General features: G+C 38.6%; 10 protein-coding genes and 1 long non-coding RNA gene across 20 annotated transcripts; 5 read left to right on the top strand and 6 right to left on the bottom strand.

Moving 5' to 3' along the window:
• Window positions 1-39,219: 39,219 nt before the first annotated feature.
• Window positions 39,220-125,343, bottom strand: LOC148186816 (uncharacterized). 2 transcript variants are annotated; one of them, XR_015779084.1, is made up of 6 exons: window positions 124,969-125,343; window positions 115,917-116,050; window positions 107,513-107,652; window positions 106,390-106,481; window positions 90,699-90,749; window positions 39,220-40,712 (listed from the first exon to the last, which is right to left on the bottom strand). It is a non-coding gene; the product is annotated as an uncharacterized LOC148186816 (long non-coding RNA). The 2 variants fall into 2 exon arrangements; XR_015779085.1 differs by lacking the exon at window positions 39,220-40,712 and adding an exon at window positions 73,394-74,730.
• LOC121955382 (terminal nucleotidyltransferase 5A-like) lies at window positions 49,280-57,903 on the top strand. Its single transcript, XM_042503315.2, has 2 exons — window positions 49,280-50,406; window positions 53,191-57,903. Exons 1-2 carry the CDS (start codon window positions 49,972-49,974, stop codon window positions 54,004-54,006), a joined length of 1,251 nt encoding a protein of 416 aa, XP_042359249.1. The 5' UTR covers window positions 49,280-49,971; the 3' UTR covers window positions 54,007-57,903.
• On the top strand, window positions 107,927-119,900 carry elovl4b (ELOVL fatty acid elongase 4b). Its single transcript, XM_088089206.1, has 7 exons — window positions 107,927-108,198; window positions 111,443-111,534; window positions 112,953-113,140; window positions 114,585-114,665; window positions 117,140-117,311; window positions 117,461-117,588; window positions 118,549-119,900. Exons 2-7 carry the CDS (start codon window positions 111,468-111,470, stop codon window positions 118,825-118,827), a joined length of 915 nt encoding a protein of 304 aa, XP_087945332.1. The 5' UTR covers window positions 107,927-108,198; window positions 111,443-111,467; the 3' UTR covers window positions 118,828-119,900.
• Window positions 125,344-126,275: 932 nt separating the features above from the next.
• mtcl3b (MTCL family member 3b) lies at window positions 126,276-133,007 on the top strand. Its single transcript, XM_042504037.2, has 8 exons — window positions 126,276-127,486; window positions 128,761-128,985; window positions 129,270-129,428; window positions 129,585-129,650; window positions 130,370-130,639; window positions 130,724-131,113; window positions 132,071-132,733; window positions 132,867-133,007. Exons 1-8 carry the CDS (start codon window positions 126,749-126,751, stop codon window positions 132,975-132,977), a joined length of 2,622 nt encoding a protein of 873 aa, XP_042359971.2. The 5' UTR covers window positions 126,276-126,748; the 3' UTR covers window positions 132,978-133,007.
• A 5,153-nt stretch (window positions 133,008-138,160) lies between these two features.
• On the top strand, window positions 138,161-142,861 carry LOC148186815 (uncharacterized). Its single transcript, XM_088089461.1, has 5 exons — window positions 138,161-138,319; window positions 139,532-139,852; window positions 140,382-140,446; window positions 141,083-141,980; window positions 142,066-142,861. Exons 1-5 carry the CDS (start codon window positions 138,176-138,178, stop codon window positions 142,321-142,323), a joined length of 1,686 nt encoding a protein of 561 aa, XP_087945587.1. The 5' UTR covers window positions 138,161-138,175; the 3' UTR covers window positions 142,324-142,861.
• A 10,849-nt stretch (window positions 142,862-153,710) lies between these two features.
• On the bottom strand, window positions 153,711-157,700 carry LOC121955383 (E3 ubiquitin-protein ligase rnf146-like). 3 transcript variants are annotated; one of them, XR_006106629.2, is made up of 3 exons: window positions 157,510-157,700; window positions 155,660-156,784; window positions 153,711-154,017 (listed from the first exon to the last, which is right to left on the bottom strand). XR_006106629.2 is itself a non-coding variant. In XM_042503317.2 (3 exons), exons 2-3 carry the CDS (start codon window positions 156,781-156,783, stop codon window positions 153,968-153,970), a joined length of 1,092 nt encoding a protein of 363 aa, XP_042359251.1. In that variant the 5' UTR covers window position 156,784; window positions 157,510-157,700; the 3' UTR covers window positions 153,711-153,967. The 3 variants fall into 3 exon arrangements, 2 of the variants coding, with proteins under 2 accessions (XP_042359251.1, XP_042359252.1); XM_042503317.2 differs by having other exon boundaries at window positions 155,742-156,784; XM_042503318.2 differs by having other exon boundaries at window positions 153,711-156,784; window positions 157,510-157,699.
• A 581-nt stretch (window positions 157,701-158,281) lies between these two features.
• LOC121955979 (R-spondin-3-like) lies at window positions 158,282-163,886 on the bottom strand. The gene is made up of 5 exons (XM_042504077.2): window positions 161,055-163,886; window positions 160,498-160,689; window positions 159,765-159,905; window positions 159,536-159,682; window positions 158,282-159,419 (listed from the first exon to the last, which is right to left on the bottom strand). The coding sequence occupies exons 1-5, from the start codon at window positions 161,122-161,124 to the stop codon at window positions 159,220-159,222; spliced, it is 750 nt and encodes a 249-aa protein (XP_042360011.2). The 5' UTR covers window positions 161,125-163,886; the 3' UTR covers window positions 158,282-159,219.
• A 1,783-nt stretch (window positions 163,887-165,669) lies between these two features.
• Window positions 165,670-168,471, bottom strand: cenpw (centromere protein W). The gene is made up of 3 exons (XM_042504022.2): window positions 168,264-168,471; window positions 168,020-168,133; window positions 165,670-165,876 (listed from the first exon to the last, which is right to left on the bottom strand). Exons 1-3 carry the CDS (start codon window positions 168,348-168,350, stop codon window positions 165,850-165,852), a joined length of 228 nt encoding a protein of 75 aa, XP_042359956.1. The 5' UTR covers window positions 168,351-168,471; the 3' UTR covers window positions 165,670-165,849.
• Window positions 168,472-168,646: 175 nt separating this feature from the next.
• Window positions 168,647-172,583, top strand: hddc2 (HD domain containing 2). Its single transcript, XM_042503682.2, has 6 exons — window positions 168,647-168,804; window positions 170,436-170,557; window positions 171,296-171,398; window positions 171,532-171,600; window positions 171,697-171,835; window positions 172,058-172,583. Exons 1-6 carry the CDS (start codon window positions 168,730-168,732, stop codon window positions 172,213-172,215), a joined length of 666 nt encoding a protein of 221 aa, XP_042359616.2. The 5' UTR covers window positions 168,647-168,729; the 3' UTR covers window positions 172,216-172,583.
• tpd52l1 (tpd52 like 1) lies at window positions 170,259-195,635 on the bottom strand. Of its 7 annotated transcripts, XR_015779240.1 has the most exons (13): window positions 195,471-195,635; window positions 191,182-191,280; window positions 190,416-190,631; window positions 188,131-188,151; window positions 186,576-186,694; window positions 185,782-185,930; window positions 183,063-183,164; window positions 180,493-180,507; window positions 178,957-178,995; window positions 178,246-178,306; window positions 176,246-176,388; window positions 172,039-172,096; window positions 170,259-171,911 (listed from the first exon to the last, which is right to left on the bottom strand). XR_015779240.1 is itself a non-coding variant. In XM_088089858.1 (11 exons), the coding sequence occupies exons 1-11, from the start codon at window positions 195,487-195,489 to the stop codon at window positions 176,266-176,268; spliced, it is 963 nt and encodes a 320-aa protein (XP_087945984.1). In that variant the 5' UTR covers window positions 195,490-195,630; the 3' UTR covers window positions 173,965-176,265. The 7 variants fall into 7 exon arrangements, 6 of the variants coding, with proteins under 6 accessions (XP_087945984.1, XP_087945985.1, XP_087945987.1 ...); XM_088089858.1 differs by lacking the exons at window positions 170,259-171,911; window positions 172,039-172,096 and having other exon boundaries at window positions 173,965-176,388; window positions 195,471-195,630; XM_088089859.1 differs by lacking the exons at window positions 170,259-171,911; window positions 172,039-172,096; window positions 178,957-178,995 and having other exon boundaries at window positions 173,965-176,388; window positions 195,471-195,632.
• Window positions 195,636-196,855: 1,220 nt separating this feature from the next.
• On the bottom strand, window positions 196,856-219,063 carry rnf217 (ring finger protein 217). The gene is made up of 7 exons (XM_042503711.2): window positions 217,793-219,063; window positions 210,688-210,909; window positions 209,635-209,799; window positions 208,645-208,742; window positions 208,455-208,558; window positions 206,440-206,511; window positions 196,856-204,389 (listed from the first exon to the last, which is right to left on the bottom strand). The coding sequence occupies exons 1-7, from the start codon at window positions 218,744-218,746 to the stop codon at window positions 204,310-204,312; spliced, it is 1,695 nt and encodes a 564-aa protein (XP_042359645.2). The 5' UTR covers window positions 218,747-219,063; the 3' UTR covers window positions 196,856-204,309.
• Between the last annotated feature and the right edge of the window lie 547 nt (window positions 219,064-219,610).

Here is a 219,610-nt window from a genome sequence, read left to right as displayed (position 1 = left end):
CCAAGGTGACGTGTTTTTTGTCCTGTTTGCAAATTCTACTTGGTTTACACTGTTTACTAGCAGATTACAGCCATGCGTAAATTGTAACCTATACCGCCAACTTCTGACATATTCCAATGAAACTACACATTGCATTTCATTTTTCGATGGATCATTTCAAAAGTTCACCTAAAATTTGCTCGACATGAATGAAAAAACAGCAATTAAAACTCCCTGTCTTTTGTCTTCACACACGTGAAATTAGCTTTAATTCACCTTCACTCCCAAAATGTAATGACATTTAATTCAGAAAACATATGTTAAGCCTTTATGTCACTTGCTCTAATAGCCAAAGTTCTGATAAACAAGCTGATGTGTGTGCTGACTGTCATCACGTTATCTCCAACAGGAGGAGGTTTTGTTGTTCTGTTATTCCAAATCAAAACAGATGTGTGCATCTGTGTTTGTGCGACTTGGACATTCATACTACTGTTAGTATTTGTGTGTGTGTGTGTGTGTGTGTGTGTGTGTGTGTGTGTGTGTGTGTGTGTGTGTGTGTGTGTGTGTGTGTGCCTACAAATGTGTGTGGTCCATAGTCTCTGTTTATAGGCTCTCTGCCATCATAAGGCTCACGTCTTAGTGCTGTTGTTGTATTTACTGTCTTTTATCACTCAGCTTTAGTCATCACAGATCTGACCACCATATGTTTTGGACAGATCTCAAGACATGTAAACCTCAGATGAACCTGGACATTGATTTGTGGTGAGACAGGCCAGTCCTGAGTGAAGAAAAAAAACATGTTTAGGTCTGGTGTCAGCAATATTTAGGTCCATAGAGAGGTAGAACAGTGACAGCATTTCTTGGCATCAAAAATAAAATTTGGCATTAAAAAAAGGAAACATTGGAAGTGAAAAATTCCTCTGAAACATTAAAATAAAAATAGTTTATTAATTTTTATTTATTTATTTTTTTACATAGGGGAGTTAGGGGCACATTCAAGAAAAACAGATTTTGAGAATTACGTCATACTATTTTGAGAATAAAGTCATAATTTTGAGAATTGTTTTTAATAATATTACATGAATTAAGTCACTATTTCAGGAGAATAAAATTGTAAACTTGAATGAGAAAACATATCATAATATTACATGATTATAATTTCACATTTAGGATTTAATTTAAGGCTAGGAAGTCATATGAATTTTGTTCTTACAAATTTACATCTAATCTTACAACTTTTTCATGTAAAATTCCAACTTCAGTCTTGTGACCTCATATTACAACTTATCTTGAAATAACATGTCTATATTCTCATTAAATACCAGCATTATTCTCATATTATGACTTTTTTTCCTCAAAATTATGACTTTCTTTTCATACTGTTATAACTTTATTCTCAAAATCTATTATTTTCTCCAATGTGGCACTAATACTCCATTGTATTTTTCAATAACAATCTTCAGAATTTTTTCTTCATGTCATTCTTTTTCCAGTGTTGGTTTTTTAAACACGCCAAAACAGTGACAGAATGTTGAAACTGAGAAAAAAAGATGAAGAAACTGATGAAAAATAAATAAATAAATTAAAAAAACTGAGAAGAAAAAAACAGAGTTCTGTCATTGGGAAACACACCAGAATACAAAGACCATGCAAATTAATTATTGTCATTAGCTGTTTTTCTTTTATTGTTTATTTTTCAGTGCCAAATTTTCCTGATTCAGTGACAAAACTTTCTGTCACTTTTGTAGCTCAGTAGATGTCCACATACTTCTGGCCATGTCTCCTCCTCTTCCTTCCTCCTGATTAAGGGCTCTCTGGGTGTTTGCTAAAAGGTGAAAAAGTTGACTAAAGCCCCACATTGCTGTAATAAATAAGCACTGGAGTCCCAGGCAATTTACTGACCTGTGCCCTGTTAAAATGGGAAGTTGATTGGATCCATATATGTCTGTAACAAAAGCTCATAAGCTTGGGAGCTGTATTCTCGGTGTAATTACAACATCTGACATCTTGGAAAATAATATCAGTGCAGTATATTGATAACATATGCACTGAATTTTTGCCATGAGGCGAATTTAGAGGTAAGAAAATGTTCTGTCCGGAGCTTTCCTGAGAAACTAATCTGGGATGAGAACCGGTTCCTTTTGGTTACGGTTTAATTCGAAGACACAGGCCAATATTTTTCTTGGATGTATACTTTGTAGGAGACTGACTTTTTGCTAAACTGCATTTTGTCTTAGGGTGCGGTGCTAAATAACATATGTCTTTAGCACGATTATGAGGATTTAGTACCTTGAAAAGTGACTCCACAAGCTTGCATGAATGTAATTTAAGGGCATTTTTACTGCATGGTAATCTGGCCTCAGACACAACGCCCTCTAGCTGGTGAAGCTCTCAGATTTGGAAGTGATTTAGCCAAAGATGCACACACCCATTCATATTTCCAAAGAATTCAACTTCTGCTTCAACTCCAGCAAAAGAAATATGAAAGCTGATGTCAGACAACTTCTGTGGAAACCTTGCAGCTCAGATTTAATTTTAAATGTTTAAACCACAGCCACATGTCTCTTTTGTGTGTCTGTTAACAATGCATACTTTTAAACTGGGCTGGATGAAGACCTGGCACGTGTAATGGTTACTATGAGTTATGTTTACCAGCACACAGCCTGTGCATGTTAAATCCATGGCACTGACCGAACAAACAAAGTGTCTGACTGCTGGTGCTTAGTCTGAAAATATTTGAGTTCAACCTACCTGGCTTTAAAACATGACCACCAACATGCTGGTGAATTTATGTGACCAGAGTTTGACCCTTTTCTACTTCTTTGTGCAGCAGCTGTGTGCTATATGCTTTGACAGCCGTCCAGCTTGTTTAAGAAGTGGTGTTCACTGTTTTGGGAGTAAAGCAGAAAACTCCACTCATTCATGTCAGATAGCAGGAGACAGTTTGGCAAAGTTTCTGAATACATAATGACACATGGATAAATCATCCACCTCCCTACTGTATGTTTTTGTCTTCTTTGTCTATGTCTGTATGGAAAAGATGATTAGCTTTGTTGCCAAGTTTCACAACACAAAAACAACTGGAGTTAAAGCCAAAGATAATGTCACTTCACCACTTGATTTCTCTCTGTCCTGTTATGACCTCTGTATGTTCTCCCTTTGTTCTCTCAGTTAGCCCTTCCTAAGTCCCAACACTTTCTTTACTCTGTGCTCCAATAATAGTTGAGCAAGCTTGGAGAAAGGCAGAACTTTGGTCAGTTTTCTATATGTTATATGCTATATGTTATTTGAAACCCAAATTATTGCTGTAGATGTGGCTGAGGAACTGTTGTAATGTCCACAGACGCATTACATATAGCCCTTTTTCCATCAAAAAAGATTGTCTGGTGGCCCAACCCCTGGTTGGGCTCAGACCAAGAAAAAAATATGGTACTGCCGCCCTGTGGGCCCACCATCCCCAGGGACAGGCATAAGGGTCGGGTGCAGTGTGTGCCGAGTGGGAGGCAGGGGTGGGAGCCCAGGTGTGCTGACCCAGGGCATTGTTGACTGGCTCTAGGGATGTGAAATCTTACCTCCCTGGCTGGGAAGGAACCAGAGTTGGTGCCAACTAAACATAGTTAAGCTCACCTCTACGCACAGCACTGGTTCTGGGCTGGACTCACCTTTTCCATAGTTGCTCAGGGTGTGAAGGGCTAAGCATGTTTGGGGATATTCAAAAGCCTCAACTGAGTGCTGCTGTATTGGAGTTCCCCTTGGGATACAGAAGGTCGCCTCAATGCGACTGCGAGTCTGACTGTTGTTGCTGCCCATCCACCGAACAGCAGATCCAACAACCCGACCTTCTTGGAGTCTGTTGTGTTGTGTCCTGGAAAAGGTGCAAACCGAGGACTCCATAGTTCTTCTGGAGTATTTCAACGGTCACATGGGCAACAATGGAGACACCTGGAGGGGTGTGATTGGGAGGAACAGCCTGGCTGATCTGAACCTGATTGGTATTCTGTTATTGGGCATCTGTGTTAGTCATTATTTGTCCATAAGAAACACCATGTTAGAGCATAGGGAGTTTCATAAGTGTTCTTGGTAGAAGACCGACCTACGCCAAGAACTATAATTGACTTTGGCCCTGTCCGCGAAGCCTTCAACTCACACCTCTGTAAGAACTTTTTTGTGCATCCTGGGTGATCCAAAAAGTCCATGTAAAAAACCTCAAAGGACACAAAGGAGCAGCGTCTCTACTTCAAGCTCCTTCTGGATGTCTGAGCTCCTCACCCTATCTCTAAGGCTGAGCCCAGCTACCCTCCGGAGGAAACTCATTTCGGCCGCTTGTTTCTGCGATCTCATCTTCTCGGTCACTACCCAGAGCTCATGGCCACAGATGAGGGTTGGGACATAGATTGACTGGTAAATCGAGAGCTTTGCCTTCCGGCTCAGCTGCTTCTTCACCACAATGGTCCGGTGGAGAACCTGAATGAGATGAACTAAAGACGGGTGTTTTGATTACCCAATACAATGAACTTAACTCATAATTATGGTAAATGCTGTGTTTTCCTGCGCAGGTAGCACAGTCACTTCAAGAGCAGTGCAGAGCCAGACCCGCAACCCATAAGTGGTCCAGTCCCAGAGCCAGAGTGGGTGACAGCTGAGGTGTGGCGTACCTGGTGCAGCAGTGTGTGACCTGTGTCTGGAAGAGAGGGACGTCTGCATCATTGGCATGAGCTGCTGGAGGAGAGGAAGGCCCAACTTTGACATCATTGAGACTGTTGGACAAAGAAACACAGCAACTGGGGGTGACTGTGTTATCCAGCTGTGATAAAGACACAAAAACAGAGACTTAGGAATGTCAGAAGAGGACGAAGGGGCAGCTGCTCCCATGGCAGGATCCTGCCATGAAGAGGACACAGTTTCTCAATCTGATGATGGAGACAACCCACTGGCACAGCTGCTGTCACAGATTTTTGAAGTGAGTAGAAAACATGATGTAGTAATGTCAAATATTGCTAATCTGGGTGCTGTTGTTTGCATTCCAAAAGAAAAACACATTTTACCTTTTTGTGGTGATACCGGTACAGATGAACACTGTAGATGAGTTCATAGAAGAAGTGGATAAGGCAATAAGAGTGAGGGGGCAACATAGAGAGGAACAAGTCGACTTTGTTCTTCACTGTTGAAGGGTTCAACTTTAGAGGAGGTCAAACTACATATGGGAGGGCGGCCTTAGCAACCTAGTCACCTGTTCTCATACTTGAGGGGACTTGTCCGAGTTGGTCATTTGGCTAAAAAGTGTGCTGATAGTGTCGAAGATATAGTCCAAAAAGTCACCATTTAAATGCCTAAGTCATAGTGTACTATGTCAAAAAACGCCATACTATAGCAACCAACTGTGTAGGTTCTCAGTCATCCAGGTCATGTTAATCTGAGGTTTCTTTTAAAGTGGCAACTGTTGACTGGCCGACCATGAACTTTTACAGCTTTTAGAACTGAAGAAGCCTTTTGGAAAAGAGGTGAAAAGTCTTCAAGAAACCTCAACAAGTCCAGATGCCACTTTAAAAGAAACCTCGGCATACTATATAGCATGTAAAAAAACGGTTAAAAAAGTCACCGTGCTTACTGAGGAAAAGTCATAGTATAACATTTTGATGAAGATTACAGTATAGTGTTGAAGAAAGGGTCCAAAAAAGTAACGTTAAAATGATGAAAATGTCATACTATGGTATGTCAAAAAACGCCATAGTACAGCATGTCAAAAAAACTGTTGAAAAAGTCATCATGCCAAATGTCAAATAAAAATTAACGTATAACATTTCAATGAAGATTACAGTATAAAATGTCAAAGAAAGGGTCCAAAAAATCTAAATTAAAATGTGGCAAAAGTCATGTATAATTTGTCAAAAAACGGCATACTATAGCATGTAAAAAAAAAATATTGAAAAAGTCATTATTCCAAATGTCGTGAAAAGTCACCGTATAGGAAGTGGAAGAAGGTTTTTGTAAAGAATATCGAAGAAAGGGTCCAAAAAATCAACAATAAAATGGTGAAAAAGTCATAGAATAGTATGTAAAAAGTCATGGGGAGTTCTGGTAGGAGTCTCTTACCTGTGATTCTCCTGCTGCTCCACTCATTAGTAACTCAGCACACTTGGGCCCCGTGTGCTGAAGTTACTTAAGCTCCTGCAGCCAGCTCTCTCTGTCCCCCCTGGCTAAATCCACAGGCTCATTTTGGGTTTGGTAATGATGGTCTAAGTTTTCCCTTTTGCTATGTTCACACTTTACAACACAGCCACACACACATATTCCACTTCTGCACATCACACACCACTTATTTTGCCATTTAATTTGGTCTAATTTGGTTTAATCTGGTCTATTTTGGTTCAATTGGTTTAATAAAGTATTATATGAACATTTAACATGGTGTTGTTTCCCTTTTTGTTGTGACTGCTTGAGTCAGGTCATGACATGCACAGAGAGTTTGGACCCTGGGGTGAGACATTTCAACTTTATGTCCCTAATTAGTTTGGCAATATCACAATCAGTGTCTAAACTGTAAGAATCTACCGCCAAATGATATTTTACGGCATACATAGAATAAAATAAAATACTTACACTGGGGCTCGAACCGGCGTCCTACTGCACACTGACTAAATAAGTAGACCACTGAGCTAAACTCCTTGATACAGCTTTATTTTATTTTAGCTCATTTATAGGGAGTGATGTCCGAGGAAAACTTGGTCGATGGATTTGTCACACCAATAGTCAACCAAGATTTTTCAGGGCAAAATTCAGTATCGGCAGTGACGTCTGTCGAAAGTCAACTGATATATAAGTCCGGCCAGTATTCCCTGATTTCAACAGCTGCATCAGCCGATACTGCTTTTACTTTTTTCGGGACCACTTCGCCTCATTTATGGGCCAAAACGACATATTACGCAACTTTAAGCACCTTAATTTATCTGCAATGTCACAATCAGTGTGTAAACTGTATGAATCTACCACCAAATGATATTTTACAGTATATAAAAAAATATAATACTTCTTGTTAGGTTCAAATCAGCATCTTCCCATACACTAACCAAGTTAGTAAACCACTAAACTAAACTTCTCATAGTGATTACATTTTACTTCAGCTTATTTATAGCAAGTGACGTCCGAGGAAAACCTGGTCAATAGATTTGTCACACCGATAGTCAACCAAGTTTTTTTGGGGCAAAAATCAGTATTGGTAGCGACTTCTGTTGAGAGTCCACTGATAGGTGATTCCCATCCTTTATTTTGACAGACACATCTGCTGATACTGCTTTTACCTGTTTCGGGACCGCTTCACCTAATTTATGGGCCAAAAGGACTTATTATGCAACTTTAAATGCCTAATTTGTCTGCAATGTGACAACCAGTGTCTAAACTGCATGAATCTATTGCCAAATTATATTTTACAGCATAAGAAGAAAAAAAATACCTATGGGGAGATTTGAACCAGTGTCCCCTCACACATTACCCAAATATATAGACCACTGACCCAAATCCCTCCTCATGCTTTTGTTATACTTCAGCTTATTTTTAGGGACTGAAGTCCAAGGAAAACTCGGTCAATAGATCTGTCGCTGATAGTCAACCAAGATTTTTCAGGGCAAAATTCAGTATCGGCAGCGACATCTATTGAAAGTCAACTGATACATGAGTCCGGCTGATATTCCCTAATTTTGACAGCCGCAATAGTCAACAACAACAAAGTGCCTTAATATGTCTGCAATGTGACAATCAGTGTCTGATCTGTGTGAATCTACCGCTAAATTATATTTTACGGCATAAGTAGAATAAAATAAAATACTTCTTACAGGGCTTGAACCAGCATCCTCTTGCTTATTAGCCCCACAGGTATTCCACCAAGCCAGATTCTCTGTTGCCTATAATACCTTCTTTCAGCTGATTTGTAGGGAGGAAAGTCCAAGGAAAATTAGATCAATAGATTTGTCACACAAATAGTTTAACATGTACTATAACGTGACTCGACATGCTATATTATGTGGTTTATAGCAGGTTTATCCACATGTCATCTTTTGACATTTTTCACCATACTGTACTATGCCGTTTACGTTGACATAATTTTGTTTTTTGACATGCTATACTATAACGTATACCAACATGATATTCTATGCGGTTTGTCATAGTCTCAGAATACTCAAAGATGCTTAAAAGAGACAACTTACGTCAGTTAAAAAAGGGGAGTAAATGAAGAAAAGATCTGTAAAAGCAATACAGACTATGTGGATTAAAAAGTGTTGAGGTCAGTGCAGTCTCTGAAGGGTTGAGAAAGTGACATCTATAGCATGGGGGAAGCAAAAGAGAAAGCTCTGTCCCACAAGGTCTAGCACTTGGTCCTGAGATGGGTGGGGAGGAGGTTGGCAACAGGGGAGGGGAGTGTACAACAATGTAAAGTAATATTAAAAAATGACAAAAACAGTAAATAAAACCATAATATGGCATGTGGAAAAAGTGAGCCACAAAGAAAGGCTATAGCGTGGCAAAAAATATTAAAAAATGCAATGTACAAAAAACAACTTAAAACAGCTGAAACCTGCATAAAATAGTGTGCTGAGGCACGCCACAGCATAGAATGTTGCAAAAATGGCTAAAAACAACACAATATGTCATGTCAAAAAAGTGACCAAAAAGCAAGTCTATATAGTATGGCAAAAATGTCAAAAAATGACATGTCCCAAAAACAGCTAATGAGAGCTTAAAACCCCATTACATACTGTGCCGAGACACGCCATAGCATTGGAAGTCTAAGAAATGTCAAAAAACATCACAATATGGCATTAAAACCTCTTTAATAAGTTTTAAGCAGTTTCAGATGTTTTTGGGACGTGCCATTTTTTGACATTTTTGCCATACTATAGCCTTGCTTTTTAGGTCATTTTTTGGACATGCCATATTGTGTTGGTTTTAACCATTTCTACAACTTTCTATGCTATGGCGTGTCCCGGCACGCTATTTAAAGAGGTTTTAAGCATTTTTCAGTTGTTTTTGAGACATGTCCTTTTTGACATTTTTGCCATACTATAGCCTTTTTTGGCCATATTATGTTTTTCACCCATTTTTGCAACTCTCTATGCTATGGCGTATTTCGGTAAGCTATTTAATGAGGTTTTAAGCAGTGTTCAGCTGTTTTTGGGACATGTCATTTTCTGACAATTTTGCCATACTATAGCCTTGCTCATTGGGTGAGTTTTTCGACATGCCATATTATGTTCTTTTTAGCTGTTTTTGCAACTTTCTATGCTATGGCGTGTTTAGGAATGCTATTTAAAGATGTTATAAGCACTTTTTAGCTGTTTTTGGGACATGTCATTTTTTGACATTTTTGCCATACTATAGCCTTGCTTTTTGGCTGATTTTTTGACATGCCATATTATGTTGTTTTTAGCCGTTTTTGCAACTTTCTATGTGGTGGCATGTTTCGGCATGGTCTTTAAAGAGGTTTTAAGCATTTTTCAGCTGTTTTTGAGACATATCCTTTTTTGACATTTTTGCCATACTATAGCCTTGCTTTTTGGGTCATTTTTTCAACATGCCATATTATGTTGTTTTTAGCTGTTTTTGCAACTTTCTATGCTATGGCGTGTTTAGGAATGCTATTTAAAGATGTTATAAGCACTTTTTAGCTGTTTTTGGGACATGTCATTTTTTGACATTTTTGCCATACTATAGCCTTGCTTTTTGGGACATTTTTTCGACATGACATATTGTGTTGTTTTTAACCATTTTTGCAACTTTCTATGCTATGGCATGTTTCGGCATGGTATTTAAAGAGGTTTTAAGCATTATTCAGCTGTTTTTGAGACATATCCTTTTTTGACATTTTTGCCATACTATAGCCTTGCTTTTTGGGTCATTTTTTCAACATGCCATATTATGTTGTTTTTAGCTGTTTTTGCAACTTTCTATGCTATGGCGTGTTTCGGCAAGCTATTTCATGAGGTTTTAAGCAGTTTTCAGAATTTTTTGAGAGATGTCATTTTTTGCTCGATGGTTGAGTTTTTCGACATGCCATATTATGTTGTTTTTAGCTGTTTTTGCAACTTTCTATGCTATGGCATGTTCAGGCATACCATTTAAAGACACTATAAGCAGTTTTTAGCTGTTTTTGGGACATGTCATTTTTTGACACTTTTGCCATACTATAGCCTTGCTTTTTGGGTCATTTTTTCGACATGACATATTGTGTTGTTTTTAACCATTTTTGCAACTTTCTATGCTATGGCATGTTTCGGCATGGTCTTTAAAGAGGTTTTAAGCATTTTTCAGCTGTTTTTGAGACATGTCCTTTTTTGACATTTTTGCCATACTATAGCCTTGCTTTTTGGGACATTTTTTCGACACGACATATTGTGTTGTTTCTAACCATTTTTGCAACTTTCTATGCTATGGCATGTTTCGGCATGGTATTTAAAGAGGTTTTAAGCATTATTCAGCTGTTTTTGAGACATATCCTTTTTTGACATTTTTGCCATACTATAGCCTTGCTTTTTGGGTCATTTTTTCGACATGCCATATTGTGGTGTTTTTAACCATTTCTGCAACTGTCTATGCTATGGCATGTTTTGGCATGCCATTTAAAGACATTATAAGCAGTTTTTAGCTGTTTTTGGGACATGTCATTTTTTGACATTTTTGTCATACTATAGCCTTGCTTTTTGGGACATTTTTTCGACATGACATATTGTGTTGTTTTTAACCATTTTTTGCAACTTTCTATGCTATGGCATGTTTCGGCATGGTCTTTAAAGAGGTTTTAAGCATTTTTCAGCTGTTTTTGAGACATGTCCTTTTTTGACATTTTTGCCATACTATAGCCTTGCTTTTTGGGTCATTTTTTCAACATGCCATATTATATTGTTTTTAGCTGTTTTTGCAACTTTCTATGCTATGGCGTGTTCAGGCATGCCATTTAAAGACATTATAAGCAGTTTTTAGCTGTTTTTGGGACATGTCATTTTTTGACATTTTTGCCATACTATAGCCTTGCTTTTTGGGTCATTTTTTCGACATGCCATATTGTGGTGTTTTTAACCATTTCTGCAACTGTCTATGCTATGGCATGTTATGGCATGCCATTTAAAGACATTATAAGCAGTTTTTAGCTGTTTTTGGGACATGTCATTTTTTGACATTTTTGCCATACTATAGCCTTGCTTTTTGGGACATTTTTTCGACATGACATATTGTGTTGTTTTTAACCATTTTTTGCAACTTTCTATGCTATGGCATGTTTCGGCATGGTATTTAAAGAGGTTTTAAGCATTTTTCAGCTTTTTTTGAGACATGTCCTTTTTTGACATTTTTGCCATACTATAGCCTTGCTTTTTGGGTCATTTTTTCGACATGCCATATTGTGGTGTTTTTAACCATTTCTGCAACTGTCTATGTTATGGCATGTTTCGGCATGCCATTTAAAGACATTATAAGCAGTTTTTAGCTGTTTTTGGGACATGTCATTTTTTGACATTTTTGCCATACTATAGCCTTGCTTTTTGGGTCATTTTTTCGACATGACATATTGTGTTGTTTTTAACCATTTTTACAACTTTCTATGCTATGGCATGTTTCGGCATGGTCTTTAAAGAGGTTTTAAGCATTTTTCAGCTGTTTTTGAGACATGTCCTTTTTTGACATTTTTGCCATACTATAGCCTTGCTTTTTGGGTCATTTTTTCAACATGCCATATTATATTGTTTTTAGCTGTTTTTGCAACTTTCTATGCTATGGCGTGTTCAGGCATGCCATTTAAAGACATTATAAGCAGTTTTTAGCTGTTTTTGGGACATGTCATTTTTTGACATTTTTGCCATACTATAGCCTTGCTTTTTGGGACATTTTTTCGACATGACATATTGTGTTGTTTTTAACCATTTTTGCAACTTTCTATGCTATGGCATGTTTCGGCATGGTATTTAAAGAGGTTTTAAGCATTATTCAGCTGTTTTTGAGACATATGCTTTTTTGACATTTTTGCCATACTATAGCCTTGCTTTTTGGGCCTTTTTTTTTTCGACATGCCATATTGTGGTGTTTTTAACCATTTCTGCAACTGTCTATGCTATGGCATGTTTCGGCATGCCATTTAAAGACATTATAAGCAGTTTTTAGCTGTTTTTGGGACATGTCCTTTTTTGACATTTTTGCCATACTATAGCCTTGCTTTTTGGGACATTTTTTCGACATGACATATTGTGTTGTTTTTAACCATTTTTTGCACCTTTCTATGCTATGGCATGTTTCGGCATGGTATTTAAAGAGGTTTTAAGCATTTTTCAGCTGTTTTTGAGACATGTCCTTTTTTGACATTTTTGCCATACTATAGCCTTGCTTTTTGGGTCATTTTTTCGACATGCCATATTATGTTGTTTTTACCTGTTTTTGCAACTTTCTATGCTATGGCATGTTCAGGCATGCCATTTAAAGACATTATAAGCAGTTTTTAGCTGTTTTTGGGACATGTCATTTTTTGACATTTTTGCCATACTATAGCCTTGCTTTTTGGGTCATTTTTTCGACATGACATATTGTGTTGTTTTTAACCATTTTTGCAACTTTCTATGCTATGGCATGTTTCGGCATGGTATTTAAAAAGGTTTTAAGCATTTTTCAGCTGTTTTTGAGACATGTCCTTTTTTGACATTTTTGCCATACTATAGCCTTGCTTTTTGGGTCATTTTTTCGACATGCCATATTGTGGTGTTTTTAACCATTTCTGCAACTGTCTATGCTATGGCATGTTATGGCATGCCATTTAAAGACATTATAAGCAGTTTTTAGCTGTTTTTGGGACATGTCATTTTTTGACACTTTTGCCATACTATAGCCTTGCTTTTTGGGTCATTTTTTCGACATGACATATTGTGTTGTTTTTAACCATTTTTGCAACTTTCTATGCTATGGCATGTTTCGGCATGGTCTTTAAAGAGGTTTTAAGCATTTTTCAGCTGTTTTTGAGACATGTCCTTTTTTGACATTTTTGCCATACTATAGCCTTGCTTTTTGGGTCATTTTTTCGACATGCCATATTGTGGTGTTTTTAACCATTTCTGCAACTGTCTATGCTATGGCATGTTATGGCATGCCATTTAAAGACATTATAAGCAGTTTTTAGCTGTTTTTGGGACATGTCATTTTTTGACATTTTTGCCATACTATAGCCTTGCTTTTTGGGTCATTTTTTCGACATGCCATATTGTGGTGTTTTTAACCATTTCTGCAACTGTCTATGCTATGGCATGTTTCGGCATGCCATTTAAAGACATTATAAGCAGTTTTTAGCTGTTTTTGAGACATATCCTTTTTTGACATTTTTGCCATACTATAGCCTTGCTTTTTGGGTCATTTTTTCGACATTCCATATTATGTTGTTTTTAGCTGTTTTTGCAACTTTCTATGCTATGGCTTGTTCAGGCATGCCATTTAAAGACATTATAAGCAGTTTTTAGCTGTTTTTGGGACATGTCATTTTTTGACATTTTTGCCATACTATAGCCTTGCTTTTTGGGTCATTTTTTCGACATGACATATTGTGTTGTTTTTAACCATTTTTGCAACTTTCTATGCTATGGCATGTTTCGGCATGGTATTTAAAGACATTATAAGCAGTTTTTAGCTGTTTTGGGATATGTCATTTTTTGACACTTTTGTCATACTATAGCCTTGCTTTTTGGGTCATTTTTTCGACATGACATATTGTGTTGTTTTTAACCATTTTTGCAACTTTCTATGCTATGGCATGTTTCGGCATGGTCTTTAAAGAGGTTTTAAGCATTTTTCAGCTGTTTTTGAGACATGTCCTTTTTTGACATTTTTGCCATACTATAGCCTTGCTTTTTGGGTCATTTTTTCGACATGCCATATTGTGGTGTTTTTAACCATTTCTGCAACTGTCTATGCTATGGCATGTTATGGCATGCCATTTAAAGACATTATAAGCAGTTTTTAGCTGTTTTTGGGACATGTCATTTTTTGACATTTTTGCCATACTATAGCCTTGCTTTTTGGGTCATTTTTTCGACATGACATATTGTGTTGTTTTTAACCATTTTTGCAACTTTCTATGCTATGGCATGTTTCGGCATGGTCTTTAAAGAGGTTTTAAGCATTTTTCAGCTGTTTTTGAGACATGTCCTTTTTTGACATTTTTGCCATACTATAGCCTTGCTTTTTGGGTCATTTTTTCGACATGCCATATTGTGGTGTTTTTAACCATTTCTGCAACTGTCTATGCTATGGCATGTTATGGCATGCCATTTAAAGACATTATAAGCAGTTTTTAGCTGTTTTTGGGACATGTCATTTTTTGACATTTTTGCCATACTATAGCCTTGCTTTTTGGGACATTTTTTTTTCGACATGCCATATTGTGGTGTTTTTAACCATTTCTGCAACTGTCTATGCTATGGCATGTTTCGGCATGCCATTTAAAGACATTATAAGCAGTTTTTAGCTGTTTTTGAGACATATCCTTTTTTGACATTTTTGCCATACTATAGCCTTGCTTTTTGGGTCATTTTTTCGACATTCCATATTATGTTGTTTTTAGCTGTTTTTGCAACTTTCTATGCTGTGGCATGTTCAGGCATGCCATTTAAAGACATTATAAGCAGTTTTTAGCTGTTTTTGGGACATGTCATTTTTTGACATTTTTGCCATACTATAGCCTTGCTTTTTGGGTCATTTTTTCGACATGACATATTGTGTTGTTTTTAACCATTTTTGCAACTTTCTATGCTATGGCATGTTTCGGCATGGTATTTAAAGACATTATAAGCAGTTTTTAGCTGTTTTTGAGACATGTCTTTTTTTGACATTTTTGCCATACTATAGCCTTGCTTTTTAGGTCATTTTTTCGACATGACATATTGTGTTGTTTTTAACCATTTTTGCAACTTTCTATGCTATGGCATGTTTCGGCATGGTCTTTAAAGAGGTTTTAAGCATTTTTCAGCTGTTTTTGAGACATGTCCTTTTTTGACATTTTTGCCATACTATAGCCTTGCTTTTTGGGTCATTTTTTCGACATGCCATATTGTGGTGTTTTTAACCATTTCTGCAACTGTCTATGCTATGGCATGTTTCGGCATGCCATTTAAAGACATTATAAGCAGTTTTTAGCTGTTTTTGGGACATGTCATTTTTTGACATTTTTGCCATACTATAGCCTTGCTTTTTGGGTCATTTTTTCGACATGACATATTGTGTTGTTTTTAACCATTTTTACAACTTTCTATGCTATGGCATGTTTCGGCATGGTCTTTAAAGAGGTTTTAAGCATTTTTCAGCTGTTTTTGAGACATGTCCTTTTTTGACATTTTTGCCATACTATAGCCTTGCTTTTTGGGTCATTTTTTCAACATGCCATATTATATTGTTTTTAGCTGTTTTTGCAACTTTCTATGCTATTGCGTGTTCAGGCATGCCATTTAAAGACATTATAAGCAGTTTTTAGCTGTTTTTGGGACATGTCATTTTTTGACATTTTTGCCATACTATAGCCTTGCTTTTTGGGTAATTTTTTCGACATGCCATATTGTGGTGTTTTTAACCATTTCTGCAACTGTCTATGCTATGGCATGTTTCGGCATGCCATTTAAAGACATTATAAGCAGTTTTTAGCTGTTTTTGGGACATGTCATTTTTTGACACTTTTGCCATACTATAGCCTTGCTTTTTGGGTCATTTTTTCGACATGACATATTGTGTTGTTTTTAACCATTTTTTGCACCTTTCTATGCTATGGCATGTTTCGGCATGGTATTTAAAGAGGTTTTAAGCATTTTTCAGCTGTTTTTGAGACATGTCCTTTTTTGACATTTTTGCCATACTATAGCCTTGCTTTTTGGGTCATTTTTTCGACATGCCATATTATGTTGTTTTTACCTGTTTTTGCAACTTTCTATGCTGTGGCATGTTCAGGCATGCCATTTAAAGACATTATAAGCAGTTTTTAGCTGTTTTTGGGACATGTCATTTTTTGACATTTTTGCCATACTATAGCCTTGCCTTTTGGGTCATTTTTTCAACATGACATATTGTGTTGTTTTTAACCATTTTTGCAACTTTCTATGCTATGGCATGTTTCGGCATGGTATTTAAAAAGGTTTTAAGCATTTTTCAGCTGTTTTTGAGACATGTCCTTTTTTGACATTTTTGCCATACTATAGCCTTGCTTTTTGGGTAATTTTTTCGACATGCCATATTGTGGTGTTTTTAACCATTTCTGCAACTGTCTATGCTATGGCATGTTTCGGCATGCCATTTAAAGACATTATAAGCAGTTTTTAGCTGTTTTTGGGACATGTCATTTTTTGACACTTTTGCCATACTATAGCCTTGCTTTTTGGGTCATTTTTTCGACATGACATATTGTGTTGTTTTTAACCATTTTTTGCACCTTTCTATGCTATGGCATGTTTCGGCATGGTATTTAAAGAGGTTTTAAGCATTTTTCAGCTGTTTTTGAGACATGTCCTTTTTTGACATTTTTGCCATACTATAGCCTTGCTTTTTGGGTCATTTTTTCGACATGCCATATTATGTTGTTTTTACCTGTTTTTGCAACTTTCTATGCTGTGGCATGTTCAGGCATGCCATTTAAAGACATTATAAGCAGTTTTTAGCTGTTTTTGGGACATGTCATTTTTTGACATTTTTGCCATACTATAGCCTTGCTTTTTGGGTCATTTTTTCAACATGACATATTGTGTTGTTTTTAACCATTTTTGCAACTTTCTATGCTATGGCATGTTTCGGCATGGTATTTAAAAAGGTTTTAAGCATTTTTCAGCTGTTTTTGAGACATGTCCTTTTTTGACATTTTTGCCATACTATAGCCTTGCTTTTTGGGTCATTTTTTCGACATGCCATATTGTGGTGTTTTTAACCATTTCTGCAACTGTCTATGCTATGGCATGTTTCGGCATGCCATTTAAAGACATTATAAGCAGTTTTTAGCTGTTTTTGGGACATGTCATTTTTTGACATTTTTGCCATACTATAGCCTTGCTTTTTGGGTCTTTATTTCGACATGACATATTGTGTTGTTTTTAACCATTTTTGCAACTTTCTATGCTATGGCATGTTTCGGCATGGTATTTAAAAAGGTTTTAAGCATTTTTCAGCTGTTTTTGAGACATGTCCTTTTTTGACATTTTTGCCATACTATAGCCTTGCTTTTTGGGTCATTTTTTCGACATGCCATATTGTGGTGTTTTTAACCATTTCTGCAACTGTCTATGCTATGGCATGTTTCCGCATGCCATTTAAAGACATTATAAGCAGTTTTTAGCTGTTTTTGGGACATGTCATTTTTTGACACTTTTGCCATACTATAGCCTTGCTTTTTGGGTCATTTTTTCGACATGACATATTGTGTTGTTTTTAACCATTTTTTGCACCTTTCTATGCTATGGCATGTTTCGGCATGGTATTTAAAGAGGTTTTAAGCATTTTTCAGCTGTTTTTGAGACATGTCCTTTTTTGACATTTTTGCCATACTATAGCCTTGCTTTTTGGGTCATTTTTTCGACATGCCATATTATGTTGTTTTTACCTGTTTTTGCAACTTTCTATGCTGTGGCATGTTCAGGCATGCCATTTAAAGACATTATAAGCAGTTTTTAGCTGTTTTTGGGACATGTCATTTTTTGACATTTTTGCCATACTATAGCCTTGCTTTTTGGGTCATTTTTTCAACATGACATATTGTGTTGTTTTTAACCATTTTTGCAACTTTCTATGCTATGGCATGTTTCGGCATGGTATTTAAAAAGGTTTTAAGCATTTTTCAGCTGTTTTTGAGACATGTCCTTTTTTGACATTTTTGCCATACTATAGCCTTGCTTTTTGGGTCATTTTTTCGACATGACATATTGTGTTGTTTTTAACCATTTCTGCAACTGTCTATGCTATGGCATGTTATGGCATGCCATTTAAAGACATTATAAGCAGTTTTTAGCTGTTTGTGGGACATGTCATTTTTTGACATTTTTGCCATACTATAGCCTTGCTTTTTGGGCCTTTTTTTTTTCGACATGCCATATTGTGGTGTTTTTAACCATTTCTGCAACTGTCTATGCTATGGCATGTTTCGGCATGCCATTTAAAGACATTATAAGCAGTTTTTAGCTGTTTTTGAGACATATCCTTTTTTGACATTTTTGCCATACTATAGCCTTGCTTTTTGGGTCATTTTTTCGACATGCCATATTATGTTGTTTTTAGCTGTTTTTGCAACTTTCTATGCTATGGCTTGTTCAGGCATGCCATTTAGAGACATTATAAGCAGTTTTTAGCTGTTTTTGGGACATGTCATTTTTTGACATTTTTGCCATACTATAGCCTTGCTTTTTGGGTCATTTTTTCGACATGCCATATTGTGGTGTTTTTAACCATTTCTGCAACTGTCTATGCTATGGCATGTTATGGCATGGTATTTAAAGACATTATAAGCAGTTTTTAGCTGTTTTTGGGACATGTCATTTTTTGACATTTTTGCCATACTATAGCCTTGCTTTTTGGGACATTTTTTTTTCGACATGCCATATTGTGGTGTTTTTAACCATTTCTGCAACTGTCTATGCTATGGCATGTTTCGGCATGCCATTTAAAGACATTATAAGCAGTTTTTAGCTGTTTTTGAGACATATCCTTTTTTGACATTTTTGCCATACTATAGCCTTGCTTTTTGGGTCATTTTTTCGACATGCCATATTATGTTGTTTTTAGCTGTTTTTGCAACTTTCTATGCTATGGCTTGTTCAGGCATGCCATTTAGAGACATTATAAGCAGTTTTTAGCTGTTTTTGGGACATGTCATTTTTTGACATTTTTGCCATACTATAGCCTTGCTTTTTGGGTTATTTTTTCGACATGCCATATTGTGGTGTTTTTAACCATTTCTGCAACTGTCTATGCTATGGCATGTTATGGCATGGTATTTAAAGACATTATAAGCAGTTTTTAGCTGTTTTTGGGACATGTCATTTTTTGACATTTTTGCCATACTATAGCCTTGCTTTTTGGGACATTTTTTTTTCGACATGCCATATTGTGGTGTTTTTAACCATTTCTGCAACTGTCTATGCTATGGCATGTTTCGGCATGCCATTTAAAGACATTATAAGCAGTTTTTAGCTGTTTTTGAGACATATCCTTTTTTGACATTTTTGCCATACTATAGCCTTGCTTTTTGGGTCATTTTTTCGACATGCCATATTATGTTGTTTTTAGCTGTTTTTGCAACTTTCTATGCTATGGCTTGTTCAGGCATGCCATTTAGAGACATTATAAGCAGTTTTTAGCTGTTTTTGGGACATGTCATTTTTTGACATTTTTGCCATACTATAGCCTTGCTTTTTGGGTCATTTTTTCGACATGACATATTGTGTTGTTTTTAACCATTTTTGCAACTTTCTATGCTATGGCATGTTTCGGCATGCCATTTAAAGACATTATAAGCAGTTTTTAGCTGTTTTTGGGACATGTCATTTTTTGACATTTTTGCCATACTATAGCCTTGCTTTTTGGGTCATTTTTTCGACATGACATATTGTGTTGTTTTTAACCATTTTTGCAACTTTCTATGCTATGGCATGTTTCGGCATGGCATTTAAAAAGGTTTTAAGCATTTTTCAGCTGTTTTTGAGACATGTCCTTTTTTGACATTTTTGCCATACTATAGCCTTGCTTTTTGGGTCATTTTTTCGACATGCCATATTGTGGTGTTTTTAACCATTTCTGCAACTGTCTATGCTATGGCATGTTTCGGCATGCCATTTAAAGACATTATAAGCAGTTTTTAGTTGTTTTTGGGACATGTCATTTTTTGACATTTTTGCCATACTATAGCCTTGCTTTTTGGGACATTTTTTCGACATGACATATTGTGTTGTTTTTAACCATTTTTTGCAACTTTCTATGCTATGGCATGTTTCGGCATGGTATTTAAAGAGGTTTTAAGCATTATTCAGCTGTTTTTGAGACATATCCTTTTTTGACATTTTTGCCATACTATAGCCTTGCTTTTTGGGACATTTTTCGACATGACATATTGTGTTGTTTTTAACCATTTTTGCAACTTTCTATGCTATGGCATGTTTCGGCATGAAAAAATAGCTGAAAACTGCTGAAAACTGCCTAAAATAGCATGCTGAAACATGCCATAGCATAGAATGTTTTAAAAATTCCCAAAACTCCATAATATGGCATGTGGAAAAAATGTCCCCAAAAGCAAGGCTAAAATGGCATTTTCGCCAAATTTTTCGACATGCATGATGTTTTTGTTTGTTATGTCAACGTTTTATACTATAACTTGTCTGGACATTCTATTTTATTTGGTTATAGGCTCTTTTTTGGATATGTCATGTTTCAGTGTTTTCTTTTACATACTATACAATGACGTTTTCTTTCATTTTTTCAACAGTGTATACTGTGATATGTCTCGAAATGTTTCATTGTCTGGACACCAGCCAAGAATGGAAACTCGCACTCAGATCCTAACCAAAGCTGGTCCTTCCTCCCGAAGGAGATGAACCCCTTCATTAGCATGCAACAGGCCGCACCCTGACTAATGAGCATGTTTAACATGTTCATGAATCAGCAGCAGCAGCCATTTGAACAACTGTGGATAGGAAAACACATGCTGAGGGATGGAAATTCTCCAGCTGCAGGAGGAGGAAGCTTCTACCTGAACATGACACACCAAGTAGGAGTAGGAAGTTTCTACCCACCCCAAGGCCAGCCAATTAGGAGAGATGGAAACTGGAGAGAGGGATGAAAAGACGGACTTCCAGATAAAAGAAGAACAGATCACTGTGTGCTTTTGGTGACTTTGCCTTATCTTGCTTACACTCTGTGTTGTAGGGTATATGTAACTCCTGTACTTTCCAATTACTTCAGTAGTTGGAAGAGAGTTTTTTTCACGTGTTTCAGTCTTCTTCAGCTTGACATCACAATTCTCCACCTGCTCATTGATCTTCTTTTTGCAGGCATCCTCTTTGACATTGTTATCTTTGAATAAAGCCTGCCTTGAGCAGTTTTAACCTTTTTCTATCATACCTGCTTATTTGCCTTTTCATCCTTCTGACAATGTAGTGATTGGCTGAAAAACACAACAACAAGACAAAAAAACAAACATGTGGCTGGACATAGGCAAATTTCCAGGTTGGTCATAGGGTTTGGGCAATAAAATCAAAAGAAAATGCCATACTATCGTATGGCAAAAAATGTAAAAATATTTCATGTCCCAAAAACTACTGAAAAAACCTAAAAACCTCATTAAGTAGCGTGCCGAAACACGCCATAGCATAGAAAGCTGAAAAAACTGCTAAAAACGACATAATATGGCATGTCGAAAAAATGATCCGAAAAGCAAGGCTATAGTATGGCAAAAATGTCAAAAAATGGAACGTCCCAGAAACAGCTAAAAACTGCTTAAAACCTCATTAAATAGTGTGCCGAAACACGCCATAGCATAGAAAGTTGCAAAAACGCCTTAAAACAACATAATATGGCATGTTGAAAAAATGATCCAAGAAGCAAGGCTATAGTATGGCAAAAATGTCAAAAAATGACATATCCCAAAATCAGCTAAAAACTGCATAAACCCTCATGAAATAGCGTGCCGAAACACGCCATAGCATAGACAGTTGCAAAAATGCCTTAAAACAAGATGATATGGCATGTCGAAAAAATGATCCGAGAAGCAAGGCTATAGTATGGCAAAAATGTCAAAAAATGACATATCCCAAAATCAGCTGAAAATGGCTTATAACCTCATTAAATAGCGTGCCGAAACACGCCATAGCATAGAAAGTTGCAAAAACGCCTTAAAACAACATAATATGGCATGTTGAAAAAATGATCCAAGAAGCAAGGCTATAGTATGGCAAAAATGTCAAAAAATGACATGTCCCAAAATCAGCTAAAAACTGCATAAACCCTCATGAAATAGCGTGCCGAAACACGCCATAGCATAGACAGTTGCAAAAATGCCTTAAAACAATATAATATGACATGTCGAAAAAATGATCCAAGAAGCAAGGCTATAGTATGGCAAAAATGTTAAAAAATGACATATCCCAAAATCAGCTAAAAACTGCATAAACCCTCATGAAATAGTGTGCCGAAACACGCCATAGCATAGACAGTTGCAAAAACGCGTTAAAACAATATAATATGACATGTCGAAAAAATGATCCAAGAAGCAAGGCTATAGTATGGCAAAAATGTCAAAAAATGACATGTCCCAAAAACAGCTCAAAACTGCTTATAACCTCATGAAATAGCGTGCCGAAACACGCCATAGCATAGAAAGTTGCAAAAACAGCTAAAAACAACATAATATGGCATGTCGAAAAAATGATCCAAGAAGCAAGGCTATAGTATGGCAAAAATGTCAAAAAATGACATATCCCAAAATCAGCTAAAAACTGCATAAACCCTTATGAAATAGCGTGCCGAAACACGCCATAGCATAGACATTTGCAAAAATGCCTTAAAACAAGATGATATGGCATGTCGAAAAAATGATCCGAGAAGCAAGGCTATAGTATGGCAAAAATGTCAAAAAATGACATGTCCCAGAAACAGCTAAAAACTGATTAAAACCTCATTAAATAGCGTGCCGAAACACGCCATAGCATAGAAAGTTGCAAAAACGCCTTAAAACAACATAATATGGCATGTCGAAAAAATGATCCAAGAAACAAGGATATAGTATGGCAAAAATGTCAAAAAATGACATATCCCAAAATCAGCTAAAAACTGCATAAACCCTCATGAAATAGCGTGCAGAAACACGCCATAGCATAGAAAGTTGCAAAACGCAGCGTTAAAAACAACATAATATGGCATGTCGAAAAAATGATCCAAGAAGCAAGGCTATAGTATGGCAAAAATGTCAAAAAATGACATGTCCCAGAAACAGCTAAAAACTGATTAAAACCTCATTAAATAGCGTGCCGAAACACGCCATAGCATAGAAAGTTGCAAAAACGCCTTAAAACAACATAATATGGCATGTTGAAAAAATGATCCAAGAAGCAAGGCTATAGTATGGCAAAAATGTCAAAAAATGACATATCCCAAAATCAGCTAAAAACTGCATAAACCCTCATGAAATAGCGTGCCGAAACACGCCATAGCATAGACATTTGCAAAAATGCCTTAAAACAAGATGATATGGCATGTCGAAAAATGATCTGAGAAGCAAGGCTATAGTATGGCAAAAATGTCAAAAAATGACATATCCCAAAATCAGCTGAAAACGGCTTATAACCTCATTAAATAGCGTGCCGAAACACGCCATAGCATAGAAAGTTGCAAAAACGCCTTAAAACAACATAATATGGCATGTCGAAAAAATGATCCAAGAAACAAGGCTATAGTATGGCAAAAATGTCAAAAATGACATATCCCAAAATCAGCTAAAAACTGCATAAACCTCATGAAATAAGCGTGCGAAACACGCCATAGCATAGACAGTTGCAAAGCAGCGTTAAAACAATATAATATGACATGTCGAAAAATGATCCAAGAAGCAAGGCTATAGTATGGCAAAAATGTCAAAAAATGACATATCCCAAAATCAGCTAAAAACTGCATAAACCCTCATGAAATAGCGTGCCGAAACACGCCATAGCATAGACAGTTGCAAAAATGCCTTAAAACAAGATGATATGGCATGTCGAAAAAATGATCCGAGAAGCAAGGCTATAGTATGGCAAAAATGTCAAAAAATGACATGTCCCAAAAACAGCTGAAAACTGCTTATAACCTCATTAAATAGCGTGCCGAAACACGCCATTGCATAGAAAGTTGCAAAAACGCCTTAAAACAACATATTATGGCATGTCGAAAAAATGATCCAAGAAGCAAGGCTATAGTATGGCAAAAATGTCAAAAAATGACATATCCCAAAATCAGCTAAAAACTGCATAAACCCTCATGAAATAGCGTGCCGAAACACGCCATAGCATAGACAGTTGCAAAAATGCCTTAAAACAAGATGATATGGCATGTCGAAAAAATGATCCGAGAAGCAAGGCTATAGTATGGCAAAAATGTCAAAAAATGACATATCCCAAAATCAGCTGAAAACTGCTTATAACCTCATTAAATAGCGTGCCGAAACACGCCATAGCATAGAAAGTTGCAAAAACGCCTTAAAACAAGATGATATGGCATGTCGAAAAAATGATCCAAGAAGCAAGGCTATAGTATGGCAAAAATGTCAAAAAATGACATATCCCAAAATCAGCTAAAAACTGCATAAACCCTCATGAAATACCGTGCAGAAACACGCCATAGCATAGAAAGTTGCAAAAACGCCTTAAAACAATATAATATGACATGTCGAAAAAATGATCCAAGAAGCAAGGCTATAGTATGGCAAAAATGTCAAAAATGGCATGTCCCAGAAACAGCTAAAACGGCTTATAACCTCATTAAATAGCGTGCCGAAACACGCCATAGCATAGAAAGTTGCAAAAACGCCTTAAAACAACATAATATGGCATGTTGAAAAAATGATCCAAGAAGCAAGGCTATAGTATGGCAAAAATGTCAAAAAATGACATATCCCAAAATCAGCTAAAAACTGCATAAACCCTCATGAAATAGCGTGCCGAAACACGCCATAGCATAGACATTTGCAAAAATGCCTTAAAACAAGATGATATGGCATGTCGAAAAAATGATCCAAGAAGCAAGGCTATAGTATGGCAAAAATGTCAAAAAATGGCATGTCCCAGAAACAGCTAAAAACTGATTAAAACCTCATTAAATAGCGTGCCGAAACACGCCATAGCATAGAAAGTTGCAAAAATGCCTTAAAACAACATAATATGGCATGTTGAAAAAATGATCCAAGAAGCAAGGCTATAGTATGGCAAAAATGTCAAAAAATGACATATCCCAAAATCAGCTAAAAACTGCATAAACCCTCATGAAATACCGTGCAGAAACACGCCATAGCATAGAAAGTTGCAAAAACGCCTTAAAACAATATAATATGACATGTCGGAAAAATGATCCAAGAAGCAAGGCTATAGTATGGCAAAAATGTCAAAAAATGGCATGTCCCAGAAACAGCTAAAAACTGATTAAAACCTCATTAAATAGCGTGCCGAAACACGCCATAGCATAGAAAGTTGCAAAAACGCCTTAAAACAACATAATATGGCATGTTGAAAAAATGATCCAAGAAGCAAGGCTATAGTATGGCAAAAATGTCAAAAAATGACATATCCCAAAATCAGCTAAAAACTGCATAAACCCTCATGAAATAGCGTGCCGAAACACGCCATAGCATAGACATTTGCAAAAATGCCTTAAAACAAGATGATATGGCATGTCGAAAAAATGATCCGAGAAGCAAGGCTATAGTATGGCAAAAATGTCAAAAAATGGCATGTCCCAGAAACAGCTAAAAACTGATTAAAACCTCATTAAATAGCGTGCCGAAACACGCCATAGCATAGAAAGTTGCAAAACGCCTTAAAACAACATAATATGGCATGTCGAAAAATGATCCAAGAAGCAAGGCTATAGTATGGCAAAATGTCAAAAATGACATATCCCAAAATCAGCTAAAAACTGCATAAACCCTCATGAAATAGCGTGCGAAACACGCCATAGCATAGACAGTTGCAAAATGCCTTAAAACAAGATGATATGGCATGTCGAAAAAATGATCCGAGAAGCAAGGCTATAGTATGGCAAAAATGTCAAAAAATGACATATCCCAAAATCAGCTGAAAACTGCTTATAACCTCATTAAATAGCGTGCCGAAACACGCCATAGCATAGACAGTTGCAAAAATGCCTTAAAACAAGATGATATGGTACGTCGAAAAAATGATCCAAGAAGCAAGGCTATAGTATGGCAAAAATGTCAAAAAATGACATGTCCCAAAAACAGCTCAAAACTGCTTATAACCTCATTAAATAGCGTGCCGAAACACGCCATAGCATAGAAAGTTGCAAAAACAGCTAAAAACAACATAATATGGCATGTCGAAAAAATGATCCAAGAAGCAAGGCTATAGTATGGCAAAAATGTCAAAAAATGACATATCCCAAAATCAGCTAAAAACTGCATAAACCCTCATGAAATAGCGTGCCGAAACACGCCATAGCATAGACATTTGCAAAAATGCCTTAAAACAAGATGATATGGCATGTCGAAAAAATGATCCGAGAAGCAAGGCTATAGTATGGCAAAAATGTCAAAAAATGACATATCCCAAAATCAGCTGAAAACTGCTTATAACCTCATTAAATAGCGTGCCGAAACACGCCATAGCATAGAAAGTTGCAAAAACGCCTTAAAACAACATAATATGGCATGTTGAAAAAATGATCCAAGAAGCAAGGCTATAGTATGGCAAAAATGTCAAAAAATGACATGTCCCAAAATCAGCTAAAAACTGCATAAACCCTCATGAAATAGCGTGCCGAAACACGCCATAGCATAGACAGTTGCAAAAATGCCTTAAAACAATATAATATGACATGTCGAAAAAATGATCCAAGAAGCAAGGCTATAGTATGGCAAAAATGTCAAAAAATGACATATCCCAAAATCAGCTAAAAACTGCATAAACCCTCATGAAATAGTGTGCCGAAACACGCCATAGCATAGACAGTTGCAAAAACGCGTTAAAACAATATAATATGACATGTCGAAAAAATGATCCAAGAAGCAAGGCTATAGTATGGCAAAAATGTCAAAAAATGACATGTCCCAAAAACAGCTCAAAACTGCTTATAACCTCATGAAATAGCGTGCCGAAACACGCCATAGCATAGAAAGTTGCAAAAACAGCTAAAAACAACATAATATGGCATGTCGAAAAAATGATCCAAGAAGCAAGGCTATAGTATGGCAAAAATGTCAAAAAATGACATATCCCAAAATCAGCTAAAAACTGCATAAACCCTCATTAAATAGCGTGCCGAAACACGCCATAGCATATACAGTTGCAAAAATGCCTTAAAACAAGATGATATGGCATGTCGAAAAAATGATCCGAGAAGCAAGGCTATAGTATGGCAAAAATGTCAAAAAATGACATATCCCAAAATCAGCTGAAAATGGCTTATAACCTCATTAAATAGCGTGCCGAAACACGCCATAGCATAGAAAGTTGCAAAAACGCCTTAAAACAACATAATATGGCATGTTGAAAAAATGATCCAAGAAGCAAGGCTATAGTATGGCAAAAATGTCAAAAAATGACATGTCCCAAAATCAGCTAAAAACTGCATAAACCCTCATGAAATAGTGTGCCGAAACACGCCATAGCATAGACAGTTGCAAAAACGCGTTAAAACAATATAATATGACATGTCGAAAAAATGATCCAAGAAGCAAGGCTATAGTATGGCAAAAATGTCAAAAAATGACATGTCCCAAAAACAGCTCAAAACTGCTTATAACCTCATGAAATAGCGTGCCGAAACACGCCATAGCATAGAAAGTTGCAAAAACAGCTAAAAACAACATAATATGGCATGTCGAAAAAATGATCCAAGAAGCAAGGCTATAGTATGGCAAAAATGTCAAAAAATGACATATCCCAAAATCAGCTAAAAACTGCATAAACCCTTATGAAATAGCGTGCCGAAACACGCCATAGCATAGACATTTGCAAAAATGCCTTAAAACAAGATGATATGGCATGTCGAAAAAATGATCCGAGAAGCAAGGCTATAGTATGGCAAAAATGTCAAAAAATGACATGTCCCAGAAACAGCTAAAAACTGATTAAAACCTCATTAAATAGCGTGCCGAAACACGCCATAGCATAGAAAGTTGCAAAAACGCCTTAAAACAACATAATATGGCATGTCGAAAAAATGATCCAAGAAGCAAGGCTATAGTATGGCAAAAATGTCAAAAAATGACATATCCCAAAATCAGTTAAAAACTGCATAAACCCTCATGAAATACCGTGCAGAAACACGCCATAGCATAGAAAGTTGCAAAAACGCGTTAAAACAATATAATATGACATGTCGAAAAAATGATCCAAGAAGCAAGGCTATAGTATGGCAAAAATGTCAAAAAATGGCATGTCCCAGAAACAGCTAAAAACTGATTAAAACCTCATTAAATAGCGTGCCGAAACACGCCATAGCATAGAAAGTTGCAAAAACGCCTTAAAACAACATAATATGGCATGTTGAAAAAATGATCCAAGAAGCAAGGCTATAGTATGGCAAAAATGTCAAAAAATGACATATCCCAAAATCAGCTAAAAACTGCATAAACCCTCATGAAATAGCGTGCCGAAACACGCCATAGCATAGACATTTGCAAAAATGCCTTAAAACAAGATGATATGGCATGTCGAAAAAATGATCCGAGAAGCAAGGCTATAGTATGGCAAAAATGTCAAAAAATGGCATGTCCCAGAAACAGCTAAAAACTGATTAAAACCTCATTAAATAGCGTGCCGAAACACGCCATAGCATAGAAAGTTGCAAAAACGCCTTAAAACAACATAATATGGCATGTCGAAAAAATGATCCAAGAAGCAAGGCTATAGTATGGCAAAAATGTCAAAAAATGACATATCCCAAAATCAGCTAAAAACTGCATAAACCCTCATGAAATAGCGTGCCGAAACACGCCATAGCATAGACAGTTGCAAAAATGCCTTAAAACAAGATGATATGGCATGTCGAAAAAATGATCCGAGAAGCAAGGCTATAGTATGGCAAAAATGTCAAAAAATGACATATCCCAAAATCAGCTGAAAACTGCTTATAACCTCATTAAATAGCGTGCCGAAACACGCCATAGCATAGAAAGTTGCAAAAACGCCTTAAAACAACATAATATGGCATGTTGAAAAAATGATCCAAGAAGCAAGGCTATAGTATGGCAAAAATGTCAAAAAATGACATGTCCCAAAATCAGCTAAAAACTGCATAAACCCTCATGAAATAGCGTGCCGAAACACGCCATAGCATAGACAGTTGCAAAAACGCCTTAAAACAAGATGATATGGCATGTCGAAAAAATGATCTGAGAAGCAAGGCTATAGTATGGCAAAAATGTCAAAAAATGGCATGTCCCAGAAACAGCTAAAAACTGCTTATAACCTCATTAAATAGCGTGCCGAAACACGGCATAGCATAGAAAGTTGCAAAAACGCGTTAAAACAATATAATATGACATGTCGAAAAAATGATCCAAGAAGCAAGGCTATAGTATGGCAAAAATGTTAAAAAATGACATATCCCAAAATCAGCTAAAAACTGCATAAACCCTCATGAAATAGTGTGCCGAAACACGCCATAGCATAGACAGTTGCAAAAACGCGTTAAAACAATATAATATGACATGTCGAAAAAATGATCCAAGAAGCAAGGCTATAGTATGGCAAAAATGTCAAAAAATGACATGTCCCAAAAACAGCTGAAAACTGCTTATAACCTCATTAAATAGCGTGCCGAAACACGCCATAGCATAGAAAGTTGCAAAAACAGCTAAAAACAACTTAATATGGCATGTCGAAAAATGATCCAAGAAGCAAGGCTATAGTATGGCAAAAATGTCAAAAAATGACATATCCCAAAATCAGCTAAAAACTGCATAAACCCTCATGAAATAGCGTGCCGAAACACGCCATAGCATAGACATTTGCAAAAATGCCTTAAAACAAGATGATATGGCATGTCGAAAAAATGATCCGAGAAGCAAGGCTATAGTATGGCAAAAATGTCAAAAAATGACATGTCCCAGAAACAGCTAAAAACTGATTAAAACCTCATTAAATAGCGTGCCGAAACACGCCATAGCATAGAAAGTTGCAAAAACGCCTTAAAACAACATAATATGGCATGTCGAAAAAATGATCCAAGAAGCAAGGCTATAGTATGGCAAAAATGTCAAAAAATGACATATCCCAAAATCAGCTGAAAACTGCTTATAACCTCATGAAATAGCGTGCCGAAACACGCCATAGCATAGACAGTTGCAAAAATGCCTTAAAACAACATAATATGACATGTCGAAAAAATGATCCAAGAAGCAAGGCTATAGTATGGCAAAAATGTCAAAAAATGACATGTCCCAAAATCAGCTAAAAACTGCATAAACCCTCATGAAATAGTGTGCAGAAACACGCCATAGCATAGACAGTTGCAAAATGCGTTAAAACAATATAATATGACATGTCGAAAAATGATCCAAGAAGCAAGGCTATAGTATGGCAAAAATGTCAAAAAATGACATGTCCCAAAAACAGCTCAAAACTGCTTATAACCTCATTAAATAGCGTGCCGAAACACGCCATAGCATAGAAAGTTGCAAAAACGCCTTAAAACAACATAATATGGCATGTCGAAAAAATGATCCGAGAAGCAAGGCTATAGTATGGCAAAATGTCAAAAAATGACATGTCCCAAAAACAGCTCAAAACTGATTAAAACCTCATTAAATAGCGTGCCGAAACACGCCATAGCATAGAAAGTTGCAAAAACGCCTTAAAACAACATAATATGACATGTCGAAAAAATGATCCAAGAAGCAAGGCTATAGTATGGCAAAAATGTCAAAAAATGGCATGTCCCAGAAACAGCTAAAAACTGATTAAAACCTCATTAAATAGCGTGCCGAAACACGCCATAGCATAGAAAGTTGCAAAAACGCCTTAAAACAACATAATATGGCATGTTGAAAAAATGATCCAAGAAGCAAGGCTATAGTATGGCAAAAATGTCAAAAAATGACATATCCCAAAATCAGCTAAAAACTGCATAAACCCTCATGAAATAGCGTGCCGAAACACGCCATAGCATAGACAGTTGCAAAAATGCCTTAAAACAAGATGATATGGCATGTCGAAAAAATGATCCGAGAAGCAAGGCTATAGTATGGCAAAAATGTCAAAAAATGGCATGTCCCAGAAACAGCTAAAAACTGATTAAAACCTCATTAAATAGCGTGCCGAAACACGCCATAGCATAGAAAGTTGCAAAAACGCCTTAAAACAACATAATATGGCATGTCGAAAAAATGATCCAAGAAGCAAGGCTATAGTATGGCAAAAATGTCAAAAAATGACATATCCCAAAATCAGCTAAAAACTGCATAAACCCTCATGAAATACCGTGCAGAAACACGCCATAGCATAGAAAGTTGCAAAAACGCCTTAAAACAACATAATATGGCATGTTGAAAAAATGATCCAAGAAGCAAGGCTATAGTATGGCAAAAATGTCAAAAAATGACATATCCCAAAATCAGCTAAAAACTGCATAAACCCTCATGAAATAGCGTGCCGAAACACGCCATAGCATAGACATTTGCAAAAATGCCTTAAAACAAGATGATATGGCATGTCGAAAAAATGATCCGAGAAGCAAGGCTATAGTATGGCAAAAATGTCAAAAAATGGCATGTCCCAGAAACAGCTAAAAACTGATTAAAACCTCATTAAATAGCGTGCCGAAACACGCCATAGCATAGAAAGTTGCAAAAACGCCTTAAAACAACATAATATGGCATGTCGAAAAAATGATCCAAGAAGCAAGGCTATAGTATGGCAAAAATGTCAAAAAATGACATATCCCAAAATCAGCTAAAAACTGCATAAACCCTCATGAAATAGTGTGCCGAAACACGCCATAGCATAGACAGTTGCAAAAATGCCTTAAAACAAGATGATATGGCATGTCGAAAAAATGATCCGAGAAGCAAGGCTATAGTATGGCAAAAATGTCAAAAAATGACATATCCCAAAATCAGCTGAAAACTGCTTATAACCTCATTAAATAGCGTGCCGAAACACGCCATAGCATAGAAAGTTGCAAAAACGCCTTAAAACAACATAATATGGCATGTTGAAAAAATGATCCAAGAAGCAAGGCTATAGTATGGCAAAAATGTCAAAAAATGACATGTCCCAAAATCAGCTAAAAACTGCATAAACCCTCATGAAATAGCGTGCCGAAACACGCCATAGCATAGACAGTTGCAAAAACGCCTTAAAACAAGATGATATGGCATGTCGAAAAAATGATCTGAGAAGCAAGGCTATAGTATGGCAAAAATGTCAAAAAATGGCATGTCCCAGAAACAGCTAAAAACTGCTTATAACCTCATTAAATAGCGTGCCGAAACACGGCATAGCATAGAAAGTTGCAAAAACGCGTTAAAACAATATAATATGACATGTCGAAAAAATGATCCAAGAAGCAAGGCTATAGTATGGCAAAAATGTTAAAAAATGACATATCCCAAAATCAGCTAAAAACTGCATAAACCCTCATGAAATAGTGTGCCGAAACACGCCATAGCATAGACAGTTGCAAAAACGCGTTAAAACAATATAATATGACATGTCGAAAAAATGATCCAAGAAGCAAGGCTATAGTATGGCAAAAATGTCAAAAAATGACATGTCCCAAAAACAGCTGAAAACTGCTTATAACCTCATTAAATAGCGTGCCGAAACACGCCATAGCATAGAAAGTTGCAAAAACAGCTAAAAACAACATAATATGGCATGTCGAAAAAATGATCCAAGAAGCAAGGCTATAGTATGGCAAAAATGTCAAAAAATGACATATCCCAAAATCAGCTAAAAACTGCATAAACCCTCATGAAATAGCGTGCCGAAACACGCCATAGCATAGACATTTGCAAAAATGCCTTAAAACAAGATGATATGGCATGTCGAAAAAATGATCCGAGAAGCAAGGCTATAGTATGGCAAAAATGTCAAAAAATGGCATGTCCCAGAAACAGCTAAAAACTGATTAAAACCTCATTAAATAGCGTGCCGAAACACGCCATAGCATAGAAAGTTGCAAAAACGCCTTAAAACAACATAATATGGCATGTCGAAAAAATGATCCAAGAAGCAAGGCTATAGTATGGCAAAAATGTCAAAAAATGACATATCCCAAAATCAGCTGAAAACTGCTTATAACCTCATGAAATAGCGTGCCGAAACACGCCATAGCATAGACAGTTGCAAAAATGCCTTAAAACAACATAATATGACATGTCGAAAAAATGATCCAAGAAGCAAGGCTATAGTATGGCAAAAATGTCAAAAAATGACATGTCCCAAAATCAGCTAAAAACTGCATAAACCCTCATGAAATAGTGTGCCGAAACACGCCATAGCATAGACAGTTGCAAAAACAGCAAAAAACAATATAATATGACATGTCGAAAAAATGATCCAAGAAGCAAGGCTATAGTATGGCAAAAATGTCAAAAAATGACATGTCCCAAAAACAGCTGAAAACTGCTTATAACCTCATTAAATAGCGTGCCGAAACACGCCATAGCATAGACAGTTGCAAAAATGCCTTAAAACAAGATGATATGGCATGTCGAAAAAATGATCCGAGAAGCAAGGCTATAGTATGGCAAAAATGTCAAAAAATGGCATGTCCCAGAAACAGCTAAAAACTGATTAAAACCTCATTAAATAGCGTGCCGAAACACGCCATTGCATAGAAAGTTGCAAAAACGCCTTAAAACAACATAATATGACATGTCGAAAAAATGATCCAAGAAGCAAGGCTATAGTATGGCAAAAATGTCAAAAAATGGCATGTCCCAGAAACAGCTAAAAACTGATTAAAACCTCATTAAATAGCGTGCCGAAACACGCCATAGTATAGAAAGTTGCAAAAACGCCTTAAAACAACATAATATGGCATTTTGAAAAAATGATCCAAGAAGCAAGGCTATAGTATGGCAAAAATGTCAAAAAATGACATATCCCAAAATCAGCTAAAAACTGCATAAACCCTCATGAAATAGCGTGCAGAAACACGCCATAGCATAGACATTTGCAAAAATGCCTTAAAACAAGATGATATGGCATGTCGAAAAAATGATCCAAGAAGCAAGGCTATAGTATGGCAAAAATGTCAAAAAATGGCATGTCCCAGAAACAGCTAAAAACTGATTAAAACCTCATTAAATAGCGTGCCGAAACACGCCATAGCATAGAAAGTTGCAAAAACGCCTTAAAACAACATAATATGGCATGTTGAAAAAATGATCCAAGAAGCAAGGCTATAGTATGGCAAAAATGTCAAAAAATGACATATCCCAAAATCAGCTAAAAACTGCATAAACCCTCATGAAATAGCGTGCCGAAACACGCCATAGCATAGACAGTTGCAAAAATGCCTTAAAACAAGATGATATGGCATGTCGAAAAAATGATCCGAGAAGCAAGGCTATAGTATGGCAAAAATGTCAAAAAATGGCATGTCCCAGAAACAGCTAAAAACTGATTAAAACCTCATTAAATAGCGTGCCGAAACACGCCATAGCATAGAAAGTTGCAAAAACGCCTTAAAACAACATAATATGGCATGTTGAAAAAATGATCCAAGAAGCAAGGCTATAGTATGGCAAAAATGTCAAAAAATGACATATCCCAAAATCAGCTAAAAACTGCATAAACCCTCATGAAATACCGTGCAGAAACACGCCATAGCATAGAAAGTTGCAAAAACGCCTTAAAACAATATAATATGACATGTCGAAAAAATGATCCAAGAAGCAAGGCTATAGTATGGCAAAAATGTCAAAAAATGGCATGTCCCAGAAACAGCTAAAAACTGATTAAAACCTCATTAAATAGCGTGCCGAAACACGCCATAGCATAGAAAGTTGCAAAAACGCCTTAAAACAACATAATATGGCATGTCGAAAAAATGATCCAAGAAGCAAGGCTATAGTATGGCAAAAATGTCAAAAAATGACATATCCCAAAATCAGCTAAAAACTGCATAAACCCTCATGAAATAGCGTGCCGAAACACGCCATAGCATAGACAGTTGCAAAAATGCCTTAAAACAAGATGATATGGCATGTCGAAAAAATGATCCGAGAAGCAAGGCTATAGTATGGCAAAAATGTCAAAAAATGACATATCCCAAAATCAGCTGAAAACTGCTTATAACCTCATTAAATAGCGTGCCGAAACACGCCATAGCATAGACAGTTGCAAAAATGCCTTAAAACAAGATGATATGGTACGTCGAAAAAATGATCCAAGAAGCAAGGCTATAGTATGGCAAAAATGTCAAAAAATGACATGTCCCAAAAACAGCTCAAAACTGCTTATAACCTCATTAAATAGCGTGCCGAAACACGCCATAGCATAGAAAGTTGCAAAAACGCCTTAAAACAACATAATATGGCATGTCGAAAAAATGATCCGAGAAGCAAGGCTATAGTATGGCAAAAATGTCAAAAAATGGCATGTCCCAGAAACAGCTAAAAACTGATTAAAACCTCATTAAATAGCGTGCCGAAACACGCCATAGCATAGAAAGTTGCAAAAACGGCTAAAAACAACATAATATGGCAAAAAATGACCCAAAAAGCAAGGCTATAGTATGGCAAAAATGTCAAAAAATGGAACGTCCCAAAAACAGCTAAAAACTGCTTATAACGTCTTTAAATAACATGGCTAAACCCGCCATAGCATAGAAAGTTGCAAAAACGCCTTAAAACAAGATGATATGACATGTCGAAAAAATGACCCAAAAAGCAAGGCTATAGTATGGCAAAAATGTCAAAAAATGACATGTCTCAAGAACAGCTGAAAACTGCATGAAACCTGATTAAATAGTGTGTCGAAACATGCCACCACATAGAAAGTTGCAAAAACAGCTAAAAACAACAAATATAGCATGTCGAAAAAATGACCCAAAACGCAAGGCTATAGTATGGCAAAAATGTCAAAAAATGACATATCCCAAAATCAGCTAAAAACTGCATAAACCCTCATGAAATAACGTGCCGAAACATGCCATAGCATAGACAGTTGCAGAAATGGTTAAAAACAACACAATATGGCATGTCGAAAAAATGACCCAAAACGCAAGGCTGTAGTATGGCAAAAATGTCAAAAAATGACATGTCCCAAAAAGAGCTGAAAACTGCTTATAACCTCATTAAATAGCGTGCCGAGACATACCATAGTATAGAGTATTGCAAAAAACAGCCAAAAACACCTTGACATGGCACATTGAAAAAATACCCAAAAAGCAAGGATAGTATGGCGAAAATGACATTGACATGCGATGACATTATTACTTAACAGGAAAATAACAGGATGAAAAATAACAGGATGAATAAACGAGTTGCATATAAACCCACTGTTGAACACTAAGCAAGGGTAATGTCCAATTTGTCATTAACAGGCAACATGCAAAATCGTCTACTAATTATTTTTGTTGAAAGATTTTCCCTCTGGTGTAATTCTTGCTAATTGTAATCCACCACACACCCACAGATACACACTTTTCTATGACCACAAATGAACTTTCAGTGTTTTTCCTCTCTGTTCCAAACAGAAAAGGCTCTGACTATAAACACAGCAATTATTTATGAGGCAACAGCAAAAAATCCAGTCCAATAGCCTAAATACTTTTCATGGAACACAGTCCAGAAAAGATTCAAATGGTTCAAGATTTGTTTAAGTGCAAGTGATCACTGAAAGTTGTTGATGGTCCCCTGGCCATGTTAAATTTTGGTACAGATTTATTGTAATTGTGATTTGTATTCACAATTGCATGTATGGATGGGAGAGTGTAGTAGAATTAATGCTAAATTACTCGAATCTATTGCAAAGGCCATGTGGAGGGCATCCTGGCAGCTCAGCAGAGAGCGGGAAACAGGAAGTCTGCTAATGCATAGGCTGTCCTTGGGCCCTCCAGCTCCAGGTGCAGCCAACAAATACTGATGGACCTCTTTGCACTTCTGGAAGACAACTAGAGAGACTTGGGCTGTGTTCAGCCCCAACAAAATGTAGTGAAACGTCTATTTAAACAGTGACGGTGGTGCTTTTAACACCATGATGGTTAACGCAGGCGCACTGCCCTTTGATGCAGTCGAGTTTCCCACATCAAGATATTTAGATTTTGTGGTTTTGTTTTGCAGTTAGTTTTGCAAACTAAAGCATGGCTTTCAGGAGGGCTCAAATAAAACAAACTATGTGGTAATTTCTCTCATGTACACACCTTGAACTAATGACTGAGGTGAAACCTGGATCCAGTGGCTGGGCCAGTTGGGAGCCACTGCTTTAAAGAAAATCCAGTGCTTAGCTCTATGACTCAAATGTAATGGTAGACATATCATAATGGTAGTCAGGAACAAACTGTATAATATGCCACGTGTGTGTTCTGTAGTTTGTTAAACCTGCAAAAAATCCAGGTGTTGGATCTTCCTTTAATCATGATTAATCAGTGGCTCACTAAATACCTTTCTGATTAAATAACAGACAAGCAAAGACAGAAGTGCATGCAAGAGATAAAAGTTGGCTCGGGAGTTAAAGATAAAGGCAGAAAAAGCTCAAACAAAGTCAAGAGGAAACTGTGAGAAGTAGGCCATGGAAGGAAGGCGCTCTCATGTGAGAAAGCTGTGGTATGTGACATCAGGCTTGGATGGACCAGCTGGCTGGATCCTCCATGTGAGGCGGTGACGTGGTCCTCTGGGGCTTGAGTTAGCAATTTTATTTCAGGCTCTTCATGGTCTATCCACCTCCGCTCCTAATGTTTTGTTTATGCTTTTCAGCCCCCTCCTTTTTTCCCAGCGGTCCCTGATGTCCAACTCATCATCACTCCATGCAGTCCTCACTCTGCTCTTTATTCCACTCCTCTGTCTCTTCATCCAAGACCTCAATTATACACCAGAGAGTGTTTTTCTTGTTTCATCTTTCAATCACTGTCCTCTTCCCTCCCATCGCCCACCACTTGTCTGTCTGGTGGGAGTGAGAGAAGAGCACCTCACCCTAAATCACCGCTCACCAAAGTCGTACTCCAAAAGACGTCGAGACAGACGAGCAGCAGAGTGGAGCTCCACCCGAAACCTTTCATGATAGAGCAAAGAGCCAAGTCACTGACCACGGCGCAAAATTGCTGCCACATCACCTGCAGCTGCAGCTCGTGCAGGGCTGCACCAAATCAAGCCGGGGTGGATTTCCTTCAAGATCCTCTTAGTTCCCCTGGAGCTGAACACATCTCCATAAAAACCAGCCCTAACCTGAGGTGTAAAACTGTCATATGAGGATCCTATGAGGAGTCTGTCACCAGCATGGATAGATTACTGAATGGGCTTACCGGGCACAGTCCCAGAGCCACAAAGTGTCAAGGGTCCCCAGGCCTTCACGTGCAAACTTAAATGTCCAATTAACATCTACCGACCAGCAAAAGACTCAAAAGGACAACAGAGAGATGCAGAGGAATTGCAAAGAGACACAGCGAAACTACAAAAACAGGAAAAATTGGCACAAAGAAACATAAAACGACTCCAAAGAGACACAAAAAACCCACAAGGACACACAAAATGACTGTACAGAGACAAAATGACTAAAAAAGCAACAAAACAACAACAACGAGAGAAGACAAAGCACTGCAAAGAGACAAAAAAACATCCACAAAGAGACACAAATGATGACAAAGAGACACAAACAACCACAAAGTGCCAACAAACTGACTACAAAGACACACAAAACAACCAATAAAAGACACATAATGACTGCACAAAGACACAAAACAACCACAATGAGATGCAACTACAAGGTGAAACCAAACCACAGAAAGATGCATAACAATTACAAAGCAACACAAAACCACCACAGAGTCTGTGTGTCTTGCTTCTATGTAGGAACGCTGGCGGGGCCTTCTGCATATTTGTGCCCATGGGCCCACTGTCTCATAGTCCGCCCATGCTCACCAGGTGGTGTGACTGCACATGTGTGTTTGCTTTGCTTGTCTTTTCTTTCCCAGTTCAACATATCGTATGACCGAAGCCGCTCATGATGGTAACTAACAGGTTGCAGATGCAGAAGCACAGAGGAAATGTCATCTTTCACCCTGTTCACATGTGCACATGCAGCAGATATGAACTGTTAGATGATGTCAATAATCGGTAACTATTACAGCGGCCTCAGAAATGTGCACTCACACAACGTTGGCAGATACCTCAAAAGCATTAGTTTCTGCTTTTGCATCGCCATTAATCATTCTGCAGAGTTAAAACAAAGTTGAGCCTCCGATGCACCAGTCATTCAAATCATCATTCCCACAGACAAGGAAAAGATAAAGTTGAGCGCTGTTGCCATGGCTGCATAATAATAGTGACACAGGTCAACAAAAACAAAAAGGTGCAAACTTTATTTGCATTTTTGAACTACACATCAGTCATGCAACCCCAGGAATTCCCACAGGAGATACTGCACCTCCAACTTCTGTACTGTCAGCATTAGTCTAAACAAAACAAGCTGTGTCTCACTCTGAATCACTCCACACACATACAACACACATGTGATGAGGAAAGGAGATGCTGCGAATGATTGACTAATTTGGGGGATTTTGTCATGGTTGCATGTATTTCATTAGCTCATTTCTCTCTTTCAGCTCTTAATACCAGAATCATAATGCACCGCATTAAAGGATGAAATGACCTAACTTGGCTCTTGGATGACATGTTTACCCAACACAGCTGTACAAATACATGTGCTAACATTTCAGTGCAGTCTGGAGTGTGGGAAACAGAAGAGGTGTGCATACTTAACGACTGCGTGAGCAGTGTGAAAAGAGCGCCACCCAGTGAGACGTCAGAGGAGGTTTTAACAGAGTCTGTGTGTCTGCGGTGAATTCAGAACAGCGAGGGTTGTTGGTTTAAATCCAGCAGATGGCACTGCAGTACCTTCATGCTGTGTGACCTTTGCGGAGACCATTCAGGGGTTTTCCAGTTTCTCCTTGAAACTGGAAGAATGGTGTGTGAAAAGCAGTGGTGGAAGAAGTATTCAGATCCTTTACTTATGTAAAGCTACTAATCACCACCCTGTGAAAATACTCTAAAAGTGAAAGTACTGCATTGTAAAGGGTGCTTAAGTAAAAGTAAGTAAGTATAATTACGAAAATATACTAAATGTACTACAGTATAAAAAGTAGCCCATGCAGACATATCATAAAAATGATAAAAAAATGAATAATAAACCCTAACCCCAAAACTCTTTTTTAAAGAAAATAAGCCCCCCCAAAAAACAGCCCCAAAAAACGTAAAATTATGAAAAAAGAAAAAAAAATTGGCTTGGGGGAGGGACAAACAACTTTAAATTGTTGAGTTTTGTATTCTTTATGAGTACCCTCAAAAGCCCACCACCGTGGTACATTGTCCCCTCGGGGTTGAGAGAGTTTCTGCCCCAACAGAAAAGGTGCTCCTGAGTGAGGGTAAAATGGAGCGTAGGATGGACGGGCGGTTTGGTGCCTCGTCAGCAGTTATATGGATGCTGCGCCGGACTATTGTGGTGAAAAGGGAACTGAGCGAGAGGGCAAAGCTTTCGATTTGCGGGTTTGTTTTCACCCGACCCTTAACTATGGTCATGATCTTTGGGAATGACTGAAAGAATAAGACTGCGGGTACCAGAGACCAAAATGAGTTTCTTTCAAAGGGTGTCTGGGCTCAGCCTCAGAGATAAGGTGAGGAGCTCAGACATCTGAAAGAGCTCAGAATAGAGCCGCTGTTCCTTCAGGCGCGTGATTAGGATCCTTCTGGGCGCCTCCTGTTAGAGGTGTTCTGGGCACTTCCAGCTGGTAGACCCTGGCAGGCCCTGGACACGCTGGAGGGATATATTTCGTCTGGCCTGGGAACGCCTCAGGATCCCCCCGGAGGAAAGTGGAAAGTGTTGCTTGGGAGACAAAATAATAAAACCATAAGCATATGAAAATGGATGGATACATGGACCCCCTGACCAAGTTTAACAGTCGCTGAATCGTTTATATTAACACAGGAGGAGGGTCCTTGTCTTTTGAGATTGCCATGTTTCTACAGGAGCCCAGAACCCAAATACTGGATCCAGACAGGGCCGTTTGCATTATTGCGCTGGCCACCGTAGTTCGAAGATAATCTGCAATGAGCAGCATCAGAGTTACACTGATTTGTAATGGGCAACAGCTTTTATAGTGTTTTTAATTAACTGGTCTGTTTGTTTTGGAGAGGATGAGAGTTCTGTGGATAATTTCACTCTTTGGTAAAAAAAAAAAAAGTCTCCAGATTAAGGATCACTGAAGGAAATATAGCCAGGAGAAGTTTTTGGTGGTGGCAATTTGCAAGTCACCGCTAGACCCGATCAAATCCGCCTAAATCTTACACACTTCACCTATAAAAATTTGTCTAAATTAAAACATCTGTACTCAAACGATCCTGTAACAAGACAAGACAAACACAAAAATTACATTCTGCAGGACAAAAGTAAGAAGCCAAAGCTTTATCAACTTCAGGGTTTCACTTTCAACTTATAACTTTGACATATAACTTAAGACCAATGGGTAAGTTTTAAAAATCTAACAGCATCTGCCATGTAAAGTCATAATATTCTGGCCAGCTGCTTTTGTCACTGTTGTTCAGGCTGCATGAAACGGTCATTATGCACCTGTATCTAATGCCGGCTTTGAGAGCTCTATGGTGCGTGCATGCATGCATGTGGGAATATGAGATGAGAAAGCTTATTAAAATGTGCTGGTTCTGTGAGATGAGTGGCTGTCATGATCCCATATTCTGCTGAAGTGCACATGCAGTTTGTGTGATGATGCAACTTGTAAGGAGAATTTGAATTTTGCGTAGCTAATGAATATCAAAAATCCATTAATTTTCAGAATTTTGACCCTTTAAATTTCAGGTTTTTGTCATGATGCCACTATGTTGATTTATAATAATTATATACTGCATGCTAATTAGATTTTTTTGTTATAACATTATAATCTCAATGATTAGCAGCAACAATGACTGTGACAGTGCACTTAGTGAAAATAGCATGTATTTTTTCCATATGCCAAATATGGTAAAAATGCCATCATCAGGTGGGAAAAAGTAAAAATTACAAATTCCAAGGCAAAAGCCCAGAATGACACACATAAATAACACAATGCATGTTTTATGCTTTGATCGCTGTGGGATCAAAAATTGTAGCTTGAATGGGTTTCAATGGAGCATTTTTTGCACTTAACAGTATGAATGTAACATTTTTTGTTTACACTGTGTATTTCAGACTTTTTGTCGGAGCTGAGCTGGAACTTTCATATGCATGAAGACAGCCAAAATTCTCAAAAAATGAAGACTGAAAATCATGGAAAATGAGCCAAACAATCCCTATGCATTAAAATAAACAAAGCAAACAAACAAAAAAATCAAATCGAAACTAACTGGCTTGATTTCTTTCAGGAACACGGAAGAAGGCAATGAGCAGCTTAATGAGAAATGGTTCATAAATTAGCAAGAAATCAGCAAAATATTTTGTGAAATTTATCTGAAAATTGGCAGAAAAACATGAGTAAGTCACAAGTCATATCTTATCAGAAAATTATCTGAATATTAGAAAAAAATAGCATGAAATTAGTAAAAAGCCAAAGCCAAAATAATTTTTGCATGAGATTAAAAAAATAAATAAACAAAAAATCACACCCTCGCCACCCTCCCTCTCTGATAAGAAAAGAACAGTCCTAAAGTCATTTTTAAGAGTTGGCATGACATTGGTAAGAAGTTACAAAAAAAGCAAAGTCACACCCAAGCCTGTCTAGATAAAGTACAGTCCTTAAGTAGTTTTAAAAAAAAGTCACACAAAAAAAGAAATGTCACACCCTAGCCATCCTCCCCTTTGATAAGTAAAGAACAGTCCCTGAGTAATTTATAAGGGGAAAAGCAAATATCGGAGTACATAGACAAAAGCTTTCTGTTAATAATCTCAGGACCCCTCAGATTTACGACCATTTGTGGGGCCCCCGACCACAAGCTTGGAACCCGCTGGTTTACAAACTGCCAATACAATTAACTTTTAGTCTCAGCCGAGGGCCAGGAGTCAGCTCATGGTGTTTTTTTTTTGCATGTGTGTGTAGGACAGAGTTCATCACTGAGTATCAGTGTGGTCTCGGCATCTTCAGCCACAGTGTGATACAGGAAGCTGAGTCACAGATAGAGCGATTCACTTCCTGTTTATTTTGTCAGAGCAGTTTGCTGCCCTCAGTCATGGCAGGTCAGGAAAGCAGAACTGTCTTTTTACAAAATGGGGAAACGTATTGGCAAGGGGACTGCATGAATCTCTGGGGCGAAGTTAATAAACTAAGTTCGACGCAGTTCACATGGTGTTTTTACAAATAATATCCGCTGTGGGACTATTTTATGATGTTCCATTGTAAGACTATTATAAACATCTTCACATAGACAGTATGTGTGTTTTTGCTTGCTTAGTACGTCTCTAAAGGCGTGTACAGTCAAGTGTGAAGAGACAATGTGTTTGTTGGTGATAAACTGGGAAACAACATGTTGCACAAGTTAAATTCAAAGACGGAAACGTTTGCAAAAGTGTGTGTGGTCCTGTAAGTCACTACTAATGTTTTGATGAAGAAATGTGAAATGAAAACCCGCCTTTAAAATTGTGAAACCTGAGCAAATTGGCTCGATGTCTTTCAAAAACATGGGAGGCAGGTAATGAGCATCAAAATGGCTCAAACATGAGCAATAAATCACTTAAATGTTTTGTGAAACATTTAAGTTGTCTGAAAATTGTCAGAAAAACATAAGCAAAAATATAGCATGAAATTGGTAAAAAGTTACAAGATTTTTTTTTAAAGTAAACCCGAAAGTTATGAGAAAACTGTTTGAAAATAAGCCCAAAAAAGCATTAAGTTGCAAGCAAAATAATATATCGAAAGGTAAAAAGAAAAAAAAATCTGTCACATAATTTTATATATATAATTACATTAATTATAAATAATTCTTTGAATATTTTTCGTTCATTTTTTGCTAATATCTAATAACCCCCCCTAGCTAATTTTCGGGTCATTTCCTTGTCAACTTTTACTAAATATTTTCAATATGCTGGACAATTCTTTCCATGCTTTTCATTATGTTTTCTTATGTTTTGGAAAGAAATAAAGCCAATGTTCTCCGGTTTCACAGGTTAAAATGCTTTTCAAAGGCGTCTGAACGCCACGCAAGAAAACCGATGAAAACTGATCCAGGTGATAAAATATCAATATTGACTTCACTGCTCTGTCTTCTTTTTAACACGATATTCCTTCAGTTTATACGTGTCATCAACACACGGAGCACCTTGTTGCAGCATGGCTTACAGCGCGAGGCACGTCAGCGAATCTCATTAGCGGCTGTGGAAGAGTTTAGTGGGGGCTTACACTACTACTCAGCAGAGGTCTCTTACTGAGGTCAGGGTTAAAACTGATTGGAAATACTGTTGAGGTTTTTCTTTGCCTGGATACAGCATCATTGCTATTTTATATGTTTTGCATATGTGTCAGAGGGCAAAATGGGCTAAGAATTTACCGCATGGCAGGAACAGGAAAGTCTGTAACTTCTTGCCATTGAGTCATTACATTGCGTTTAAGCGTAAGTTAACAACTTCAGCAGTTATTGTCGGCCAAACAGCATGAACCAGTGTGCGTACAATTATTTCTGCAACGCCTATGCATGGACTCTGCCAACAATAATTTCGAAATTGGATTACACAAGATAGATGAGAATTGTTGTTTCGTAACTTAGTATTACAAGTATTACAAAAAGCAATGAGTTCAAAGATCCCTTAAGAATGAAATACAGATACAATCTTCTTCAAGAAGGGGGCTAATCGCTAACCAGGAAGTTTAATATTTTTTCCTTTTTCATTAAAGGTAAATATTCTGAGAGGCAGTTATGTGAGGGGGCTGTGGGACTGAGAAAATCCAGAAAACTAAAACAAATAGCAGCTTGAAAAGACAGATATCCAGTTGTACTAAGAGTAAAACCGTCAAGTCTCCCAGCTGATCAGACTTGATGCTATTGATTATAGCCGGCTGCAAAGAATAATATTTATGCATCTGTGCCTGTGACAGTGGTGACCAGGGGCATTATGCATACAGGCTGTTTGTCTCTCCCATTATCATGAATGTGATACCTCAGGAATGCTTTAAAAGAAGAATTTTCTTAAAATTTGGCTTAAACGTCCACTTGGACTCGAGAATGAACTGATTAGAATTTGGTGTTCAGAGGTCAAAGTCACTGTGACCTTGACTTTAAAGCGACGTACAGTAAGCTGGCAAACGTTTGGTATAGCAACTTTACTTCTGCTTTAACAAGTCAAAATTGCAATGTATTTCCACCATTGCATATACTGTATACCCGGAAAGCCTGAACCTTTATTTTCATTACAAGCTGTTTGGGTTTTGTGTTGTTTGTTCTTTACGTGGCAGAAAAAGCTGGCGGTTACCACTGCTGCATTGGCTCTGTTTGACCGATCAGTGTACATCTATGACATCTGGACTAGGGATGTCAATTTTATAGGTTTATTTATTTATTTTTGGACATTTTAAGCATGAAAAGATGAGAGAGAGGGGATGACATGCAGCAAAGAGCTGCAGGTTAGAATCCATCCCATGGGTTATTTTTCGGCATTTTTGCCTTCATTCAAAAGGACGGTTAAAGTGTGAAAAGGGAGACAGGGGATGACATGCAGCATAGGGCCATAGGCTGGAGTCAAGGACACAGCGACAGGGTGTACACAGGGTGCCCAGTCTACCAGGTGAGCTACTGGGTGCCCCGTACTGGTTGATGATTTTTAAGAAAAAAAAAGATGTGAAATACAAGAGGCACTTTGCTTTTAATCCATTCCTCTATTGACTCAGTGAGCTTTAGTGCCACAGTTTAAAGCGCCATCTATCTAGTGGTGATGACACTTTTGTGCGCTTTGCTTTTCATTGCACTGATTTCTCATTCGTGATTTCATGTGACAAATAAATTGAAAATTGACAGCCGGCTGGCTTTGTTCCGATTTAACATGCAGAAACTTGGTGCCCACTGCCCATCCTCTGGTCTCTACTGATTAGCTAACATTAGCCTTGGCCGCTCTGCACGGCGCACGAGTTTGGTTGGGTGGAAGCTAGCTGGTGGCATCACTCATTTGCAGCTACCACTGGTATTAGTAATTGCTAACAAGTGGTGACTGACCCATTCAAGTTCTTGAAGCACTAAATCATAAGTGGCCATCTTGGCTGGCAGAAGTCTCTAATACGCTTGCTTTATAGGACCAATGATGCAGAAGCAGCAGTGGATAATTTCATACATGGCAGCTGAAGGTTCAGGGGTTCTTTTTCGGGAGTTTTTCCTTGGGTGATGTGAGGGTCTAAGGGCAGAGGGATGTCGTACACTGTAAAGCCCTCTGAGGCAAACCATGTTTTGTGATAATGGGCTCTATAAATAAAATTGACTTGACTTGACTTGAACTTCTCTGGCTTCGTGCACCACTAAGCAACTTAAATAGGAATGGGACCCTGCCTCCAGCACTGTATCTGATTCTTTTTATACATCAATGGCATTAGAGGTGTCATATTTGTAAAAAGAAATCATAATGAAATATTGAGAAAACATTTGTGTCTGATATTTTCTTTTACCCTAAAAACAAGCAAGTACAAATAAAAGACAATCATGAGGACTTCTCTTACTTTTCCGTCTATAGCAGGAAAAGTAGAGGGAAGTACTTGTTAGATTTTCCAGGTAAAGAGTGTATGTTGGGTCATGGACCTTAATAATTGAAATCCAGACAAAGAGTAAAAATAGCAGCAGGTGTTAGTTGGTAAAAGGGAAGGAGGAAGTAGAGTGGAGGCACGTTCAGCTAACGGGCTCACTGTAATCTCTTAATGAACTTCTACGTGTGGGAATGGTGGAAAAGGGGACAAGCTACAAAAGACGTAGAGTGGAACAGGATGGAGGGAGGGGATAAGGGATTGGTAGCAGAAGACGGGTGCACAATAGGGTGAAGAGATACTTTAGATGCAATCAGGAAGCAGGTAGCTATCGAAAGGATGCATTTGTCCGACTTTTTGAATAAAGCTCCTTCACCATCATGTTTCTGAGCATAAACAGGGACGTATGCACATTCAGCTCACACAAAATAAAACACACAAACACACACTAGTTCCCATACGTGGCGATCATTTTGGCAGCCCTACAAGGGGTCTGTCTGAAATCCCCTCGCCAATCCTCTGATGTCGTCAGACATTGGAAACCAAGCCGGTGTCATCCACTTGAGGAGTCAAAGGTCAGGTAAGTAGCAGCTTCATGGTAAGCATCCTCAGCTGTAAGCCTGACATTGAGCCTCTTGGTGAATGGGGAAAGTACACTGAGTGTCACTGACCTGCTGTCTTCTTTCAAGCTGCAGAGCTACATTGTCTTTAACTCACCATGAATAAAGTTTCAGGTTTAAAGTGAAACTGATTGTCATTTTAATTATTTCCTGAAAAAGGTTCCGTTTGTAACTCTCAGAAAATGCTTGTTATCGATGACATCTCTCTTTGAGGCTGTTAAGTCAACTGCAATCAGCTTCCTGTTGCTCATGTTCACACTCTGTAACCACGAGCAAGCATCGAGGCATCAGCTACGCTCTTAGATAAAGGTGCTGCTAAAGAATGGAAATCGGTGGATGGTCCTGCATCCAGTTTATGGTTTACCCACTTAAGTGCAGTGGCAGCCAATGAAGACTTGACTTGACTCATTGTAAGTTGATGATGTAGGTATGAGGCCCCTGTGATTCACTGTTGGCACTTGAAAATAGCAAAAAACTAGACTCTCCAGTACAGTTTAATTGTGCACTGTATCATTCTGCTATATTTAACATATATTTTGCATATTATCTATCAATTTTTTGTTTGTTTTTGCTGATTTATTTGGTCTGTTCATTATTGTTTGTTTTGGGGGGTTTTGCCCCTTTTTTTGAGAATATACAAATAACTGTAAATAAACATGTAAAAAAAAGTATAATCCACTATGCATTCACACTACTGTTCACCCACTGGCATTAAAAAGAACTTATACATGTAAAAAGTTCATGCAGAACCTTTAATGTGACCTTTATTTATCTCACACTGCTGCTCTGCTGTCAGTTTACTCAGTCACACTCAGAGAAGAAACAACACCAAGAAGTGAAAACAGCTCCCACTCACTTTACTGACTAAACACACACCTTTTTAGTTCCTGTAAATTTGACCTAAACGCCATATTGTTGAATGACATGTAACTTCGCATGTCATATCTTTGCCTTTATGGCTCCAAAGCTTTACAAATGAGGTGTTATCAGATTCATATTCAAATAAATATTGAGATAAAAAGTTTAAAAACTACTGTATGTGGAAGTAGGTATAGTATGCTTTTTTTAATGAATGACGCATGAACAAAGCAGCAGTAAAAATACCTTAAAGTGGAACAAGCATTGCATTCTCTGCAGAACAGTGAGTGTGCACGTATGCATCTCTGCGCGCATGCCTGCATGTGTCTGTGTCAGTGTGTGTGTCACTGCACATACAGGGTAATCTGCGGTAAGCTGGTTTATGGGCTCGTCTGTAGTGACGCAGATCTCTGCGCCAAGCTCTGCGCTGATAGATTCTTCATGACAACTAACCAGTGGAGACTATATGGCCTATACCCTACATACTGATATACAGCTCACATCCTACTGACTGGAGGTACTCATCATAAACTGGAGTCATATACAGATATTATGAATTATTAATTGATTATATATTACATAACATACACATACAGGTAGTGCAGTTGTACATTTTCTGCAATTTTGCTATAAATTTGTAAAGTAATGCTATATTGCTGCACACAAATGCCTGCAGGGCTAAATGTTAAAAAACACACATTGGCCCTGGAGAAAAAGGTGAAAAAAACACCTCTAGAGGGCGTTGGGAGTGTGTGCATTCCCAGCCTCACCTGTGAATGGTCAGGCTCATGAGGAGATGTAATATAAGAGTGAAAAGATTTACATTCATGACATTTGTGGTGCTGTTATCCAGAGTGAATTATGACACACTAACTGTCCATTGTTTGTTCTTTTACAAGCCATAAAATCAGAGGGCATACAGTCTGTGCAGCAGCCAAAGCCTCCCCTGTGATTGTCTGACCATAATTACAGCAGGTGAAAGTCAAATTGAACAATAAAAACCGGAAATGTGATCACTGCTGCGACTGATGATTCTAACTGTAGGACAGTTTTGGTGTGGCTGTCTCCCTAGTGGCGTCTCCAAATGAAAAGGAGCGCCGGAAAACCGATTCAAAGCGAGAAAAGGTTTTGATGAGGGGTCAGCGTTCAATCTGTCTCCCTCTCCTCTCCCGTTACGCCCATTCTGCAGACAGTCTCTGCTCTTGCAGCCACTCAAAGTAACTATGGGAAGCGGCGGCAGCTATTAGTAGGTGTGGGCTGTCAATCAAATGACCCGCCCCACCGCCTCGCAGACGGGAAGCACTCTGTTCACAACTTCTCCAGCAGCTGTGGAGTGGATCCCTGCGGCATCACGCAGTACCAAGGAGCAACAAACGGCCAAAATGTAAAGGAAAAGCAGCCAAACACCACTTTTTGAAAGTAGGTGTGAAGTGGAGAAGAGTAGCGGTCTTAAAAGAAATGCGTAAAGTTGCAACAGAGACGCGCATAATCTGTGCGTAAAAAGTGAGTCAAAGAAGACAGAAGTAAAACTTTTGCGGTGGATGAGACGTTTTCTCGGCTGCGATGGATGCGCCAGTGGGCCTCTGGGACGTGATGAGAAGCTGACACTGTGAGTGGTTTTCTCTACGGTGGACGTCTGCTTTCCAGAGTTTGGCGACGGAGCGCAGCGGAGCGCACAGCGGGGCAGCAGATGCTGTACAGTGACTAAGCCTAACGGCTGGAAAGCTCATGAATTGAATTTGTCTGGACTGCAGACTTTATGTAAGAAGTAGGACAAGCACAACACCGCCCAGCTAGTTCTCTCCGTCATGCGTAGAGACGCTCCGTCGTCCAGCATCTTGTTGTTATGATCGCCATCAACGCGTTAATTCTTCAAAAAGTTGCAGCTGACTGATGCCACTACTCCAGCTGGGGTTAGTGGAAATTTTTGTCGTTTACATCCTTCTGTCTACCTCTTCTCAACATGAACGAGAGTGTTGAGTGCGCGGCGGCGGCGGCAGACAGTTGCTGCTCGGACGGGGAGAGCATCAACCTCAGCGTGCTCAACTGGGAGCAAGTGCAGCGGCTGGACGCCATCCTCACCGGCTCCATCCCCATACATGGCCGCTGGAGCTTCCCAACTCTGGAGGTGAAGCCGCGGGACATCGTGAAGGTGGTCCGGAGCCGCATGGAGGAGAAGCGGATACATGTCCGGGAGGTGCGCCTGAACGGCTCCGCGGCCAGCTACGTCCTGCACGAGGACAGCGGGCTCGGGTGGAAAGATCTAGACTTAATATTCTGCGCCGATCTGAAAGGAGAGATGGAGTTTCAGATAGTGAAAGACATAGTGCTGGACTCTCTACTGGACTTCTTGCCCGAGGGAGTGAATAAAGAAAAGATCACACCAGTGACCTTAAAGGTAATGTATGGAGCTGTAACATACGACTCACGTAAATCATATAATTTTATCTCAAACTTTTCCATTCTTGTTTTGAAAAATAGAGAACATCTTAATCACACATCACACAATGCAAATTGTGTTTTCAAGTTCTGCACACACTTCCTGATTGCAAATGCACTTTAAATTAAACACATTTTAGAAGACAAAATGAGATCTGCGCTGCAAAGATCCAACCAGCACAGAGATATGAGCCTTCAAATAGTAAAAAGGTTGGTTTCCAATTCAAAGAGGATTCTGTCTAATCCAATTGGAGTCGGATCCACATTAATAAGTCAGCCCTCAGTTACCTGGATACAGAGGACTAGCCGACCTACTAATGGCCCACCAACAGATGTGATCAGCAAAACATCACGACTAACAGACCAAATCCAAGATTTTTATCTGCTGTAAATAGCATTAATTTCCGGTTGCTGAAGCCAAACTGGGGCTGTTTTAAAAGAAAAAAAACATTTTTATCCATATAACGTCGTAAACATCATGAGGCTTTCAGAAGAATATGAAAAATGTTGATGCACTGGTGCAAAAACAGACACGGTATTACAGCAGTAAAAAGGAGGAAAAGAGAGGAGGAGTTAGTTTGTTAGACAGAGAGGAGGCAGAAGGCCTCTGTGTGATGGAAAAAAGAAAATCTGACACTATACTGCATTATTTGCTCTGATTATGCACCAGTGGCCGTTATAACTTAAACACATGGCCAGATGTTTTTTATATATTATCTGCGCATGTCTTTTCTGTTTCTTTAGTATGGATATGGAAGTTAAATCTACCTATAGGCACCTACTGCTTCTATGTGCCCATATTAAATACAGCAAATGGTGTTTTCAGACCACACTATAAAAAGAAACTTTTTCTCTCAACTTAAGAAAGTTAGTATCCGGGCTGCCTTAATTTTTTTAATTGGCTGAATTTGAGAATACAAGTTGAATCATTACAAAATCACCTCAACTTGTCCTCTCAAATTAAGTCAGCTTAAAATTTAAGGCAGCCTGGACACTAGCTTTTTTAAGTTAAAACAATTCATTTCTGTTTACAGTTGTGTCCACACCACAAGAACTAGGAACAATCTTATGCAATCTTATGAATGCTGTTTTGAGGGACATTTTTAGCTCCTTTTTCAGAGTAGGTGCTCTCCTTGCACAAGACGGGCCAAGAGTGACGTAAACGTACATTATTTGTCTGGGTGCCGCCATTGCATCACCAGCAATCGCCATTCTTTTTTAAAAAAACTGTTAGCCATGCAATAACAGACAACACAAAACACAAAGAAAAGCTCATGATGGGAAAAAAAAGGTGACAAAAGGACCCACAGCTGGATCTAACAAATTCAGCACCATAGGCACGTTTTCCGCCACTGGGGCAGTAATGCTGCCGAAACATTGTTTCCCCTCTCCGACCTCCCTCCATATAGTCTTGGTGAGTAAGTGGCTTAATTTTAAGCCGCAAAACCCCTTTAGCATTGTTAACTGTGGCCCTTTTTAAACAGATACCCTGTTAGAGACACTAAAAGGTAACTTCTGTCTGCCTCCTTTGCATTTTTAGACCAAACCAAATGATGTCGGCCTCATTCAACTCTGTGTGTGAATAGTTATTGCATTGCAGCTTTGTGGAATAAAAAGAGGCATGAAGGGCGTGATGTTTAACACAACAGTGTTGCCCTCTAGAGTGCCATAAAACATAAGCGACGGGCAGTGCTCTCTAAACAATAACAAAGGTATAACACAAGAATCATTTACCATCTCTGTTATATGACTTGTTCTCTGCTCGGAGGGTAAGGAGTTCTCAAATCTTAATGTTTTCCCAGTTTGTGCTCATTCGCAGACATTGTTCTTCTTCTTTGAATTAGCTGCTAACAGCTTCTTTCTGAATTTCCCGCAGTGTGGTCACACACATATGGTATCGTCAAAACGTCACAGTCACCCCATGGTCATGTCTCTTCAGCTTGATAATTCACGCAGACTTCATTTCCCGCCTGTCACTTTCACCGTTTCCGGCTCAGAGGCGAGACCCTTTCCGCGACCATACCTTATACACAGCCACTAGCCATGCTGACACTGCTAACGGTGCTAACAGAGCTAACAGTACTTAATAATACTTAAAGGGGCTTGCAGCTCAAAATCGAGCCACTTATAGTGCATCAGTTTAGCGTTCTTATTTGTAGTTGGAAATGCAACAGTTTAGAAGACCTTTAGGGAAGTGGGCAGTTCCTCTCAGGGAACCCCCAGAATTGTTTATGCTAAAAATGCCTACTGTCTTTAATTTCTTGATGGGATGCACAATAATACCGGCACGACATCACATTGGCTTTACAATGAAATATCGGGTTCAGCCAACAACCAGATTTGCTGCTGATTTTTTTTAATTGACAAAATGAACATGTGCAAAACATCAAGCCTAAGTTGGAAGCATTTTTCTTATTTTGCACAATGAATGAATACTACATACACTGAAAAGGATCGGATTTTATGTCTCCATCTGCTTGTGGACCATCAGGAAAGTGTTAATTCCATTACAGAAGTGACTAGACAGTCACTAAAATTAAGTGGGGAAAAAGTGAATATATCAATATTGGTGCTGGTTATTGGCCAAATGAGTTGCTATATATTGGTATTATCAGATATCGATAAAAAAAATCCCAATATTCACTAATTTCTTGATTTTGTTTTTCAGTTACTGACCTAAAACTTGCCAAAACGAGATGCATTCCCATTCACAAGCCTTATGTTTAATTTATATATGTTTCAGGAGGCCTATGTGCAAAAGATGGTGAAAGTGTGCAATGACTCGGATCGCTGGAGTCTCATCTCTCTCTCCAACAACCGCGGCAAGAACGTGGAACTCAAGTTCGTGGACTCTCTTCGACGGCAGTTTGAGTTCAGCGTGGACTCCTTCCAGATCCGCCTGGACTCACTGCTCCTATTCTACGAGTGCTCGGAGCACCCCATGGCCGCCACATTCCACCCCACGATCCTCGGGGAAAGCGTCTATGGCGACTTCCCCACCGCCCTTGATCACCTGCGCAAGCGCCTCATCTGCACCAGGAGCCCCGAGGAGATCCGAGGTGGGGGTTTGCTGAAGTACTGCCACCTGCTGGTGCGGGGTTTCCGCGCGGCCTCTGACACTGAGATGAAGCTGCTGCAGCGCTACATGTGCTCGCGCTTCTTTATAGACTTTCCTGATGTGAGCGAACAGAGGCGGAAGCTCGAGTCCTACCTGCAGAACCACTTTGTGGACCTGGAGGACAGGAAGTACGACTATCTGGCCATGTTGTACGAGGTGGTGCAGGAGAGCACTGTGTGCCTGATGGGCCACGAGAGGCGGCAGACCCTCAGCCTCATCTCGTCGCTGGCGCTGCGGGTCCTGGCCGAGCAGAACGCCATCCCCAACGCTGCCAACGTCACCTGCTTCTACCAGCCGGCTCCTTATGTCTCAGACGGCAACTTCAGCAACTATTACGTAGCGCAGGTTCAGCCTATCTACCCCTGTCCGCCCTCGCCTCCTCAGCAGTACATCCCCCCTCAGCACCATCCAATGTACGCCACCTGGTTGCCCTGTAACTAAACTTTCTGTACAGTCATGCACCTTTGTGTAACTGGTGGAACCTCCTTGAAAGGAATGAATGCTTTTTTATCTCTTCCTTGAGATGGGAAATTGAGGGAAATGAGAGAAAGAAGAACACGAGACAAAATTAGACAGATAAAAGAAGAGAATAAAGGAAGGAAGGGAAATGAGGACAAGGAAGTTGGATCAAGGCCGCGAGCCAGAGAAAGGCTTTTCTCCGGGGTAGGGTGTCACAGCGGGAGGAGCTGAGCACACGGGGGGACATGCCAATAAGAGCGGCTGACCCATCAGTTTTAAAAGTTCGAAGATCGATTTGGTCGACTGTCAAAGTCACACACAGCCTGGATATTTTCTTGTCTGTTGTCTTACAGCTCACAGAAACTGAAATGAACATGTATAATATCCACATCCTCTTCATATTGACAACCAAAAAAAACATACACAGCTACAGAGAGTAACGGAGGACACATGCTGATATTGATTTATGGTCAACAACTTTCTGACCTTTTGGATGTGTTTCTATGTGACTCCTTTTCACAGACAATGCAAAATGAGGAACTGGATACTGTTTACAAATCCAAAGATCTACTTTGATACTCATCTTTATCTGAATTCTGAGACAAAACAACAAAACAATGCATGCTTTATTTCTGTACAGGAATAATTTCTTTAAGTGCCTAGAAAGAGCCTAAAGGGAAGATATATTTTTGTGATTCTGTAGTTGTCTAATTGATCTTCAAGGTGATGATGAATGTACCATGGAACAGAGAGTTTACCTACGCTGAGTAAGATCTCTTACACTGAGGGAGATTTTTGACCAACTGTTTTTAATTTTGACCATGTTTAGTTGAAGACTCTGCTCTTATCTGCGGTTCTGCTCGACGAACACACATCCTGATTACCAAAGAGGAAGTAGCAACATAATCTGATCATCTGCTCTTATCTGCAGTTTTATTCGATTGCGAAATAAGGTGCACAAGTTGAAAACCAAAAAAGCTATTTATCAAAGGAAGGAGATAATGAAATCAACTGCTGGGAGATGAAATGCTACATAAAGATAAAGATATTTTACCTAGAATGCATTTCTAAATATAGCCTCATCACATATAGTCTCACATGTCCTTGTACACTGTCAAATGCAAAAAAATGCATATTAACAAACTGATTTCAAATGTACAAGCTTACTTAAAGGTCCAGTGTGTAGGATTTAGTTGTATCTATTAGAGAGGTTGCGAGGAGCTGCATGACTTGAATCACAAATTTGATTCATGCTGACTCAACAAAATCAAAAAGAATTTGCAACTCAGCTTGGACTTTTGACACCAGTAACTCGTGACTTCACTGGGACTTGAGCCATTTGACTTGAATATAATTGATACCTTTCACCAAACCAGTTTGGGGAGAAAAAGTTATAGATGCTTCCCATAATGTGATGAGCTAAATGTAGCATGACAGGACAAAGAGAGATTAACAAAAAAATAAAAAATATATTTTTGTGGTACTGTATAAAGTTGCTATTATATTATAAAAAAATACTCATCAAAATGACTTTTGTTTCTGATTCTTTTCAGTGGTTTTTGGTTGTTTTGTCAATTTTTAAAAAGCATTTGTGACTTTAAATTTAAGGCACTTTAATGAGAATGAGGTCACGTGTATGTAAACGGCTAATTCTGAGGTCACAAAAAAACAATAATTCTTATTTTCTGGTGATTATAAACTCAGCAAAAAATAGTTGTGAATATAAAACCACTTGAATGCTGCATACTGGACCTTTAAAGATGCCCTGTGGATTTTTCATGTGAACAAACAAAAGTTATGTTTAGTTTTGGTCTTAGTCAGCGAAACACATTGTGTGTATCCTTTCATCCTCTAGTTCTGAGTACACTTTCTTTCTCTTAAAACATTTGCAAAGCCAACTGGAATATTTTACAGCATGTGCTGTTTACATCCCTGTCTGATAGCCAGAGGGCCTCTTCATAAGTACTTTACTGTTTTTCAAACAAAACAGGACCGCAGTGTAAACACATTGCTTCATAGCGCTTAGGGCTAGGTATCGGTACTCGATGCCTTCAGCATATTTACCAAAATAACCCAGTACAAAGTAGTATCGAAATGTCTCCAGTCAAACGCAACATGCATTGCATCTTTTTTTGCTCCAGGAGTTTAAGCCCAGACTGTCCCAACTTCCCGCTGGATTAGCAGACATTCCCTCTTTCCCAGGAAATCATTAGTTCAGCCTCTGCCCAGCATGAACCAACACAGTAGAACCGCCTATCATCCAACATCGAGCCATTACAGGGCATCAACAAATGCATACCAACACTGAAAAGCCTCAAATCTCTACTTAATCAGAATTCAGGTTTTATTGCCTTGTGCATTTACATATACAAGGAATTCGACTTAGTGTTTTGGTGCAAAACAATTAACATAAAGGAAAATGGTAAATTTAAATACAGTAAGACATAAGATAAATTTATAGAAGCAATACAAAAATATAAAATCTAAAAAAAAATTAAAGAACACAATATGTATGTACAGAAGGTACAATAGAGGATTTGTACAGTTGTGCAACTAAATGTTTGGTAACATTATGTGTGTGATGATAACAGATAGCCTTTCAATGTGTGTATGCATCCTGGTGAGCTCACACTCCTGCAGCAGCAGCTAAAGCCCAAAAAGCATGTGATGTGGGGAAGTCGAGCAGGGTGTATTTGACGAAGTTGGTAGTTAAGCGTGGCAAGATGCCACCAAAACGTCAAAGCGTTTGACTATACTACACGTCACTCCATATCAGTATCGAATTAAGTGGTATTTTGATTTTTAAACCATACCCAGCCTTAATAGCACTATTAGTGCTCAAAAAGTCCACAGAGCACGTTTTAAGTATTAAAGATAAAGTAAAGCAGCAATGTGTTTGCAATTCTAAAACAGGGACAACCACTTTTCTCAAATTACACTGGAAATGCACAATCATGTAATCATTTAATATTTTCTTCTGTTCAACATAACAGATAAAATAATCATCTTTTAAAATAATTGGCACACAATCATTTTGATATGCTGTATGCACTGTAAAAATGTGTTTCCTTTCCATATGTAATAGAGAAAAAGATGTCTGCAAACAGCTGCAGGCTTCAAACAAACTGGTCTGTCATATGGGCGGAGGCTGGATTGTGTACGCAGGGATGTAGCAGCACAGCAACACTTGAAAGCAAAAGCATACTACTTTCAGGAAAATGTGTTGCACAAAGCTCAGTGAATATTGGCTGAAGTATATTTCATCTCCTCTTTTATATGGAAAAGAGTCAAAGTTTGTGTGGAAATTTGGGCAGCGTGAGCAGAAACCAACTGTCAAAATGTTATTCCTCCTTAGCATGGAAAAGGACCAAACAACAAGAAAATGCAAAAAATGTAGAGAGCAGATAAAGATGGATATTTGAAGGGCAATAAGACAAATTGTGATAATCATGAAAATATGAATTGTTAGCTTTACAAGTGCAAGAGACTCAGCGTATTCTCTCAAACATGTCAGATCTCCTATTTTTCTATCAATCTCTATTTTTGTACAGTTTGTGTTTGGCTGATGTAGCAGGCAGATTCAAAGCTGTGTCGTTGAGTATTTTTTGTGGCGTGTGCAAATTTTTGTGTTTCATTTTTTGCTGATGAAGAGCAGCACAGGTGGACACGGCGGTGGCTATGCTGAGATGCAGATTTAGCTTTGTGTTCATTGTACAGTATGTGTGCTCGGAGCTGTTTCATATGGGTTTCTGTTGCTCTAAAGAGATTGTTTCACTGTTCTACGTGTGTTTTTAACTGCCGTCCTGTTTGGACATGAAAAAAATGATCTGTGTTCAAGTTGACCAACTTGAGAATTAAAAGCAAAAAAAAAAAAGCCAACAGAGAGGACTTGTTCAATTCAGTTTTTGTTATTATTGTCATCACACACATATTACAAGCTACAATAACAATTTCATTCATTTTTTATTTTTTTACATAGCTAGAGCAGTGACAGTAAGTTTTGGAATCTAAACTAACAAAACAACATAAATAAAATAAAATAACAAAAAATTAGCACGAAAAATGCAACTGAAAAATGAAACACTGGCATCAAAATGAATTTCATTTTGATATTGTTTTGCATTCTGATGTTTTTGTGAAACTTTTGTCACAACCAATGTTTCCTTTTTCACTGACAATTTTTTTTAAAACATCAAACACTCTTTATGCTGCATATTTTTTTAGACATTTTGACTTCAGCCCTCGCTCCATATATTTCCAGATATCTTGGGATATTTTCTGCTAAGTTTTGGCCACTCGTTCACATTGAAGGTAGGTTTATGTCACTAAAATGATGGTTGCTTTGTATCAGTGTTGACGAGTAAAATGGATAGTTTGGGAACTGATGACGTCATCTCCTCAATTGTCACATGCCCAATGTTGCTTTGTGAAATGAGAAATCACAAAAAACTGCAGACTAACTTACAGTTTTCTTAGCACTGCTTGGACTAATGACTACTTAACACTTAAATGTAGTATTGCATCTATTCACAGATGAATGAAGGCATCTACTGTACTCAGAGTTATCTGCTCCACCTCATCGTCTGTGGTTTAAAGTCTTCCAGAAACAGCAGTTTTGGATCACGGTGGGACAATTTTAGGAGAAAGAAAACTTTCACATAACCAGAACATCAGTTGTACCTTTGAGTGAGCTTCTATCCTCAGTACTGAAGTGGAATTAACAGGGATGAGATCAGTAGGTAGAGCGGGTCGTCCACTAATTAAAGGTTCAATCCCCAGCTCCTCCAGTAAACATGTCGAAGTATCCTTGGGCAAGATACTGAACCCCAAATTGCTCCTGACGGCTGTTCCATCAGTGAATAAATGTGTATGAATGTTTAACACTGAGTAGCAGATGGTGCCTTGTAAGATAGTCTCGGCTACCAGTGTATGAATGTTCATAAATGTGACAAATGTGAAAGCTCTTTGACCTGTCGAACGACTAGAAAAGCGCTACATAAGTGAAAGTCAATTTGCCATATTACCATCTCCAGTGGTAGGGCACTAAAAAAAAAAAGGGCAAAAAAATCTGTTTTAAAAAATATCTGTATATGTGCACACAGGACCTTAATGAACCTCTGCTTAGTCGAGGCAAACAGCTGTGGCATTTTGTTTTTGTGCCCAGTCTTTGACAGACAGAGGAAGTCTTCATTAGGTCAATGTCCTAAGATGCTCACGCAGTCCCGCAGGGCACGACTGCCGCTGCCAGCAAGTGACAGCTGAACTTGACGGGTTCCCCCTCCAAGAGACGTCACAACGAGCATCATTAGCCGTCATCGCACCGTTTGCCAGACCTCATTAGGCTGAGAGTGTATTTGCAACAGCAGGTACTTAGTTGCTGCCCTTTATGCCTGCTGGCATGTGGGGCAGCAACAAAGAATTTCCACTCCTCTCTGTTTAAGGCGGACTTTTGGATGCATCAGAGCTTTCAGTTCTCTGTTCACTTGTTTGCCAGGTTTCCTTAGGTCCTCCCTTCTTTCAAACAGCAGGTAGATGCCATGTGATTACATGGACCTTACTACCAGCAGAGCCTTGGTCTCCAGGGACACATGGTAGCAGACTGAGTAGATTGGCTCCAGGTCTGCATTACTTTAATGCCCGAAGGCCGCCAGATGTCACTTTCCATGCTGACATTGAGAAAAACTATTTTCCTCACTCTCTCTTTCATGTTTTTTTTCTTCTGTCCATCTCTTTATCCTGCCGTTTCTCTCTTCTTTTTCAACTTACATTTTATTTCTTTCACGACACACAAGTCACTTTAGTGTCACTGAGTACGCTTTATGCCATGCCTCTTTCATTTCCTTAATGTCTGCTTGCACGGGCCTTCTGATGAATTTAAGCAGAGACAGAGATGAGCAATGGAGAGGAGAACATGGCCAATGTTATCCCCGGTTAAGAGGGAGAGAGTGGACACTAAATATAGGCCCCCCTCTCAGCCACTGTAAGGACATTAGCCCATCTGCAGAAAGCTGATTAGCCTCCCTCCATAAGCATGTGCTCAGTGCTCTGGTGTGGTTACTGTGGAGAGATTTACTGGCTATTGTACTGTAACACATACCCCCCGCCGTCTTTTAGGTCACTCTCACTGGAATGGACAAAAAAAAAAAATCAGTCCACTTCCTTATTGAGGGCTTAAAGGGAACCGAGAACAAGGGATTGAGGCATTTAGTGTGTTGCACAACGAGGAAAACAGCTAACCCAGTAACACAGGCAGCTTATGAAGTCTGTTACTGTGTTGCTTTTACTGTAAGCGGTGAAGCGTCTGGGCCGAGCTGAGCCGAGGACGTGTGCCATGTAGTTTTTGGAAAGAGTTAAAGGTGAACATTTTCAACAATGCCCTGGTTTCTGTTTGGAAAGTGCATTGTTGTGTTCAGGGTTCCCATACATTTTTACTTCTGAATTTTCAAAACGTTTCCAAAACTTTTCTATATTTTACTCCATTTCCATGACTTTAAGTACTTAATAATAGGTAGATCTACAGCAATACGGCCATACATAACAAAATATACACGTCCAGACATTTGCAGATAAGCAAACTGCTAGCCCTTGAAAAATTTACTCACTTGTTAGACATTCCTGCCAACTAGCTGCAAATGTCAATTGACCAGACTAGCAGATATGGGTACCTCACAAAACGTCAGGATCAAGCCCCTTTTGGGGGGACAGAAAAGCAAAGATCTTGCAATTTGACACTTTTGGATTATAGTTTTGACAAGGTTTGTTTACTTTACTTTATTTGGATCCCCATAAACTTAAACCCAAGTTTTTTTACCGAGACATCACTGCGTTTCCTGATGGAATAGTGCCATGGAAAGCATCTGCATTTTACTGAAACATTTCTGCATATTCTTCCAGCATAGTACCACAAAAAGTGCTTTTCCCGCTGGGATAGTGCCACGAATCGTGTCTGTTTTACTACAATCGCTGCATTTCTTGCCGGGATAGTTCTGTTTTTCACTGGGACATTACTGCTTTTGCTGTAAGTATTATGCCTCCAGTATTGGGCATTTTAGTCAAAATGTGATCAATTTCAATGTATCCCCTATCTAATGACAGGTAAATGTAATATATTCTCACAGAAACATACAATGCCAACATTTTCTGGCAGGTGGGTTGATAATGCGCAGCATTGCCCCCCGACCCCAAAAAAATAAAATAAAAATCATACAAAAAAAAAAAACAAAAAACAATGACCCACAAATTTGCAAGCAATTACACTAAAAAATAATTGAAAAGAACAAGAAAATATATTAGTTAAGGAAAAAAAGGCTTGGAAAAAGGTGCCTAAAATTATAATAATTCTAGAAAATAATTTTAAAAGTGTAATTGTGATAATTATAAATACAGTCTGTCCCTAGCTTTTCTCATTTTTTCCCTAGACATTTTTCCTTAATTTTAAGTAATTTTTCTCAATCTACTAATTTAGGGTTATACTGTAGATGTCATACATGTCATTATTTGTGACCTTTAGAGGTAAAGGTATTTTATTCGCCAGGCTAGTTGTTTCCTCTTGCTACCAGTCTTTATGTTAAACTAAAATAACCACCTGCTGTTTCACATTTACCGTATCAATTCTGTTTACATTTTCTCATCTTACTCTTGGTATGACAGATAAATCATGTTCCCAAAACCTCAAACAAATGCTGAAAGAACCCACAGCGAGTGTCTTTATTAACTCAGTATTTGGGGACTGCACATGTGAGGCAGAAAAAAGTGGGAATCCCACATCTGTTTAAAAACTCAAAGCTATCGACCGCCTTCAAAGATGTTCAGAAAAATACCACAGCTACGACTTTAAGAGGAGCCATCAAAGGAAGATGACGACATTAGATTCCTTTGTGATTTATCTGTTCAAAGAGGCGCTGACAGATTTATTTACTGCAGATTTAGTTATTTCTTAAAGTCCAGAGGATATTAGATCTATCACCACACTGTTTGGGTTTAGCTTTTTAGATACAGATTCAGATTGTAGAGACATAGATAAACAACATGATAAATGTCCACATTGTCCCAATGGATCTTTTGAGGCCGACCGAAAGGAACAAATATGAGTATTATAATTTAAGTTAAACCGTCAGTAAAGGACCATGATTATCTACATGAAATTATAACCACATTTGTAAAGACCACCATGAAGAAGCCTTTCCATAATCTAACATGAGACAGATGGTGTCTGGGATCTGAAGATGTGGTCTGAAAAACAAGTGGGTTTAAGTGCCCCCACACAGGAAGCTCAGTCAAATTTTGAGTTACTTTTTATTCAGTTTTTAATTTTAACTGCATGAATTTTGCCATAAAAACACTCCACCAGTGCACACGTTGGTATATTTGTTTATCATGACATCATTTTAAATTTTTTTTCAAATACTTTATATCCCTATAATCTGTACAACCTAGCATGAGTTTATATATAAATCTTAATAATTGATAAAAGTATTGAAATTATATAATAATTAAAAAAAATACAAATACAAAAATCAGAAATATTTTTTCATCAAATTTGAAAAAATGAAATAAACACAGAAAAGATATTGGTCCAAAACTCTAATTGTAAAGACATGATCAAAACATTCTTAACACTCCATAAGTTATTGGAACTTGTAGATTTTTAAGTTTATGAATTATGCTAATTTTTATGAGCAGAGTGTAAGGTCGTTTTGATAGTTTCATCTGTTGTGGAAATATTTCCCCAGTGCCTTGGTATTTTTTGGTATTTTATATCCCTTAAATCTGTACAACCTAAAAGCTAAAAGGATGAGTCTACATAAATATTGATAAGCGTATTGAAAATGTGGCATATATTAAAAAAAAATACAACAGACATCCCTATCGACCACCTCCTCTACTCCTTTACTCCACAAAGCGATGGTGCAAAAGACAAGAGTTAGCTTTCATGTGAAAAAAAACCCAACGTTCTGACTATTACAGTTTTTATTTTAGATCAATTTTAAACAGGGTAATGGGAAAAAAAACAAACTAAATGCAGCCACCTGTGGGAGGTCCATTTCAGAGGCTTAGAGGAAAAGTTATTGCAATTTTTTTCCCACGTAACATATTTTTTAAATTATTTAAATGGTCAACAAGAGTCTTAATGAACAAAACTCCTGGCTTTCTTACTGTTATTATTTCAAGCTCGTGTTGGTATTTTCACAGGCAAAAGGTTGGATGGAGCCACATCACTGTTGCCATCTTTAAATGATTTGAGCTTCACAACAACAGGAAATTAATAGCACCAAAAGGTCAGTTAGCAGCTTGTAAAACACCGAAATTATGGGTGTAGAGCTGACAAGAGGTTTTCGTGTAGTACATGAAGACAACTTAATTTAGTTTAACTCTTATTTAGAAGCAGTGGGTGACACAGGTGCAGCTTGTAACGCACACACACACACACACTTAAGAATAAAAGCATGTTTTTAAGGCATGCAAAATCTAAAAAACACATTAGGAAAAATGTGCTTTTTGGACTACAGTGACTCAGGCATTGATAGCATGTGAAGATGTGTATCCAGACATGCAAACACACACTCAGGTCCAGCGGGGTTATGTTGGATATGAACCAGTTGGAGCAGCAGCAGGGCCAAGAGTCCATCCAGCTCGCCCAGCCGGGATCAGAGGTCACCGAGTAAATCAAACAAAAGCAAGACCAGACTGTGAGAAACAGTGTGTGTGTGTGTCTGCCTGTGTGTGAAAGAGAGCAAAAGACATAGAGTGAGATGAGAAAAAAAGAGTGTGTGTGTGTGTGGGCATGCATTTGTGTATTTGTGCTGTTTGTGTATTTGTGTTACAGGAAAACTCTCAGTGTGAGACATGTGTGGGTGAAGTTGCTTTTAGAGATTATGAATAGTAGCCATAAGCAAAACTCGATCCTCTTGATTATTAGGCAACACAATGATAATAATTCATACTTGTAGAACAGAACAAGAGAGTTTTCAGGGACATCAGTTGCCAAACAACTGGCTGGCTGGAGAAATAAATCAGATTCATCCCAAATCTTTAGTGTTTATGCCTGGTAGTGTAAATAGTTTGGCCAGCTGGGCCAAGACCGGCGCTGGAATACAGATTGGCTGGTTGTGTTGCAGAAACCAGCCGGTGCCGGAGAGGGAGAGATGGATTGAAAATTTGACACAGCAGATAAAATGATTGTTTTCTCAATAGGAACTCAGTGATAAATCCATAAATAGATCTCTGATGTCTCATGTGTCTGCAAGTTTGTATGCATGCATGTGACTGCAAAAACAATTTGTTTAATTCTGTTCAATGTAATTAAGTCAAAAAAGCTATTTGCTTAATAAGGGAGCCTTTAACAGCAAGAGTCTGCAGCAGGGATACCCAGTTTGCTTTGCCCGTGGGCCACTTTTGTAAAATGACAGGAGGCCAGAGGCCACTTGCAGCAGCCCCACAAAGGTCAGGTGACCACAGGGGCTTTTTCAAGGAAATTAAGGACATTCGTGAGGTAGACCAAACCTCTGTCAGGGGGATCCTTGCCTGGTACTTTTTTTTTTTTTTTTTTTAAATAAACAAGCTCTATTTTGATGCTTTTTTTAAATACTCTGGCACCAAATTTATATTAGAACCACATAAAAAAATTCTAGTGTTAATCAATTTATTTTCATTGTGATTTACCTAACCCTCACCAATACTTTTTAAATGAGTTAGAGGTCATTTATAAGAAGAAGTTTGGGGTTGCGAGGTTGCGAAAAACTGTTACAGTAACATTATGCAACTTTTAGTTGACTGTTGAGTCTCAACACTGACGTTTGGTTGATAGTCTGACTGTTGCACCATCCTAGAACATCAGTATTTGATGACTTGGGAATGAGACTCAACAATCATACAGATTAGATAAACATAGCTGTTTCGCATTCAATTGAAAACATTTTCAACCCCTGAAAGCAGTAGCCCTCGCTGTGGACGCTGTTACTCTTTTTTTGTTTGTTTGCTTGTTTATTGTTTCTTCATGAAAACATATTGTTTTATGTCTAAAACTTTATGATAGTCCTGCCATGAGCAGAATAAAAAACAGAAAAAAAGCTGCGTGATCTTGCTTGATTAACCACCAGTATGTGGCCGGCCACTTATAGTTTATTTTGAAAGACAAGTGGGGTGTTTAAAATCGCACTTTGGACATGCCTGAACTAGAAGTTGTGTAATCTTGCTTTAATTGTCTCTTTAATTGTTTGATAATAATTCAGCTATAAATGTTCATTCTTCATTTATGAATGCTTAAGGTCTCACTTTCAAAGCAGGAGTAAACTATTTATTAATCATTAAAAATGTCAGAAAGGTTGCCTTTTTGGAAGGTACTGAGAGTTTTAACACCTATTATAAAACTGTAAAAAAGGTTAATAAATGGGTCTTCATTTAATAACTCATCATGTGCAGTTGTAAAGAGCCGGCTAAAACAAAAAAAAGCAATTGTCAGGCTTGAGGAGAACAAATGTCAGCCACAGAGGTCTTCTTCTAGCTTCTTACTAATATAAGAACATTGATAAATAAGAATTTATAAATTTAAGAGTGACTTATTAGAAATTGGCATCAGTTACAAAATCAGGCATTACTTGACCGCTGTTGCCTCAGAGACATTTATATTTTACCACGTCAGTGTTGTAACAGTTCTCTTTTTTACAACCAGCCATGAGAGGCTGGTCTCCTCACGCCTGCAAAATAACATCTGGTACACTGCTCTCTAACACACACACACACACACACACACACACACACACAATCCCAACAAAGTAGCACTCTGCTCACAGTTGGAGTAAGAAAATCAAGAAAAGACAGAGCGTAATGAAAGTACAAAGATGGGGCAAACCCTTGTTGCTATTAAAGTGCATGATAACTTTGAAAACATTACAGAAACAAAACAAGCTGCTAAGAGTGCAAAGAGTCAGCAATAATACCCACTTAAATATTCATACTGGGCCGATCAGGATTAAAATCTTTGCAATTATCACCATCATTACCATAAATGTGATGAAAACAAACACTTGTTATCACCGCTGCAGTCTGTGCTTATCAAGCCGAATCATTTGTCTTGGCCCCAGAGTCCAGTCACTAAAACATCGCTTTAGAAAATCATGCTTTCTTTGGAGCTTTTCCCCAAAGTGTGACTGCAATACACCCCGCTCTCAAAGTTTATTTCTAAAGTTATGAAAAATTAACGTGCTTGCATTACAATGTTTTCCTGATCCTTAAATACATATACTTATTAACTGCTTCTTTGTACTGACAAGTCCACTCTCAGGTTTTGTTGCCGGTGTTGCATCAAAGTCTGTCCCCGTTTTCTGTATTGGACAGGAGTTTAGTAACTAGCAGCGACCAACTTTATCTTGCTTTTCAAAGGTCTTTGTGAATCACACATCTGCTTGTTTCTGTTTACAGCACCCAAGGAGGTGCTGAAAAGCTGTGATGTATTTGCCCCAGATGGTGAGACAGCAGAAACGAGGAGCACGCCTGAAAAAATTTCAGTTTGTTTTCTTACTGCGGTTACCTGGATCCCTGCGTGTGTGCTGTGTGTGTTATGCATGGACTTGTACTTGAGGACATTTTTGAAAGTGAGAACATTTTAGGCGGTCCCCACTCATTCAAATACTTTATTGATCCCAAAGGGGAAATTGTGATACATCACGGTCACTCTAATGTACAGCATAGAGAATTACACCAAATTAGAGGTAGTAGCCGTATAAAAATATATGTATATATATATGAGTATAAATAAATAAAGTATGAGCATAATGTCACAATGTCTGACACTTTATGTAAAATGTTGAAAAATATATAAAAATGTCCATAATATATAGTATATAAAGTGTGTAATTTTTTTTTAAAATGTGCATTATGCTATACTATAACATATAAAACTAGTATGTACAGTTTTAAGAAAAGGTAAATTATGTGCACTATTCTACAGTACATTACAATGTACAAAAATTGTATGCAAAGTTTAATATAAAAATGTGCATTTTGTTACCTTACAAAATAAAAAAACTGTGTGTTAAGTTTTAGAAATACAAAAATATGTGCATTATGCTACAATGTTCAACACTTGCGTGTAAAATATTAAAAGATATATAATATTCTAAGTATATACAGGACAAAAACATTTTAAAGAATGTATATTATGCTACATTATAATGTAAAAACTAGTACATTCATTTTTAGAAATGTAGAAATATGTGTATTATGCTATATTACATTATGTGTAAAATTAGTATGTAAATTTTAGGGCAAAAAAGTGCATTATCCTACAATGTTTGACCCTGTTATGTAACGTATGGAAAAAATTGTATAATATTATAATAATGTAAAACATAAAAACATTTTATAAAAGAAAATATTTGCATTATGCTACCGTGTACAACACAATGTACCATAACATACTACTTAACTATTTTACTAAATATTTAAAATTACTGCATCATATGTTAAATCAAAAGTGGTGTAAGTAAGAATAAATTAGGATACTAATAGAACTGGCTTTTATAAAATGCTACGACTGATTTCAAAGGTTCAGCATTTTATCATTCTGCTGCACGTTATCTGAAAGCGATTCAAGTCCAAAACTCTAACTTGCATTTTCCTTCTTCAATGAAATAACGGTCATCTGTAATGGGCACTTATTCCCAGCACTGATATGCTCTAAAGGTTTCATTTGGAGCTAAATTTAAATCACCAAGGTGCTAATTTGTGTGAGTTTCTGTTTGTGTATCTCTCCCATACTGTTCTGATGGGTGTGTGCGTGTTTATGGCTCTGTGTGCGTCTAAGGTGCAGAAATGCCGGTTGTGCACTCACATCCTGGTAAACGCATTATTGCTTTCCTCTCCGTCCCAGCCTCCTGCTAACACGCCTGTTCTTACTGAACTGTAATGATAGTCATTATCACATTGTAATAACAAACACACCTGCCAGGTAGCTGCTCGTGCCAAAAACACACCTGTATGTGGTTAATTATAGCTTTGTTACCGTATAGGAGAGCGGAAAGTTATACCTGGCCTCAAGAAATGACCATGCATATGTGGGCATGTTTAGTTTTTCAGCTTTATAGCGTCATATATCATCACATCTATATATCTGTATGACATTGATCATTTGTGTCATCGCTTCCTGAGGGCCCTCTGAAAATGTGCAAGAAAAAAAAAAAGCTACAAGAGGAAAAATGTTTTAGCGGCTGCACTCTGTGTGATGAAGGCCTCTTGTGTAATTAATCACAGAAACCGTCTAAGTCACAACAGCTTGTCTCCGAACAGCAACCCGGGCAAATGTTTTCGAGGAGTTATGCATTATTAGTGCTGTTGGTCAGAAAAACATGAGCAGACTGTGCTCAGTCTGCAGACTCTGGCTTTGTTGGTTACACTTTCACAGCAATGTTCCCGACCAGAGGAAACCAAAACAAACTTGTAGCTCAACTTAAGCTCGTTTATCATCAGCTGCTGACATTTGCAAATTACATTAATAATACAGAAAAAAAACAAAAGGCCTTCAATAGGGTACTTTTACCATAATGCACAAGTTAATCCACAAAGTATAAATGTATATTTACAAGTCAAACAAATCTTTAGTGCCCTAGAATAAAACCGTAGACGTTTTCATGCTACCTTGACCTGTGTTCATGTAATGTAAAAGGCCCTGTATTCTGGATGGATGCTGTGTGGAAACAGACCCATGACCTTTATCAGGTAAGTCCTCCTGGCCAACACTTACTCAGACCTTTCTCACAGTTTAGATCCATCTGGGTAAATTACTTATCTTAAACTTAGAGTCTGACAGTTACTTCAATCAGGCATTGCAAAGCTTAAAAAAATGACCCACTGAGCAGGGTCTATAAGCTTATGATTAAACCGCATCATAAAAATGATTCACATTATCTGCCACACCTATGGTTTGGGTTTGGTTTGGCAGCTAAAACTATTTGGTAAAAATTACGGAAAAACATGGTCATAGTTTGAAGAAACCAGTTTTGTCTGTTGGAAAGAGATCGAGTTTACAAACCGCAGTCACTGGTAATAAAATCAGACACTTTGTGTACCTTCCAACCAAACATGGGAGGGTTTGCAGTCCTATGTCAATATGTACCTCTGACTCTGAGACATAACAGTCCTTACTCTTTATTGATGTTGATAACCAAGAAAGATGCAACTTGTAAAGCTTTATCCACTGTATATTGCTGTGGTTTTCTTAACTGCAGAGTATGTGACAGTTCTGCTAAAGATACGGAGACAGACAGAGCATTCTGTCATTATAAGGGCCGATCACACCGAGACACATCGCTAGAAAAGTGTCGCCTGCGAAACCATTGTTCCCCTTGGTACAGCGTGCCTGTCGGGCGCTGCCCTTTTGCTCTTGTGCGACACATTTTTCTGATGGTTTTTGCCCGTGCATAAAAGTTAAAATATTTTCAACTTTTCAGCTCAAGGCACATGGTCGCATTATTTGTCTATCACTTTGGGCCGGGCGCAAGCATTATTTGCATGCAGTATGTGCATGCAGCCCCGCTCCAGAGGCGCTCCCAGCAGATGCGCTTCCATTTATCCGTGTTTGTGCATTCTTTCTGAAATCTTATGGATACGGACAAAGCAGAGCAGTAGATATTGTGGTGGCAGTGCAACGCAAATCAAGCAAGATATGACCAATAGAGACGGTGACGACAATTAAAAAATGGCAGAATGGAACAAATCTGTTTTTTGTAAACGTATACAGTAATATAACATGTTGGGACGTATCCTTTTGGCTACACAGACCACCGCTGTCTACAATGCTGTCTTCTTTTAGAGGTACACTATTACAACCTCCTCCATTGTCGCCTTGTTTGTTGTTTGAGTGAAACTTTTAACTGTGCACGCTAGTGCCATCTATTGGCTGTATCTCTGCAATCATAACATAAAGGACGCCCAGAAGTATGGGAGCAGTGACGTTTATGACGTTTGAAACAGACATATGGTAAAGCGAGTGTAAATAAGCCTTAAGGCTGATTTATAGGCTCTACAGAGAGCCTACGCCATTGTGACCATTTACACTTATGAGTCGACAGTCTTTGTCACTCTGCAGTTAACACCTCCCAAAACGCTAGTTGTCAGCAGGGTCACGCCACTTGGTTGTGTTTCTGTGAAGTGCAGTAAAATTTGAATGATTCAGCTCACACACATAAAACACACACAAAACTTAACAGCAACATTAAACAAAAGAACAAAATTCAGCTCTGTTATTACTCAGACAAAACAGTTGTCTCAAATACAACATGCTTTTGTCATTAGCATTGTAAAAAATTATCCTAGCAGCTAGCAGACTTCTTCTCTACACAAAAGAAGCTGAGAACAACAATAGCAACTTTTAACAAAGTACAAAAGTACAAATTTGGATTCATTACAACTCACAAGCAGCGACGCAGTGGAGGGTATATAATACAGGTAAACAGGGTATAGTCGCCTCTTTTTCTCCCTGTTTACAGCCCATTTATAAGCCAAAAAGCCACTGGAATATACAGTATAGGAGAGTATACCTACTGTCTCTATGGTAACCTTTCCATCTACCAAGTAAATCCAACTAATCGATTATCACTACAACACTGCTCACAGGGTTCAAGTAAAAAACAGCTGTCTTATACCAAACACATTTTCTCCACATATACAGCATGCTTTATTAGCATAAGCCTATGACGACACATTGCATAAATTAGCCAGCTAATGGACTTTCCTCTACTCATGTAGCCAGGATAACTCACATGCAAGACATAAAATTAGGGGTCAACAGATTCTCGGCCTGGCTGATTATTGGGGCCAATATTTGGCATTTTGCCGATTATGAGTATCGGTGTTTTATTTTAATGATCTCCACTAAAGTCAATGAATGTAAAGAACTTTTACTTTGTAAAACCTCAGGGAGCTATTTGTATTTATTAATGTCTTATTTAAATTTTCACTTGAATTTATTAAAAAAAGATTCTAGGAACTTGCTGCATATAATGTTGAATGTTTCAGTTTTGATTTAACATTCAGTAAAGGCATTTAAACAAAGTTTTGTGCTGGAGTTTGTTAAATTCCAAATTCTCAGTTTTGACAGAAATATTTCAGTTTTTATTGTAAATGCATATCGGTTCCACATATCGGTTATCAGTCTCACAAACTACTAATAATCAGTATTGGCCCTAAAAAATCAACATCGGTGAACCCCAACATAAAATGCTATTTTGTGGGGGCTTTGTTGTCTTTGTAATTTCCATTGAAAGAAATTGTTTAAGGTTTACAAGAAAAACCAAAAAAAACACCAGAAGGCCTAGGTTATAGTTCCATTTCTAAGGAGACACATGTCAGGCTATGGCGTAGATTCAACACAGAGGTATAAAGAGGTATATGGCTTAAGACACTATGAAACAGAGAAAGATTAATTAAAATCTCTATGAATACCAGCTTTAAATCAATTTTGCTCAAATATATCTTACACTACTCTTAAGTTATTTTAAGTCAATCTTGTAACAGTTTGCACCAAAGTGCTGCCTTTGACAGAGAGCTAACACATGTGTGCATGTCAGCATGATCCTCGTGAGCTTTGAACTCAATCAATCACAAAGAGGAAGGGCGCTTGGATCATCTTGACGGTCTCCTTGGCTCTGTGTCTGTTTTGCCGTCTCACTCGCTCTGTGCATATATGTGGAAGTGTTTGAGCGAGAGTATATCTTTCACCAGTTAGCTAATACTGGGGGATGAGCTACTCTACAGAAACAGTGTTAATCACTCCCTGAGCTGCCAAAACAAGCTAAAAGATCATTTTTTTAATCCAACCCTTGCTTGTCTGCCAACAATTAAGAGTGTCTGCTAATCTCACGGCCATCAATAATAACAAGCTATTTTTCTTTTTATATCATTGACGAATGATAAAAGAGAGCAAGTTATAGTTATCCTTCACGGATCAGAGGTGACTGTACCTCCCATTTCCGGGTGTTTGTCAAGCACCAGCACTCATGGAAAGCGTGCAGCGTGCATGACCATGCCTGTGAGTGATTGTGAACTGTGTGTGAACATTTTTGCCGCTGCATGTGCATGTTCTTTGGCATGTTTGCACAGCAAACAAAGTGATTATCTTAAGTCTGTAGTGATGTTTTCATTGATTATTTGGAAGCAAGACAAGTTTGAGTCAAGAGCTGCTTGACTTCTAGCAGCGTAAATATAGACACTCAACGTGAGAGATAAACGGCGTGGGTACATACAGCAGGAATTTGACATCTCTTTATGTTGTAGTCAGACTAATAGGCAATAGTTGAAGGCTGTTTTCATGCTACAAAACAACAATCATGTGCCTGATTCAGCACACACAGCTTCTTTCTCTCTTTTTTTCCTTCATTCTTTGGCTGATACCACTCCAAAACAAATTACTGAGTCTATATTTATGAAGTTTCTCAGACCGTTAATTTGTTACAGAAGGTTAGAGTGCCAATATCAACATCTCAGTTGGACCCATCAGACAAATCAGTGATTCCAATCCAACCATTACCAATCTGCACAAAAGTTACTTCCTTTTCCGTTTGTCTGGTTAGATGTTTGTCTGTATTCTGAACCGTTCTCTGCCAGATTTGGAAAACAGATGTAGCTGGTTGTTTGCAGATCATTTACAAAAAGCAAAATCTTTAAAAACGGTACGACTAATTGCACGGCAATGTGTATTTTAATTGCAGTCAAGTAAACCATGGCCGTGGTGTGACCACAACGATCAGACGATACTCATTCAACCGTGGCCTTCAAACCCAGTTCACCAACATGTTTGCATTTCTATGTAGAAATAGGAAGCGTTATCCAGACTGTGGAATCTCATCCTCCTCTTTTTCTTCACTCACATTTTCTCCACGTTTTACCCTTTCCCTGGTTCTGTTTTCCACTTTTCTCTTGTATTTCACTCTTCCAGTGTTTCCATTTTTCTCCCACTTTCTCCCAAGCATTCCTTCTATCATTTAATGGGTAGTTATGGTTAATCAAGGGTAGTTTGGGGATTTATGGAGAAGTTATTGTTTTGCCTTGTTGTGTTTTGTGTGTATTTTTTTTTTTTTTTTACGTAACACAAATTACATGAATACCTCTGAGAAATAGAAATGTGTTTTTGTTGTGCTCATCAAGTGTTCCCTTCTGAAAACTGGCATGCTTGATGTGCGGAGAGAAAACTATGTTCGGTTTTTTGTACTTGTTGGAAGGTAAAATGTCAGTTGGCCTGCGGCTGAAACTGCTGTGCAGATTTTAAATGAATTGTAGTTTGGGGTTTTTAAAGAGAATTTGTGCCCCAATACAAAGGATATGAAAATCCCTGGTTCGAAGAGTGCATTCTAACAAGGGCTCGTATATTTTGCATGGTTTGCCTTTTTATTTGTTAGTTAATGGTGTAGACAGACAGGAAACATGGAGAGAGAAGAAATGCTATGATATGCAAGAAATGTCCTTGGTTGGAATTAATCCAAGGACATTGCAGTTATATAATATGCACTGTAAACCATGGATGGATTACTGAACTGGCCTACTGGACCCAGGCCCAGGGGCCAAAAGTGTCAGTGGGTCCCCATGTCGCTCAAGTTACCAGATACTGACCAGGTAGAGTCTCAAAAAGGCTCAAAAGGGGTCAAATGAACTGCAAAGAGAAAAAAAGTTGCCAAAAAGACACAAAATAACTACAAATACACACACTATAAGTAACTATAAGGAGACAAAAATATAACACCACAGAGCAGAAAATGACCTCAAAGAGACACAAAATATCTACAAAGAGGCAAAAACAACCAAAAATGACACAAAATGGCATCAAAGAAACACAAAATGACCTCAGAGACACATGATTAATACAAAAAGACACAAAATGGCATCAGGGAGACACAAAATAACTTAAAGGAAACACAAAATTACCTCAAACAGACACAAAATGACCCCCAAAAGATACAAAATAACCTCAGAGAAACAAAATTACTACAAAAAGACACAAAATAACCTTGAACAGATACAAAATAACTACAAGGAAACACAAAATTATCTCAAAGAGACATATAACCACTACAAAGAGAAAAACTACCAAAAGAGATATAAAAAAGACCTCAGAGACACATAATTACTAGTACAAAAAGACACACAATGATCTCAAAGAGACACAAACTACCAAAAACAAACACAAAATGAAGTCAGAAACACAAAATGACATCAGAGAGACACAAAGTAACTAAAAAGAGACACAAAATGATGTCAGACACACAAATTTACCTCAGAGAGAAAAAAATAACTACATAGACAAAATTAATGGAAAAAAGACAAACGACCTTTAAAGAGACACAAAATGACACCAATACTCCACAATATCTTTACATAGCAAATATTTGTTTGCTGTTATATTAATTCTCTGATTGTCATATACAGTTCATGAAAACAACAGAAACAGTTTCTCTGATTTCTCTCTGTGTGAGCACTGCCAAGTCAAAGATAATTTAGCGCACATCCTATAACTCATTCCTAATTCATTAACGCTCTTCTGGTGGACAACATTGATAAAAACTGAGAAGCTAGATGTTAGTGAAGTCCAGAGGCTAAATTCACTGATCTGCTTGTTGACAGATTTATGGCCTTCAAGCGTCGGCTCTCAGATGACCCCGGCAAGGTCTCTGAGGTCAAAGTTCAGGGGTGACGAGAGAAGAAAGCTGAGACAGAGAGCTGTGAGGTGGACGTGAAAGAGAGCAAAGTGTCAGCTAGAAGCTGTGGATCTGACCGAACTCTTTACTCTTTCATGTCAGGAACCCTCTCATGTCCTGACTGATGATCTGAATTTATCATCTTGGGAAATCCAAGGTGATGGCCGGGAGGAATTGGACTGGAGCACCATGGGAAACGGCTCCTGATGTGCATGAACCCACTTTCTTCGAGGTATTCTCTCATCTCACACTGGAGCTATGTTTACCCATGAGGCCCGCTGTCTCTCACATCCTCTGAAACCTGTTCAATCCATCCGCCCAGTGACCTGACTTTTGCCTTTCTTTCCTCCCCTTCAATGCCCCCTCCACACACACACACACACACACACACACACACACACACACACAAACAAAAACACACACACACACAAACACACACACACAAACACACACACTTCCGTCTTTCTTCTGGGAGGTCAAGAAAACGAACCCAGCTGTTGTGTTACCATCAAAAGTCAATGGGAGGGAAACCCCGCAGAGGTTCTCGTCACGGTTTGGTCAAGGTCAGACCGTCAGACCAGACATCATACCGTCCTTCCTATCACCATGGCAACAACACAGACTGGAAACTTAACACTGCCCTTTTAGCAGTAAAATGTGAGAACGGAAGCCAATTGACAGTTTGCTTAAGCCCTCTCCTGAACTGTCCAAACCACTCTGGGCAAGTCACACTCGTCAGGCTTTGAATCCTCTACGAGTCTTCTCCTTGTGTTAGTGTGGTGTGCATGGGGCACTAATAAAGAGTTTTAAGAGTTGTCTTTTTTTTCAGCCTTTCCAAAACAAAAAACAAAAGCCAAAGTGTAAATGACTGAATATCAACCAGTCTGTTAAATGCTCTGCAGTATGCTCCAAAAGTTGGGATGTCTGACTAATTAGCTGATAGCTGAAGTAAAAAATGCAATATTTATCTCTGAGATATAGCAGAAGTGAGAACAAGTCATTGTCTCGTAAGTCAAAGGTAAGTCTGAAATCTCTGCATTCAAGTCCCAAATCAAGGCCCTGGTCAAAGTGGGCCAGTCCAAAGTCAAGTCCCAAGTCCTAAACTAGTCATTATGTGCTCCTCACCAAATGTAATGCCATTTTAACAGAGCAGCAATAACATATGAAATTTACAAAACTCATTAACCCTTTGAAACCTGGGTCAACATCAGGTTTCTTGTTCTGTGTTCAGACGCATTTTTGCATTTCAAGTTTTTTATTTTTTTTATTTCATAAATTTGAGTCTTAAGTCTTCAAATTTGTGAATCAAGTCATACGACTCAGACTCAAGTCCACGTCTATGTAATGGAGCAGAAATGCAAAGTTAGATGAAATATATATACTCATGTAAAGTACAAGTACACTGAATTTTAATAATGTACTTAGTTGCCTTCCAGCACTGTTGTAAATGGCATTATGTGCTATGTCAGAATTGAGAGCTCAACAGGCATAGCAACAGTAACTGGGGGAGGCGGAGCTTATTCGACAGTCAAGTGCCCATTGGTGTGATAACATGAACTGTGCAGCCCTGTGATGCAATGACCTCAGTGTGTCCATGTGTCACAGAGAGAGAGAGAGCGGTGACTGTGGGGCCCTCCACTACATAATCAGATGATGATAAAGCTGAAACAGAGCTATCAAAAGGCTACAGATACATCAAAAGTACATATTTGAGCACAATTCTTATTAGCATTGGGATAAATCATTTTAAGTACACAGGGAGAGAAATGCTGACTATACTTTAACAAAGCTTATTCAATCAACCCTGTTTTTACCACAAACTTTCCTCATTCTCTGGGCCAAAAGCTGCAGTCTAATCACTTTCATATTAGTCACACACACAAAAAAAGGAACACTAATCCGATTAGAGCCGAGAAACAGCCAAATTCCTGACCTTCTCGGACCATATCCCATGTTTGTCTGCAGTCACTTGTGAGTTAGGGGCATCTGTTTCATATTGATGTGCTCATGGACAGTGAAAAAGACATGGAAAAAATGAGAACAGAGAGAGAGAAATCTTTAAACTCTGGGACAAAAGTCCCGGATCCCTGCTGTGGCAGGTCACTCTGTGATACTCTGTGCATGTATGTTTTTGCGGGGGTGTTTGTGTGTGTGTGCACGCTCGATAAAAACCCATCCTGTCTGCTTCTCTCAGCCATCTGAGCGCAGCTGGTGAGCAGACATCTGGGGAGAGGGAGAAAGGAAAGAGAGCGACGAAGAAAGTTAGACGAAGAGAGAGGGGGTGATAGCGGGGACAAAGGTAATTCAGGGTGAGACAGACTGAACTCATATAGAGAGACGATATGGACGTGTTAGTATTAAAGCAGGGCCAGGGCATATGGAAACGGGTACAGCTGTTTTTCGGGGTTCGGTTTCCTTTCAAGAGTAAGATGAGAGCTGCCTTGGTGACATGCGTATTATATAGAGTCTTATTACTTAGAAAATGACACATTTTTCTCACTTCCTCTCAGCTGTTGGTCTGCAGGGAAAAGGAAGGAAAAGGTTTAGTCAGGTTTTGCACTTGAATTCATCACAGGTTTTAGTGGGAAACTGTTTAGTTTTAGTTTAAGTTTCATTATCGAAAGGAAAATTTTGGATCTTTTGCAGTGTGGTTGTAAGAGGAACTTAATCATAGTCAGTGTTCTACCAAAGACGTTCTATCATTAAGAAATATAACACCAGTGGGAGTGCTGTTGTACTGTTTATCATCACGGCTGTGATTCGGTTGTAGGCACAAGGCTACAGGCCGAGTGCCGAAAAAAATCACAGCCATGAGGATATACAGTACAGAAGCACAACCTCAAGTGTGATACTGCTTTCATACAACAGGTCAACAAGTAACATTTATTAGTTAACAGTAATGAGCAGAACAGGTTATGACTTGATTGTTCATTTATTGATTTTTTTGGCTCCGCTCATTCATATATTTAAGTGAGTAACTCTGTCTTTATTTTGAAGGGGAATGAAATCTCCAGTCGTCGTTTTAAAAAAAGGTTAAGTCAACCTGCACTTTATTACTGTAATTAATTATTTTATTAAACTTTGGAAGACAGTTAATGCAGCGACGTTTGGAGTTGGTGTTGCATTGTAGTGTGTACGGAGATACTTTTTAAAATAAAGGTAATGTGGAAGGAATTATTTTTAAATTAAGGCGGGGAATAGCAGTTTTTTTAAAAATATATCTTCATACAATGCTGAATTGTTTTTTCAGGTAGGACTTTTTTTTAGGTGGCAAATACACATTTGCTGTTGTCCCTGTCCATAGCAGTACATTGCTTAGCTTCGGTGTTTCTCCAAACTGGGGTGTGCTATATGAGGTTAGGTAGCACACTGACTATAGATAAGAACCTCATACAACCACACTTCAAAAGTTCAACACTATCCCTTTAACTGATGAGAATGCAGAGTTGTACTTAAAAAGCACAACGCATGAAACACTACTTTTTTTTTGTATTTTTTGCACTACATCTGCACTGCAAATTCTGACAATTGCTTTTATTAATTTTTTTAATCTAGGAAACCAACTGCCCTGAAAATGTAAGTAAATATAATTATTAATCTTAATTTATGTTTAGTTTATATCTGTTATGTTTACTTAAAATGTAGCTGTATTTACTTAACTTTGTTGTTTTAACAACTTCAGTAAACCAAGTAAACTGTGCTTTTTATCTGTATTCTTCCAAATGTTTGTTAATCAATCATATTAGTATATTCTTAAAGATGTTAAGTTTTAAGTTGCAACAACTTCACAAAATGTATTAAATACAGCTGAATTTCAAGTACACTTAACACTTAATATAAATCAAGTTTATACTGAAGTTACATCTGCTTTCCTTTATCAAGGCGATTGGTTTTCAAGAGCATTTTAAGTAAGATCAACTCGTCAGATTTTACAGTGTACCCATTATTCTAAGATTAGTTTCTCTAACATTTTGACCCTATTTCACATGATCACACTCTAATCTTTCCACTCTAATTTTCTCCCTCCCTCACCCTCCTCCTGACAGCTTTGTGTATGTGCATGTTATTTCAATCCCAGGACAGAGTGAGCTGCGGAGGCTGCAGCCTGATTCCTCAACAACAATTCCCAGAAACGCAAAGATGCATGAGAATTCACCATCAGCAAACAGCTTTTCCTCAGGTCAGGACCAAAACTCATTATACCTCCACCCCTCCAAGGACTTAACGCTTTGCTAATGATGTCACAAAACTGCACGCATACGCAGATAAACACACCTCAGCCAGTGAAAAGCTGCAGGCCATAGATTTAGTGTGTGTGCTGTGCGGTTACAGCCATGGAAAACTTAATAGAGATCCAATACAAAGTCGTAAAAAAAGAATAAAAAAAGAGTATTCAAAAAGATGGAAAGTGAAGGAAATGAGCTCCTGTCTCTGGAGTTAACTGATTACTGTCCCACAGCAGGAGGGAAGGTGGAAGAACATCGACAGAGAGCTGTGAGAGAGACGAGGGGGATTTACCTTCCACAGATGACGGCATTGGTTATCAGAAAAAAATAAAAAATAAAAGCACGAGAGCACATAAAAGATGATTCATGGTCAGAAAAGGCAGAGACGGTTTTTTCCATTTTAATGTTTGAGGCAGTAAAAACAAATATACAATCTGAAACACGAAGCCGCTGAAATCACTGCTGAACCATTTTACTCTCACAAGACACACTTTGTCCAAAATGGATGCATTTGGCACGATGAAAATTCTTGTTCACAATACAGTTGTGCCACAAAATAAAGTTATTTACTTCTTGATTACAGTCATTGGCTTTTATGGCACATGAGCATTTAAATTCAAATAAAATGGTCCTCAAAACAGAAGGCCTCATTAAGTTTCAACTGCAAACATTATGACGAATATAAATGCCAATTTGTGCTGATATTTTTATTACATTATAGCTGCTTATTGAAATGTTTAATGTTTTTTGGAAACTGGTGGCTTTTCATGATTTTCTTCGTTACTTCTCTCTAAGTTGTAATAAAAATCAGTTCCATATATACATTATGCTTCTGATGTTTATACTCTCAAATTAAATATCCCTCTATGAAAACTTTGAGAATTAATTCCACCTGAATATAGTCTGTGCAAGTAAAGTATGTGCAACACTTAACCATGCTTCCAGCTTTTTCAAGTATCACCAGCCAGAAAAAATAGGCAGAAAATTATTTTACGTGCATAAAAGGAAACATCCTTTTTTGCATTTCAGCTGTCTCTTACGTTAACAACAACACAAGAAGTGAGCATTGAACTGACATTTGATCTATAAATGGAAAGTATTTGCAGCTCTTCCATTTAGCCTCACACTGACACACGGATGAGTGCACACATAAAAGATAGAAAGATTGGAAGAAAATAACATCATAAATTCTGTATGTTGAATTGTCTCTGGTAAATAAAGGAACCCTTTTTTTTTTAACTCAAGTAAAATATTTGATGTACAGCCACAGATGCAAATCAAAAATGGACATAAATAATAAATTAAGGATAATGCTTGTAATATTGTTTTTCTTATTGTCAAGAAATTACATGAAAGGACTAGGGATCGGCATGCGTCCTTGAGTGCTCAATTTGGCCAAACATTAGCAGGTTTATTTCTATAGCGGCCACCGCACTAGCTGTCATTATTGCCAACTGAAGGCGACATAGGCTTGTTATGTGAGCGATAATCAAAAGGCAAGCCGCTTATAAATGGGAGTGGCCACGTATGAGGGATTTCTGTGAGGTCATATTCCAAGATTTCACAGAAGAATTGTGGATTCAAAACTTCTGGATGATCCACTCAACTTTCGTTAAGTTATGCAATCATGTGGCCTATAAAACCCGTAAAAGTGTTTCATTTAAGTGGCCACAGTTTTTGCAGAATATGGCTTTTTCAAATTGCCTGAAATACCACCTTGTGCAATAAAAACTTTTTGTGATAAATGGGAAGTTTTTTTTAAATCAACATGTTTCCATTAGGCGTGTTTTATTTTCGCAATAATAACAGAGTTGAGCTGCATTGGTGCGAGTTTGCTGGGAACGTTACACGGCTCCGACTGTGTCCGATTTTAGCTGCTGCTGTTTTAGCACGTGTTAATCGGGCAGACTTTAAAGTGAATGATTTTGCGAGTAGTTTATAATAATTTAATGCCACGACTCAAATTTGAAAGCCTCTTAAATCTCTGCCCAGTGACAATATCATCCTTATTACTGTCTGTGTACCCAAACCCATATTCCTACATACTTCAGACCTTCATTATTATCCACAAACTGTTAAATTAGTGACCTCAACCTTTGCACTTGATATGTTTCATTTTTTACAATGAACGTGGGCACTGTAGTTATTTTGACTCAGTGCTATACACTGTCCTGCGGTCGTAAATACTCAATATCTCACAAGAATTACATTAAGCAAGATCTTAAAACAGTCTCCAAAAAATGCATCGTTTTCCTCCTATCTGAGTAATGTTTGCTAAAAACCAGTGTCCATCTGTTTTAGAAAACTATTAAGAAAGTCTTTTAAAGATTTATGTCTTCAGTAGGAGTGAATGGGCTTGGGGCTGAGAGCCACACACGGTGAGGAATGAAAGTATTGAGAAACGGACTAACACATGATTCTCTTTGGTCTTTTCATAGGATCTGTTGACATTTCCAGATTGTGATATACTGTGGGCCATCCCCTTCCTGCTGGTAGGACGATTTCCAGAATTCATTTTACATTGCTGATGAAAATAGCCCATCCTCTCCCATGTACCCTGCACTGACACAATCATAAATAACGTGGAGATAACGGGTGCGAAGAGCCATAAAAATGTAGCGGTGATTCCTCTCCTCTGTGAAATTACAGCCTTCACTTTCCTTCAGCAACAAAGTCACAATTTGTGCTGTCATCTGTCAGTATAACACACATAATTTATTGACTCAGAGAAGTTTACCTTTGTTCTTTGCTTCAGTGAGTATACAGGAAAAAAGACAGGTGTCTTTTTGTGTGTGGAGATAAGTTGAGGATGAAAGACAAAATGCTAAAACAAGATGGGAGTCAGTAGAACAACTTCTTTTACTTTTTTTTTTTTTTTTTACAGCTGGGGGCTTCATCTTTTTAGTCCTGGATTCTCTCATTCAGTGTAAACAAAACTGGCATGGCCTAAGCCAAAATAGTTGCCTTAGGTAGTCCATATACTCATGACCACCACAAATTTGTGACAATGGGGTATTTTGGCGAGCCATTTTACCACAACACAAAAGATCTACATATAATAACAGATCCTGATGTTCCAGACCATTTTATTTTTTCAATATGCTTCATCTGGTTCTCATTTAGGGACGAATGATTGATGTGGCTCATGGTGATACTGGGGGAGCCTGGACCTGTAGCACTACGTGACTGTTTATCATAAAGTCAGCTTGACATGCTGCAAAAAGGTGCAGAGCGTGATGCCAGAATGGCTCTGCAGAAACTCTGCAAAAGTGCTTATCAAAGTTACTGACGTGGACGGCTGCTGATTATAATTGTCCTGAGCTACCTTCATTTATTTGCATGCCACACTAAATAGAAAATGACTGCAAAGCTTCCCACACATTTTGAACTGTTAAATTGCTGCCCGGGCACACGCTCTGCCAACTGATCAAAGGGGAGACCTATTTCCAGTTAGGATCTTTAATGGGATTTGGAAATGCATATTTGATGATAAAGTGTGAAACAGTGAAACGCTAATAGATTTTTTTTGTTTTGTTAAAGTTACTGGTTCAAAAGTCACAGCCTTGACTCTTTCAGACATGTTTGTATAATGGAAGAGCTGCACATACCACTACTGCTCTGGTGAATTATCAGAAAGAATAAAGGAATTTCAGTGACGGCAGATGCCTGTGACGCATTCAATCATCTCTTATTCTAGCACAATCTCTTCCAGACAGGACTGCGAGTGAGTGAGTGGATGTGTTTGCGTGTGTGTGTGTGTGTGTGTGTGTGTGTGTGTGTGTGTGTGTGTGTGTGTGGCTGTGAGTATGTGCAGGTGAGAGAGAGATACACACACACACATACACACAAAATCACACATGGAAAGATGGTTAGACAGAGGCTTTGTTGGAAACTGCATACTAACGTGTTGACTAAGTCAATGCACTGCATACTGCCAACTAAATTAACAATAAGGTATGCCATTAGCAGCGTTGCACCCACTTATCACAGCAGATTGAAGGTAAACATATTTGCAAAATATCAAAAATTCATTCAGAAAGAATTAAAAAATATATATATATATTGACTGTCCCTCTGTGTCTGTTTCAAACTGAAGAACGCAACCAGAACCCCATTTATACAGGCTGCCTCGCAGGGGAGCATCCAAGCATTTCTCATGTACACAAATCCACATATTATGTTTTATCTAAACTGTCATGCTCAACTGTGCCCTGTCTGCAAATGCTTGTGTTTTGTTGTCTCTGACTGCCTTGTTTGCTAATGCTTACATCTTGTACATAACTGTTTCTTGCCTGTTATTGTTTGTGTCTTGATGTACATACTGTGTAACTGCTAATGTTCTGTCATGTAAAATCAACTTCTTCTGGTGCTTTTAATGTGCCAACCATTCTTTTTACATTCATGTTTTCAGTAATGCTTTTAATTGTTTGCATGCTTTTATGTCTGTCTGTTTTAGTGCTTATCTGAACACCTGGCCCAGAGGCAAAAGTAATCAAATCAAAACAAATAAAATCAAGTTAAAATAAATTAAATTAAATAGATTAGGTTGAATTAAGCTAAGGTAAATTAAGAATTCATTCAAAAATAAATAAACACCATATTTCTGATCAGCTGCAGTGATTTCGAATGATTTAAAAAAAAACAAACCATCAAGAGTCCAACAATGTTGTAGGAGTTCAATGCTAAATCGGGGAACTACTATTCTAAGTTCTTGCATCGATCAAATCTGTAGTGTATATCCAGGTAATGCAAATGCTGAGTCATTAAAAACATATTCAAATGTCACACGTAAGACAGAGGTCTAGCTGCATCGTCTCAGTGGAGAAAGATGGCATCTTTCATTGAGTCAGCGACCACTGGAAGAATCATGGGAATGAAGGAAACTTTGTGATGACTCAGCTAAATGCTGCTTCTCAACCTATGGAGTCCCATGTGGCTGTGAGGGCGGAATCTGAGCAAACACGGAAACACTGGTCGCCGTTAACCACATCAGACCTCCGGATGATTCATCCCCAAGGAAGCTCAAAGGGGTGTCTGGATGGTGTGCATGTGCGTCTGTGTGTGAGGGTATGTAGGCATGTGGTTTTTGTGTAGCGGGAATTTCTGCATCCTTGGTCCTTTGAGAAAAGACCTTAAGGGCATTTTGTGTCATCGATGGAGTCGTCTGAATCTTGATAATTGTGAAATTTTGCTGACGGGATGGAATATTCGACGGCATCGCCAACTATCTCCCTTAAGAAGTGTATATCTCGGTAATATGTTCTGACGTGTAGAAGACAATCAAACCAAAGTCTGGTGAGAAAACACTGCCTTGGGATTCAATTGAGGATCAATCCAAGAATGCAGCCAAGTCTTCAAACTATCTGTCTATCTGTGCAAGTTTTTCTCTCTTTTCCTAACTCCAAGCAACTATGTTTGTTTCACAACAACACCCACCGCCTCAATGACAGCTGTGTCTTCCAGAGGTCTCATACCTCATCAATAATTCAACAGGAATGGTATTGGCTGATGTTGTGAAAGCCGGATTGAGTGTTTGTAACAAAGAACATTAATCGCAGCACACACATGTACGTTTTCAATTCAGACAGACAATAGTTCCTTGTGCTGCAAACTTTAGGAGCATATGTTGTATTAGTGGCTGATACCGTCTCTCTTCATATTTAACAGGGAGTTTTGTGGTTTTGAAAAACGTTTGAAGAATATTGAACACGTTTGAATTGAATTTCTGTTAATATTGTCCAATTAAGAGCTCCTTGGATGTAAGATATAATCTGCTGTGTGTCATTTTGAAAACATTTGAGCAGGAAAATCAAAATCAGCCCTTTCCTAGGGGAAACATACGGCTGTGTGCCAGATAAGGTTACTTTCTTTTCAGAACTTATAAAGGTTTCAAAGAAATTACTACTTCAACTGTAAGTCATCTGAATGAATTTTTTTCACACACAGTTCTGTCAACAGAAACTCACAACCTTACCTAAGGATGTTTTTAAGGATAAGCTGCTATCTTTAGCTCCTCATCAATGACTCTGCAACATATGGAAATGTTTTGAATGCAACACATGCTTTAGTTTCTCAGCACAAAGCACTATATAATTATTTGCATATTTTTTTACATCATCTGCAATCTATCAAGTATCCCACAACTAAAATATACATGGATCGAATGCACAAACGTTTGAAGGAAGAAATAAAGGAAAACTTATTTTGAGAAACACTTATTTGTTTTATATGAAGCGACAGCCAGCGGTCAATTAGCTTAGCTTAGCACAAAGACTGGAAACAGCTAGCCTCGGTTTGACCAGCAGTTTTAAAGTTCACTAACAAAAGCAATATGTTTTTTTTGTTCAGTCCGTAAAAAATAGACTTCTTGCACATACCCTTGTACATGGTATGATTGTTTTGTGTTTTGAATTCTCTAAGCTCAAAGCAAGAGAGAAATTCAGTGTTTTTCCTAAAATGCAACCATTCCCCATATGTTGCTTCGTGGGACTTCCTTTCACATGTAGATCTTCTTCTTTGTTGCTAAATAAAACTCATGAGACTCAACCCCCCAAAGAATGCTTATCATGCTTTTTCCGAGCCACAATTACACAACCAAAACAGAGATTTTGGTTAACTGGTCAGGGAAGGATCAATTAACATACACATATGGAGTAATTGAAGTGAGCGATTAGCATTACTTAGTCTCTCATTAAATGTTAGGAGACAGATTTACTGTGTGTAGGTAGGAGTTATGGTAGAGTGAGGTTAGTCAACCAGCTGTCAACGGCCTGGAAAATATGCAACAAACATCTTTTCACACAAACACACATGAACAAGCTCGCAGACCAACACACACACACTCTCCCATTTTCTGCCTGCCTTTATCTATGCACACCAGAGACCATATATTTTTTGGTTACTGTAAGTGTAACTGCAAGAACAACATAGTGTGACTCATCAAACTAACAATGTGAATGTGTTTGTTGAGCATCCAAAAGGCCTGAGGACAACTGGAAATGACTACACAAACAAAAAAATTAAACCCTGGTGAGAGAATAAACAAATTAAAGCCCTTTTTATCCATTCAAAGACAAAACCCTAATGATGTCTGCTTAAATGCAAAGCTTTTAAATTACATCACAGGCCACAAACATCAAAGACTTCCTCAAAACCGTATGTAAAAGCAACAATACAACCAGTTTTGCACTGATCCATCACAACAGAAAATTGTGGTTGTATAACAGGCCACTTTTCTTCAAAAAATCCCCGTTAGAAGTGCACATTTAACTCTACAAAGAGCCAAAAAATGCTTATTCCCCTCTGCTGAATCACTGCTGGTGTTGGTAAATCATTTCTACATAAAAATTGTAATCCTTCAGTGAGTTACGCACGTTGTACTTTTGGCTTTACTGTATTCCGGATCAGAGACATAAAAACAGCACAGTGATAAAACATAAAACTGTTGTATGTGCTCATAATGTACACATGGCATCTTTCCAGCTGAAAACATATCCTTATGAATGAAAACAAATGTTTCAAATCAGTGCAGGCTGACATCTGGTATGTAGCCTTAGATATGGTTAATAGCTTAAAAATCTCTTAGGCCAGATCCTGCAGTGGAAAACTGGGATTTTTTTGTTCTGTTCTACATTTCCAAATTCATCTTTCTTTGTGAAAAACCACTAGGCTTCAAGAATTCACAAAAAAATGTTTTGGTAAGAAACCCTGAATGTAAACCAAACTTTTGTTTGTTTAACCCTTTGAAACCTCCATGGACATCAGTTTTTCTTGTGCTGCATTCACAGGCCTTTCAAAAGTATTTAAACCTTTGACACCTGAACAAAAAGGTTTAATTGTTGTCAATTCAAAAAAGGGACAGAGTGAGAATTATCAGAAAGCTATCAAAAAAATGGAAAAAAAGAAAGTGTATTTTGTAATTATTAGAACTGTACATAAAAATATGTTACAGAACATATTGCAGTCTTTAATAATTAGCACTTTTTTTCAGGTCATTGCCTTGTTTGTTTTTGTTTTTTATTTTCCGTTATTTGCTTATTTTCAGGTAATTTTCTTGAAATGTTTTACTTTTTAATTTTTAAAAATTTTTTTTTTTTTTTTTACAATTTTTGGGTCATTTGTTGTCAAGTTGCTCAATGCATTCCCCCGATGTTTTTGGTAGGTGCCTCACAGTGTCCTCAAATGTTTTTGAAAGAAATTGAGCTGAATTGCTTAGGTTTTAAAGGGTTAAAGGTATTTTATCCAGGATTTACTGAAAAAAAACTCACACAGAGGTATTTTCTGTCTATTATCACTTCTGACCCACTAAAAGTAATAGTGTTTTTTTCTGCTGAGACTCTGTCCTCTGACTGTTCTTCATATTTTCTGTGTTTGGGACGTTTGTGGGTGTGTACCCCACAGTGCTCATGTGAGGTTGGGGATTTATTTTGCTACCAGCTGCCATAATAAAGAAAACTCCATCTGTCTGTCTGTCTGTCTGTATCCTTTTTTTCTCATCTATTTCCCAATCAATCTGAAATTACACATGGGCATTGAGAATGCCATTGGTGGAGACTGACAAAGCCTGTTGTCTCATTCACCCACTGCCCGTGCCCATTGTGTATAGAAATACTTCATATATAACACTGACTTGCGTCTTCCACTGCCCATGGAGTCAATGAGTGAAAACATGGACAGCACCACTCTGTCATTGCAACCCACACTGTGGTCGAAGGTAGAATTGCAGCTTGATTGACAGAAATTAAGCACAATTTTTTTTATTCTTTCACAGTGGTTTACAATCTATGTTGTTACAAGGCAGATTTTTTTTGCCTGTTTATTTGCATTTTTGGCAAAGTCCGCACCAATATATAGGTCTGTGGTCTGCACATCCCCTTAAGTCTACATGTAGTTGCGGTGCACATATTCCCAGGTATGGACGAGTATGACTGATTCGTTCTGAGTATGATGCTAATTGCTGCTCCAGTGTGAGTGTTTTGCAGATTAATAAATCATCATCATGACTATTTACTGGTGTTTACCAACCTGTTGGGACTCTTCTGAGCTCATACTGCTCATAAAGCCTTAGAAAAGAACAGAAAGTACAGGTGTTTTCAGCTTTCAAGTTTGAAACATCTTTCCAATATGTTTCATAAAATCATTTATCTATCTGCTCTCCTCTGAGCTTTATTCAAGCGCTATTCTGAAGGACCAAGTTAAAAATGTCTGATTTTCAAGTTATTCTGTTGCTTAAATTTCTGAGTGCCAAATTCAAGTACTAAAAGCACCTCAAGCACCTTGTACAAACCCTGTAGAGGCAAGGAGCTAAGATATTCCATGTTTCTGACGTTGCGAACATTTATCTGTGACAAAACGAAGACAATTAAGATAAACTGTGTCCGTGATGTATTCAAGATCCACTTTATATCTTTGAGAACGTGAATATCTTCAGCTCAGTCCAGTGCTGAGATAAGTCTTTAAAGTGGCTCCAAATCAACCAGGCAACCACATACTTTGATCAAACAAAAACAGAGCTCAGACACACTGTTGGATGAAACAGCCCACCTTAACTGCCAATAATAATAATGTGTGCTGTCAAACAACCATGCATAGAAAGAAATATGCACAAACACACAAGTGCAAAAACACTCATAGCTACATGCAGACACATACAAACACATTGACCATAATACCATCACATCATCTTCAAAGACTGCAGATGTAAGGAAACAGACATGCAGTGAGTTACGGTAAACATCCCAGTTTTCTGAGGACACGGTTTGGGATGACTGAGCAGACACAAAAGAAAATGGACAGCAAATGATGTGAAATGCGTTGGGTGAAAAGCAATCTTGGCAACTATTGGCTATCATCTTATGACAATTTTGTTTTTTATTAATTTGACAAAAGCATTCATTTGCATTCATATGCAGATATCTGTTTATAGAGACTAGTGCATGAAGAGGAAGACTTCAGCTCCAACTCCTGTTCCTTCATTAACATTGCCACTTTCTCTATTAGCATTGGTTTAGAATCCAAAAGAGGCTCTTTAACATTTTGCTTTAACATTTAATCCGCCGTCATCATCTTGTTAATCAACTCTACCTACTTTTGTCACCTTATAAGCGTAATCTGACTCCTGATCCCCTGTGCCGCGACACTTTCAGTTTATAATTGTAGCATCCGTCGTCTGACTAAATATTTAATACAATGCCCTTCTCTTGTACTGCTTTTTGAATTGCAACTATTGTTGGTGAAGATGACAAATGTTGAAGCCTTAGCTACAATGACGAGACACAGGCCCTTTGTGGGACTCAGGGCAATTTTAGGACAATTTTGGTAAATAATGGGTGACCTCAGTGATTACAAGTGTAATTGCTGAGTTAGTTGATCCAGATGAGTAGTTGGCTTGTCTTTATACTTGGCAATACAATATAAAAGATGTCTTAAACAGACCCGGTTTGGTCATAAAAGTCCACACAAACAGATTATTTTACTTTCATCGTGCATTATAAAATACAATATTACTTAAGGTTATGCATTGCAGTCTTATGAGTACACAAAAAGCCATGTCTGGTCTTTTCCATCAAATTTGTATTTGTATTTGTATGTGCTGCGACACAATCTGGATATTTTGCCACAACTTGTTACTGTTTTTCCACCAGGGATATTGCAACGAAAAGCAGTCGTATTTAACCAAAACACTGCGTTGTTTCCTGCTAGAACAGTATCAGGAGAAGTGGGTGTGTTTTTGCTTTTCCTAACCATAACCAAGTGGTTTTTGTGCCTAAACATAAGCACCCACACCCACAGCGTTGTTGAAACATAAAGTTTCAACGTATCCGCTATTTGCAGACACAATCCATTTTTTTTTTTTGCCTATTGGGTTGAATGTCTACATACCAGGTCTATTCAGTGCACACATGGGCTACATTGTGCCCACACAACTCTGAGTGACAGTAATTTGTTGAACTAGACCCACTCAAACAACTGAATTCCTTCCTGAAAACAACTGTTTCACATTTGCCTCCTCGACGCTGCCATTTCACAGAGCGGATGCCCATTTGGTATAAAGTGGTAGTGGCTGCTGCATGTGTCCTAAATTAAAGTGCCTCGCTCTGTTCCATACATCTCTTAACTGTCCATCACAAAGCTGGCAAATGTCCTGCAGCAGAACACAGAACAGCAGACATCTGCTTTCCCTCTGGATTAAAAACTCACCTCAATGGGTCTTTCAAAACAAAATTCAATTTAGAAATTATGTTTGGTCTCTTATTGCTTATTAAGCAAGTCAAATTAAGCCAATACAAACATACGCATATAGTTATATACTCTACTTTATATGTATACTATTAAATTATACGGCAAACAACTCAAAACTTTCATTTTCAAAATGTTATCAAAGGTCATTGGCTTTTTAAACCCAGGTAATTGGCGGTAATTCTCACAGCGCAGCACACTGGCACGGGTCACCGCTGCCTCTCCGAGTGACGTCAGGCGCTGACCTCAGCCGTGGCAGGGTCGCAGGCAGTGGGTCAGCCCATTGGCAGTGCATCCAGTTCAGATTAACATTAACAGAACGTGACAGTGCTGAGAGGCTTTGAGCTCTCTGGGGCAGGGGATTAACTACCAACTGCTTTACCTGCAGTGCCTACCTACAACTAATGCTGTCCCATTTCCATACTACATACTAATATAAGAGGGCTCAAAGTATGTAGTGTGGTCAAACTGGGAAAATGACAAAACCAAGTACACTCAGAGGTGTCAGGAGGAGGTAGGTACTCACAGATGCATATTTGAAGCCCAAGACAGAGGTGATCCAGCTCCAGGAACATCTCTGAAAAGGAAGGAAATTTTTAAAAATTGAGTCTTAGGAAAAACAATTTGATTTGTGTTTGTTGGGAAAGGGGCACACCACCAATTTTACACATAAAGGTCAGTTTACTCGTCATGGAGAGCACTACTCATCCTAAGAAAACAGTTATATAATGTCTACTGTAAGCCTGAGACTTAAAAATGTTTGACAGCAAACCAGCTTTATGGGAGTAGAGTTAGAAAGATGAGGGTATTTAACAGGCAGGGAGGGAAGGACTAGTGATGACGCTATTGAGATTATTATCGGAGCTGTAGATGGCCAGTCAACATTCAATATTTTATTGACTTTCAACATTATTGCAAGGAATTTGGTTTGGTGCAATAACACAAAACAAAAAAATAAAGAACCCATTTACATAGAGTGAACATCTTAGGACATCAAAATAAATTAAAGTATTAATATTGAAGATTTTTATTTTAAATAAATGCCTGTTAAGTCACTTTCTATCTCTGTATGAGGTAACACAATGCTGACTGATCCTATTGCAGCATTTTTACAATGATGAAAGCACTGTAATATTAGATACAGCAGTGGTTTCCAGCTGGTCCAGTTATGGGGTCCATATTTATCTTTATTTTTATTAGTCCTTTCAGAATGGACCCACGACCCACTTTTGGATCACAACCCACCAGTTGGGAACCACTTATTTACAGTAGTATTTTGAACTTTGTGTCAAAAGCGACTTTTGTTGAAAAAGTGCTGTCTAAAGTTACTGCTGGGTTTCCCACACATTCATTTATTTGTGTTATTTGTTGGGCCACCACAAACAGATTTTTGAGGCTGGACTGTTCATTAAGAACCCTACTGGAATATATATAAACATATATATGGTTCGGTTATTTATAGCGCACTTGGGGCAGAGACAGCACAACAGAATGTCACGTGCACTGAAAGTGAAACTTAACTTGACTGGGTCTAAATTTTGCGTTAGAAACAGCTACTTAGAAACTTGATTAGCTGTGAACGAATTGACAGATCAATTATCCCCCCGCAAGTGACTGCTGACGACAAAAAAAACTCATGGAGAGCATTCACAGACCCACAAAGACCTGTTATTTTAGAGAGGGCACAGAATGATACAAAGGGACTCACAGACGATTGACATCCGCCAAAAAAACCAAACAAGCTACCAGTAAACATACATTGTTGTTCTGTGGCAAACACCGTACTGCTAACACAAACCAAATATTTCCCACTGCAGCAGCTTTGTATCAAAAGCATTTAACAGGCAAACCATGACTTGACTTTCATTAAAAAGTGGAAATGAAATATGTTTTACAGTAAAATTAGCACTATTGCTAAAAAAAAATGTGTCAACAAAACAGGACAACGGACATTTTTGGCATTTGTTGAGAGTGGATCTGACTGAATTATTACAGGGAGTAAAGGAACAAGAGGGAACAGCAACAGTGAGCTTATAGATGAAAAGCTGCAGGTGACAGGCTGCACACCTTCACTTTAGCGAGGCAATCAGCTCCTTTCACTGCTCCCTGCTGTCAACCGACTCAGGTCTCAGTGCTTAAAGAACAGTGGAAAGAGACCAATTATCGCCTGACTTTTTTCATAAAACGACAATAGTTTGTTTTGTTCCCCCAAGAACTCGGTGACCTGAAGCATTAACCCTTTGGCGTCTGCAATGGAAATGGTCTGCCAGTGCCGACATTGGCATTTTTGCTCATTGTGATGGTATTTCTTAAAATATTTTCAAATACATCATACATATAAAATCTGTAAAACCTAACCTACAAGGTTATGTGAGTCGATAAAGAATAATTACTGATTAAAGTCCTGAAATTATGTCATTAAAAATAATAGAAAATCAGACTTTTTTCATTAGATTTGACAAAATACAAACACAATAACCCAAAAGATTTCTCAATGTAAAAACGTGACGGATTTATCATTTCTCTAGCGACACAGAGCGTTTTTGCACCACAGGTAATGTAGCACCATAAAGTAATTATAATTGTTCAACAGGGTAATGTGGAAGATAGAAATCCAAGCTTTCTACAGCAGAAGAAAAAAAATAACGTTCTAGCTATTATTCTTTTTATGTTAGATCAATATGTACAGGATTATGCAATCATCATCTTGATCTTCCACTGCCGTCTGCAAAGAAATTCCCAGGGAAACGAAAAAGATAGAGTACGATACGGTACGATACGGTACAGTATGGTACAGTATGGTACGGTACGATACCATACCTTACCATACCATACAGAACGAACGGATACAATACGATACGATGGGCTACAATACTTTTTTTTTTTTTACGGCGCAGAAGGTATGCAAGAAAAACAAAGTTTTCTTATCAAATTCAACATAAAAATGAGAAAGTAACAGATATACTAGTGATAATTTGAGGATTGAAGTATTCCTTTAATAAATCCTATTACACAGTTTCATTCGAAAAACAGAGCAATTTTTACAATATTTCTTCTAATTAAACCTTTTAAAACCTGGTTCAACATCACTTCTCTTGTGCTGCATGCAGACAGTCATCACAAGCTATTTGTCCTTATGAAACCTCAGCAAAAGACATGAGGGAAAACAAGACAGACGAATAACAGGTGACAAAGAATATGGCAAAAAAATGTCCAGGAAAATATAATCATTCTAATCATATACTTAAAATTATGCTACATACATGTTACAAAAATCATACATATATTTTTTAATTTTCTGCACTTTTGGGGGTGACATTTTCTTGTTGTTTTTTTTGTTTTGTTTTTTAACTTTTATTTTTTTGCTCATTTTTAGTTTTTGTTTTATTGTTTTGTTTTGTTTTGGGTTTTTTTTTGTTTTGTTTTTTTTAACTTTTTTTATTAATTTCTTGCCTTTTTGGGCCATGTGTTGTTGAGTTAGTCATTGTGTTCTCTCCATACTTTTGAAAGAAATCAAACCATTTTCCTCAGGTTCCAAAAGGTTAACTACCTGAACTGATAAAGCTTTGAGCTTTTCATTAATGATTTCTCGTTTTCATATATCTTTACTGAGTGTGACTGAAAGGTTTGTTGAAGCAAAAAACAGACCAGAGAGAAGAGCTCAAGCAAATTCAGCAGTGTAGCCTATCTACCCATTAACCATGTCCCTATTACGGGCTTATTGGCAGAGCTGGTCCTGAACCAGCTGTAAATATAATTAGTGACCACATCGTGCTGGAAGTGCCTCATGTTGACTCCTGCTTTCCAGGCCACAGTCGCAGACCCTCTCTGTTGGCGGCACCTCAAACTTCTTGTAACACTAAAACTGATCTAATAACTTGTTTTGCGTAGCCATTCCTTGTTTTTATTTTTTATGGATTTGCATCACACCATCCACCATGCACTGTGACAAATTATGCAGTCATAATAAGTGGCTGCACCAGGTGCCAGCGAGGAAAAATCCTGAGAATCAGATTTCCTGTGGTGATGCCAAGTCAGTGAACAAAGTGTAACTGCGTCCAGCAAGCTTTCGTCTAAGGAGAAAAATATTTTCCCTCAAAATATTATCATACAGACATTACAGACACAGACAGCAATACGGCTCACAGTAAGAATGCACGTTCATCACTATGTAAGAGCTCATAAAGCGGGTAATGAGGCGCTTGTAACATTGTCCTTCACAGTATGTACAAAGTGTTAATATAATATAGGTAGCAGAATAATGTGGTTTACAAGTGGAGTTAAGTCATGGAGGTTATTGGGGTCCATTTGTTGCAGTGTCTGTGGTGTGATTAAATTTTCTGTGAACTAAGCATAATGACATCACTACAGGGTTACAGAGAATTTCTGCTAGCGCAGTGATACTCAGCTTATGGCCCCCGGGCGAAATCTGGCCCCCACATAAATTGTCAGGTGGCCCCAAACCATTTTCTAATTGATAATAGAATAAAGTGATTCACATTGGAAACTGTTTTTGTATTTTTAGTATATATAAGGTCCAAGAGTGTAACAGAATCAAAATAGTTCATGTTTATCAAAATAAGTACAAGTGCAGGATCCCTCACAACCCCCAACAGTGGTCCTAGCCAAGCACCAAATGTCCTAAAATCCTAGAAATGCCCTAAAATCCGAGAAATATCCTAAAATCCAAGAACTGTCCTAAAATCAGAGAAATGTCTTAAAATCCAAAAGACATCCTAAAATCCTAGGAATGTCCTAAAATCCTAGAAACATCCTAAAATTCTTAAAAAATTCTAAAATCCTGAAATGTCCTCAAATCCTCGAAAAGTCCTAAAATCTAAAAAACATCCAAAAATCCAAGAAAAGTCCTAAAATCCTTGAAATGTCCTAAAATCCTAGAAATGTGCTAAAAGCCTAGAAAAATCTAAGTCTTCAAAAAGTCCACAAACCTAAAAATGTCCTAAAATACTAGAATTATCTTAAAATCCTAGAAATGTTGTAAAATACTAAAAACATCCAAAAATCTGAGAAATTTCCAAAAATCCTAGAAACATGTATGGAGCTGTTGCAACTGGACCCTGGCCTCCTGTCATTTTGCAAAAGTGGCCCCCAAAGAAAGCAAGCTGAGTATTCCTGTATCAGAGGTTCATAAAAACATGTCAGCTAAAACACATCACACCATTTCATTGGAAAATCCATCTTTGTAATATTATCTGGAGTGTCCAGCAGTTTTACTCTACAAACCTGTCTTTCATTAAGTGCATGAAGCAACACTTTTTTAGGATCACTGCATAGGTTACGGTATGGCCAAAGCCAGGACAAAGAATGTCATTCCTTATTAACCGAGACTGCAGCTTAGAGCCGAGACTCAGATTTCATCCAAGGAAAGAGGAGAGCGAGCCAAGCAGCCCAACACAGCAGCACCTCCGCCACCCTGCAGATTTCCCTGTGTATTATGTCTGTGGTTTGCACTCATCAGTGACGACTGACAGGTCGTTTCACAGGTAATGAAAATACTACAGTAGACCATTTCTTAGTGCAATCACTGGTAATGATCTTACAATCTGTCAATGTTCACTTTGCCTAAATTGGTTTAATATATTGAGAGAAATTAGAATTTATTACTTTTTTTTTCCTGCAGAATGGATTGTACTTTCACAAAATGGTCAACACACACACTCACACACACACACACACACACACACACACACACATGCCTGTTAATGTATGTCAGGGTTCCCACACAATTTCTTTGACAAAATGTCATAAATTTTTCATGACTTTTTTAAGGACCTGTAATAAAATTTCCATGACGGATCACAATTTATAACACATACAGTACTCAGGGGTGTGTCTAGGGAGTGGCCTGAAATCTGATTGGCCACCCCAGGTGCCACGTCATTATGATTGGCTTTCTGACCAGTAAACTTTTGTTTATAGGTACAATTCAGTCTTAAATCCGAGAGGCAGTAATGTGCAAGAGTAGCGTCTAGCCTGCCAAAAAACCACAAAAGAGGAAGATCTGTTTTAATTTGGAACGGAGCCGCCGCAGACTTCAACAGTACCATTTGTGTGATATCATCCTGTTATGATTGGTAGGTTTATTTATCTTTTAAACTGAACTATAAACAGGAAAGTAAGACAGTTCAATGCTATTAATTAAAGGAGGTTTGGGTAGTGGAGACAGAAATGGTAAATTAAAGCTATGCTGACGCAGCAGAAGTTGTATTTCTTGCTACCCCTGCATAAGTCAGTGCCCCAGCTGGGCCACCCAGTAGATAAAAGTCTGGACATGCCATTGACAGCACAGTATTGTGCATTTTACTTCAAATGTTAAAGATATTATTACAGAGCAGTAGAGCTTCAAGAGTGAGGGAGTGACAGGTGGGAGTTCGGTTGGACATACTGTGACGTCACCTACTGGTTTGTGGACTGCTGTTTCGAACATGGATGTATTACGAAAATCTGGATACAGCCATGAAGGCATTCCTATGAGAGCTGCTCAGTGGCACGTGAAGCAAGTACCTGGATTCTCCGCCTTACTGGGCCCATAAGTCTTGCGCAATGGAGACACACAATGGCCGAGCAAGGCCAAGTGTGCCCGAGCAAATAATTTCCAGTTCAGCGCTCCACTATCTTGAATGGCAGTCAAATAATTTCATCTTGTGGCTCTATTGGACTTTCCGTTATCAAACTGAATGGATTAAATCATGATAGTGAAATTAGTCATTTCACTGAGGTTTTGGCACTCACAAAAATGCATCCACTGATTTCAGACATCTCTTCCCCAATTTAAGTCATCAGGAAAAAGTATTTCTGGGTCCCATAGCATCATGTGTATGTCCACTTTTGGCCACGATTTAAAATTTGCCCCGAAGACTGCTGCTCTTCCTGGTTGCTTGGTTTTTGGGATTTTCTGCCGTTGCCATGTTGGTGTTTTGGAGCCAGAAGTGACCATATTTAGAGCAAGGGGTGGATCTGACTCAAAGACAGTGGCAACGCCTCACATACAGCTGGTCACTCAAGCGGGCCCGCCCTTAAATATGCGTAATCTTACTAGAATGTAAACAAGCGAGTAATATAAAAATTTATTCTTCGTACAGTTGTCATGAATGTTGAAATTAACTACAGAGTCCAAAACTGTTTTTGTACCAGGCTGTAAACATGTTTATTTCTGCTGTAGAGTTGGGTATTTTGAGTTTAACGTTGTCGCTTTCAGAGCCAACCTCAAGTGGACACTCAAAGAGCTGCAGTTTTTGGCACTTCTGCCTTGGCTTCATTTTTCAGCCCCGGAGGGTGCCGCTTGGTGCTAATCAAGCCAACAGCTAGCATTAATGTTATCTCCACCCTGTCATTTACATAACTGTACCCTGACTTCTCTCTGAGTCGTAGGAGGAGGATTGTTGAAGCAGTTAGTTCTGCCCCCACACTTAAACCCTTAGCCTGAGTTAACCATTCGACTCTTAGATTCACTACTGGAGATAATTATAATACTCACCATCTGAAATGATATGGTTGGTCAGCCCTCCCTGCATGCGAGATGTAATAATTACTGGTATTTTTTATTTTAAGAAGCACTTATCAGAAAATTGCTATCGTTTCATTTCATCTTTATTTCTCAGGAACTGTGGTTCATATTTATCTTCCTGTAATGATTAATTGATGTTTTAGGAACCATTTACCAAAAGTGATTTGATAAAGATTACTTCTACTGGAGTTATTTGCAAGGCCACCAAAAATTAAAGCATTTATACCCCTCTGTAATTTCAAGACCATTTTAAATAATCACCCCACACCTGCCTATAACTGCTTGGACTGATTCTGTTTGTTTATAACTGAGTACTGTTTGTGTCTGTTCCTGTTGTACTGCAATATTATATTCCATTTTCAGTGTAACTGTAAACAGGGCGTCGCTGCATGCTCAGCCAACCTACACTGTATAAATAATGTGTGTGTGTGTGTGTGTGTGTGTGTGTGCATGCAAGCAAAAGCAAACTAAAAGAGTGTGGATAGATATGTGGCATGTGGAGGAAATAAAAAGAAAAACAGAAGAGAAACTACTTCAGAAAGATGATGATGAATGAAATTTTTTAAGAGTTGAAAGACGGGAAGCACAACACAGTGAATGAGTGAAAAATGGAATAAATAGAAACCGGCTTGAGCTTAGAGGGGAGAGGAAAATTAAATGAGCATTTATGGGCAGAAAGAAACAAAGAAAAATAAGCAGTGAAGAGAAGATGACTGTAAAATGGAAAGAAGAAAAAAACAGGAAAAAGTAAGAAAGAAAATCTAAATAAAAATAAATACATCCAAGAGAAAGGAAGAGAGGAAGGAGGGAGGGATAAATGTAAAAAGGATGCAAAAGAACAGAAAAAGAAAAATTAAACAAATTCAGCAAAATAGGAAGGAAGAAAAGATGAATGTTAATAAGTAATAAAACAGAAAAAGGAAAGAAAAAAATACATTCAGGACAATGGTAAGAAAGAAAAGTTGAATGTAAAAAAAACAAAAAAAAAAACCAAACATTTAAAATAAATAAATAAATAATTTTTCTAAAATATTTTTTTAAATCAGTAGGCCAGACAGGAAGAAAAGAAGGAGGAAGGACCAATGAAAGGATGAAAGTGAAAGGTAAATAATTAAAAAAAAAAAAAGATATAAATACATTCATGACAATTAGAAGGACGGATGGATGGACAGATGAATACAAAAAGAAAATAAGTTCAGAAAACAGAAAAAAGACAGAAAATAAATGAATATATGAATGACAACGGGAAGGAAGGAAGGACTGACAGATGTACACAAAAAGGGAAGATGTTACAAAAACCCAGAAAAAATAGAAAAAGGACAATGGGTGAAAGGAAATAAGACACCGTGTACACAAAAAATGAAAAAAGTACAGAAAGAAAAAAAATCAGGAAAATGGGGAAGAAGGAAGGATGAACGCAAAAGGAAAGAAGTAAAAGAGAAGAAAGAAAGAGAAATAAAAGAAGGAAATAAGAAAGAAAGAAAGAAAGAAAGAAAGAAAGAAAGAAAGAGAAAGAACATTAACAGTACTACAGTAGGCTAAATAGTTGCCATCAGTGCTGAGTTGAGGTACTTTGTGCATGCAGACTCTGGGTTCTTGTGGCTGCACACTGCAGCAGGGGAGGGGTTCCCCTTCCACAGAGGCCAAATGAGGACACAGCACTGTGTGTGTGTGTGTGTGTGTGTGTGTGTGTGTGTGTGTGTGTGTGTGTGTGTGTGTGTGTGTGCGCGCGCACACATGCAGAGAACATGTATGTGTGCTGCTGAAATCCTACTTTTATGGGAGGCAGTAAAAAAAGCCAAGTTATCCTCAAAACGGCACAAGCTGTGACCTAATGCCACATCTAGTGAGCCACTATAGGCAGAGAAGGATCAGCTACCGATTGAGGCCAGTTAAACATCAGCCTGATGCATATGCCTTTCAAATTAAAACCATATGAGACGGCTCTGGTGGAAAGGACTTGATCCAGATTACACAGAAACTGTGAAAGAAAAGGACTCACGGCAATTAGGTGCAATTGGAGAAACCTGAGTGAGGGCAGGAGCTCTAATGAAAGGAGCAAGAAGTCAGATGTTTATGGGAAAATGTTGCACTTTTCTGCATGTGAGAGTAATATAATACCCTATATTTCACCTGAAATGAACTCGTAGTAAAACGCAGTGTTTTACTCCTGCCAAGCGCATATGCATTGTGTAGAGATTTGTCTGTCGTCACACATGAGCTCACATGCATACTCACCTCCAGTCTATACACACAGAGAAACCATTGAGAAAAGTAAGTATATATACACACTCTAAGAGCCAAATCTCCTTAAGCCTGTAATTTCCTGGCCGCACGTGCTGAAAAAGAGGCCTGACTTTGAGAATACAGCTTGACTGAGTTATTCCTATCTGCGCTGCTCCTCTCACACATCATTAAAAATCGCCCAAATGACAACGATCGATCTTCCAGTGTTGGATGACTTTTCTGCATGTGCAAAAAGATACTTTATCATGCAAGATTTTGAAATCCTAGTTACAGGAGGCCCGTGTGAAAGAAATTACCACCTTACTGTTAGAATGTTTTGGAAAAGTGGTATTTCCCAAAAGGCTTTTTTACAGCAGTGCACTGCTCCAGAGGTATGTGGAAAACGGTTCGTCCCAGGTGGTTGGCTGTGAATGTACCCTACAGAAGGAAATTTCCCCTTACAGAGATTTTGGTGGTTTATGCACAGCGTGTTCCAGCATAAATCATAAGCTAATATATCTGATGGATGCTTAAGGGGCTGAAAAGAGAAGGCTACACTCTTGACGTTTGCTTGGTTGGAAAATGTTTACCCTTTTGCAAATAGCACTGCTAGATGTAAAAATGAAATATGCTGACCATAAAGGGTGATAAAAAAAAGTGTGCAAAATTAACAGGTACTTACTTTACAAACCGCAAAAATACAACATAAGGGACCATTACTGGTTTTCCACCAAAATTAGCGTAGCGTATGTGTAGGCAGGTTTTTTAAACACGGGTAAACCCAGTAAAATAAGCTATAGACTGCTTTCCCATTGCAGTAGAGCAGAGCTGTGTGCATGGCGCTGCAGCAGACGAGTGTGCCTTTCTCTGTTTGTTTGTTTTTTTTCTTAGTGTATCATGTTGGACGCCACAGACAGGCCAGAGAACAGGTTAGTAAAAAGTAGAAAGCAGCATAGAGGGACACCCAGTAGCTCACCTGGTAGAGCAGGCGCTCCATGCACAGAGACTGTGTCCTCGCCACAGCAAAGGGCAGCAGGTTCAATATGATTAATTATATATATGATTATAAAAGCCAAAGAAATAATCTTGGAAAAAAAAGAGAAGTCTTTCTTTCAAACTCAGTACAAACTAATTTGAATTCATGTATTGGTGCTGCTTAAGTGGAGACAGATGGTGTTTTTTGAAGGCTCATAATTACATCTTGCAGGTTAAGGGGATAAAATTAATGTGTTTGCCCGAATGTTGTGTTTCTATCAATGCCGATCAGAGCTGGAGCTGATAAATACCCATGACTGCAGAGTCATTTGACCTGGCTGTGACATTAAAACGCTAGATTTAAGCAGGTGTTAACTTTTTTTTTGTGCTCAAGGGGCTCAAACGTGAAAGAAAGAGCAAGCAGGGCAAGAATGAAAAAGAAAAGAAAGATGCCTAAGGAAGAAAAATGGGAAGGCTGAAAACAGGAAGTTCAGTCATCATCACATGACACTTAAAATCTACTGCCTTGTCCCTTTGATGCACACACTCACACAAACACATTCAGATACAGGCAGCCTACAAGCATTTGACAGATTTGTTGCCATTGCCATTTTATCTAAATGTCTCTAACATGCTTCCATAATGACAAATTTGAAAGACTATAAAGCTATCTTAAATAGCTTCACAACACAGAGAAGTAGTTAAACTGATGCCAATATTAGCAGGCGGCAGCTCAGGAAACAGACCTTTGCTCAAAAGCTGTAGCAGCTCCAATTCTTCTAGCACAAATATCCCAGCGCTGGGTGTCACAGTGGGCTAGCTGTCACAGTGGGCTGGTGGCCAGCAGCAGTCCAACCCGGTCTAATTCCCAATTTGTCAAATACTGACGCTTGGTCTGAGGCCCTCAGAATACAATATAGATACATAGAGACACCGTTTAGAAGCAATATGATCCTCACCCTGCAGCGACAATTTTTGATGCTCAGAGCAACTACCATAGTATAAAAATCAAGTCCACATAGGTAAGAGAGGAGGTGGATGGGCCAAACAGACTCAAGACGTTCACCCAGAAGAACGCTGTTTCAGTCTCAAGTCAAACCAAAGTCAATCACGTTATTTAGGTAATATTGCCAAACGAAGACGTTCGTTATGGACCTAACCACATGCTTTAGTTGCCAAAACCTAAAAACCTACACCTAAACATGCTGTTTTTTGTTGGGTTTTTTTGCCTAGATTCTAAGTTTAGTATGAAAAGGACTGATTGCATTTACCATGCAGAAACTGTGCATTTCCTTTGACACAATGCATGCAATACGCCTAGACTGACACATCGTCCCTAAGTGTCCAAAACTGAAACTACAAGAGCACCTAGAGCATTATAGTTTGACATGTAGGGCTACTGACTGGCTACTCACTGTTTGTTGCAGGGTCTAACCTGTGTAATGGCAGCAACAGAAAGTTTGCTGATCCAGTGAGGAGTCGAGGCCGCGTGGTCCCCCGGAGCTGGGGTTTACACTGGCCGGATCCTGGCTCTGGAGCTGATGCCTGCTCCCCACCTGGCGAGGTTGTCTGTAGCAGCACGAAGTAAGGTGAAACACTCACTGTGATACGAGCCTCTCGCTGGCTACATAAACGTTAACTTGAAGCAGCGGCCGTGAGCCTTCAGCTTCGGTTAGCAGAAGGCTAAACTATTAGAAACAAATTTATCTCTAGCACCGAAACACTTTGCTGATATTAACATCTGTTTTGTTTTGTTTGGTTTATTGTCAGGTTCTCTATATTTTACCACAAAAAGGCCACCAAACACAAAAAAATATTCTTCATTATTATATATTTTTCATGAAATTGTTTCACCTGTACAACACTGCATCAATAAGGCAATATTTTTTAAACAACAAAAATCTGAGCAACCAAAACTCAATGGGAATCACTTTCCAGATGTCACATGAGCTGTACCGCTTTAAACAGAAACTGCCTCACTGCAGCCCATTGCTGTTAGTGCACTATTCAGGGCTGTTCTAATATTAAGTGTATTTTTTCACCCCGCAATCTGCAGCCAGCCCAACCCTCCAGGTTGCCCTGATGTGGTCAGTGGAACTACAGACGACTAGTCATGACATTTGTGATTACGGGACCGCCAACGTGCCTCCTTCACATTCTGCATTTGCCACATTCTGAATACGCCAAACCAAAGGACCACACAGATATAAACGTGTGTGTGTGTGTGTGTGTGTGTGTGTGTGTGTGTGTGTGTGCACGAAGGCAGGTGTATTTGACAAAAACCACTGAAGTAAAGCTCTCCTTTTTTAGAAGTAAACACCTCATGAAGACTAAGCTCACTCTCCAACACACACATTAAGTGGACTGCACTTCTCCTCATGGGGGAATCTGTTTAGTCATTATCATACTGGTTCTACACATAACAACCTGAACCCCTCACAGGATAGCAAAGTGATAAAAGCAGCAGTTTGAGCTGCAGATTTTAACATACAGAATTTACACCTGTGGGCATTCAGCCAGGTGAGACTCTTCTGATGACACGTTGTTAATTCATGTAGAAATATAACGCTGTGTTTCTTCCAACAACAGCTCTCTCATTTTAGTGTAGCGTCAGATTAGATTTACGAACACATCCCATATCAGTCTGGATTTGCTGCCAACCCAAACACTTTCCAGAAATTAAAATCTGATCAGAGCCAATTAGGGATCTGCAACATAGTGGATAAAATAAACAGCAGGGACCGTGTTGTGGTTGGTGACATAAAATGCAGGCAGAACAGTAATTGCGGCTCCTGGAGCAACGAGGCGCTAACTCAAACGTTGGTTGAGTAAACACAACAAAGTGAAGTTATTGCAGAAATAGAGTTAATAACAGCAATTAAACAATAAGAGTATACACTTGGAGCTCCTCTGAAGAAAAGGTTCTTCTGATTGGATTTGATAGAGATATTGGCTTTAAAATGAAATATTAGAATTGGCCTACATTTTAATTTCTGCTGATATCAAAACCATTTTTTTCTGTACAATGACAGAATGAAAATGTACAAAACATCAAGCCTGTGTTCATATATTTTCTTATATTGCACAATGAATGACTATAACATACACTGAAAAGCCTTGTATTTTACATTTCCATCCACTTATGGTCATCCCGATAATATGATGTGGATTCCATTACACACGAGACTTAATCACTAAATTTAGGTGTGAAAAAAGTGAACGCATCAATATCGGCCAAACGAGTTGTTCAGCATATCAAAATCATGCATTCCTATATGACATAGTGTATATCAATATGTCTACATCTGTAAGTCTAAGTTACTTTGTCAACTTAATTCAATAAAGTGGACCCAATTTGCTTCTTGTTATTAAGCAAACATTATTAATCTACAAACAAGAACCGCACCCATGCAACAGCCTGAATGATGCTCTTCTCCAGCATCAACTTTCTTCTTTTAAACCAACTGCTTTCTGGCTTAACCAGCATGGGGAGGATGCTCTTACTGTCAGATTATCAATTTTAGAAATGAGAGGTTCTCTGTTGCATGAGCAAATAACTGCAAGTACCATAATTACAGTGCAATTGCAGTCATGAACTGAACCATCAAGGCTAATGTGCAATAAATTGTGCCAGAGGAAGCAATTTCTCGAGTGTGTTCTTTGTAGTGTGCAGAAATAATTTACCTTTGAAATTATTATCCTTGCCATAATAAGCGAATGACATAGATGTCTTTATATGTCTTTGTTTTAATATATCAGCTGCCAATTCACAGCTAAACTGAGAGAGTGTACGTTATCTTTCATCTGTGAGATATCTCACAGCTTTAAACCACACTGCAGCCAAGAGGAGAGGAGCAGACAGATAACTGACAGGATTTTTTACACCAGTAGAAAAATGAGGTTTTGTGCAGAGTGTTATTTAGCAGAGGTGTCCATGTCATTGTGTTCACATCCTGTTTACTTAGAAATAGGCCATAGCTATGGAGGCAACACTATGGGGGGACCAAATCTGAGTGAAGAGTTCAAAAAAGTGAAGTTTTGAAACTTATTTCCCATTATGCTGTTTTATCATGAGCAAGTATAGCTATACAGTATACTATATGAATATCCATAAATAAAGCTACTACTTTATTTATGGATTTATACATAAATTACACATGGTTAACGCTTTACTCAGACTTCACGTAGAATGTCAGAGAAATATAACATAACTAATTAATGTTAGTTGAATATACCTTATTTTGAACATGTTTTACTGATTTTTTTTGTACATCATAATTACTGCGGGAAAAGAGAAAATTCATGCACACTGTCCAATTACATGCAAAAAAACGTATTAATAAAAAATTTTGTCATCAGACCTTTATCAATTGGACGTCTTCCTCCAACACAAGTTTTTTAAAAGTGTGAATGAGCCTTCAGTTCAAGTTACATTATAACTGCCTTGACCTGTAGTATTATCCACATTCAATTTATTTAAGATAACCCTACAGTGTCTAATTTAAAGGTTTGGTGTGTAGGATTTAAGGGGATATATTAGCAGAGAATTAACATCATATTATAAGTATGTTTTCTTTAGTGTATTTGCCTGAAAATAAGAATTGTGATTTCCCTTCCTGAGTATGAGGTGTTTATATCTACATAAGGAGCAGGTCCACGTCTACGGAGACCACCATGTTTCCCCGGAACAAACAAATCAAATATGGCTTTAGATAACTGCATTCACATTTTCATATTTATTTTTTTAATTCTTTTTATTCCGTTTATTTATTTAATTGTGAAACTGCTTTAATCTGTGTTTTATCTGGTTAAAATCACCTGGTCTGTTTGTTTTGCACACATTAGCAGGTGCTAAGATAACAGCCTGTCTCCCACGTACCAAAAAGTGCCAGAGAAAGATGAATTTGTAATGTGAAACTACTTTATTCTGTGTTTTTCCCCAGAGTAAATCACTGGGTCCGTTTGTTTTGGAGCAGAGGAGATCTCTGTGGATTACTCGGATCCTAGTACAATCCTCCTGAATGTCTGGATCAGAATTCATGTGAACACACATTAGTAGGTGCTAGGTAAGTAGCCTGTCTCTGACATGAAAAATAGTGTCTGAGAAACATTAATTTGTGACGAGAAACTGCTTCATTCAGGGTTTTTTTTTACCAGTTTAAATCAACTGGTTGATGTTTTGGAGAGAAAGAGACCTCTGCGGTGAATTCGGCTCACTGTAAAAAACCTCCTGAACAATGAACACTGAAGGAATTCTAATTAGGGGAAGTTTTTAGTTGCAATCTGCAATCCTCACTGAAGGGCACTAAATCTCCCTAAATCTTACACTCTGTTCTTTTAACTTTATATATGTTACATACAATATCACAGCCTTTTTTAGGGACAGTTCCCGTTTTTGGTGGCATGTCCGCGACTGAAGCTGTCCCCTGAAATTTTCCCATGTTAAACTGCAAGTCTGCCAACCCCTTAAAATGACTGTGAGACTCACCTGACACTTTTCATCTGCTCTCACACACACCGACGGGAAGATTATGAGATGAAGCCCTGCACACAGATGCCCAAAAGGCCCCACCACCTCTCCTAAATGGAGCAAGACACACAGAAAAAAAAGGTTTATTGTTTTGCATCTAAATTATTCATGCATCTTCTTGTGCTTTTGTGTCTCGTTGTGGTAATTGTGGGGTTACTCTCAGATCATTTTGTGAAGGTTTTTTTTTTTTTATCATTTGGGGTTGTTTTGCCTGTTGTTGTAGTTATTTTATATCTCTTTGCAATCATTTGTATTTCTTCGTAGTCAAATGAGTCTATTCCTGGCACATACACAGAAAAAAATAATAAAAGATCTAAAACCATTTAAACTAAAAAAATGAATCTAAATGATAAAATGAAACAAAACAATATAAAAGTAGCCCAGAAAGAGAGCATGGAGAACAATAACAAGCATTGTGGTGTGTATGGTGTGTGTGTGTGTGTGTGTGTGTATAATTTTATACATACATACATACATACCAATACATACACACCACACACACACACACACTCATATATATATATATATATATATATATATATGGAGCGACATCACTTTTCTTGTGCTGCTTTCAGATGCCTTTCACAAGTAAAAGTACCTTTAAACACTGAGCAAATTGGTTTCAAATTTATCTCAAAAACATGGCTGAAAAGACAATGATCAACTTGTTAAGAAATGTTCCACAAATTGCAAGAAATTACCGTGTTTAGAAAATTACTTTTTAAAAAGCAAGGCTGTAAAATGTCTAGGGGAGAAAAAAAGCAATGGAAAAACTGTTTCCAATTATCATAATTATATATTTAAAATTGTGTTACAGAAATTTAATCATTCATTCATTCATTTTAACTAATTTCTTGTTAAGTTTTTCTGCCATCTTCTTTTGTTGCTTATTGATTTCCTTCCCTTGAAAGAAATCAAGCTGATTTGCTCAGATTTCAAAGTTTATTTCCTAGATGACAACACCGACAATTAAATTATATTGACCGCCAAGCTGAAAATGTCCCTGCTTGTCATTTCTGAAATCTGGTCAGCTTATGTTTGGGCAGGCTACAGCGAAAAAGGAACTTTATTGTTGACTTACTGAAACTGAGTCAGTTTGGCTTCCTTCAAAGTAACCTCATCTCTCATGAACAGGAGGGCATGTGAGCTGAGAATCCAATGACAGCTTGATGGCCCCATCTAGTGGGATAACCCGGGCATTGACATGTTATCAGCAGACACCTGCAGAACCACAAAGAATATGGATTCAGATAAAGGATTTTAGGACGTTGCAATATTAGTTTTGCATCTATACACAAACAACACATAGCAGGAATTATATAAAAACGCTTGCATCGTTAAAAAAGTTAGTTTGATGGGTCACGTGCCATTTAATTAGTTATTTATCTGATAATAAAGGGAAACACCTAGTAATCGTCTTGTCACACAGAGCGCGCGCGCACGCACACGAGACACCAGAGTGAATTCCCGCATGCGCAATGCCATCTGGCTTCTCGGCGTCCAGCAGATTGAGGGAGAAGATGATGCGGCTGAGCGGCCGGCACGGACTGAATGCATAATTGGCCTATCTTAGTCATAGATTTTCACTTGCCTTGTCTTAGTTTCTTGCCAAATTGCTGTTTAATGTCGAACTATAAGCGGAGCGACGTAGAAAATAATTAGCAGTGACGGCAGCAGAAGAAAAAGAAGAGGAGCGAAGCAGTAACTGAGGGGAGTTGGGCATTAAATTGCACCGGATGTCATTACACGCTCTTAAATATCGAGGACGTAAGTAACGCTTTTTAACATTGTGTGTGTGCGCTAGGTTGTGGTAATTTTAACATGCTAAATGCCATTACTGATTTTACATAAAAAACAGCTCACTTCAAGCTTCTAGTCTTTTTTATATATATTTTTAGCTTAATTAATAAGCCTTGATGGAAAAGAGCCCAGCCCTATGTCCATGTCAGAGCAATTATTTATGGTCGAGAGACACTTTTCATATCGTTTTAAGACTTTATTAACGTTAATAACTGCTATTTTTACTATTAATTCGCTCCGAGCAGCCATCCACCTGTTAATCCTGGCACATTTAAATTACATTTGATTTAGGGAATGTTCTTTGTGTGACTTTTGTGTGGGTGTGACTTTTTTTTTAACCCTCTCCGAAGCTACAGTTTCTTTTTCCGTGATCCTCCCAGAGTGACTTGGAGAAAATGCATGACACTCCCTTCACCATAAATTAGTTGTTTGATTTTAAAGTCTTACACTGTGATTTCTGAAAGTTAATAGTTGAAATCTTGAAGTTGACAAAAAACCTTGCTTTTTCACATCTTGTCATGCATGGTAGTTTGTGCAAACAGTCCAAAATTAGGAAGTAAGTGATGAAATATAACTATTTTAACCTCAAATTTGGTTGTGCTTTTTTTTTTGGAAGCCTATGACCCGCGTACTGTGTTCAAGGACCATCAGAAATTTGAAAATCTAATAATCATTTCTGTTTTTACAGTTTCTATGTATGATAAATATTGTAATTTGGGTGATTTTAAAAAAATCTGTGGTAAAATAAATACAAAATACAGCCATTTACAGTTGTATGCCCCTCCCCTAAGCCAAAAGAAAAAACTTAAGTCCCTCCCCAGTGCTTCAAGAATATTTGACATGCCTCCCCCTTTTTGCACCACCCCCTTTTCTCTCATAAATAACAAACAGTCCCTTAACGCTACAAGCCCAGAGATAAAATTAGTGCAAATGCTTTTATTGGCTGTGGGAGTTTTTAGAAAAACACATTTTTTTAAATGTGTTATTATGGCAGAATTACAAGAGCAGTGTTATTCTAATAGTGTGCAAGTTTTATCCTCTATTTTTTTATTTTAATACATGAACAAGGCGTTTTTCAGTGTGTCATAGCACATGGAGGCAGATAACCATCAAACAGGCTTGTGGGTCGTTGGGCATTTGTACTTAGGGCTACATCTAAGCTCGTTGATCAATTGAATCTAAGCCTCTTGAGCGGTCCGAGCGAAACCTGCTGACACATGCGCCCCTGTCTTTTTGTGTGCGCACAAACCCGGTTAACCCTCTCTTATCAGATTTCCCTCTGCTGCCCACTCCAAACTAAACTAAACTCTAGGGGCGTGTTGTTATATGATATAGTCCTGCACAAAAAATTCTATTCTATTCTGCTGATTATCTAGTGCTCACACCCATGTGCAATATTGCACTAAATACTCAGCACTTTTCTGCCAGGAAATGCTCATTGGTGGACAGTAGTAACCACAGACAGAATGATTAATTATTTAAAGGACAGCTGATCTGATGCATCGGATTAATTATAGATAAATATGGAGACACCTGCTCTCAGCTCTCAGGTGGATAAGAAGTGTTTGTTATGTAATGCTGCTTAATTACAGTCAATGAGGTTCACATATCTCTCCTGAAGTACCATTTTACTATTTTTGTTTGCTTTTTTATGTCATACTTACTCCTGTTAGTGACTAAAAGAGGTTAATAGAGGAATTTTTTAAGTCTGTCTCTCTAGTCTCTCTGTATCTCTATCTATTTATCTAAAGCATCAGAAACGGAGATAACCAAATAACCAATTTCCTACAATCATCTCAAACTGTTGTGACTGGCCAGCAATCATAAGAATCAATGGAAAGTGCATTAACATCTTGTCAAGGCTAATGTTACATATTCCTTCAAATAATGTTAGAGAAGAGGGGCCTAATGTGGTCTTTCAGGATTTTTGCAGCAAAGAGTGTTATGGATAATATCAAACTTTATCCATTAATTCATAATGTGCTGTATAATTCATTTTTTATCATATAATGTGACAAGACTTAATACAAATCCCAGTGTAAAGGGCTCTTACTTGTGGAAGTTAGTTTCTGACTAGGGTTGCAACAATATGAAATTTTCATGGTACAATAATCCTCTCAGAAAATTTCACAGTATGAGAGTATACATTATTATAAAATTATAATTATAATTATCAGTTGCAAGGACCCTTAAATGCTTTAGTACTAAAAATATATATATATATATATTTATATATTTATGCCTTCGTGCCGTTCCTATATTAGAATTATGTTTTCAGGTTGTCCGTACGTACGAACAGAACATGTATGTACATCCATCCATTCAACACAATCTTGTGAACATGGTAACTCAAGTTATCAACACCTGGAGGGAATTTCTTGAATTTTAATAAAAGAATTCACTTGGACTCAACGGTGAGCTGATTAAAATTTGGTGTTCAAAGGTCAAGGTCACTGTGATCTTGCATCTGTCTAATTTTTGTGAACGCAATATCCGAAGATGCCCTTGAGGGAGTTTGCTCATATTTGGCACAAACATCCATTAGGACTCAAGAATGAACTGATGAGAATCTGGTGGTTGAAGGTCAAAGGTCAAGGTGACCACATAAAACTTGTTTTTTTTGCCATAACTCAGGAACCTTGGGCGTCCACCTTAAAACTGTGCTGACTGTATAGATCATCTGTGCTGCGGGGAGGTTGAAGATGTGTGTGAAGCATCCATGTTTAACAGAGATGGATGCAAACTGTAACTGCAACGGCATTATTTATAGTTTAAATGAAAGTATGTGTAAAAAGTCTTCTTTTTTAAAATAACTTAAATAAAGGTGAGATTCTCACATATTTTGCCATTTCAATCTTTTTGCAGTTGCAATTGCAGTTTTTTATTCCAACACAGTAGATAAGCAAATGTACACAGCATGATAACCATCGATTTTTAATACCACAATATACCTTGAAACCTAAATATTGCTGCAACCCTATTTCTGACAAGTGCAATCTTTGGGTTCAGTCTAGATATCTTTGGCCTGATGAACATGTGCACGTCAGTAATTGCAAGCTAATTATGGCACAGCTGTGTTTCAGTGGTTTAGTATCTCCTCATGCTACTAGTTACACTGATAGGATACGTATGGCCTGTAATTTAATTTAGGTGGCTCCTTTCACTGACTCCCTTGCCTCTTTCTCTCCGTCTGTCTCTCTTCCTGCCACAGTATAATCAGGACCAAAGGCAGAGCCATGGAGGTTGTAACACATCTGGTGAATGACACTGTAGAATTTTACAAATGGGGCCTTACTATAGCAGGTAAGATCTTTACAATCACTTGTTTCTAAATCACACACGGCATGTCACTTCTGATGTGTGACTGTTGGTTACGATTGTCAAAGAAATTATCAGGTAAAACAGTATGAGTTATTGTGAGATTTTAGTCACCTGTTTACCTGTGGATACAGAAGAGTACACAGAAAAGTGTCCACTTTGACCATGTTGTCTTTCGTGAAGTGTTCAAAAAAAGTCAGCATATCTAATAAGTGCATAAAATTTTCATTCCACTTATTTATTTTTTGAGTTACAGGTGAACCTTTTAATTTTTAAAGAAGATAACTAGCAAATATTGATAAATAGCTCTTTTTAAATGCATTTTTGGAAGGGATTTTTGCCTTTATTTGACAAATGACAAGAGTAGACTGGAAACAGGGGAAAGAGTGAGGGCTATAATATGCAGCAAGATCCCAAGGCTGGAACTGAACCTGGGACGTTGCAGAAACATGGCATGTGGTGCAACCACTCAGCAACCAAGGCCCCCGTATATTACGCATTTTAAACAGTACTAATTTCTCAGTGACCAAAATGTACATATTACTTAACTTTATGATTATTATTTCCGTAAAGATATTATATACATAAACTGATTTGACTTTATAGATTACCTTCTTTTTATATTTTTAAAGGTGCTTTTTATAAAACATACCTGACTACTACTGAAAATTAAAAACTCAAAAGTTAAAAACTGGCAAAACTTATTTATTTAGACATCTGAAATCTGCTTAATTTGTTTAGCAGACCCTGAAGGATTTAGTTTTCTTTTTTTTTCCTTTGCCTGCATTTTGTTTATTTATTTTATTTGTAGTACAATTTTTTAACATCTTTTTAATATCTAGAAGGTACATAATCAATATAATAAATGTATTAAATAAAGTTAAATTAAAAAAAACCTTGATATGTACATGCATTTTTTTTTATAATAACTTATATGGCAGATCAAGGTTGAACCAGAAAGCAGCAACAGGTAATTTGTGCAGTAATTTTAAGATGCTGTTTGTTTTCACCCCCAAAGTTTAAATAAAATGGTCAAACTGGGAAGTTACATGAAAAAACTTATATTTGGCATCCTGTGCACTGTCCCTGCATCTTTACAATAAGGCTGGTTAGTAAACATGAATAATGTCAACAGAAGCAAAAGGGAAAAACTGTAGAAAGTATGTTATAAAAGCACTGGATTTCACTTGATTTTTTTCCTTCAGCTGATTATAAAATGCAATTATGTAATTGTCATGCAAGGCTCTCCTGATACACTTATGTCACACTAAAATGTCATGCGTTGGATAAAGGTTTAGGGTGTGTATGTTTTATAGCTATGTGGGCGCTAACTGTACAAATTAAGCCTAAAACCATATGCATGACATGTGTTCACCTATGAAATGAACCGTTTTTTCCTCCAGACAAGAGGGTGGAGAACTGGCCAATGATGTCATCTCCCGTCCCCACTTTGGCCATCAGCTGCCTGTACCTGCTCTTCCTGTGGGCGGGGCCTAGATACATGCAGGACCGCCAGCCCTATGTACTCAGGAAGACCCTCATAGTCTACAACTTCAGCATGGTGGTACTCAACTTCTACATCGCCAAAGAGGTAAACACATGGATATAACTTCAAGGATTACAGTAGTAATACATACATACTTTTTTTTGGCAGGCAATGACGTGGAAACTACGTAATAAGATCCTAATAAATTCAGCCAATACCAGTGTTACCGAATGATTTCCTCTCATGCCACATGCAAGAAACAAGATGATTCAATCTTTAAACTTAAATTTGAATATTAAATGCAGAGACATTTTACACATTACCATTATCAGGCATAAAACCACTGAGTACTAAGTTTACTATATTAGACTGCCGTACGGTTGAGCGATTTGTTAAAAATTTCCAACCAGCCACTACCAGCACAACAAAGAATTACTGCTATATTAGCTCATGTATAATATTATATATATATATATATATATATATATATATATGTGTATCGCGTTATAGACTAAAAATATTGCAATATTATTTTAAAGGCATATCGCCCAGCCCTATTCTGGGCAATAAAAAGTAAATCTCTCATACGCAGCATTGTAAATATTTAATTTTAGTAATGTTATGTCCTATATAACACTGTCGACCCTAAATTAATCTTCTATAGTGTCCAGTATGTCCAATTTTTCTAATCATCCTGTTCAACACTTGAGTCAGCCTTGGGCATACAGCTCGGCTGGTTCGAACCTCCACTACATGGAAACTCTTGCAATTTATTTTTAGAAAACTTCACATCGGACATCACTTCTATTTTACACTTGCCCATTCAGAAAATGGAGCGAGGCGTTGAGCCCTGATTCTCCTGTCCCCCTCAGCTTCCTTCTTGAGCAGCAACTCTTACCCACACACAGAGGCAGACCATTAAATTAGCGAAATAGGATTACCAAATTGGCCACAAATTGCCCAAAATAGCAAATGTACTCAGTCAGTAGTTGATATATTTGTACACTTGCAGAAACCTTACTCTGTAGGTCTAACAGGTTACCAAAAAACATTAACTTAATAAACTATTGAAACGCTTGCGTAACGCCAGCTAATAATTCATGTTTAATGTGCTTGTAACTAACACAAAATGCACAAAAAGGCCAACAACTAATCAGTTAATTGAGAAAATAATCAATAGACTAATCAACAATTAATACAGTCCTACTTTATATATTTTCTCAACCAAGTAATTGTGCATTTGATCACCTTGTTTATAGTTTGTAATGTAGAATATGCATTTGCAATACCTGCAGTTTCTGCAGTATGCAGATTCTGCTGAAGCAATGATCTCCAGTCGCTGAGGTGTAAGAGTTCTTAGCTGTTCCTAACAACCTGCTGGTTTTATAGAAAACTCAAAACTTGTTGGGAAAACATCCTTTTTTTGCAAAACAGTTTATCAACAGGGATTACATGTGTTCACTGCAGTTGCTTTTTCCATATCTTGGGAAATATTAGCCATTTTTCTCTCAGCCTCTTTCTGACTTTGTGGTTTCTTTCTTCTCATCAGCTTCTACTAGGCTCTAGAGCAGCCGGGTACAGTTACCTCTGTCAGCCTGTCAACTACTCCAATGATGTCAATGAAGTCAGGGTAAGCTTCCTTCAATACACACATCACCGCCACACACAAACTTTCATGGGGAAACCTCAAGGAGATCTGTGCATTTAGTTTTGTCAGGGGGGTTAAAGGAGGAAAGAGTTTATATCTGTCGTGATTTCAGGACAAACAGGGTGTGGCCAGCACTCAGATAGGCGGGATTATTCGGTCTCACCACCGTAACACTCCACCCTTAGCTCCACCCTTTGGGCCTTGCTCTTTCATGGTGGCATGATGCCACACCAACTCGGCTTAGAGAGCAACCATGTGTACTATGTGCATGTGTTTATCAGGCCGGTAGAAAGGAAGAGTCAGGGTGGACTGTATAGAGACAGAGCGCAACAGTCCATCACTCTTCACTGATTTTGTACTGCATGAAGGTGCCACCTTGTCATTTATGTCTGTTACCAAACAACAACAAAAATGTCCCAATGTGGTGGGATGCACTACCAGCAGTGTAAAAAACTGCGCGTTCAAGAGAACAAAAGTGGATACAGATGTGAGGCATCAGCAGGGAGTGGGATCCTGACACTCAGTATGCTGTGTACAGCAAGCGTTTTGCTAATTTGATCAGAGACACCATAGAGGTTGAGGCTAATCAAGCTAAACAAAGCCTGGTTTTGTTGCTTTGTTGAGGTATGTCACCTCTGGCCATTTATTGGCATCATTTCTCAAAGATAATCAAGGGATGCTGAGCCGGACCAACAATTTTGAGTTTGTCAATATAACTTTCCTTCTCTAGTAGACATAAGGTGCTAAAATGAACATTTGACTTGCTGAAATCTAATGTTTTTAGTAGAGTCAGACCGATGTATTAGTGGGGCGATTTTATCAGTCGATATGGGCCCATCACAGATATATTGATATTGGATAATATGTTGTCCAATATGCACCATATAATAAGAAAGAGACGCTTAGAGTAATTTAGAATAATCAAATTCCCAATATAGTTTATTGCTTCAGTTACAATCAAATTTAGCTATAAAATACCCTGCCACCATTACATTTTCTTTGTCAGAGGTATTTATAACCATATCTGAGGGATAATGGCATTGCCTCATTGCATAAATAAATAATGTTGGCCAATATTTAAATATTGGAATTTTTTTACTCCCCAATATATGTATCAGCCACAAAAATCCAGTATTGTTTGGGCTAGTCAATATCTCACCCCTCAGTTGCATATTGTGACATCACTAGTGTTTTAACAGTAGCATCAACACATATCAAAAATGTTTACATTACCAGAGAAATGTACGCAGGAAGGGATGTCTGTGTTGTTGATGTTGCGGGTTGTTCTCACTGGAGGACGTTTGTAGGTGGAACTTCCCTTGATGAGTGTTTCCTGAACAGGGAGTCAGGAGTACTTCTCACATACACTGTAGAACAAACCACAGCTTTAGAATGGAGAAAACACACGTTTAATAGTGACCACGTTTGCAATATACAGTCAACACACTACAACTGCAGGAAATATACGGTTTATCACACAGTTACTTCAAATGTATGATATCTGAGTGACAAAGTAGTCTGCACACTACCCTCACGTTATGCTATTAATCCTACAGGTATGATGTTACTTAACGCGTATGTTTTCACCTTAATGATTTACTTTAATTTTATTTTTTTAACTGCAAAACATGAAGATTTAGTTTTGTGTTTTAGTATTTTGGTCATTTTTTTTTTTTAAACCTTGTTCTTACATGTATTAATAAAAAACTGGGGCTGTTCCTAATGACTCATTTTAAACTTATAAAGTAATTTTAAAGTAAAAACCCTTTGAAAACAGTCAAAACTGAGCACAAATAATTTTTTAAGGTTAACCGCTGTCCAAAAAATGATTACTTATATTATAAAAGCAATTTGTCGTCATTGGTCACATTTTTCAATAACCAAATCGTATTAAAAATGCTGCTGAAATGTGTGGCACTCTGCATTGTGAATTATGAGCATTTCACATTGTCTTAAAAAACACAACAAATTACTAAATGAAATAAAAATACTGTAAAGCCATGCTAGTTTTAGTTTCCGACTAACAAACTTGCTACTTGCTAAATTATCCGGGTTTGTTCAATTTTTCCTTTTTTTTTTGCATTGTTAACATTCTGTAATTTTAATGTGTGTGTGTTAATAAAATAATAATTTTAATAATTACTATTTCTGGTGCCAACCAGTAATAGTAGCAACTTTAAATCAACTAGTTGACTAATTTCGCACATCCTTGATATAAACTGCTGTCTGCTGTTGTAATTATTCAGTTCTTTAATCAACTATCCTACGTGACTGTAATTAGATAGAGGCTTTAAAGGGCTGATAATTCAGACCTTCAAGTGACTCTAATGAAGACTACACCAGCGTCTGCACATTGTAGGTGCAGTCTTAAGCTGTTATCCATCAAAGATGGTATCGCATACAGATCTGCCACCGCAAGCTGCAATAATTAACTCCTTCCTGTTTCTTGTCTTCAGATAGCATCTGCTCTCTGGTGGTACTACATCTCCAAAGGAGTGGAATTCCTGGACACAGTCTTTTTCATCCTGAGGAAGAAGTTCAATCAGGTCAGCTTCCTCCACGTCTACCATCACTGCACCATGTTCATCCTTTGGTGGATCGGCATCAAATGGGTCCCCGGCGGACAATGTGAGTATATGGATCTTGACAAATCAGCTGCCAAATTCTTTAGATTGCTCTTGGCTTTGTGCCAAATGAGATTTAGTTTCACGCTAGCTATTTAGTAATAACATGATCTCCAACATCTAATACAAATTTAACTCTTTGTGTTTCTGCAGCATTTTTTGGTGCAACCATCAACTCTTCCATCCATGTCCTCATGTACGGTTACTATGGCCTGGCAGCTTTGGGACCTCAGATGCAAAAGTACCTCTGGTGGAAGAAATACCTCACCATTATTCAGATGGTGGGTATAACTTTATGGCTTTCTTTTTACGGGGGTTTTTGGGTGCTGTAAATAACTGTAGACATGAGTATAGTAGAGTGGTGCAGGAATGAGTCCTGTTAGTATGCCACAGAGCTTATTTTCAATCCAAAACCCAATGGAAAAATCCAATTGGCTTTTTTTTGAGGGAACCAGGGCAATGTTTAGCTCCAGGTTGGCCTACAGAAAAACAACATCCCTGCAGTGCTCTATTGGCTGTCATGCTCCAACCCAAAGCATGGCACGTATTTTTGTCAATTGGGGCTGGGTATCATTTAAAAAATGATGATACCAGTAGAAATACCAGTACCCTTAAAGTGATATCAATACCTATGGAGTATTTCATTCCATATCCATAATGTGGATGAAGCGGCGTCTTCATTCACTTTTAATTGTTTTGGTGGCATCTTGGCACACTGAACTGCCTACTCAATCAAATACACCACAATGGGTCTTAGCTAACTGTAAGCATCATATGGCTAACGTTATCTAATGATTAATAACGACAGAGTAAAGCCGTTTCGGGTGTCAGTGTGCCTTTGTTGGGATCATAAACGGTTCAGTGTTGGATGTAAGGCGTCATTTTAACTATTGGTAGCACTGGTAAACAACAAATGACATGTACTTATGTAGTCAGACCAAAACACCAATCCAAAATGTCAGAAATTAGTGGTCAATTAGTGGCTACTTAGATCTTAAAACAATCGCACACACTCACATAACAGTGGTACAGCTAGGGAGCAATTTGAGGTTCAGTATCTTGCCCAGGGATACTTCAACATATTTACTGAAGGAGCGTGGGATCAAACCACCAACCTTCCAAATGGTGGATGACCCGCTCTACCTCCTAAGCCACAGCCGCCTCCAACAATCAACTATCTTTCTCCTGAATTGCGTACTACACTTTTTTCATCATGTGTAAACATTTTGTGTGTTTAACAGATCCAGTTCCATGTGACCATCGGCCATGCAGGTCACTCCCTCTACACAGGCTGTCCGTTCCCCGCTTGGATGCAGTGGGCTCTGATTGGCTACGCCGTCACCTTCATCATCCTCTTTGCCAACTTCTATTACCACGCTTACCGACGCAAACCTTCCTCCACGCAGAAGGGAGGCAAGCCCGTTGCAAACGGCACTTCTACGGTATCTAACGGTCACAGCAAAGCGGAGGAAGTGGATAACGGGAAGAGGCAAAAGAAAGGAAGAGCAAAAAGGGAGTAAAGCATGAGGAGGGGCCTGCGTGGCAATTAAAGGAAAGAGGACAGTTGTTTTAAGGGCCAGAGAAGGAGGGAGGGTAGGGAAGGGAAGGGATAAACAGAAACCAGACCGGCTTCATCATCCCTGCTGATAATATAGAAGGATGTGATTTGTGACCAACTTGGAGAGGTGAAAGGGTAGAAGTGTGTGTTTGTGTCTGTATGGGGGTTTGAGAGGAAGAGAGGGGTGTTGGTTGTCTTTTAAACAGTTTTTTTTTTCAATATCAAGAAAAGCAAGATGCTGATCATGTAGGCTCCATGCTCTGCTGTCCAACCGCATTTTGGACCATAACAGGACCAAACTATTAAAGGACCTACAAGCTGCTCAGCATCCACTAACTTATCAACCAAAATTCACCTCCAACTTTTGTACTCTGGATTCCAGTATTGTTTTAACTGAAAGCTTAAATAGTGTTTAATATGCTAATTTATTTTCTAGTGCTCTGAGTTTTAATGAATTTAACTATTACCAACAAAACATGCAGATGTTTATACCAAAGTTCTTTTTTTCTTGGTCCGGGGGGCAAAGTTTTGTTTACGAACACTTAGAGCAAAGTTAGCGAACGGAAAAATCTCAATATGACATTCTCACAACTGCCATCTACTTTATCTACATAATCTACCAATTCAACACGTCATGGACTTTTTCTGCCGTCTGATTAACTGATATAACTGTGCTGCATTTACAGATTGACTATTTTCTTTGTGTTCATTGTAAATTAAAAAACCTGGTTGGGGGAGGGTGACTGTAGTTTCTTTTAGTATTTATGGAAATTTGTGGGTATCTTTGTTATAATATTTTTTTGTGGGTCCTCAAGATTTATTTCTTTTTGCTGTGCAACGTAGCCGAGGTGCAAGAAAAAGATTTGAAATTCAGCTCAATATTGTCTCACTGCCATGTAGGACTGAAGGGAAACTCCTCCTGAAAAGAGCTTTTTTTTTTTAAAGAAAACAAACGGTTATCTCATTGTCTTAAGAATGAAAGCGACACAGCTTCTGGCTGCACATGTAACTGAAATAAAGACAATGTCCCCCCACCCTCATAGATCAAGTATGTGTGTTTTTGTGAGCACAAGTTATTTGCAAAATCAGCTACTTTAACGCGATAGCAAATCAACATACAGGATCACCCATTGGGAACCTAATCTGGAGACGAAGCCTTCCCATTTCCTCTCTCTCCACGTTCCTCCACTTCCTTCATCCCTCTACCATCCCAGGATCTGCAGGATGGAAAGGTCTCTTCTAGGTGTGTGTGAGAGGCAGAGGTATGCTGCGTCTTTGGCCTGTCCAGACAGATCTGCCCTAATCTTTGGGGGTAAATTGGCTTTAGCTCCAAAAGAGCTTATTTCCACGTCACTCCATGAGTTACCGAGGAAAGCAGGTCACTGGAAGAGAAGCCTTTACTAATCTGCCACCAGGTTGCGACTGCAACTCTCAAACTGTATGGAGTAGTTCACATTTAGCTTTGATGTAGGGTTTATTTATTGTGCAAGTCACTCTAAAATACTTCCAAGTGATAAAAGTCAGGGCAAAAGAGATCTGCACTTTCTGGCCCCAAATAATTGTTGGTTTGTTTTTGGGTTTTTTTTTGGGTTTTTTTGACAAAATACAACCAAGTGGCATCTGTGCTGTGTATTTACCTCACCCTCTCATATTTTTCCACACACTCCACATCCATTTCTTCATTAGAAACACAACATCCCTTTGCTCTTTCACCACATTGTGGATTCACTAATGGCATCTATTAAATTATTCAACCACAATCTTTTTTCCCTTGTTGTCCAAAAGGCTCATATCACACCCTTTCTGTTTTTCATGCTTAGCCACTTTTTTCCCACATCCCCCTCCCTTCAATCTGCTGTATAGTGCACGCACTACTTTGCAGCCCTCTATCTTATCCCACTGCACCACCACCTGTCTCTTTGCACCCGCTGGCATCAGGGTGGAGGTGGAGGTGGAGGTGGAAGGAAGGAGGTCTCAGGGTGTAGATGTGAATGATAGACTGGATGAGATGAGTGAGAGGAGTATTTGTCCTCCATGGGGACATAGAGGGATCTAAGCCAGGGACTAAGAGGATTGCAGAAGAGCCAAGGCTTTTCTATCAAAGGCATTTAGAGCAGGTCACTATAACCTGCATCCCTGCTGCTGCAGGAATGTGCATACACATACCTGTATGCGCACACGTACTACAGAGCTTGGGCATATATTTGTGTGCAAGATTAACTAGTAAAGGCCTACTGCAGGTACACTTTGATGTACGTGTTAACACATCTCTAATATGCAACTGTATTAAGATATTATAGTAGCATAAAACAAACTGGTGCTTAAAAAACATGCTACGCTTAGATAGTTTGACCACGTGGAATGAAAGTCAGAAAATATATAATGAAAGTCTGAATATCTGTAATGGACCTTAAATACATGGAATTAACCTTAAATATATGGAATAAACCTATAGAATGAAAAAAAGTTTGGGTATATGGAGTGACAGTCAGAATATATGGAATAAACCTTAAATATATAGAATAAAACTTGAATATATAGAATGAAAGTTTGAGCATATGGAGAAACAGTTTTAATATATGGAATGAACTTTAAATATATGGAATAAAACTTGAATATATAGAATGAAAGTTTGACTATATAGAGTGACATTGTAAATATATTATATGGAACAAACCTTAAATATATATGGAATAAAGCTTTAGAATTAAAAAGTTTGGGTATATGGAGTGAGTTTGATTTTATGGAATGATGCTTAAATATAAGGAATAAAACTTGCATTGAATGAAAGTCAGAATAAATAGAAGAAACATCGGGATACACAGAAAACATAAAAGTTTGAATATAATTTATGAAAATTTGAATACATAGAATGAAAGTCAGAATTTGTAGGATTAGAGTTTGCTATGTGGAATTAAAGTTTAAATATATGGAATGAAACTTAAACAGCTTGACACACATAAGGTTGACAGTGTGTGTCTGTATTAATGTTTGCCTGATTGGTGGGAACTGTCTGGCCTGCGAGCTTCACTGCATTCAGACTTTCACAATGAAACAGTGAATACATTTCTCCATCAGTAAAACGGTACTGAATACAGTTTTGGCTCGAACATTTGCCAGGGTTTTAATTATCTCTGTTACTTAGGATGGATGATATTTAACTTGATGGCATCAGATTTAATTTAACATTCACAAGTTTCACTTAATACTGTCAAGTTGAATTCCATATATTCTGAATGCCATTAGTCATATATTCAAACTTTTTTTTCATATACTCAAACTTCTATTCTATACATTCAGGTTTCATTTCATATATTCAAACTTTCATGCTTTATATTAATTTTTTTCTATACCTATGTTCAAGCTTTATAACATATATTCAAAGTTCATTCCATATATTCAAACTTAAATTCAGTATCTCAAGTTTAAGTCCATATTTAAGGTTTACATCATATAGTCAAACTTTCACTCTATATTTCAAGCTAAAATTATATAACCATGGTTCATTTTTTATATTACAACTTTAATTCTATACATTTCAACTTTCATTTCATATATTCACCATATACTAGAACTTTCATTGTCTGAAACTAAATTCCATATATTTCAGGTTCAGTCCATATATTCAAACTTTCACACTATATTTCAAGTTTAATTCCATATAGTCATTTTTCCGTCCATATATATTTGAACTTTAATTCTCTACATTCTGACTTTTATTTCATATATTCAAGGTTTATTCAATATACTGTTATTCCATCATTGTCTCACCAAATCTCAGTGAGCCCTGGTACATGGAAGAATATGTACTTGATATATTTCTCCACTCTTTTATTCACGTTTTTCCTTTAATTTGTCCCCGTCTGCACAGGCCTATCATTAGCTGAGTGACCGCTAACTGGCCCACCCAGGGTGAGAGGGCCAGTTTGTTAAAGGGTGAAGGGTTAGTTTGCAGGGGTTAAATCTCTGCAAACCCGACCCGTCACTCATCTCATTAGCAATTATATGACTAAGGAGCTCATTCTAGCCTTACAGAGTGGAAACAGTCAGCGTTTTACTGGCTCTCCGTCTGTGTGGGACAGATTGCCCACAGAGCTTGTGCAGACTCAGTTTTATGTGTGGAGGGCACCCTCTGCTGGGCTACAGTACATTTACAAGACATTAGATGTAGGAGGAAAAGTGGGTGAGCCAGATGGTATGTACAGGCGGACAATATTTTAGGTATTAAATTCAGAGATAGCAAGTTTTTTGGGGGAAAAACATGAATTAAAGTGAGAAACTGTCTTTGTAAATGTACTTGTTTATACTGTATGCATCACTACATGAATTGCACAATATAAATTAAAATGAGGGCATCCAGGTAACATCTGCATCCTTACAGTATTTCATTTTAAGGTCCTGTACTGTAAAGAGGTACTGAACTGGAATCCACATTTATGCTGCATATGTTTTAAAAAATTATGCCCAAAGGGGAATTCCACCAATTAAGCATTGTTTAAATGAGCTGGGGGGATTTACAAGTGACAGATTTAAAAATATAGAGATGGTCAAACTCATAGTATAAGAGGCTAAAATAGTCCAACTTTTAGTCCGGTCAAGCTCCAAAGACATTGAATCTTACAATTACCATTATGCAATATTATGTTTTTTTATTAAGACCCTGGCAAATGCCCACATTTTATTTGTTTTGTATATCAGAGTATTTTTACTGTAACAACATTTAAATTTCAGAATAAATACATTTGTATATGTACTGAAGGTAGGAGGAGGAAAAAAAGTTGTGGCTTTTTCTTGTACAATTAATTCTGTAATTAGTCAATTCTACATAAACTAGAATTGATGGATGGACTCCAAGATAGTTTTTCACCCTTTTTTAAATAAAGAAGTGCAACAATATGGCACCTCATTAAGAGGCCTTCAGAATTACAGGGCAATTAAGACTAAGCGTTTGATGTATTTTATACATTATCTTGAATTTCTATTATTTTCTCATGTGAATTACCTAGTTAAATATGTAATAAATAATATAAATATATCAGTTACTAAGTATTAGATGTCAAGAAATCTAACTCATTATATTTCATAATTTAAATTTAAAATAGAAAAATGCAGAGAAATAGGCTATACGAAAATAGGGCATGCCTTGACCGAAAACATGCAAAACAGCAGAAAGAATATTTTGTTCTACATGTAAAGTTTTAATTGAAAAGAATATATTTGGATGTAACCCCTTTGTAGTCACCAATATTTTTTAAGTCACTGGAATTTAATGACATTTTAATGTGACATATTTTATAATTAGGGTTGCTGATGCTAAATTTGATAACATAAAATTTAATTGACATTCTCGAGTTTCACTTAATATTCACAGAATTTACTTCATATCAGAGTGCACTACTTCATATATTTTGACTGCTATTTATCATATATTCAAAAATGTTTATATTCCAAACTTTTACTCTATACATTCAAATTTAATTTCATATATCCATGGGCCATTACATATATTACATTACATATTTTCATTGTCTATGTTTAAGTTTTAAACTTAAATATAGGCAAACATTCACTCACATTCAAGTTTAATTTCATACATTCAAGGTTAACTTCATATATTCATGGTTCATTCCATGAACATGTGAAAATATGTAATTTAATTACAAACTTTTTTTCAGTAGCCTAACTGTACTAGATTATAAGTATATTCAATTACATTTAAAGAATAAATAAATAATAAATGTCCACGTATATCAAATGTTCCAAGTTCTTAACACAGGCTTTTTGTTATAGGCAAAGGACGCTTTATTTATTTGTTTGTTTATTGATTGATTAGTTTATTTATACTTTATTTGTATTGTTACTGTATTTTATTTATGTAGTTAGTCAGTAAGACATCGGCGGCATTTCTTGCCATGACTGTGCCACCAAAACCTGGTATTTTAACACAAAACATGATCTTTTCCGAACCAAGTGGCGTTTGTGCTCAAACATAATGTGATGTTAACCACTGCGCTGTCAAAGCTAATGTTTCATATCCGCTACCAAAAATTGACACCCAGGATTGGTTTGGGTAGCTAGAGGAAAACGGATGTTGGCTACTTACATCGCTGTTTTAGTTGGCCCAAAAAGCGTGCCGTCTCCTTCTCTCTCCTCAGACTAAAATAGTCTCCGGACTACTTTCTGATATCTCCTTTTGAACGGCGCTCCTCGCTTTAACGGGACAACTCTTAACGCTGCGTGATCCGCTTCGTCATTAGCTGCTATAAAACTCCCTCCACATGTCCGTGTCCCCGCGAAGTCCCTCGCGCCCAACATATAAGGATTTAAAAAGCTGCTAAAAAACTGTCCGAGCAAATTTCTGGTCTTTCTCAGTCTGTCGGCGCTGTTTTATATTAGCTCTCGATGCCCAAGTTTACGTTAGCTACTCTACTACACCAGCTAACCCCGACCTCTGCACTTTAACCCGACGTGATGACGTAGTGACGTCAGAATGACTCAAATTCGCTCATTTTAAGTCAATTTTATTTATACAGCCCAGTATCACAAAACAGAGTTTTCCTCAGAGGGCTTTACAGCATACGACAACCTAGGCTCCTTATCGTATGTTGTTCAAAATGTAAAACAAATGTTGACATGAGTTATGGTAAGATAGTATTTACAGACTATGTTGTTCCAGACCTTTTCAATAGGGGGTGATGCTAATTTGGGGGGGCAGTCTACTAAAAGCCCAGTTTGGGGCTCCTCCGCCTGAAATTTTTAAGCATTAAACACTTAATTTCTTGTGTTCTGGTGAATGTTTATTCACACATTTTGCGTTTTCTGCACAAAAGTAGAAAAGGTAAAAAAAAATTTTAAAAAGTAGTAGTTCTATTCTCTTCTATTCTCACAAGCAACTAACCTCATAGTGGGCCCCAAAATACAACATAATAACATAATATTATTGTGCTTTTAAATGTGTTGCATGTGAATTTTGTGATAAAATGCATTGCAATATATTGCATTTTATTACCTTTTTTTAACTGCAAATTACAGTATGTCCCCAGAGAAATTCAAATTTCATCACTTTTTTTAGGTCATTTTCTTGTTTTTCTCTTTTTTTGTGCTTATTTATCTTGTAAACTTTTACTAATTTCACGTTAATCTTTGTGCCATGTCTTGTTTTTCATTGCCTTTTCCCAATGTTTCTGAAAAAAAATCAAACCACTTCTTTCATGTTTTTAAGGGTTAATCATAATCATGCCAATAAATACGGGAGACAGAAATAAAGCGGTGGGGGTGCATGGATGGGCTGTTTGTTGGGATATGGTTGTCTTCAGGGCTCCTGACAGATCTTCATCACATCTGTGGCCAGAGTGGGATTTCTCAGGAGGAGTGGCTGTTCCCTTCCTGGTTTGACGTACACCTGACGTCATATGGTCAGTGCCCCTGCAGTGCCTGGTGGTGCCCTGTGTGTCAGCGACTCTGTTTACTGCTCTGCGGTAAGAATTTACCAGTTATGTGGAGCTCTCTGTGAAAATGCATCGGTTTGGACTTTTGCTTTTATTTATTTATCTATTTATTTTATAAATTTGCGGGTATGCGTTTGTCGGTTCTGCAGGATGCAGTAAATATTTAATGGTCCTGGACAAAACAAACAGGCCTTTGTAAAGTTTAGACTGTGGGCAAGGATGAGGAGATCTAAAGCGGCATCTAGTGGCTTGTTGATAGGAAGCATCTTTTTCTAAATTCAAACTATATAGTTGTATGAACGTTATAATATAGTGAAATATAATTGTGGTTATGATGAAATAACAATTTGGTTTTGCAGTTGTGCAGCTTAATTTTTTTATATATATGATGAATAAGAAATTACAGCCTATGTTTGGAGTTTATTTCTGCAGAAAATGAGGGCTGCCGCCGGCGGCGCTGCAGATCCTCCATCATCATCAACATCATCAGGGGACAATAGCGCAGGGAGGAGGAGGAGGAGGCAGCACCGGGCTCCCTCACCGGCTACAGCCCAGGAAGGGAAGCGAGCTCCAAGACACCGAGGCAGGTCCAGATCCCCTCTTGCCGCAGGAAGGAGCATAAACAGCGGGGCGAGTCTGAGAGCTGCAGACGGCAGGGAGAGGGAGCCCGAGAGCCGCGGCGGAGCAGCTGTTCACCCGGATGGTGCTGAAGCTGGTGTAGTCAGACCAAACAGGGCGGATGCTGTCGGGGAAGATCCGACAGATTCATCATCATCGGCCCGTCGCTCCGCTTTGCGCCTGCCCTGCCTTAAAGGCGACTCCTCCCAGCGTTTGTTGACCGGCGGATCCTCATCGGAGAAAGGCAGGAGACCCGGGGAGGAGGCCGGCCGCACGGAGAGAAGGAGCGGCGAGTCTGCGGGCTGCGGCCTCGGTTTGGGTTTGTGGAGAGGAGGATGCTTACAGGCTGAACTCATCCACTTCCACCTGCACAAGAGACTGAGGAGAAGCGGGGCGAAGATGCAAAGCAAGAAGGGGATCATGGAGACGGAGGAGGCCGCGGTGGGAGAGCTGGAGCCGGCTGCAGAAGCCACAGAGGCGGGGTCCGTGACACAGCAGGACCAGGCCTTGGAAGAGGAGATGGAGAGACTGTTGGAGGAAAATGAAGATTTGAAGGTTTGATGCATGTTTATTTTTATGCAGGACGTTGCTTGAGAATCAGCTGGGGATTATTTAGAAAAGTGTAAAAATGCAGAGTGTCATCTAACCAAAATCCACCGCAAAACAGTCTTTTTTTCATTTTTGGATGGCAGAAAATAACACGTTTCCATGTTTTGTTGGGCTGCGGGCCCATTAACATCCTTATTGTTGACTGAATCTTGTTTGCAGTGTCACAGTTAACCCTTTGAAACCTGAGCAAATTGGCTTGATTTTTTGAAAACATGGTAAGCCAGCAATGAGCAACGAATGAAAAAATGACCCCAAAATCAGCAATAAATAATGAAAAGGTGCAAGAAAACTACCTGATAATTTGTTTTTGTTTTGTTTTGTTTTTTCAAAAAAGAAGAAAATAAAAAAGAAAATAGAAAAAAGGCAAACAAGACTTGGAAAATGCTCTTAATTATAATAATTCTGTACCATAATTTTAAATATGTTAACTATGGTAACTGTATTTTTTCCCAGTCTTTTTCTTATTTTCCCTCACACCTACATCTCATGTGATAAAACAATAAAAACTATATGTATACATATTTTTTAAAATTTTTAAAATCACTGTGTCATGTGCAGTGTGGCTTCTCTAACATTGTAAAAGATATACACATATAGAAATATGTAAAGTACATACAATCCCTAAAAGTATCATATAACATTTATATAGCACCCGTATAAATATATGTATGCACACATCTACATTACCTCTTTTCCCATGTTTTTGAAAGAAATCAAACCAATTTGAGTCCAAAGGTTTAAATACTTGTGAAAGGCATCTGAATGCAGCTCAAGAAAAGTAATGTCTCTCCAAGTTTCAAAGGGTTAAGTAAATAATTTATTTGCCTGCTAAACATCCTCCATGTCTCCACAGGACATAGAACTAAGACATGTTGGAAATACACTGGCCACAGATGACTAACTGGTTATTGATCACATTGGTATTGATCTGCAAGGATCAATGTTATCATGTGTTAAAATGAGGGACAACCAAGGGTGGGATTTTGCATGTTTGTATGTTGGCAGTTGCAGGAAATATCTACAGCAGAGAAGACATTGCGATAAAAAAAAAATACATTGAATTCAGATCATGATTTTAAACCACTTTTTTGACGATACTTGGCTTAAGTCCAAAACATCCATTACTGCCTCTGTGGAGTCAAAAGTCAGACTCTAAAACTCACAACAGCAGAGATTAAAAGCATAACTGTGACACATAATCTTCACTGTGCACCCACCAGTGTGAAATTGAGGAGATGAGGACCGAGATGGATGAGATGAGGGACACATTCTACGAAGAAGACACGTGTCAGCTGCAGGAGATGAGGCGTGAGCTGGAGAGGGCCAATAAAAACTGCCGGATCCTGCAGTACCGTCTGAGGAAGGCCGAGAGGAAGAGGCTGCGCTACGCCCAGACGGGAGAGATCGATGAGGAGCTGCTCAGGAGTCTGGAGCAGGACCTGAAGGTGCAGAGGGGAGGGGACGGTGCTCGGCTGTCATTGGGTCTGTCTGGGAGCAGTTCCAAGGATGTTTAGTCTCATTAATGTATGCAAGCTTTCAGTGTAATCACTGCCACAGATAAAAACACTGCTTTTTTTTCTAAGTCATTATGGTTGTTTGAAAGAGTTTGCAATGCCCAAAGATAGTAAAACTTAATAGTCAGTCATTAAATGTGAAGATAAAACAAGAAAATCACCACAGTAGGAGCGAAAATATAAAAAAATGACGTCACACTAACTATAAAATGCAGGTAGCGAAGGATGTGTCTGTGAGGCTGCACCACGAGCTGGAAAAGGTTGAGGAGAAGCGCACAAAGACAGAAGAGGAAAATGAAAAACTGAGACAGAAACTAATCGAGGTGGAAGTGACCAAACAAGCTCTGCAGAATGAACTAGACAAAACCAAAGAGGTAAGTAAACACTTAATAGACTTAAGAGATGTCTATTAAAAATGTAATTATGGTCCAATTTTATTCCCCTAAAAGCTGTTTATACATACAAGAAAAAAAGCAAAAAAATACATTAAGAATTCAAGCCTTATTTTTTCAATTTAATCAATTCAACAGTCTCAAAAGAGAAGAGGAAGCAAGGACATCCAGAAGACTGGAAAATCAGCACAGACTCCAACAGAGGTGAGGGGTTTTGATGAATAAAGAAATCACTTGTCATTTTTTTCCATTGCCCATTATGGTGAATATTTGTGAGAAGTGGTGGTATGAATATCCATGAAAGACATCTATTGTGAAAGTCAAGAGCGCTCACTCTGCAGCAAAATCTGGGGACCAAAACATCCCCAGAAGTACAATGCACAGCACACTGACCAGCAAAAAAAACAAAAAAACAAAAAATGACTGCTTGACTTAAAGCTGTCTCAGTTGACTGAGGGGTCTCCAACTGATGATTTGAATCTCAGTCCTACATTCTTCTTTTGACATTACATTGTACAATCAACATTTACATAATTATATTTTAAAGCAAAAAACTGACTTACAAAATACAGAGATCCTGCAGCTTACATCCTTACATAATGTTCAAGAAAGACATTTGCCTGTCACCTCTGGCTACAACAGGCTGAAACTCCAATCATATGAAAGAAAAGTGTATTTTTAATGAAAGCTGAGAGTTTGCAGAGCTCCAGGAATTACTTTAGACTTAATAGACCTCCAACATCCTGGTCCAATGATAGATAACGTTTTGGCTCAGAAAGACTGTGCCACAAAATCTTCTCTTTAATCTTAAGTCTTCCGTCTTTACGTCTTATTGCAGAGATCAGCTTTGTGAACTTTAGGATTAGGTTTTAACTGTTCAATTCACTTCAGTATTTACAGTCTGTGTTTGCTCTTTGCTTCAGGAGGACAATGAGGACCTTAAGTGCCAGCTAGCTTTCATCAAGGAGGAAGCGGTGCTCATGAGAAAGAAGACGGCCAAGATTGACAAAGAGAAGGACCGTCTGGAGCAAGAGCTGCAGAAGTACCGCTCATTCTATGGGGAACTGGACAGCACCCATCCCAAAGGAGAAGCTGGGGGTCCGCCCACCACCCGTGAATCAGAGCTGAAGCTGCGGCTTCGCCTGGTGGAGGAGGAGGCCAACATCCTTGGGAGGAAAATAGTGGAGTTAGAGGTAAAAGCAGATGATGCTACATGGGTACGTTAGTGAAGAAATAACTCATTGGGAGTCATGAGTTTTTCTCCCTCTACCCCACAGGTTGAGAACCGTGGCCTGAGAGCCGAGCTCGACGACCTCCGTGGTGAAGGAGAGGGCGCTGGGAGCTCTGGGTGTGGAGCAATGGGTGGACCGGGTTCCGGGCGAGGCCTTGGTGATGACCTGACGGAGCTCCGACAGCAGCTGCAGCTGGTGGAGGATGAGGCGGAGCTGCTGAGGAGGAACCTGGCTGATGCTGAAGACCAAAACAAAAGAGTGACCGCCGAGCTGAACAAGTTACGGTTCAAAGCCGGCACCCACGAGGGAGGCGCCAGGCATGGGGGAGGAGCGGGAGGAGCTGCAGGAGGTGGAGCGATTGATGGAGCGAAGGCAGAAGTCCTGCAGGAGGAGTTGAAGGCGGCAAGGCTTCAGATCAATGACCTAAGTGGCAAGGTATGACCAGACGATTGATAATACTGATATTCCAATAACTGCCAAAACAAAACGTAAAATATTCCATAATACTGTCTTCACTTTGCCCATAATACTGTCTTTACTTTGCCGTTTCTGGATCATATTTGTATTTTGGGGGTTTACATGCTTTGATGTTCAAACACATCATGTGTCTCATACTGCCCTCTGCTGCAGCACCTCTGTCTGAGCTTATGTCCAGCCTCACCAGAAGCCCAGTCTGCTCTGATTGGTCAGCTGGCTCTCTCTCTGTGCACATTCGATTTGTTATATTGTGATGTCATCAAGTTACGGAAATAAACACTGAAATTCAAACGAGCTGTTTCAGGCAGCTTGGGAGCTTTTGTGAGAGAGAGCTCCGTTTGGTTTGAACTTTGGGCTTTAATACTTAGGAGACCTTTTATAAGCATAAAAATGCTACACAAAACAATAAAGAAAAGGGGAAAACCCAAAAAGCATAAAAGGTCCCCTTTAAGTCACAATACAGTATTATTGCGATCTTAAGTGTTGCAAAATGCTGAGTATTGTGACAAGAAATATTGCAATTTGTTACTTTTTAATATGCAAATTATGTCCCCAAAGGAAAACTTTGTCAACTTCAGTTTTCATCTAAGATAAAGTTTTCAGTCTGTTCATCTAACTTCTTAATAACAGCAAAATGTATCTACTGGACTGTAACAGCAATTAATTTTATTATCCTAGTAGGCTACCAAAAGTTTAGTTTGTATCTGCAATGTTAATATTTTATATAATGAAAAAAAAGGATACGAGTGATACGATATTGTCACGCAAAAATACTGTGATACTAATTGGTATGGTTGTTCCATGTTGGTGGAAAGGTCAAGGATCACCAAAGTGACTTTGCCGTCCATAGTGCCATGTTGCCATGTGTCCTATTGATAAACCTTATTACTGTAACATCTCTTTGTCTTTGTTCAGGTGATGCAGCTGCAGTACGAAAACCGCGTGCTCCTCTCCAACATGCAGCGCTACGACCTGGCCTCCCACCTCTCCCTGCGTCCCAGCCCGCGGGACAGCGACGCAGAGAGCGATGCCGGCGGTGTGACGAGCGGTCGCCGCGAGAGTGACGAAGACTCCAACTCTTCCCGCCTCCTCCCACCACACCGCAAACGTGAGGGCCCTGTAGGCGGGGAAAGTGACTCCGATGAGGTCAGAAACAACAACGGAAGTAGCCGTTGCCTGACACCCACACGCGGCCTCTACACACCCACGGGGCCAGAGGGCGCCGCCTCCTCCGCCTTGGCCCGCTTCCTGCCCGGTGGCCGGTGCAGCCTGCGTGAAAGGCAGCAAATGACTGACATCCGTTTGGAAGCGGAGAGGCTTGTCCGGACCATCGACCGCCTCATCGCTGACACGGCCACCATCATCTCAGAGGCGAGGGTGTACGTGTCAAACGGTGACCTGATGTTCGGGAGAGGAGGAGAGGAGGGTGGAGAGGAGGATGGGAGCAGGATCAGGGAGCATGAGCTGCTGTATCGCATCAATGCTCAGATGAAGGCCTTCAGGAAAGAGCTGCAGACCTTCATCGACAGACTGGATGTGCCGAGGCCCGAGGACAGGGAGGCAGAGGAGCCGCTGTCGGTGAGACTGTAATTAAAAAACGCTCATAAGTTGTTTTTAAAATGTCTCAAACAGATTAACGCTGATTCTCTTTCTTCCCTTTTCTCACTAAATCCAACCTCTTGGTTCACCGCTCCACTCTTCCTCCGCCCAGATGTTCCAGCCGATCATTTTGCTCATCCTCATACTTGTGTTATTCTCCTCCCTCTCTTACGCCACCATCTTTAAACTAGTCTTTCTTTTTACGCTCTTCTTTGTTCTGTGATGTACGCCTCCCTTAATTCACACATCGTCCCTCGTTTGTTTTTGCTCTGTCGTTTTTCATTCCTCCCCGCATCATTTGTTGCCAAGGTAACCAAAAAAAAGCACAGGAAAAGCTCAGCACTTGCCGAGGCTGCAGTCACATTCAGAAGAGTGTGACTTGATTCAACACTGGAGTTGACATTATCCACAACACATCACTGTCCACATCAGACCCTGGAGAAGGTGAGTTACAATGTGCATCTGTGCTCAGTAACACCAGTGTTTCAGTTTGGACCCCATTTAAAAGGAGCAGTGACAACAATCAACAAAAGGGCATGTAATATGTCCTCTGTGTGAGGAAATTTTGGTAATTTCAGGATGTATGTTTGAACCATTAATACATTTAATACATTGCAGGTGCCAGCTGTTTAAACAGGATGGAAAATCCCAGAAAATTATAACGTTTTTCTCATTGTGCACCTGCAACCTGGAATAACATGCAAAACAATCTACCTCATTTTTATCCGTATACGGCAATTTGTTATTGTTTTTTTATTATTTTCTTTCTCTTTCTTTTTCTATTACTGCTCTCTGGCATTCATATTTAAGTCATAATTGCTAATCAGTGACCCTAGGGTCCTCATTAAGTGCTTATTATTTTCTGGAGCACAAATTTCTTGTGTTTTAGTTGAATTATCCTATTTCACTTCCAGCTGTTTTTGTTTTGGTTGATTTTATAATGTTTTTGAGCTAGTTTTCTGGTCATTTTCCTCATTGCCTTTTAATAATTTCTTTCAATTTTTAGAACATTTCTTGCCAAGTTGGTTGACTTTTCCCATGTTTTTTAAAAGAAATCGCACCAATTACCAGGGTTCAAAGGTTTTAATACTCGTGAAAGGCATACGGCTCACGGAAAGTGATTTCGCTCCAGGTTTCAAGTGGTTAAATTGCATTTAGTATCACCAGTAACCGCAGGTGTGATCAAATCAACCAGAACCGAATTTTTGATATTGCCACATTAACATACATGAGAGTGGTATTGATCTTCTTTACTAAGTCGTGGCAAGAATATGAATAAATATATTTTGCCAACAGGACAGTGGACGTAGCCTCTGTCAGTGGACCTTTGAGTTGAGGTTATGGGGTTACACCCTGATAGGTGGATATGCTTTAGATAGAATATGATCCAGAAACGGAGGTCATGTCAGGTTTAGTACTGCTTATATTGAGCTTTAAGGTCACATCAGTGTAAGAGAGGAAACCTAAATCACTTCTCCACGCTGCTGCTTTAACTTTGTCACCAAATATATTTTCTCTCGTTGTGAGTTATGTCAGCAGTCGCCTCCTCTTTGTTTTCCAGAACGACTCTTCATGTACCGTCCTGCTGTTGTTGCATGAAGGTAAAGTAAGGATAAAGTTTGTTTTTATCCCCTCTCTTTAACTTGTGAAGGATTTATCATTTATTAGGGAACACAACAGGTGGAGGGAATAATGGTGATGATCCCAGCGGGCTTTAAACTGGAAGGAATTCTGATGATCAGTGCCAAATGTCAGATCTTGTCCGAGCGGGGCCCCCAAAATTCCCAGCAGGACTCCTGATTAGAGGACAGGCATTAGTAATTGATGGTGTGTCAGATGAACGGTAGCAACTGTCTTCAGACGTCACAGGATGAGCAAGAACACAGTCACGGGATCAGGTTACCGTAGGTCATTGAGATGAGGGTTTTTTTTGCTCTTTGAAACATAAATGCCCAGTGGCGACGTTATGCCTGGTCGTCTGAGGCTTCAGCCCTGAATATTTTATAAACAGCCCGGGATCCAAATATGTAGGCTAAATGTATGTTTCATACATAAGCACAAGCCTAATGATTTTTTTAAAAGCCCTGGATCTAATAATCTGTCATCCTGTTCATACTTGTAGTTGAATAAATATAATTAGTAACCAGTGGTGGAGGAAGTAAAAGTACTAATACTACATGGTGAAAAAAAGTCCTGCACTGAAAATGGTACTTAAATAAGCAAGTATAATCAGGTAAAATGTACTTAAAGTATTAAATGTAAATGTACCCGATGCAGAATAATCTTTTTGAAAAAAGAAAAAGAAACATACACACCCAAAAAACTCAAAATTATTTTAAAAAACAGCCCATCAATATTACAGAAGAAGACGAACCCTAAAATTTATGTTATAAAAACCTAGAAAAAAACAACCTAAAAATGCAGAATTATTATTTTTTTAAATAAAAAAAATACCCTAAAATTAAAAATGATAAAAGAAAAATAGAAAAAACAACCAAAAAACTCAAAATGACTAAAAAAAAACAAACAAACATAATAACATGCTTTTGTTGCTTAAAGCCAACCATTTGCTTTCGTAAACGTCCTGCCGTTGGTTGCCATGTGTTTTTGTTGCTAAAACGTAACCACATGCTTTTAAAGCCTAATCCTAACCATGTGCTTTTGTTGACATCCTGGTGTTTGTTGCAGCATCTGGGAGCATCAGCAGCAGATGCAGAAGAATAAGTAGAGTGAAATATGAAGACGAGAAAGTCCGCTGACAAAGCGACGATATGTGATGACTTGGGACGAGAACATGTTGAAATAAGGTACCAGAATGCTTTTTTTGAAATTATAGAGCTTGTCTAAAAATCCTGGGGAAGGATCCCCCTGAACCCCCCACTTAAGTCTGGGCTAAGCCCCGATGTCCTCAAATACTATTAACATCCCTGTAAATGCCAGAAAAAAATTAAAACCATTAATACTGACGTTTAAAATAATAAAAAATGACTGCCAAACATGCCAGCCATTCACCTTGCTGCTTCCTTTCCGTGACATCCTTCAATAAAGATATTATTGACTGTGACACATTATTACTCACTGTGTCACACACACCCATTTGGCACCCCTTGGAAAAATGATTTGCAGTGGGGGGCCTGGTCACAAGACAAAATCTGCCCACGCATCCTAAAGCAGAGTAGCAACAGAGAAGCCCATTGGCCGGGGAGATCACAGCAGCTGAAATAGCTATGTAAACACTTTCCCTCTCTCCGTGAGCCCCGGTAATTATAGCTAGGATGTTGGTGACGACAGTTGTCCCATCGAGACTTCAAATGCTGGAATAAATTTGACATTATGATATTTGATCCTGGCTCCAATGGCGCACCCACGTAAACAGAGGGGAGCGGTATAAAGGCTGGGGACCCCGGCTGGAACAGAAGTTGTTTACCCTTCATCTCTGCGCTCAGGACTTAACCCTGACACAGAGGCGTGACTATAGGAGGACGGGGGCCCTTTAAATCCAACTCGCGGGGGGTTTACGTAACACTGAGGAGGAAAAGAGAGGAGGAAGCAGCTGAGAGAGGGGACTTGACAATTGGGAGCAGAGGGGAGTGAATGTGTTGCAGCGCGCGCAGAGTAGGCTGAGGATTTATTCTGGAGCAGAGAAAACTTTTATTCTGAAAGAGGTAAGGACAGCTATTTATTGCTGGGGCAATAATGACAGCTGCAATATTTTTTTAATGGTTTAGTGCTATATGGGAAGATTTTAAAGCACTGATGCTGCAATTTTGTGTGTGATTATTTATATGTCAATGTCAGGGTGTATTCTAGCAGGTCATTTGTTATGGTTCACTTCATGTATTTACAAACCTGCATTTTAGCTGTCCTTTGTAGTTTTAAATAATTAAATACATTTTAATTGTATTTAGGCTTAATATATTAAAAAGTTAAAAGTTCAGACTGTATAAGTAGCAAAACATGAAGTTGCCTGAATCCACAGCTGTCATGTTCAGCCTTGTGGTGATTTTCTTTTAATTATTTTAATTATTTTTTTTTTTATTTAAAATCATAGTTATTCATTTTATTTTGAGCAAGTTGGTAATTTTATTATTATAATATTATTTTCTTAATAAAAATGTAATTTTGAACTGAATATAGGCTTAAAATATTTAAGTTTAAACTTTATAAATGCCAAAACATGAAGCTGCCTGAGTCCAAAGTTGTCATGTTTAGCCTAGCTGTGATTTTCTTTTCTTTTTAAATTTCAAATTGTTAAATTGTTGTTTATTTTTCATTTAATTTAAAATCAAATGAATCTATTTATTTTAATCAAGTTTGGAGTTCTTTTTGGTCCTGACATATATATGCACTCTCTCTTTCACTCTCCCATGTGCATAGGCCACACAGCCAGTTTACTATGCATAGCTACAAGATTATTAATATCTGTACTCTTACATCACAGGTGGGAGGGAAGCGGCTGGTACATTCGGGCACTTTCGACCGGGATACTTGTCATATTTATTGATAGCAACAACAACAAACACAAAGCCAGGGGACTGCGATATTAATTAGGCAATTAGCACCCCCACTGGGACACAACAACACAATGCGGTTAATGAACGTTACAGTGATTTGGGATGGATCAGAGCAAGAGTGTTGGTTTTGATTTAGTATTGGGCGGGTGGGCACATGAAACAGGGACACACTTTGAGCACTTGATTTCCTGCATTCTGGTGAATTTTTATGCACCAATTTGTGCTTTTTCTGCATCAGATGTGGTGTAAAGGTCTTTGCTTTTGTCAAAATAAAAGTCCTGTTACCTTCATGTTGTTGGGGAGACACCAGTGCACATATTTACTGCTCCTCCACCAAAATCTATGTCTTTGCATCTGAGATATGACACTGCAATAATTTGAGATTTTGATCCTGCATTTAAAAAAACACTAAATGTAAGTTTTTCTTCCCCATGTGGCGACATACAGAGACAGCCTGGAGGTCAAAGTGACCAAGAGCTGTCATACAACACTCTTGTCCACACGTGCTGCATAGGTAGACTTACATGCCTGAGAATTTTGAAGAATGTGAAAGGAGAAGGCTGTAAATATCTGACCTTTGCAAGTGTGAAAAGTGTCAAACACTATAAGTCATTTAAGCAGCAGAGACAAGAAAAAAAAAAGACAAATTCAAATGCAGTTTAACCTCAAATAGGTGTCATTGCCAATGGTGCTGCACTGTGTTTTAGTCTACCTTGGTAATGCATTGTGTCAAAAGGCTTGTCTAAAGAAAAAAGTAGATTTCCAAGTGAAAAAAATGACATGTATTTGTCTTTACAGTGTTTGCAGGCCATCGATCCCTCCATCTCGACACTGACCTCTGACAGGAAACAGGAGAAAGGGGAAATTGCCATTTAAAGCGGCCTCTGGGTATCGAGCGGCCTGCGTCATGGCAGCCATTGATCTGGAGCGTGGGCTGGAACACGGCGGCCGTGGCTGGGGGCAGGAGAGGCCGGAGCTGATGGACAACTTTGACTCAGAGATGCAGGAGTGGGAGGACCAGCTGCAGGACATTCAGAGAAAAATCGAAGAGGTAAAATTAGAAAAAATGTTTAAATCAGATAGAAACTGGAGCCTTAAAAAAGCTGCAGTTTTCCCTAAAAACACACATTGTATTGGAATTATGACACATTAAATACAGTCACTTGATGTGGATTAGTGGACAGTTTGGGTCAGTGAGTGGATCATTTGACTTATAATGTGTGAAAATGGGTTTTTAAGGGGTGGCAACCCAGTGTTTTAAACTTTACTCTTACACACTGCTGTTAGTGTGATGTGATGAATCAACTTTTCTTTCTTTCTCCTCCAAGCTAGCCACCAAAATCTTATTAAAATAAAAAAACACACACATGCTTAGTGGAGTAAATTGACGATGCAGGGTAGGGCTCGTGATATGGCTTTAAAATAATATTGCAATATTTTAAGACTATATTGTGAAACACAATATATATCTCGATATTTTAAAATGTCCCTTTAACTAATGTTAACTACTAAAATACAAAATTAATGAATGAACTGCAGTTAAAATTAACCCGAACCAAAATTTGAAGTCTGACCAACGGCAGATTACAAAATCTTTCTGACGTCTGGTGCCTGCTGGGATTGATCTCTAGTGAACAATACTACACACACTGACGCAGAAATATGTCAGTAAAAGTCAGGAGTTTGTAGTTATGTTCAATTCTGTTCTCCAACTTTAACAATAGAGTTGTTTATAAGACAGCTAAAAAAGTTTAAGATTTATTTAGAGTTTTGGTTTGTGTTGCAACACAAATATTACATATTTGTTAGGGTGTACAAACATGCTAATGATTTTGTTTCCAGGTTAAGAAGTGCTCCCGTAGTCCCTAGAGTGTGTGTTAATTGTGTAGTGTGTGCACGCGCGTATGTGCACCACGCTAAACTGTTGGCAGTGCACCGACTGACTCAACCTCATGGCCTTGTTGGAGCAATGATACAGACAAATGTTAACAAGCTAATTAAACTGTGATGTGCAGACAGACATACACTCTCTCTCTCACACCCACACAGTCTGAAAGTGGATACTAAAGGAGTATCAAAGGTTGCGATGGGAAACAGATGGTTGTGCAAAGTGGAATAATGTGTTGATGATAAATATAGTTTAGGATGTGCAACAATTTTGTGATAATTATAAGACTTGTTTGTTGCGTAAATACACGTCCTGCTGCTGACATCTGTGTATGCAGGAAGTTGTTTTCATGTCTCTTTTGTTTTTATTTTTCAGCTGTACAATGAAGTCCAGGCCCGCAGAGGAGCAAACGACATCACTACAGACAACCAGAAAAATGGAGGCGAGCTGGAGTGCCACCACAGCAACGGCCTTTTTGCGTCCGGCCATCACAGCAAGAATCATGCCGCAGTTAGAACTGTGCCAAATCACTATAGTAACGGCTGTAACTACGGCCCCAATGGGTACAGCTACCCAGTGAGTCATCAAAATGGCTACGGTTACTGCCACGCCAACTCAGAGATTGGAGACTTGCTGCAGGATTACTTGGGGCAGGGGAAGCAAATGAGCCGGAAGAACAATGGAGCTCGCCATGTGGTAAGTTTGTTTCTCTTATCTAAGAATTTCTCCGCCTTACGTTTCATTCTGTTGGCATCTGCACATCGGAGGAAACCAGATATGAGGGCGTGATATGAGTCAAAGTGGGGTTCAGTCAGAACATATTGATTACATTTAGCTGGTTCCTTCCAGTCTGCTTACACAGACAAGTTACCAGATAGGAGTTAGTTTCACATTCTTTCACTGCGGTTGCTCCTAACTCCTGACAAAGCAGTCAAGAAGAAAGCCAAGACGTTAAACTGTTTCCTTGTCCACATGGAGAGCCTCGTGCACAGCCATGTGCACAGCCACGTGCACAACCTCGTTAAAGTACAGTAGATCAGAGTAGTTTTAGCTGCGCTATATCAAGTGATGATCAGGGGTTAGCTGAGGTTCAGTTCTGGTACGGTACAGTGAACGGAGCGTTGCCAGTGATCCTGAAGTAGCATGTTCATTTAAAGCTTTTAAAAATAGTAGGCGGAGGCCGATATGGATGTTTGTTTAAATATCTTATTCCCCTCTCTTTCAGCGCTTTAGTGACACAATCAAGGTGAGCCCGGGATCCGAGATCAGAAGAAGTTCTGGAACTGAAAAGTAAGAACACAGGAAGCCACATTCATGAACTTTTTTGTAGTACGATGTTATGTGCAGAGATACAGAGGCCCAAAAGTCCCGAAAGGCGATATTTTGTATCTTTTGCAGCCAAGTTTTTATGTTAGGGAACAAGTTAGAATCTTTTGGGAACAACTGGATTATCTTGCATGCACAAAATAATTATCTTGTTATGAGACGTGATGTTATTATGTTGTGGGAACAAGTTAATATATTTTGTGATAAAGGAATTATCTTGTCCGCACCAGGTATTATCTTGTTGAATAAGTCATCATCTTGTGGGAACAAGTTATATCATATGGGAACAAGATAATTATGTTGTGGGAGCAAGTCATATTGTGGAAACAAGACATTATCTATTGTGAACAAGTCATTATATTGTGGGAACAAGATAATGACTTTTGCCCACAAGATAATTATCTTGTGGGAACAAGTTAATTATACAGGTGGAAGAAGTTGTTGTAGGATCTTGTAGGAACAAGACTTGTTTCCACAAGTTATCATGTTGTGGGAAAAATAATAAATGCACAAAATTAAAAAGTATCATCTTTTGGGACATTATGGGCTCCATAGAGGGAAACTCCTGGTAATCTTATGTTATGTTCTGGTTTGGTTCAGGCTTGGTCAAGAGCAGTTTTTGGGCAGTTTTGAGGAGGCTGAAAACAGAAAGAACCAAGTGTCCCACATGAGGAGCTCCGCTCGTAGAGAGTGTTCCCCCAACAAAGAAAACACAGGTGCCAAGCCCCCTCTCGGACAAAGGGATGCTCCTACTGCACAACCACGCTCACAGTTCCCAATCACAGCCGCTGAATCTCCTGCCATGGACAGGAAGTCCGTTGGCCCTGGCGTCCTGGGAGATAGGAAGTGCGGCAGCCCTTCTGTTCTAAGGAAGTTTGGCGCCATGCTTCAGGAAAATGAGGGTAAAACGCTCACTGAATCAGGGGTGGTGACCCATCAGGGGCTGGCTCCAGAGCCAAAGTGCCCCACCCCTGGCTGTCAGCGCAGAGCTCCGGGAGCCACTGCAGGCGGCGGCAGGGCGCCCATGCGCGTGCCTACCCAGAAATGCCAAGTAGATTCCGACGTGCTGACAGCAGAAGTAGAGCCCGGCCAAGAATGGGGGTCAGCATCAGACTCTGGTAGACAGAACCACAAGGATCACAGAGGAGGCTACAGCGGTTCTAAAGGGTCCCAGCGGAGTCCTCAGCTGTCCCAGAGGAGATCACAGGTGGCAGGGAGCCCAAAAGTTAGACCCAGGGCAAACAGTGGGGCAGACAGAGATGGAGCGAGGAAGCCTGCGCCCCAACATGTGGAGCCCAAAATGGACTACAGGGTCTCAAGTGCTTCCTCTGGAGCTCAGAAGATCCAGAGGGGCACATTAGCGGGGCAAGAGTTGCCAGGTTGTGGCCGAGTGAGAGATGAAGGACTTATAGAGCTGCTGGACATGCTGGAGATCCAACATGAGTACAGCTCCAGTCCCAGAGCAGGAAACACAGCTTACAGACAGGAACCACAGCAGGTAGGTTTTCGTTTGCTTCGTTTTTTTATTCAACTGAAACGTAAATTTTACAGCAAGTAACCAAAAACTGTCCCCCTCTGCTCAGGTACACTCAGCCCAGTTGTCTCCAGCCAATCTTAAGAAGAGCTTCTCTCGTCCTGCGCGGCCAGCCAACCAAAGACCTCCATCCAGGTGGGCCGGCCGCACCCCAACTGCTATCATCACCACGCCATCAGGCCCAATGTACCGTCCCCCGAGCCCCCTGACTCGCCCCCCTAGCCCCATGACCAGAACCCCGAGTCCCGCCCTGAAGCACCGGCCTCTCGTTACCTATTCTCTTCAGACTGAGACCGTCATTATGTGATACCTTTCCATGTCAATAGTAAAACCCTCTCTCTGTGTAAATAGTAAGGACTTTTCTGTGAAACAAAGTGCTTTAAGAGAGTTGCAAAGAGATGCTTAATTTCATCTTCAACAAAAAAAAACATCCACAACATTCTCCAGTGTTGCCGTGGCTTTTTGCTTCTTCTGTGCTGAAATCTTTGCCAACACATTAACATATTGCTTAGTTGCAGTTTCCCTCCCTATCCTTTTTTTGTATTGAATTTCAGGTGTTTTCTGTATAATGAGATTTTGCATGCAGCCCTAGTTTGAGGGTGCATGTGTTTCGTCCTCATGGTCGCCACGTTGAATCAAATTCAACCTGACCACCAGTAGGAGTCGATTAAGTCGCAACTGTGCCCCCAGCAGCAGCCTGCTAACTGTCAACAACAGTGTGTTTTACTGTATCATATTGTTAAAGTAATATATTTAAGATGTTCGAATAACAGCTGTGACAAATGACTATGATATGCCTTTAATGTATTTTTTTTTCTTGGTAATAAATATGACAGTGCTTTGACTTTAAGACTCTTGTCTCTGTCTGCTGCAGCATTGCATTGTTCCATTAACGATGGCTCATATTTCGGGGTGTTGATGATTTACTGCATGTCAAGCCTATGGATATCCGACACCAGCTGCTCACTGCATGCCAGAGCAGTGGCAGCTCAAGAAGTGTCAGTTGCTGTTGCAAATGAGCTAACTATCCGCCAACTTCAACACATCAACTGGTTAAAACTTGTGACAATATACAGATTGTCTATAAAGACAGAGATTTTTGATGTATGACACAGCACTTGGATTTTGTAAATTTTAAAGGGATAGTTTGGATTTTTTTATCCGTAGTTGGCGTATTACCTACACTAGAGAAGTTATGTGCGCCATCGTTACCAGGATATCCAGTGTGCAGCACACACATGGTGATTCTGTACCATTAGGGATCACTTTTCATGCTCTGTGTTTCTCGCCTCATAAGACCGCATCAACAACTTCAGGCACCCCTGACACCTCTTGCTCTGAGGAAGGTGAGGAAACACACTCTCTCAGCTTCACACGAACACACACGAAGAACATAACTTCAATTATACATGCATAAATGCAGTTTTCTCGCCAGAAAAACATTTTCTGTACACAAACGCTCTGCAACACATTCACACACTCTCTGTTCTGGCAGAGGTGGTAGAAAAGTGTGAAATGTCACATAAAGGCTGGGCGGGCGTGCGGAAGTCCCTTGGCCCCGTGATGCCTCAGCCCTGTCACCCTACCTCTCTATGCTATGTGGCACCTCAGACAGAAATAGTAAGCGTGACGTGTGTTTTGGTGCCAGAAATCTTACCCTGCTGTCTTTGGGAGTATAAATAAAGAGTGGGAGGGGGGCGTTGGTTCCTCTCTCTATCTCTATAGTTCTTTCTTTCATCTTGCCCAACGCTATTTCTTCCTCCGAATGAATCATCGAACATGTATGTCGAGCAAATGACCTGAAATTGGGGATTCAGTTGGCGTTGTCCTCTTGTCCACTCTATCCAGTAGTTAATTTGATGAGAATTTTTCATTTATTCATTCATTTTATCCTACCCTTACTAGTTTTTAGACATCTTTCTCCTATCTGTTTCTCTGCAAATGTCTCCGTTTCTCCCTTCTTTCCTCTTCCAGGTTCTACTCTCAGTTTGTGTGTGTGTAAATCAGAGCCCGTCTTACAGGTTGACACCTACTTGGGCTGCATGCGGGTATTTTAACAAGGCGTCCCGCTGGCCATCACTCCTCTGTCCTCATCGGGCCTCCTGCTTGGCAAGCTGCAGCCTGTGCTCTCTGACTGCTTAACATACACACCAAAGACACATTCGTTGGCGTGTACTATGCTCTCTCCTCTCTTTCCCTGACAGAGGACACTCTCTGCAGACAGCATGGCAGAGCCTGGCACAGCATGTCCTCCTCTGTACAGGCTATTCATGACAGACGAATGACAGAGAAAGAAAGAGAACACAAGAGCAGACAGCTGAACTTTAGCCATGGCTCCCCTGACGTCAGCAGTTATCACACCCACTCCGACGCCGTACGAGGCGATGCCCATCAAAAAATAGTTTTGCATCACAGCACAGAAGACTTGGAGAACAATCTTTGCCGAGTTACACAACTTTTTGCAATATGCTTTAGTAATCCTGCACAAACACACGTACCATCATCTGCAAACGCTGCTGCTTTATTTATGACATCTGGGTCCCAGCTGCATCTATTTGCATGACTTTGATCATGGTACGGGTGCTGATTTGACCTTTTGAATGAGTTACTTGAGTATGTGTGTGTGTGCATATTTGTGCACACACCAGCCCAGACATCTGAGGACACCCATTTGATTTTGCATCCCATGATGCAACCAAAAGCAAGGTGGTGATGTTCCACATTTAATCTTATAGGTCGTTATTTTACAGAGACCAAACTGCAACGCACAGCTGATTTAATATTAGCAGGAGACACTGGGACATCAATGTTATAAATAGGCCTTTTCCAAAGGAGATATATTGACCTGCAATAGTGGAAAAACCATACAGTGAGCCACAGTGAGTCTTAGATCATTGAAAATATCTGAACTTGGTGGAATTAAGCTAATAGACACATTCATTTTGCTGCAGTATGAAATTACCTTAAAGGAGCTCCATGCCATAGTTGCTGAAAAAGTGGACCAATGGTAGCCCTTATTGCCCCTAGCAACATTTAAGTTTTTTATCGTCACTTCCAATAGCTCACATTTAATACTCTACTAGATGACTGCATTAAACTGTGCCCCACTAACAAGTGTCTGACAGGTTTGGGATGACAACCATAGATGTAAAATAATACATAGATACTGGATGCCAATACAGCGCCTATCCATTCCAATGCAATAGCTCGTCTGGCGCTGTGTCAAAAAAAGTTTCTACACTGAAAAATGTGATAAGTTGATTATACAAAAAAAGGAGGGCATTGATTGCCTTGAAAATGTAAGTGAACATAACTATTAGTCTTTTGTTTCTGTGAAATGTAATTACATTTACTTAATTTTGTGAAGTTGCTGCAACTTCAATTTAATGACAGGTTTAATCAAATCAATATTTCTATGTTTTAGCAACTTGTGCTGCCGGCTGCAAACTATTCAGTTATATTAGTATTTTCTTAAACATGTTAACAAAACAGAACTCATAGATCTCCTAACTTCCTCATTGACAAAATCCTTTTTGTCATAATACAACTGTCATACAACTTGGTTTATTGAAGTTGCAATCACTTAAAAAGAACAAGGTAATTTCACTGGCTATTTTCAAGTTGCAACAACTTAACAAAGTTAAGTAAATGTAGGTGAATTTTAAGTAAACTTAACAGCTGGATATAAAGTAAATACAAATCAAGATTAATATTTAAATTTACTTTCCTTTTCAAGGCAATCGGTTTCAAAGATAATATTAAGTAAGATCAGCGTGTCAGATATTACACTGTAGCTTACTTCAGCAGTATGCAGACCACTGAATATGCGCAGAAGTGTTTCCCCAGCTCATAAACTTTACATCGTGATGACATCACAGTTTTAAATCGTTTTTCTCAGCTTGAGGAACAAAAATAAAATTGCCTCAGCTCCAAATTTCACAGTCATACAGTCATAATTGACCTTGTTTGCAGTTCGAATTGCCGTGTCAAGAGTTTTATAAAAGTCTCCAATACAATGGTGGTCTATGCAGAAAATGCTTTTTGGGCTGCAGGGTATTTTTTTGCTGCAATATCACTAGAGGCCACCAGAAAAAAAATTGGCTGCAATGCTGAGCTGCTTTCTTGGGGACCCGATGACCAATGATTCTGTCATCAATGCCGGTGTTAAGTGGATGCAAAGAGAAAAAATATGTGTTTTAAATTTGTGGTGAACTGTTCCTTTAGAATCTTAGTTATGATTTAATATCTTATATCTGTGAGATACAATGAAAGGGTGCTCCTTGTGTTTGAGGTACACTAAATTGTTCTTGGATTTCAGAGGTTTGTCCTCTCAAAGAGTACCATGACATCATGGCTGCAAAACAGGTGTCCGTCCTCTCAGTTTGTTTACGGAACCGCGCTCTCACATGTCCGCTGCAGGTGGATGCCAACGAGGGAACATCCTTTAACAGTGGATGAAAAATGCAAACACTGTAGAACTTGAAAGTACACTAACATGCATGCTGTTCGAGACATGCAAACGTCTCCGGACTGTTAATATTTAACAAGAGAAACTGTCCTGTATAATGCAAAGTGAAGGATTGAGGAACCCTGTAAAACAGCTATAAAACAGCTCAGTTTCGGGTCGTCTGGTCCCCTTCATGTTTAACCCCTGGAACAGGGTGGTCCTGTCACTCTGCTGTCCACATTTTTGTGAGACACTCACACATACAAGCGGCAGTTAACAATCTATTTTGAGCCCGTCGCAGTAGCAACTGACACATGCTGAGGATTTCAGTGTGGACCCCCGGAGCCGGGCTCCAATGGATGAGAGGCTCGTCAGGAGAGAGACGCAGCACGGGGGCAGAGGGCACAGGGCAGGGGACAGGTGGATGTGAGCGGGAGGAGGCAGGACGGAGTGTGAGATTCACACATGCCTCAGACAGCCGAGAAGACATTATGTCAGTCAGCCACCAGGGGCTCATTCAGAGAGATGTAACACTCATAATCACGCATGTATAGAAGTTATATCGAGCTTGTCCTTAGATGAATAGAGGCTTTAAAGTCTGCCTAGCAACAAGTGTAGACAGCCCGTCTCTGCCACAGCTAAAATATTAGGTCACATAACACATAAAGCATCAGGCCCTTTCCGTGCCACTTAATCACAATAATTACCCAAGGACCTTTGTGATGTTATAGCAAAGTTAACCCTTTGAAACCTATGCTGCTTTCAGATGCCTTTGATTTGTGATTTTTTTGAAAACATGGGGAAAAGTCAATGAGCAGCTTGGTCGGAAATGTTCCACAAATTGCAAGAAATTAGTAAATTTAGAAATGTATCTTTTTTTAAAATTATGATAATATTTGAAGTATTTTTTCCAAATCTTGTTTGCCTTTGTTTTTTTTTGTTTGTTTTTTTTAAAAAAACAACTTTCTTTTTCTTTTCTTTTCATTTTCTTTGTTTGTTTTATTTTGTTGGAATTTTTTGTTTGTTGTTGTTTTTTAAGGTAATTTTTTAAAATTGATTTATAAATTTTTTTGGGTAATTTCTTTCTTTCATTGCCTCTTGCCTTCTTCCCATTTTTTTGTCAAGCTAATTTATTCAGGTTTCAAAAGGTTAATTTAAATGTTAAATGTTCCTTTTTTTATTGCCAAGAATGGCAGTGGTTGCAACAATTTATTTTACAGTAATTTGTTGTTTTAAAATTAAATGTTTACTATACTAATATCTTGGAATTACACTAATAAATGGTAATGGGTTATTTTTTTTTTTGGGGGGGGGCAACAGGGTGTTGTCACAAGATAAAGGTATCATGCCAGCAGTGATCTTAACGAACTCAGTACCTGATTGAAGTTGACAACATTAAATCCAGAATACACTAACTGATGTTACATGTCATGTTAGATAAATGTTTTAAATTGTATAATAAAGTAATGGTTTGAAATAATACCCCTAAAAGCTAACCAATGAAGACTTTTACAGCAGTTTTACAGACTTATATTAAAGGTCAGAACTACACCTGCCAACCGTATCAGAAGCGCACGTGCATCAACTCATGGACGAAAGGCTTGTGTTTGAGACAGAGGGAGATGAACACATTAATGTCGTCCTCAGCTGAGCAGTGAAGTTAGCTAACTCAGTGGTGCTACCTAGCAGTAGATGCACGCTTCCTTCTGCAGGGTGATACGATCAGCAGATGTACTTCTGTAGAAAGAATACAGTTCCCGTATGAAACTTCTCACAACAAGGTCTGTGGATTATCTTGAGTAACTGCGTTATGATTTCTGTAAAGAGACACTGCTGTTGAGTTTTTCACATTTATCTTTTGGCACTTTAAGTACCACGAGCCAAATGCCATCTAGTTCCAATATATTGAGAGAAGGCAGACATTTCTACAGCTGATATCTCCAACACTCGGCAACTCACAACGAAAAAATCTAGACTGGTAAATAGCACTACAAGTAAGAGGGAAAATATGTATTTTTGTTTTTGAGGTGAATTGTCCCTTTAAAGATATTAAATAAAAGCAAAACTGCAGTAGTTGTTGAGGCTGTTCTTCTTGAACACACGTATCAATAACATGGAATTTTTAAACTCCTGTTCATCTGCTGGGAGTGTTGACGGCTTAAATTATGAATTCAGGAGTCAACCCTGTTAGACCACAGGTGTACTTTAAATCCCACCACTCTGCACTTCCATTTTTCATCCACTTTATCTGCAAAGTACAAAACGGCCCGTCTTCTGGACTGTAGCTCGTGTCACGGTCCTACTCGCTCTATCTTCGTCCACATGTCCGAACTGTCAGTGTGTCTGCGTACATCCATTGAAAACGGCCATCTCAAATGCCGGATGATGAGTGTAGCAGGACGAGAGGTGGGACCATCAAGGACAGCCGGTAGGGCCCAAAAGGGGTTCTTGAGAATTTCAGCCCTCTCCATTAAAATAGAATGGGGCCCGAATATCTCCTCTTTGTAAGACAACCCGTGAGGCTCGGCTTTCAAAACAAGAGCAGGGTGCTCTCGTGGGATTAGCTGGTGTTGCCCGGCAGAGGTGACTATAGTGATCTATTTATCGTGTGACGAATGACCAATTTTAATTTGGTTTCAGTGGAGCGGTCAGCTGGGAGCGGCTACATGGCCCCGCCGTCTGGCCTGTGGCCCATGCAAACATGTTCACCTTACACAACACGCGCACGCACGCGCACACAAACACACACACACACACACACACACACACACACACACACACACACACACACACACACACACACACTTACACTTTTAGCACAGAGGAATAAAGTGTGTTCAACAACAGGGCTATAAGTCTACTGCCATGCTATCAGCTCTCATAGATGGATTACTGAACAGGTTTACTGGGCGCAGGGGCCCAAAGTGTCAGGGGCCCCCTGACCTTCACTTGCAAAGTGTCACTTAAGTGACACTTTATGACCAGGTAGCCACTTAAAATGACCATAAAGACAAAAAAAACAGCCTTGAGGTAACAAAATAACTATAAAAAGATGCAAAATGACTAAAGAAGACATAAAATTACCTAAGAGAAACACAAAACAGGCTCAAAGAGACACCAAACAATCAAAGAAAGATACAAAATTTTCCCCAAAATTCCAAAATGACTCAAATTAATAGAAAGCAACCTTGAGGATGAACAAAATAACTACAAAGAGACACCAAATGACCACTAAAGACACAAAATTACCTACAAAAAACTCAAATCAGGCTAGATGAGACACCAAGCAACCAAAAAAGACAAAGAATTACCTAAAATAAACTCCAAATTGGCTCAAATTGACACACACATACACTGAAAAACATGAGAGAACACAAAATAAACAGAGGCACAAAATAATCCCTAAAAAGACACAAAATTACTTTAAGAGGCACAAATGATCTCAAAAAGCAAGAAAGGGCTGCAAAGACAACAATGATAACATGGACTAATGGACTGCAATAAAGTCTACATAATGCACACACACTTGTGTGTTATATGGTCAAAGGGACAAAAACCTGCCGTATTTCATGCCCTTTCATTGGCTGAACAGGAATGAGGCAGACCAGACACAAACGATACAAGATAAATGTAAATTAAATCTGGGGTCAGCGGGTTGTTTTCACTGTGGCAGGCTGAGGGAACAACAGACACAGATGTTTCTTCAGCGTCTTTGCCCAACAGGACCGACTGACAGGCTGGAATGGAGAAGGTGCAACTGTCAAATCTTCGCCCCCTTAAACGTAGAAACCCCGGTGAAGCACGTGTGGTGACAAATGCTCTGAACTATTTGGTGGCCATGTTTCCGACTGAGGACCTTATTTATTTTTACAGTGGTGATTCAAGGCGACAATGAGCATGCTAATGAGCACGCTAAATACCCCGATAAGCCTACTTATCATTAAAGCAGTCCATCACTTGTCTACACATTAGTTGCCGGTTCATACGGTACACTTAGCTACTGCAAAACTTATTCAACCCACCAATTCAAATCCAAATTCATGAATGTTTAAGTTTTTTTGCAGTATCATTTTGTGCTCATATTTGAACTCAAATTATGGCATGAGTTGCAGTTCAGCTTTTGACTGATAAAGTCATACATGTTGCTGTTTGTCTACAATAGAGGGAGAAAGTGTTGGAGGCACATTTGACTACTCTGTCTGAAAAGGGAAACCACAGATACCTGCAGGGGTCCTGACAACAAAATAACACAAATAACTCAACCTCATTTTTGTTGTTGTTACATTTTTCACTATCCATGGACCATTCACTTGCTGTTAACGTATATTTATAGCTGCTATATTCACTTTGACTTTATAGTGACATATATTTTGATATCATCTGATGATGATTTTATTATAATGAATGTATGCTTACTGTTTATGACAATGATTTGTCTTATATTAATTTATTGTATAGGTTGATGGATGTTTTGCTGCTTGTTTTTAACTGTTTGTTGTAAGGTGCCCTTGAGTGTTTTGAAAGGTGCCTATTGGCCGAATTGTATTTTGTGGCAGCCTGTCACTATATTGCACCAGCAAAGGCACCACAGGGCTCCCTCTAAAATCACAAGTTGTAGTTTTTACGCAACAAAACAAACTAGTTCTAATCTGTTAGATACCAAAATGTAGAGGTACTGATGCACAGATTTCTTTTAAAACTTTGAGCTGAGTAAGACAGACTTTTCAGCCTGCTTCCAATCTTTATGCTAAACTAAGCTGAACAAACCTAACTGTGTTTATGGCATGATTTTGCCACTAAAACATTAGTCGACCAGCATGATTTTGACACTTAAGTCTGACGTTAGTCGACCATCTTGTACCTCCTGCAGAACATTTCTGTCTGTAGATTAAGGAATAGGCCTATTTTTAATCTCTAGGTCAGTGTATGTAATAAAGTGGTGCGTAAAGTGTGAAGCAAATTCCAGGTTCAAATTCCATTTAATATCTCACCATTCAGTCTCCTTTAGATAGCAGATATGATGGATACAGTCCAAACACGGACTGTGCAGTCATGTGTTACTGTATATAGTTAAGGAGAATACTCATAATATAAACTTTATGATTTTAGAAGTCATCATAGTAATGATGTGACGCATCGATGTTATAAATGGTTCAGTAGCAGCGAGCTTAGCGAGGCGTGTCACTTGATAGGCTCTAATGGTGTTAGGTCGATGATGGTTACAGTAGGAGTGAGGTCATTCCTGGCTCCTGCAGGAGTGAGATACCCCGTCTGTGAATCTCAGCATTATGGTTAGAAATACTTGTGACATACTGTACATAAACGCACAGACGCAACATGCACAGCTGCAGCAAAGAATCCAAATATTAAAATTGCACCATAAAAACTGACACAGATACCAAACGTGTTACAAAAAAAGAACAGCTGCAAAAAATGCATGCATGTTTCCATTTTTTACAGAATAAAATAGACAAACACTCAATTTACATAGTCAGTTGACCTTGTTCAATAAAAACAAGGTCATAAATAATCCATGCAACAACAATGCCATGCTGCGGGCCTCGGGGTGCCGAAAGATGTGGGTCTGACAGGACTATTTGTGGAGGGATTGGAGACAGCGTGTGTATTTTCTGTAGTGTGAAGAACGAGACTACACGAGGTATTTGAGCAGGATATGATCGCACGTATGAGGGAGTTAAAGGGCAGCCATGTGTCTGAAAACATATAGTAGTGTTGTCTCCTGTCAGTCTGTCTGTGTGTTCGTCTGGCCACATCATGCAGAGCAGCAGTCAATGACTTATCACGCACACTCAATATCTGTCCTCTTTTAACTCAGACGCAACATAACTGTCCTTCACATGGACAGATGCAGCTCTATACAGGTTCAATCTAAATACAGTATGTTTCCATGACATGTTAATCTGTCTGTGTCTCATAGCATGCCAGCTAAAGTTTCACCCTTTCTATCATGTGACATATTCTTGATCTACCTGGATACAACAGAGAAGTCCAGCTGCTGAGCTCTATATAGGAAAAATATCACATATATCGTCGCGTATGATATTTTGATTGGTAACTGATTACTGATAAGTGGACTTAAGTAAATACAAAACAATCAGCATGCTCACTGGCACCTTGGATCGCTAAACACAATAAAGAAACTTTAGTCCGACTCATCACCACCAAATATTTCAGAACTTGTCATCTACATGTAAAGAAGCATAATGCATTCACGAGAAAAACAGCAACCCTTTTTTGGAATTAATAAGGGTTTTATCTTCCTATTCTGAAAAGTTTTCATAGAAAAATCCTTCTATTTTTTTTAATTAACAAGATAATCTAGTCTAAGAAAGAGCTCTGGCTCCCTCTAAGCTGATAGAGTCTAAAAGTCTAAGATAATTCAGATGAAAAAATCAGAATTCTGAAAAAATTGGACAAATATTTTTCCCATGAAAACTATTATTCAAAATTTTGCAATGCTAATCTCATGTATGCCATATGCATGAACACGGCCAAGATTATCAAAAATGAAGAAAGTAAAACATGTAAAACACACCAAACAATCCCTAAGGGTTAAAGTCTGCAGATGTTAATTATACTTAAAGCATCGAAAATACAAAAACACATCTTTAGCCAGACAACATTTCACTGCTCTTGTCAGCGAAGTTACAAAGTTACATGGAAGCTCTACAAAGCTACTTGCCAGAGTTTGGCTCATTAAGACGTGTTTCTTATTCAAGTCACAAACCATGTGCACACACTGAGCCTGTGCTTTTATTCAGCTGGCAAACACTGCAGCCGCACTGGTGGAAGTAGTTTTGGTTTTGGAAAACCTGAAACAAACCTGTACATTCACAATCCCATGCTTTGTGCAGCACCAGTAACAGCAAGTTATAACACTCCCAGTGTCTTTTATCAGCAGTATTAGAGAAGACCAGAGCGACGAAGCTGTAAAAATAACTGCTGTTGTGTGTCGGAAAAGACTGAGAAAGAATGTTATTGCTCTTATTGGCAAGTTTCCAACCATCTTACTTGTGTGGAGCCTGAGATCAGGTGGCATGAAGCACAGCTTAATGTGTGCAACAGCTCCATCCAGTGGACTTTTTGACTACATTGCATTTAAAATCAGGACAAATGTTGCAGACAGGCCTGTGGATCAATGCCACGTTTGTTTCCAGTCTTCCCATTAATCTAAATTATTACCCATAGTTCTCAACTAAAAAAAAAAAGGACGCATCATCCAACACTTTAAATTATAGATATTTAATGACTTGACAAAACACCACAGAGGCAACACCACACAGACAGACGTTTTGGGTAATTCACACATTAAGACACCAACAGTGATGAGTTGACAGTTAAAATTATAGCAGCTGAGGCGAAAACGGAACAGAGTGCGTGAGGACAGCTCGAGATCGTCCAAGTACGTGTCAGTGCCCTGGTAGTAGCTCTATCGAGAGCACTACGACAAGAAATAGAAATCCAAATGTGTCCCTCTACGTATTTAGCCAAACACTTTCCAGTGGTTCTGCCAGTAGCTTTCAGCACCCGACCCTGCTCACAACAACACAAACACACAGCATTATTAAAACAAGACTTTCACACTAAAATACAGGTAATACAGTCTCTTTTCCTCGTACACACACACACACACACACACACACACACACACACACACACACACACACAAACTCCAGTTTGAATATTATTAATTAGGTCCTGAACTTCAAAAAAACCTACGCAGCAAAGCGGGAAAAGTGAGCAGTTTTAACGCTATGTAATTGGTACATAAGCTGCTACATTTAAGCTTGATTTTTTTTTTTTACACCATCACAGAATCAGCCACATTAACCTAAAGATTAGAGAACAAAGACGGTGTAATTTAACCCTTTGAGACCTGAGCAAATTGACTTGATGTCTTTCAAAAACATAGGTAAAAGGCAATGAGGAACTTTAGAAGAAATGACAAAAAAAATTAGCAAAAAAGTAAAAAGTACAAGCAGATTACATGAAAATTAGAAATCAACAAAGTAAAATAAAACAAACAAGAAAAAAAGGAAATAATAGAAAAAGTGCTTAAAAAATCATTCTGTAAAATAGTTTTAAATGTTATGATAATTCTAAGTATCTTTTGGACAATTTTCCCTTGCTTCTTTAAAAATAATTTAACAAATCCACTTATTTCTTGCAATTTGCGGAACAATTCTTGCCAAGATGGTCAATGCCTTTTTTTTCTTGTAATTTCAACTGAAAGCAAGCCAAGTTGCTGACGTTTCAAAGGTTTAAATACCTTTGTAGTGTCTGAACCCAGTACAAGAAAAATTGTGATAATTTCAAAAGAGGTTGTATTGCCGTGTCACAAACCGATGGAAAGGCAGTGACAAATTATAGTTTTTGGCCAATATTTACCAAGAATCTGCTGTAGGTTCTCAACTTTCTTTGACTTCAACAACAGTCTGTTTACACCTGGTATTATCATGTCACTTGGGTGATCCAGTCACAAGTGGACAGCTCTATTCCGCAGCTGGCATTAGACGCCTCTCCACATGCGTCTCAAATGACCACATGTTCAGATCTCACTTCTCCACTCTGTATGCAAATAAACCAGTGAATCATTTTAGTTTGCAAAGACCAAATGTGTTGTTGCTTTTAACCAGTGGGAGATTTGTCACACTATAGGAACACTTACTGCCTTTATTTAAGTAAAATTTGATTTAACTGAAGGGCTATGTGGAACTTACACCTGTACTCAGAGTGGTCCACTTGTGACCAAATAAGCCAGGACGCATATTAATACAAGGTGTAAAAAGGGCTCAAGACTGTTATACTTCACTACATAACCTGCTGCTGAGAGCGATGCATAACTATCACTGTGTGCATTATATATGCTGGCTGAAACTCGCTTTTGAAGTTTATAACAAAAGGCTTTAATTTGTGTGTTAAAGGTCCCATGAAATGACAAATGTTTTATTATTTCAGCAATACTACATGAAACATACACTCAAATGTATGGAGACATCTGAATAGGCCAAGAATGTTTTGATATAAAAATAAGTAAAATACATTTTAGGGTTGTATGTGGCACATGATTGATAGGGCAAAATACACAGAATGACAAAACAGCACATGAAGAAGGTATATTTCATTTCATGGGACCTTTAAAGATGCATACTGGTTTTCAAACTTTTTTGCCGACCTGATTAAAGTTTAAGCACTGTCATCTGTAGAACAGAAACCACTGTCCTGTCGCTGTCACACTTCCGTCACAGTGCACTGACCATCAGGACTGCGTGAGCGGAGACTGAGTGCAGAACTGGAGGGCCCACCCCTCGGAGGCATCCTGGCTGGCTGGCTCTCTCTTAGCGGTCTTTGCATGTGTCTCCTCTGTGGCATCGATTCTCCTCTCCCTCTGTCGCACTCCCTCTCCTCCTCACTCTCACTGCTGCCGGATGCATATTCATACGTGTGCAGCTCATCGTCTCCTTCCACCTCTTCGCCCTCGGGCTGGCTGATGAGGAGCTGGGAGAAAGACTCTTCCACACTTAAGGGTGAGGGAAGAGGGGAACTAGTGAGATGGCGCCCCAGGAGTGTCGGAGGTCTGACAGGGGGAAGAGATGCCATAATCGCAAATGATGAAGATTGTGATTGGCCGTCAGTGTCCGATCCATCAGCTGAGCTGACACGTTCTGCCACAGCTGGGATGACAGCTGCAGGGATGGGGGCATGTTCGGGATCTAACCTCAGTCCTGCCACTCCCTTCTTGGGGATATCTACAATGTCCCGCTTTATCTTGCGTCTGCGTCCATGCTCATTGCGCCGATACTGCACCATGTTCTCCAGGTCGGCCACATAAAGAAACCCTGCAATCAGCATCTCTGTGCTCTTCCTGCCCTTGGCGAAGGCCTCCTCCAGCTCACGGGTTGTCCTCTCATCATACTGCCACCAGCCGTTGCGCCCCTCATAGTACCATGCATAGTCACCACCTCCGGTCCCTCCACTGCGGCTCACCCCTGCAGCTGCTGCTTTCAGTTCTTCAGGTGAGAGGAGAACCGGCCGCTCCAGGAAGTCCTCTGGGACTTCTTGTCGGCAGAGAGCGCAGCGCTTGCTCTGCCAGGAAGCACCTTTCACACAAAGAAAACAGAAGACGTGGAAACACGGGAGGCGAACAGGGTGGACGCAGCTCTGCAGGCAGATGGCACACTCCGGGGTAGTGGAGGAGGAACTTGAGGGGTCTGTAGCTGAAGTGTCTCCTACCTCCTCTATTAGCTTAGAGGGAGCCAGAGCACTTACTGAGCGGTCAACTTCTCCACAGCCTGCCATGCTGCAAAGAGAAACACAGCATCATCACAACAGGTCTGCCTGGCAACACTTAGACTGTATTATCCAACTGTACCTCGTATACTTAAACTTAATTTAAACAAGCTTTTACTGTATTATCCAATATCTAATTTACATATATATTTTATTATCAACCTGGCTAACTTTGTGTTGCATGGCCTATGTGTTAGTTCATGTGAACATATTGTTTATCCGTGACTGCATATTTGGAGGTGCCCCACTTGACATGCGCTGCTCTGTTGATAGTTTTGGAAACACCCTCAAGCACAAGCACAACAGAAAGATACGCTTTTCGCAAACATTTTGAAATTAAATGCAGTTTATAAACAATGCTAATTTAGGAAACGTAACTACGAAAGCGCGGACTGGCTGGCATCCGTGACTTTGCAGCTTATTACGAGTTATATCAGAGGCCTCTTTCCTGCTGTTTGACAGTTAACGCAATGCTAAGCTAACATTAGCTAACACACTAATTTTCTAGTTGCATTAGATTGTAAATCAAGCCTATATTACTGGCAGTAGCATTACAGACTCGTCTATTTAATGTTAAGTAACACGACGACTAAAATACTGTAAAGCTAACGTCAAGGTAACATTAACCTAGCTAACGTTATGCTAACGCTAACTTGACAGCTGCTGTAAGCATATGTTAGCATGTTAGCTGTCACTGAGCTTCCATTTTATTAACATCTGTATTCAAACACTCACCTGAACAGTGTGATATCTGTAGAAGCGTCCTCAGCAGAAGCGCAGATGGAGAAATGTATAAAGCTGCATTTATTTTTGGTTATAAAGTTATGTACGCTAAGTGAGGACTGAGCTGTGGTCAGACCAGGGTTCCGGTCAAAGTCCGACTGACTTCAGTGTTCCTGGATCGGCGTCACATCCTTTCCAGTGCAGTATACATGATTTGTAGATCTGCGCACAGAACGTAACGCGCATTACTTCTGTTATGAATTATGACCACATGTGTTTGTTAAAAAATAAAAATACAAGTTTCACTCATTTTAAAAAGAGCAAAGTTTTTCTTTTGTAAGGCAGATCTTTTTGGGGGAGGTATTGATCACATTTTTATAAGTCTACGGGCTGTTTCTATGGAAATTGATTTCTTTTTTTATATTATTTCGGTGGTTATGTCAAAGCATGTGGCCATATTAATTAAAAGTACCATACATGTATATTATTGTGTCATGATTATTTGACTCATTATGGTGCAAAATACCCACACCATAGGCTAAAAATATTAAGGATGCACGATAATGGCACATCATCGATATCGGCAGATATTAGCTTTAAATTAAATGTCTGAATCGACCAACGTGCTGATTTCTGCCGTTATCACATACTTATTTTTAAGGTGACAAAGTGAACATGTACAAGACATCAACCCTAAGCTGAAGTATTTTTCTTATTTTGCACAATTAATGAATATTTTATACACTGCAAAGCACTGTATTTAATATCTTCATCTGCAGGTGGGCTGTTACGGTAGGAGTATGCATTATATGATGTTAATTCCATACAGAATAGACTTGATGATCACTAAAATTAGGTGGACATATCAATATTGATTATCGGCTCAATGAGTTGTTGTATGACAGGATATCAGATATTGGCAAAAGAATCCAACATCATGCATCCCCAGAAAATATCTATACAACCAAAATATTATAATAGTCGTACAGGAGAACAACAGCTATTTTCAAAAGTTCATACTTGTTATTCTTCTGGTCAAAGATAGTCTAAAAAGATAATGAACTTTGAATAAGTCTCTCCCAAATCCAAAAGATAGAGTGCTAAACCTTAAATTTTTGATTTTATCAAGTATTTAGTGTGGAGCTGCTCTGTAGACAATGCATTGGGAAAAAAATATTGATGACACTGAGATAGTGCTCCTCCTTCCACCATCTGGGTGTTATAATTTTTTTTAAAAATCACCTTCGCTACAGGAAACAACAACCTCTGTTAAACAATCCTAACAAACTCACACCAATATCAAAGCAGCTCGACTCTGTCATTAAACTCGTTAGTAACCGCTGGGTAATGTATGCCGTGTGATGCTAACAGTTAGCCCTGTCACTGGGTGTGTGTCACTTTGATACTGTTTGCAAGGGCACTGTCACTGCATCCTTGGCTTAGCACCGCCCACAACAATTTTGATTGGTTTAGAGAAATTCAAACAATACATACCATCTTTTTACCCACAGCATGATAATAGAGTGACTTGAACTTATCGCAGAAAAGTTCATTCTGTTGGACTGCATAAAAAAATCTGTTTTACTTGAGATGACTACATCTTTCAAATTTACAATAGTTTAATACATAATAGTTTAACCAACCAATATAAAATGTGCAATAACAATCTGAATATCTCTGAAATTTCAACTAAAAGTCTATAAGGGGCTCCCTTTTAACTTATTAGAACCTGGGTCGACTCTTCAGTCTCTTTTTGACAACACACTTCCTGATCTCTGACACATGAGGGCAGGGGTCACCGTAAACACTTGGATGCTGCAGAACTTGTCGGATACGTGTCTCCTGTCCCCTCCTGAAGGCCTGCTTGCTCTTTTTCCGAACACATGGACCCCAAGATGTCCATCCTCCGACCTCACAGTGCACTGAGGAGAGACATGATGATGAGAAAGACACTCAGAGGTAGCAAGAGATGAAAACGTAAAGCAATGTATTTGTCTCAGGTGTGAGGAAACAGTCAACGAAAGTGAATTTCTCTCACCGGGGAGGACGCATTGCATCAGCTGCACATCAGGTTCGAATACCGTTGGGCAGGTTTGATGGCACTGGCCGTGGAGAAAGTACAGCTCTGCTCTGCATCTCACACACATGTTCCTCCTCACACACACCTCGCAGCCTGGAGAACAGTCTGAAACAGACAAAAAAAATCTCACTGTAGTTACCTGATATCATGCAAACTGTGCTGTGCAACATGCTGCACGGTGCCTCACCTGTGCATTCTCGCAGTACTGCGTTTGCCGTCAGCCCATTTGGACAGCTGTTTTCACATTTTCCGCGGAACAGGAAGTGACCTGGGCGGCAATGTGTGCAGAAACTTTCACTGAAACAGGAGGCGCATTCCTCCTTACACCCTGCAGGCCGATGAAAATAAACTTTGGTCAGCGTAAAATGATATTTACTTTAATAAGTTTTCAGTTTACATAAAAGATATTTCAAGCCTGACCCTGGAGAGTCCGATACATTAGAGCCGCTGACTTAAATGGACAGTTTGTCCAAAAATCAAAAATACATTTTCCCTCCTTACCTGTAGTGCTATTTATGGATCCAGATTGTGCGAGTTGAGGACATCAGCTATAGAAATGTCCAACTTTTTCTGTTTTTTTTGTTATAGTTTTCTATAAAAAATGCCAAATACATTTTTTTAAAAAAATCTTTGAAATAAGACAAAGGCCTTCCAAACCTGTGATATTCTTTAAAAATCGGCAACATATTTTTACGTTTTCTTCAGAAATTGTTAAAAAATTTTAGGAAAAAAGATATATATATATATATATATACACACACACACACACAAAGTTTTCTACTAGTTCCATGACTTTTCCAGGTTTTCCATGACTGTGGGAACCATGATAGCTCCTCAGATAAGAGAGAAAAAAAATGTATCTTTGAGTTTGGGGTAAAGTGTCCCTTTAAGCACTCCTCTATGTGTCCCTCAGTACTCACTGGTGCAGGCGCTGATGTGCGGAGAGCGCTTGCCATAGTGACCCCGGGGACAAGTGGACAGACAGGCGCCCCTTTGCCGCATCCCGTCCAGCTCCAAGTGAAAGAAGAGACGAGGTTTACAGGACAGACAGCCGTTCAGGGCAGAGCAGGTCACACAACCTGACGGACAGAGTCTGCTCACGGAGGAGCTACCTGAGGAGAGGAGATATGAGATGTGTGCTTCTGCCTATAAAAACGCTGAGTGAGTTTAATATTCTTTCTGAGCTCGTGCAACTAGAATGCAAAACTCATGTGCTCTGTGCAGGATGAAATTTTACGGGCAGCTTTTTTTATGAGCCAACAGACAGAGCCAAACTGCAATTCATAATGTGCAAGGGGGTAAAACCAATGGAAATCTATGACCACATTGTTCCCTGAAAGCTGAAAGAGCACATTTATTGTCTCCATATGTTGTGTCTGTCTACTGTTTACTATCTTCCACCAGAAAACCAAGCAAAAGATAAGGTACATTTCACACAAGCCATGTCAAACAAGATATGATGTGCATGAATACTCACGTCTTGCGTCATCGAGGCCTTTTGTAAGATTCATGAAGTGCAGAATCCAAATTATTGATGGCAATCGCATTTTCCTTCTCCTTCAGTGCGGCATCGATCCAGTCGGTGCCTTGCATCACATCCAAAATCCCACGATGTACATTTTAAAATAAAGTTCACTCAAATGGACCCATGTAGAGGCTGCAGTCTGGGTGAGAGAGCATTCGAGTGCAAACGTTTTCTTGAAGAAAAATTCAACGTGCATTCCATGAAATCACTGAAGCCGGCAGAACGCCACGAAGAACGCAAACAGAAGAGAAACCATCATGATAGTCGCAACCCAGATTTATTGTAAGTTTGGGTGAGCTGCTGTGGGCTTGTCTCTGTTTCACACACACATACAGACACACTCCCAACCTCCTCTCTTGACTTAGCCGTCCTTTACGACACTCCTCCTGATCTTTTATCACATCACTGTCTCTTCACAGAAATGGAGCAACACTTTAAATTCCAACCTGATGGAAATGTATCCTGACATGTCGCAAACTCAACATTTATTCGCACATTTATAAGTTTATTAGTCTGGGGGTTTTAAAGTCCCCCTTCATTAAAAATATGTTTTCTTATTGTTACTTCACGCAGATGCTTGACCTTCACTTTGCAGAGTTTGACACCAAAATTTACATTCAGCTGCGCAAGGAAGACAGTTTATTTATGCTCATTTTAAATCTGAGTTAAAGACGCATAGATAGAGGCGTGAATTTATGACATCACAACTCGACACCATTGGTGGTCCAATAAACAACTTACTTAGGTATGATTTAGAATATTGTAGAGCTGCAACAATAAACTAGAAAATTAATATGCAACTATGTTGGTAATTGATTAATCATTTTAGTAGATTTTTTAAAGACAAATAACCAAATGTTTGCAGATTTAATTCTTCTTAAATGTGAGAATATTATGATTTCTTTGGTCATATATTATGAAAGATTTTGTATTTTTGGACTTCTTGGTCGGATATGACACGATCTGAAGTCCTCATCTTGGGCTCAGGGAAATTACACAGGATACGTTTCACGATTTTTGATTAATTGAGAAAATAATGAGCAGATCATTCAATAATAAATAAATTTTAGTTGCAGCCCTGAGTTAGCAGTTTAAACTTTTTATATGAACAATATTTGCGTTTTCATAGATTCCAGATTTTTTCTAATTGAGGAAGAAAAGGTAGATATGTTTTTATATTGTACAACTTGTGTAAGAGTTTGGTAACAAATGTTTTGATATAGTTTTGCTGTTGTTAAATGTGGAGCCCTTTTACTTAAATTCATCGTGAATTTTCACAGAATTTAGATTTTATTTTATCCACCGTGGAGGTATACAAGGAAAAACAAAGTTTTCCTCACATGTTCAAGGAATAATTGATATACAAACAGTCATTTTGTGGATGAAGTATTCCAACATTTTGTTGGGACATATAAATATGTGTGACAATATTATCTTACTGACTTGTAGCTCACAATTTGTATACAGACGTGCATTGATGTTTTCACCAATTAAATATCTGACCTATACATTATTGAGTAAATTGCTACAGTTTTTTTTTCACATTTAGTCAACTACATTGCTTGTTTAGAGGTGATTGTAAAACACTGAGTACAGAGACGTCTGTTTTAGTCCCATCTTTAAAGCATACGCGCTCAGCCGAAAGGCAAATAGGGTGAGTGTGTGTGTGTGTGACCATGACAACAAAATATCTTCTCATTTGGTTCCATTTAAAACAATAAAAGTGAAGCTATGTTTTTGAGGCATGTCATCACAAGATCAACACCAGCTTTTCACAGGCTGGATGAAGTCACAGGGATGGAAAAAGACAAAACAACCACTGCAGAAAATCTGAAATTACCAAAGTGTGCACACTTTTTAGATTTAGTTCAACTTAAGCCATGAATGGGCACCTCATGTTATCTGTGAAGACTGGATTTAGAAACTGTAAACCACAAACACAGGGTGATTTGACTACCACCCAATGAGAAAAGAAAACTGGAGCGCTTTAGGTGTCAGAGAGGATGTGAGATTCCCACAAAAACGCTGGAAGGTGATAAAAGCCATAAGCTCCAGAGAATTTGTTGTTTGGCGTCGCGGTGTGTATTATCGGCTGTTTTGGGAACTTTGTGGTTCTCAAAACAGATTTGAATTCTCCAGTGTTCCCCTTCCTGGAAATGGTTTCCCTGTGGGATTTATGATTCTTTGCTTCACGCCATAATCCTTTCAGAGCCTGTCAAATCTTATAGAATCAAAATGTGGGTTTGTTGCTTTTGCTTATTTCTAAACATTGTCATATTGTTGTTAGACCTCGGATTGAACAGAAACAGGGACACACTTGAAACCATGTGCTCCTTATTAAGGAAGGAACAGCCAGTTATCATAATAACATCTCTGCCAGAACGGACTGCCGTGCTTTCTTGGGCTTGCCTGGAAAAATGTCAAAGGAGGACTCAGCGGGGGCTTTACAGCAAGATTTTACACTGGAGCTGATTTATCTGAGAGACGGAGTTAAAAGTTACACACTGCCAGACAGACGAGCTGGACGGGGCTTCGCTGGCTGGCTTAAATTGTCAACAGGTGCTCAGACACAGGCGAGGCACGACTATTTCTTTATTTTGATAGAGGAAGAGGAGTGTTTCTCAAATCCCCCCAGAACAAGTGCAAAATCAAGAGAGGAGGACGATAGAATAACACCTCTGGAGGTGCAGCCAGATGCTGCAGAGCGATATCATCCATCAATTTGCAAGCAGCAGATTTATAGATTAGATTGTGCTTGCAGAGCACATTTCTCCAACAGGGGAATGGGAAGAAGTTTAACTCTATCCTCATTAACACATGCTAACTGCCAGGTAGAAACTTGGAAGATTGTTTAAAATGTTTGCAAATGCATTATCACTATTAGAAGGCTCGGCCATGAAAATATGTGAATCAAGGAGAGACCAGCAGGGCAGGTGTCAGGGTTCAAAGGTGAGATGGGTGGGGCTCCACAAACCCAGTAACACCTCCTCAACCTGACTGGGAACATAAACACCACGAAGCTACGCTCAGCGGGGCGCCGGATCAGATTCATCAAGAAAATAACCGTTGGAGGCCAAGGAATGTCTTCACTGCCAAACAGAAAAAATGACTAAGATGGAGGACAGCAAGCAAAGGAGTGAGAATGCCACGACAGTACTTAGGTTAGGGACCATTTTAACCATATGAACAAACACCTGTAATAATGTTCATGTGATCTAAAATTCAAATACATGCGCTGCATAAAGACTTTTTATATTTACAAACTGCAAGAGCACAACTTACAGAGGCAACAGTGCCTCCTGTTATGTAGCTGTTGGCCGTCTGGAACCTAAAAAATAAGAATTCAAATCTGCCACAAAACAGGAAGAAGAAAAAGCAACTATGTACGCATGAAGCTGTAAGTACCATGACATCTCCACCATAAATGATGCAGAAAAGGCACAAATTGGTGCATAAAAATTCTTCAGAATGAAGTTTTGTTGCTCAAAATTTCCTGGGGGGCAATCCTCAAAGCCTCATCTAACATACGTCCTCCAAAACGTGAAGGGGGAAAAAAAACTATACTTGAGAGCGTTTGCAATTCTGGACTTGGATTATACTAGTGTTGTCAAAAATATGGATTTATGGATACTTCTTGATTCTGAATATTTGAAACAGTTTCCGTTCTCATGCTGCACTTTCTAATTCTCTTACTGTTAACTGCAGTCATCCTGCTGTTCTCTGCCACAGACTAAAAAAAAGTTACCGTTGTAATTTGTACCTTTGTTTAATTAATCTCTTGAGAAAAGTTTGAAATATTATGCCCTCAGACGGCCCCTTTTAATCCAATTCATCAGGAATACTCACACTTTTTGGATTCTTCTTTCATCATGTAGGCATGTGAGCAAAAAACGTTTTGATAACACAAATTCAAGGAAACATGGGGTGAGTATATACAAATCCTTATTTTGGGAGAAAAGTATTCCTTTACATTGGTCAACAGTTCATTTTACTACAAACCATAAAAACAGCTTTTAGGTCACCACCTGCTATCAGGCTTCTGCTGGAGCAGAAAATGCACCAAAAAAAATATTTTCAATAAAAATCAAAAAGACATGGCAAGAAATAAGATATAATTGACCTTTTCACCACTCACACACCCTCAGAAAGTAAAAGTCTGTCTGTGAAGAACCCTGCAGTGACAAGGTATGAGCAGGATAGCATCTCAGCACGCAGATAATCTATGTAGCGTGAAGAAGTGAGGAATTTGGGAGGAGGCTCAGTGAAGAAGCTGTGAAGCATGCAGCTTAAAAGGCTGAGCATGACGGATGATAGGAGAGAGAGACGGGGGCCGGAGTGATCTGGAAGTACTAACGCATGCTGAGCTGTCCACAACTTTGAGATCAAAGTTTAATATACTCAGTACAGTTGTTTTCCATGCTTGTATTATTTGTCTTGCTGTATTTTTTGACACTTTCTAATGTGATTGTTGACCTGATGGCAGCAGCAGTGATGACGTGATTTATCGAGCGAGCTATAATGTTTCACACTGTAAATTTTGGGACTGAGAGGTCTACAATATGAGCCATTTTAAGATTCACAGAAATTTAATTAAGAACATAAAATTTATGACAGAAGAGATACACAAGAGATAGAATAAAAAAGGACATTTCAGAAGAAAACATATACATCATAAAACAGCAAAAATACTGCTGCAATCGTTCATGAAAAATGTTCATGAAATTAATGCTGACGCACATGGCTGTCCTCATCCCCGCGCTTTTTTCAGAATTTTCTATAAAGACAGAAAACAACCTCTGTAAGTCTCCTGTTCAAAATGGAGCCATCAAAAAAAGTGTTCAAGAAATAAAATTATTATTATTGTGAAGCAATACCAGCACTAAGTACTAGCATCTCAAAAATGCAAAAATGTGTGTTTCAGTTCTGTATTTTGGATTGAATTTGACTAAATTCAGACAAATGCATTCAATCAAAAATCATTTTGTTTTGAAATGTTATATGAAATTGGCTAAAGTGATATAATAAAATGTTTAGGACTTTTATTCATACTGAAAAGGACAGAGATCTCGATGATCTTGATTGAGCACCCCTACTAAACAACTTCCTATTTACTGGCTCAGTTGTTTCCAACACGTTCTATGTTTTTCATTTAACTTTTTTGATGCACCCGCCTTTAAACACAAATCTATTTAGACTCCAGGCAGCATCTTAAAACGCCTGACAATCACTGTAGTCATCAAGAGATGATCTTTGATGATCTTTGATCATCTCTGACCAAAACGTGACTAACAGACTTACTTTAAGTTAAGAAGAAGAAGAAGCAGAAGAAAATTTTATTAACTCCCTCTGATATTTTTCTCTCACTGTGGTTGTTATTCAGACATGCAGTTGTTGTGAAGGGATGATACTAGAGTAGATGGGGCTACATTGGCCCCTAAAAAACTAACTGCTCTGTGCCTTGCTCAAAGACACATTGGCAGCACAGATGGGTTACTAAATGGGGCCCAAAGTTTCAGGGCCCCCCTCTGTTCTTCATCACAAAAAAAAGACTACAAGGTGGCTAAACCACAACTACTATATAGAAGACGTGGTGGGGCCTTTTTTATATCTGTGCGCTGGGGCCAAATGTCTTATACTTAGGCCATGCTTGGCAGTGTCCAGGTATTAACTGGCACCTCTTTATTTACCAGACCACACGCCGTACTGGCCGGTCTGTGCCGGACTAAAAACAGCCGCCACCCAGTTCCTGAGCCAAGACAAGATCAAACTACTGCCACCCGAAAACTAAATTAAGATACTCAAACATAAATTGTAAAAGAAAAAAATAGACATTATTGCCACTGCTGCCTATTTATAGTCATTAAGATGTGGGCCATTTTCAGAAGATACAACATTTCTCAACTGTTTTTAATACAGATGATGACAATAAAACAGTGCAACAAAACCCTAACTTAAAAAGTATTCAAAAACTTGGGATTATCTTCTTATATGTTTTAGATTTCATATAACAATACAGTCATAAGAAACTTTTCCACACTGAAACAACCATAACAAAATATGTTTTCCCTATTTCATGTCTACAAAAAAAACTGTCGCATGTGTCTTTTTTTGACATTTTTTATAGTCTAGACAATTAATCAAGTAAATAATTGTCTGATGAATCAAAGATGAAAACAACAGTTGCAGCACTGATCAGAGGTTATTTAAACCTGCAATGTAGACCTAAGATACAGTTTGCAATCTGTGATTATGTTTGACCATTTGAAACAATATTGTAGAGCCACTGAATAACATCTGAGATTGATGCTTGAACTATTTTGGGTGCTTGATCCATATTTATTTATTTACTCACATATTTAAGGATTTTAAAATGAAAATTTTAAACCATTTTCTTTTGCCCTTTGCACAGTTAAATATATATGAATATTTATATTATATTAACACATGCTTGCATCTTTATATGAATTACACATTCACTCTTTTTTATTTTAATAACTTAATAATAACTTAATAATTTTATATATATATATATATATATATATATAGTTATCAGTTTGCCATTACTTTTATTTTTATGTTGTCATTTCAATTGTTGTGTGTTAACGTCCGTGTTTCTTACAACATTGTGAAATTTTAACCCTTTTTTGTGGTTGCAGGCTTCAAATAAGCCTACTCGGGTTTTTCTCCTGCTTGCACTCTGTATATTGTGTTATTTTTGTCATTTTGCGTGTTTTCAATTGTGGCAAAAATAAAACCTAACCTAGTCTAAATCATGTTTGACGTTTGTCCGGTTACATTGTTAGTCCCTAAGAGATAAATCCAGTTATCTTATATTTGACTGATATTGATTTGACGTTCATAAAAGTCAGATACGGAGAAAAACAGACTGGTTTGAGCTCAGCAGCTTTTGAACTAACCTTGGAGACGGCTCTGAGATGATGAGCTCTGACTGTCGCAGATTTCTCCTCAAAAGCTTTCGCCCTCGCCTCCTCAGCGAGACTTCTCAGAAACAGCAGAGTCAGGAGTTCAATCTAAGACAAAGCGAAGAAATAAACATTTGTATAAATCAGCGGATTTTGTCTGTTATGCTAGTTAGCATTAGCCATAAACAAAGCGAACAGTCACAAACAACCGCGTCGTTAGCTCGTTAGCACTACTTACCATCGCTTCTGACGTCGGCCTCACGTTTATGTTGGTCTTCGTTTTCGTTTTGATAATGTATTTCAACTTGGGCGCCTTCTTCATCATTTTGACAAATGTTTAGGGGTGACTTCAGCGCAACAAAAAGTTTGTTACCGTCTTTCAATCTCCCGCTTCTCTCACTTCCGGTTAAACAGATTCTTCTTCGTGCCTTCAAATTAACGCTTGTTGCCGTTACTGCCATCTGCAGTTTATTTCTAAGCAGCGAATTTAAATTTTTGTGTTCAAAGCGAGAACGCGACACTTTGCATTTAAGCATAAAACAAAACCTCAATAATAATAAAAAATAATACAAAACACACTGACGATATAAGTGTAGTGTGGAGGTATCAGTGTTCACTCTGGCTCGTTGTGTTGTTTATGCTGCCACCCAGCGGCTGCTTTGGATCATTACATCATCATTCTGTTTCCGGGGCAACGGACAGCAATGGCGACCACCACGGAGACATCAGCCGGCATGAGCAAAATGCTGCAGTTTATGAAACTTATCGGACAGCTCAAAGTAAGACTCACGCCCAAACTCTGGATAATTTTCTGCGGTTCTGGTCCCTGACCGAATATAAGAATCAAAACACATTAAAAGACCCAGTGCGTAGCTTTTCCTGTCAGACTGCTTTGCTGCTGCTGGTGTTTTTGGTTTTTTTTTTTAACCAAAATTTATTGTAATTTCATCAATATACACTGCATTCAGTGTGTCAGGTTTACAAAATTCAACAGTATAAAGAATTTATAATAATACAGAAAATATCCCAGGGGTACAAAAATCAATACACAATAAAACTTTTTTTTCAGTTAATACAATTAAATAAATTTAAATAGTCAAGCGTCTTAACAGCTTTGGGGCTTGAGGAGGTCCGAATAGATTCTGAATATTGCTGTAACTCCAATAGAAACAGTTTAAGTAATGGCTTTTTAGAAGTGTATTTATATTTATGGATATGAAATTTAGCTAAAATAATAAGCAGGTTAATTATTAGTATTCATTCTTTTTAGAGCCGCATACATTGTAGAATCCAAATAATACATCCACATACATAAGAGCAAAGCTATTCAGGATATGAGATTGTACATATCGAATAAAGTCTTTCCAAAATGTCACCGTACTGGGGCATTTCCAAAATACATGAACAGTAGTTTCATTGTCCTGATTACAAAAACAACTACAGTCTATGTCTTTATGAAGGGATTGTTTTGCAGGGTAGCAGCGGTGTGCTGGTGTTAATACACTCAGACTGTGCTGTTTGACTCACCACATACACCAAGGTTATTGTGATTAGGTAATACTAAACTAAAAAAATAAATTAAAAAAATGAAATTATATGTTAAAAAATATTGCAGTTAACTGAAATAAAAAATAAAAAGGAAAAATTTAGAAAAAAGTGTCTGTGTTTATTATTATTATTATTATTATTACTTTAATTCTGTTCATAATTTTATTTCAATTTCTGTTTAGTTTCAGTTAAATTCAACAGTGAATTTGCATGTTTTAGTTGAGTTTTTTTTATTAGTGTTGGTATTATTATATATATATATATATATATATATATATATATATATATATATATATTTATGAAACAACATACATTTAGTCAATTTCAACGAGGATATCTAGATGACACAGAGACAATTACCATAACAACGTGTTGTTTTTGTATTGTGATTCCTATTTTTAACTTCTTAAATATTGTCTTTAGCACAAAAAAAACACATTATAATAAATGTAGGAAATAATAATAATACCAAAACTAATACAAACTCAACTGAAACCAGCAATTTCACTGTTGAATGTAGCTGAAATTAAACTAATAGTAATAATAATTAAAAAAACTATAAATATACCTTAAAACAATTTTTTTGCAACTTAAGAGCTAGAAAAAAAGCAGCACCTTATGTATTATCGAAACAGATGTTACCTAATTCATTAAACAACGGCGGTTTTACCTGTCTGCTTGTTCGTTCAAAGAAATTAAGTATTTATTAAAAGTTTCACATATGATAAAGTTTTCAAATACATATCTTTGAGATCACGAGTACAAAACCTAACAAATCAGTTTACAGTGTCAGTATCCACACACACAGACTAACTGTCTCACTCTCACGTGCCGCTGACGTGTTGTGGTCACCCGCCTGCAGAGGGTCCCTCGGACCGGCTGGGTGTACAGGGACGTGAAGAAGCCAGAGAGCGTGTCAGACCACATGTACCGCATGGCCATGATGTCACTGACCATCACCGACCCCACAGTGGACAAGGACAGGTAGTTTACAGACCGACCTGGACGCAACTTCACGAGATTAAAATTCCACTGAAGCCAGTTTGACCTCTGAACTCCATCCTCTGTGGTTTCATTTAACCCTTTGAGACCTGGATAAACATTAGTTTTCTTGGGCTGCATTCAGATGTCTTTTACAAGCTGTTAAACCTTTTGAAACTTGAGCAAATTGGTTCGATTTCTTTCAAAAACATTGGAAAAAAAGGCAGGGAGCAACTTGGCAAGAAATGTCCCATAAATTGCAAGAAAATAGTAAAGGTGACCAGAAAAGATGTGAAAAATATTTTTGAAAAGGAAAAATGTCAAGAAAACAACATATATAATGATTATATTATATATTTGAAATTATATCAAAGGGGAAAAAAAAGGATTTTCAGCACTCTTTTGAGTCAGTTCTTGTTTGTTTTTTACCTTTCTTTTTTCTTCTTCTTCTTCTTCTTATTCGCAATATCCTTGTAACTTTTTAAAAACAATTTTCTTGTTAATTTTGTCCCCACGTTTTGCAAGAAATAAACCTGATTTGCTCAAGTTTCAAAGGGTTAAAGCCTTCAGCTATTGAAATGAATGGGACTTTTGCATAACATTCAGAAAAACATAAATACTCGTCAGATTTTCACTTTGCTTGTGCGGTACAGTCCAAATATTAGTTGCAAAAAAACTTAAATACTAACAACTAGATGCTTAAAGAATAAATCACAATTTTTTCCCCCTTGCTGAGTTTAGATGTATAAAGCTGGCTCTGGTTCATGACATGGCAGAGTGCATTGTGGGAGATATCGCTCCATCGGACAACGTCAGTAAAGCAGAGAAACACAGGAGAGAAGAGGCAAGTGAGCAGTGTGTGAACGCTTCCTAAAATTAAACCTGGTCAGGTGGCATCACGATGGTTTGTAAAAAACAAAAAAATGACATATTGCTGTTTTGGGCCTTTTTAATTTCTCTCGTCACGTTTCTCTCAGGAGGCGATGAGACATCTATCTGCTCTCCTGCCGGAGGGACTCAAACAGGAGATTTACGGACTCTGGGAAGTACGTCTCTTTAGTTTTGTATTTCTCTTCTATTTGTAACTCGTGAATAATCATTAATCGACTCAGAGCTCTTCATTTTAACACGTTTGTCTGCAGGAGTATGAAAACCAGAGCAGTCCAGAGGCCCGGCTGGTGAAACAGTTTGACCTGCTGGAGATGATCCTGCAGGCTCATGAGTACGAGGAGCTGGAGGGAACGCCGGGAAGACTGCAGGAGTTCTTTGACTCCACTGACGGTAAGTTTTCTTCTTCATGTCGTCTCTCTTTTCTCTCTTCTTCACTGGATCTCACCACTGACAGGGTAACTTCAGGCTAATGGAAACAAGAGTTTTGAAATTGGTCCAGTATGAAAATATATATAATATATACTGTAATATATACAGCATGATACAGTATATCAAAATAATAAGTTGTCTTTACTTGCATTGTATATAATTACATTTTTTATTTTCTCTTAGGTCGTTTCCACCACCCTGACGTGCTCCAGCTCCTCGGCTCTTTGAATGAAGAAAGACAATGTCACATGAATAAATCACCTGAAGCAAAGAATTCTGGGACAGCACAGACGACTGACGCGCTATCTTCACAGCCACATACGACTTCACACACTCCCTGACTGTGACCCGAAATGTGTGTGTACAGACGGACGCACAACCATCACAGGATCAGTGGGAAACTGTATTTCGGGAGTTTCATCTGTTCCCTCTGTCACCTCATTTCTGAGGAATTTGCTACAGAAGAACCGAGGATGATGGCACAAAGATATCTGTGTGCATGCAGATATTTTAGCCCATTAGTTTAATTCACTGTTTTTGGAGATTAGAGCATCACTTTCTATAATAAAGGTGTTTTGCTAGGAATGCAACATTTGCCAGGTAATGTACAAATGCAATAACTTGTCAAAATCCATTTAGATGTCCATGAAGAAAGGGCTGTTTTTTATCTATACAAATACCTGAATTAAAGGGGATCAACTTCCCTTCATTTTTTTGTCTTTAATAAAATGTTACAGTGTCTGATGTTCATATTAAATGAAATTTCAAATTATGAGGCAAACATGTTTAAAAGTAATCCATTTAAGCAAAACCCTCAGGCTTCGGACTGTTTTGATTACTCTGTTTACAATAATTTACTGTTCTCGAGATAAGCTGAGATACTAAAGATCTGGAAAAGCTGACCAATCAGAGCAGACTGGGCTTTTTTGAGAGGGGGGCTGGTGCTAGAACAGTGTTTCGGACAGAGGCGTTCAAGCACAGACAGTATGAGGAAAATAAAGTGTTTGCTTTATTTTACTGTAATAAAAATGACTAAAGTGAGATGAACAGACTAAAAACTTCATCTGATTAGATAAACAGAAACCACAAAAATAAGGAATTTTTCAGGATGGACATGCATACCAAGTTTCATGAGTTTTTGGGGCAGCCTCCAAAAATGCAATTTATCTGGCAGAAAAATAATAATTTCTTGTATTCCAAGAGGGTCCTCGCACTGTTCGGTGCTCAGGCCCTAATAATCATAATAATATATTTAAAATGATTTTTTTTTTTTTTTAACTTTGCAGATTTTATTTTATTTATTTGCTAATTTTCAGGCAATCTAATTGTTCTTTTTACTTCTTTTCTTCTATTGGTGCTCATTGCCTTCTTATTATGTTTTTCAAAGACATCAGGCCAGCATGTCCAGGTTTCAAAGGGTTAAAAAAAATTGCTCAACCTATCAGTTATAGGTCTGTGTTTATGCTAGTTTAAATGTGCCAACCCCTGTATTTGTTTGGCTTATCCTTGGAAAGCGCGGCCAGCCGTACTCACTTATAGCTCTCTCTTCATGCTAATTCGAATGTGCCATCCCGCGTGTTTGATTGGCTAACTACACCTTAGGAGGAGCCAATCAAACACGGGGGTTGGCACATTCGAATTAGCATAAAGACAAATGTATAGATTTGTATAGATTGCTACAACTTCTGGGGATGAGTTAATAGGTACGTTCAAGCTGAACTGCACCTCGTCTCGACAGCGGACGAGAGCAGGCGGGGGTGACAAAAAGCTGCCATCAAGTCGGACAGTTTTCTGACTTTTCCATTTTTTCGCCGTCCACTTTATCATGACGTCAAGGCAAGTCAGGTGATTTGTAACAGATCCATGGGATGGGATCATGGATCTGTCATAACACATAATCTGTTATATATTCGGACAGAAATGAAACGGGCCTGCACCACTCTTCCATCACCAGTGATCGGTTCTGCAAAGAATTATATTCTTTTCAAACGAACATACTTATAGGTCTCTCTTTATGCTAATTGGAATGTGCCAACCCCCGTGTTTGATTGGCTGATTACACTTGAGGAGGAACCAATCAAACACAGGGGTTGGCACACAGCAAGCTTTAATGTATATTTCCAGTCCATTTACAAATACATTTTGACAGATGATATATATTATTTTGCAGGTATAACCTGATAGAATTATCCTTAAAAATGGAACAATGGTGCTGAACCATCAGAAAATAGGGTTAATGCATTTTCAGATGTAGTCTTACTGTACAATGTACATTAAATGTTAGTTATGTTAGTAAAAACAGTGCAGTCAGGAATTGAGTGTTGCTGATGAATGAGAAAACAGTGGTCCGATGAAGATGTTTTTTTAAATAAATCACTTTTCAGTACATTGCATAGAACTTCTGCTGCATATTACTATATTTACAACTGCTTTTTCTGGTTTGTTTTATCTCAGTTTCAACAGGCTCAGTCACAGTTTTCAGTGTTTATTGTAAAAACAGTCATCTGTGATATTTGGTTTGGTTTAAATGATCTTTAATATCAATCCATCAACCATAAAAGCAGTTATTTATAACGTTAAACATGTTATTATATTTGAATGTCACAGTTACGTCTTTGGGTGTGAAGAGGTCTTTTAACTGATGCTGGATTGTTCGTTTTTTTTCCAAACACATTGTACAAATGTTATATATGTACTATAATGAATTTTAAATTATCTCAGTTTTTGGTAACAGGTCAGATCTGGCAACCTTTTCTTGCTGCATAAGATGCATCAGTACTTAAATGTTGACATTAATTTTTTAAAAAGACATTTGGACAGACGACAAAGTGTGAAATGATCCGGTGGCATTGCTAAAACCACAGCAAGACAATATGAGAAACACAAAACAGATCATATGTTGAAAACAGAACATTACTTTGATGGCAAAGTTATGTCGTGGCCACACAGGCCATATTTTAAAAGTTTAATGTGACTTCCATCTTTCTCGGCAGCCAGTCAGTATTTCACTGAACATCGCAAATAAACAGTGTCTGATTTCTTCCAACAGAATTGCTGGTCCTTAAGTGTAAATGCTCAGACTAGTTATACATGTTGAAAGAGGGTAGCAATATGAACATCACATAGGTGCAAGGCTATTAAAGTACAGTAGGAAGAAAGGTAACGTCTGCAAACTCACTCCATGCCACATAAATTTATTCAAGACGATTCGATCCTACTTGGATCTTCGTCCGGCCAAAATATTTAAAAAGATGAAATGGGGATTTCAACCAGCAGAAATGTCCTTCCGTGTGAATGAACAGACTAGTTACACTTGCTATAAGTTTGATCCAGCATTCAAAGGGCTCCAGCAGCAGAAAATGTGTGTAACAGTCAGCTACGATTTTCAAAAATTTATCTGAATGGCTGCATTTGAAAAGTCAGTCTACAAAAAAATCTTTTCAGGTGACGTAACAAAATCTTCATATCCTGTGTTTTAGTGTAAAATCATTTATAAGATTTTAAGTTTACAAATATTTGTTTTACCCAGAACTTCTGGGTCGATCACATGAACGTTGGTTATATATACACATATTTTATATGTATTAGTAAAAAGTATAAGGTGTAACATAGAGTCAATATTTATCAAACAGCTAATTTTAATATTAACATAAAAGTGAAGTTTTTGGTATGAAAGTTTTGGAGTTTTGCTGTAGCAACATTTTTACATGGCAAAATAAGTAACCGATAAATTCCAGCTGTGATTTATGTCGACACGAGCCAAACCACGAGACGCTCAGCTTAAGTGACAGAAGAAAAACGGGAAAGAAATACACAGTTTGGGATCAGTCTATCTCCTGGAGCTAGTTTGGAATCTGCTCATCCTCCTGTTTTTGTGTGTGTTATTAAGGCATCTCCCCTTAAACCCCATTGAATCACCATCTGTGGTTTTGGAGGTAACTGGAGGGAAGGTGATACTTGTTGTCTTTATAGTTAAATCCAACTAAATGAAAAATAAAATATCTACAAGCTCTAATCTCATGTTAAAATTTGTGAAGTAATCTAGTCTGTCAACAGATTCTTTCTCTCTTGGTCCCGAGATCATCAGAGAAAGGTATGTGTTTTTTTTTAATTTAAGCTTTCCTGATCTTTCAAAATGAAGATATACAACTGCCACTGTAGAAAATTTAGGGTAAATTTGGCCCAAACAAGAAATAACATCCAAATTCTACCAAATCTAAGCATTTAGAGTTGCAGGAATACCCATCCAAGTGTTTGGAGACTTGATCACAATCGTGATCGAAAAAAAGTATTCTGTAACATTTCAGTCAGAGTTTTGAGTAAATATGTGATAAAGTGCTGCATCACAGCAGTTCCTGGTTTAAGTCCGACCTCATGGTGTTGGCTCAGGTCTAACACGGCCTCTCGGAGTCGTCCGTCAAGTTGTTAGTGGGCATGTCCTGAGAGCTGGCGTTTGCTGCGGAGGAAAGGACTTCCTCAAAGCTGCCTCCTGTTCCTGTACCTCCAACCTTTGTCTGTGAAAAAGACAGAAAAATGCATCGTACAATGTGTTATCATTGTTGAATGGTTCCTTTGTGCCTCTTTATGTCGTTGCAGAAGGTTGTTGTGCTGCAGAAGAGACACATGGCGGCAAAGACAGCCTGACATCAACTTCACCAAACCCACCAGACTCCATTTAAATAAGCCGTAATTTTTAGGGTTTATTTCAACCAAAGCAAAGTTGGTGACTGTTGAAACATTGGAAAAATGAACCAAGATGGTTTTTGTGATGTTTTTGTTTCTGTCGACTTTGAGTAGTGTGTCTTAGGATGATAAAATTGATGTTTATTTAAATGGAGTCTGGTGGGTTTGGTGATGGCGATTTTGGGGATGTTTCTGGTTAAACAAAAAGGATCTTTCTCTTCAACAAAAAAAAAAAACGATCTCTGTAGGGATCATTTCTGTAATGTCGTCAAATGTATTTGTAAAACAATCTGAGCCCGTCAGTGACAAAAACATGCACTTCCAGTGGACGTACATTGACTTTGCATAAACGTCCCAAGTGGTTACACTGTAGCCTGTTTTGCTGCTGCTGGCTGCAGCCCCCTCGCTCAGTAAAGGACCAATTTCAAAAACCGCTGTTCACATTAGTCACATAAGACACAAAAACGTGAAATTGGGTCCAGATTGAAAAATACTTTCCCCTCTCAGAAGTGTTTGATTTTCTACAAAAGAACCCTGTTATTCATGAAATTATATTAAAACTTTAAAGTAGAAGAGAAGTCTGCAGCATTTTAGTGTTTTGATCTGTGGTAAAATAATTCATGGATTGCACGGTGGTCTTTGCGACGTACAGACAAAGGAAGTCTGCTTCTGCTCAGACGGCATCAGGATCAGTGTGAACATAAATAACTAACAGGCTCACAGCAAGAGTCAAGAGTGTAAGCTGGCAATTACCCAGATTATAGTGTTGGGTTCGCTCTGCTCCACTGACATTTATAATGTTAAGAGGCAGCAGCCTGACCTGCTCCTGTGTGTGGCCTCCACAGCTAACCTCTACAAATGTGCATCACTTACATGCTATAAGTAGTGTTAATGTCAATATTTCTGTCACCAGGAACAGCAAATAGTCAATTATCGACCTGCAGTTACTGTGTATTATTTAACAAGCTTGTTTCTTTGATAGTAGACATAATAAAAAATATACCCTGCATGACATTTTCATGCTTTGAAATATTTCATTTCATTTATAAGGCTCCCCTCTAGGTGTAGCCAAAGCAGCAGCTATGCTTCTTCAGTGAGACGATTTAAAAGCTGACATACTGTGTTTTGGTCTATCTTTATCTTTATGTAACCCACAACCCACCGCTGAGTTTGAAAGACATGTTTTCTTTTTGAAAAGTTACATCATTCATCATAGCCAGAAGCTGTAAAAACTGAAATGATCAGATTTTCAAATTTCCAACAGTCAAGGAATACATCATATGTGACAAACGCTTCTGCAAGGTAATGTAACCAAATCAAAAATAGTGATACTTTACCAAAATCACCTTATTCTACATGTCTCATTTAAAATGTTGCTAAAAATAAACAGTTTGCACAAACCAGATACCCTAATCGTTAAATTCTCTGGTCTGTGGCACATCTGGGAAGCCGTCATGTGATAATGAATTGAAACTTATACCAACACTAGTGGGTAAATTCAAAACGATCAAAGAAATTTGACGTACATTTTTTTTAATGATTTATGGCATCATAAGTGTGTCATAAAAAGGCCAAATTTTAGTTCTTCCTGCTTCTAGCAATGATTGTGTTGTTTCTACAGAGGTGCAGGATATATTTATTTATTCATTTTATTACAGTGAAAAATGAGGCCACAGCGAGCACGTTACCTTGATGGTGGACACTGTCGTCTCCACTTTCTCTTCAAAAGACTTGAAGCTCGGAGAGTTTCTGTGACGAAAAGACATTTTACTTTATTATTTTAGAAAAACTGAACAAAGAAAACAATTTGCTTGTCTACTTTCTGAAACAACTGTGCAGGCAAATTAATTTTTTTCTGCTAAAATAACAGTATTATAACAATAGTTTTTGATCTTATTATTTGGGATAAACACCCCGGGATAATTCACAGCAAGCAGGTCATTATTGCAAAACGAACCCTGACAAGGTGATAAATTATTTAATCATCCTCTCACTTATTACAATGAGGCTTACAGTGAGGAAATCTAACTAAAGAAATCAATAATTTGACACAAAATACTGATTTAATAATGATTTTATTGCTTCCACTAAGCATCTAGGACCTGCATCCATAGTATCTGCCAGTTATTCAGAAACAACAAAACACCATAAATGACCGATCAGAGTAGACTATTCAACCTAACTGTGAAAAATAACAATATTTACTGGCATAATGTGCTTAAAGGTAGCAAAGGGCACTGAAAAAGACAATATGGGGTGTAAGCAGGTGAGCATGTGAAAACATCACTAATGTTTTTTTCCAGGTTTCTTAGTATCACCAAATAAATGTGGAAGCGATACATGAAACACACCAAAAAAAGTTTCTCACACACACAAAAGCAAGAAAGCGTAGAGGTTACCTCATGGTGGGCATGCTCATAGAGTGTCTGATAGAGTAGCTGTCCCCAGAGAGCGTGGTGAGAGAGGAGTTAATGATTAGCACAGATTTACACACTTAAACACACACACACACACACATGCAAAGCCTGAGTTAGCTGGAAAAATCTGTGTTTTTATGCGTTTCCTTTGACACTGTGCTCATTAGTCAGTCTATACGAGAACCAGTAAATGTGAAAGATATGCACAAGTTTTTCAGGGAAGCCGATTCTTCTACTGGAAGAGAAATTGAGTAACAGCTCAATATCGACTCAGACAAAATGATGTTACATCAATGGTATGATATCATAAAGGGCTCAATAATCATTTCAACTCAAAGATTTAAAAAAAACAGCCTACAACAGTCTCGTTACTGCAGTGATACTCATCTAAAGTTATGACCAGTGGGACAAATCTGGTGCCCAATAAGGTGCCTTGTGGTCCCCCAACCATTTTCAAATTCACTATAAAAATAAAGTGATTCACACTGGGAAATGTTTTTGTACTTTTAGTATACATAAGGGGCCAGAGTGCATACAAAAGCTTCAAAATAGAGCTTGCTTATCAAAAATGTGATAATGGAGGTTCACCAGCACCCTCCCACAGAGGCCCTAGCTAAGCCCTTAATGTCCTAAAATCTAGACACATCCTAAAATAATAGGAATGTCCAGAAATCCAAGAAACATCCTAAAATCCAAGAAATGTCCTAAAATCCATGAAATGTCCTAAAATCTGAGAAATGTCGTTAAATCGCAGAAACATGTAAAGGGCTGTTGCAACTGGCCCCAAAATTGGCCCCTAAAGAAAAGTAAGATGTGGATCTCTGCTGTACCGGCTCAGTTTTAGCACTTTGATGCTACTGGACTGAAAAAGTTCATGACAACCTGTTGACACGATTCATTAAGACAAATTGTTTTGGTTTAAAAATCAATTATATCTGAATCTGAGCTGAGACGTAACTGAGTGCTGCAGTTCAGCACGACGGCAGCTTTTACTCCAACAGACTCAGCTGACTGTCCTCGCTGTACCGACCCGTCACCAGCTGATCTCACTGAGATCGAATGAGTTAATGAAGAACAACCACTGCCTCGTTTACGCTGCACGCTGCACGGCAGCGCCACTTTATTGGACTCGACTTTACTCACTTTGGGTACGAGGTGCTCAGCTGTTCACCGCGTGAAACTACCATCTTCAACGCAACACGGACAACCAAACGGAGGCATCACTGCTATCAAATTATCAGGCTTACATCATAGTTTTACAGGCTGACTTATTTAAAATCTGGTTTAGTAATGAAAAAAAAGAGTGGTTGCTACTGATGGTAGAAAAATGGTGTGTTTTTGCAGGATGTCGTGTGGCGCCCTAGTGACGGTTCTCTGATCAATCAGTGGTACCAAAATATTACTAGACACTATCCACAACTTTTCTAATGAGAAACTAAAACAAGAGCAAGTCGAGATGATTTGACCATGCAGTGCAAATATGTCATAATGTGACATAATCGGTGGTGTAATTCTTACCCTATAGAGTTGGACCTTGGGAAGCATGGAGGAAAATGGAAAACATTTTTTAGGATACTTTCACAAACAGGCACAGACAGTCACGCTTCTTCACTTCAGTAGAAAACGGATGTTTGTATAAAACATTTTCACTATGACAGTAAACTGCCAACTGATATCTGTGAGGGGAAGTGTACATAAGCGTGACACCTGGGGAACTAGACTGTATTACACAAAACTTCATCTCACTTGTACACATGATATGCAAACAAAATAAAAAATGTTCTACTACAGTTAAACATCATGAACACACAAAAAACCCACAAACTTAAGCCTGAAACACACAAAGAGATTTTTCAAATCTTAACCGATGTTGAAAATGTGAGACCACACACACTTTCTAAGCATTTCTTTCTTTTTCTGTTGTAAATGCCTTTTTAAAGCACCTTGTGGCCAATGTCTATGAAAAGTGATGGCATGAAAAGGTAAATTTAACAGTTTGGTTTCTATACAAGGAGAGCAATGATTTGAGTCCAGAATCTTAAAACTGGAAATATCACACCATCAAACGTGACTGTAGAGTGAATAAACATGATGGATGACAGGCAGGGAGAACTAGCTGTTGGTACTTGAACTACTTTTACAAAAAATGCCAAAGAAAAAATAACAAAATATGGGAAAAGTAAGGTGTAAACATGGACTGTTCATATTAAAATGCTTGCAGGAGGGGACGAAACCCTCTGCGACCAGTAGCACTGCAGGCAATCCTCAAGGTTCCCGCCTCATGATGGGATATATTTTATCAAAAATCGTTAACATCTTTAATATTTGCAGTGCGGGCTGGATGAACTCACGAGCTTATGTAAAAGTAACACTCTTAACATACCGCATATAAAAAAAAATCTAGCAAGATGATCTTTAAACCCATCAAAAAAAGATTAGGGCTTTGCCAACAATTGTGGAGGGGAATCAGGCCCAAAATCGTATTAATAATCCTGTAGTGTGTGTACCCAACATTATCTACCCTCACTTAAAGAAAGGCCTCAAATCAGTAAGAGTCAATGGCTTCCAAACATTTTGCACACAAACCAAATATCTACGTGAAAATACACAAACACAGCAGATATAAAAATAAAGAGTCAACATTTAGTAACTACACCTTCATCATGTTTTTTTAACCAGATGAAGGTCAACTTACCAAAACATCACAGTAAATATGTAATTTTTTGCAAGTTAGACAGCGTGCAAACGTTTGTGTGCAAACAATGTCTTACTCATCCCTCTCCTATTTACCTGTTCTGCAATAGATGTGCAAAGCATTATTTTGTCCTAAAATCTGATTTCTCACTGAACAAAAATTACAAGCATTTAGATTTAGATAAATATAGATATATACACGAATAATGATATGCTGTATTTATTGAGAATTAAACTTCGGTTTAAAAATCTGTTTGAGGATGAGCAATTATGTGATAAGGACAACATGCAAGAACACACTTCAAACATCCACAGCAAAATAAAAAAAAGTGGTTAAATAAATAAAAACATGCTTAATGTGTGTACAAACCAAAACCTCTGCACACCATAAACCACACTAACATACCTCCGAGGGAACAGAAACTCGAGACCAACCACGCTGGAATAAAGATAATGCACTGTTTCTGTTCTGAACTTTATACTCCAAAAACACACAGTAAGCTGCAGAGGACACACACCTAACAATACTCCACCTGTCCTTACAGTATGTGCCACTGTCAACACATTACAGTCTGAATTATGGTGTTTTTAATCCCTTTTTTCTGTTATGCCTTGTGATGAATTAACAGAGAAAGTCAAAAAAGCCTCTAAGTGTAAATGTGTACTCACCCAAATGAGCTGTATTTAAATTTACTACACTTTAATAGTCTTCTGACCTCTTTCTGCTCGACATATACTGCGTGTTGACGTGTTGCCGCCTGCTTTGTTCACTGACCTTAAACAGCTTTCCTTGTGCTTTCTTCCTGCACATGCATGAAGTCACACAGACCCAAATTCTCCAGCTCTCTCTTGTCACAACACACAAACGCTGTATTTGTTTCACACAACAACGCAGGCCGGCTCACACACTTATGTTGTCTTTGGGTGTCTCAAACAGAGCGGCGCAGAGCGACAGAGAGGCACAGACACAGAACTAGAGGAAGAAAGTGACTGAGGAGGACAGACTTTGCCTCTGGCCCTTCAGCTCGCACAGAAAGCAGCTTAATGTGGAATTACATAATCTCAATTTCCCCCTGAGCTGGAGAGAGCAAAAACTCGGAAAGAGGGACAAATAAAACACGTCTGTGACTTAGATTAATGTGGAAATGCATCAGTTGTGAATGGGTGCGTTGAGTTATGACAGGTTTTGATATGCAAATGTGTTGATGATGGAGCTTTATGATGAGTGAAATACAATCACAGCTGCAAAAGACACATTTGCCCCCCTTCACAGGGACACAGAGGACTAAATTGTCAACAGACAGGGTGAATTGTGTCCACACTCTTTGCATGATATATTATCAGTCAACACATATTTTTTTCCTAAATAATGAAGATATGACATCATTGTGTACCTCATATCCCCGAGCTTCCTGGTGATGGCGCTGCCCAGTGTGCTGAAAGCAGCTGAGGTCTTCTGTCCTGCCGTGGACAGCGTCTCTGATGTCTTCTTATAGCTAAGACACATAAAAGGTGCATTTAAAGTATGTCATTACTATTTCCTACACAAGCTGAACTTAATGCAGTATTTCATAGAAATGTGCACAAATGCCAATGATGAGGTCAAACAAGTTAATATAAATATACAAAGTTTTCTTTCGGGTGGATGATTGGACACACACACTGCACACACACTGAATGTGTGTGTGTGACGTAGACTTTTTAATAAAGATGTATAACAATAATGGATGGCAGCTTCCCAAAAGTGAAGTTAAAACTCTTCGATTGCCTCCTGGTGGCAAATGAGACTCATAAGCCACACCAATTGTATCACTTTGTACTAATCACCATCCTAATCACGCGATAAAAGCCACCTCAATTTAAAATGCTTAATCATTGTTTAAATAATCACTTAAAGTATTGCACTGAGTGGTTTAATTTTTAACAGCCTGGCTTTTCACCCTTTTTTTCCCACCACAAACACATTTCCTTCACACTTACTGCACACCAACATTGAACTGCCCAATAAAGAAACAGGCTTTTTACTGTTTATCTGAGCAAACTACGGATCAACATTACGCTCCTTCTCCTGATCACTCTAAAAAATTACATTAATTACAATTTATATAATTAAAAAATATTAATACAGCTGATTGGTATATTGTAACCTACAGACTAATTATGCGTATATGTCCACACACACATAACCTCACACATGCACACACACACTCATAATTTGTCTTGATGTTTCTGTTGTTTATTGCTGACCCCATTGTTTATTGCTTGCATCAAAGTATTTTAATTTAATGCATTACTTTTCATTTATAATATTACCTTCATTGAGGTGTTTCTATAACACATTTGGGTTTCTAACCTGTCCGGCACCTTTTTTTCTGTTACTGTTTTTAATGGTGCAAATAAATAAAATTATATTAAATTAAATATTGTCTGGAAAAAAAGTGTGTTAAAGCTTCCTCATATGGATTGTCTACATGGTCATTTTATTAAACTGGTCTGACCAACCATTAAAGGGGTTTATTTGAGGGGGGGCTTAAAAATATCCCATTTGAGGGTAAAACAGGTCAGAGGATGTTGTACTCTGGATTGTAAAGCCCGCTGAGGCAAATATTAATTTGTGATACTGGGCTATATAAATCAAACTCCCTTGACTTGACACAACCTTTTTTTGTTGACACTGGCATCATAGATTACAACTTCACATCCACTGAGCTTCTCTGGGATTTTACACTCCTGTGGCCACACTGGTTCATTATAGATGAGACCGGCGATGTGTGGAAAGTGATCTTCAGGTTGAAGTGTAACTGGATAAGAAGCGCGGCCTCTGGAGACGATCGCCTTGCTCTCCTCTGTCTCTTGGTGTCTACGGTAAGACGGTCTAATGAAGAAATTATTTCTCTGCAAACTAAAAAAAAAAACCCTCAAAATATCCTGTTTTGGGGAAAAACTTGATGTTTTTCACTGCTGATGATACAGTAAAAATCATCCGGACATGTTCACCTAATTGTTCCATGGGGTCAATGATCGCCTCTAGCATTGTGTAGCGATTTGATGCGTTTTTAATCAGGTTTACGACGTCTGTTACAGTGAGGGCAGCAAGGATAACAAGCACATGCTGTGCAGCTTCGAGCAGAGGATTATGGGTTTTTAATTGGGTTTCTGATATCTGCGTTTATAACAGACACTCAGTTTGGAGTTCAAAAACAGAACCACATGCTCTTTGTGTCCTGTAAAGGGCATTCGTGTTGACTGCAAACAGAAAAGCCATTCTGTCATGTGCCGTGAACAAAAACTCACACTCCTCAGCTCCTCAGTCGAACCTGCAGACTCTTTCTTTCTCTTTTAGCTGTTTCACAGAAACATACACATTAAAGAAGTATTTCACTGCTGGAAACACGGCCTTTTGATAAAAGGAGTCTGTCTCTGCAGTGGACAGACTCAAATACTTTTAAAATTGGTGCTACATAACCAGAGAAAAGGGACACTTTTGCTCAAGAGGTAGAAAACAACTACAAAATGCACCACACTCACTGGTAGGTGACGTGATGCGTCCCTTTCCGTTTTAAACAACAGCGGCTGGCTGGCAAGAAACAATCTCGTATTACAGTTAAAACAGTAAAACGTTTGAAGTGAGAAATATACAATGTGGTGACAAAATCTTGGTTTTTATTTGAAGTTTTACAGTTTGATCTCAGTTTTTGTTTGACTGTATGGGGCCCACTTCCATATTGCAAAGCTAAAACGGTCCTAAAATACGCTTCTGGAAACATTTTAAATGACAAATAACTAATGCAGTAACCTAATCTTGTTTCCGATCAAACAGCGCTGCCTAGTTGTACAGTTTGATCGGATTTAGTCTGAGTTTCAGAGAAGGAGGGACTGGATAAGTCTCTTGGTCCACGTCTATACTTTTTGTGTTCGTGGTGGTGGCAGCGGGCGATGTGAAGATGTTGAAATACAGAATTTTGTATCATTCAGCAGAATTTTGCCAGAGGGAGGAGGGATATCTAGGCACTGGTTAGACGGAGGGAGTTTGCTACAGGTCATCTACACGTACTGCCAACAAAGTTCTGATACAAAAACGGTTGAAATTTGAGAAGTATCCGTTGTACTTACGCTGTGGACGTCTGCATGTCGTGCCAGCCTCTGCTGAGGTTGTTCCTGAGTTCGTTCAGAGAAGTCATGCCCAGCTTCTGTTTAAGCTCTGCATGTTGCCTCTCTTTGGACGACAGAACCTGCTTCAACGTGCTGATCTCCTCCTCCAGCTGGACAAACACAAAAAGACGAAGAGATACTTAACTGTTTTAACTTATAGTTTTCCCGGATCCTGGCCGTAACCTTGGCTGTGCCTGACCGTGGTGATAGCTGTGCTGATGCTGTGACCCTGCCTTTGGTTGTGCTCGTGCTGTGGCTGTGCTGAGACTGTGCCCCCCGCTCACCCTGATCGTGGTCTGGTCCTGGTTGTGCAAATGCTGTGATCTTGCTGTGACCATGCATGAGACTCTTATCATCACCCTCAGCATCATCATAGAGTGCAATTAATAATTTCTCACCTATCGTTATTGTAATATGACATGCATCTGTTTCTATTATTTCTGTGCCTCTCTCCCCCTCTCCTTCCCTCTCTCTTTCTCTTTCCTTTTTGCCACGATTTTCTTTCATTTGTTATTTACGACATCTATCGCACGTCTGTCCGTCCTGGAAGAGGGATCACTTCCTGAGGTTTCTTTTTCGGGAGTTTTTCCTTGAGTGATGTGAGGGTCTAAGGGCAGAGGGATGTCGTACACTGTAAAGCCCTCTGAGGAAAACCATGTTTTGTGATAAAGGACTCTATAAATAAAATTGACTTGACTTGTTTTCACACCATCAACTCTTCCTCCGAGTGTGTGATTGAGAGTGTGTGTACATACTTTAATTAATTCTTGCTGGATCTCCTCTCTCTCCTCCTCCGTCATGCTGGGGTTGTTTAAGTTCACCTCTGACGCCAAATCTTCGTCAGCTTCTCTCAACGGCTCAGAGTCGAGGAAACCTGAATGACATACAAAAACACATAAGGATGCTGAAATGATCATTCACACCTCGGTGTGACCTGTGAAACAGTTACGAGCACACACAGACAGACAAACGAGAAATAGAGATCTGTGAATGAAATGAATTAGCTAAAGCTATATTCTCGCCGTTTCAGCCGCAGATTTGACTCAAACCTGCAGCTCTTTGCTGTGTCATCCCCTCTCTCTCCCCTGTCACGCTTTGTCTGTCTAATAAAGGCAAAACATAACAAAAAAGTTCAAATCTTTAACTGATTCCACTAAAATTGAGCTAACATTAATATCCACAGTAATTGAAAAATATATATATATATTTTGTCTGATGTGTTTTTAAAATATTCTGGTTCCCATCATTTAATCAAAAATATGCATCTGCTCCTGGAATCAAACACATTCATTTGTCATTATTTCTGAGTTCACGTTTATGTCGTTAATGTTTAAATTGTTCAAATTACAGTGTGTTCTCTGCTTCAGAGAGAGGAGAGCTGCAGGAGGATCGGTACTGTCAAATTTAGCCTTTTTTGTCTTTTCCAGATGTCTGCCTACACCTGCTTTAACTGTTTCAACTTTAAATTTAATCTCAAAGATCTTCAGAGGAATTCCTCTGAGGATGCGTCACACCTTCGCTGTTTTGTTTCTCCGAGTTAGATCTACTAAAGATATTTCAGAAAAAATGCATGTGCCCTTTTTGCCTTTTGTTGTTTGTGTGACGTCTGAGTCCACACACACAGTATCTGTCTGTCTGTCTCTGTCTGACAGTTATGTAATCTGTGGCGACCGGCTGCAGAGCTCTAATCTGGATTAAGTGATGAGGATTATCTTGCTGATGGACACTACAGACTGCCTCACACACACAAACAAACAAGATGCTGTTTCTGAGAGCAGATTGACTTTAAAAGTTGCAATATTGGATTTCAGTGGAGACAAAATTAAACAAATTGTGTTTTTTGCTTTGAATGTATATTCCCATTAAAACAGTTTCTAAAATAATAGGCACAGTATGTACAAAATACTCCCAGAGGAAATAAAGACTGTGGACAGTTTTATATAGAAAATACCTTTGATAGATTCAGAAAACAGTCTTTAGGAGATTTTCTTACCTTATTGCATCTAAATAAAACCCATTCAAAAAAACCATTGACAAGGGAACTGGAGATGCTGAAATGCTAACTCATTTCCAGCTTTTAGGACTTCCTTTCTTTCCTCAATCTGTGATTACAGGCTCTGTGGTCTTGCATTTTTTGCAGAATATCTGAGAAGGGCAAATCAGGACAGACAGGTACCAAGCAGCACCAGGCAACAGCAGGACGACAGTGTACACACAACCAGAGAAATGCAAATACATGCAGGTTATTATGCCGATATGTTCGTCTTTTGCACATTTTGCACATAAAATGTACTTGAAGGAGTACTGTACCTGCCGTGAGGTGCCCTCTCTCTTGATGAGGCAGCATTATAAGACAGGTGAGGAAAAGGTTAGTGACAAAAAAGACATACTGACAGGTGCTATAACAGCGGCTCAGCACCACATGCAGCAAACACATGCACATTTCACACAAGTGTAGCTTGCAGCACTACACACCAGTACAAGGCCTTTCTATAGCAGGGAGCTATTTCTGCATACAACACGCAGCAGCAGGACAATCAGATTTTTAGACCCCCTGTGGCTAAGATGAAATCCTTTCAAGTCTGTTAAAGTGCAGCGGGAACTCAGAGCACATTCACACACACACGAGAAGATCTTAAAAATGCAAGGAAGAGCACTATCTTAAATATTTTCTACCGGTGTGAATTCACTATTAATTGGAGGAAGGCAGTTTCAGTAAAGCGCAGACATGAAATGCACGTCAGAGATGAACATGCTAATAACTCACAAATCCACAACACAACAATAACCATCAACACTGTTAGGTTTTTTACTCCAACTGCTATTTCATAACCATATTGGAGCTAAATTTAGCAAAATTTTCTCTCCTTTTTCAGGTTTCCTGTTGTAAAAATTGTAAATAAAATTTAAAATGTATTTTTAAGATGTAAATTCATATTTAATGGGTCAATTTGACATTTAATAGATGTGTTGAATTAATCAACATGCCCCCATAGCAAAACCTATTTCACAAACGTTGAAAAAAAAGGAATGTGTTGAAATAAATGTGGTAAATGTCTATTTTTTTTATTAGTGTACAGAAAAAAATGTTTAAAATTTATTTTAATGAAAAAATAGTGAATTCTCATCTTTTAGACTTTCAAAGTTTTATCAGACCAGATGAATCAAATGTCAAAAATGAAATTAGTCATTTAGCATGAGTTGATGTGCTCAAAAACAAAAACTCAACTACTTTTTTTTCCAGTCTAAGTCTATGGGAAAAAATGTTTTTGGGCTCAATTGCATCATGTGATGAACCTGGAAGTTTTGGTTACACGATTTGGCCAATAAGTCAAATTTGCTTCAAAGTCCAGCTCACTTCTTGTGGTTCTGGTCTGAGAGATGTTTATAAGAACTGTTTGTGAGAGTCTCATGTAACATAAATACAGTTTCGAAAGATTAGCCCTCGCATTTTACTTTGATAAACTGCTGCAGCGCTGCCAAGAGTCAGGAATGTGAAGAATGCTGAAATAAGTTAATGATCCCAGTCAAGGTTCACTGCATAAAATCAGGTACAGAGTGAGCTCAGATCCCGAGCTCTGTATACTGAACTCTGGGGGAGGGAGTATCAACAAGCATGTTCAGGTCACGTTACACACAGGCAACATTTAAAAGCAATGTGAACAGGCAACTTTGTCAGTTTGTTAAATATCATCTTGTGCTTTTATTCTCTTTTTAATTATTCTTGATTGAGTTTGTCACATTGCTTCAAAACTTGCTTATGTGTCAACTTCCTGTAGCAGCTAACATGTTTAGGTCTAGGACATTTATACAGAAAAGCCAGGATTTCAGATACTGAGGTCATAAGTCTCCTCCAAAACACAAAAAATGTTTACCACACAAAAAAAGCCTCTAAAATTAAATTAAAAAAATATTATAATAATAAAATGCAATTACAATATAACAATATAAACAATATAAAATTACAATAAATAAATAATCATATAAAAAAATACATTTTAAAAAGTCTCAAATTTCTAAAAATTAAAAAAAAATCTCAAAATCTGGATTTGTCTCTTTTTTCTTTATTTAGTTGACTGTGTGTTAATTGTTTTGTTTCATTCAGGCCCAACATGGTGTACATGTTGGTTTGAAGCCCAATCCGCACTACCAAGACTGACATCCTGTCGGGGAAATAATGAATCCTTTCATGAAGCTTGGTGGAAAGTGAAGCATGAGCCCAGGGAGAACCCAGTCCATTTTAGGGAGAGGGTTACACAAATTATTTTTCACTTTGGTTAATATTTCAAAGGCATTTGGTCTTGGCGGAGATCTGCACTCTAAGTGCCCTTTCACCTGCTTATTTACTGGATAAAAGTAGTCAAAATGAAAAAAATGGAGCCAAAAAAATACATGAATCTGCCTTTAAAAATTTAAAAATTGTAGCATTTAATTCGTCTAGGCTGCGAAAACCCAAATTACCCTGTAAAACACAATGACCTCAGTGTCCTCAGCTGTATCTATAGAGTGGCTACAGGTTTCTAGAGGTCAATTATGTTGAGAGTAAATGTTCAACCGAAGATTGTCTACGGGCTCTACTCTACATCCCTCTTCACCTGTGCTGTTCAGCTGCATGTCCCAGGTAGTGGACATGACCCAGTTGTCAGAGTGGGACACTGATGTCTGATCCCACCGATCGTCCCCTGATGGTGAGCTTTTACCCCATTCTGTCACGTTTTCCCCATTTTGGGCCACTGGAGCCAAGTCGTCACCATGTGAGCTCCTTCTAACCGACTTCTCGCCAGAGGGGTTAAACGTGCTCTGATTCACACCTGAGCGAAGTCACAGTTGAAGACGATCTCAGTTGACAGAAAGTGCTTGATTCATCTTATTTTGAAAGTCCTTTTATAATGACATTAAAGCTGAACTGACAAAAATAATGAAAATAATACAGGAATATCATGCTGTTAGTGAGTTTTAAGGAAGTCTGAGCTCCTGGAGAAGTCATTAGTGAATCATTTACAATATGATAATTTTATTTTATTTATTTTATGCTGTTTCACATTCTTTTATTGTCTGTTTACATGTATTTGTGTACACACAGTGTCTCCATTGTGCCATTCATACTTTATATTAACCCTCAAATCCAGGCTGGATTCACAACCAGGCAACTGCCAATATGTTTGTGGCACGTTAATTGGTTTAACCCAAAATCAAAAGTATTTTTTTTTTCCTGGCGACGTCATTTTTCCTTCTGATGTCACACGCTGAACACGTGCTGTGACGTCACTTCCTGTGACGTACAGCAGCACTTTACCAGCCTGTGATTCAGTGTGGATTTATGTCTTTTTTTACTTTTCATTTGGGAGAGTTGAGTCTTACCCTGCTCTCCCTCGTGTGTGGCTGAGTTAACCCATTCCTCTCCAGGACCCATGCTGCCCCAGTCCACCACTGCGTCACTCAGAACATCAGAGTACAACTCTGCAGCAGAGCAAGGCAGCAGGGCGAGAGGAGACAAGAAAACTGGTTATAAACTGTACACACACACACACACACACACACACACACACACACACACACACACACACACACACACACACACACACACACACACCACTGTTAATGGATTTTGTGTCTCTCCAGTGTCCGTCTCGGCCCAGTCGGTAACTTGATAACAGTGAGTTCTGTTTCGTTACAGGCAGATTATCTGAGTCTGCATTTGCACAGGAACAGGAAGTCTGACTTCTGACCCTCTGTGGCTCAGATGTGAACTTCTCGGAGCTGTTTCAACAGGATTTAGCTGATTTTTGCGATTTTAAAAAGCCGGGGAGCAAATCTGTGCCACACAAAGATAACAATGACATCTTTTGTGACAATTAAGCAACAATAACCAACGTTATTGAGCAATCCGAGTTCTCTGGTTGCTGATGAAGTCTCATTACGCCACACACACACACACACGCACACACACAAACACATCCACACAAGCACACACACACACACACACACACACACACACACACACACACACACACACACACACACACACGGACGCTGCAGGAGGAAGCCGAGCGGCATAAGGCCAGTGTTGTTTCACTAACAATGACTTCCTCTGGTTAACTTCTGCGTTTCAAAGGAGGAAAGGTCACAGATTTCAGCGTAAAACATAAACATGACATGTGGCATACAATATCATTCAAGTCTGCATTAGATTGATTTAAAGAAAAAGCATCTTTAAAACGTCGCTAATGTGAGGTAGTATGTTTGTTTCAACATTTTTTTGGGGGGGTGCATATGAAACTGGGGGGTTGGCATTCTCCTGCAGGGAATTTTGAACATGAAGACTTAATTTGTTGCATTCTGGTGATATTTTTTGCATCAAATATAGCGACTATCAATGACTAGATGCACAGCCACATGGTTTTATGACCGGTCAAGTTGCACTTACAGTTTACATCCATATCTGTAAAAAAAAAAAGATGCTTCACACACACAGACAATCTATACAATCATCAGCACAGTTTCAAAACGGACACCCAAGGCTCTTGAGTTACGGTCAAAAACATGTTATGCGAGGTCACAGTTACCTTTGACCTCTGATCACCAGTTTCTAATCACTTCACTCTTGAATCAAAGTGGACGTTTGTGCTAAATTTGAAGAAATTGTCTCAGGTGTTCTTGAGATATCAGGTTTACAATAATGTGCCACACGGACAGATCTATGGATGGGCGGACGACCCGAAAACACGATGGTTCTGGCTTCAGCTATAGCCGGCACAGAGGCATAAAAAAGCTCCTATGAGGCTCGTAACTGTGACCCTTTGAAAGATTTTTTTTTAAATAAAAGACTCAACTGGAATAACTAAAGCAAAACAAGATGAAACGTAATACTGACGTGACTGCCAACAGGAAATATCAGAGCCAAATCACTCTCTATATCAAAGTGCCACCTGAATAAGCAGGTAAATAATGTGAAACCACACACACGTGGTGCCATTTACGCCTGCCGGAAACACAAGTAACCAAAAGAGCGTGAGCAGCCTAAACAAAATAATAAAAAACAAAAGCTTAAAGTTAATACACATACAGGCTCCATCACCGAGGTAGCTCTTTTTGGCATCATTTTATGATGGAAATTTTAATTTTGTCAAAATAAACGTTCTCTGCTACTTTCATGTTTTTATTTGCGGGGACACATGACCTAAATATTGAGGGCATTATGTCCCCTGTGTCTCCCTGAAATCTTTAGCCTGTGCTGCCATGTTTTCAAAGCTCTTCCCTAATATCTTGAAGATTTATAGCAGTCGGCCACATTGAGCAAAATATGATATAAAAAAAGCATAATAAAAACTCTAATAACGTCGCACTCGTGTGGCAAATCTGATTTAACAGGCTGTCCTGCCTTTAATCTGATTCATATATATTTGAACACTCCCCTTCGTTTTTCTCTTTCCTCCGTTTCTCTCCCCCCTTCCTGTTGTTGGGGTGAAATACCTTCAGTCACAAGACTCCCATTCGGCCCGCTGGTCATGTGGTCGTGTTAAATCAGAGGCCTGGGGATGGTCATATGGCTGCAAAATCGACTGAAGCTAACTAGAGGCCAAGTTACCTGCAGTCCGGAAAAACAGCAGCAATACTTTACATAATGTATATAAACTCATTTCAGTCCATGCTTTATGCACTATAATTTAAATAAGTGGATTATAAACATCTTGTGTATTTTGGGGAGCATTCATTTTCGTTATAAATACAAATCATCATCAAAGAGCCTTTTGACCTCCAACTCTGGACTCAAAGCCCGGCCGACACCCAGTTAGCCACAGGTGAACATTTGCTGAGGAATGCAGTTAACTACCTGCATAAACAAACATCACCTTTATCCCACTTCACGGATGTGGGAGTCATGGCTCTACCGGACAGGTTCATGTCTCATTTTTTCACATTCAAATTCCCATCCCTCAGAGAAACTTGGTTGAATCAACCCTTTAAAACGGGAGCAAATTAAAAAAAAAAAAAAAAAGGGAAGAAGCAAGGAGCAATTAAAGAAATTATACAAAAATGGCAAAAAAGAAAAAAAAAAAGAAAAAGTAAGATGTACAAGAAATTACCTGGCAATCAAAAAAAAACGAAGGGAAAAAAAATGAATAAGGGAATTACCTGAAAAAAGGTGCTTAATAATTATAGTAATTCTGTAAAATAATTTAAATATATAAATAAAATTTATATATTTTAAAGTTCGTGCCAAGTTGTTCCTTGCCTTTTTCCCATGGTTTTGAAAGAAAGCGAGAGTACTTGTGAAAGGCACCACAAAAAAAAAGTCTATCCACTTTTTAAAGAATTTAACAGCAACATGCTTGAAAGAAAAGTTAAAATACCACCTGTACCAAACATCTGCAGGTGAAATCTGCTCTGAATATAAATTAAGCATCATCAAATTGAAAATATTTCAGTTTACACATCAGAATAATATGCAGTGCAGACTGTCAGCCTCAAAACATCAAAATTATCACATTATCTATTAATGGTCAAATAAAATCCAACAACATAAGAGACTTCACGTCCTTCACAGCCAGATAAAGCAAAAGGACAAAAATATCTTAAATTTTCTATTTCTATTTCTATGCTGGCATCAGAGCGACTATAACGAACCACAATTTCATTTAAAATTAATGGTTATCATATTACAGTAGGGATAAAATATGCAATCGGATGGAGAATCTCACTTGCGCATCACATCTGCTGTTCTTCTCCACTGCTTGTCAGAGTTTATACACATACTACAAAATTTTTAAACATGGTTATATGGTTCTTCAATTAATATAAGGCATCTCATGCACCAAATAAAAAACTTTTGCTGCTGCTGATAATAAAATGAATTTTGTTATACTGTATACCATGATATTTCCTGAGTCAATTATCATACCGTTAAACCCTAATTTCAACTAATTATGTTGCATAATTAAAAGATCATCTTATCAGCCTGTCATATCTGCTTAAATGTTCATTTTGGGCTGAGGCCAATATTTCATTATCTGTTGATACGTGCTGATATTAATGTGCATCCCTAGTTTTGTTGGTTTGTTAAATGTTGTTTGTTTTTGTATATGTGAAACAGTTGACCTCCTGGGAACGAAAATCAAAGCAAATCAATAGAAAATGTGTGCTTTTTTGATCTTGTAATAAAATAAAATACCTGAAAACTCATGCATTAGACATCACTGAGACAGGAAACCGGTCAGTTTCCATGATGTCTTGAATAAACAGCAACACAAACCTGCAGCACACTGGCCCCCTGTTCAGGCTTCATGTCTGGATATTTGTTTATTGGACCCTGACGGCATCAGAAATGTCCTCAGAAAGAGCCAAGAAAGCAGCGCGTGAATGGCACGTTTGTAAATGTAGTAGACACACTGAACTGAAGGAATGACACGTGCCAGTTTAAATATCTGGCTGTAATTTCAGAGCACGTGCCAAATCAAGCAATAAATTATCGCCCCAAATTGTCCCCGCAGTTTACTTTTTCTTTTCTCTCCTCTGCTTCTGTCTCACACAGTGACGTGTGCAGCCTCATTATCAGATCAACAGCAAACAGCAAAGTAACGCAGCGCCCGTTTTTAACTTCTGCCTGAGAAATGAGCGCGTTTCTTCAGCATGAAGCGACACGGACTCACCTTGTTGTCTGGTCTCCATCTGCGACAGCCAGGTGAGCTTCCCAAATATCCTCCTGAGACGACACGAGACGAGACACGGCAGCACGCGCAGCACCGGCCGTTAGGTCAGTTTGTGTTTCCTTAACTCCGGTTTCCTTGGATGTCACGCGCCGGCCAGCTCCCGGGCGGAGCTTGGAGCTCGAGCCAATGGGCTCGCGCATTTTCAATTTGCTTGATTCACCTACCGGATGTATTTATTTACAATCTGGAAATATATAACATATTGAATGTTGGTCAAACTGTCGAAATTAATGCGAAAGATGAACTTACACTATTGTTGTATATTTCCTTTTTTAAAATGTATTTATGTATCTATTGTATTAATGTACATAGACTGTTTTTTGTTTGTTTGTTTTGCTTGTTTTTTAATTTAGTGCGCTATGGACTTTTCTCTGCGTGCTTGATGAAGTTCTTCTTCTTCTTCTTCTTCTTCTTCTTCTTCTTCATTATTATTATTATTATTATCATTTTGTTTATTTTGAAACCAAAATTAATTCACCGATCTTTAAATACAATTTATGATAAAAAAAGAAATCTCAAGATCCTGCTTGGTAAAATGTATATAAACAAATTAAAATGTACCCAATCATACCTGTTTAAAAGTTTTTCTCTAGTATTTGTGTTTATTTTAATGCAATGCCAGCTAAATAATAAGATAATTTTGTCTTGCATACATCACCATAACATAAGGATCAGTCTAGACCTTCTAAATGCTGTTATCTTTTTAAATTTCCTTAATTTTTAGTTTGTTGCTTGATCATTTTTGACAACATGTGCAAGATGGCCCAAAGTTGTACTTTAGCACAGTACTGATGTATTGATGGTGAATGTAATAATAATAATATTAATAATATTATTATTAATAATAATAATAATAATAATAATAATAATAATAATAATAATAATAATAATAATAATAATAATAATAATAATAATAGTGTTCTCAGAAATAAAGCTGAAGAAATTAAATTGGAATTGGTATCTTCATTATTTAATCAAAATATATCATTAGTGTTTATTTATTTATGTTTACATTATCAATCTGCAAGTTAATCTTAATTGATACAATGATATTATTTGTTTCCCTGACTATACATGTAATTTTGCATTTGAATTGCTTATACAAAAAAATTAACCTTTTAGTGATTTGCATCCTGCAGAGCATGTATGACCCCTGCTGACGTAAACCTGTAGTGACAACGGTGACTTCAAACGAGAGGAGAGGTTAATCAATATACAGATATATAGACTGTCGGTGACTACAAAACATCAAATAAATCAAAAATTAACAAATATGTCAAGTGTAATAATATGTCAATGTCATATAAAACAGTCAACACAGGACATTTTTTTGGCATTTGACCCAGTTTAGTTTATTCTTCATCAGATCCTCAGATGAAAACAATGGTTGTGCCTGGCTAGGTGAGCAATAATAATAATATCAACAGACATTTTTAATGGTGGCAGCAGGTGGAAGAATCTGTTTTAGTGCAAACAAGGAGCACAGTAATCAAATTTAAGACATTTCTTTGAATGAAAATACCCTTCAAAATAAAGTGGCGTACAGACATAAAATGTTCCCCTTCTCCCAACAAGTTTACATCCTGACTTTACTGTTGAACAAATATTTAGAGGCCTCCTGAGTTGAAATTAACCTATGACATTTTGTCCCTATCTACATATCTGATTTGAGGAAAATGACACACCTTTTTTAAATATAATCATTTGCGTCGATTTGCCATCGAATGTTCGGAACCAGCGTGGCTGATCCCTCGTTTTAATCTTCAGAGTCCAAAGAGTGAGGTTTATATAAGCCAAAATAAAGTGATAGTTAAACTTGTGCAAAACTATAAGAGTATTTGGGATGTAGCTGACACCCTGTATTGTGGTTACCTGAAAAATGTTACAGGTTTGATTTCATTTCTGCTTTTTAACACACAAATTCTCAATCAAGGGCCTGTGTTTTTGGGGCAACAGATTCACAGATAACATTGGTTGCAACACTTAATGCATAACTTGGAGAGGCTGTGATGGATTTCTACCCCTTTTGTAATCTTTAAAGTCACACAGGGGCCCTGAACCGCATGTTGGCAAACCCTGATCTATAATGGCTGTGAAGGCACTATTGCATGTTTATGCCGAAATCACTGGGATTGTCACACAAACAAAAAGGCCGGGGGGCATCAGCCAGCCGATACGCCCCTGCACAGGAAAATCATTGGCCAAAATATAGAGCAACACTTTTTTTTGCATGTCAAGCTTTACCCAAAAATGTTGCGTAGTGTTTCCAGAAATGTGATCAAGACAATGATCTGTAAAAATACAACAAAACAAAACAATGATGGCATTTCCACATGGCATCTCAACAGTGAATCTGTGGATTGACACGATTGATACACGAATAAAGCGAAAGAAATCAGATATTTGGGGTTGCCATGATCATGTTAGGGAGCCTAAGGGACTGTTGGTTATTTATCAGAGGGGAGGGGGTGATAAAAAAGGAGGGGGGCACTTTGCTCAAATTTTTTTAAGCAATGGGGAGAGAGTTGGGTTTTTCAAATTAGCGACATCCAACTTTAAATAGTTGTAATTTGTATTTATTTTAAATACCATAAGAACCCCAGAACCCACAAGTGGGTTTGAAATGTCCCTTATTAATTTACATTTTTTCCTGTTGCTGAGCAAGTGGAACAAGTTCATATTTAACCCTTTGAAACCTGAGAAAATTGGCTTGATTTCTTAAAATAAAAAAAAAAACATGGGATGAGGCGATGAGCAAATTTACAAGAAATAGTCCAAAAATTAGCAAGAAATAAAAAGTTACAAGAAAGTTACCAAAAAAAGCACAAAAAGGAAGAAAAGTATATCAAACAAAAAATGACCTCAAGAAAGTTTTTCTTTTTTCCTTCAATATCATCTGAAATATATAACTAAGAGAATTATAAATATAGTTTCTCCTCGCATTTTTTTGTTTGATCATGTCTAATAATTCCCCCAGCCAATTTTCAAATAATATCCTTGTCACCTTTAACTTTTATTTTATTCTTTTTTTTTTTTGCAATTTGTGAAACATTTCTTGCCAAGTCTCTCATTACATTTTTCTTCATGTGTTTCTACAAGAAATCGAACAAAATTTCTCAGGTTTCATAGTTTTAAATGCTGGTAAAAGGCTTCTGAATGCAGCACAAAAAAACTGCTGTCATTTCAGGTGCCAAAGGGTTAAATTTACTGTCTGACAGCAAAACTGACAAATACATCTGACTTTAAATCCTAAGAAGCTGCTTATTTTGTTTGAGCGAATATTGCTAAATCTTACTTAATTATTTATGTAAACTATTAGTCAGTTTTTAAAAATGCAATTTGTAAATTCTCTGGAGATGGACTTATTAATCGAGTAATCAGTTCAGCAAACTCCAGCGGGGTTTCTGATAAAATGCCATGGAAATAATAAAATGTACTTTATGTGCCGCAGTAGATCAAAAGCATTTCATCTCTGTGCCGAAGACAACGGTAAGTACAAACGTCCATCACACACTCAGTCATATTTCAAACAAAGCAACAAAAATGCAGCAGTTCAACATGTCAGTGTAGTACTAGCTGAGCAGTTAGATAATGTACACATATATTGCCTGGGAAAAAATGTTTAAGAAATACTTCACCCACAAAATGGTCATTAGTATATCAATTATTAACCCTATTTTATGTTAACGTCAAGAAAACCTTTTTTTTCTCGCATGCCTGTGACGAAGAATCCAAAAACAGAGAAAATTTGTGATGAATTGAAGTCACAGGGGTCTAAGTTTAACAAACTACATCAAAACGTGTTTAAAAACACTCTCACAACTCGTACAGCATGGTTTAAATCTCATTTATCCAGTTATATGCTCAGTACTTCCCAAACAGGCAGCTCTTTCTGACGGAGAACTGAATCGTAAAGCCAGACTCCATTGACAAAAACAGTAATTTTACTTTGCTGAACACAAGAACTGCTGGTCTACCGCCTTGATCTGTTTATTAGTCAGTTTGTTTTATTGTGTGACTTCAGTGTTTTCAAGGGTTAGTCCAGATTCACCAAAGTCACACAATAAAACAAAGAAACTAACTAATGGAGGCAGCAGTAGACCAGCAGCTCCTGTGTTCAGTGAGGTAAAATTACTGTTTTTGTCAATGAAGTCTGGCTCTGAAGAAAGAACAGAAAACGATCACTTTTAGTTCAGTTCCCTGTCAGAAAGGGCTGTCTGTTTGGGAAGCGCTGAGCAAACGACTGGATGAATCAGACTTGGATCAAACTGCATGAGTTGTGTGAGAGTCTGTTAACAGAAAAATAGTTTTGCTATTGTTTTATGACTGATTCATGAAGAATTTCCTGTTTTTTGGATTCTTTGTTCACTGTGGAGACATGCAAGAAAAGCAAAGTTTTCTTCAAGAATGCAATGTAACATGAGGTCAGTAATTGATATAAAAATTATCATTTGGGGGCTGTGGTATTCCTTAAACTAGACAGTTTCAGTGTTTTTGTTTGGCGCATAAATTACACATTTAATTTCCCAGTGCTGTATTACTAATACACATTTTCTTGTTACACTTTTTTGACCCCTAAGCAGCGTTCACAAAACAGCCTAGTCATGCTCTGAAACACAGACTGTGTTTGCATGGCTGAGATATTTGGATCTCTTTTGACATTAATTTTACTTTTTTACTTCCAGAAATGTTTGCAAAGCAGCTCTGGGCAAACACATCAGGAAGCATTTTGACTCTGAGATTTCTGTGGCGCAGCTCATGTGGATGCAGGGCTCTGGGTACAGTGAACAAAAAACAAACTCCCTGAGAGCGGATTCAAACCCAGAGTCAGGACCTACTGAAAGCAGTGTGTAACAATATATTGTCCTTAAAGAATTAGGTACAGTTTGACTGTACTTGACAGTATTATTTAACTCCCAGATGTAGAAAACATGTCAGATCCCTGGGATAAAGACAAGCTTATGATGTCCAACATGCATGAACATCAACCCTGCTTTTCCTTCATGCCTTACGACGATTCAGTGATGAACTGTGCTGTGACAATCAGGATATATTCCACTGGTAACCTCTACAGATTTTGTTTCCAATGGAGGCCACAACTTTTTTATCATTTCGCATATTTTTCTTGCTGTTGCATCTCATATGTGCAGATATTTTGTGCTTCTTCTTGTCTTTTTCTTTTCTTTAAATGTCTCATGATGGTGCAAAAGAAAGATTGCTCCATGAAGTGTTGAGATGAACACACAACAAGTAATCAGAGTGATGCTGAAACCACTTGTACTTGACTGCAGCAAGCACCGCAGGTGTCACTCTCACGTATCAGAGGCTTCAAATCATCCAATCTGGACATTTTTGTGTCTAACTAGCAGCAGATGCAGCTCCAGTGGAGTACACTCATTTTCCAACCTAAGGGCTGACAGCAGGGAGGAGAAGATAGAGGGATAAGTGAAGGACAGCGAGCTGGCTGCTGCCAGGTGACGACCTTTAAAGCTCTTGAAAATCTCTTGTTTCCTGGCAGCGTGCCGAGTGTGTGCTTTCTTGCAGAATGTGCCAGTGTGCATAAGAGAATTATGTGCATGTTAAAAGCCAATATCCAAACTCTCAAGACAGACAGACAGGCGTCCTCTTATCACTGCAAAAATCAGACACAAAACCAAACTCTGCTTCAATTCTTTAAACCTGGTCACCTAACACTTCAAGGAACACTGTGTAGGATTTAGAGGCATCTAGCTTTAAGCTCTAGCGAGTGCCAAGCGTCAACCTTCGGTTAAAATTCCCTCAGTGTTCACTGTTCAGAAGGGTTTTTACCAGGAGCCAAATTGTCCTCAGAGGTCTCTTCCTCTCCAAAACAAACCGCCTCGTTATTAAAACCCATAAAAACACTGAATGAGGCAGCTTCTCGTTACAAATCAGTGTTGCTCCGGCGTTTACGGCTCATCACGGACAGGCTAGCCCAGCACCTGAAAATGTTTGCACACCTTTTTATCTCTGAAAAGTTAAGATCAAGACATTCAAGAGGTTTTTAACCAGGAGCCAAAGTATGGGCAGAGGTCTCTTCCTTTCCAAAACAAACAAGCCCAATTATTTAAACCGGCCAAAACACAGAAAGAAGCAGTTTCTCTTTAACTTTAATCTTCGTTTTTCGAATGTCTTTTGGTTCAACATGGAGAGGCTGCTACCTATGTTGACCGATGCAAAATGCAGACGACCCCATTTACAGCCGGCGTTTGGTTTGTTCTTTCTGGGCTACCATAGAAACATGGCAGTGCAACATGACAGGCTCCATATTTGAGGACCCGCTCCCTATGTAGATATAAATGTCTCATTCTAAGGTTACGAGAACACGATGCTTTTCAGGGGACTATACACTGAAGAAAACATACTTATTATATTAACATTCAATTTCTATCAATAAATCCCTCTTAATTATACACACTGGTCCTTTAAACTCCAAATTTAATCTACCACATATTCAGTGCACAGCAGCCTGATGAAAACTCATTCCTAAAAAAAATATATCTTAACACCCTGTTCAGCTTTAAAGCAAACCACCACCCAGGCTACATATGAAAAATACAACCTTCAATACTTTGTCCTGTTTAGCAACAGGTACAATTCGCATGTTCAGTCATTTTAATTCTGAGCAGCTTTCAACTATCTTTTGCATGATCCTACAATCTTTCAGAGCCTCTGGTTCTTTATACTGACTCCACTACACACCGACAGCATTACCACCCAAAACCTCTGCAACAGGCAGCCCCTAAAAACAATAACAAAACAATCCAACAAAGGGACAGGGTCAACCGTCTGTCCTGCCACATTCAGCGTTTTGTTTTGGCACAATTGCCGCACAGCAGCTTTTTTTTTTTTTTTTTTTGATGATGCAGATACTGGCATACAGTGTGGGCACAGCAGAGACAACCTGCCTGGCAGAGCGGGTGTGTGAGCCACTGTTCAACCAGGCAGAGAGGAGAGGAGACGAAAAAAGTGAGGAAGATAGATAGAGGAGCTGATGGAGAACAGAAAATAATGAAGGCTAAAAATTTCACTTTCCAATATTTCATTTAGGGGTCACAGGGATGAACATGTTAGGGATGTCCCGGTCAGATTGGAAGGATCCGTATTGTATCAATCCATTTCTTAATTGCTCGGGATCGGTTATTTTGAGCATGTGTCCCACCCGACCCTTTGTTTATGTTCAGTGTGGAATTGTGATAAGAGTCATACAAATATATTTCTTTTACTTTTTTTTCGCAAAAATTTAAAATAAAAATATTATTGAACTGTTTGGACGCGCATATTTTTTGTATTGCATTGCAGAGCTATTAAACTGTCAAGCACACTGGATTGATTTTATGAATTATTTTAAAGTACTTGAACTGTGCATCGTGCAGCTGTATTATCCAGGTAAATACAAGTATCACAAACGCTTAATATCAAATTACTCGGATCGGGATCAGGGGAAAAAAACGTGATCGGGACATCCCTACAATATGTGTTTGCAAACAAGACCCCTTTTTAAAGCTAATGTGGGTGTGACCTTTGTGTCACTCTAAGATGCACGACTCAGCTTTCAAAACTTCTCGGAAAACTTGATATCAGGCAGAGTCGTCCAGGTTGAAAAATATTTAGGTATCATCCTTCCATCCCGTCAAGTTAAGTCTTTTCATATTATTCTGACTCGTTTGTGCTTGTTAAACACTCCGAATTGCAGTGGGAATTTTCAATATCCAATGAAAATTGAGTTTCCAACAGATAAAGATTGAACAAATTCGGCGTCCTGCTTTGTTGCATCCGTGAGAACAAATTTTTCCATCATGGCTTGGCCCTTAAATTCCATATTGCGCTTTTAGCTTTTTTCTTTCCTCACAAGTATCCGTTACTCATCTGTGAGCTCCTCCTGTTGTCAGTATTCAAAATTCCAGTATCCGACACTGTCGACACATTTAAAATCTTCCATCCACACAAAAGCATGTCATCGTATCGGGCCAAAAAACGAGCTCCAAGTTCGCTCTTTTAACACGTTCTCAAAAAGCGCACGTGTAAACAAAACTGAATCTGTCTGTTTTATGTTTTTAGATTTGTTAAATGTGTGACAGAAGAATGAAAAGCTTGAAATATACACTCCTGAAACTCCCTGTTCTGTGTCCGGGACAAGAGGTGGCCAGCAGGAAGTTCTCTGCTGTTGAATTTAATTGAGATTTAAAGGGACAGTTCACTGCAAAATGCATATATTTCCTCAACTTCAATGCTTTCTATGTGTCCAGATTGTTTTGGTGAGAGTTTGTTTTTTTTGACACTTTGAGCTCCAGTGCCATCACGTTTTGTTATATTGGAGAGAAGGCAGATATCTACGGCCGATATCTCCAACACTCTGCAACTCACACCAAAACAATCTAGAGTGATAAACAGCACTACAGAAAAGATAAGATGGACTTTTTATTTTGGGGTGAACTGTCCCTTTAAGGTGATTCCAACACTATTTAAATTAACATTTTTCTTCTCTTGAATATGCAGCATTCTTCTTGCAGCAATGCGCCGCTGAGACACAAATATTCTCGGCGCGATGACGTGTGATTATCCAGGCCTCGCTTTATTTGTTTATGAACTTCCTTCCAACTGAAAGGTCGTCACTAATTGTTAATTTTGTGATGTTCCCCTCAGACATTTGCAATGACTCAGGCTGGCGTGTTTGTCCCTGAGGAGATGTGGGCGTCGTCTTTCAAGCTGTGTGTGTGTGTGTGTGTGTGTGTGGTCGAGATGAAGTGCAGGGCAGGTTTCAGATCCAGCGTCCGGATCCTTGTGTGCGCTGCTTCTTCCTCCGCTTACACACATAGTACACTGGGAAAACGACCAAACCTGCAGCCAAGAGAGGAGGTTGTAGAAATGAAGAGGAAAAAGAAGAAAGGTGGATTTAAGCGAACTATCCGTGTTTCTAATCATACTAATTTTAACTATTCAATAATGTAAATCTTGAATTATCTGTTAACGTTAAGCTCTGATGAGTTTTCTGTACAGAGATGATAAGATTATTCTGTTTTAAAGCACATAGATTTGGCATACGTGAAATAAATTGAGCGGAAACAGAAAGCAGCAGCAGCACAACACTGATTCTAATAACGGTGAAAATAAATGTGAATCTGCCATCACGGCATGTTAGCCCGCAGCGGATCATCTGTCAGACGCACAGACACGGGAAAGAGATTAACACTAATTACAGTTCAGCCGAGGCATCAGTAGTTCACAGTACGGGCTGACAGAGTGCTCGCAGAGTGCAGCTGCATGATATTACTAGTAAATGTAGTTCCAGGAAGTAAAAAGCCCAGGAGGAGTGATAATCTGGATCTACGGCTTTGGCATTTTGAAAACAAGAAGAGTTTACTTCTCTTATGTGAGGATTTACCACTGAAAATGCATGTTAATATAACAGGGTTCATACAGCTTAAGGCAAATTAAATTTAATACTTTTTTTGTCCTGTGAAAACATCAGATTACCTATACCAAGTGTTGAAAAAAATAGAGTGGAATACATGGAAAACAATGAAAATATCACAACATGATAATCTTTTTGGTTTACAAACTGAAGTGGGAATATATGGCATTTTCTGGATGGCTTTCTTGTACATTTTGTGGTTTCACTCTGCATGTGAGATCCCACGACCTGGATTCCTATCATAATGAATTTAAGAGGAGGAATTTAGGAGATTATTTAACCATCAAAAGGAGATTTTACCACATATTTTGAGATTTTATGAAGCAAAATCAGAAGACAACGGTTTATAAAATCCTACTTCTCATGTCACAAAAATTTGTTTTTTTGACTGGATCACAGCATGCGAAGGTAGTTCTATCAAAGTAAAAGTCTGTGAGTGAGGTTAGCTTGCTAACTAGTCAGCCGCAGTCGAAATCAGTGTTTTGGATGGAAGAAAGAGAGGATCACCTCAATCATTTTTTAGAGGAACAGCTGTGTCTGTGTGACTCACAAGCCTTAAAATGTATGCGTAATAGAGCAATAATGATTAGTCTATTATTCAATCAGTTGATCAAAAGGAAATTAATTGACAACTACTTTGAGAATCAAATGATCATTTTCGTTCATTTTTGAGCGAAAATGTCAAACATTTGCAGCTAATTAAATGTGAGAATTTGCTTCTTTGTCAGTTATGATAGTAAATTAAGTCTTGGACTTTTGGTTGTACAAAAGAAACAACTTCAGTCGTCAATTTGGGCAGATTATTTGATAAAACAATTTTTTAAAAAATCGTTAGTTGCAGCCCTAAATAGTAAAGTTATTGAATATTATGTCAAACAACGTTGGAACAGTTGCTGCTTCTGTTATGTCGAGGAAATAAAATGACAGAACTTGTGCCGCCACCTCAGTAACAACCTGGAATTAGAGGAGGAGCAATTCTTTGGTTTGACCGACTTATCAGCACCAACAGCACATTTTACAAACTATCTTTTTTGGCAGTATTTGGCTCGAGTTGTGGCCAATGGCTGCGCAGCCTCCACCGGTGACGCAATGATGTACATCACCAACAGGAGCTGAAGAGCTGCAGACGAAAGCAGCTATGAGTGTCTCTAAGTATACTGCTCTTCATTTTAAGATGTATTTACATGAATTTTTGGGCTGGACCGCTACAGCGAGGCACAGTCGGTGTCTGATTGAATACTGCCTCTTCCTGCCTCAAATTAAAACCCCTGTAGCGTTTATTTAACGCTACAGGGGTATAGATATATACAAGGTTTTGACCTAGTTTTGTTGCATAGACAGTGCACCTGCTTTGCTGTGTGGGAGAACATATCTGTCATATCGTCAAACCATTTAGCTGCTATCTGTTTACTGCTCTCTCTGAGGCTGCAGTGTGACTGATGTGCATGTGTGTGTTCATGTGTGTAATTGTGTTACCTATCACCAGTGCGAGAGCTCCGAGCACCACGACCAGCAAAATGACCACTGGAGCTATCAGCACCTTGGTGGCTGCAGAAGAAAACAAACAGAGAGGGGAGCCAATTAATGATCAATATTAATGAATAAATGTTCCTTTCTGATGGAGTAGAAATTGCATGATCCAAAATTAATGTGCACCGCTACAAAAGAAAAAAAAATTCAAGATGTTTGGCCATCAGTGCACTGATTTGGCTGTGAAGGACGCTGATTGCCGAGCAGATTTTAGGGAAAATTCTCCATCCACATTAAGATGCCCCTTATTACATGCAAAATATGTGCTGCCAACAATCCGTGGCATGAAGACAGCGACAAGAGCTGTAACGGCTAAGTGGTTCTCGTTAAGGGACAAATTAGCTCTCAGTTCAACAGGCACCCTGCTGATGTAACTCGCTGTAGCTGTCATGGAGAGCAGAGTCAAACAAATCTATCAGAGTTCAGCTTCCTGCAGGCTTGCTGGTGCATAAATTTCATAACTGCGAATGGATAATTATAACGAACGTAATCTGATATGCGCTGCTTTCATACTTCATTATAAAGCTTTCGCTCAGTGCCAGCACAGAGTTAAATATGGAAGTGTTTACTCATGTCCGTCACTGATTCGACATGGCTGGCAACAACACATTTTGATTTAAGGATTTTATCCAATGCTTTAAGAAAAAAACTATTCCACTGCTACTTCTATGGGAATTGTTTTCTTTGTTCTACAATTATAATCTAAATATGAGGACAACATGATATCACTGATTTATTTTGGGTCATTCTGGACAACTCAGGAAATCACTGATAAAAAATAAAGCACGCTGAGGCACTTTGGATACATCAGAAAGTTCAGCAATAGTTTATTGCCAATTTAATCAATGTGTCTAATTTGGCATTGACAAATCGGTGCCTAATCGCACTGAAAACAAATTATAGCTGTGGCTGATGATGGTTATGTCACACATTTTGCAGACCCTCTACGATGTCCAAGCCAGTAGGTGATTTAAAATGGCCAGATGCCATTTATCTGAACCAGGAACTGTAATGATTAAACTACTGAAAGCTATCAAAATTTGACAGTGTGTTTCTATTCAAACAGCCATAGCATTTGTAGTCTTCACAGCACTAGTTTAGCAACCAGGAAACTCACTGACCAGTTGCACACACTGTAAATCATCTTATAAGATACTACTCAGTAGGGCTGCCCCTTGAAAGTTGGATACTCAAATCATCAGTCAGAGACCGTCAGTCGACTAAGATTGCTTCAAGTCTAGCAGTCTTTTTTTGTGTGCAGTGTACTTGTGGGGACGATTTGGTACCCAGATTTTGCTGCACAGTGAGTGCTCTTGACTCTTACTCTTTGCAGCTGCAGACATGCTGCAGCAGCAGAAAAAGTGGTAAACTTACAGTTCACGAGAAGTTAATAAGATACAGTCTTTGACTTTTGTTGATATCTAGTGTCGGCAAAATTTTTTTTGCATGTTTTTGATCTCTCTTTTGCGCCGTTTGCTTGTTTACTAAATGACATGAATGCCGCTGTCACACTGAACGTCCTGAGGAGACTGTTCAAACTTTAAAACTTTGCATGGAAAACAAAACTAATCATCACATATTTGTATTGAACAGCCAAATCCTATTTGACTGGAATAATTCTGAGTCGGGTACAGCCCTACCACTCAACCAATCAAATCTGTGCATTCAGATAAGCATGAGGACTCGAGTCGGTGAGTGAGACACACACACAGGAGAGAGAAGAGATGAGAGACGGGAAAAGCTTTTATAATCAATTATGCTTTCATATGTTCATTTTCTTCACAGCCAATTCAAAACTAGTACGCATTCCCACCTTTCAGTCAGTTTTGTCTCGGATCAATAATGTTCTCTTAAGCAGGGGCGGCAGCTAGCACGGCTAAAACACTCTCAAACAATTGAGGTTAAGAAGTTTCTCACTGTTAAAGAAAGAACAGATCAAGATTCCTCTCACACCAACTTACCACAGACCGACCCCCTGATCAGCCGTCTCAGGTGAGGTTTATCAGGTAGATAACGATACTTGCATCCGAACACGCTGAGGTTGGATGTATGGTCCCCAAAAAACCTGACAACAAAAAAGCGTTATTATTAAATCAGATCATCATATAGAAAAAGGAGTAGAAGGCAGATAGAGAGAATAAAGATTCTAACCTCAGGTGTCGGTAGCGTTCTCCACAGCGGTAACAGAAGTTCGTGTTACATTGCGTACATGTCATGTGGTCACATCCCTCTGTGCGCTGAATATGGATCTACAGGCAAGAACAAGATGCATATATTGATAAAAGGAATTATGAGAATATCTTTCACTCTTTTAGCTTGAATAGATCATTATGTTCTCCTTACAGACTCAAGATCGGGGCCGGTTCATTGTAAAACAGTCCAGTCTTTGCTGCACTAAAATGCAATCTGTAAACTATAAGCATATGCTTCAGCTTCTATTGAGCTGCGCTGCAATATGCATGCAGCAGTTCACTTAATGGATCTTTGCTGTTTGGCTGCTGTAGCAGCCAGCACTACTATAAACTGGGCATTAAGTTCAGCTGCTCTCAGCCTCTTTTCCAGCTAAACGCAGCATGACACCAATTTGTTGGCGTCACAGTCAAACACGATCCTCTCTCCCGGCTTCCAGAGCACAAATTCAGGGACATCAGTGTGATGAACACAGATGGAAAGTGTTTGCTGCTGCGAGCGAACAGTTCCCATATACCGGTAATTAGCTTAATCTACGTCTTGCTTTAGTCATCTTCTGACAGTCAAATTAGATATTGTGTGGACTAACTTGGTCGCAATGAGAGCAGGCTTGTTTTATGACTGTGAGAGAGATGCCAGCGAGTCTACCAGATTCGGTTCTGTGCAGCAGCAGAGGCATCATTAGTTTTTCAATATGTTCGCTGTCTATGCGTCTTTGTCCTGCTGTTCTACATGCACTTAAACTCTGAGCGTCCATCTACTTCTTCTACAGCTCCCCATCCATCATCTGTCCTTGCTCTCATGCTTCTTAGCCTCCATTGATTTATTCATCTATATTGATTCAGCCCTCCATCAGTCAGACCTCTTTCCATTCACCCACACCCGTCTCACAAGGCGGCCACATTCAAGCATTCCTCGGCCCAAGCTGTTCATAATAACTCGTATTCTTACCTTGCACTGTGGACATTTCTGGGCGTTTCTTTGGCCGTGCTCTATGACACTGGCCCAGCTTCGAAGCAGCTTGTCTCCTTTCCTGTAGTCGCGGCATTTGACCCCGTTGTGCCACGGTGCGTGGCATTTAAAGCACCACACAAACTGGCAATTGCTACACTGGATCTACAGAAGGGACAGAAGACAGGACGACCATGCTAACATTACTTTTAAAGTCCCAGTGAAGGAGAGCTTCTGTACTGTGATGTATTTCCCATTGAACGGAGATATTTGAGCTACGTACAGTTACGAGATAAATTTAAATCAAATACTTTGCATTTGTTCAGTACACTAAAAAGGAGCAATACGAGGCTACAGAGAAGCTGAACTGCGATAAACGACATCTTTCCTCAAAAGGGTGTGCGTATGGGCTTTGAGATATGTCTTCTCGTGGGTGATGGGTGTGTCAAAGGTATTATCAAATCAGCAGGGACGTGTAAAAGCAAATGTATTAAAAGGCTCAACTGCTGTTTCCATTTAAAGATTTTTTTTTGCAACAAAATGTATGAAAATGACTAGACCAGTGTAACATTTTTGTTAGATAAATGAATTAGATCTCAGCCACACTGTTTTTGAAAAGAAAACAAAGATTTTGGACACTGATTTCCAAACACATTTCTTCCCATTCCTCTCCACATTGCTCAGGTAGCTACTACATCCACAAATGGTGAAGTTTGGTTTTGTATAACTGCTGTGGCTAGCTACTAGTTGCCTCAAGTATCACATGATTGGCTAAACTTTTATCAACGCCTCTGAGTGCAGAATAAGTCTTCAAACATTTCAAAGTGTAGAATGAGAAAAGACAGAGATTTTGATGTAAAAATACTCTGATATTGATTGTCGTGCATATATTTTTGCAAATATAAAGAGACGAATAATCAGTTAACAAAGGGAAACAGGATTAAATCTGAGAAATGTATTTTTAATTTCACCGGATCTTTAAAGGTATATATCAGCTGAAGGTGGAATTAAATTTTGTCATGTATTACCTTCTGTTTTGTTGGGTTATCTTACCTTGTACTTGTGCTCAGTGCGGTTGGAACTGTGGCTCTTCAGAGACGTGAACTGACTGCACTGAGGACAGGGTTTGGTGCTCGAGTCCAGCTGGCTTAGCTCCAAAAAGTAACGGTATTTTGCCACGTCATCACTGGTTAAATGGGAAATCACCACTCCCTCCTCCAGGTAGCCACTGCACTCTGGGATTGGACAGCTGATGTAGGATTTGGCTACTCGCACCTAGAAAAAACACCACAAAAATCTGATTTTAACTCGAATCAAGCACATTAAAGATTTTGAATACATGTTCAAGTGAAAGTAACACAACATATCCTGCAATTTTAGCCGCTCCACAGTTTGGATCTTTCTACGATGGGTTTCTTTCATATTGTGTCCCACAAATTGAAAAAAAAAATTAAAAGGTGACAAGAAAATGATCTTAAACTTGACTAAAATTTTTTTGAAAATGATCAGATGAGGAGGGGAAAATATCAAGAAAAACGTATTTATAATTACTAAAATCATACATTTAGAACTAGATTACAAAAAAAAAAAGTTTAATAATTTCTAATTTATTTATTTATGTTTATTATTTTGTTTTATTTTAGCACTTCTTTCAGGTAATTTTCTGTTTTGTTGTGTTACTTTTCATTATTTTTTGTGTGCTAATTTTCAGGGAATTTTCTAACTTTATGGTCATTCCTTGTTAAGGTTCTCATTGCCCTCTTCCCATGCTTTTGAAAAAAAAATCAAGCCAATTTGCTCAGGTTTCAAAAGGTTCAGCATGTTCCTCAACAGTACATTGCTTAGCGTCTGTGTCGGACTCCTGCCTGCTTCTCCAAACTGGGGGCGTGCCAACCGCCATCTACTCTACGTAACTGACTATAAATAAGTACCAATGAAAAAATCAGAGGTATCCCTTTAAGTTGTCACCTGGGCTCAATAAAAAACAATGTGTGTGTTCAGATCTCATCCATCGTGACCTTGGATACAAGGAGTACGTATCAAACTTCATTCTCAACATCCTGCTCTCTTTCTGTCTGTTTCCTCTCAGGGCATCTCTTTCTCTTTAGTTTCTTCTCACTCTATCTTCCCCATTTCACATATTCTTTGTCACCTTCTCTTCCTCCCCACATGTTCAGTCCATCAAAGCCAGTGAGACCAGTTGCACTGACACATGATAAGGCATTTTGTCATTGTGTGTGTGTGTGTGTGTGTGTGTGTGTGTGTGTGTGTGTGTGTGTGTGTGTGTGAGAGAGTGTGTGTGTGAAATGACAGCAGACAGAGTGCAGAGAACAAAAGCATCACCTTCTGACTGTGTTACACCCAATATCCCCTACAGCGCACACACACACACACACGCACACACACACACAGACACGCTAAGAGCCTGTTACATGATTATGAAAATGTATCCTCTGAAGGGCATTAGAGCTGATGTGTTAGTAATGTTGCCACAACACTGACGCTGTGATGACCACTGCCAGACTGGTTGGACGGGTTAGGACTGCTGCCAGTCTATTTGCCTCTCACATACCTGTGTCACTGTGTGTGTGTGTGTGTGTGTGTGTGTGTGTGTGTGGTGTTTTAAAATGTGGAAATATAAGCCAAAATAAAGCCATTGCACAATTAAAGCAGCAAAGAAAAAGCATGTCCAAAGTCTGGCCTGGGGGCCAATCATGGCCTGTGAACCAATTTCAAACACACTATGTGTCCCAGCACACAATATTTGTTAATCAAAAAAGATCAATTTGCATTTTCTTTCCTTTCAGACATGCACCAAGCAGGAACTATGCAGGGGGAACTCATTTTTACAGTAAACAAGCAAACAAACAGTTGCAAAATAAAGACGATATAGTGTAGTTAAAGCACGTCTGGCTTGTGCACACTGTGGTGCTGCAACTCTTGCAGCAGTGAACCCTAACCAGGAGTATTTGCACCTCAGTGACCTTCAGCTAAACAGAACTGAAAAACAAAAAAGAAAATTTTGACTTGATTAACCCTTCGATTGAAACATGGAGTGCCATCACTCAGGTATTTAAACCTTTAAGCCCTGAGCAAATTGGTGCATTTTCTTTCAAAAACATGAGGAAAAAGGGTTAATGGGGAGCTTGGTAAAAAATGTTCTATAAATTGCATTAAATAGTAGATTTAGTGAAATATTTTAATTAGCTAAGCAAAAATGTCTTGGGAAAACAAACAAACAAACAGGGGAATAACTATATCTCTAATTATAATCATTACATATCTAAAATTTTGTTATGAATTTACTAGAATTTTAAGCACCTTTTTTCAGATCATTTTCTTATTGGGATTTTTTTAAACAAATTTTCAGGTACTTTTCTTGTACTTTTCTATTCATTTTTTGGAAAGGTCATTTCTTCTTTTGTTGCTTACTGCATATTTGTAATGGGGATAAAACTAAAAAGCCTGATTTGATTGCAAACTGGTGGTTATATTTGACCATATAATCAGTAAGCTGCCCATCAACCTTTGTAAGTTGTACCGGCTTAACGCCACATGTTGCAATAGATGTTGTATAATAGAAGCTGCATTCCACTCAGGGGAGGCCCTGGTGCTGTGCATGCTAGCTAACTGGAACTTCTTACTGGGAAACTTAATGGAACTGAGCCATCGCTAATGTTATCAGTTGCACCTGTGCTTTTTTGACATGTCAAAGTGTCTGCTGTGAGAAACGCCCATTGAGAGCGATTTAAAAGTAGTTTACAAGTGAGCAACTTACAAGTGAGTTAGCTGAAGGTATTTGAAAGCATATTTACATTAATGTCATTGATAAGCAATTTAATTCATTAGCAACAAGTAGCATAAACTAAATAGTTATCAAATCAAAAATATATATTTTTCCTCTTGCCTGTAGTGCTATTTATCAGTCTAGATTGTTTTGGTGTGAGTTGCCGAGTGTTGGAGATATCGGCCACAGAGATGTCGGCCTTCTCTCAAGTATAATGGATCTAGATGGCACTCAGCTTGTGGAGCTCAAAATGCCAAAAAAAATGTTTTTCTTCTGTGCCGTGATATGGTTGGTTGGGGGGAATAGTTCACTACAAAAGAAATAGTTCCTACATGAAACTGCTCACAAAAAGGTCTGTGGATTATCTCGAGTAGCTGGGTCATGATTTCTGGAAAGAGACATTGCTGTTGGACAGTTTATATTTTCATACCTTCATGTACATGAGATATTAACAAAAGGTAATATTCTTACACATTATTCCTATTAAACCGAGAAAGACAAACATACACTTTCTGATTTCATGTTTCTCTCTTTTACTGAAACACAGGCTTCCGTGTCACATACCTTTTTTTCCCAAGAGAAACAGAGTCTCGCTGATTTTTTCTGCATAACGCACGTTGTTTTCCAGCAGAAATACACCATGGAAACGGTCTTTTGATAATTATATCAACTTTATACTGCCTTTCACTGCAGTTTTGATTATCTGTCACAGGCATGACAAAATACAAATTTACCTGTTTTACTCAACCTTTCCTGTTTCTGTTTCAAGATAAAAGCCTTCTGACAATGTTTCTGTTGAAAGCATCCCTTCAGTTGCTGACTCAAGGCATTTTACTGCGAAACATCTGCATGTCCATGTTGTTGACCATGCAGTAGCTGCACGGCTTCAAAGATGAGTGAAGTATGTGCCTTTTATTGAGGCAATAGAGTAGTAATAACAGTAGGAAGCGCTGCAGCAGCTGCGACAACAAACACTGCCACTGCTCATGCATGCAGCGTGGTACACTGCATCCAAAACATCCTAAATACAACCTCTCCAGGTGTTTAAAATCACACTGTCGAGATTTCTTACTACCCTGGTATAAAGTAATACTGCGATACTGCCCATGCTTACTGCTGAGCTATTCAAATAAATTTTTTGGGCACCTTGAGCTCCATAAGCCGAGTGCTATCTCGTTCCATAATATTTCAGAGAGGGCAGACATCTCTATGGCCGATATCTCCAACACTCGGAAACTCACACTAAAAATCTAGATTACTGATTATCACTACAAGAGAAAAAATACATATTTTTGATTTTTGGGCTAAGTGCGCCTTTAAGTTTAAGCAGTTAAATTTGTTAGCTAAAAGTAATAGATAAATGGTTAAGACTCTAGACATAATATTTTTAATAACATGTTGTTTATAATCCATTCAAACAACCAACATTTGGAACATGACAGGTGGTGTCAATGAAGGGGCGCTCGGGCTCATCTGACAGGACTTTAGTGTAGAGAAGCTCATTTTTCCCAGTGAATTTAAACATATAAACACCTTATATCTTATGTTGAGGCAGAAAAAATTCTAGATCGTCAGCTACTATATTCCCGTTTACAACTTTTAAAATAAGATTAAAACTATTGCCTTGATCTGAGGAGGCAGGTTAACAACAACAACAACAACTGAGTTACTGGTTTAATCCACAGCACAACAACACTGTTAGCACCAAACCAGTGCGTTCACTCTCCTGCTGCATCTACTGTATCTACTAAATCCCCTCCAGGGGTCTTTATCTGTTACCATATACTCTGATCTCTCTGGCATAACACTTACTGTTCCCACTGAGGGTTAACACCAAGCATGTGTGCTAAAATAAGGTTTGCAGTACATTGATGGAAAAAAATATAATCCGCCTCTGCAGGATAGTTTACATGACCCTTATCTCATTCTCCGAGCGCTTATCGGAGAGTCTGCTTGTCTCTGTGTTTATGCGATTATTCACGCCTTGTTATCAAAGCAAGATAATTGTAGATAAAAAGCAGAGTGAAAGGCTGATAAAAACTGTTTTGTCTTAACAGATTAAAGCATATTATAGTAGCAGTAGGAAGGACCTCAGATAGTAGCCTCTCCCAAAATTGAACAAACAGAAACAGGGGAAGCATACCAGTTTATTAAAAGTGATCAGAGGATGGTACCAGTTCAAGGCACTTAAAGACAAATCCACCCCTAAACACTTAAGCTTTGTTAGGGAGCAGCGATTATCGATGTGCCTTTCAGCTCGGAGTACCTGTTTCCACAGCAGCTAAAGTGAAGTAAATGTTTCATCCATCTATTATTCAGTTCCTTAATTTATAGGTGTAAATCATCACCAGTATCACTGAGCAGGAGCTCTTATTGTGTCTACAGAAAACACTGTAGCCACAAAATATTTTGTGCCCCTATTGCAACATATTGTGACTAAGTTAAAGAATTACTTTGCCATGGTGATGATGTCTGCGTACACCTAAAACACACCGCTCAAAAACACACCGCTGGGATGCTCCAGCAAAGTTTCTGACATCAACAAGAGGCATTTTGGGGAAGGAAGTGAAGGAAATAATGTAAAAAAAAATGAGCCAAGGTGAAGGACACACTTTTGCTTTGTTCGATGAGGAAATCTTCCTTAAATATGTGCTTCCAAAAACACGGGGAAATCTGTTGAAAAAGCCAAACAGAGCAAAATGCAAGCACTTCTCAAACCATCCCAATTTCAGTGCAGCATGTGTCGTTGACATGGATTCACAGAAAAACAGAGCACACCTGCAGATATTGGCTAGTTGTGACATAAACAATTTCATCAAACTTTGAAAAGTTCTTGCATGAAACGTTTAACTTTTTGTTGCATTTTGGCCTTTGTCGCCGTGTTAACTGGCAATGTGCTGTTACCGTGCGAACGGTGACATCGCAGTTGCACACGGTGTTCTTCGATGGTGTGTCATTACAAAGTTACACCACCAACTACTGGCCTGCCATGCATACTACTGTGTTTTCGGTTGTTTTTGCGAATCCTTGTACACGAAGATTGTTCTCACGATGTTATCATATGAATCATAAATCAGCATTGCCTCAGAATTTGGTGGATCATCATCGAACACCGGGTCAACGAGGGAGAGAGGTTTTTAGTCTTGTCTGTTTTAGAGTTGATTTTAAAATTCATGCCCCAACTTACATTTCTGAAATGCTGACCCCTTATGAGCCAACGCGCAGCCTCAGATCCCCAGATTGGGGCCTCCTGGTTGATCCAGAGTCAAGGCTAAAATCTAAAGGTAACCGTGCTTTTGCCATCAGGGCCCCTCAACTTTGGAAGGACCTGCCTGATGAGATAAGGTTTGCAGAATCAGTGAAATCTTTTAAATCACTCTTTAAAACTCACTTTTACAGACTTGCTTTTATGCGGTCACCTTTACTTATTTATTCATTCATTTTTTATCTCTCTTCCTCTATTCTTTTTCTTGCTCTTACTCTGTTTATCCATTGCTTATCGGCCTGGCCAAATATCGGGGCTGATAGTCAGGATTTTGATGATTATCTGTATTGGCGCTTTATTTTCATGATCACTGATAAAATCAATTAATTAAAAAGTGCAAAAAAAGTGTAATCACGGCAGGAACTTTTACTGTTTAAAAGCTCAGGGAGCTCTTTTTATTTATTTATTTGTCATTTAAATTTCCACTTGACCTTATAAAAAAGTTGCTGGGAGCTTGCTGTATATGATGTTGAAAGTTTCAGTTTTGATCAAAGATTTACTAAAGGCATTTAAACAAAGTTTTATGCTGGAGTTTGTTGTATTCAAAATTTTAAATACTGACAGAAGGATTTTCAATTTAATTTAAATGCATATCGGTTCCAAATAGCCGTTATCGGTCTCCTTAACTACATATAATCTGTATCAGACCTGAAAAACCAATATCAGTCAACTCCTATACTGATTTCTAGTAACTGAATCAGATCATATCGTATTGATCTAAATGAGCTCATATCCCTCTTTTATCGCCAACCATGTACGGTAACATGCATCATATAATGCTTATGATCATTTTGGGAAGTAGTATTCCTTTAATATACAACAGAGAGCCTGTTTAGGCCCTTAATCAAAACATGTGGCAGATTACTGAACGCCAGCTTCAATAGTTCCCAGAAATCTGAACCACACCCCTCCCTTGAGAAGATAAGACTGCAAACATAACACTTAAAAAGTGTGACAGAGAAAACTGAAACTCTGAGTGTGTGAGTGTGTGTGTGTGTGTGTGTGTGTGTGTAAGGACACTTCAACCAGCTGCTGACTGACCCAGCATAGCCCGGTTCTGGGACAGGCTGCAGCACGAAACCATCCCCTCCCTCCCTCCTACAAACCTGGGAGCTGACGTAGAGCTTCAAACACTCGTCGCACACGGTCTTCCTGCAGCAGGGCAGGGGTGCGATGGTTTCCTCCTCCAGGCACACCCGGCAACTCTGCATCGTAGTCTCTGCACCGGCCTGCTCCACGGACACCCGGTGGGCCATGTCCCCGAAAGGATCCACCAAATCGTCCAGCGTATACAAGGCCGGTCCGGGACTCGAACTCGCGTCCCGTCCGACCTCCGGGTCCATTTCTGGTGCGTCAAACGTGACCGTTTCATCGTCTGTGATTTGTGTTCGGTGACTGTCGTTAGCGACGCAGTAAACAGTGCAGTACACGTGCTCTTTGCCGTTAAAAGAGTCGTCTGCAGTGACCGTGTCACCGTCACATGTATGACGGCGCTGACATGTAACGGCTACAAAATCTTGTACATCCGAAGTCAAGTCGCTCGGGGTGTGCTCGTTTTTCGTCCCGGCGTCGCCCGTTTCTCTCTCCGACTTTTCACACTCGCCACATTCGCTCCCATGACCGTTAGAGACGTCGTTATTAACGGTCCCCTCTCGGCTGTCAAGCCCGGCTCCGCCGCTGTCCGGGTCCAAACACAAAGATGGAGATTTTGAAACCCCGAAATTCCTCCTCAAAATCTCCACCGCGCTCGCCCTCCTCCTCTCCCCTCCTCCGCTGTTGCAGTTGTTGTTGTTGTTGCCCTTCGCATCCTTGTCCTCCTCCTCGGTGCTCCTCTCCTCTGACTCCCCTCCGTCCAGAGATAACCGGGAGTTTGACGCGCTGACGCGGCGGCTCAAATCTCTCACCGGCCGCTCAACTTTACCGTCCGTGAAGGAAGTTTCCGTCGGCAGGTTGCGGGACAGTCTCACCCTCCCCTCCTCGAAACTGCTGATAAAACTCGGCATTTTACAGGCGTCAGCTATCGGTTCGTCATCTTCCATCCCCGTTACGGCTCTCCCCATTTAGTGAGCGGGTCTCTGCCGGGCGGACCTCTGCCTGTCTGCCGCTGAACTCCCACTACCAAAACAAAACAAAGCCGCGGCAGCTCGGTGCTTCCGGGTGTCGTCGTCAGCAGGACGGAGCGCAGCGATAGGCCGAGGGGAAGCCTAGTGGTGGAGGTTTAAAATTATACACAGATTTTACCCAGTTTATCTTTACACTGTTAGGTTGACAAAAAAATTTGGGAAAAAAAAAAAATAATAATAATAAAAATAAATGTTCATTCTGTGCATAATTTTGAGAGACATTTCTTCACCTTTTTTGCATTGTACCCATACCAAAAGGCGACTAGATATGTTACTGATATTGTCTCTGATTTCATTTTATGCCTGGTTATTTAATTTATTTATTTTTAAAAGTTAATGAGTTATTTATACAGTCTATGGCAAAACCATAGTTTATGAATGCATTGTTCAAGTTTTAGATTTTGGGCAATTTTTCTATACATAAAATTAAATTCAATGCCTCATTTGCATATTTAAACATAAAATTTGTAAGTTGTACTACAAAAAAAAATGTCTTAATGTAACCTAAGTACTCAACTTACCCTAATCACCAGTTCTTTTTTATTAATAAACATGTGTGGAATTTATCATATATGCATTTCATGTGCAGCTCACCATTGTATATATGTGTGTATATATATATATATATATATATATATATATATATATATATATAGTGAGCTGTGCATTTTATTGACTTTTACTGTGACCAGCCCATGGCACATCAGTGTATGCTATACCTGTAAGATGCATGGATAATTGTATAACAAAATGACTAATGTGGATTTTAATAAATTTACAACCAGAATTTGAGTGTTTCTG

The sequence above is a fragment of the Plectropomus leopardus genome, chromosome 16 (genome assembly GCF_026936395.1).
Source record: "Plectropomus leopardus strain MGB_pleo_1.0 chromosome 16, ASM2693639v1, whole genome shotgun sequence".
NCBI classification, from domain to species: domain Eukaryota; kingdom Metazoa; phylum Chordata; class Actinopteri; order Perciformes; family Serranidae; genus Plectropomus; species Plectropomus leopardus.
The sequence above is the reverse complement of the archived record's forward strand: the minus strand, read 5'-3'. Positions and strand labels throughout refer to the sequence as shown.

Coding starts and splice junctions, on each gene's coding strand:
- rnf217 (XM_042503711.2), bottom strand. CDS start 218,746: ATGGGGAGAGCCGTAACGGGGATGGAAGATGACGAACCGATAGCTGAC. Junction 210,910..217,792: donor AGCTCTACGTCAGCTCCCAG/GTTTGTAGGAGG, acceptor TGTTTTTTCTAG/GTGCGAGTAGCCAAATCCTA. Junction 204,390..206,439: donor AGCTCTCGCACTGGTGATAG/GTAACACAATTA, acceptor TCTTGGCTGCAG/GTTTGGTCGTTTTCCCAGTG.
- LOC121955979 (XM_042504077.2), bottom strand. CDS start 161,124: ATGCGATTGCCATCAATAATTTGGATTCTGCACTTCATGAATCTTACA. Junction 159,683..159,764: donor AGTACTGCGAGAATGCACAG/GTGAGGCACCGT, acceptor TGTCTGTTTCAG/ACTGTTCTCCAGGCTGCGAG. Junction 159,420..159,535: donor GATGCAATGCGTCCTCCCCG/GTGAGAGAAATT, acceptor GTCTCTCCTCAG/TGCACTGTGAGGTCGGAGGA.
- cenpw (XM_042504022.2), bottom strand. CDS start 168,350: ATGATGAAGAAGGCGCCCAAGTTGAAATACATTATCAAAACGAAAACG. Junction 168,134..168,263: donor GGCCGACGTCAGAAGCGATG/GTAAGTAGTGCT, acceptor GCTTTGTCTTAG/ATTGAACTCCTGACTCTGCT. Junction 165,877..168,019: donor ATCTCAGAGCCGTCTCCAAG/GTTAGTTCAAAA, acceptor CTGTCTTTATAG/AAAATTCTGAAAAAAGCGCG.
- mtcl3b (XM_042504037.2), top strand. CDS start 126,749: ATGAGGGCTGCCGCCGGCGGCGCTGCAGATCCTCCATCATCATCAACA. Junction 129,651..130,369: donor CAGCACAGACTCCAACAGAG/GTGAGGGGTTTT, acceptor TCTTTGCTTCAG/GAGGACAATGAGGACCTTAA. Junction 131,114..132,070: donor TCAATGACCTAAGTGGCAAG/GTATGACCAGAC, acceptor GTCTTTGTTCAG/GTGATGCAGCTGCAGTACGA.
- LOC121955383 (XM_042503317.2), bottom strand. CDS start 156,783: ATGGCAGGCTGTGGAGAAGTTGACCGCTCAGTAAGTGCTCTGGCTCCC. Junction 154,018..155,741: donor CCGCTCACGCAGTCCTGATG/GTCAGTGCACTG, acceptor TGTTGTGAGCAG/GGTCGGGTGCTGAAAGCTAC.
- hddc2 (XM_042503682.2), top strand. CDS start 168,730: ATGGCGACCACCACGGAGACATCAGCCGGCATGAGCAAAATGCTGCAG. Junction 171,399..171,531: donor AGAAACACAGGAGAGAAGAG/GCAAGTGAGCAG, acceptor CGTTTCTCTCAG/GAGGCGATGAGACATCTATC. Junction 171,836..172,057: donor GTTCTTTGACTCCACTGACG/GTAAGTTTTCTT, acceptor ATTTTCTCTTAG/GTCGTTTCCACCACCCTGAC.
- elovl4b (XM_088089206.1), top strand. CDS start 111,468: ATGGAGGTTGTAACACATCTGGTGAATGACACTGTAGAATTTTACAAA. Junction 111,535..112,952: donor ATGGGGCCTTACTATAGCAG/GTAAGATCTTTA, acceptor TTTTTCCTCCAG/ACAAGAGGGTGGAGAACTGG. Junction 114,666..117,139: donor ATGATGTCAATGAAGTCAGG/GTAAGCTTCCTT, acceptor TCTTGTCTTCAG/ATAGCATCTGCTCTCTGGTG.
- LOC148186815 (XM_088089461.1), top strand. CDS start 138,176: ATGGCAGCCATTGATCTGGAGCGTGGGCTGGAACACGGCGGCCGTGGC. Junction 139,853..140,381: donor ACAATGGAGCTCGCCATGTG/GTAAGTTTGTTT, acceptor CCTCTCTTTCAG/CGCTTTAGTGACACAATCAA. Junction 141,981..142,065: donor ACAGACAGGAACCACAGCAG/GTAGGTTTTCGT, acceptor CCCTCTGCTCAG/GTACACTCAGCCCAGTTGTC.
- LOC121955382 (XM_042503315.2), top strand. CDS start 49,972: ATGAACGAGAGTGTTGAGTGCGCGGCGGCGGCGGCAGACAGTTGCTGC. Junction 50,407..53,190: donor TCACACCAGTGACCTTAAAG/GTAATGTATGGA, acceptor TATATGTTTCAG/GAGGCCTATGTGCAAAAGAT.
- tpd52l1 (XM_088089858.1), bottom strand. Junction 188,152..190,415: donor CATGCAGCTGAACAGCACAG/GTGAAGAGGGAT, acceptor TGCCTCATCAAG/AGAGAGGGCACCTCACGGCA. Junction 186,695..188,130: donor GAGAGGGCACCTCACGGCAG/GTACAGTACTCC, acceptor TATGTCATTCAG/GTTTCCTCGACTCTGAGCCG.